Source organism: Mucor velutinosus (assembly GCF_035048745.1).
Source record: "Mucor velutinosus strain NIH1002 chromosome Unknown tig00001563, whole genome shotgun sequence".
Lineage (NCBI taxonomy): Eukaryota > Fungi > Mucoromycota > Mucoromycetes > Mucorales > Mucoraceae > Mucor > Mucor velutinosus.
Window position 1 is genome coordinate 1 of NW_027041904.1, and position 275,581 is coordinate 275,581.

The 275,581-nt window shown below is 40.8% G+C and overlaps 90 protein-coding genes and 1 non-coding gene across 91 annotated transcripts; 45 read left to right on the plus strand and 46 right to left on the minus strand.

Annotated features, from left to right (window-relative positions):
• Positions 1-398: 398 nt before the first annotated feature.
• ATC70_008599 (uncharacterized protein) lies at positions 399-2,650 on the plus strand (the record flags this gene model as incomplete). Its single annotated transcript, XM_064827846.1, has 2 exons — positions 399-1,909; positions 1,969-2,650. The coding sequence occupies 2 exons, from the start codon at positions 399-401 to the stop codon at positions 2,648-2,650; spliced, it is 2,193 nt and encodes a 730-aa protein (XP_064685048.1).
• A 338-nt stretch (positions 2,651-2,988) lies between these two features.
• On the plus strand, positions 2,989-8,630 carry ATC70_008600 (uncharacterized protein; the record flags this gene model as incomplete). The annotated part of the gene is made up of 2 exons (XM_064827847.1): positions 2,989-4,504; positions 4,564-8,630. The coding sequence occupies 2 exons, from the start codon at positions 2,989-2,991 to the stop codon at positions 8,628-8,630; spliced, it is 5,583 nt and encodes a 1,860-aa protein (XP_064685049.1).
• A 338-nt stretch (positions 8,631-8,968) lies between these two features.
• Positions 8,969-9,601, plus strand: ATC70_008601 (uncharacterized protein; the record flags this gene model as incomplete). Its single annotated transcript, XM_064827848.1, has 1 exon — positions 8,969-9,601. One exon carries the CDS (start codon positions 8,969-8,971, stop codon positions 9,599-9,601), a length of 633 nt encoding a protein of 210 aa, XP_064685050.1.
• Positions 9,602-9,954: 353 nt separating this feature from the next.
• On the minus strand, positions 9,955-10,485 carry RAD54 (DNA-dependent ATPase protein rad54; the record flags this gene model as incomplete). Its single annotated transcript, XM_064827849.1, has 1 exon — positions 9,955-10,485. The coding sequence occupies one exon, from the start codon at positions 10,483-10,485 to the stop codon at positions 9,955-9,957; it is 531 nt and encodes a 176-aa protein (XP_064685051.1).
• A 1,933-nt stretch (positions 10,486-12,418) lies between these two features.
• On the minus strand, positions 12,419-17,536 carry ATC70_008603 (uncharacterized protein; the record flags this gene model as incomplete). The annotated part of the gene is made up of 1 exon (XM_064827850.1): positions 12,419-17,536. One exon carries the CDS (start codon positions 17,534-17,536, stop codon positions 12,419-12,421), a length of 5,118 nt encoding a protein of 1,705 aa, XP_064685052.1.
• A 4,607-nt stretch (positions 17,537-22,143) lies between these two features.
• On the plus strand, positions 22,144-23,624 carry TPK2_8 (cAMP-dependent protein kinase catalytic subunit; the record flags this gene model as incomplete). Its single annotated transcript, XM_064827851.1, has 2 exons — positions 22,144-22,757; positions 22,820-23,624. The coding sequence occupies 2 exons, from the start codon at positions 22,144-22,146 to the stop codon at positions 23,622-23,624; spliced, it is 1,419 nt and encodes a 472-aa protein (XP_064685053.1).
• Positions 23,625-24,095: 471 nt separating this feature from the next.
• On the plus strand, positions 24,096-25,790 carry ERF1_1 (translation termination factor eRF1; the record flags this gene model as incomplete). The annotated part of the gene is made up of 1 exon (XM_064827852.1): positions 24,096-25,790. One exon carries the CDS (start codon positions 24,096-24,098, stop codon positions 25,788-25,790), a length of 1,695 nt encoding a protein of 564 aa, XP_064685054.1.
• Positions 25,791-25,852: 62 nt separating this feature from the next.
• On the plus strand, positions 25,853-26,791 carry cct1_1 (chaperonin-containing T-complex alpha subunit Cct1; the record flags this gene model as incomplete). The annotated part of the gene is made up of 1 exon (XM_064827853.1): positions 25,853-26,791. One exon carries the CDS (start codon positions 25,853-25,855, stop codon positions 26,789-26,791), a length of 939 nt encoding a protein of 312 aa, XP_064685055.1.
• A 1,559-nt stretch (positions 26,792-28,350) lies between these two features.
• MDM10 (Mitochondrial distribution and morphology protein 10) lies at positions 28,351-29,043 on the minus strand (the record flags this gene model as incomplete). The annotated part of the gene is made up of 1 exon (XM_064827854.1): positions 28,351-29,043. The coding sequence occupies one exon, from the start codon at positions 29,041-29,043 to the stop codon at positions 28,351-28,353; it is 693 nt and encodes a 230-aa protein (XP_064685056.1).
• A 24-nt stretch (positions 29,044-29,067) lies between these two features.
• ATC70_008608 (uncharacterized protein) lies at positions 29,068-30,543 on the minus strand (the record flags this gene model as incomplete). Its single annotated transcript, XM_064827855.1, has 1 exon — positions 29,068-30,543. One exon carries the CDS (start codon positions 30,541-30,543, stop codon positions 29,068-29,070), a length of 1,476 nt encoding a protein of 491 aa, XP_064685057.1.
• A 251-nt stretch (positions 30,544-30,794) lies between these two features.
• On the minus strand, positions 30,795-31,699 carry ATC70_008609 (uncharacterized protein; the record flags this gene model as incomplete). The annotated part of the gene is made up of 2 exons (XM_064827856.1): positions 30,795-31,496; positions 31,544-31,699. The coding sequence occupies 2 exons, from the start codon at positions 31,697-31,699 to the stop codon at positions 30,795-30,797; spliced, it is 858 nt and encodes a 285-aa protein (XP_064685058.1).
• A 141-nt stretch (positions 31,700-31,840) lies between these two features.
• On the minus strand, positions 31,841-32,245 carry RPO26_1 (subunit common to RNA polymerases I, II, and III; the record flags this gene model as incomplete). The annotated part of the gene is made up of 1 exon (XM_064827857.1): positions 31,841-32,245. One exon carries the CDS (start codon positions 32,243-32,245, stop codon positions 31,841-31,843), a length of 405 nt encoding a protein of 134 aa, XP_064685059.1.
• A 633-nt stretch (positions 32,246-32,878) lies between these two features.
• On the minus strand, positions 32,879-33,589 carry ATC70_008611 (uncharacterized protein; the record flags this gene model as incomplete). The annotated part of the gene is made up of 1 exon (XM_064827858.1): positions 32,879-33,589. The coding sequence occupies one exon, from the start codon at positions 33,587-33,589 to the stop codon at positions 32,879-32,881; it is 711 nt and encodes a 236-aa protein (XP_064685060.1).
• Positions 33,590-33,769: 180 nt separating this feature from the next.
• On the minus strand, positions 33,770-34,770 carry ATC70_008612 (uncharacterized protein; the record flags this gene model as incomplete). The annotated part of the gene is made up of 2 exons (XM_064827859.1): positions 33,770-34,422; positions 34,620-34,770. 2 exons carry the CDS (start codon positions 34,768-34,770, stop codon positions 33,770-33,772), a joined length of 804 nt encoding a protein of 267 aa, XP_064685061.1.
• Positions 34,771-36,527: 1,757 nt separating this feature from the next.
• Positions 36,528-37,022, minus strand: ATC70_008613 (uncharacterized protein; the record flags this gene model as incomplete). The annotated part of the gene is made up of 1 exon (XM_064827860.1): positions 36,528-37,022. One exon carries the CDS (start codon positions 37,020-37,022, stop codon positions 36,528-36,530), a length of 495 nt encoding a protein of 164 aa, XP_064685062.1.
• A 1,595-nt stretch (positions 37,023-38,617) lies between these two features.
• ATC70_008614 (uncharacterized protein) lies at positions 38,618-39,721 on the plus strand (the record flags this gene model as incomplete). Its single annotated transcript, XM_064827861.1, has 1 exon — positions 38,618-39,721. One exon carries the CDS (start codon positions 38,618-38,620, stop codon positions 39,719-39,721), a length of 1,104 nt encoding a protein of 367 aa, XP_064685063.1.
• Positions 39,722-39,864: 143 nt separating this feature from the next.
• ATC70_008615 (uncharacterized protein) lies at positions 39,865-40,707 on the plus strand (the record flags this gene model as incomplete). Its single annotated transcript, XM_064827862.1, has 1 exon — positions 39,865-40,707. One exon carries the CDS (start codon positions 39,865-39,867, stop codon positions 40,705-40,707), a length of 843 nt encoding a protein of 280 aa, XP_064685064.1.
• A 3,419-nt stretch (positions 40,708-44,126) lies between these two features.
• Positions 44,127-45,375, plus strand: RPL10_3 (60S ribosomal protein L10; the record flags this gene model as incomplete). Its single annotated transcript, XM_064827863.1, has 2 exons — positions 44,127-45,080; positions 45,169-45,375. 2 exons carry the CDS (start codon positions 44,127-44,129, stop codon positions 45,373-45,375), a joined length of 1,161 nt encoding a protein of 386 aa, XP_064685065.1.
• Positions 45,376-45,857: 482 nt separating this feature from the next.
• Positions 45,858-47,699, plus strand: ATC70_008617 (uncharacterized protein; the record flags this gene model as incomplete). The annotated part of the gene is made up of 7 exons (XM_064827864.1): positions 45,858-46,294; positions 46,349-46,410; positions 46,473-46,647; positions 46,709-47,023; positions 47,088-47,234; positions 47,295-47,562; positions 47,634-47,699. The coding sequence occupies 7 exons, from the start codon at positions 45,858-45,860 to the stop codon at positions 47,697-47,699; spliced, it is 1,470 nt and encodes a 489-aa protein (XP_064685066.1).
• Positions 47,700-48,092: 393 nt separating this feature from the next.
• On the minus strand, positions 48,093-48,581 carry ATC70_008618 (uncharacterized protein; the record flags this gene model as incomplete). The annotated part of the gene is made up of 1 exon (XM_064827865.1): positions 48,093-48,581. The coding sequence occupies one exon, from the start codon at positions 48,579-48,581 to the stop codon at positions 48,093-48,095; it is 489 nt and encodes a 162-aa protein (XP_064685067.1).
• Positions 48,582-52,066: 3,485 nt separating this feature from the next.
• Positions 52,067-53,386, minus strand: ATC70_008619 (uncharacterized protein; the record flags this gene model as incomplete). The annotated part of the gene is made up of 5 exons (XM_064827866.1): positions 52,067-52,703; positions 52,773-52,870; positions 52,931-53,042; positions 53,104-53,211; positions 53,286-53,386. 5 exons carry the CDS (start codon positions 53,384-53,386, stop codon positions 52,067-52,069), a joined length of 1,056 nt encoding a protein of 351 aa, XP_064685068.1.
• Positions 53,387-55,829: 2,443 nt separating this feature from the next.
• ADE1_2 (Bifunctional purine biosynthetic protein ade1) lies at positions 55,830-56,918 on the minus strand (the record flags this gene model as incomplete). Its single annotated transcript, XM_064827867.1, has 2 exons — positions 55,830-56,177; positions 56,232-56,918. The coding sequence occupies 2 exons, from the start codon at positions 56,916-56,918 to the stop codon at positions 55,830-55,832; spliced, it is 1,035 nt and encodes a 344-aa protein (XP_064685069.1).
• Positions 56,919-58,694: 1,776 nt separating this feature from the next.
• Positions 58,695-59,274, plus strand: ATC70_008621 (uncharacterized protein; the record flags this gene model as incomplete). Its single annotated transcript, XM_064827868.1, has 2 exons — positions 58,695-58,779; positions 58,841-59,274. 2 exons carry the CDS (start codon positions 58,695-58,697, stop codon positions 59,272-59,274), a joined length of 519 nt encoding a protein of 172 aa, XP_064685070.1.
• A 3,405-nt stretch (positions 59,275-62,679) lies between these two features.
• ATC70_008622 (uncharacterized protein) lies at positions 62,680-66,151 on the plus strand (the record flags this gene model as incomplete). The annotated part of the gene is made up of 5 exons (XM_064827869.1): positions 62,680-62,695; positions 62,754-62,769; positions 62,840-63,341; positions 63,402-63,486; positions 63,549-66,151. 5 exons carry the CDS (start codon positions 62,680-62,682, stop codon positions 66,149-66,151), a joined length of 3,222 nt encoding a protein of 1,073 aa, XP_064685071.1.
• A 1,100-nt stretch (positions 66,152-67,251) lies between these two features.
• On the plus strand, positions 67,252-68,472 carry ATC70_008623 (uncharacterized protein; the record flags this gene model as incomplete). Its single annotated transcript, XM_064827870.1, has 6 exons — positions 67,252-67,422; positions 67,485-67,576; positions 67,642-67,763; positions 67,819-67,911; positions 67,969-68,177; positions 68,233-68,472. 6 exons carry the CDS (start codon positions 67,252-67,254, stop codon positions 68,470-68,472), a joined length of 927 nt encoding a protein of 308 aa, XP_064685072.1.
• A 17-nt stretch (positions 68,473-68,489) lies between these two features.
• On the minus strand, positions 68,490-69,342 carry ATC70_008624 (uncharacterized protein; the record flags this gene model as incomplete). Its single annotated transcript, XM_064827871.1, has 2 exons — positions 68,490-68,957; positions 69,013-69,342. 2 exons carry the CDS (start codon positions 69,340-69,342, stop codon positions 68,490-68,492), a joined length of 798 nt encoding a protein of 265 aa, XP_064685073.1.
• A 202-nt stretch (positions 69,343-69,544) lies between these two features.
• Positions 69,545-70,501, minus strand: ATC70_008625 (uncharacterized protein; the record flags this gene model as incomplete). Its single annotated transcript, XM_064827872.1, has 5 exons — positions 69,545-69,828; positions 69,886-70,153; positions 70,210-70,314; positions 70,369-70,432; positions 70,482-70,501. The coding sequence occupies 5 exons, from the start codon at positions 70,499-70,501 to the stop codon at positions 69,545-69,547; spliced, it is 741 nt and encodes a 246-aa protein (XP_064685074.1).
• A 1,613-nt stretch (positions 70,502-72,114) lies between these two features.
• Positions 72,115-73,597, plus strand: TMA46 (Translation machinery-associated protein 46; the record flags this gene model as incomplete). The annotated part of the gene is made up of 2 exons (XM_064827873.1): positions 72,115-72,424; positions 72,483-73,597. The coding sequence occupies 2 exons, from the start codon at positions 72,115-72,117 to the stop codon at positions 73,595-73,597; spliced, it is 1,425 nt and encodes a 474-aa protein (XP_064685075.1).
• A 3,826-nt stretch (positions 73,598-77,423) lies between these two features.
• ATC70_008627 (uncharacterized protein) lies at positions 77,424-79,002 on the minus strand (the record flags this gene model as incomplete). The annotated part of the gene is made up of 3 exons (XM_064827874.1): positions 77,424-78,292; positions 78,350-78,743; positions 78,805-79,002. 3 exons carry the CDS (start codon positions 79,000-79,002, stop codon positions 77,424-77,426), a joined length of 1,461 nt encoding a protein of 486 aa, XP_064685076.1.
• A 4,698-nt stretch (positions 79,003-83,700) lies between these two features.
• YSH1 (endoribonuclease ysh1) lies at positions 83,701-85,338 on the plus strand (the record flags this gene model as incomplete). The annotated part of the gene is made up of 2 exons (XM_064827875.1): positions 83,701-84,526; positions 84,581-85,338. The coding sequence occupies 2 exons, from the start codon at positions 83,701-83,703 to the stop codon at positions 85,336-85,338; spliced, it is 1,584 nt and encodes a 527-aa protein (XP_064685077.1).
• A 5,319-nt stretch (positions 85,339-90,657) lies between these two features.
• On the minus strand, positions 90,658-92,137 carry ATC70_008629 (uncharacterized protein; the record flags this gene model as incomplete). The annotated part of the gene is made up of 8 exons (XM_064827876.1): positions 90,658-90,705; positions 90,769-90,948; positions 91,005-91,150; positions 91,205-91,310; positions 91,369-91,736; positions 91,799-91,873; positions 91,957-91,974; positions 92,056-92,137. 8 exons carry the CDS (start codon positions 92,135-92,137, stop codon positions 90,658-90,660), a joined length of 1,023 nt encoding a protein of 340 aa, XP_064685078.1.
• Positions 92,138-92,337: 200 nt separating this feature from the next.
• On the minus strand, positions 92,338-93,837 carry ATC70_008630 (uncharacterized protein; the record flags this gene model as incomplete). The annotated part of the gene is made up of 8 exons (XM_064827877.1): positions 92,338-92,569; positions 92,636-92,775; positions 92,836-92,861; positions 92,918-93,237; positions 93,296-93,333; positions 93,394-93,427; positions 93,485-93,562; positions 93,623-93,837. The coding sequence occupies 8 exons, from the start codon at positions 93,835-93,837 to the stop codon at positions 92,338-92,340; spliced, it is 1,083 nt and encodes a 360-aa protein (XP_064685079.1).
• Positions 93,838-95,344: 1,507 nt separating this feature from the next.
• Positions 95,345-96,121, minus strand: ATC70_008631 (uncharacterized protein; the record flags this gene model as incomplete). Its single annotated transcript, XM_064827878.1, has 2 exons — positions 95,345-95,628; positions 95,695-96,121. The coding sequence occupies 2 exons, from the start codon at positions 96,119-96,121 to the stop codon at positions 95,345-95,347; spliced, it is 711 nt and encodes a 236-aa protein (XP_064685080.1).
• Positions 96,122-96,313: 192 nt separating this feature from the next.
• Positions 96,314-99,681, minus strand: ATC70_008632 (uncharacterized protein; the record flags this gene model as incomplete). The annotated part of the gene is made up of 9 exons (XM_064827879.1): positions 96,314-96,484; positions 96,577-96,886; positions 96,934-97,801; positions 97,885-98,262; positions 98,322-98,615; positions 98,678-98,981; positions 99,047-99,430; positions 99,530-99,579; positions 99,639-99,681. The coding sequence occupies 9 exons, from the start codon at positions 99,679-99,681 to the stop codon at positions 96,314-96,316; spliced, it is 2,802 nt and encodes a 933-aa protein (XP_064685081.1).
• Positions 99,682-101,446: 1,765 nt separating this feature from the next.
• Positions 101,447-102,016, plus strand: ATC70_008633 (uncharacterized protein; the record flags this gene model as incomplete). The annotated part of the gene is made up of 1 exon (XM_064827880.1): positions 101,447-102,016. The coding sequence occupies one exon, from the start codon at positions 101,447-101,449 to the stop codon at positions 102,014-102,016; it is 570 nt and encodes a 189-aa protein (XP_064685082.1).
• A 1,161-nt stretch (positions 102,017-103,177) lies between these two features.
• ATC70_008634 (uncharacterized protein) lies at positions 103,178-105,029 on the plus strand (the record flags this gene model as incomplete). Its single annotated transcript, XM_064827881.1, has 5 exons — positions 103,178-103,274; positions 103,331-104,013; positions 104,082-104,197; positions 104,458-104,687; positions 104,743-105,029. The coding sequence occupies 5 exons, from the start codon at positions 103,178-103,180 to the stop codon at positions 105,027-105,029; spliced, it is 1,413 nt and encodes a 470-aa protein (XP_064685083.1).
• A 5,137-nt stretch (positions 105,030-110,166) lies between these two features.
• ATC70_008635 (uncharacterized protein) lies at positions 110,167-110,686 on the minus strand (the record flags this gene model as incomplete). Its single annotated transcript, XM_064827882.1, has 2 exons — positions 110,167-110,224; positions 110,286-110,686. The coding sequence occupies 2 exons, from the start codon at positions 110,684-110,686 to the stop codon at positions 110,167-110,169; spliced, it is 459 nt and encodes a 152-aa protein (XP_064685084.1).
• Positions 110,687-114,768: 4,082 nt separating this feature from the next.
• ATC70_008636 (uncharacterized protein) lies at positions 114,769-118,681 on the plus strand (the record flags this gene model as incomplete). Its single annotated transcript, XM_064827883.1, has 3 exons — positions 114,769-115,696; positions 115,801-116,348; positions 116,393-118,681. The coding sequence occupies 3 exons, from the start codon at positions 114,769-114,771 to the stop codon at positions 118,679-118,681; spliced, it is 3,765 nt and encodes a 1,254-aa protein (XP_064685085.1).
• Positions 118,682-122,314: 3,633 nt separating this feature from the next.
• ATC70_008637 (uncharacterized protein) lies at positions 122,315-122,575 on the plus strand (the record flags this gene model as incomplete). The annotated part of the gene is made up of 1 exon (XM_064827884.1): positions 122,315-122,575. The coding sequence occupies one exon, from the start codon at positions 122,315-122,317 to the stop codon at positions 122,573-122,575; it is 261 nt and encodes an 86-aa protein (XP_064685086.1).
• A 795-nt stretch (positions 122,576-123,370) lies between these two features.
• On the plus strand, positions 123,371-123,653 carry ATC70_008638 (uncharacterized protein; the record flags this gene model as incomplete). Its single annotated transcript, XM_064827885.1, has 2 exons — positions 123,371-123,518; positions 123,571-123,653. The coding sequence occupies 2 exons, from the start codon at positions 123,371-123,373 to the stop codon at positions 123,651-123,653; spliced, it is 231 nt and encodes a 76-aa protein (XP_064685087.1).
• Positions 123,654-124,559: 906 nt separating this feature from the next.
• ATC70_008639 (uncharacterized protein) lies at positions 124,560-126,009 on the plus strand (the record flags this gene model as incomplete). The annotated part of the gene is made up of 2 exons (XM_064827886.1): positions 124,560-124,854; positions 124,916-126,009. 2 exons carry the CDS (start codon positions 124,560-124,562, stop codon positions 126,007-126,009), a joined length of 1,389 nt encoding a protein of 462 aa, XP_064685088.1.
• Positions 126,010-126,813: 804 nt separating this feature from the next.
• Positions 126,814-128,277, minus strand: ATC70_008640 (uncharacterized protein; the record flags this gene model as incomplete). Its single annotated transcript, XM_064827887.1, has 6 exons — positions 126,814-127,345; positions 127,406-127,698; positions 127,749-127,828; positions 127,899-128,023; positions 128,078-128,174; positions 128,232-128,277. The coding sequence occupies 6 exons, from the start codon at positions 128,275-128,277 to the stop codon at positions 126,814-126,816; spliced, it is 1,173 nt and encodes a 390-aa protein (XP_064685089.1).
• A 4,083-nt stretch (positions 128,278-132,360) lies between these two features.
• Positions 132,361-133,788, plus strand: ATC70_008641 (uncharacterized protein; the record flags this gene model as incomplete). Its single annotated transcript, XM_064827888.1, has 1 exon — positions 132,361-133,788. The coding sequence occupies one exon, from the start codon at positions 132,361-132,363 to the stop codon at positions 133,786-133,788; it is 1,428 nt and encodes a 475-aa protein (XP_064685090.1).
• Positions 133,789-134,956: 1,168 nt separating this feature from the next.
• Positions 134,957-136,426, plus strand: SUI1_1 (Eukaryotic translation initiation factor eIF-1; the record flags this gene model as incomplete). The annotated part of the gene is made up of 2 exons (XM_064827889.1): positions 134,957-135,161; positions 135,222-136,426. The coding sequence occupies 2 exons, from the start codon at positions 134,957-134,959 to the stop codon at positions 136,424-136,426; spliced, it is 1,410 nt and encodes a 469-aa protein (XP_064685091.1).
• Positions 136,427-136,748: 322 nt separating this feature from the next.
• SFU1_3 (GATA type transcriptional activator of nitrogen-regulated proteins) lies at positions 136,749-138,306 on the plus strand (the record flags this gene model as incomplete). The annotated part of the gene is made up of 2 exons (XM_064827890.1): positions 136,749-136,884; positions 136,940-138,306. 2 exons carry the CDS (start codon positions 136,749-136,751, stop codon positions 138,304-138,306), a joined length of 1,503 nt encoding a protein of 500 aa, XP_064685092.1.
• A 270-nt stretch (positions 138,307-138,576) lies between these two features.
• ATC70_008644 (uncharacterized protein) lies at positions 138,577-141,369 on the plus strand (the record flags this gene model as incomplete). The annotated part of the gene is made up of 2 exons (XM_064827891.1): positions 138,577-139,183; positions 139,241-141,369. The coding sequence occupies 2 exons, from the start codon at positions 138,577-138,579 to the stop codon at positions 141,367-141,369; spliced, it is 2,736 nt and encodes a 911-aa protein (XP_064685093.1).
• Positions 141,370-146,562: 5,193 nt separating this feature from the next.
• On the minus strand, positions 146,563-147,698 carry ATC70_008645 (uncharacterized protein; the record flags this gene model as incomplete). The annotated part of the gene is made up of 4 exons (XM_064827892.1): positions 146,563-146,608; positions 146,683-147,409; positions 147,484-147,616; positions 147,675-147,698. The coding sequence occupies 4 exons, from the start codon at positions 147,696-147,698 to the stop codon at positions 146,563-146,565; spliced, it is 930 nt and encodes a 309-aa protein (XP_064685094.1).
• Positions 147,699-147,950: 252 nt separating this feature from the next.
• Positions 147,951-150,492, minus strand: SCP1 (calponin; the record flags this gene model as incomplete). The annotated part of the gene is made up of 9 exons (XM_064827893.1): positions 147,951-148,451; positions 148,513-148,692; positions 148,763-148,791; positions 148,855-149,248; positions 149,314-149,517; positions 149,578-149,796; positions 149,869-150,192; positions 150,256-150,345; positions 150,403-150,492. The coding sequence occupies 9 exons, from the start codon at positions 150,490-150,492 to the stop codon at positions 147,951-147,953; spliced, it is 2,031 nt and encodes a 676-aa protein (XP_064685095.1).
• Positions 150,493-150,627: 135 nt separating this feature from the next.
• ATC70_008647 (MICOS complex subunit) lies at positions 150,628-151,530 on the minus strand (the record flags this gene model as incomplete). The annotated part of the gene is made up of 1 exon (XM_064827894.1): positions 150,628-151,530. One exon carries the CDS (start codon positions 151,528-151,530, stop codon positions 150,628-150,630), a length of 903 nt encoding a protein of 300 aa, XP_064685096.1.
• Positions 151,531-152,151: 621 nt separating this feature from the next.
• ATC70_008648 (uncharacterized protein) lies at positions 152,152-154,549 on the plus strand (the record flags this gene model as incomplete). The annotated part of the gene is made up of 8 exons (XM_064827895.1): positions 152,152-152,265; positions 152,335-152,536; positions 152,609-152,714; positions 152,782-153,138; positions 153,194-153,299; positions 153,365-153,801; positions 153,863-154,309; positions 154,387-154,549. The coding sequence occupies 8 exons, from the start codon at positions 152,152-152,154 to the stop codon at positions 154,547-154,549; spliced, it is 1,932 nt and encodes a 643-aa protein (XP_064685097.1).
• A 126-nt stretch (positions 154,550-154,675) lies between these two features.
• Positions 154,676-156,761, plus strand: ATC70_008649 (uncharacterized protein; the record flags this gene model as incomplete). The annotated part of the gene is made up of 8 exons (XM_064827896.1): positions 154,676-154,789; positions 154,859-154,912; positions 154,975-155,090; positions 155,147-155,351; positions 155,416-155,541; positions 155,614-156,196; positions 156,251-156,497; positions 156,545-156,761. 8 exons carry the CDS (start codon positions 154,676-154,678, stop codon positions 156,759-156,761), a joined length of 1,662 nt encoding a protein of 553 aa, XP_064685098.1.
• Positions 156,762-156,971: 210 nt separating this feature from the next.
• Positions 156,972-157,463, plus strand: ATC70_008650 (uncharacterized protein; the record flags this gene model as incomplete). Its single annotated transcript, XM_064827897.1, has 4 exons — positions 156,972-156,974; positions 157,039-157,230; positions 157,290-157,403; positions 157,455-157,463. The coding sequence occupies 4 exons, from the start codon at positions 156,972-156,974 to the stop codon at positions 157,461-157,463; spliced, it is 318 nt and encodes a 105-aa protein (XP_064685099.1).
• Positions 157,464-161,495: 4,032 nt separating this feature from the next.
• Positions 161,496-167,210, plus strand: ESA1_1 (Histone acetyltransferase; the record flags this gene model as incomplete). The annotated part of the gene is made up of 1 exon (XM_064827898.1): positions 161,496-167,210. One exon carries the CDS (start codon positions 161,496-161,498, stop codon positions 167,208-167,210), a length of 5,715 nt encoding a protein of 1,904 aa, XP_064685100.1.
• Positions 167,211-167,324: 114 nt separating this feature from the next.
• ATC70_008652 lies at positions 167,325-167,396 on the plus strand. Its single transcript has one exon. It is a non-coding gene; the product is annotated as a tRNA-Cys (tRNA).
• Positions 167,397-169,030: 1,634 nt separating this feature from the next.
• On the minus strand, positions 169,031-170,104 carry SCS7_2 (fatty acid alpha-hydroxylase; the record flags this gene model as incomplete). Its single annotated transcript, XM_064827899.1, has 2 exons — positions 169,031-169,579; positions 169,631-170,104. The coding sequence occupies 2 exons, from the start codon at positions 170,102-170,104 to the stop codon at positions 169,031-169,033; spliced, it is 1,023 nt and encodes a 340-aa protein (XP_064685101.1).
• Positions 170,105-172,987: 2,883 nt separating this feature from the next.
• ATC70_008654 (uncharacterized protein) lies at positions 172,988-174,778 on the plus strand (the record flags this gene model as incomplete). The annotated part of the gene is made up of 5 exons (XM_064827900.1): positions 172,988-173,676; positions 173,760-173,772; positions 173,848-174,238; positions 174,291-174,479; positions 174,534-174,778. 5 exons carry the CDS (start codon positions 172,988-172,990, stop codon positions 174,776-174,778), a joined length of 1,527 nt encoding a protein of 508 aa, XP_064685102.1.
• Positions 174,779-174,927: 149 nt separating this feature from the next.
• On the minus strand, positions 174,928-176,121 carry ATC70_008655 (uncharacterized protein; the record flags this gene model as incomplete). Its single annotated transcript, XM_064827901.1, has 5 exons — positions 174,928-175,485; positions 175,545-175,658; positions 175,720-175,831; positions 175,899-176,023; positions 176,080-176,121. The coding sequence occupies 5 exons, from the start codon at positions 176,119-176,121 to the stop codon at positions 174,928-174,930; spliced, it is 951 nt and encodes a 316-aa protein (XP_064685103.1).
• Positions 176,122-176,849: 728 nt separating this feature from the next.
• Positions 176,850-177,656, plus strand: ATC70_008656 (uncharacterized protein; the record flags this gene model as incomplete). Its single annotated transcript, XM_064827902.1, has 5 exons — positions 176,850-176,853; positions 176,930-177,039; positions 177,096-177,123; positions 177,185-177,266; positions 177,332-177,656. 5 exons carry the CDS (start codon positions 176,850-176,852, stop codon positions 177,654-177,656), a joined length of 549 nt encoding a protein of 182 aa, XP_064685104.1.
• Positions 177,657-179,253: 1,597 nt separating this feature from the next.
• Positions 179,254-180,378, plus strand: ATC70_008657 (uncharacterized protein; the record flags this gene model as incomplete). The annotated part of the gene is made up of 4 exons (XM_064827903.1): positions 179,254-179,479; positions 179,536-179,646; positions 179,706-179,930; positions 179,984-180,378. 4 exons carry the CDS (start codon positions 179,254-179,256, stop codon positions 180,376-180,378), a joined length of 957 nt encoding a protein of 318 aa, XP_064685105.1.
• A 3,037-nt stretch (positions 180,379-183,415) lies between these two features.
• ATC70_008658 (uncharacterized protein) lies at positions 183,416-183,934 on the minus strand (the record flags this gene model as incomplete). Its single annotated transcript, XM_064827904.1, has 1 exon — positions 183,416-183,934. One exon carries the CDS (start codon positions 183,932-183,934, stop codon positions 183,416-183,418), a length of 519 nt encoding a protein of 172 aa, XP_064685106.1.
• Positions 183,935-184,212: 278 nt separating this feature from the next.
• On the minus strand, positions 184,213-186,074 carry ATC70_008659 (uncharacterized protein; the record flags this gene model as incomplete). The annotated part of the gene is made up of 5 exons (XM_064827905.1): positions 184,213-185,523; positions 185,586-185,714; positions 185,769-185,843; positions 185,928-186,005; positions 186,063-186,074. 5 exons carry the CDS (start codon positions 186,072-186,074, stop codon positions 184,213-184,215), a joined length of 1,605 nt encoding a protein of 534 aa, XP_064685107.1.
• Positions 186,075-186,359: 285 nt separating this feature from the next.
• Positions 186,360-188,754, minus strand: PRD1 (metalloendopeptidase; the record flags this gene model as incomplete). Its single annotated transcript, XM_064827906.1, has 3 exons — positions 186,360-187,355; positions 187,417-187,654; positions 187,712-188,754. 3 exons carry the CDS (start codon positions 188,752-188,754, stop codon positions 186,360-186,362), a joined length of 2,277 nt encoding a protein of 758 aa, XP_064685108.1.
• Positions 188,755-191,807: 3,053 nt separating this feature from the next.
• LAP3_1 (bleomycin hydrolase) lies at positions 191,808-192,191 on the plus strand (the record flags this gene model as incomplete). The annotated part of the gene is made up of 1 exon (XM_064827907.1): positions 191,808-192,191. The coding sequence occupies one exon, from the start codon at positions 191,808-191,810 to the stop codon at positions 192,189-192,191; it is 384 nt and encodes a 127-aa protein (XP_064685109.1).
• Positions 192,192-192,215: 24 nt separating this feature from the next.
• Positions 192,216-197,457, minus strand: ATC70_008662 (uncharacterized protein; the record flags this gene model as incomplete). Its single annotated transcript, XM_064827908.1, has 13 exons — positions 192,216-192,323; positions 192,385-192,477; positions 192,525-194,266; positions 194,318-194,508; positions 194,565-194,866; positions 194,927-195,011; positions 195,075-195,322; positions 195,379-195,483; positions 195,544-195,639; positions 195,698-196,456; positions 196,510-196,755; positions 196,813-196,985; positions 197,046-197,457. 13 exons carry the CDS (start codon positions 197,455-197,457, stop codon positions 192,216-192,218), a joined length of 4,560 nt encoding a protein of 1,519 aa, XP_064685110.1.
• A 721-nt stretch (positions 197,458-198,178) lies between these two features.
• ATC70_008663 (uncharacterized protein) lies at positions 198,179-199,437 on the minus strand (the record flags this gene model as incomplete). The annotated part of the gene is made up of 3 exons (XM_064827909.1): positions 198,179-198,603; positions 198,671-198,747; positions 198,806-199,437. 3 exons carry the CDS (start codon positions 199,435-199,437, stop codon positions 198,179-198,181), a joined length of 1,134 nt encoding a protein of 377 aa, XP_064685111.1.
• A 1,855-nt stretch (positions 199,438-201,292) lies between these two features.
• On the minus strand, positions 201,293-202,986 carry ATC70_008664 (uncharacterized protein; the record flags this gene model as incomplete). The annotated part of the gene is made up of 3 exons (XM_064827910.1): positions 201,293-201,682; positions 201,746-202,479; positions 202,533-202,986. The coding sequence occupies 3 exons, from the start codon at positions 202,984-202,986 to the stop codon at positions 201,293-201,295; spliced, it is 1,578 nt and encodes a 525-aa protein (XP_064685112.1).
• A 188-nt stretch (positions 202,987-203,174) lies between these two features.
• ATC70_008665 (uncharacterized protein) lies at positions 203,175-204,668 on the minus strand (the record flags this gene model as incomplete). The annotated part of the gene is made up of 1 exon (XM_064827911.1): positions 203,175-204,668. One exon carries the CDS (start codon positions 204,666-204,668, stop codon positions 203,175-203,177), a length of 1,494 nt encoding a protein of 497 aa, XP_064685113.1.
• Positions 204,669-204,974: 306 nt separating this feature from the next.
• Positions 204,975-207,140, plus strand: CAJ1_3 (DnaJ-like protein; the record flags this gene model as incomplete). Its single annotated transcript, XM_064827912.1, has 4 exons — positions 204,975-205,334; positions 205,389-205,665; positions 205,723-205,870; positions 205,925-207,140. The coding sequence occupies 4 exons, from the start codon at positions 204,975-204,977 to the stop codon at positions 207,138-207,140; spliced, it is 2,001 nt and encodes a 666-aa protein (XP_064685114.1).
• Positions 207,141-208,668: 1,528 nt separating this feature from the next.
• Positions 208,669-210,747, plus strand: ATC70_008667 (Branched-chain amino acid aminotransferase; the record flags this gene model as incomplete). Its single annotated transcript, XM_064827913.1, has 2 exons — positions 208,669-208,816; positions 208,877-210,747. 2 exons carry the CDS (start codon positions 208,669-208,671, stop codon positions 210,745-210,747), a joined length of 2,019 nt encoding a protein of 672 aa, XP_064685115.1.
• Positions 210,748-212,223: 1,476 nt separating this feature from the next.
• On the minus strand, positions 212,224-213,629 carry ATC70_008668 (uncharacterized protein; the record flags this gene model as incomplete). The annotated part of the gene is made up of 6 exons (XM_064827914.1): positions 212,224-212,705; positions 212,762-212,886; positions 212,949-213,020; positions 213,082-213,218; positions 213,284-213,412; positions 213,474-213,629. 6 exons carry the CDS (start codon positions 213,627-213,629, stop codon positions 212,224-212,226), a joined length of 1,101 nt encoding a protein of 366 aa, XP_064685116.1.
• A 407-nt stretch (positions 213,630-214,036) lies between these two features.
• On the plus strand, positions 214,037-219,453 carry ATC70_008669 (BHLH domain-containing protein; the record flags this gene model as incomplete). Its single annotated transcript, XM_064827915.1, has 14 exons — positions 214,037-214,215; positions 214,265-214,715; positions 214,771-215,074; positions 215,134-215,445; positions 215,498-215,601; positions 215,657-215,838; positions 215,890-216,379; positions 216,429-216,661; positions 216,717-216,871; positions 216,924-217,369; positions 217,425-218,199; positions 218,260-218,463; positions 218,537-218,667; positions 218,722-219,453. The coding sequence occupies 14 exons, from the start codon at positions 214,037-214,039 to the stop codon at positions 219,451-219,453; spliced, it is 4,698 nt and encodes a 1,565-aa protein (XP_064685117.1).
• Positions 219,454-219,843: 390 nt separating this feature from the next.
• ATC70_008670 (uncharacterized protein) lies at positions 219,844-221,432 on the minus strand (the record flags this gene model as incomplete). The annotated part of the gene is made up of 4 exons (XM_064827916.1): positions 219,844-220,239; positions 220,294-221,154; positions 221,218-221,306; positions 221,375-221,432. The coding sequence occupies 4 exons, from the start codon at positions 221,430-221,432 to the stop codon at positions 219,844-219,846; spliced, it is 1,404 nt and encodes a 467-aa protein (XP_064685118.1).
• Positions 221,433-222,216: 784 nt separating this feature from the next.
• XBP1_2 (X-box-binding protein 1) lies at positions 222,217-222,831 on the plus strand (the record flags this gene model as incomplete). The annotated part of the gene is made up of 1 exon (XM_064827917.1): positions 222,217-222,831. One exon carries the CDS (start codon positions 222,217-222,219, stop codon positions 222,829-222,831), a length of 615 nt encoding a protein of 204 aa, XP_064685119.1.
• Positions 222,832-223,334: 503 nt separating this feature from the next.
• On the minus strand, positions 223,335-228,003 carry ATC70_008672 (uncharacterized protein; the record flags this gene model as incomplete). Its single annotated transcript, XM_064827918.1, has 5 exons — positions 223,335-225,976; positions 226,044-226,165; positions 226,231-226,549; positions 226,605-226,725; positions 226,783-228,003. The coding sequence occupies 5 exons, from the start codon at positions 228,001-228,003 to the stop codon at positions 223,335-223,337; spliced, it is 4,425 nt and encodes a 1,474-aa protein (XP_064685120.1).
• A 3,454-nt stretch (positions 228,004-231,457) lies between these two features.
• Positions 231,458-233,347, minus strand: ATC70_008673 (uncharacterized protein; the record flags this gene model as incomplete). The annotated part of the gene is made up of 1 exon (XM_064827919.1): positions 231,458-233,347. One exon carries the CDS (start codon positions 233,345-233,347, stop codon positions 231,458-231,460), a length of 1,890 nt encoding a protein of 629 aa, XP_064685121.1.
• A 263-nt stretch (positions 233,348-233,610) lies between these two features.
• Positions 233,611-234,006, minus strand: ATC70_008674 (uncharacterized protein; the record flags this gene model as incomplete). Its single annotated transcript, XM_064827920.1, has 1 exon — positions 233,611-234,006. The coding sequence occupies one exon, from the start codon at positions 234,004-234,006 to the stop codon at positions 233,611-233,613; it is 396 nt and encodes a 131-aa protein (XP_064685122.1).
• A 368-nt stretch (positions 234,007-234,374) lies between these two features.
• Positions 234,375-235,076, plus strand: FPR1 (FK506 binding protein proline rotamase rapamycin-binding protein; the record flags this gene model as incomplete). Its single annotated transcript, XM_064827921.1, has 1 exon — positions 234,375-235,076. The coding sequence occupies one exon, from the start codon at positions 234,375-234,377 to the stop codon at positions 235,074-235,076; it is 702 nt and encodes a 233-aa protein (XP_064685123.1).
• A 1,587-nt stretch (positions 235,077-236,663) lies between these two features.
• ATC70_008676 (uncharacterized protein) lies at positions 236,664-242,806 on the minus strand (the record flags this gene model as incomplete). The annotated part of the gene is made up of 9 exons (XM_064827922.1): positions 236,664-237,393; positions 237,447-238,196; positions 238,246-241,480; positions 241,530-241,760; positions 241,814-241,878; positions 241,948-242,170; positions 242,226-242,559; positions 242,612-242,735; positions 242,796-242,806. 9 exons carry the CDS (start codon positions 242,804-242,806, stop codon positions 236,664-236,666), a joined length of 5,703 nt encoding a protein of 1,900 aa, XP_064685124.1.
• A 4,710-nt stretch (positions 242,807-247,516) lies between these two features.
• On the minus strand, positions 247,517-248,852 carry ATC70_008677 (uncharacterized protein; the record flags this gene model as incomplete). Its single annotated transcript, XM_064827923.1, has 7 exons — positions 247,517-247,762; positions 247,824-247,945; positions 248,009-248,089; positions 248,151-248,226; positions 248,295-248,404; positions 248,458-248,714; positions 248,770-248,852. 7 exons carry the CDS (start codon positions 248,850-248,852, stop codon positions 247,517-247,519), a joined length of 975 nt encoding a protein of 324 aa, XP_064685125.1.
• Positions 248,853-248,964: 112 nt separating this feature from the next.
• ATC70_008678 (uncharacterized protein) lies at positions 248,965-250,179 on the minus strand (the record flags this gene model as incomplete). The annotated part of the gene is made up of 4 exons (XM_064827924.1): positions 248,965-249,368; positions 249,424-249,514; positions 249,569-249,967; positions 250,033-250,179. The coding sequence occupies 4 exons, from the start codon at positions 250,177-250,179 to the stop codon at positions 248,965-248,967; spliced, it is 1,041 nt and encodes a 346-aa protein (XP_064685126.1).
• Positions 250,180-250,394: 215 nt separating this feature from the next.
• On the minus strand, positions 250,395-251,199 carry ATC70_008679 (uncharacterized protein; the record flags this gene model as incomplete). The annotated part of the gene is made up of 3 exons (XM_064827925.1): positions 250,395-250,791; positions 250,850-250,991; positions 251,070-251,199. 3 exons carry the CDS (start codon positions 251,197-251,199, stop codon positions 250,395-250,397), a joined length of 669 nt encoding a protein of 222 aa, XP_064685127.1.
• A 1,978-nt stretch (positions 251,200-253,177) lies between these two features.
• Positions 253,178-254,263, plus strand: PST1_3 (protoplasts-secreted; the record flags this gene model as incomplete). The annotated part of the gene is made up of 2 exons (XM_064827926.1): positions 253,178-253,488; positions 253,552-254,263. 2 exons carry the CDS (start codon positions 253,178-253,180, stop codon positions 254,261-254,263), a joined length of 1,023 nt encoding a protein of 340 aa, XP_064685128.1.
• A 219-nt stretch (positions 254,264-254,482) lies between these two features.
• ATC70_008681 (uncharacterized protein) lies at positions 254,483-254,872 on the minus strand (the record flags this gene model as incomplete). Its single annotated transcript, XM_064827927.1, has 1 exon — positions 254,483-254,872. One exon carries the CDS (start codon positions 254,870-254,872, stop codon positions 254,483-254,485), a length of 390 nt encoding a protein of 129 aa, XP_064685129.1.
• A 5,536-nt stretch (positions 254,873-260,408) lies between these two features.
• On the plus strand, positions 260,409-261,171 carry ATC70_008682 (uncharacterized protein; the record flags this gene model as incomplete). The annotated part of the gene is made up of 2 exons (XM_064827928.1): positions 260,409-260,759; positions 260,818-261,171. 2 exons carry the CDS (start codon positions 260,409-260,411, stop codon positions 261,169-261,171), a joined length of 705 nt encoding a protein of 234 aa, XP_064685130.1.
• Positions 261,172-261,279: 108 nt separating this feature from the next.
• ATC70_008683 (uncharacterized protein) lies at positions 261,280-263,354 on the minus strand (the record flags this gene model as incomplete). The annotated part of the gene is made up of 8 exons (XM_064827929.1): positions 261,280-261,476; positions 261,530-261,677; positions 261,736-261,913; positions 261,970-262,130; positions 262,189-262,308; positions 262,376-262,499; positions 262,555-262,603; positions 262,664-263,354. The coding sequence occupies 8 exons, from the start codon at positions 263,352-263,354 to the stop codon at positions 261,280-261,282; spliced, it is 1,668 nt and encodes a 555-aa protein (XP_064685131.1).
• A 351-nt stretch (positions 263,355-263,705) lies between these two features.
• On the plus strand, positions 263,706-264,554 carry ATC70_008684 (uncharacterized protein; the record flags this gene model as incomplete). The annotated part of the gene is made up of 5 exons (XM_064827930.1): positions 263,706-263,819; positions 263,880-263,968; positions 264,027-264,211; positions 264,264-264,388; positions 264,444-264,554. The coding sequence occupies 5 exons, from the start codon at positions 263,706-263,708 to the stop codon at positions 264,552-264,554; spliced, it is 624 nt and encodes a 207-aa protein (XP_064685132.1).
• Positions 264,555-264,568: 14 nt separating this feature from the next.
• On the minus strand, positions 264,569-266,716 carry ATC70_008685 (uncharacterized protein; the record flags this gene model as incomplete). The annotated part of the gene is made up of 6 exons (XM_064827931.1): positions 264,569-265,040; positions 265,099-265,693; positions 265,750-266,093; positions 266,154-266,247; positions 266,301-266,384; positions 266,446-266,716. The coding sequence occupies 6 exons, from the start codon at positions 266,714-266,716 to the stop codon at positions 264,569-264,571; spliced, it is 1,860 nt and encodes a 619-aa protein (XP_064685133.1).
• Positions 266,717-267,353: 637 nt separating this feature from the next.
• On the plus strand, positions 267,354-268,806 carry ATC70_008686 (uncharacterized protein; the record flags this gene model as incomplete). Its single annotated transcript, XM_064827932.1, has 5 exons — positions 267,354-267,387; positions 267,451-267,664; positions 267,739-268,045; positions 268,105-268,319; positions 268,374-268,806. The coding sequence occupies 5 exons, from the start codon at positions 267,354-267,356 to the stop codon at positions 268,804-268,806; spliced, it is 1,203 nt and encodes a 400-aa protein (XP_064685134.1).
• Positions 268,807-268,853: 47 nt separating this feature from the next.
• On the minus strand, positions 268,854-269,810 carry ATC70_008687 (uncharacterized protein; the record flags this gene model as incomplete). The annotated part of the gene is made up of 1 exon (XM_064827933.1): positions 268,854-269,810. One exon carries the CDS (start codon positions 269,808-269,810, stop codon positions 268,854-268,856), a length of 957 nt encoding a protein of 318 aa, XP_064685135.1.
• Positions 269,811-271,983: 2,173 nt separating this feature from the next.
• ATC70_008688 (uncharacterized protein) lies at positions 271,984-272,751 on the plus strand (the record flags this gene model as incomplete). The annotated part of the gene is made up of 4 exons (XM_064827934.1): positions 271,984-272,163; positions 272,220-272,366; positions 272,422-272,540; positions 272,607-272,751. 4 exons carry the CDS (start codon positions 271,984-271,986, stop codon positions 272,749-272,751), a joined length of 591 nt encoding a protein of 196 aa, XP_064685136.1.
• A 277-nt stretch (positions 272,752-273,028) lies between these two features.
• Positions 273,029-275,190, plus strand: ATC70_008689 (uncharacterized protein; the record flags this gene model as incomplete). The annotated part of the gene is made up of 6 exons (XM_064827935.1): positions 273,029-273,122; positions 273,179-273,742; positions 273,797-273,871; positions 273,931-274,288; positions 274,343-274,567; positions 274,629-275,190. The coding sequence occupies 6 exons, from the start codon at positions 273,029-273,031 to the stop codon at positions 275,188-275,190; spliced, it is 1,878 nt and encodes a 625-aa protein (XP_064685137.1).
• Positions 275,191-275,581: the final 391 nt, after the last annotated feature.

Here is a 275,581-nt window from a genome sequence, read left to right on the forward strand (position 1 = left end):
TAATGGAACAACTCGCGATGTTTTATTGTCTCTGCTCACTCATGCTCCCAAGTCTAAAAAGTCCTGGTCTTGACGGTTTGCCTTTTGAATTGTATCAATATCTTGCTGGTGTTTCTACTGATTTTCTTGACTTGCTTGTGGATGTGTTGGGTGCAGCTTTTCTGGTGTGTTTCCTCCTTCGTGGCAACAAACTCGTATGGTCTTATTGTTCAAGAAGGGTGACCCTCAGTTGTTGGTTAACTGGAGACCTTTGTCCTTAATTACAGTGATGCCAAGTTATTTACAAAGCTCATTGCTAATTCGTATGAACAAAGTGTTGCCAAAGTTAATCAACCCTTATCAAACTGGTTTTCTCCTCATCGTCTGTCTCTGACAATGGCTGGTTAAATCAGTTGTTGATGTCTCACTTGCGTGTTGTTGCTCCTGATTTACCTCAAGTGGCTGTTTTGTTGGATCAAGAGAAGGCGTATGATCGGGTTCATCCTGAAATATCTTGTCGTGTGTTGCTCCGGTTTGGTTTTCCTGGTGAGTTGGTGTCTTGTCTGTCTTCTTTGTTCTTTGGAACCAAGATTTCAGTGTCTATCAATGGTTGGCTTGGTGCTCCTGTACCTCAATTGCGAGGTCTTCGTCAAGGTGATCCTCTGTCTCCATTGCTATTCAATCTGGCATTTGAGCCTTTGCTTCGTTCTCTCCTTGCTTGTCCTGGTCTTTCTGGTGTTACTCTGTCTCCTGTTAATATCCCACGTAAATGGAAGCCTTCACCGGTTGAAGTTCGTGTGGATCATGGTACTGGTTCCCGGAATTGGACTTTGGACTTTGTCAGTGGCTCTGTTGCTCCTCCTCCTGTCAAGATTCTAAGCTATGCGGATGATCTTGAGGTGTTTTTGTCTTCGCCAGAAGAGTGGTCTGTGTTGTTGTCTGTTCTTGATCTGTATGGCCGAGCATCTAATGCGAAAGTCAATATCAGCAAGACAGTGTTGGTGTCGTTGTCTGGTGTGTCACACTCTGCTTGGGTTGCTTTGGCTGATTCTACTGGTCTCCAGTGGCATGACGCTCACTCTCGTGGTGCAGTACGTTACTTGGGTTATCCCTTGTATCATACTGAAAGTCAACTTCAAGACTATCTTGATGGTGTCTTGGTGAAGGTCCAGCGACACAGTAACTTGATGAAACAAAGGAATCTCTCCATTAGGGGAGCAGGACTAGTGGCTAACTCGTTACTGTTGTCAAAGGTATATCATTTGTTGCGTGTTGTTCCTGGTGGTGCTACTACTGCGTCGTGGTTGAAGTCTCTCACTACGGTGGTCCGTGAGTATCTGGTGTCCTTTCGCCCTGGTGTTGCTTGGTCTACTTTGTGTCTCCCCCGCAAGTTTGGTGGTGTTGGTCTCGTGGATATAGCAGATCAAAGCTTAGCTTTGCATCTTGTCTATTTGCAACGTTTGTTGCGTCCACCCTCTCCCAGTGATTTTGTCTCCTCTTGGTTGGTGTACGCTTTTCAAGTTTACACTGGTCATAAGTCCATCTTGCCGTGGTTTTGTTTTCCTGGTCTTTACCAGTCTCGTGTGTCTTCTGTGCCTGCTCTAACACATCTTGGAAAGCTTCTGTTGAGATTGCCAAAGTTAGTTCCTTCCTCTGGTTGGTCTGCTAGGTGGTTTCTTGATCTTCCCTTGTGTTCTGTACTCAGTACTGTGCCTTCTGTTCGTCCTCCTCGTGATCCATCATCTCTTGATCCTCGTTTCTTGGTGTCGGATGTCTCTTTCTGGCAACCTGATCTAGGTATAGTTGATGGTGTCACCTCTCATCTTGCTTGGTCATCTCGTGTTTTGCGCCCTGTTTTTCTTGCCTTGAACCGTGATCGTGGTCCTGTCTCTCTGGTATTCCCGCCTGTCATGGATAGTAAGATAGTCTTGTCTCAAGCAGACTATTTTGCTATGCCCCGTTCTGATGGTGCTACCTCTTGGATGCCAGATTGTACACATTGGACTGTCTCCAACTCGTCTCGTCTCGTTCTGCTGCTCCGGTTGCTCGTCTCTCTCTTGGTGCTTTGCGAAGGTATTGGCACCCTGCAAAGGGTACCATTACCTCTCGTATGGGTCCTCCCTTGAAGTTGCCTGCCCATTTGTTGCTGTCTCCTGCTTTGTGGCGTCTTTTCTGGTCCCTGGAAATGCCTGCAAAGGCTTTCACACCTTGGTGGCGATTGCTACATGACCGTGTCCCGCACCGCTCGTGGTGTCATAAGATTATGCCTACAAAAGTTCTGTCTCCTGCTTGTGCTCTTTGTGGTTTTGCTACAGAGGACCTTTACCATTTCGTGGTGGGTTGCCATGTCAAGTCATTTTTCTGGCAGGATGTAGTCTCTTTGTTGTCACTTCAAGAGCTACTCCCCTCTGCTTCTTCTATTTGGTTGGCGCTGACTACCTTTTGTAGTGGTTCGGATTTGTTGGTGATCGATGAGGATGTTCTGATTGCTCTTGGTGCTGCTTACAGTACACTTTGGAAGTATCATTGGCGATGCGTCATAGACGAGGAGCCTTGGATAGCTTCTGCTGCTATCAACATGGTCCGTCAAGACCATAGTACACTCTTTTCTTCTCTTTCTTTGGCAAGTGTTCAAGCTGGCACCTTGGCCTTGCCTGTAATTACTGTATAGATTATAAATTTAAAGCTAATAAAGATACACTTTAATACAAAAAAAAAAAGGCAGGCTCTTTCGCGTATTCATCACTTTCTAAGAGGCTCTTTCGCGTATTCATCACTTTTTAAAAGTTTTCGATTACGCCATCTTTGAACAACGATATCTCGACAACTAGGATACATCCATCTTGCATCCAAGTATATTTAGATACATCCATTTCAGCTCTACAACATATCTTGATTTCAGATCGATTCAACAATTTTTCGTCGAATTCGTCTTCTTCACTACTTTTTCAACAACGCGACTTAGTTACACTCTAGATTACAAGTTACACTCTACGTCTGTTACACTCCATGTCTTCCCAATCTGAATTTACTTGGGCTCAAAGAGCTTCACGTCAAAAGGTGGGTCGATTTCTCCAACCCAACAAGCGACGATTGGACAATCCAACTGATGTACCACTGGTGGGTACTGTTCTCTATGAAGATGATGACCTGAAGGGTCAAATTTTGGCAAGCAAGGCTATGGCGATTATTCAGCAATCCCTTTCTTCTGGTTCTGTTCTGTTCACGTTTCAGAAAACTTTGTTTCCTGATCGTGTTGCCGCTTACAAAATGATTCAAGACCAAATCTCACCTGACGTGGAATTTCGACCTCTTAGTTTGTATGATTCTCGTGCTGATGGTTCTCTGCTGATTGAAGCCAGGTTTGCTCAGGTGGAGCATGCACAAGTGGCTATGCGTGAAGGGGTGAATGTACAAGGTGTAGTGTACAAAGCGTCTACCTCCAAGGAAAGTGCTGAATTTGGGGATGTCAAGCATGTGCGGTTTACACTTATGCGTATGGTGGACAAGACCACTTTTTTGTCGGATCTTATGGAGTCCTTGTCGTACTTTGGTAAGGTACTGCAAGTGAAGAAGTTTACTCACCGTGGTTACTTTGAGGGTAAACTTTCGGTGATTTTGGATACTTCTGTTGGATTTCAGGTAGGGGATGAGTGGCAGGAGGCCAAGCCCCTAGATAGAATGCTCTATCTGAGCGAATTTGACTGTTTTGTGCCAGCGACTTACCAAGGTGCTCCACCTGTTTGTCATTTCTGTCAACACAGCGGTCATGTTCGCGCCAAATGTCCTGAATTGGCTAGACGTCGTTGCTTTAGGTGCAATAAGCAAGGGCACATGTTGCGTTTTAGCCCTGAAAAGGAGGTTCAGTCTGCAAATTTCACCAAGAAGCACAAAGTTCACCATCATTCTGAGGATTCTGAGGATGTCACTCTGGCTCGTAAGAACACTGTGGAATTGATGGAGTATATTGAGAAGGAAAAATTAGGCCTAGGTAAGGAGGTGGAGAAGGTAGAAGAAGAAGAACTCGACTATCGTGTAGTCGAGGATGAATCTCTTCAGGGTGAAAGTGTTGACGAATCTGAAAATGATGAGTCCACTGGTAACGAGGATTTGGATCTTCTGAGTGAAGATAACCACCAGGTAAGTATGAATGAGGATGAGGACATGGAGGACGACAAGATTGTGCTTGCTGGAGCTCCCAAGAAGCTGGATACCGTGCGTGGTTCTGCCTACTCCAAGTATGCGTCTGCTGAGGTGGCTGTGAATATGAACATTGACTCGCCTGAGGAGATGTTGAATTTGACCAAGTTGAAGGATCTTGCTCAGCGCAAAAGAATGGAGTTCAATGCAAACCTGAAAGGTACTACTGGTGCTGGTGTAAACAGTGGTAGCAAGCTGGGTAACTCTGGTGGTGTTTCTTCTGGTACTGGTGCTAAGGATAACAAGTCTGGTGTTGCTTCTGGTGTTGCTTCCGGTGGTGTTTCTGGTGGTGTTTCTGGTGTTGTCAAGAATAGCAAGAACAATGGTAAATTGCCTCTCAAGACTAAGCAAGACGCCCGTAGGGCTCAATGAGTACAAAATTAGGCATCAAGATTGGCTCCTTGAACACGCGTAGCTTGTTCATGCAGTCTAATCCTACAAATTTCAAAGAGTTTTCATCTTATCTTCGCTCCTCCTCTCTCCATCTGGATATCCTTTGCTTGCAAGAGGTATCTCATTTCCGCTCTCAATCTACTCTTACTGAATCTCAAGTCCGTTCCTTTTCTTTTGCTTTTCCTAATTGTTCTCTCGTTGTGTCTAAACACTGTGCTATTATATGTCTTAATTCTCGGTTTTCCCTGGTGGATACGGAGGTATTGTTGGATGAACGTTGTCTTGTTGCATCTGTCGTAGATGCCTCAAGCAATGTTTTGTGCAAAGTGGCCAACATCTATGGTCCAGCGCAGTCTTCTGACCGTCCTTCATTTATCTCTGATTTTCTCTCTCTTTCTGTTTGGTCTGATGTGTTCAACACACCTTGGATGGTTATGGGTGATTTCAACATTCACTTGCACTCTTTGTCTACTTCTCGTCAAGCCGATGTCGCTCCTTTTGTTCACTGGTTGCGTACTCACTTTGTCAATTGTCATCCGGATGGTTTAGCTACGTTTCCAAAGAGCAATACTTGTATTGATTACATCTTTGGTCACTCTTCTCTTGCTCCTCGTTTGACTAATAGTCAGTTACTATATATGCCCAGTAGGTGGACGGATCACTCTCTTTTGACTGTTGAAATGTTGCCTGCGACAGCTAGTATTGGTCCTGGTAGTTGGCGGTTTAATCCAACTCTGCTTGATGATAAGGAATTTGTTGCGTTGTTGAATGCCACGGTGTCATTGTTCTTCTCTGGTGCTGTTGGTGGTGGGTCTAAGGGTGTCAATACTAGTCAAGGTAGTAGTGGTGACTCTGAAAGCACGGTGGCTAGATGGGAATCCTTCAAGTTGTTACTAAAGTGCTGTGCACAAAAGTACACTAGAAGCATGAAAGCACGATTCAAGAACAAAGTTTTTACGCTTCAACTGGAACGTATTAGGGCTCTGTCAACGTCTGTATCAGGTGTTGAGACTAGGAATGCTATTGATCAAACTGACAGAGTGTCTACTGCTACAGGTGATGCTGAGCAGCAGGTCAGGCAACTAGAAGTTTTGATTGAGAATCAGATACAGAAAGAGACTAGTCAGAATATGCTTCGCTCTGCCACTCGTTGGTTAGAACAGGGAGAACGTAGCAACAAGTATTTCTATCGTTCGATCAAGGTGCGAGAGTCTCAACAGACAATTCAATCCTTAAAGTGCTCTACTACTGGAGATATCTTGGTGGAAGCAGCAGCTATCAACAGGGAGGCACAAGGTTTTTACCAAAGGCTATATACCCCTGATGCTGTCGATGCTGAAGCTATCGATACTCTCCTGGGGAATGTTCCAACTGATGTACGTCTATCATCTTTGGATGGTGATATGCTAATGGAACTTCCAACTCGCGAGGTTTTGTTGTCTCTGCTCACTCATGCTCCCAAGTCTAAAAGTCCTGGTCTTGACGGTTTGCCTTTTGAATTGTATCAATATCTTGCTGGTGTTTCTACTGATTTTCTTGACTTGCTTGTGGATGTGTTGGGTGCAGCTTTTTCTGGTGTGTTTCCTCCTTCGTGGCAGCAAACTCGTATGGTCTTATTGTTCAAGAAGGGTGACCCTCAGTTGTTGGTTAACTGGAGACCTTTGTCCTTAATTAACAGTGATGCCAAGTTATTTACAAAGCTCATTGCTAATCGTATGAACAAAGTGTTGCCAAAGTTAATCAACCCTTATCAAACTGGTTTTCTCCCTCATCGTCTGATCTCTGACAATGGCTGGTTAAATCAGTTGTTGATGTCTCACTTGCGTGTTGTTGCTCCTGATTTACCTCAAGTGGCTGTTTTGTTGGATCAAGAGAAGGCGTATGATCGGGTTCATCCTGAATATCTTTGTCGTGTGTTGCTCCGGTTTGGTTTTCCTGGTGAGTTGGTGTCTTGTCTGTCTTCTTTGTTCTTTGGAACCAAGATTTCAGTGTCTATCAATGGTTGGCTTGGTGCTCCTGTACCTCAATTGCGAGGTCTTCGTCAAGGTGATCCTCTGTCTCCATTGCTATTCAATCTGGCATTTGAGCCTTTGCTTCGTTCTCTCCTTGCTTGTCCTGGTCTTTCTGGTGTTACTCTGTCTCCTGTTAATATCCCACGTAAATGGAAGCCTTCACCGGTTGAAGTTCGTGTGGATCATGGTACTGGTTCCCGGAATTGGACTTTGGACTTTGTCAGTGGCTCTGTTGCTCCTCCTCCTGTCAAGATTCTAAGCTATGCGGATGATCTTGAGGTGTTTTTGTCTTCGCCAGAAGAGTGGTCTGTGTTGTTGTCTGTTCTTGATCTGTATGGCCGAGCATCTAATGCGAAAGTCAATATCAGCAAGACAGTGTTGGTGTCGTTGTCTGGTGTGTCACACTCTGCTTGGGTTGCTTTGGCTGATTCTACTGGTCTCCAGTGGCATGACGCTCACTCTCGTGGTGCAGTACGTTACTTGGGTTATCCCTTGTATCATACTGAAAGTCAACTTCAAGACTATCTTGATGGTGTCTTGGTGAAGGTCCAGCGACACAGTAACTTGATGAAACAAAGGAATCTCTCCATTAGGGGAGCAGGACTAGTGGCTAACTCGTTACTGTTGTCAAAGGTATATCATTTGTTGCGTGTTGTTCCTGGTGGTGCTACTACTGCGTCGTGGTTGAAGTCTCTCACTACGGTGGTCCGTGAGTATCTGGTGTCCTTTCGCCCTGGTGTTGCTTGGTCTACTTTGTGTCTCCCCCGCAAGTTTGGTGGTGTTGGTCTCGTGGATATAGCAGATCAAAGCTTAGCTTTGCATCTTGTCTATTTGCAACGTTTGTTGCGTCCACCCTCTCCTAATGATTTTGTCTCCTCTTGGTTGGTGTATGCCTTTCAAGTTTACACTGGTCATAAGTCCATCTTGCCGTGGTTTTGTTTTCCTGGTCTTTACCAGTCTCGTGTGTCTTCTGTGCCTGTTCTAAAACATCTCGGAAAGCTTCTGTTGAGATTGCCAAAGTTAGTTCCTTCCTCTGGTTGGTCTGCTAGGTGGTTTCTTGATCTTCCCTTGTGTTCTGTACTCAGTACTGTGCCTTCTGTTCGTCCTCCTCGTGATCCATCATCTCTTGATCCTCGTTTCTTGGTGTCGGATGTCTCTTTCTGGCAACCTGATCTAGGTATAGTTGATGGTGTCACCTCTCATCTTGCTTGGTCATCTCGTGTTTTGCGCCCTGTTTTTCTTGCCTTGAACCGTGATCGTGGTCCTGTCTCTCTGGTATTCCCGCCTGTCATGGATAGTAAGATAGTCTTGTCTCAAGCAGACTATTTTGCTATGCCCCGTTCTGATGGTGCTACCTCTTGGATGCCAGATTGTACACATTGGACTGTCTCCAACTCGTCTCGTTCTGCTGCTCCGGTTGCTCGTCTCTCTCTTGGTGCTTTGCGAAGGTATTGGCACCCTGCAAAGGGTACCATTACCTCTCGTATGGGTCCTCCCTTGAAGTTGCCTGCCCATTTGTTGCTGTCTCCTGCTTTGTGGCGTCTTTTCTGGTCCCTGGAAATGCCTGCAAAGGCTTTCACACCTTGGTGGCGATTGCTACATGACCGTGTCCCGCACCGCTCGTGGTGTCATAAGATTATGCCTACAAAAGTTCTGTCTCCTGCTTGTGCTCTTTGTGGTTTTGCTACAGAGGACCTTTACCATTTCGTGGTGGGTTGCCATGTCAAGTCATTTTTCTGGCAGGATGTAGTCTCTTTGTTGTCACTTCAAGAGCTACTCCCCTCTGCTTCTTCTATTTGGTTGGCGCTGACTACCTTTTGTAGTGGTTCGGATTTGTTGGTGATCGATGAGGATGTTCTGATTGCTCTTGGTGCTGCTTACAGTACACTTTGGAAGTATCATTGGCGATGCGTCATAGACGAGGAGCCTTGGATAGCTTCTGCTGCTATCAACATGGTCCGTCAAGACCATAGTACACTCTTTTCTTCTCTTTCTTTGGCAAGTGTTCAAGCTGGCACCTTGGCCTTGCCTGTAATTACTGTATAGATTATAAATTTAAAGCTAATAAAGATACACTTTAATACAAAAAAAAAAAGGCAGGCTCTTTCGCGTATTCATCACTTTCTAAGAGGCTCTTTCGCGTATTCATCACTTTTTAAAAGTTTTCGATTACGCCATCTTTGAACAACGATATCTCGACAACTAGGATACATCCATCTTGCATCCAAGTATATTTAGATACATCCATTTCAGCTCTACAACATATCTTGATTTCAGATCGATTCAACAATTTTTCGTCGAATTCGTCTTCTTCACTACTTTTTCAACAACGCGACTTAGTTACACTCTAGATTACAAGTTACACTCTACGTCTGTTACACTCCATGTCTTCCCAATCTGAATTTACTTGGGCTCAAAGAGCTTCACGTCAAAAGGTGGGTCGATTTCTCCAACCCAACAAGCGACGATTGGACAATCCAACTGATGTACCACTGGTGGGTACTGTTCTCTATGAAGATGATGACCTGAAGGGTCAAATTTTGGCAAGCAAGGCTATGGCGATTATTCAGCAATCCCTTTCTTCTGGTTCTGTTCTGTTCACGTTTCAGAAAACTTTGTTTCCTGATCGTGTTGCCGCTTACAAAATGATTCAAGACCAAATCTCACCTGACGTGGAATTTCGACCTCTTAGTTTGTATGATTCTCGTGCTGATGGTTCTCTGCTGATTGAAGCCAGGTTTGCTCAGGTGGAGCATGCACAAGTGGCTATGCGTGAAGGGGTGAATGTACAAGGTGTAGTGTACAAAGCGTCTACCTCCAAGGAAAGTGCTGAATTTGGGGATGTCAAGCATGTGCGGTTTACACTTATGCGTATGGTGGACAAGACCACTTTTTTGTCGGATCTTATGGAGTCCTTGTCGTACTTTGGTAAGGTACTGCAAGTGAAGAAGTTTACTCACCGTGGTTACTTTGATGGTAAACTTTCGGTGATTTTGGGTACTTCTGTTGGATTTTAGGTAGGGGATGAGTGGCAGGAGGCCAAGCCCCTAGATAGAATGCTCTATCTGAGCGAATTTGACTGTTTTGTGCCAGCGACTTATCAAGGTGCTCCACCTGTTTGTCATTTCTGTCAACACAGCGATCATGTTCGCGCCAAATGTCCTGAATTGGCTAGACGTCGTTGCTTTAGGTGCAATAAGCAAGGGCACATGATGCGTTTCTCTCCTGAGGGTAAGCAGGCAGATTATCTCAAGAAGAGGAAGCTGGCTGAGCCATCTGAGGGATCGCAAAAGGTCCAGAAAGCACGTGATGCAGCCGACCTGGTGATGGATCTTTTTTTTGTTTTTTTTTGTATTAAAGTGTATCTTTATTAGCACCCTGGTGATGGATCATATTGATCAGGAGAAGTTTGGACAGGGTAAGAATGATGAGGATGTTGATATTCCTGAATCGGATTTGGAGGAAGAGCAGCAGCGAGATAAGAACATGGATCATCAGGGGAGAATTTTTCAACAGACGAGCTGCATGACGATATGGAAGAAGATGAAGCGGTGTTGGCTGGTGCAGGTAAATCGAAGGTCAAGGGTTTGGTCTTCTTAAAGTACGCGCCAAACAGTATTGCCATATCATGCAGGTTGATAACCGTGAGGAAGTGATGGGTCGGACTATGCTGTGCTAAGATATCCAGCGCAAACATCAAGTTACGGATGTCAAGATCAATCAAGTTTCTAGTGTTTCTGGTTACAAGACTGAACTCAAGAAGGGTGTCTCTTCTTCCTCTACTGGTGGCGTTGATGCTAAGGGTAGCCATTTTTGGTGTCCTTAATAATGGTGCTGGTGTTCGTGGTATCAAGAATAGCAAAACTGATGGCCACATGCCTCTCAGGGCTAAGATGCCCATAGGGCTCAATGAATACAAAATTAGGTATGAAGATTGGCTCCTTGAATACGCGTAGCTTGTTCACGCAGTATAATCCTACAACATTCAAACAGTTTTATTTTATCTCCGCTCTCAGTCTCTCTCCTTCTGGATATTCTTTGCTTGCAAGAGATGTCTCATTTCCGCTCACAATCTACTCTCACTGAATCTCAAATCCTTGTCTAGTGCTGTTGGTGGTGGGTCTACGGGCGTCAATACTAGTCAAGGTGATAGTGGTGGATCTGAAAGCACGGTAATTTTTAATTACGGAACCACACAGTTACAGTTATATTTGCTATTCTCGAGCAGAGTGTACCAAACTTAGTCTTTGCAGTGAAATCAGGTTTGAATAGATTTCATAAAAAAAATAAAGCAATAGTAAAATACAATAGAAATCAACTGTATTTTATTTGTGTATAAGATGAACTGAAGATCCTGGAATTGAGTAAAAAAAGAAGAGTATTTATACATTTGCAACTAGCTTGTAGGATTAGTGATGATAGAGAGCAATAGGTTCTGCTATTGCGATATCTGGCAAATGTTGTGGATGTTTGATTTACAGTGGTAATCAATGCAAGAGCACTGGCCATAAGGGTCGATTTGAGTAACCTTGATGGGCTTGGGTGAGCTATCGTCATAGCATGATTTAATGTAACCTTGATGGTTTAAAGTGTGATGTTTGTTATTGAAGTATGGAATCCTTTATCTGGGATGTTGTGCAACTATGGCAGCAGGGCATAGTTGTCATATTTGATTATGCTTGCTATTGATTTGATTTTGTTTGGATAAAGATAACATCTCCTATTACGACCATCATGGGTGTAATTGAATACACTGTGATCAGGAGTGATTCATTCACACGATTTGCGATATAAGCGTGTATCTTTAGTATGTTTAAATGGTTGTTGATGTACACTTAAGCGCGTTTATTAATAGATTCAAATAGCATGAATTTGAATGAGTGCTATTTGATGAATTTCGGTTTTCAATCAAGTTGCGTTTGGGTGGCTATTTCATTACAGTGTTGATGCTCATTACCTCGCCATTGCAGTACCTGCAACTTCTAATAATATCCACTGGTTCTACAAAGCTCTCTTGTTTTTCTTTTAACGTATATTAAAGGTGTTTAGAATAACAAAATATAGACAGAGTAAATACAATTAGAACTGAATATATTTATTATGTTATTCCAAGATTGAATAGGGATCAAAACTAGTGTAGATATCAAAGGTATTTATAGTTATTTGACAGTGCCGCAGCAATAGGACCTTGATCTTGAATGCGGGATAATTGTATAAGCCTTGAACCAGTAACGAGGATGTGCTGCATCAGAACTCATGAACCACCAGTCAAGGATAAACAACAAAGATGATCCAGGATAGAATGTTCTTCCTAATAGCTTTGACGGAAGAACATTTGTCGGAATTGAAACCCACTTCCAGGGACGAAAGACCATAGGCTACCACTCTCTAGGAACCAGGATATAGATTAGCCATTTGATGGCACCACTCATGTTCCTTCGTGCTGCTTGAATAAAGACCTCTCGCTTCTACTATGCATCTCAGCTCATTCTCAGATCCTCTTATGTAATAAACGACGCTTAATACATTTGCCTCTCAGAGATGATCTATATCCTCAACATTCGTCCCCACCAGAATCGATAATACTGCAAGAATTGTCGATTCGATAAACACTACATCACAGGAGATAGATCACACAAGCTTGGCTCGTTGAAATACTTCCTATGTGTTATCATGAATTCGGAACAATGGCCATTAAAACATCCCAATCAATGTAAAACCCAATGGGAAAAAAAACAATGATCAGGTAAAAAGGTACACTGCTACCACAACACATGACAACACCCTCTCGATCACCACTCTTACCTCGTCCCCACTGTCGCTCACCTTCCCACTTATCCTGTCTTCTTCCTAACATAAGTGGCCCGACGCCGCTTCGCTGGGGATTGAGGAGCCCCCGCCTGATCTGCTTCCCCAGTGGCAGCGCGTTTCCTCTGTTGCTTACTCGGCATTTGAGCCACTCGCTCTCGGATGCGCCCTTCTTCTTGCTTCTGCAGCTGCACATGCTTTTGCCAATATCTTTGCAAAATATGGGGATCCGATACATCTTCTGCAGTTATCCACGAACACATGCGTTCACCATAGCCCTTCCATTTGATGAGATACTCACGATTCGCTGCTTTGCCCCTATGATCTCGAATCGCCTCAATTTCGAAATACTCATCATCAATGGCCTTTTCATCTATGTTCACCACCTTTAGCTCGGATGGTACATAGTTGCGATGAAGAATCTCATTCATTTCATCCTTCAACTCGTATGACCCGCCTTGATTTCTACGAATGACCGTATATGGACCATCATAAATGGGACTCAACTTGCTTGGTCGTTGACGTATCTTTACCATCACATGAGCACCCACTGGAATGTCCACGAGCATATGCTTGTCATTAAACCTCTTCTGCATAATCGCATTCATCTTGGCCTCTCGTTCATTGATCGCTGGAAATACCACCTTGTGCATGTAGTCAATACGCTCTTCAAGCTCTTTTACTGACGTGATATCCTTAGGGATCAAGTATTTGTCTTTGTTGGCATAATCCTCTGGCAGTGTAACTCGCCTGGCAAACATCAGCGAGAACGGCGAAGTCATCGACTTATTCTTGATGTAACGATTACAACAAAGCTGCACAATTGGAAGGTAATCGCTCCATTCTCGCGCATTAGAGTTACACATTTTTCTCAGCGTATTCATCACAATTTTCACACTCGCCTCCGCACTCCCATTACCTCTGGCTGCGTATGGGGTAGAATAGTTGCGCTGCAAACCTAGGTTCTCACTGATTGCCTGAAGCAAGTGATTCTCGAATTCCCCACCATGATCGCTCTGCATAATAATAGGAAATGAGTAATCCCCAAACACCTTAATCAATTCTCTAGCAATGCTCGTTGCTTCCTTCGACTTTAATGGGCGCACAATCACATACTTGGTACACAGATCTGTGACAACCATTATATACACATATCCATCAAAGGTCATCGTCATTGGGCCACCCAAATCCACTGACACATGCGACATCGGCTGAAGCGAAACTACATTCTTGAGCGGATGCCACCCTCTCTTTGCAATATTGTGCTTCTGACATTCTGGACAGCTACTGACCAACCTCTTAGCATCTTCATACACATTAGCCCAATGCAACCCTTGCGAGTGCAATTCTCTCACAATCGCCTGTGCGCCATAATGCCCAAACATGTGAATCTCTTGTAAAATCTCATCTCGCTCTTCCTCAGGAGGTGTCATGTAATCAAGATCTTCCTTCGCATTTTCAATCACTTGTGTGGCAAAGATATTTACTGCTTGATCTTTGCTATACCGCTTCTTCTTAATCATATTTTTTGCACCACGATTCTTGCGATTTTGCTCATGTCTCTCCCGACTACGCTCTTCACTTTCCTCCACTATTAACTGCGTACTCTCATTCTCCACAGGTGGATATAGTCTGCTCAATAAATCCGGAAAAATGTTCATTGCTCCTGGTAAATGCACGACTTCAAATGTAAAATCTAGGATAGTCTCAATCCATCCAGCCATCATAGGGTTTACCACTTTCTGAGAATGCAAATACACTAATGCTCGATGATCTGTCAGTACCCGGAACGCACGCCCATAAATGTACGTTTGAAACTTCCGCAACGCCAACACAATCGCATACAATTCTCGCTTCGTTGTGGACCAACGACGCTGCGCTGGACTCAGTGTGCTTGAAATAAAACCCACATACCTATGACGCCCCTTGTCATCTTCTTGGTAAATCACAGCCGCTACTCCATACAAACTGGCATCACACGCAATAATAAATTCCTTGTCGAAATCTGGGTAATTGATCAACAAATCCGCTTGCAATATCTTCTTAATTGCCTCAAAACACTCTGTATGTTGATTCGTCCAGTGCTTCATCACATTCTTGTTGTCTTTAATGAGGTCCGTGATCGGAGCCGCCACTCTATAGATCATTGGAATATGTGAACGCAAATAATTCACTAATCCCATGAACTGCTGCACTTGTTTCTTGGTTGAGGGTACAGGCCAATTCGCCACATTTGTACATTTGGATTTGTCTACTCGGATGCCCTTTTCATCGACCACAAAGCCTAACAACCGCACCTTTCTCTGCATAAAATGGCACTTGCTCGGCTGTAAAATCAATTTTGCCTCTGTAAGCCGATCAATCACCGTTTTTACGGCTACCTTGTAATGCTCAAAATCCACGCCAGCGATAATGATATCGTCTAGAAAATTCTGCGTAGTAGATACCACTCGTCCTGACTCGTCACGCACTTGTTGCAATCCTGCTAGCAACGTAGATAGTGTAAATTGATACTGGCTTGGCAGCTGGCATAATCCAAAACAAGCCTTCAAGAAATAATATCCTTGGCCGTTAAAACTAAAGCTACATTTAAATTGGCTCTCTTTTTCAATAGGAAATCTGTGGTAAGCATCCTTCAAATCCGTGGTCCCAAAATACTTCATACCACTCAAGTTCTCAAAGATGTCTTTTACTAAAGGAATTGGGAAATTGTAGGGAGGTGGCAAAATACTATTCAACAAACGCACATCCAGACACACACGATGATCCACTACATTTCCCAACTTGTCACGCTTTGGTACCACCAGCAAAGGGCTATTAAAGGACGAATTGATTCTCGAACGTCCGATCGTCTTGGTATCCAACCACTTTTGAATTTGTCTCTCTACTACAGGCTTCAACGACTCAGCAATCGGATAGGGACGACGATGCGCCGTCGCTCCTTCTTTTGTAGGTAATTTCACTATAGCTTCTGGCAATGGACAACACGACTCGATAGGTATCTCTTCATTTCTCTTTAAGGCTTCGCTCATATATGTCTTAAACTCCTGACGCTCTTCCTCAGTACCCGCAGGTGAGTTATCCGCCTCTAAATGTTTGCCCTCAAAGTCCAAATTGATATTCTCAAACATTCTTTCATTATGTTCTGTAGCATCTGAATGCTGATGCTCACTGTCGATGCGAAACGCCACACCAGTAAGCCCAATATTCATCTTTGGCAACACATCCACTCCCAACAGGACATCAAAGTCCAACCCTTGCTCAAACGGAACCACTTCTAATGCATGTTCAAATACAATGCCATTAGCATATTTAAATTTCAATGGAAATGTCATTGCCACTCGCTTCACAGACTTGGATAAAAATTTCAGGTACCCATCAACTTTTCTCACTTTTTTGATCTTAAGCACATTTATTAGAAACTTCAAACTAATACAACTAATTTGGGACCCGGTGTCCACCTTGCCAATGACCTTGATATTCTTAGATTCTACACATATCAACAACGGGGTCAACAACGCAAAGTAATTAGTTTCTGCTTTGTTCACATTCACACTAGGCAACTTACATTGGAAAGCCAACTCACTCATCAGCTGATCTTGATCAGCGACACTATTGGCATCGTCTGCATTGGCATCCCTCGAAGCTGATGCCCCTGGCGAGGACGACGACTCATTGTCCTTGGTAACCACACTTGCCGCGAAGACCTCATGATTCAGAGCCGTGTTGGACGGACCAACCCCAGGAGGACGACGAGTGCCGCAATCATGTCCTCTTTCAAAAGGCTTCCAACACTTCACGCATTTGCCTTCACTCCTGGCCTTCTCGAACTTCAAAAACTGACACTCCTTAGATCCATGGGAATCATTCGGACCATGCTGCTTACAATGATACTTCTTGGTTCCACCACTACTCTCCACTCGCTTGAACCCTCCATAGTTACGTCTTCCACTTGATGACATCCCTCTTGACGATCTTTGGTACCCACGACGCTCTTGACGATCCTCACTCGCAGAACCCACCTCATTCACCGCAGCACCTGGCAGCAAAGCTGTTGCATGCGCATAGAAACGGTTGTCATCTCCCAACACATCGCGCGCCACTTGGGTAATTCGATCCACTGTCCACGACTCAGTGCCTTGTTCTCTCACCAAGGTAATGCGCACAGCCGTTTGTACCGGCAAGATTAACGACGCCATGAAGCGATCAGCCACTCTTGGATCATCCAACTGGAGGCCCGCATTGTACACTGCTTGCTGGAATCGACACGAGTAATCCATAATGGATTCAGACGCACTCATCACCATCGTAAACACTAAATCCGTATTGCGACGAGTAATCACTGCAGACCCAAAGCGTCTAGAGAACACTTGCTTCGCTTCCCACCACGAGCTGCACTTCAACAAAGTCTTGTCGACCCACGCACGATCCCCATTGGGCATACACAACGGAAGTAACTTGGCCCACTGCGCTTCCAAGTCCAACGATGATGAATTCAAGATGCTCTCAAAAGTACGCAAGTAATGATCTACGCTCTCAAACACTTCTTCGTTGGGAAAAGCCTTCACCGCTGCAGAAGCCAACTGGAATTTGGGTAAATCGCGACGATTCAGAGCCAAATTTTCACTACGCATCATTCCACGACTCATCGCACTTGTCTTGGGCTTGACCACATCCCGATAGCTACGCAATTCCACAATCGCATCCTTATTGCTGCTAATCACTCGCAAAGCCTCATGACGCTCTCTCGCAGTAGGTGCCGTTGCTACCACCTTCAACAATTTCGCATTTTCTTCACGTAATGCCTTCAACGCATGCTCTAATGAAGCTTCTTCACTTGCTTCCATCGCCTCACTCAATGGCTCAGCTGCGGACTTCCCCCCAGATCCAACCTCTCCACTCACACTCTCCAGAGGCTCAAACGCAGACAAAGCCGAAGAACCACCACCAAGTTCAGCCATCAATTCGTCTTCATCAAGCACTTGACCGTCTTGAGACAGAACCTCGGTAAGACCATCCATAGAAGGATTGAGATCGAAATCTTCCAGCGTAACAGAACGACCAGCCGCAGTAGCCCCAGGGACTTGAATCGAACCATTTGCTGAACCAGCAGTAGAATTAGAGGACACAGAACCAGCAGACATTCTTGATTTAGGATTGGGATAATATAATGCAATATATAGAGGTACAGTAATTAATTGTAAAAAATGTTTAGAATAACAAAATATAGACAGAGTAAATACAATTAGAACTGAATATATTTATTATGTTATTCCAAGATTGAATAGGGATCAAAACTAGTGTAGATATCAAAGGTATTTATAGTTATTTGACAGTGCCGCAGCAATAGGACCTTGATCTTGAATGCGGGATAATTGTATAAGCCTTGAACCAGTAACGAGGATGTGCTGCATCAGAACTCATGAACCACCAGTCAAGGATAAACAACAAAGATGATCCAGGATAGAATGTTCTTCCTAATAGCTTTGACGGAAGAACATTTGTCGGAATTGAAACCCACTTCCAGGGACGAAAGACCATAGGCTACCACTCTCTAGGAACCAGGATATAGATTAGCCATTTGATGGCACCACTCATGTTCCTTCGTGCTGCTTGAATAAAGACCTCTCGCTTCTACTATGCATCTCAGCTCATTCTCAGATCCTCTTATGTAATAAACGACGCTTAATACATTTGCCTCTCAGAGATGATCTATATCCTCAACAAAAGGAGGAAACCATTTTCAAGATAGATATACTACTTCATCGATATATCTAGCAGTAGCTCCTTCTTGGCCGCAATCCTGAGGAAAAAATTCTAATTTCAGACGCTTTATTAGACAGGAAACCAATAAAATATCCAATTAATTATGCCGTTCGATAGGTTTGAATGAGATGTTGAACCTATCGGACTAGATGAGCTCTACATAATTCAGCTAAGTTAGATCAAGACATTCATTGTTATTCTTAATGATGGAAGGAATTATAAGGGTTAAGCTGTAGATGTTTGGGAATATCCATATGGTTCAAACTTGCTATCGTTAATTGAGCTCTGAAGTTGTAATTACTAGAACACTAATCTCAATCAACCAATTGACCGGATGCTTCCTGAAATGTACTATGTTATACAAAGTGTTTAGGAACTCTATCTTACTAATTCCTGATTGCTAAAGGAAGGTTGACTTGTTGAACGATGATATTTGAATTTTATAAAACGATTCCGTAATGGCTTTCAATAAAGGTTTTTCAGTTTTAGTGTCTAGTCATTTTCTATACGTCCCTTTTCAAGTTTCTGCAAAAATCTTCTTTATTACTATATTTGTATCTTTTCTAGTCAGGATACAAGATAAGAATTACAGTATTTTCTTTACACAATCAGTGTTAAGTTGTTAGCTTACTGATTTGAGTACTAATAAAGAAAACCTTGAATTTTTGGAGTGTTAGTGTTAAGCACAAAGAATAAAAGAATTATAATTTGTAGCTTATAAAAAATGTTTGATATTATTACAAAAACAAGAAAAGCCCTATAATAAGATCAAACACATAAACTAAATATTTATTAATGAAGACAAGAGTTATCCTATTTACACTAAATTCTGAATGCCAAAGTAGCAATTTATATTGTACAACGCGTATCGCGTGTGGTGAACCTCAGCATCTAGTTAGCTGAGACGCACTTCAATTATCATAACTTGTCCATGTTGGTGCACAACACAAACATATTTACCCAACAAGTACACCTTAGTCTTTATAGACACTTATAGCCCTTCTGCAACAGTTAGAATACTATGTAAAGTCCAAGCGTGGAGGCTGCTCTAATGTCTTCACTCTCCTCAGATACTTATTTTTCCGCATTCTTATCAATAATATACAAACTAAAAAGTGATTCACAACTGAGGCACTAAAGGGCACCTTTCAGTTTTTAAATTTTGCGAAAAGAGCTAATTTTGAGCAAGCTATTCCAATTCATTGTTCGATCACAGTTTTTTGACCTCAACCCTAAGGCGAAATTTCTAGTTTTTGCCGTTCTACTGAAGGTAGAAACAGTATATTATTCCAAAAAATATACAAGCCAATGCGTCTGATAGAAGACTACAATATCTACTTAGTAAATTAATATAGTTTACTTGCAGCTTTCCGAGTTAATGATGAAGAAGTGGAAATTTTTGAGCTTCAAATATGCATTTCAAGCTCACCTTACAAGCCATTTGAATGTCCGACTAAAAGGGGTCCAACCGGGTCCACTTATCTTGGATGCTGGATTTCTACATGATCTTATAAACTATCAGTTCAAAAGATATAAATCAAATTGAGGCACAAACGGATACCTCTTAATTTAAAATTCTGCTCAAAAAATTGCTATTTCTATTATAAAAAGACCTCTGACTTTTACCACACAACTTTGCAGTGTCTAATGCCATTCATACAGTCTTATATGATCGTATTTGTTGCTTGGGAATCTCTGCCGCTAGGCTTGCGTTAGCTCGTATAATCAACATTAATAAGCAACACAACAACGATACATTCTCATTGGTTAGTACCTGTCCCGGAGAGTCAAATGCGTTGAGAAACAAAAAAGTTGTCAAGGAAAAAAAAGGCATGGACCAATGAGTCTTTCTCAAAGCGATACTATGTAGAGTAATAAATTTCAAAAGACTTATCACGTTCTTAGATTACATCTGTAATCCATGGTACTGTATAATAGTACTGTATGGAATGAAATAGCCATTCTATTGAAAGCCGGAGTTCCTCAAATACCACTCATTCTAATTAATGCTATTTGAATCTACAAAGAAAGCGCTCCGATGTGCATTAACAATTATTTAAACATACTAAAGCAAAGATGCGCTCTTATATCTCGCACATCGTATGAATAAATCATTCCTGATCACAATATATCCAATCAAACTCATGATGGTCGTAATAAGTGATGCTACCTTTATCCACATAAAACGGAATCAATAATAAACATATTCAAATCTGACAACTATGCCCTGATGCCATAGTTACACAATATCCCAGGTAAAGGGCTCTATACTTCAATAACAAACATTATGCCTTAATCTGTCAGGATTACATTATATCATGCTATGACGATAGCTCATCCAACAAGCCCATTAAGATTACTCAAATCGACCCCTACGACCAGTGCTCTTGCATTAATTACCACTTTAAATCAAACATCAACAACATTTGCCAGATATCGCAATAACAGCACCTATTGCTCTCCATCATCAATAATCCTACAAGCTAGTTTCAAATATATTAATGCTCTTCTTTTTTTTACTCAATTCCAGGATCTTTAGTTCATTCTATACACAAAACTAAATAAAATACAGTTGATTTCTATTATTGTATTTTACTATTGTTTTATATTTTTTTGTGAAATCCCTCTAACCTAATTTCACTGCAGATCTTACGCAAGTCCTGTATTTACTTATGACCAGCTTTATGCTGCCGTCTCAAGAGCAACATCAGCGAATGGATAAATCGCTCTCCTGACTCTGTTATAACCCATTTTATATTATTAATTGGTTGTTTAAAATCTACTTATATAGCAGATTTTTATTATTACTGATTTGAAATGTCTACCGCGACAGCTCGCTGGGCAACACCGTCATCGAGCGTAGCGAAATTGCATCTAATTCAATATTTGGTAATATTAGTCTTAATGGGTTTTATCGTAGCAAAGCAAAGGTGCAAAAACCATAGTGTTTAAGCAGCAAATTTGGTTGCTCATTTCCATTGATTATTATCAAGCTTACCAGCAACATAAAGTATCAAAATTTGCATGAATTAGCTTTACCAAAATCAATATGCCTCCTACTCGAATTAGAAGTTGTACAGGCTGCAGAACTGCCCTTCTAGCTACCAAAGATGTGGTTCATGCTGTGTAAATATAAGTTATATAACAGCAAAAACATAATCAAAATGGATAGTTTTCCAGCCTTCATATCTTGATATGTAGATCTTTCTGAACCACCAAAATGACACTAAACAACTATACTTGAGTCGTAGTAAAATCCTGACACCTTTTTTCAACTTTTTGAGGATCCTCAAAAAATATGGCCAAAAATCGATCAAAAACCATGAGGGGCACCGGGGGTGGCTAACGTACTAACAGAATATCGTCTTCATTCGCCATACATTTTTTTTCAATCCTGACATGTCAATTAAATCTAACAATGTATTCGATTTCTTGTATAAGACAACTAGCCGATCGATCTTGCTACGCTGGATGATGGCGTTACCCTGCGGGCTCTCGCCGAAGACATTTCAATTCAGAGATATTACATAGATTTTAGACATTCAATTAATAGCGAGAGATTATTGTCATTGCAAAAAAACACATTTACAGGGGAAAACTCTGAACAAAAGTAAGTATATATACATATATTTGGACTAAGTAGCTGTCCTTTCAAATATATGGTCTCCACTGGGTCAATATCGCAATTATCATTGTCATCATCAGAAAGGCATTCGGGTAGGCCAGCATCAGCGAAGCCTGCCAAAGTCGATTCAACCTCAGCTAATTTTTTTGTTCAAAGCTTGGGCGGGGATAACATACCTGGGGCAAAACTCCGGCCCTAATAAGATAAATGATTGGTTTATATTGGCCAATAAAATCATAAATTAGGGCCGGCCATAGAAATATATATGAAATTTAAAAGCCTTACTATACTTTTAAACCTAATCTGATTTACCCCTTTCTCCCTTTTATATTCATTTATTTATGCGTTTTGTGAACAGTAATGGGGAAAGTTACCAAACATAGCAACAATAAAAACAAAGGAAAAGCACGAAGCTTTTCTACCCTTCGATTTTCTGCTACCGAAGGCTTTATTTCGAATCAAGCTACAATCACACAAGCCTTCAAGCGAGTAGCTAAATTCAATGCAGCAGCAACAAGTATTGATCCTTCAAGCAGCTCAAATCAGGGCGAGTCATCAACACCTGAAAGCCAAGAAGAGCGCTCTGTCCCTGAAGAGGCTGGATTAGAAGAGGGTGAAGAGAACTGCGAGGCTGAAGACAATGATACTGTCCAAGATCTCCCTCTCAACACTCAGCACAGAGACTTTTTTGAATCTCTTTGTGCCCGCTTGCATGAGGACGGACGTCCTGTTGAATACGACAGGAACACTTTTTGGGTGGAGCCAGTTAATCCCTATTTTGCACTGCTGAAGAAGATACCGGCGAAAGAGGAACCCAATAAAAGCCTATATCAACCTCGAGTATTTTTGTGGTTACCTCATCACTTGCTTCCACACAGGCCCAAGTCTTTAGAATGCCCCAGGTGTAAATCTCCATTGAAAAGCAAAGGTTTCAACAAGGATCCGCATGCTATAAGAATCGTTGATCTTGCAAGGTAAGTAAAAGTAGAGTAGTTAAAGGCTGACACGTTGGCTTGATTGCTAATATGAAACTTAGTTGTTTCTATCTGTTGTCATGCAGATACGAATGTACAGTGACTGGATGCAAAAAGCCTGGATTTGAAGACTCATGGCAATCTCACGACCCCATCATTATGCGACAATTGCCACAGGAGCTTCAGATGGAATTCCCTGCCGTTTTGACTAGCAAAGGAGGTGTTTCCAAAACTGTCGCAAATCTCCTTCGTCCGTGCATGCAAAACTCAATGGGTCCTCAGAGATTCCAAAAGTTACTCCGAGAATTGCATGTTCTTCGTCATGATCAGCTGGAACTCCAGTACTTACTGTCATGTTTGGCTAAAAAGAAAGGACTCCTCGGGAACTATTCGTTCCTCCCTTACTCGAATTTTGAAGACCCTCACCGGTGTGCTGGTTATGTACCAAGTGCCACTTATTTCAGGACTTTGTACGCAGCAATGATCGAGGAACTCAAGCCAAAGATGGACAAACATGCCATGCTTCTTGACGGCAAGGTGCTTAAGTGCGATCACTCTTTCAAATTCCCGAAACATATCGCTAAAATTGAGGATACTGGTGTATTCACTGCCTTGTTCACCGTGACGAATGAGTATGAGGAGATCGTACATCAGGTTCTGGTCCCCTCAAAGTCTTTTATCTATCTGAAGCATTCATTGCAAAAGATGAAAGAAGCATACGAACTTTATGGACATGAGATGCCGGTAGCTTTCTTCACTGATAATGTGCAAATCACTACGGCCCAACTGATGTTCTCACAGAACATGGATGTGCTCTTTTGGGAACATCGATGTTCTCATTTGAGGTGTAGTTTTCCACACGAATAAAATGGTTTGAATAGCTAAAACTATAATACTGTAGGCAACAGAGAGACTTTTATTATCTGTAAAATTCATAAAATTACTAAACGTATTATAAATTGCACGAGAAATTGGCAATTTAAAATTACCTAATAACTACTTATTAAAGTAAAAGAATATATTTCAATAAGATATTTGAGTGATTTAGTGGGAAGAACGTCAGATCCACAACCGATAGGTTGTGGGTTCGACCCCGTTAGGAGCATTCTTTTTTTCAAATTTCTGAAAATCGATGTGCTCATTTGAGAACATCAGTTGGGCCTTAGTGAAAGCGATAAACGATTCTTGGAGAGCATCTTCGACTCTTTGAAGGTCATTCAAGAGGTCCCACGTCAGCAAGAGAGAGCAAAGAGCAACGCAAACCGGTCATTCCTCAGGCTGCCAAATGAAGTTGAGGTAGATTATCTCAATCGTGATGTAGGGTTGATTATTAGGAAGATGAAGGATCTGAATGACAAGTTGACAGTCGAGAGAAACGCTGGCAAGCCCTCGGTTATTGGACTTGACACAGAGTGGAATGTGAATGACGATCCGCATTACGATCAAGTTGATGTCATTCAGATTGCTCATGGCAATACAGTGGACGTTCTGCATATTGATAGATCCTGGCTCGCACTTCCCAAGGAGCTTGTAGATATGCTTGTAAATGCTGATATCACGAAAGTTGGAAGAAGCATTGGTGTTGATTTCTCTCGTCTCAATAATCGATTCGGAATTGAATGCAAAACGAAGTTGGAGCTAGGATCATTCTGTTCTGCACGGCAGCTAATCTCAACAGGTACAATGTCATTGCCAGACATTTCGCTATTTATACTTGGTGCCCCTCTTGATAAAGGCCCTCAAAGAAGCGCATGGAATATGGCTGACCTCTCGCCAGATCTAAATTATGTTGCAATTGATGCTAGGGCTAGTTTGGCCATCTACAGTGTTGCTGTGAATCATCTGCCTGTTGGTAATCGTGTGCTTCCTACCTGTCCAGTTGGTTCCTTTGTAGATGTGATGCCTCCACAAAACAGTCAAGCTGTTGCCTACGGCGAAATCGTAGTTGATGGTAGCACAGCAACTGTAAGAATTACAAAAGTATATGTTCCTGGATATCTGGCAAATGGTATTGCTTTGCAAACATATGGTAAACCACCATTTGAACTGAGAGTTCCTGCAGCTCATCTCATCACAGCTGCTTCACCATCTGAAGCCTCGAGTATTTCCTCTGCTAATCCTACCGCCACTAGCGATCCTGTAATAGCTACGCCAGTAAGCAATCCCAATGCTATCATGGAGTCAGAAATTCAGTCAAAGATGCAAGAGATTTTTGGTGATGCTATAGACAGGGTTGACAAGGCTGGCTTTACCAGTGGCTATCGACAGTTTGCTTGGTATAATGCTGATTCCAAAATTGCTTTTACTCGCGTCGTCAAAGACATTTTTTATTTGATGGATATGATCAAGCCTCATAAGAGACACACCTTGTATAAGCAATTCACTAGAAAATTTAGTGAAAGCCTATTTACGATTGATGAGACTGACAAAGAAAAGGTCATCGCGGCATTTGGACAGAAAAGACTTAAGGATCCAAGCTTTACACACACCTGGGATTCGAAGATGAAATACGATCGTGCGTTGTTGTGGAGAAGAGTACGAAGAAAGGTGTCTGCTCCTGAAGTGTTGCTTCCTCTTTTAAAATCCTTGTTTCTTTCTTACGGCCCTCTGAAGTGCGCAAAATCTGGAAGAGCACTGTTTGATAAAAAATCTTGGGATCAAGCAGCTGCTGTCTTGAGAACAGTGCAGTTAGGCCATGTGTCTGATCCGCCAGATGTACAATTGTACATTAAGACAGGAAAATTGGACGATCTCAAGCTGACACTCTATAGATGCATCTGTGGAACAAGCTCTTTAGAAGGCGGAGTCCACCAGAACTTGATTCGCAAATTTGGGTCGTTTGGTGCTGGTCCAGAGCTGGCTAATGCGATGCTTACTGAATACAGGCTGAGACATAATCTCGGCGTGGGTTTAAAGAACAGGCATTCAGTCATTTACAAAAGTCATTATGATCCCTGGCTAGTTCAGCATATTGATCTCTTGCGTCAAAAATGGGATTCAGGGCTGACACAAGAAACATCGCTTTGTCTGTGAATGCTTTGGAATATTGCGGTTCTGGTGAGCTCTTTGGTATATGCCCTTTACTAAATGAAGAGATGGTCAAAATTGGTATCTTGCCCTCTGAGATCACGGATGAGAGCTTGCTTCTTGTAGACAAAACAATTCCACAGCTCCAAGACACTGTCTTCATGAAAGTTGGGTCAACTCTGCGCTCACATCTTGGCCGTTACAAGTTTGTTGCAAACAATCAATGTACAAAGTTTGCCGTGCTCGCTGTCCATACGATGAAGGAGAAATCCGAATTCAGGGTCATTTATGAAACTCACTACAAGAATAGCAACAATAGAAGGATAAATTTTGTTGATTTTGCCAGCAAGTTTAATGAAAAGGCCAACGGTATTGATATATTCTATAAAACCACGGATTGTCTCGAGAAGTATTATAAAGATTTCGAATTAAAAGACGGAGTATCCAAAACAGAGGAGATTCATCAACTAGCTTTGAGACTCATTGAGCATCAAGTCGTCTCCACTGATCAGCCTTCTCAGCTACTGCCTGCAGCATCACCAAGAACACCATCCATCAACAATGTTTTTGCTGTCGTTTCTGCTGCCACAATTGATGCACAAATACCGCCGCCATCTGTTTCATTGCAACTGCTTCAACCGCAACCACAACAGCCACACCTACAGCACAATGTCCTCCCTGCTGGCTACTATTTCCAGCCACCATTGCCCGTTCCTAGCCACAGACTACAAGATGTCTTGCCCGTTCCTGACCACAGGCCCCAAACTGCCTTGCTGGTCGCAACACACAGGTTCATCTCACCTCGACTGCAGATGTGCCATCCACATCCCTACCAGAAAGCGCCAGTAATAACAAAAAGGGTTACAGCAAGAAAGTGTAAAGGTTGTGGAAGTGAAGTCTGCAATGGTAAAAACAAACAAACAGACTGCAGTAATCCAAGATGTTTGAAATGTGCTGCGACATCTGGCTGTCCAGGTATCTGGGATGCCAAAAATTGCAACAGGTGATTGTAAAAATGATATATTGTCATCAATTAAAGCCAACCTTTCTATAAAGCACACGTATACATTATTCCGTATTCGGATACTTTGAAATATACTTGCTAGTACCATAAGCGCCGTGTCATTTAGACACCTATTCTTATGAACATCTTTTGCTTCGGCGTTAAATTTACTGTATGAGGCGATTACATGGATTAAAACCGTTAAATTCAAGAATTTAACTTGGATAATAATCTTGCCAATATCAGAGCAATACCACTTTCTACGTGCATTTATTACAATCAAAACCTTTAATTACAAAATTTTTTTGGCTTCACCAAAATTACTAAATATGGAAATTCAAATTCAAATAATTTTTGCCCCAGATATGTCATACACGCCCAAGCTTGGTCAGATTTCGTTCTTTTTCGACTTGATTGAACTCTTTTGCGAGATTCGACTATACGGATTGTGAAGATCACTCTACGCTTCCTAATACATTCTTGGAGTACTTTTCAAGACGCTTCCAATTGCACTAATCATAATATGTACTTTGAATGAAATTATTGAGCAATTTGGCAGAAGATGAAATGGGGTTTTAGCGAAAATAGCCATATTTTGCATATGAAACCTCAGAAAAGTGGATTCAGAAGTTGCTTTGAATCGAGAGAAACGTTTTGAATTACTATATACCATAGTGAAAGTCTCTATTTTCAAGGTGAAAAAGGTGACCGTTTAATTTTCGTAAAAAACCATGCGGTACCCCTCATAGTTTTCAGTGGAATTTTGGCCATGTTTTTTTTTGGTCCCAAAAAGTTGAGCAACGGTTCAATAAGTTACTATTACTCGAATACAACAATTTGGTGTCATTCCGGTGGCTCAGAAAGGTCTACATGTCAATATACGGTATATTACTAGAAATACTACGAGAAGTTTGCAAGTCTATCAATGCCTAGAGACAATTTGTTGGTACGTTGGCCCAAGGAAAAAAAAGCAGACAAAGCAAGCACCGCTACAGCACTGCCGGACAGGGTGTGCAGTTATGAGCTTTAAAATTTTGTTGATACGTTAAGAAAAAAAAAGGATTTTTTCTGTTGGTACGTTAGCCACGCTCAGGGGTACCTCATGGTTTTCACTGAAATTTAAACGATCGCGTTTTTCGCCTTGAAAATAAAGACTGTTCTATGGTATATATCAAATCAAAACGTTTCTCACAACCCAAAGCAACTCCTGAAACCATTTTTATGAGGCCATTATATAGAAAATTTGATAATTAGACCTGAAGAACAAAATAGGAAATGTTATTATGCTAGAATCTTCTTGAAGTTTTATTTTTGAGCGAATTCAAAGATATATAAAGACAATAAAGAAAATAACTATACTATCAATCGAATTTAAGCTTGGTCATAATGAATAAAGAAGGGTGGGGAATATAAATCAAATCAAAATAAAGTAAAGAAAGGAAGGGTGGGGATAATAACATTTCCTATTTTGTTCTTCAGGTCTAATTATCAATTTTAGGTCGAAAGAAATTTCTCACAAGAATTTCTTGAGACCGTCAGAACAAAATAGGAAATGTTATTATGCTAATCCAGAGAAAAGTCTTCATGAGCATCAAAGAACTGGTCAAGAGAATCCGAAAGAACCGTTGATGTGAAGTCCATCTGAGCCATCTGATTACGTTGATAATGGTTTTCGAAGGTTGAGGAGGAAGTCCAATTACCGAGAGTTACGATGTCGTCTCTAGAGACCCCAAGATCTAAGGCTCGTGAGGATGCTAGTGAACGGATGGAAACATTAGGTTCAGAAGTGCAGAGTGCAATAAAGTCACGATGTAGCCATGAGGAAATGGTTGAAGATGATAGAGGCTGTTGGATGAGATGAGACTTTACAAAGAGTTGTGAACCAGGAGGACGAGAAGCCAAACCAGGGTGAGCACGAAGAGCCTTGAAACACTGAACTGGGCATAGTTCTATGTCGGACGCATGAGGATGGATCGTAAAGGGCTTGATGATGCGTCGTTTGCGCCGAGTCTCTTTAGGCGCCACGACTTGTAAAGTAAGACAGCCAGTATCCGTGATAGAGCAGGAGTTATATGGGATACGAGCTAGGTCAGAGGGTCGGAGGAAGGCCGCCATAGCAAGCAGAAAGACTAACTTCTGTTGTAATAACTTGATAGAAGTAGTTGTTCGAGAAACAATAGAACGGGCATATGTCAGCGCGGGGGAGATGTCGATTTTGGGTCGGTGTATAGGGACGGGAGGTGCTTGTTTTATCATGGTATCTATGTAAGAGTTAATCAGTTAACTCTCACGTATACCTTTTGGTTCATCATGAAGATGAGCTACGGCAGCCTGTACAGTTTTCAGTGTAGCGACCTGTAAGTTGTAGCGGCTGCGAATATCCGAGAGGAAGTTAACAAGTTCTACGGGTGTAAACGAGGTGAAGGAAACTCCATCCTTGATGGCCCATTCTAGGAAACGAAGCTGGTTCTTGCGATAGCTTAAGTTAGTCCCAGTGGGAGCTAATTTTGCTGCCAACAAGTCCTCAATCGCTTGTGCATTGAGATTTTTCTTTAGTAATTGCTGCCTGATAGTTGCCACACGGAGAGCATCCAATTCTGTTGTAGTAATGGATGGGGAGTCCTGGGTGATGTTGTCTGCACCGCTTGTGGTGGCAACATCCAAGGCGGGGAAAGAGCCAATCGTTGTAGGAGGGGAAACCACAGAGCACTGGGCCAGTACGGAACCACCAGAGTCACCAAGGAAAGCCGTTCTTGCCTGACCTTGTTCAATACTCATCGTGTGATGAAATTCCAAGGAGGATTTACGAAGGGATTCCGGAAGTTGGTTCATGTTATCGATAACGCATCCGTATATAGAGCGTCTGGATCCGGCATCCATGACATGTACTTTGGTAGCAACTTCGTAGTCCTGTCCGCGAATAGATCGATGGAAAAAAGTCCCCAAGCTTGCTGTATCTGTTGAAATATCTGCGGCTTGATCATCCATTGATTCTTGAAATACTGGCGCTGAGACTCGAAGTCTGCGATCCTGTTGTGTATGCCCTGGATGTGTTGCGCCTGAATCATTATGCGATTGCGGAGACACCATGTCCATACCTGTGTTGCTAATTCCATCAGCGGAAGAGAACGAGTTCCGCCTTGCTTGTTGATGTAGGATAAGCTGGTTGTGTTGTCTGTCCGGATTAGCACTGTTGAATTCGGCGGCAGATGGAAAGTTCTGAGGGCTATGAATGCAGCTTGTAGTTCCCTCCAGTTGATCGATTGGGCTGCCTCTTCCGCTGTCCAGTAACCATGGGCCCGCTGAGTCTTCCATGAGCAACCCCATCCAGTATCGCTGGCGTCCACGAACATTGTCTGATTGGGCGTTGATGGGAGCATTGACCGACCGTTCCACTTGCGGATATTGACATACCACCATTGAAGTTCTTCCAGACTTGCTTGATCCAACGGGCGAGGACGATCCCAATCCACGTCTGATTTCACTGACTGATTCTTGAAGAATAAGAGGTGACGGGTGTACAGACGAGCTGGGAATATCGCAAATGTTGCCGCTTGTATCCTCATTGTCAGGCTGTGAATAACCCTGGGAGACTGCCGATGCGGCTTGTCGAGTACCTGCTTGATTGAACGACGAATGTCCCTCAGTTTGGTTGTAGGGAGTCGGGCTGTCATGGACTTGGTATTCAATACAAAGCCGAGGTGTTCCAACTGTTGAGTAGGAGTAAGAACCGATTTCTGGAAGTTGATTAACCATCCTAGATCCTGCAATAAAGAGACCACCTGTCGAGCGTGTTCCATCGCTAGTTGCTTGGAGTCCGCCATTAAAAGCCAGTCGTCTAAGTACGCCGAGATCCTAATTCCGCGCGAGCGTAAGTGCTCTAATATGGGCCTGCAAACTTTGGTGAAGACAAAAGGACTGGAAGCCAAACCAAAGGCGGTTGTAAAATACTGGTAAACCTGATCCTTCCATTTCAGACGTAGGTAGCGCCTGGAGTCCTGATGAAGTCATACATGAAGGAAGGCATCGGATAAGTCGATGGAGACGAGATAGTCGTTCCGTTTGATCATCAGAGATACTTCTCGGATAGTTTCCATCTTGAAATGAGGTGCGTCTAAATACTGATTGAGGTTCTTCAAATTGAAGACAGGGCGAATGTCACCGCTCTTCTTGGGAATTACAAACATTGAGCTGTAAAACCATGGGACCTGTTGTACCTGATGAGGAGACACCTTCTCGATTGCTGACTTGTCCAAGAGGTCTTGAATGGCCTGGTCGATGAGAGTAGCTTGGTCTGCGGAAAAGGGGGTAATAGATGTTGGTATTGTTGTGATTGGAGGTGTTGTATAGAAGGGAATATGATAGCCGTGTTGAACTGTGTTGATAACAAAGAAATTGTTGGTGATATTTGTCCATTGTTGAGAATGTTTGCTGAGCCGACCACCTATTGGATCGGTTGTTATGTTGTTGATTTGAATTGGTAAAGATGTTGCCGTTGCGGTTGACGTTGGTGCTGTTGGATTTACTGACGAAATGGGTTGGAGTTTTTCTTGTGGGCGTTTTGTTGAAAATTGTTGTTGTTGTTGTTGGCCTTGTTGTTGTACTGGCTGGTGAAGTTGTTGCTGTTGCTGTTGTTGTTGCTGATACCACCCTGCTGCGAGGGTGGACCTGATCGAAAAAATCAAGGATCCGATCCGTTGAAGGGAGAGCTAGAGATGGGTGTGTTGCGATTATAACGACGTTGCCTGCGATTAACTGTGGCTTCACGGGTTGCCTTTCGGGCAGCTGTCTGTTGGACAAGTGTTTTTTGGAATTCATCCAAAGGAAGGGTGTAATTCACTTCAGCATCATTCTCCAGGCGGAACGAAGGGTTAATGCCCCGCAGAGCCAGATTGTTGCGCTGTTGAGTCATTGTCGAACAAACATGGAGTAGGAGACGGCGAATATCTCGCAACATGGTGCTATAACGTTCTAGGTTGGGATTACCTGTTTCATGAGTGAACATCTCATGAATTAGAATGTCCAAAGGGCGAAAGGTGGCAGATAGAAGATATTAGAGACTCTTGAGAGACTGGTCCTCATACTTCTGCCCACGATTCATGATTTGGGCAGCGGTAGGAATCGTCGCTGGAGCTCGATAGTCTAAATGAGCCATAGGGGGATAGGACTCAATGATAGCCTTGCGTTCCGAATCAGGCAAAGGCTTAGAATGATGAAAGGGAGTATCCAATTCCATTAGGTCCGTAAGGGCATCGGAGGGAGACCATTCGTAATGGGGCCTAGTACCAAACGAATGGAGAGGTGGGATAGCAGTACTTTCCTCTGACTGCATAGGAGTAGGCATGGCGGTGTCTTCCGCTGACTGCACAGAATTAGGCATGGAGGCCGCTTGAAGCTGGGCTTGAAGTGTAGCAAATTGCTGTTGTAAAGCCAGAAGTTGTTCTTCAATGGTAGACATTAGTATAGGTTGAGAATGTTATAATATAAGCTGGTAATGACCGAGCGAAAAAGAAGATTGATAGTATAGATATTTTCTTTATTGTCTTTATATATCTTTGAATTCGCTCAAAAATAAAACTTCAAGAAGATTCTAGCATAATAACATTTCCTATTTTGTTCTGACGGTCTCAAAAAATTCTTGCGAGAAATTTCTTTCGACCAAGAATTCGACGTTTTGGCCAAAAAACCTATTTCAGGTTTTTTGGAATTGCTCATTAAGTTCAGTCAAAACATCTGTTTTATTTGGCATTATTGGAAACGCCCTAAAAATTACTCCATGAGCGTATTAGGAAGCGTAGGGTGATCATCATAGTTTATATAGTCAAATACCTTAAAATAGATTTTTTTTTAAATTTTGTTTATTGATTGAGCCGCGTACACTAGGAGTAATGGGTCGAAGTGAAGAGGCGGGTGCAATTGAGAAGAAATACTATAAGAAAATAAAATACTAATTAACCTAATCTAAAGAACTATCTAAACTATCTAACTACAAGAGGGAATGGATTTGGTCCTCTTCCACTGTCTGGCGAACAGTGGAGCGGATATTCTCCAGAATCGCCTCAGGGACAAGGATGATGTTGTCAAACACAAATCACATATGGGCTAGCCATATTTGAGACGGGGTGATGAGTATGATTCTGTATGGACGGATGCCTTTGACTTGGGAGTACCAGATATCCGAGAAGTCTAGGGACAGAAGAGTCTCTTTGATGTCAGTGATAGTCGTGGTGGGCCAAAGGAATTCGAAAATGACGCCTTGCCATACTTTTACTTTGGATGGACAGTCAAAGAGCAGGTGGCTGGCAGTTTCATTGGGAGACAAGCAGACAGGACAATTGTGGGACTCGAAAAATGCAGGCATCATGTAGTGTAATCTGCTTCTAGAAGGGATACAGCCTGCGATGATGTACCGGTATATCACATTACGTTGAATGTAGATAAGAGATAGGGACCAAAAGAATTTCCAATTAGCAGCAGAGACATTCTGCAAGACCAAGGGTTGTTCCACCGACGACAGAACAGACAGACGAAATGTTTTGGCCGAAGCCTGAGCGTATCCAAGAGATTGGCCATCGTGCAGATTAAATTGATCCACCAGCGGCGCAAAAGAGACTCCCGGATCTACAAGAGGGGCTGGGCTACACACTGGGAGGAAGTAGGGCTGGAATTTAAGAGTGCCAGATGCGAAGCCTCTGAACACTGTTGAGGGAGCTCGCTTCCAATTGAGGAGGGAAGGGTCACGAGTGTCTTTCCAGTGTACAAAGTTAAGCCGAGCATCATATTGAAAGACATCAGAAACCATCATCGCTTTGACTTTAAGATTAAAATCGATTAAAGAAGTCGTAGAAAGACAAAATCTATTTTTTTTTTGTAGGGCAAATGAATGCATTTATTTAAAGTCCGAAAATTGTCATCTAGGTGAAGGGAAAGGAAATCCAGACTGAAAGAAGAGGGAAACTGGTAGATTATGAGTTAAATTGCCTTAAACATGAGGATTATGTAGGAATGGATCTTTGATCAGATACTGGATCAAGAATTTGATATTAATTGGGATGATTTTCGAAATTTGCGGGGGAGGGATCAGGGGAAGGAGAGAGATGTTCATTGGAATTGAGAGCATTGGAGACAGAATCTGGAGTTGTGTCCATTTCTTGTATTTGCGGAGGATCCTGAGGGTAGATGCCTCAGGAAGAAGGTCAGTTGATGGTGGGGCAGGGTTTATATCAGAGGATTGGGAGAATTGTTGAAGAACAGTGGCTACAGAGGAGTGAGGGATATTGGTAAGGTGTTGCTTGACAGGATGAGGGATCCGTTTGTTAAGGATGTCTTGAGCGAGATGGGTAGGTATCCATCCTTGGCAGATGAAGTATTTGGCCATATATATACCTGGCAGTAGATTGGGGCGGATAAATGAAAGAGTTCGGAGACAGCGGTCTTGGTGGACGATGAGAGCTAGACGGGTACGGTCCTCTTGAGGAAGATCTTGATACTTAGAATCGGCAATGTGGTTGGGACCTATAGGATTGAAGTATGAAATGGGAGAGATGTCAATTTCTAGAAGTTTCGAGCGAGATTCAAGGAGGTTGGCCTCGTGTAACAATATGCCAATGATATAGCGAGCGGGAAAGATGATATCTAAAACTCGAAGGTTATTAATGGAAAGTGCTCGAAATTTCGAACGGATTTGAGTTCTTGTTAGCCGACGAGAGAGAGGTAGGTAAATGAAAGTGTAAAATTTCGTATCAGAGGGACATGTGTCGTTTGGATTGAAGAATCTGTGAAGCGCTTGACGTCTACGATCAGTAAGAGGGGGGCAGGACGACGAGCAATACCAGCCCAAGAAGGTGTAAGCGTAGAATTTGCAGTTGTATCGTTGGTTACAGAATAGGCACTAGAAGAGGCAAGTGATGTACCTTGAGCAGGTAGTTTTGAATGGCTTTCAGGAGCATTAGCAGTCATTAGGCGATGGATAACGTCAACCATTTTGGTTAGAGCGGCTTCAGCTTTGGTCAGAGAGGTCTCGAGAGTGATAAAACGTTACTCAATGTCGGAATTGATGGCATCCTGTTGAGGGATGAAAGAAGAAACCTTTGCGAGAGTGTTCGCAATGTTGGTAATTAATAGTTGGGTCCGTCCAAGACATGGCAGGTTATTCTCCAACTTCTCAGAAAAAGGTAGGGATTCAATGTTACTGAAAGTTAGAGTAGTGAGATTTCAGAAACTCATGGATCCTCAATCAGAACAATAGAAATTGAAGCTCCATTTAACCTTTGCATACATTCACCATTTCCAGAGGACGTTTTTCAGAATTGGGTCGTACACAAAGGGCTATATTAGTTTGCTGCATTCAAGTTATCAACAGATATCTGACATGTTGATGAGTCTTACTGTTAACACTGGATAACTGTAAATTGCTTTGCTCCACTCCATGGCGCCTTTAACGATTGTCTTTCGACAATTTGGCTGGGGATGACCTATTATTGGACGTTGTAGATCCATGACAAATGGTACTACAGGTTCGAGTAAGGCCTCAAACGATAGGTAATTTTTAGTTATACATAACAAACAGCCTTACAGACAGGTTGGTATAGATCTAACATATGCTTTCTTGAAAACCCCTCTAAATATCTGAAACCAACTCGCTGCTTGCCTGAATATAACGTGTACCATACTTCTTGTCAAGAGTGGTACCATTCGTTGCGCAGCTTAGCTCTCTGTACGGCTTTTTGTGGGTTAGAAACAACGGTTACTATCAAAAGAAATACGCCTGAGCGATGGAAAGGCGCAAGTATATAGCATAATACTGGTTCCAAACTAGTAGGATCGCGCGGGTTTTGAGCCTAGCCTGACAGCTCTAAAAACCAGCCTTGCAACCATTTTATGAGGCTGGGTAAGATCAATTTTGAACTCGAGACAAACCATGGTCGCCGCATAAGACGAGTTGTTTGTTTCAACTTGTTGACGGATGCTTGATATTATGGTTAATGTGGCTTCGAAATGGCATGGTTTTATTTTGCTTGAGCCTACTCTAGTAAAAGCTTGAAATTGAGATGCGGATTGACACCAATAATACAATGCGTGAAAAAGCTGAGCTTGTTTGAAGGTGAAAGCAGAAAATGACAAGCATGGCTTGCGTGAGGAGGGGGGCAAATGGAAACTTGGCCTGTACAATTAACTTGTTGTCGTGATATCAACAGCATATACAAGGGAATCACAACGCCTGGTGCGCTCTCGAGTCGATTGAATGGTGTGCATTTTGTTTAAGTATGATTGTACAATTTATAATATGAAATGCTAGAGTTTGATCTAGTAACCTCTTGACTGCTGCAAACAGAGTGCAATTTATTACAATGCTATTGACTTGGTTATCATAATGCGAAGAGACAAGATCAATGTTCAATATACCGTGCTGAAGTCAGGTACCGAGAGTATATATGTCTCCATTGACATGCATTGGGAGTGCCTAATGATAATATTCTCGCCAATCATGAGTTCGATTACACATGAAGTTGTTCAACAAGTATATCCAAAGAATAGAACGTTCATCATCTTTATATATATATATATACTGACTAAATGACTAGAAGTCTTCTTACTTATTGAACTTTATTGCTGTACGATATAATGCGAGGATAACAGATATAGATTTGACCAACAACAATACTTTTTATTTATTGCAATGAGTTTAGAAAATCAATACATAGAATGGTATCAAATCATTCACAGAAGTGCGAGATTGTTTAAATGTACCTCCAGGTGATATCAAGAATTCCAGTCTTAAATTTACCGAGTTTACCAAAGACAGGCTTCGTCAAATCAAGATCACCATACTTGCAGCTGGGACAGGCGTCATTAATGACAGCATCAACGGATTTTCCCCCATGATAAATTCTGACACGCTTGCCACAGACATCGCTGACCTTGTTCATGCGGCCATATTGCACTGCATTCATAGCAACAACATAATCGTCGTCAGCTTCGTACTTTCTACAAGCGCTCATGGATCCACCCTCGCGAGAAGGAATAAACCAAGTTGCCTTACCAGAGTACTTTTTAGCAGACGACTCCTTCCTTTTACTACGCTTCTCAAAAGCGGATTGTTCAGCACGGGACAAAGGAGCAGAGACGTTGGCATTCATGACAGCAATAGCAGCAGCATCAGCAACAAAATTGAAAAGACAGAGAACAACAGCAGCAATAGCGGCAGCAAAGAGAAGAGCACGAGAGTTGAACATGGTAAGAGATGGTGATAGGATTGTAGTTACAAGAAGACGGCCAGCGTAATGTAAATTGAAATGATGGAGAGAAATGAGAATGTGGATGAATATCTTGTTTCTTATATACAATTTTAAGATGATGTTCTGGATTCACCATGTTGAAGTAAACAGGGTACTTTTGTTCATCTTCCAAAGGGATCTGGAACAAGGAATCTATAGTATCCTGCCATTTACTGATCACAATATGAGCTCTGAGGAGGCCCATCGAGTTCACGAGCGAATGGTAGCCCTTACCAACATTTACATTAAATGTGGGTACTGATCTCGCCATGCGCTCTTTCTCCGCATCGAAAATGCTTTTATTGTGGTTGTTGTATCTGTATAGTTCGGATCACGGGTACTAACGAAGCACAATGGTGTGCAAGAGCACTCTGGCATTCTGTGCAGAATTCAGAACATGAGGGTCAACCAATTCTCTCTATATCACATGTCCCAATTTAAATTATCATAGCCATCATACATTGAAATAACATAACCATGCTATCCATATGTCATAGAGGCTTGTTTTGAGTGTTTTGCTTTGATATCCTTTTGATTTCAAGATGCATACTCATGGAATCTACAGAATTGGGTTTCAAAATGAGGCACTCGGACTGATGTGAGTGTCCACAGAAAACAGGTATACAGTATAGTACCCATAGTGCTGACTTACAAGGGCTATTTATAAACAATTCTACTGATGTTGATTAAGGAAATTACAGAAGATTCAATGCCAACATCTATTTCCGATGCACGTCTGATGGAATTTGCAATTACTAAAACAGAGGATTTTTGTCTCTAGTAGAGATCAGATACCTTGACTTATACAAACGGTCGAATGAGAATTGGAACATAATCATGTACATGCGCATTGTTTTGAACAATTACGAGAAGAATGTAATTGATCAAAGGCATCTCTTTAAAAGTAAAACGAGGCGTCTGTATGGTATGATGTGTGTTGATATCTACTTAGCTATCTTTATCGTGTATTTGACCTATAACTTACGTAAATGTAATTAGGATAAAAGGACAAGTTCGTATTTTCTTGACAAGCGGAATTGAATATGATATGTCCCTTCTCTTCGCGGTATGTGCTGCAACTTGTTTTCAGAACAATCATAACATGCTGAAAAACATTGGGTTCAATGCATTGAGTGTTGAGTAGATGCATGATTTACATTGAATGAAGATATCGTGTCGATCGCGCCTATATGCTATGCACGGATAGAAATTGAATACACGGAGAGATTATATCATAGCATAATCAATTTACAGTCCGTAGACACTTTCGAAGCCTCAGAATGGAAAGAAGTTGATCTACAAGTATTTTGGTGGACTAGCGCTGTTAAATAAAAAAGACTTCAAAGAAAAATAGCGCAGCTACTAATAGTACTGTGCAGGTTGTCTCCTAACTTCCATTAGCTTCAAAAGCATCTATTACTGCCCTCATAATTAGAAGGGCATTTAGTTTGCCAGCCTGCCCCACCACAGCCAAAATTAATTCCAACTCAGACTTGACTTGTAGTTTGCTCTAGATTGGACAGATTTTGCCAATTTCGACTATATAAAATCTGATGATCATCCGATACCTCCTTATGCTCACCACGGCACCTCTTCCTCAAGAAAGAGGCCTTCGCCAAGGTGATCCACTCAGTCCTCTCCTTTTCAACATTGCTTTTGACCCTTTCCTCCACTCCATTCAACAGAACCCTACTTTTGAGGGTTTCCATGTACAACAAGAAGCCCCACCACATCCATCACCTACTGCCGACGTGGACGATCTAACCGAAAGCCTCGCCAACTCATCCCCTCCGCCAGACTCCCCTCGCAACACTCCTTCAGTCTCTCCCACCCATTGCAATCCAATTAAGTACAAAATTCTAGCCTATGCAGATGACACATTAGTCTATTTGAAGAACTTTTCGGATTTTCTTCTTCTGCAGGACTCTATCAATACATACATGAAAGCATCGAATGCACTACTAGATTACAGGAAAACTATAGCCATTTCGCTCTCTGGACAACCACAACCAGATTGGCGCGAGTTTCTTGCTACACACCAAATCCACCAAATGCATGACCGCACCTCTCCTGATCCAGTAACATATCTTGGCTATCCCCTATGCTCCGGTTTATCCCAACGCAACCTCGCTTTCCAGCAACTCTACAACAATGTCCAACAATGCATCCATATTCACTCCCAACGGAACCTCTTCATTCGTGGAAGAGCTACCGTTCTCAACACACTCATTTTCTCGATACTCTGGCATGTCATGCGCAACTTTATTTTCATCAAAGCTCAATTACTCTCCTTACGCAGCCTTGGATCCTCCTTCATTAACTTTCATATCTTCCCCAAACTATCCTTTAGAACCCTTCAACAGCCTCGCCATCATGGTGGCCTCCAAGTTTTAGATCCCATTGTCCAACAACAAGCTCTCCAATGGCGCTGGATTTGCCCCCCTCATTTTGGCCGCCTGTCATTCAGTACAACCTGCAATGGTATTTACACTCTACCGCTTTCTCTGATTACTTTTACCACTTACGCTTTCCTGCCGCTCGACAAGCCATCTGGTTCCAACATCGACCCAGTCCACACCAAGCTTTCCTTAACATACTCACCAATGTCATTACCACCATGGATCGAATACCTCGCTCCTTCACAACCTGTCACTTAGATTTTCATACAGGCTTATCATTACCTTTCCTTGAAATTATCTTACATACCCTCCCTTCTACTCACCCCCATTTCTCTTCTTTCACAGCTCCAGATCAACTGTTTGACCGACATCACGCCGTCCAGAAACTGCTCGCAATAGACATGTTTACCTTTGACTTCGACTTACAAGTGATCCGTCTTAGAAACTGGACCTTCCTCGAGTTTTGCCATTATCCAAGAATATCTCATCGAGTTGCCTGTTGGATTAAGGAAGGCCAAATCTACCTCCAACCATTCTTCCTCGCTCTTTGCCGTCAGACCCCTCGCCATTCATTTACCAGTGCCTCCTTTGGTGCCAATCTCCACAACATCCGCCCACTCATTCGCCGTCTTATCAAACCTACAACACCACCACCTCCAACAGTGCCACTCAACAGTATTCAATACTACAAACACTTGGTTTCCACTGAAATGCCCACCATCAACACCTCACCTCTTTCCCCATCCCAATGGCGCCTCTTTTGGAAACTATCTATTTTCCTTCAATCCCGAACTGTATGGTATAGACTTATCCATCGAAAAATTCCCTCCAAATCGATCCTCCACCACTTCATCCCCACAACTCACCCTTCACCTTCGTGTCCTCTCTGTTTGACCCAGAGCCCGGAGGATGTCCAACATTTCTTCTTTACTTGTCCTCTCAAACTCGCTGTATGGCGGTTCCTTGACACTACATACCTATCCCACACACTGATGACCGACGACGTCCATCTCCCATTCCTCCACGGCATTCAAACTCTATCCTTAGCTGAACCCACTCGCTCTGCCTCCTTACCTTTTCCAGAGCTTACCGTTTACCAAGTTTTCGCTACCAGTCTACTCTGTATATGGCAAGCCCACTGGCGCTCCATCTTCGGCCATGTCCCTTTTGTCGCTCTCAACGTTAACACATCTATTGCCCGTTCTCTGTCTCGCTTGGAATCGGAATTACAGTGTGCTTTGTAAGTATGTACCCCAACGGATTTTATGGTCGTATTCTACTTCCTTGCTTCCCTTCTTCATTTTCTTGCCTTTGAAAATATATCCAGTCTTCTTCTTCCCTCATCATGACATTTAGAAGACTTTAAATAAAAAATGGAGTACAACTTCCCTACAAAAAAAAAATAGCTCCTTATGCTTTCTTGGGGTGCTTTTCAAGGCGCATTCAATGGTACCAAGTAAAATAGATGTTTTAAATAAACTGAGTAATTTACAAAAATATGAAAAGCGGTTTCTGGCCAAAATGTCAAAATTTTACATATCAAAGTCCCACAAAGATGACTTCAGAGGCTACGTTGGATCAATAGAAACATTTTGATTCAAGCTATATCAAAGTAAAAGTCTTCGTTATCAAGGTTAAAAACGCAATCGTTTGATTTTCGATGAAAACCATGAGGGGTACCTCATGCTTTTTGGTCGATTTTTGTCCATGTTTTTCTGGTCCTCAAAAAGTTGAGCAATAGTGGCAATAGGTAACTGCCAGATGAGAGAGCAATTGTTTGATGCTATTCTGACGATCTAAAACAGCCTTGAACGCGAGAAAACACAACACACATGCACATCGATTTTGCTGTATTAGGCACACTCTCGACTAAAAGGAGGCAATACCAGTATGCTGCTTGCCCGTAAACAAAGTATCTACGTGTACACGGACCTGGAACATCACATCAGAGTCAGATCCCCAGGTAATATGAAGGGTTGTCATGTATAAGTGGGAGGGTTGAAATGAAAATAGCAGATTTTTTTTGATAAGATGAGCAAGAGCAATCGGTAGCACAAACTGCCGCTGCGCAGGTTGATTCTCGCCAAAGCAAAGTGAAGGTAGAGCTACCCGAAGCATAAACACGCTTGTAAGCTGTACAAAGAGATATCGACTGGACATTTATCGAGTGTAGATAAACACAATGCAAGTGATTCTAGTAACCGCACCTCATTTGAAAGGATGTCTGCTGCTCTGTTATAAACAGCTGAACGCTCTCGCATTGGATTTATACTCTTTGAATGAGCATATGTACAGTATTTGTTAAAAAGAGTTTAGAATATCATGCGTTCCCGAATCATGTCAATTGCGTAGAGTCAATACATGGAGCCAATTTTTTTTTTTAGCATTTTAAACTATGTTTGTGATTGAGAGGTCAGCCCTCTAGCTGTCTAAGACACAAAAAACAGCTCTCAATGTCGTGTTGGGTTTAATAAGTGAGTTGGGCCGATTATTTGAAGAAAGCGCCATTACTTTAATAAGAGATGAAACTATTAAAGTTTACGAGAATGGCATTTTAGATAAGAAAGCAGTTATGGATGTTGAACTACGTTTTTTGGAGAATAATTTTCTATAGCACATTTCTACAAGAAACGTCTTCCTTTATGGCATGATATTATCATATGATGAATGCCAAGAAGACTCTCGGGGCTCGATTCTATTTAGAGTTTCTGTCAAAAAAAAAAAAAAAGATAGTGACCAATGCATCTGCTAGGACTACCATCAGTTGTTGATAGAATGTATGTAGTAGTCGATCGCTCACCCAACCCAGCTCAGGGGCAATGGACATTTGCGTTGATATCAAGCACTCCCATGCCCAATGACCAAGCAAAAGCAAGAGAGGAAACATACACTCTCAGCCTGGAACACATCTTAAAGGACATGACTAGATCCCTTACCGGTTTATTCGGATGTGATGATGGCTCTGACGCTTCGCTTTTTTCAGGTGCGGAAATAGACATTTACCTCGTGTTTGCATCATTGCCATCGTCCCTACCATCATCATCACCACACAGCTTTGTTTATCTGTATGTATAACCCTAGGAAATACAATGTTGCATAGCAACCGCTGAAAAAGCATAAAAGGAAAGCAAATCAGAGATGCTGATTGCTTTGCTATTCAGAAATAAACTTTTTCTCTCTGTGTCCATGATTTATACAACAGTATGACTTGACTAGGTGTGTGATATTGCATATTTGGATGCACATTACACACAAATGTACAAGTAGGATCCTTGCACTTGAGCAGGACGATGATGCATGATAAGAAACCTTAAATGTATGTGGTGCAACATGAATAAAATGTACCAGATCATAATTTGTACAGAAAAGCAAATTTTTACCCGATATAACATAACATTTGATTCAAAAATGGAAGACTCCATGCCGTCATAAGGGAGCATCAAAAAAAGCAAAGAGAGAATGAACCCCAGCTGGTGCATCACATCACATTCCTCTCTCTCTCTCTCTCTCTTTCATTGACTCTTTTGATTTGTATACAACTGTCATTCAAACACCCTGATTGAACATTGAATGCGAGTTGTTTTCAACTAATCTCTGTGTGGTTAAAGCAAAGCAAAACCTTAAATTGTGAAGGTCGTACAACCTTAACATTGTGAGGGTTTGTGTTGATTTTCAACATGATTCTCGTTTTTTTTTTTATATATATTGCACTGACGTATTATATGATAAAATGACGATTGCGCGCAATGTATATAATACTGTTATTTTATAGCATGATATCTCGACGAAAAACGGTTGAAGCACTTGTACTCAATTGCAATAAATAGCATTTGAATGCAATCACTTGGACATCAATGCATTGGCATGATGGTATAAACAGGAGGAAAACAAGGCCAAACAGTATTGGAACAAGAGGATAATGGTAAATGAATTACACAGATGGGCGATCCCTTTTAACCAATTATGTATGTAATTTCATATTAAATTCTGTCATATTGACCTCTTTCATTCGATATACATCTCCTTTTTTTTAAAACCTAGATCTTGGTATGTCATTACACACACAGACCACAATTCGTTTCATCTCATTTCTCTTTTCTACCTCACACACACACACACACATAGTTTGGGGACGAATTAAGGGTCGACATTTGACACTGCAGACTGGGTATCAAATGCCGCTGATGATACATCCCATTGTTTGTTATTGTTGAAATCAAACATTTGATTCAACAAATTTTATAATTCATATCGTCATAGGATAAATTATTTCGTCACAGTGGATAATCCATCTCTTCATTTGAGATATTATTGGATCAAAATCAACAAAAAAGAAAGGGCAGCAGGCTCAGAGCAGGTTGAATCTAACTTGATTTAGATGTCAACAACCTTTTATGACGTTATGTGTATTTGACCCTTATTTTCTCTGCTTTCCATTGCAAACTTGCGGCCATGGTTGGCTGTGCCTTGAAAATGCTGGCTCTGTGTGTTTGTTATGTCTGGTAGCTATCACTGTGTAGGTTTCTGCTGAAAAAAAAAAAAAATCCATGTATATTTATAAATCCATTGCAAACATGCTTTCTTTTCCTTTTTCTTTTTCTTTTTCTTTTTCTTTTACTTTCTTCAAAATATTCAACGCACATCCACAATCACATATCACGAAATGACACAAACTGATAATAATAGCTACTTTTCATTAAAGAATCCCTCCATTAACAATAAACCACAACCAACGACATCCTCTGTAAATACATCAGCAACAAGCACTCCAAAAGTCAAAAGTGGGTTATTGAATCGAAGACAACAACATGCCTCTGCTGCCTATCTACAGCCATTAGAATTGCCCTCATTACCACCATTATCGCAATTACTTCCAAACAAGAAAGAGCAGCAGCAGCAGCAGCAGCAGCAGCAACCAGCAGCCAATACACAAGTGTCAACGGATGCCACTGCTGCTACTGTCGCTGCTGCCGTGGCCGCTGGTATGATCCCTCATCTCTCGTATCCTACACACCCGCAACCCATTCAGCCCAAATCAAATAATGTGCTATTTAACGACTTTAATACCAACAACAAGACTGCATATCCCACTACTTCTAATACGACCACATCTGCCAATGTCCCTGCTGGTACTACCACAACGACGAACATGGCTCAATTAATGGATCCCGTTGCTGCTGCTGCTGCTGCTGTTGCTGCAAATGACTTTTCTGCCAATCTGCCCTTGGATAGTATATACAACATGCCGTCTACTGTCGCTTCGATGGATCAAACAGTGACTACAGCGCCTTCCTCCATGTATTTATCAAACTACGACCCCAATTTAATGCAGCAGCAAACACAACCTCCTGCTGCTCTTGTGATGCAACAACCTCCACTGCAAGCACAAGCACAAGCACAGCATCAACAACAAAGAGCCCGTCAGTTGTCCAGTTCAAGTAGCTCATCAGCAGAAAAGCAATACTCGTTTGTCGCAATTCCTGGAACAAATCAGAAAAAGAGGCCACGAAGAAGATATGACGAAATTGAAAGATTATATCATTGCACTTGGCCTGGATGCTCAAAGGCATATGGTACATTGAACCACTTGAATGCCCATGTCAGCATGCAAAAACATGTAAGTTTATAGCTTTGATTCGTCGATAGACCGCCATACTGATTTTTTGCTTTTTTTTTTTTTTTTTTTTTTTTTTTTTTTCGTATAGGGCCCCAAGAGGCATCCTGCTGAATTCAAGGAAATGAGAAAACTATGGCGTAAACAGAAAAAGGAACGAGAAGCTCATAAAAAGCGAAATGAAGAAGCCATGAAGCAACACATGATGAATCCGCCACTGCCTCTTCCTGCCACACAACAGCAACAACCACAGCAGACATTTTCATTCAATGGTTTACCAGTCAATGGATTCTATTAAGCCTCCTCGTGTAGATAATATAGAGATGGTGATGATGTGTGTGTGTGTGTGTGTGTGGGTGTGTGTACATGTATATAAGTGCTGTTTTGTGTATATAGTTTCTTGTTGAATTATAATAAAAATCTTTTGCTAAATTTACACACAAGATTATGCCGCTCTGTATGAAAAATTACATCGAACTGATGTATTCCATCATGATGTAATTGAAACAGGGTAAATTAATGTTCAGTTTTCTACTCCACATCTCTATGGTCCACATGATGGTACTGGGTTTTAACACCCTATTGTTCTCTCTCACTCACTGTGGGTGCAGTGGCATGGGCGAGTCCTGGGCAGTAAAAGCATTGTATTAGCATCATTCGTAGGGGGGGGGGGGGCGAGTTGTGTTTAAACTTGCCCACCGCTAATACCAGTTATAAAGAGCCCACTTATTTTATCATCTTTCTTTCTCTCCCTTTTTCTATTCTATCAACTATAACACAATGGACAATACAACTACGCCAGCAACAATACCACCAACAGATAACGAGGAGAAGCACTGGCTCACAGAACAAACCAGAGAACTGTTTGCCAAATTCAACATTGGCAACCTACTCTTCTGCTACTGCCTGCCATTTTTCTATGTATTCTACCCAGCATTGCTGATGCCTGCCATCTTTCTGCGTACATTGTCGTTCTTTATCGGTTGGATTTATAAACTAGTCGTTGCTCATCATCATCACACTGACCTGCCAGCAGCAACAAGAAGAAACAACGCCTCAGCAGCTCAACAACAAAAGACGGAACCACCTTCCTTGGTCGAAGATGAAATGAACAACATGTACTTTTGGCTGCAGCGATGCTCCATCTGTCTTGATCAAACGTATAGCTTGTGCTTGGAATCTTGCCGTGATCAGTTTTGTAAAGACTGTTTTGCCAGGTAAATCTTGTTTATATATTCCCACACACACGCACTGTATTTACATTGCAATAGATACATTGAAGAAACTGTAAATCAGTCGTGGGGTCTAGGTGTCAGTAGAATCAAGTGCCCTGGTAACAAGAAAATGACAAATAATCAAATTCGTTTAGAAACTCAACGACATCCTTAATTATAGTTTGTCAAGAAACCATCAGTCAGTCTGAATGGAGCCGATATGTTTCACAAGATATTATTGCCAAGTATAACAAGTACAATCAACCCTACAGACCATTCTCTCGCTACTGCTCTACCTGCGAGCATCCAGTAGCCCCATGCCAGTCTCCTCGATCTCAAGGCGTTTCTCGTGAGAGGTAAGGCATCTCAAGTTGTCCGCTGTGTGTGCATGACATTAACCCCACATTTTTATGCCAGCCGTCTAGAACAAATTGCTAGCGACTTGGACGCATTTTCAAAATCTATTCTGAACCCTAACCTCACTGTGCTCGTGGATCAAATTCTCATGGCATTTCTCACTACTTGTCAAAAGGGCTCCACATTTCGCATTGGCCGAGTTCAAGATCTTTACAATCAAATGATTCCTGTCCTAGTTAAGATTACAACTAAACAACCCGACTTATATGACCAAGCATCAAGTATCTCAAAACAATTGGTTGCTTTGGAGGTGATACCCGAAGCGTGGAAACAAACTCAATTTTGGCATGTGGCTAATTTTCCTGTAGAACAATGGTAAATTGATGGGTGACTCTGTTGATTATTGAATGTCTCTTATTTACATGATGTCTAATTATAGTGATCATTGTGGTGACAAATCGTGTCTTCAATGTGGTGAAAAGGCCCATCTTGGCCAGAACTGCCTGGAGAATTTGAAACTAAAGTTGAAAAACAACCGAGAGGATGAAGGACTGACATCCACCATTCAATGGAAGCTGAACCACACGTAAGCACATGATCATATGAATTCGAATAACCAAGGGAAACTTATACAACGATGCATTAGCCGCCCTTGTCCCAATTGTTCCGTCATGATCAACAGAGACGAAGGTTGCAATAAGGTGGATTGTCTGCTGTGCGGTTATAGATTCTGCTGGCGATGTGGTTCGGGTTGGTCACAACAGAAATGTGGTTTTTACCAATGTGGTGAGGAAGAGCCCGTGTTACTACAATCAGAGACAACTACTACCACTACTACCACATCCATCACATCGACGGTAGTCGCTCCTGCAACGAAAACAATACAAGCCCAAAAAGAAGAGGAACCTTCCAAGGTAAGCAATCAAAGAAGAAAAATGGAATTTCGCATAAATTATGCATATTTATATATTTGTTTGTTGTGTAGGCTGAACTGGGTGTACCTGATATGCATGCGATTGACGCACGACGACAGGTTTCTTCTCTTCACTAGAGCTCTACATTTATTTATTTATTTCCACATGTATTTACACCAAACTCTCACATATAAAGAATCATCGATACCACACACACACACACACACACACACACACACACACAAACACACAAACATCCCATCTTGTACAAATAAACACAACTCTATTTCTTTTTTGAATGAAGAAGGAAAAATATGACATGATTATTTATTTGTGTTTATAATGAATATATACTAAACGGGATAAAAGGAAGAAAAGGGGTGGGGGGTTGTTGTTTGCAGAAGGGGAAGGTTTGCTTTGCTTTTTTTTTTTTGTTCAATGTGAGGGTTAAAGAAAAACTGTACAATATATAAACTTTTTTGGGTTGCATGATGGTATACTTGGATTGCTTGATAAAGAAATGTAGGTGTTTAAACAGAAGAGATCATATCCAATGCCAAACGAATGTCATCATCCAATGGAGGCAATGCCATGTTCTTGAGAAGCTCAGATTCATCTTCTTCATCCACAAATGTCTTTTGCTTCTTTGCGCTTGGTGTCGTGGTATCGGTTGTGGTAGTAGCAGGTAGCAATGGCACCTCAATGAAATCAAGGTCTGCAAACACATCATCTACATCATGGAATTTGCGTTTGTTGTTCTTTGATGAAATGCTATCTTTGTCATCTTCATCATCTTCATCGTCCTCTTCTTCAGCAGATAACTCTGGCATGTCATCCCAATCAAGAACAGCAAAGTCGTTACACGAGATGACATTAGCATTGGATGTCAGGCCAAGAATGTTTAATAATTCAACATCATCCACTGTGGCGGTGACATCAACGACTTGAGTGGCAGTGGGCGTAGCAGGAGTAGAGGGAGGAGCAGTTGCAGTAATGGTGGGCGTAGCAGCAGTGTTCATATTTGTAAAAAAAAAAAAAAAAGTGGTGTGTGTTTAGTGTGTGTGAGTGTAGTATATGTGTGTAATTTGATGGAAAATTTTGTTTGATGAGGGAGAGGGAAATCAAAAAATGGGTGGGTTTTATATACGAAATTACAAGAAAAGAAGCAAGGGGGGAGGGGGGGGAGGGAGGATGGAGAAGCGATGGGGGGAGAGAACTAGATGGAACGGAGACCCAATCGTTAGATAACTTGTTTGTTTCGCATATTACGATTTGATGAGAATATTCATTGTCGTATCACCCTCTCTGTTTAAAACGGAATTTCTATCTTGAGACGCTTCTCCCCCCCTTGTTCTTGTCTCCCACATGAATAAATGAATTCAGCATGCAAGTCATCTGATGTATTCTCCTTAAAACCTACACTCGAAATTTTAGGTCCAATTATATCACGAAAGTTGTCAAAACTTACTCAAAAAAGAACTCCCGGATGGATATGGTAAACAAAGAAATCCCTTTGACGTCAGTTTAAAATAGAAACAAAAGAGCCTCTGTCTTGATTAAATAGGCGCGGCGTAGTTGATATTCCTTAAACGATGGCTGGGGTACCCTAGATGTTGGTTTCTTTGTAGCTCTTGCTTGTCAACATTTGACTAAGATTCGGTCAACTTGACAACAGAAAAACGCATTGCGGCACATCACATGAAGTGGTGTACTCATCATGTCTTTGTAATAAAATAAATCATCTGATGAATTTCATTTAGACATAAAGAAATGTGTGCGATGGGCTGCGCGGGTAACATTTTAGATCCTATCGCCTAATTAAAAAACTTTCACTCTCCTGCATTCGTTATCCAATCGCTTTGTAATTGATGTTATGTAAGAAAAAAATTGCTTATTGTGAAATATACTCCCTTTTTTCGTTTTTTTTTTTTTTTTTTTTTTTTACTGATCGACATTTGACATTTTTGGAGTTTTAGATGATTCATTTTCTCTTCAAGATTTGCTTGTTTCTATCATGCAAAAAGAAATATAAAACTTGTTGGCGCATGAATCATTTTTTCATCATTTCGAACTCTATTACTGATGTACATCCGCATCTAGTGAATGCACAATTGCTGATATTGCTGCCGTCTGTTCCGCCCGGCGCCGTGTAAATGATTTGGCAACTTTTTTTTTTTTTTTTTTTTTTTTTTTTTTTCGCTGAGCTATATATGAAAAGAAGAATAGCTTTCTTCTTTCTCTCTCCCCCCCCCCCCAAAGTGTAACGCATGTGATCTTGAGTTCTGATCTAAGACATTCGATAAAGGGTGCTACGGTACAATTAGGGAAAACAAGCTTTTGCATTGTGCTATTACTATTTTGTGGTTTTTGGGCGCGCGATCGGGCGGGGCGACCACTTCCAAGCTAAATGTTCAACACGTTGCTCCAAAATTGCGAGCCACTTGTGAATTTCTCTAATAAATTAACCGCATTTGATGTGATTCGACACACAAACTCGATGTGCATCGTTTTCCTTATGTTTAGATATCGCCTTGGTTGCGTTCAAGCGTGATGGTTCCACCAAATCAACATAGACCGTCGTTCAAACTAATATCAAACTGTTCCAAAGGGCGTTTTTGTTTGTTGTTGTTTCTTTTAAGCAATCTTTAATTGCTGTCAAACACTCCCAAACATACCACATTGATCCTGCAGGCCTTGCTCATCAAAAACCATTGCCATCTTTTACACACTACATCATCTCGAACGTATAAAGATATTTCGTAAGCGATTAGGATACTATATCCAACACGATCGTGGGAATCGAGAACTTCGTCTTATCAAATGCATTGTACAACGGTTCATGTTTTTTTTTTTTTTTTTTTTTTTTTTGCCATTCTCAAGCAGCAGATTCATGATTTTCAAGCGCTTTTTGTTGTGAGCATTTTATTAGGAAAATAAATCTTCTATTACCATCATCTGATTCGCCATAGTCTTGTGTTTACTATTGATCATTTTTAATGCAAATTTGGAGATATGGTCCAAAACGAGTGCCTGCTGTGGCCTTTGTAACTCCCGCCAGCAATTTCGTTATCACTACTGCAAATGATAGATTCAGCATTCGCATCACTTCTTTGTGCTGATCAGACACATACAGTGCATCCAGTACAGTTTCAGTGATATATTGTCTTTTGAAATGATGGCAGCAAGCTGTATTGGATCATGATTATTATGAGTCGCATTGCGACTTAAAATCGCCATGTTCAACATTTGTCTGTGCATACCCTTTTGCGAGGCTCGTGGAAGCATTATATGCAATTTTGAGCCCGGCCTAACCAAATCTTGGTATAGCAAGGCTACAATGTACCTTGTTTCATCCAGTTTGCTGTTATTTCTGCTACTATTTTATGTCATTTGGGATGTAATCGTTGCTCAAGATGGCTAGAGAAGAACGCCATCGGGTCGGCTGCCTGGTAAAAAAAAAAGGCCATTTTTAATTGGACATTTCCCTATCGTTGGCATTAGGGATCTACCTGTTGGTATATTGAGACAATTGCGCTGCTGAAATTGATGAGCTCATGTTGCCACATTTAATATAGACCTTAAAGCCGAGATGCGGTATTAAACATACATATAACACTAATGTCCAAGTCCTTTCATGGTACATGCATGTGCTTAAATGACTGTCCCTAGGAGATGTTGATAACAAGCAAAGGATATCTGATTTTGCCAACTAGAGATTCATTGTAGGGAGGTTTTTTAAAGTTGAAGATCATTAACGGAAAAGGATAGATTATGCAGTAATAAAATGTTTCGTAAGCCTTGTATGATGCGAAATGACGAATGCATATAAATTCACGCCAGATCTTCGTTTTTCTGGTAAAAAAAAAAAAAAAAAAAAAAAAAAAAAAAAAGAGTAAGCATATCATTTTTGGATTCAATGGCACAAGACCATTTTTGTCTAGATAATAGTGATATAAAACCGCCGGCACATTCAATTCGCTTCTACTTGACACAAAATTCGAGACATCACAGGATATTAATCTGTCTTGACAAATGAATGGTCAGGGTTCATAAAAGGGATACAATGTAAAAACGGGCCATCAAAGCTTGATAAATAATAGGCAATGAACAATCAAAATATTCGGCTCGATAAGAGTGCATTTTTGCAGGGCACCAATGCGAGGCATAGTCTCGAGTCCTTGACAACAAAATTAAGCTTTAGTAGTATTATACTCTGCATGTGTCCACATGTTACTGCACATTGAAATTCAGTTCCATACACATGTATGTCAAAAAAACCTTTATTTGAGAGTTTTCATCGGCTAAATCATAGCGGCATCATGATACAAAGAATGTTTGAGTTACACTATCATTCCATAGCTTCCATTTATGTTATTGAAAATAACGATTTTAGGCAATTTAATACATTGGCATACAAGTCAAGACCCCAATAATGAGATGAAGAAGCTCCACGTGAACATGTTGCAAGAGATTTTTTTAATTTTAAATAGTAGCAAGATGCTTATTATTGTTGAGGATCGGGAGTATGTGCACGGGTAAAGAGATTAGATACATTATTTGTTGATGAGGCGCGAGAGTTTTGTGTCATAGTATTCAATCCAGTCGAGGATGTGTTCTTTGGTTTGATGGTCAGTGAGTGTGAGGTGTTGTAATCAGGTGTGGTTAGGTAAACGAGACTATGGCGGCTATCATTGAGTTGTTGGTTGCTGAATGGTGTAGGCACTCTCAACGAGTCGGAATCATGGTAAGACGAGCCATCGTCTTCATTCAGCATGGCATACTTGGAGAACTCTTCATTGTCACCAAAGAACTGCACAATCTTGGCGTGCTCTTGCTTTGACTGATATCGATGAAGAATCCATAACAAACATAACACCAAGACTACAAAAAGAACGACTGCCGTAGCCAATACGCCCCATAGCCAGTTGGCAATCTTGTGAAACACATCGGGTCCAACTATACAGATACCATTGTTTGAACAGGTGCCTGATAAACACTCTCTATCCTGATCGCATGCTGCATTCACTTCTTTAGATTGAATACACAAGAAACCAGAGCACCAAGTACCGTCTGTGCAGTTGTCTCGAATAATGGTTTGTTGTATCGCATCACCGGCAGCATCGTAACTAGTATAAGTAGAACTGCGTGCAATGGTGTGTTCAGTATGTCAAAGTAAGCTGTGTATGTGTGTGTGGCTGCAAGATACTTACATATCCGTGCCGCAATTTCCTCCAAGAGGTGCCCCTTTAATGAAGCATGTGGAATTTAAACAAATGGAATCTGTTCCTGAACATTCATCATCACGTTGCTGTTTAAACAAGAAAGTTAAAACTTGGTTTCTCCTAAAACTATACTATAAACAATTTACGACTTCACAATGAGATCCTACTGAAACTTGTGGTTCACATTTCGATCTGTTATCCGGACAGAAAGTCGTTCCATTGCATCTTGCTGGAAATTCCCTCACGTTGGTGTCCCATCTGTTTGTGAAAGCCAATGTTAACTGAATGTACTCAACATATAGAAGGGGATCTTGCTTACCCGGCAATGTAATCTGTATTGGAGCATGCTTTGTAATTACATGTATTGCTTTTTGGATCACAAAAGAGATAGACATCAGCACATGAGTCATCGTACTGCCAACTTTCTCTGCAAGTATTTATCAATTGACGTTAATGTCTGTGTGTGTGTCTCTGTTTATGCATATGTTGCCATCAACTTACCTATATAGTGGCGTGGAATCACATAATTGCCCATATTTTAATGCTGAAATTGATGTCACCGAGAAGATGGCAATGTTGGATATAATGCTTAGCGTACGCATACTGGTTTGTGTTGTAGTGATTTGCGAGGAAAAGAAAAAGAAGAAGAAAAAGAATCCAGAAATCTTATTTTCTTTATAAATATGTAAATCACCACATCTAAAACCACAGGTTTAAAAATAAAACAATACAGCGGACATATTGAGCAAGTGGAACCGTGAACGCTATTGCTCCTCTCGAGTAGCACAGTTCTATATTTATACGCTTCAAATCAGATAAATCAGTGGAGGAGGAGGTTTTTAAGAAGCACAGGCAGGGGTTACATTGACAAAATGGCAGTAAGCAATGCGAGATGGCCATTTAAATTCAACATTGAATACTTGAATCAAGCTTTGGGATGGCTGTTTCAGGTTTTGAACGCTCACATACAATCACGCTGACCGCACCAATCCATACTTGGCGATTGTAACACTGCGGATCTAGAAGGGATACATGATAAATGTATCTTGTCATGGAGCTATCTTCAAGTAATACACTACTCTTTCATGAAGTTTGACGTGTTACATGCGCCAACATTGATGCGCCTTATTGCCACAGTTTGCAGTATCGAGCAGCTTTGATCAAAGCGACGCTTCTTTTGTACGGTACATGTTCTTCGGTTCAGTTGATCGGGGATCTTCCATAGGGGCACTGTTCAAGAATTCTTTTCAAACCAAAAATGGCTGCTTGTCATCCCATGGAAAAAAAAAAAAAAAAAAAAAAAGATAGCCTGCTTTTATAAATTATTGCCGGAAATGCGAAGAAACAACGACAGCACCCAAAACGTTAATTAATGAGAAACTACACTAAAACTTATTGGTTCTAGCATTTTGGCAATAACAGAAATCCAAACTTTTACAAAATCTCGGATTGCAGACCAGCAGTAATCTATTGACGTTTACATGTACCTGCTATTATGTTTAAAGATAAAGAGAGTAAGCTCATCATATCTCGATTGCAAGCACAAGCCTTCTCTTCACTGTACATACCACTGTATTTCGCTTCTGTGTTATTCCTTGTCTTACGTTTGCATCATGGATGCGTCGTCGACTGTATCCATTCTTGACCGCTCTCATTGGAAAAAAGTGCAAGTTTGTTTTACTCAACACGGGTGTTGTGTAAGCTTGATATCGCTTCCAATCGAGAAACACACGAAACATTTGATGGAAAAAAAAAACAAGATAAGATCAAGCAATTTGCAATGCTTAGATTTGACAGATACAAGGCAAAAGCATAAAAGCTAGTTCAAGATAAGCGGTAGTACTGCCCAGTACGTAATACCTTTCTTGTTAGCTTTGAGTACATCGATTGCCTTCATCAGAGATATATCTTGTTGTCAGTCAGAATTGATTAGAACTCAGACCGCACATATTTTTCAGGATTGGCCAAATTTTGGTTTTTTTTTTTTTTTCGACCTGTTTGGTCTATTTTGTAAGGTTGGACTATATGAAATGTGGTAATCATCTCGCACTTTCTTAAGCTTTCTTGGAGTGCTTTTCAAGGCACATCCAATGGTACCATGTAACGTAGATGTTTTGAATAAACTTATTGAGCAATTTATAAAAATTTAAAAAGAGGTTTCTGGTCAAAAAGTCGAGATTTTACATATCAAAGTCGCACAAACAAAGTTTCAAGAGTTGTTTTGGATCGATAGCAACGTTTTGATTCAATACATGCCATAGTAAAAGTCTTCATTATCAAGGTGAACGACGTGATCGTTTGATTTTCGACGAAAACCATGAGGTGTCTCTCATGCTTTTGAGTCGATTTTTGATGATCTCAAAAAACTCCAACAAAGGTGCCAGGAAGTTAGTGCTAGACGGGAACAGCTGTTGGATGTTACTCTGGCGGTCTAAAACGGCTTCTAGCACGAGAAATCACGGCTTAAATGCATTCATATTTCGTTGTATTATGCACATTTTTGAGTATTTAGTAGCGAAAAAAATGTGCTGTGTGCCTGTAAATAATGCATTGTCGTTGATGCAGCATTATAAAAGAACCAGATTTACGGAGTGGGTTCCTTGTAGATGGTGCTCACGTAATACTGAAAAGTGGAAAAGCGCAAAGTTGATATTGACCAGTAGTAAGATGTCAGGTTCTTTCACACAACATCATCTTCATGTGCGAAATCATATATACAAAGCATGTTTTGACAAAAAAAGGATCTTATACAGCTCCAAGTGCAAAGTATGACATATATTTCGTTAAAGAATCGGCATTATACACATGACAAGCATGTTTATCTTGTACTAGTGTGTTACAGTATTCCCAAATCTGGGAGAAAGATCAGCCAAGACAAGATGTGTGCTGTTGATATTGAGACTGAACTGTTTATGAAACTAAAATGTAGGCGTATTTCGAATAAGCTTAGAGAAATAAACGTTACATCACATCACTCTACATCCATCTATCCAGGCCATTTTACATCAAACAAAATAGAGCTTCTATGGATAGTTTATTTCAGATTTATAAATCGACACAAGTAGAACCATCAGTAACAACATCTAAAATCTTGTAGAAACACTCGAAATCACCATGTTGCTTAAACATGGCGATGACAGCCTCAGCAATCTCATCAAAGTTCTTTGTAGCCAAAGCTAAAATGGTGGGACCAGCACCAGAGAGACAAATACCTAGAAGGCCGTCATATTTCTGATATGTGATGTTGGATAAAACTTCAGGAAGGCCAGGGATTAAAGTTTTGCGGTATGGTTGATGAATTTTATCTTGCATGGCATTGTAAATCAACTCGGGATTAGGGGGTGATTGACTCAATGCTGTGGTCAATACAGCTAATCTTTGAAAGTTAAAGACCTAAGCAAACCCGTCAACCCATATGCACATGCCTCATATTCCATATCAACTTACAACATCCTGTCTTTCATAAGAGGTAGGGAGCACAGCTCTAGCCTTTGCTGTAGCCACTTCAAATTGAGGTACAATTGCAATACACTTGATTTCCTTTGCCCAGCCTAAATTAACATAGTGACCAATGCCAAGAGGAGGTTGAGGCACCTGTTGAGACAAAGCAATTTCCAGCAATGATTCAGAAGCAGGTACACCCTTCATAGCACTAGGATCCAACTCACGCAAGTAAGATGCAACGAAACCACCAATCAAGGCAGCAGCGACATTATCAGGGTGACGCTCGATCATTAAACAATAGTCCAATAATCTATCTCTTGAGAGGTTCAATTGGCCGAGAGCATTACCCAACAAGACACCACTTACAACAGCAGCACCAGAAGAACCGAGACCACGACCAAGAGGGATGGGATTGTCAACATGGATTTTCAGGGGTTGAGGCAATTGAGAGATACCGTTTGCAGAGAGGACATAGAGAGCGGTCTTGGTGATCAAGTTGTGCTCTGGAGTAAGTGGAACATCCTTGGCGCCTTCTCCGGAATAGGTCATTTCAAAAGCTTTACCTTCCTTTAAGATTTCGACATCAATGGTAAGATATAATGAGAGAGAGATGCCCAAAACATCAAAACCGGGACCGATATTAGCACTTGAACATGGTGATTTGATACGGAATTTTCTAGGTGTATCCATATTTTTACAGGCTTTCCAGATCTGTCACTTGGAAGAGAAGAACGATGAAGGATGAAGGAAGAAGAAGACAGAGATGTTGTGCAAGTTGTATACATTTGTCAAAAAATGTTGGCAAATGAACAAACTCAGTCGTGACTGTAAAGAAGTGTGCTGTTCTTTGTCACAGAACTGGGCACAAGATGCAGGCATTCTATTGGACATACAGGCACTTCTTAAATGTTCAAGATGTTGCTTTTTCATATCATTGATAGCATGTTGGCCACTACTAACACTATATTTGAAAAAGAGAAAAGATATTCTTAAATCAGAAAGAGAAAGGGCTGAATAGGAGACATTTTATTGAACATTTGGCGTCACGTAGATTGAATCTGGTAGCAATCACAGATTGCCATCATTGCTCCAATTCAAATGGGTAAAACCAAAGATGTCATTAAAGAGCGGTAGCAGTTTTTGATGAGCCTCTCGATAATTTTAAATGAAAAAGAGTGTCAAATCAAACAGGGTTTAGATTGCGAAAAAACGTGGGAGGGAAATCACCCATACTATACTCGATTTACCGCTTTTTTTTCGATAAAAAGAATAGAAGCTTCCTCTCCGATGTTGCATGAAGCTGCTTAGCTGTAAAAGTCCACCAATAGTGGCCTGATTTTTGAAAGTCTTGTGGAAGTAGGCATCAAACCTTTTCATCGATCACATCAAATATCTCTCAAAGATTGAGATTCGATAAAGACGTTATCGTGTCAGCAGCATTTTGGTGTTGGTTAATGCTAAACTAATGCAAGCAAAAAGTAGGATTTATTTGTTTTGATGAAACGGTTAATTTCTGTATTCTATTCATGCCATTAACCCTTTTTTCCCATTTCGTCCAGTGCATATTGATTATATTTCGGCTAAATGCAGATATTGTTGCCATGACAACAAATGATATCTTTATCAGCAGGATTGTCGATCTGTCATTGCACAATGTGAATCTTCTCGTTCGCGCTGCATACAAGTAAACAAACTGATAACACAGTGCCAAGCAAACAAACGTAGCTATAGAATATCATTTATACAAAACTATTCCAAGTCCAAATGTACAGAAAAAAAAGCTGAAAACATCTACGATAGAAGCAGTTGCTTTTTGAAATTCTCAGATGTAATCAAATGATGATACTAAAAGCCATTATATTATATAAAAACAGTTGTTGAAAAAAGGGGTCGAATAAACAAACGATTTGTATGGTTAATTCCAGATCAATGCATAAAATGTAGCTTAAACCCAAACAAGTTTGGGCAGTTTCTCTCGAGTATTCCTTTCTTGAATGACGTTCCAGTACATTCAAAGTCATATTTCTGTAATACATTGCTCAAAATTAGAGTTATCTTATAGTTTTGAGAGATGTTTGTGTATAAATTCCAAAATGTTGCCTTTTGATTAGGTAGTTCAATATTCGTTTTTCCAAAGATATGAGAAAATTTATAATTTTACCGGTTTTAACAAGGTTAGGCGCAGCTTATGTTTTAGACAAAAAATGGTGGGGTTTAGTCTGTGTGTCTGGACTATTGGGTTTTACACCTTATTAAACCGGTCTTATTGGTTAATATAGTAAAAATAGAACGTACAGAGTCCAATGAGAGTAACTGGTTGCATTACATTTCGCCTAAAAAAGTATATAAAAAGTGGGTATTTCGTTTTATCATCCCTCTTTTTCTCTTTCCTTCCTCCATCATTCTTCATCTTGTAAATCTTGTTCATAAACTATGAGTCCTGTCAGCCATCATCATCACAACAACATGGCCATCTATTATAACCAACAACAAGCACAGCAACAAGCTCAACAACAAGCATACCATTTCCATCGTCAACAACATCATAACAGTGAGTATATTTATCAAATGTGAGTTTTATCTTACATTGAACTAACTGTTCTCTTTATTAGCATCACCTTCCTTATCGCATTCAAAAGCTTCTCGCAATTCCTCTGAAAGACTTGGGCAAATTCGAGCACAACTGGAACTTGCTCGAAATTTCTATGATGATTATGAATTCTGTCCTGTGCAATGTTCCTCAGAGGTCTTGGAGCATCGTGATCGTGTTCAACAACGTCTGTCACCTCAATCTTCACCAAGTACTTCTCCCTCCTTGTCCTCTGCATCCTCTTTAGGAAGTACAACACCTCCAAAATCAAGAAGAGCCATTCCAATCATCGATCCCTCGAATATGGCTCCTGTCTCTGTACCTCCTCAGCAATACAGTATGATGAAGAGCACCTCTCCTATCTTCCATCAGCAACAGTACATGCGTGGTGGTAATACCAGATCCTATCATTATCAACACATGAATGGCTCTTACAATGATGTTCTTGTTCAATAATCGTTTTGTTTTATATATAATTTATACCTATATTAGTTTTCTCTCTTATTATTTTTGTTTCGCATCTCTTTCTCTACTTTTGTTGTTCTTTCTTTCTGTATACATACATGATTTTTAATAAAAAATATTATATATATTATAGCGATCTTTATTGTGCAGTTATTCCATCAACTGCATTGTATTGTATCGCTTTACCCTACTTGCTTTGTACCAAATGTTTATTTATTTGTTGATATCAAATGATTTTATTTGGTTTCTAAGTTCCATGTTATCCAAATATACTATGCGGCTAATCAATATTTTTTGTTTTATTTTACTCGGATCCCCCTTTTGTGTATTTTGGGATGTATGTGTGTTTGTGTGATGTGTGTGCGTGGGTGTGTGTAATGTTTGATGCAATATATTGCTCTGTTACTTGTTTCGCGCTAAAAGTATTTAAGCAATACCCTGTTCTATCATTTCCATTAGAACTTTTCTATTTAACATGAAACTGACTCTAATCTGATTAACGTTATCGATGTTGACATATCTGTAATATCAAACAAGAAATGAGGATTGACTTGCGCGGCGGATTTTGACAGGTGAGGTTTTTCAGCGTTTCCATGGCAACGTATGAACCTTATTTCAAAAGCAGCACTCATTCATAAGATACAGCTCAACTAGGAACGAGCATATGAGCCATTGCATGTAGGGTGAATATTTATGAACTAAATCTTGACGCATCTGGTTACTTTCGAGTATGCATTCCCACAATAACCTGATATGCATAAAACTAGTACCTCTGAATGAAATTACCAGTTTAATGCATCGAAAAGTCCAAACCAAATTATTCATTTCCTTTATCAAACAATAATTTTATGGCTGTAGATGGTTACTTGCAACTCGAAATATACTAGTACAAGTTTCAAAGTTCCTTGCCCCTTTATTTCTATTTTAATTAGCATGCTTTTCCATTCATTTAAGCTAGACACGTGCTGCCAGTGAGCCATCAGGTAACAACAACCATCTATTTTGGTATTTTGACAAACCGCCACGGTAGTAACAGGATTACGCCTCCCAAGCATCGCCTCCCTAATCGAACGTATATTCAGTGTAGCATGTATAATCAGGCAGCATTTAATTTCACTTCAAGTGTTACAGATGATTACAATGTATGTATGTTTATAGATTGCTTTTATTTCATTTATTTATTGTTATTCGTTTTCCTGGATTTAGAATGTAGGGACTGACAAATATAGTAGTCTGTAAGCAAGCTTTCATATGCAACAGTAACATATTGAAAAAAGAATGCGATTGCACAGATGCATCGCATAACATAAACCTCAATCCTCGACAGTGCAAAGTGATTTCTTGTCATGTTGAATTGATGCACTGGAATTATGATGTCGCAACTCATTTCAAAGGAGGTTTTCCGGAACAAAAGAGCCAGCTCATTGATTTCGATCCTGGCACCTGAAAAAACATGATGCATAGTAGAAAGCGCTTGCGGAGGACCCTTACAACTCGAGGTGCACGTGTATCATATTTAACAAGATGTCTATTCGGTATGGTGGTAGCTTTAGGTCTGCCCATTGATCGTTCCAATTGATGAAGCATGATTTGTCACCTTTGGGTCGCAATGCAGCTTGCAATGACGGCAAGAAATGTTATTTACTTTTGAGCTTTCCATAATAATGTAAAAATCATCCATAAACAACCTATATTTGTGGATCTGACTCTTTTCCGATAATCTATGTCTGCATCCATGGCATTGACTCATACGCAGGAAGATATTGCATTGGAATTGCCTCTTAGAATTCAAAATTACGCAAAACACAGCGAAATATGGATGCATTTAAGCCGTGATTTCTCGTGCTGGAAGCCGTTTTAGATCGCCAGAGTAACATCCAACAGCTGTTCCCGTCTAGCACTAACTTCCTGGCACCTTTGTTGGAGTTTTTTGAGATCATCAAAAATCGACTCAAAAGCATGAGAGACACCTCATGGTTTTCGTCGAAAATCAAACGATCACGTCGGTCACCTTGATAATGAAGACTTTTACTATGGCATGTATTGAATCAAAACGTTGCTATCGATCTAAAGCAGCTCTTGAAACTTTGTTTGTGCGACTTTGATATGTAAAATCTCGACTTTTTGGCCAGAAACCTCTCTTTAAATTCTCATAGATTGCTCAATAAGTTTATTCAAAACATCTACGTTACTTGGTACCATTGGGTGTGCCTTGAAAAGCACACCAAAAAAGCTTAAGAAAGTGCGAGATGATTACCACATTTCATATAGTCCAACCTTACAAAATAGACCAAACAGGTCGAAAAAAAAAAAAAACCAAAATTTGGCCAATCCTGAAAAATATGTACGGTCTGAGTTCTAATCGATTCTGGCTGGCAACAAGATATATCTCTGATGAAGGCAATCAATATCTGTGAGGCTAATAAGGAGTGGATTGTAAACCCACTAGTACTATAGCTTAGTATGATACTTTTTTCTGACCTCTGCTTTATATGTTTGTATACTATAGGCGCAATCGTTCCAGATTGCTCAATCAAATGAGAATTTTTAATACAAAATGCAAGATCGTACCTTATGCAACGTTGCAAATGATAGCTCACCTCTAAAAAAAATGAGTACACGCTCTTCGATTTTAGTGCAAAGGTCTCTACAACAGTAACAGTACCTGATATAATGAGTAATCAAATAGAGACATTTGTTCAGTGATAATACCTCATTAAAGTCTGCTGGAGATTAATGCCTCAGGTTGTCAGAGTAGTAATTGATACCATACTCATCCATAATTGAATTATGGAATAAAGCGAGATTATACGGCTAGGCTGCAGGACTAACAACCATCAGGAATTTATAACAGCAAATGGTAATAATGCCCCAATTTAGCAATGAAAGCTCAGTGATAGGAGCTGCCAACTACACTGCAGCCAGGCTTTTCCGAGTTGTAAGCTTCATACATACTGCTTGAGTTCGGACTCAAATCTGATTCGAGCAACCTAATGACAACAAAGATTGACTCACTGGTTCCTGAATACCATGTTTTCGTATACACTTGGACTGGATTACTGATGTTTACATGGCGGCAGCATACCCTCTGGACTGCGACGCCCTCTGCTTCAAATGTCACGAGTATGGTGAGTCAAAACATATACAAAATGTGGTATAAAACTGCGGCTGTAATTTCTGATGGGCCAATGAGGATCAGAAATCTGATACTTGTCATAAACTAATAGCAATGTGTGGCTTATTCGGCTATTCGAAACCATATAAAACAACCTACATTTGTCCTAAGGGGCCAGTGGTGGGTCCTATCATTCAAAAATCTTTTAAACACCATCTATTTTTTAAATTTTCCCTTTTTTTTTTCTTCTTTCACCACAACCTTTTGATTGAATAGAAAAAATGTCTTTGGCTGACTGTAAGTAACATATGAGCATGAGTGAGTTGGTTGAGATGACTAAATTTGAATCATATAGTGTCTGGTCAATTCAAGTAAGCAAGCAACATTTCGATGCAACGTGTTTTCCCATGTACATTTCGACTCACATTGCGACTTTATTAGCTTTCCCAAGGAGGAAGAGAAGATTCTCGAATTCTGGAAAGAAATTGATGCTTTCCAAACATCCATGAAATTAAACAAGGATAAACCTGTGTTTGCCTTTTATGATGGACCTCCATTTGCTACTGGTCTTCCTCATTATGGCCATTTGTTGGCTGGTACCATCAAGGATATCGTTACACGTTATGCTCACAATACCGGTCATTCAGTCGAACGCCGTTTCGGTTGGGATACTCATGGTCTTCCCGTGGAATACGAGATTGATAAAAAGTTGGGCATCACTGGTAAGGACGATGTCATGAAGATGGGTATCGACAAATACAACGCCGAATGCAGAGCTATTGTTATGAGATATGCCGGCGAATGGCGCAAGACTGTCGAACGTATGGCTCGTTGGATTGATTTCGATAATGATTATAAGACATTGAACCCTACTTTCATGGAGTCTGTTTGGTGGGTTTTCAAGCAATTGTTTGAAAAGGGCCAAGTGTACCGTGGTCAAAGAGTAAGTGTATTCTATTTGCGTAGTGTCAGGACTTACTGACGCCATTTTTTTTTCTGGCAGGTCATGCCTTATTCTACTGGTTGCACCACTCCTTTATCCAACTTTGAATCTTCTCAAAACTACAAGGATGTCAACGATCCTGCCAGTAAGTTGTTGCTGCTATTGTTGTTTGCTGTGGTATGCTTGAGTGCTAATTTCCTCATGTAGTTGTTGTTGGTTTCCCCTTGGTTGACGACAAGACCACTCAAATCTTGACCTGGACCACCACACCTTGGACCTTGCCCTCTAATATGGGTGTTTGTGTTCATCCCGATTTCGAATACATCAAGATTCACGACCAACTCACTGGACACAACTACATTTTGATGGAGAAGCGTCTTTCCATTCTTTACAAGGATCCCAAGAAGGCAAAATTCACCATTCTTGAAAAGTATAAGGGTGCTGATATGAAGGGTTGGAAGATCGTCCCCATGTTTGATTACTTTTATGAGGAATTTAAGGATTGCGCTTTCCAAGTCATGGTGGATACCTACGTTACTGATGATTCCGGTACTGGTATTGTCCAAAACGCTCCTGCTTTTGGTGAGGACGATTACCGTGTCTGTATCGCTCATGGTGCTATCACTGCTGATGGTCATTTGCCTTTGCCTCTTGATGCCTCTGGTGTCTTTACCGATGAAGTCCCTGATTATAAGGGCATGTACGTCAAGGATGCTGATAAGGCTATTCAAAAGGATATCAAGGCAAAGGGTCGCTTGATTATCCAATCCCAATTCATGCATAGTTATCCCTTCTGCTGGCGTTCTGATACTCCTCTCATTTACAAGGCTGTTCCTGCTTGGTTCGTCCGTGTTGCTCCCGTCGTTGACAAGATTTTAGCCTGTAACAATGAGATGCGTTGGGTTCCTTCTTTTGTTCAAGAGAAGCGTTTCGCCAACTGGATTGCCAATGCTCGTGATTGGAACATTTCTCGTAACAGATATTGGGGTACTCCTTTACCTCTCTGGGTCAGTGATGATTATGAGGAAGTTGTCTGTATTGGCTCCATTGCTGAATTGGAGGAACTCAGTGGTATCTCTCCCATCACCGATCTCCATCGCGAAAGCGTGGATGGCATCACTATTCCTTCCAAGCAAGGTAAGGGTGTCCTGCGTCGTGTTGAAGAAGTTTTTGATTGTTGGTTCGAGTCTGGCTCCATGCCTTACGCTCAACAACATTATCCTTTCGAGAACAAGGAAAAGGTTGAAACCTCTTTCCCTGCTGACTTCATCTCTGAGGGTATTGATCAAACTCGTGGTTGGTTCTATACCTTGTTGGTCTTGTCCACTCACCTCTTCAACAAGCCTCCTGCCAAGAACGTCATTGTCAGTGGTCTCGTTTTGGCCTCTGACGGCAAGAAGATGAGTAAGCGTCTCAAGAATTACCCTGAGCCTGGAATTGTTATCGACAAGTTTGGTTCTGATGCCTTGAGATTGTATCTCATTAACTCTCCTGTTGTTCGTGCTGAAACCTTAAAGTTCAAGGAAGAAGGTGTCAAGGACGTTATTTCCAAGGTCTTCTTGCCCTGGTACAATGCCTACAAGTTCTTCCTCACTCAAACTGCTGTCTTGAAGAAGGACTTTGACTTTGACTTCCAATATGATCTCCACATCAAGAAGTCTGACAACGTCATGGATCGCTGGGTGTTGGCCTCTTGTCAATCTCTTATCAAATTTATTCGCGAGGAAATGGCTGCCTACAGACTCTACACTGTTGTCCCTCGTTTGTTGAACATGATTGACACTCTCACCAACTGGTATGTCCGTTTCAACCGTAAGAGATTGAAGGGTGAAAATGGTTTGGATGATGCCAAGTTGGCCATGAACACTCTCTACGAAGTCTTGTTCACCTTGTGTAGCACCATGGCTCCTTTCACTCCTTATTTGGTTGAAAACATGTATCAAAACCTCAAGAACTTTGCTCCCAAGAATCCCAATGTCGTTGATGATCGTTCCATCCACTTTTTGGACTTCCCCACCGTGCGTGAAGAATACTTTGATCCCGAAATTGAGCGTGCTGTCGGTCGTATGCAAGCTGTCATCGAGTTGGGTCGTACTATCCGTGAACGCAAGAACATTTCTCTCAAGACTCCTTTGAAGGAATTGGTTGTTATCCACAGTGATCCTCAATACCATGCTGATGTCAAGGCCTTGGAATCTTACATCTCTGAGGAATTGAACGTTCGCAACATTGTCATCACTGATAACGAAGACAAGTACGGTGTCAAGTACAAAGCTGAGGCTGACTGGAAGGTGTTGGGTCAAAAGCTCAAGAAGGATGCCATGAAGGTCAAGAAGGGTCTTCCTGAAATGACCAGTGATCAAATCAAGGAGTTTGTCCACACCAAGGAGCTCATTGTCGCTGGTATCACGGTGACCCATGAAGATTTGAATGTTGTTCGTTACTTTGAAGCTTCTTCTGATGCTTCTTATGAGGCCAACACTGACAAGGACTCATTGGTCTTGATGGATGTCAAATCATACCCCGAATTGGAAGAAGAGGGTGTTGCTCGTGAAATCATTAATCGTGTTCAACGTTTAAGAAAGAAGGCCAACTTGTTGCCTACTGATGATATCAACATGTACTATCGTTTCACTGCTGATTCAGGTGCTGAATTAGAAAAGGTTATCAAGAACCAAGAAGCTATTTTGGTCAAGGTCATCAAGAAGCCTTTGCAACCTATCAGCGAAATGCCTTCTTCCGAAAAGCTCATTGCTGAAGAAGAGCAAGATGTCAATGGTACCAAGTTTGACCTTGTCTTTGCTAAATAATTTTTCTTTTTCATAATCTTTTCTCTCAACGTAATTGTTATTTTCATTCAAACATAAAACTGTCTTTACTATCACCAATCTAAACATGTAGAAATAAACTATTGGTATTCCTTTTAGATTTTTCAATTATTTGTACTAGTAAATAAAAACCATGGAATTGGCAGCTCGTCCTTTGTAAAGTGTAGTATAAATGAATCCTCTTGTACACATAGAATATATTCAGTGGAGAGGAATGCTCCCAAAGTGGATCAAGGAAAAGCATATCATCAACGTGAAAGCATGCAAGGATACAATACAAAGTATTTACCGGATATATGGTTGCATCAAATCGTCGTTACAGCAAAACGCGAGCATCATGGTGGCAGAAAAAGGCCCATAAAGCCCCAGCTCTTTATATTAGCAGTAGTTTTCTTTAATAGAGTGGCAGGATACTATTAAAGTTTATCAAAAAAAGTTGCAAAAGGAATGCTTATTTACGAGTAGTGTTGAGCTAACGAAAGAGAATTTAAGCCATGTGCCCCCCAAACAACTCTGAAATGCTGCTTGGCAACCTAATGTAAATGTTCCTCTTGCTCCAATTGATTGTCCAAGAACCCCTGAACGGAGTACAGACGTCAAACGTAATCCAAATTAGGTAGAACTGATATAGCATCAAGTGGATCTATTCGTGCTTGTGCGAAGAAAATCCATCCATGAGAACCAGACTTGAAGTTAAATAGCAACTTAGTGAATAGAGTCCCTTGTCTACCAAAGGATTTGTGTATATTTTGTGCAAAATCAGATGCATCTTTAATACTGTTCGAATCCATTCTTACGTAACCCATGGAAAATTGGAACATGAGCTACAAGAAATCTGTTCCATTCAAAAACAAGCATCTGATATGAGCTTGCTACTTTCCGCTTTGTTAAGTGCATGAGCGATTCTATCGCTCTAAAGTCTACATGAAACTGCAAATCTATCACTCAAGTTACCAGCATTGCACTGATTTGGTAAAAAAAAAAAAAAAAAAAAAAAAAAGCCCAAACTGCCATTGAAATACATGAAACAGAGAGCGCTCGAGAAAAAATTTGTAGATTCAATCCTTTTTCATAACCAAATCATGTCTATGTCAAGTGTTTCTTTGTTGACCAGGGAGCTTTCATTTGCACCTTATGATGTAAAATGGATTCCCTGTTCATCCAGAGTATGCACTGTGGGCGCTACTAATCATGGAACGGGCAAAATTGCTGTATATAATCTCGTTGGAAAACAATTAGAACTGAAAACCGAGGTAAACTAATACCCTTCTTTTTGCTTGAAAACAAGCTGATTTATCCTTTATACTATCAATAGACAGAAACCAATGCAGCTGTGCGATGTGCAACCATTACAGGACTGACACGTAGTATGGCAACAGGTGATTTTGAGGGTCAACTTCAAATATGGTGAGATGTATGCCTCGAATGTCAAATATCCAGGTTAGCTTATCCTTTTTTAATCGATTATAAAGGGACACACAACGCTTCGACATTCCGTTAGTCTCATTTAAAGCGCATGACAGTATTATCAACTCGATAGACAGTTACAATCAATCAAAAGAACCACAAGAGCTCGTTACTGGCAGTCGCGACGGTAAATTTGCGATGGACAATGCAGTAGATTGATATTCACATGTCAGCAATACTAGGAACTGTCAAAGTGTGGGATGTAAGACAACAAGAAAAGGCAGTTTTGACAATTAAATCAAAGGAATCGATTGATATATGGGCTGTAGCATACGGTATGAAAAAGCACTGTATTTCTCCATGTGATATCTAAAGTTAAATATGACATGTAGGTCAGTTGAGGGGCGAAAAAGTGATTGCAGTAGGATATGAAAATGGAGATATCAAGCTATTCCATGTCAATGGATCACAGTATTTATGGGAGTTGCGCGTCAAGGATGGCATTTGCTCCATTGAATTCAACAGTGATAAATTATTAACAAGCACCCTCTCTGGTGCTTATGTGATTGACATTACCACTGGAAAGACTTCCGAGATCCAGGTACATTTGCGTTGCTAGGACTCCTACATACACATACTAACAAGAGCAATTGTAGTCTCCAACAACATTATGGTCTGTTCGACATATACCACAACAAGCACACTATTTCAGTGTTGCAGGAGGCGACGGCAATGTCACCACATATAGTCAGCAAGACATGAAGCCAACAAATGTGCTTGCTCTTTCAAAACATCCCATCATCTCCCTAGACTGGAGCAAAGATAAAAAGGGCCTGTTTGCATGCTGTTCATTTGACCAATCCCTCAAAATTGGTATGGTATTCAACGGCCAATAAACCCATCTACTTGTTTATTATTTTTTACGATCTGCTTTCCATTTATACACTGGTAATCCAAACTCGTCTTTGCCCACTTGCTTCTTTCTTCCCTTTTGTCTTAGAGCCTTTTGCGTCGCTAATTCTCTTTCTGCTTTTGCTAATTCCTCTTCACGCTTCATGCGAGATTGTAATTCCTTGTATAGACGCTCTCTTTCCTTCTTGATGTCCTTTAATTCTCTACCAGTGTGAGGTGCAATGATGGCTGTTTCACGTAGTGTTTCGATGCGAGGTCTGTTGAATTTACGATTCACTAATTCGGGTAAGGTATCGAGGTGTTTGGCAGGGTTGAATTTGCGAACTTGTTTTTCAGAGTCTACGAATACAATGTGATTTGACTTATTCTTCTTTGCTGGCCTTTCGTCTTCCTCTTCAGAGTCCTCTTCTTCGTCTGAATTCTTTCCATCGTCTATAAAGTGAAGCGATGCTTGTAATTTCTCTAATTTCTAAGGAAAAATCTGCATCAGTATGGGAATTCGCAATAGATATCGGTCCACGTACTCTTTTGCTGAGATCTCTTTGATATTTGATATACTCTTTATCTTGTGTCTTCATCAATTGCACCATTTCATCTGGTAATTCTTCGTTACGCTTTTGAATATGCACACCACCCTTGGTTTGGCTGTTGACCATCTTGAAGTAAAATTCATCAGGATTTCTAAACAATGCCTTCTCTCTCATTGCCTTCAACTTGTTTTGCTTTCCATGGTAATCTTTGGCACGCAAAAGGTAGTCCTTCTTCTTTTCCAAAAGACCAAATTTCTCTCTGCCAGCGGTTTGGCCACGTTCTTTGTGATTTCTTCTCTGAACTGCGTTACGTAAAGTCGACATAATGGATAGGGATGTGTTGTTGTAAAGGATGAGGAAAATAGAAGAAAAAAATTCAAAATCTGGACAAATGTCAAATTCCTTCGTTCTAGTCACATTGAGAGAGAGGAAAAAGGGTCACATTGAAGACAATGTATGGCATGAATACAGGAGGTGGCTCTTTGTTCTTCAGTACCTGTCAATTAGCCAAGAATTTATTGCTTTACTATGAAAAGGGAAGATCTATGGATGAAATCTCCAGCAGAAATACACTGGATAGTGTGCCCGCATTCACTTTGACCTCTGATTCATCGTCTTCGTTATCAATGTACTTGAGCTCATCAAATTGGAATGACTCTTTTGAGATCTGCCTGCATTTCAGCTTCCATTTATCCAAGAGATATTGAATGCTTCGTTTGGGGCTTCTTTCTTGGTATGCAGTGTAAAATATACAGTTTGCATTGTGCTTCTGGATGATAAATGACACAGTGACAATCAAGTTTTCAAATTCTAGGATGCTGGTGAGTGGGAGTGGTAAATACTAAATTTCACAACCAAGACGCTTACGAGAAGGCTCATAGAACGTATCACTTCCAAGAATGTAGTCTATCTTGGTATTCCGTTCTTTTTCAACACGGTCCAGTAGAGCATCAATGCTGCATTCTGATCCAAATTGTCCCCATTTGATGGCCTGGATCCAAGTTCCATGTATATCATTCAATCGAATGCAACTTCGTACCACAGGCAGTATTTCAGGTATATCGCTCAGAATCAAGTGCGCTGATGGTGTAGATTTGCCAATAACAATAGACGGTATAGATGTTCCTGCACCTAGCTTTACTATACCACTTTAAATTCTACATGTGGAAGACTGCTCCTTCAAGCACTTGCCTCAAGCACTGTTTTATCTTTGAAATGATTGCGCTTATGCCACACAAACTCCCCCATGACGAGTGCTGACGGCCATATGTAACAGCCATAAGCTGCATCGAGAACCTAGCAAACATGAGATAGATAGTCTCGCAGGAATGATTATTGTGGATGTTTTACCTCTTCGACCAAAACATGTATCTCATCTGCATCTGTATCATTCGAGTAGCTAATGCACTTTATACTGCAATTTGGATTAGAGCTGATGCGTTGTTTGCCGAATGCAAGTATACCTCCTTCTGGGTTCACTCATAGTTTGTGTGCAAAAGTGGTAATGAAAGCAGAGGACATGAATCAAGTTTCTCAAGTTAAGTGACGTTTAAACTGCATTGGGCAAGCAGATGAAACTCGAATTCGTTAGACGTTGAACAAAGAAAACACATCAAATGATTATATCTTGAGGACATCCTAGCAATTACGTTGATCCCTATGATTTAAGTTTTTGTGGCAGTGCGTGCAATAAGGCTATGAGGATATTGTGAAAACACTACAAGCATTACTGTCCGATTTATCGAATATCTTGGTTCTTTCCTCTTGGATTCTTATGCACTACCAGTGAGCCTCAATTCTATTCCGCACAATATGAGCATTATTAAGCAAGCAGTAATTTGCTTGCCTACCAAAGCCTACTAATATAAATTACTAGAATCCCACATTTCAGCATTGCGTTATTATGTTAAACCCTTTCTAAATGAGCTGTAGGTGTGGATTCAACTGTTTCAGAGTGCTTTACGCCTGCTTAATGGTGTCAACTTATGAACGATAGACAGCGTATCTGAGTTACCTCTTAGTACTCAAAAGTATGCAAAATACAGCGAGATTTGTATGCATCCGAGGCGCGTTTTCTCGTGTAAGAAGCCGATTTAGACTGCCCGAATAGCATCACACAATTGCTCTAATCTAGCACTTATTTGCTGATGCTTTTGCTCAGCTTTTTGGGCCAAAAAAAACATGGCCAAAAATCGACTCAAAAGTATGAGGTACCCCTCATGGTTTTCACCAAAAATCAAACGATCGCGTTTTTGACCATAAAAATAAAGACTTTTACTATAGCATATATTGAATCAAAACGTTGCTATCGATCCAAAGCAGCTCCTGAAACTTTGTTTGTGCGTCCTTGATATGTAAAATCTCGACTTTTTGGCCAGAAACCTCTCTTTAAATTCTCATAGATTGCTCAATAAGTTTATTCAAAACATCTACATTACATGGTACCATTGGATGTGCCTTGAAAAGTACTTTAAGAAAGCTTAAGAAAGTGCGAGATGATTACCACATTTCACATAGTCCAACCTTACAAAATAGACCAAACAGGTCGAAAAAAAAACCAAAATTTGGCCAATCCTGAAAAATATGTAGAACCTGAGTTCTAATCGCTTCTGGTTGGCAAGATGCATCTCTGACGAAGATAATCAATGTTTGTGAGGCTAATAAGAAGAGGGTTATGGATTCATGAGTACTATGGTTTAGTTCAGTAGCCTTGTTTTGCTTTTGATATATATATATATATATATTACTATATGGTAGATTCAATCGTAGGAAACTACTCATTTAAACGCGGAATTTGATACGAAATAAATACTGTCCACCTTAGAGCTGTGCTCAATGCAAACGATTCTAAACTAATGGGGAATATTTCAGAAAGCACTTGAAAAAACGCTCACAATATGCAATATGTTTCCATTTGGTTATTGTATGCGAAATCAAGTTCAAGTAGTATAAGGAAGCTATAGCGTTGATCTTGAAATACGAGCAACCTTGTCATGCCTGCCCACTCCTTATTTTGGTTGGCAAGGTGGCTTATTGGGTGTTTAATAAAAGCGTGTTTCCTTGATTGTTTTGTTCATTTTTCTTTTTACTTGCAAAATGAAGTCTAGAAAGAGATCACTACATACGTCAACTACCAGCAAGAGTAGCAACCCCTTAAAGTATCACCACGAATTGTTACAATTCCAACTGAACAATGAAGCTAATGACGAGCGTATGAAAGAAGACGAGCGTTCGACTCTTGAGTTCAAGCAGGAAGCTCACAACAAATACGAGGAGACTCAAAAAACTGGCGTATCAAATACTAATGGAGGCGTCTCAAATGAATCGAATACGTTTGACTTGAACAGCAATGGCGAAACCAATGTTAAACAAGAAGAGTTGGCAAAATCTGAAGTTGTATTACAAGGTGCAGTTATTGACACGCAATACACTGCAATAAATGTACTTACCCTTAATACACACAGACAACACTGTGGAATCGCGCAGATCCGACATTAATAGCAGGGAGCAATCAGTTGAACTTGGCCAGGTGGAGCCAGACATTGACGATCCCAATTTTTACTGTCGTTCATGCAATTATACTCTCTCAAACAAGAGCGGATATCGATCTCACCTGAAAAAGTATCACAAAATGAACCTGAAGCCATTGGTTCCAATTAGGAATCCTGCTATTTTGCCTGACTGGGACGATCCATACCAGTATTGCAAATCTTGCAATTACACATACGCTTCAAGAAATACATATAAAGCACATTGCAAATACTTTCATAAAATGAAAGCACCCACAAGGTCAGCTGGAATTCCAGATATCCGTGATCCCAATAGCTACTGCAAGGTATGCAATCATACCTACAAAAGCAAGAGTTCGTACATTACACATTGTGTAATTGTGCATAAAATCAGACGTGGACAGCGGTTTGCCAATCCAGAAGCCACACCAGACGTACAAGATCCAAATAATTACTGCATACGATGCGATAGGACCTTTTGCAGCCGTTACGCTTTTAGGAATCATCTATTTCGTATTCATCAGTTGAAGCTATCACTGCCAAACGAGATTGCACCAGACATTGATGATCCCAACAATCACTGCCGCTCTTGTGACAAGACCTTCGATTCGAGATATAGCTTCAGAATACATTTGGCATCGATACATTTCATTGGAAAATTACCTTACGAAAAAAGCAACGCATATCCAGATGTTGATGACCCCAACAACTACTGTCGTGTATGTCAACGAAGCTACGTTTCAAGAGCACACTACCGCACTCATTTAAAAGGAGTTCATCAAATGATTCTACGGCCTCAAAAAAATCTCAACAACCTTCCTGATCCTGACGACCCGAATTTATATTGCAGAGTGTGCGATAAAACTAAAGAAACATTGGTATCCTACCGCGAACATTGCATGCAGATTCATCGCATGGTATTGAGACATCATTCCATATCAAACCCCAATGCAACAATTGATATCACTAGTCGTGATAATTACTGCGCTCAATGTGAATATCGATATTCAAGCAAGTACGCATTTGTATGTCATTTGCAAACTGTTCACGATATGTATGTCAACCTGTGATACAGTCTTCATGATATTCCTGATTTGTAACAGAGCAGATTCGTAAATCTCATCGCAATGCAAGTTGAAATATCGCTTTGGGACTCAATACATTTATTCAAGTAATGGATATATAAAACAAACGGCAATTGTAGAATTCAAGAATAAAAGATGGCTTAAGAGAAGACCTGAAATAAGAAGCTTGATCTGCTGAAACTTGCGCGTCTTTCTTTCTTCTTTGCCATCGGTTTAAACGAAGCTGAGAGACAGAAAGAAGCGTGCTCTGGGCAATATTAACCTAGAAGAAGATGTCAAAGCTAATTTCAATTATATTGAAACATCTTTCACCATAAGTGATGAGGTTTTTGCTACAAGTATATACCTAAAGCAGGAAGTATCAAGGAGCACGAGAAGTCGTTACAGAAAGATGATATGTATAATGACAGGTAAGATGGCAAGCATACTTCAACAGCTATTGTTAGAAGATAAATCTCGTAAAGAGGGCTGTAACTACTAATGATACGTGCAATCAAAGAATAAAAGACTTTAAGTCAGTATTGGAGCATAAGGCGGTCGACTAGGAGAAAGATTGAAGATATTGGCACGGAGACTGATGTACATGATCGCAACTTTTATTGCAAATCATTAATAGCGATAGAGCAAACAGATGTCACCTAATAAGGGGCGTTAATTGCATGGTTCTGAAGCCAATACCTAGTTGAAAAACACCTCGAAACGACATTGCTCCTGATCCTGACGGTTCCATCTTTTGCATGTTACTGAGTTTACGACTACATTCAAAAGCATACAGCGCCCATTGCCGTCCTGCGCAAGAAGTTGAATCTGTCAAGGGTCGCCAACTTCCTGGCTTGATTTCACTTAATAGTGTATTTCTCGTATACTTGACTAGCCGATCTATCTCGTTACGCTCGATGTCGGCGTCGCCCTGTGGGCTCTCACCAAAGGCATTTTAAATCAGATATAATATAATTTTGGTATATCAAGTAGATTTTAAACAATTTATTATTAGTTAGTAAAAAAAAAAAAGATTATATCAGAGCCAGGAGGAGAAGAGGAGGTATCTCCCCCCAGCATCCTTTTTGCTTGCACTGATATCAAACAAAGCCTATTATTGGGACAATGTGAAAGAAAATTCAAATTTTATGCAGCATTTGTACATCACAACCGCCATCTTCTAGTAAGAGAATTGTTATATCATTCACTGCTGCTGATGTTCTTAATAAGATGGCGACATAAAGCTGGTCAAAAGTAAATACAGGATTTGTGTAAGTTCTACAGCGACTTTTTTGAGTTATTGCCATTGCAAACGACGGCTTCATCAGTCAAAATTCCTCCCAAAAAAAGTATTCGAGCTATTCAACTGTCCTTTCAATTCCATGATCCCTATTTAATCAGCATCGCAATCATCATTGTCATCAACAGAAAAGCATTTAGGTCAGCCAGTAGCAATGCCGCCGCTAAAATCAATTCAAGCTCAGTTTATTTTTTTCTGTTCGAGATTGGACAGATATTGACTTTTTCGACTTCCTTAATCTATTCTATGGCATTCGACTATATAAGCTGTAATGATCACCCTACGCTTCCTAATACATTCTTGAAGTACTTTTCAAGGCGCTTCCAATGGTGCTAACTGTAATAAGTGTTTTGACTGGAATTATTGAGCAATTTAATAAAATTTGAAATAAGGTTTTTAGCGAAAATAGCCATATTTTGCATATGAAAGCCTCATAAAGGTGTTTTCAGAGGTTGCTTTGGATCGATAGCAACATTTTGATTTGATATGTACCATAGTAAAAGTCGTCATTTTCAAGGTGAAAAACGCGATCGTTTGATTTTCGATGAAAACCATGAGGTATCCCTCATGCTTTTGAGTCGATTTTTGGCCATGTTTTTTTTTGGCTCAAAAAGTTGAGCAAAGGTGTCCGGAAGTTACTGCTACTCAAATACAATTATTTGGCATCATTTCGGTGGCTCAGAAAGGCCTACATGTCAAGATATGAAGGCTTGAAAGCTGTGAAATTTGGTTATGTATTGCTTTATAGGGTTTATTTGCCCTGCATAAACCACATCTTTGGCAGCTGCAGTTTACTGGAAAGGTAGTTCTGTAGCTTGAGCAATTTTTAATTCGAATAGGAGGCATATTGATTTTGGTAAATCTGATTCATGCAAATTTTGATGTGCTATGTTGCCGGTAAGCTTATTAACAATGGAAATGAAAAACCGAATTTGCTGCTTGAATACTATGATTTTGCGCCTTCGCTTCGTTACGGTAAAACTCTCATTGAGATTAATATTACCAAATGTTGGGTTAGATGCTTAGTTGCCATAGGTTTGCGCTTTTGCTTCGCTGCGATCAAGACCTCTTATAGATCAATGCTACTAAGCGTTGGATTAGACGCCTTATTACCATGGCTTTGCACCTTTGCTTCGCTACGGTAAAAACCCCCTATAAATCAATGCTATCAAGTATTGAATTAGACGCGTTATGTTTTTCCCCAAAACCCTCTCCCTATTGCCGGCTTTGCCGGTGGTTTTATACCTTGTATGGCACACAATTCTTTAAAATTTTGAAAGCATATGATTAGTTTGTCTACTTTTTTGTATGTTTTACAGTATATATATAGTGAAGATTGACGGAGGCTCTTGTTACACTCCCATATAAATAAGAGATGAATCAAAAAATAAATTCAATTTTTTGAGCTTTTCTTATCTTGTCTTGGCTTTTGAGTAATATGTCACAATGCAGAGCTACAAACTAAATCAAACCAGACTTTTGTGATACCAATGTTGCAGAATTTAACTTTTCATGTCACAGTGTTGATGATTATATATTGCATCGACTTTGTCAGCATGAACTAACATTAGGTTTCTTCATCAATAAGTATGTTCAAATGGTACGATGTTGTATCTGACTGTGGTCACTCATCGCAAGCGGTATTTTAGCCGGTTGATTATCAATCAGTACAATGGATCATTCGATGTTTCTTGAGAGAGTTATTTGCTCAGCAGTAATTAGTTTCTGCTTCTGCATTGCCATCATATTTTCTAGGACTGAAATGTTCGTGCTTATCAAAAGACCGAAATGAACAATAAGGGAAAAAGAAAGACCTGTCAAACCTTAATTTCGTGCACGGACCTTCTAAATGCACGTCCTGCTTTTTTGTGAACACATAATGTGATCCACTGCTTTGAGCTTGTATAATCATTCCATGTAATGGCCCTGTAAAAACCAACATCAATTTGCAGCAATTTGATAGAATCTTAAAGAGAAAAAAAAAGCGGGCGTATTAAATGTAAAACCTTTTATATCAAAGTATGATGTAAATCTCAGCTCCTGCCGTTGGGAAAGCTAAAAAGAAAAGTTCCATTGTAACAATTGTTCGCTGTACGTGATTTTCACTAAAATTTTTTGCCATGGTAGAAAACCCCAAATAATCGTTCGATTATTGAATATCTTGCTTTGACATCAGGTAACACTAATCTGGTAAATTTGCATTTGGATGCTAACAAACTTAGTCCAGGTGTCTTTGAGTAACATGGAACATCCAGCTCTCGATAGCGCTGTACAGTGCAAGAAGATAGAAACATCCAAATGCAATTCTCTTTAAAATCTTCTTTCCTCTTTTTTTTTCAAAATACCACACGTTCATTTCTATCATTTGCCTCATCATCATGGCATCAATTCTTGTGTTTATGTGAAACCTCTTTAATTTATGTGAAACCTACGTTGATAAATAATGACTTAAGACTACTCAAATCAACTACTCAAATCCGCATAAGTAGGCTACTGTGTTATATATTTGAATAAGGCTTTATTGAATTTAGTCTATATAATAGTGGGCTCAGCCATATTGGAGCCAAATGTATTCATGATGTTTTCATTTGATACAGTAACTTGAGCTTCTGGGTAGCTCAGAATGATATGGGGGTCTATTTTAATGGTCTTGATGGGAGAACCTGGTATAGATGAGTACGGTGATAATGTTACAGTGCCATCATTGCAATCTTCTGGATCGGATATAGTGCCTCCGCTTTTGATGGTAGGCGGATTGGTCAACGAAAATGTAGTTTTGAGGCGAAGCGAAGAGATGCGTTTGTTGGGAGCATTCGATAAAGAGGTGGATGTTCTGTTTACGCTCTTGTCAGAAATTGGAGGAGGAGGAGGAGGAGAGTTAGGTGGTATGTCAATGCGGCATTGATTGACAGAGTTGAGAGAGACCGGAGAACGGTTTGTGCTTCTCCATGCAGAAGTGGCATTCAAACTTGAATCACGAATAGGCTCACTGTTTCCGAATGGTGGTGGTGATGCCCTCTTTTTGCGTTGACTTGATTTTTTTGGAACTGGAAGAGCAGTATTTAAGGAACTCTTAGGAGATGGCGAGCTATTCTCTACCTTGACCGAGGTTTCTGCCGCAGGAGAACCGCGATTAATGCTATGAGCCACGGGCGTGGTATTATACTGCTTATCAATTGTAAACGGATCGCTAACGTTAAATTGCTTTTGAGGATAGCTGTCATGTTCAATTGTTGCAGAAGATCTACTTTCTCTATTTGGTATTGATTTTTTGTTGTTGTCTTGTTGGCTATTGACAGGCTGTTGTAAGTAGAGAGGTGTAGTGGTATATGACAAGGATCTACCATGGTATTGATGAGAGAGAACGTTGTCAGAGGATAAGTGATGAATCTTGGTGCGAGCTAGATTCAATATTCATTTAGCTAACTTGACAAATGCAAATGACGAATACGACTTACCTTGTTTGTTCCATCTGGAATGATCTAAAGGAAACATTGGAGTGCTCTTTGACGATCTAGGCTGAATTTCAATTGATTTATGAGCATCTTTTTGGTGGTGAGTAAAGTTGAAAATGCTGATATGATTACTGAATGAGGAGGTAGCAGATGAAGTCTTTTTCTTTTTGGTAGACTTTTTCGCAAAAATATTCATTAGCATTGCATTGAGTTTTGAGGTTTGATGCTGTTGAGGATGTGATGAAGGAGAGGCAGAGGAAGGGATGGCAAGAGGGGATGTTTCCACTAAAGGAACACTAGATTTTTGATCATTTTGAGGTATGTCTTTCTTGTTGCTACTATCTTCTGACATCTTCAAGTAGGATAAAAAGTCAATTCTTTCCAGATAGATATTACACTGGATATTACAAGTAACATTAAGAAGGATGTACGCAATTATCTGCTTTGGTTCAACTTACAATCGACTTTAAGCCTGCTGTATCGTTATTACTACTCGGATGTTGTAATACAAATACCAATAGTTCTACAGCTTCAGTATAAGCAGCAATTGCGTTATGAAAATCATTGGAGGTATCATAATTGACAGCGGTATTTGCTTTTTCTAGAGCGAGATCAATGCATTGCTTGATCGTGGCATCTTTCAATGACATATCCATATTTATTCAAGATGATAGAAGGGACAAAGACAGCAGCAATAATCGCAATTAAATATTACGTTTATATAATTGCATTCATTATGCTCTGCTTATCATCTTGTAAAAGTATACGGAAATGATCCGAATTAGAGCATTTTGCTTCAATATCACACGTTTATTGAGTGCCCGTACAACATGTTTCACTGCAGCAAGCTTTGTTTAATGGTTGGCTGATGAAGTATGTAGTAAAAGGGCAATCTCTCTAGAAAGAACCTGACTATATCACAATCGTTTTGAAAATTGAAGCAAGAATTTCATCACGCTCAATTTTCAAGTAAAATACAAGAATTGTAGCGATGATTATATTCTCACTGTTTGATGTATGCTTTAGTATCCCAGTAGTTCATATCAATATATTAAAAATATGTAAAACCAACTACAGTACAACCTATTGATGCCTAGAACACTAATCATCCTTCTCTTGTTCTTCTTTAGCATATCAAAGAGCTGTGATTCCATCTAATTCACAATCCTTAATCGAGCTGCCTCCTTTCGCGTTTGTATCGACGTTTCTTCGTGTCTTGTCGATGCTACAGGCAATTTTGCTCTTATCGTTTATTTCTCGCTGCAAATGGCAAATATTGTCTCATTAAATGTTAATACAAAATACAATTGCATCAAAAGCTGTTTGTTGCGTCGTGTCAGTTTGAAACATCATGACTCAAAGAGAGTGTACGCTGGGTTTTAGTAGAAGTTGGTTTCCACTGTACCTCCTCACATTCAAAGACTGTATACCAGATAGGAGCGATATGTTCGATGGTTCAAGGCGCGTTCGTCTGCTATAGTTCAGTTAAAGCAATGCTATAGAGCTTCTAGTGTTAGTATTAATCGAGAGACTTACCTCAAGGTCGTTGGCCAAAGTGTCGTAAAGCTTTTGCGCAATACAAGTTTAATCATCCCACAATACCACGACGAATTTTGAGTCATAGTACTATATAAATCATATTTAGTAACTCTTAACAGACTTGAATTATCTTTGACACATTTTGCTCATCTTTAGGAGGTTATTCGAAGAAAGAAAGAGACAGGGAGAGAGGCAAGTGATGTTTACTTACAACGCATTCAACAGGGATGAGCAAGCGCGGTCTCTTGATTTATTTTTACTTGTGGTGACACTACAGATGCTATATACATGAAATCGACGCTAGAGAATGTATAGATAAAACGAAAAGGATATCGCTTTCTTATACTACAGCAGCCTTGATGAGGGTTGTTTTTCAATCATTTGCTCAAATTTTTCGCTGAACTATCTGCATTGGTTTGTCTTGAATTCACACGCGCTAATGTGCGCTTTTCTGTTGATACTAAAGACAAATCTCTAGTAAAAGATGCTCGTTTCCCAAAATTTATCTTCATATGATATGGCTCAGGGTGATTATACAAAACATCAAATACTATGTAGCGATATACAACGATTTACAAGTAATCACAGCCCATATTCTACAATTCAGATAGTGCCATATAATATTACTATCGTTACGATACAAGGTGTATCCAAAGGATTGGCAGCAATTTGAATGTCTTGCTAGCAACATCATATAGCAACAGCATCTCTTTCAATTTGGATTTCGAGCTACACATGTTTCATATGGATGCCGTTTTTCTCCTTGAACAGAGGATTCCAACAAACATCACGGTACAAACAAATCACGCAACGGATAATCGCTTGTCTCAATTTTCACTCTCTACCTCTTTCTCAACATTGCGATACAACTAAAATATATTAAATTAATGAAATTAATGAAAAAGTGGCGTCCATCATACATCCTTTGCCATTTCACATAGAGGCAATGGATCCCTTTGCAAATCCAACAAGCAGATTGTCATACGATTGATATATTTATATTAGCGAGTTAGAATGTAATGTTTGGTGTACACACTTGTAATCATCAGCTTTCTGTTCTACCAATGATATATGCCAACCCCCCAAATCTAAATTTCTTATCGATTTTTCCTGCAACATCACCGATCAGAAGAGAAGTTAGACGATTTACAATGAGGTAAATGTAGAAACAGAGAGCTAACTTGATCTGGTATTCTTGTGTATAATACTTTGTAATGGCATGTGCTCTATTTCTTGTTCTTTATTTCAATCATTGCTAAGCAAACAATCCGTCCAAATTTTCCTGTTTCTGTGTGTGTGTGTGTGTGTATAAATTGCGGTTATTTTTAAACTTTGTAGTTTAGGGATCCGTAAAGAGCAAAAAAAAAAAAAAAAAAAAAATTCACATCTGTGTTTTTTTTTTTTTTTTTTTTTTTCCTCTAGTAACCATACGTTTTGTGTCAGTCTTGAAAATGATGATACAACAGGGGTAGTTTTTTGTGTGTCAAGTCTAGTATAAATTTACTATACTAAAGACAGATCAGATAAAGAATGAAAAAAAAAGCAGTAATAAGAAGGTGGAGTATGATCCGTTACTATCATACATGGATCTAATTATAAACAATATGGAAAGAGCACGAGCATTCAATACATTTTGTGTATTTTTTTTTCATAACTATCACTAATTAGCACTCACAGAATCACACACGAGCAGTCTAAACATTTTTATATCAATGATAGACTTGAAAAATGCCACAGCCCCTTGTCTGTATCATATCATGATTCGATCATTTCATTCGTTTTGTTTCTCAAGCTTTGACGTGCTCGCATTTCATCTTAATTTAGCTTAGTCCTCTTTTAGTGCTGACTTGATTTTGATCCTCACTTGGTTACCTGGCAACTGATAGTGAAAAAAAAAAAAGCTGGCCCTGGCTCAGCTTATCCCATTTTTTAGTGTAATGATGGAATTCCATGGCATTGTCGATTTAATTTTGGTATCTTTTTGTTAATGTGGATTTAATAACAATTAACAATCTTTCAATTTTAAATAAGTTGGTATCACATCAACCGAGTAAGAGGACAGACTACATGCATTCATCAAGCACACATTAAAATCTGGTATAAGCATTTATATGTTGCTTTTAATTGCTTTGCATGATACAATTTTCTTGACACACATATGCTCATATATACACCCATATTCTCATATACAAAGCAAGAGCTAGAACCTGGGCCTTCTCCTCCCCGCCCATTTGCAACTTGAGTGAATGAAACTTGCACACATTTGTATCAAAAAATTTCTATTTATGGTACTTATTCCTGCTTTAAGGGCCCTGTTGTCAACATTTAGACATTGGATATCAAAGGCATTGCAGGGATAGTCTCTTATCCCATTTAGTGCATCTTTAAGGACATCTACCAAGTGTATGCAAAACTAACCTGCACATTTACCGAGAAATTTGATACGATACCCAGTGATCTACCTTTCCATCACTATCATCCCATCCCCCCCCCCCTTTTTTTTTGTGTGATTCCCATAAAAGGCTGTCATTGAAAAAGTGAAACAAGACTTGATTAAATCGACACAGCCAGCACATTCTGTTGTAATTAAAAGCACTCATATCGTTGTTTTCTTTGCGGATCTCATACATTTTGTTATCGTTGATTTTTGCGTCTCCATTTTTTTTCCTTATTTTATACAAACTTCAATGGAAAAAAAAATGTTACTTGAAAATTGATCCCCTTGAGTTACTTGAAAATAAGCTTGATTTAAGGTTCAAAATTTGAAACATGCTAAAATAATTCTTTAAACTTTGCATTGTAATCTCCCACTAGAGTCAAGCAAGCATACCGGACTTTCAAATGTATTGGCGGACCTCGCATATCGAAACTGTGTGGATCATGAAATTGTGGGCCATATTGTGTACCTTTTTCCCGCTCTGTCCCCCCTTCAATCACAAACTTTGGTACCACTGAAGAATCTCAGCAAAGCATTAATAATGCCTTGCTTTTTTTCATAAAAAAAAAATAGAGAAAATCCAATGGAAAAATATATGGTTACACGTAAATTTTAAAACAAGAGACCGCATTTAACAATGCCTTTTTAAATGATTTTTTTTTTTTTTTTTTTTTTTTCAGATGATCAAATGTCGGTGTGGGGATGAAGATTGATGGATGAACAAGAAAAGAATAAACGACATTCCTGAATGTATGAAATCTAAAAGACATAACCACAGAATCTCTTTTCTTTCTTAACTTATTATAAGAGGAGATCAAATAATCATAGATGTGCAATATCTACCACAGTCTGAACCCTTTTTTTTTCTCAAGATGATATTTTAAATTTTTCTCGGATATTACCGTTGCTTACTTGGGCTCCTTCTGGGGTGTGTTATTTTTTAAAGTGACTCCGTTTGTATCAATTTATATATATAAATACAAGGTTTAAATTTTTAATTCATTTAAGCAGTTGTTTCTTTTTCTTCTTCTTTCTTTCTCACTCTTACTCTTTCAAAAAGACACCAATTTTGTGTTTGGAGAAGAATCAAGCAATTTTTTAATCAATTCCAAACAGAACAACTCCACCTCCCGCCTCGCCTCTTTCCCATCCCATCTCCACATTCACCCCCCTTTTTTAAATTAAAAAAGTCACCCATTCGAGAAACTGGTACCTTAAAAAAACAGAAAATCAACATTTAACAGATCCAAAAACTATTTACATCAACAACCAAGCAAAATTGTTCTTGTATTCACCACTTTATTTTCCCACACTGATATTCCATCGTTTCGTACATATACATATACATACAAAAAGCACAGAGTAAAAGCAGCACAAAATGTTTTCATATAGCGATTCCATCTTTGAAACAACCAACAATAGTCCAGTAAAAGACTCAGGATTTACAGAATTGACATCCACAACCTCTTCAACTACTACTACTATTAGCCATAGCAACCAAAACGGTATCCATAATCCGTTATATGCTTATAGTGACATGTTATACTCCATGGAACATCACAATATGAGCACTACATCCTTGGGTACATATCATCAGCCATCAATCACATCTCAGCAACAGCAGCACCAAATCTGGCATGAACATCAACAGCAGCAGCAACAGCAGCAGCAACAGCAACAGCAACACCAGCAGCAGCAACAACACCAGCAGCGGCAACAGCAACATCAGCAACATCAGCAACATCAGCAACATCAGCAACATCAGCAACAGCAACAACAGCAACAACAACAGCAGCAACAACAGCAACAACAACATCAGCAGCAGCAGCATCAACATACAAGCGCTTATTATACTGCCGATGTATCGCAGCAGCAACATCAAGATCAACCGTCTTATGAACATTACAATAGTTCTCCATTTTCATCTCCTCTTATCAACACAAGCAATACAATGATGATGGGTACTACATCCCAACGCTCGTCTTTGCAATCTTTACCATCTATTCATCCTATACCTTCTACATCTACATCTGTACAGCAACATCAGCAACATCAACAGCAATTGCAATTACAACATCAGCAACAGCAACAGCAACAACAGCAAACGAATCAAAGACCTCGGATTACTACTTCTTTATGGGATGATGAAGAAACTGTTTGTTATCAAGTTGATGTGCGAGGCATTTGTGTTGCACGACGCCAAGGTAAATATGATATGAAACTTTCAGCATTTCGTTTACTTACATGTGTAATGTTAGACAACGACATGGTCAATGGCACAAAGCTCCTTAATGTTACTGGTATGTCTCGAGGTAAAAGGGATGGTATACTCAAAAATGAAAAGGGTCGCGTTGTTGTAAAAGTAGGAGCTATGCATCTCAAAGGTGTTTGGGTAACATTTGCTCGAGCTAAAGCCTTGGCTATTCAATTCAATATCGTCGACCAACTTCACCCATTATTTGTCGATGATCCAGCATTATATTTCTATTCAAACCAGTTAGCTCACAACTACTATATTCCAAACCATCCTATCTATCTTCAGTCGCAAGATTCATTCCAGCAACAGCAGCAACAGCAGCAAAACAAACGTTCCTCCTCTTCTGCATATTCAATGTATTCAAACAATAATAGTAATTCAAGTCTCGAGTTCCCTGTCTTTCATTCATCGTCTCCTTCTCCTTCAAACTATACTCATCAACCACTACCTCAACCTCCACAACAGCATCAACATCATCATCCATCTCCACATGCTCAACAACATCAACAAGATTTTAATAATTTACCTGCCGCTCCCTCCGTGCCTTCCATGATACCAGTGCAACAACAACAACATCAAATGTCACTTTATGGATACACAACATCTACCACTTCCTCTCCTACTACGACTAATCATCATCAACACATTCCAATCCCTTCAATTACTTCCCCTACTCCTACTGTTAACACTATTACTACCTCTACTACTTCTACTAATCCCGCTATTGCAACTGTTGATTCAATCATGAATCACTATTGAAAATAAATGTATATGTATCTCACCCTCACCCTCTCCTTTCCTCTACGCCCTCATCCAATTTTGCCTTGTTCTTTTTATTTCTTAGTTTTTTTTTTTTTTTTTTTTGTTTCTCAACCTGGCCATTGTATCATATCTTCCAATAAACGCAACGTGTTTCAAGCAATTGCCAAAAATCAGGGGTAAAATCCCAAAACCAGTACAGCCTACAATAGTAATTTTACTGCGCAAGTAAAAGACTGATTGATATAATGCTAAAGCAGACGTTTGTTATGAACAAGTAGGATTCATACTGGTAGAATTACTTTTTTTTTATATATATTATATTTGAAGCGTTTACTGCGCATTCTATCCCTAGAAATGCCTAATGGGAGCATGCTTCATGCTACATTTGACATTAAGTTTTTTTTTTTTTTTTTTTTTTTTTTTTTTTTTTTTTTTTTAGCACGAAATAGGAATCTGTAGCCTTGCCTTGAAAAGGCTATTCAATTCGCGTCTAAATGAATAAAGTTGCTCTTCTCACACGGTAAATATACTTTTTGAGCATATAGGATGAGGAACCCATTTCATTCGTGCTCTCCTGAGTACGGACATGTAATTTACAAATTTCGATTAGGCAGGATGCCATTGGGAGTAGTGATCTGAATGTCAGAATGAATTGCCATGTGTTTAGCAAATATTTGCCCTTGCTAGCGCCCGAAATATTTAGAACGTAGATACGTTGGAAACTATATCTTTGCACAATATATAATATTTTTTTTTTTACGAAAATGTCTGCCCTGAAGATTATGTATAAAAGCCAGCGCAGGATTTGACGGTTATACTGAGTCAAGTTATTTCGGATCCTCTTCCTCGACAGTGAGGCTGAAAGTACTGGTGTCAGTGGGTATGAAAGCAGTTGATCCAAAAGCGGTGAAAGCAAGTTTGAGATCCTATTGTTTGATGTTGTCTAAAACACACTTTACTCTGCCTCTCAGTTTCGTTGAGAAGTGAATATAGAAAAGATATAGGCGCAAATTGCACCAGGTCGAACCATTCTATGTAAGGTTTCTCTCAAGCCATTTTCTTCTTTTAAATGTAATGAAACACTCTTTAGCTTGAGTAACGCTTATCTCTACATTCGTTATCACGACGAATGGGCCTGAGCAAAGAGATAAATTATTCGTTGAAACTTGTATGTGAATACGGAAGGCTTGTACTCAATGCGAATATACAGTGAGCAACTTTGCATTTTGCATTAATGTCACATTTAGATGAGAATTTACAACAAAAAATAGACAATATATATATATATATATATGCATAGCAAAAACTATTTTAAGTGTGAATTCTAAGCTATAGTACTTTTTAAATCGCTATCGCCTTTCCATCAGTTTCGAAATCATGGATTGCTTTTCTCAGAAATGCATTTTACGAGCCAAATGTAGTTCAATCTTCGATCATCATTTTTTTTACTCGAAATGGAATTCTTGACCAATTTTCGACTTCGTTAAACTGTTGTGCTAATTTCGACTATAAAAATTGGATAATTATGGCATGCTTCCTTAAGCTGCCCGTGGTGGTAGGGCGAAGTGGTTAAGCATCCAACATGCCATCTGGACGATCCCGGTTCAAATCTCAGTGAATGCATTTTGGTGATTATTTTGACGTAGTACTGATGTTCTCGTTTGGTGTTTTGTGCTCTTATCCAGTATCCATATTTTGACGATTCGCATAACTGTATTGGCTCTAGGTGTCGCACCTGATTAGTAGTAGATTTCTTTCCCAACTTAATTCATTATATATCTTATTCCCCATCATTGCAGACATTGGGTCCACCAACAGTCTTTTCTTTCCCTCAGTATGACATTTTAAGGACTTTAAATAAAACCTGGAGCTCGACTCCCCTACAAAAAAAAAAAAAAGTGCCTCTTTAAGCTTATTTGCTGCTTGAATACTACGGTTTTGCACCTTCGCTTCGCTGCGATCAAGCCCTCATATAGAACAATGTTACCAAGTGTTGGATTAGATGCCTTATTACCATGGCTTTGCGCCTTTGCTTCGCTACGGTACAACTCCCCTATAAATCAATGCTATCAAGTATTGAATTAGACGCGTTATGTTCTTTCCCCAAACCCTCTCCCCATTGCAGGCTTTGCCGGTGGGTTTATTCACCTTGTACAGGCCATAATTCTTTAAAATTTTGAATATTTTACAGTATATACAGTGGAGATGTGGTGCATCCTAGTAGTGTTGTTAAATCCATAGATATAAGCCGTTTGTAGAGTCGTCAAAGCAATAGCAGAAAGTTGAAACGTAGAGGCTTAGTATATCTTAGTGGGATCTCATAAGCAGTAGACAAACGACGACTAGTTGGTTGCCTTGACACCTGAACTGCGCGCAATAAGATTTAGCTCTACTGACTTTAGTTGTTGCAACGAGGTCTCAACTTGCCAAAGAAACATCTTTATATATCAATGAACCAAGTTATAATGAATGCAAAATAGCGGCTTGCATATTGAAATTTGAATTTATGTGTCATTTATTGCCATAGTTTGCTCTTGTACGCCATGAACTCGTCTCAAATGCGTTTTGAAACTTACTTGTTAGAAAATGAACGTTCACATTGCGCACAATAATGATCAGGGTCATTCGTGTTGATTTCTGCATCAGATTTGACTATGAATTGGAAAGCCTCTACGGTCGTCATTGCCTTTCGTTGGCAGTGCCGTTTGGTGTAATAAGCGTATGTGCTTTTTGTTGATATACAGAGTGCGTCAATAGCAAGTGCACTTTGAAAGAAAATCTTTTTGCCAATCTCTTCTCAAAAGAAAAACAGTCAAAGTTGGTATCATTCGCATTCAACACTATGTCACTGTATTGCTCTGCTAACGCTTTGTAAATAGCAAAAAGATGTTTGCAGTAAGCATACATGCTTGAGAGACGTCTATTGCAGGGTTGACAATACGAATCTGCCATACTACGTGAGACAGGTTTTTGATTTGATATTTGGACAGGTTTCGCTCCATGTGCATACCAACAATGGGGTTTGTAGGTGCGTTTGCTATTGTCAGTACGACTGCACGCTCTCAATATAAGTTGGGATATTTTCCGTTTAGGGAAACAGCTTCAGAGCCATGTAATAAACGTTTTTTTTTAGATGTTTTCTGCATACATTTGTGCTTTTATAGCCTGTTCCACATGTTTTGCTATAAAAATTGAGATCGTGTATGTCAGGTTCCATGTTGATATTTTCCATTATTTTTCTGCTGAGATGGCTGTTCATGAGGATAGATTCACGATACTCTAATACTGACCTGAGGTTTGCCATCCCCCCCTGTTGCATAAATCACAGCGGTGGTAATAGCCGCTTTTAGCGATTACTGACATTCGGATATGCCTTGTGGTAGCTATGGTTGGCGGAAAATGCAATAAGACATGTAATTGCATATGTTTCAATGCCCCACGGCTCCTCTCAAACCATTGAAACTCATACTTTCAAGGTCTTTTAGTATAGATGCCCCTTGAGCATAAATCAAAAGCTTTAAATGTCATACAATGTCTCAACTGACTAATATACAAGCCAGATACTGTATATAGATGTGTATTATTAAGCATCTGAAATGGAACTAGGGTCTTTGAAATGAATGTCAGATGTAGCTGTGGTACAAAATGTTGGCGGATCAAGTATACATGGCATAAAGACCTTTGCATTGTATTTTAATCAATACATGATTTTTGTATTTCTCATTCAATTCACACCATTGTAAACACTGGCATAGGTCTCGTATAGGTCCAAAATGTGGCTTTTTTATGGCGTCACTGGCAAAGAAAAGAACGTCTTGCCCGTTACTTGTTTTTTTTTGGCTGTTCAAAAAGTATAAATAGAGGTCCAAAGTTCGTCCCAACTCGAATCTTTTTCTTTTTTTTTCTTTATCCGCTCGAGTTTACCTATTAGAGGATATAAGTAAATGCTCTCACTGGAAGTGTGTATCCACCACCGATTAAGTTCGGGGGATAGGCAATCCACCTTCTGGAAGCACTCGAATTTACTCGAGGCCTCTTGCCTGATGCCCTCGGGTGTTGGGTCTAGTGGGGTTCCGCTTGCGGATGGGTTTCAATTCCCTGCCTTCGGGCCAAAAGATGCAATATAAATGAAAAACTCGATTCAATCAAACAAAGAGGCATAGAAGGCTGGTATTTTATATGCACACAGTTGCTTCACGTCACAGTCTTTCATCACATTCTTATGTCCAATTACTACATATCGTTTATTTATTCTTGTTTTGCTTTCATACGAATTACCAACATGTTTATTCAGTTAAATACTCCAAGGCTTCAATTCACACGCAAGCCAAATACCAAAATGCATTCGCTCTCTGCTACAAACCATATGTTTTATTTCTAGTATTAGAATCGAAAACTGACAGCTTTCTTCCAGCGTTTACCCATCACACATTGAGCGAGCAGTGATTATTGGGATCTTCCAAGTCTGGAGTAGTAGCTTCTGGATTTTGCAAATGGCCTCACGGATGTGATGGTATGCATAATTTGACAATGCGCGCTGTAATTGCTTCTGCTCTTGTACGTATAATCACCAGTCATTGGAGCCATGGATATCTGGAACTCCTGTGGGTCTCGCTGGGTGGCTTCATCTTATGAACGAACGCCTTTGAAACATTCTGCATACCATCTCTTTGGCTTGTATGCACGGCTAAAAGATCTATAATAATGCTAATTTGGATCGTTCCAGTCAGGCAAAACATGAGGATCCATGACTAATTCAAGTTCTTCTTGTAACAGTACCGCAAATGAATCCAATGTTGGCACTTTTGCTTGCATCTAATATGCTTTTGAAAGTATCGTTACTTTTGCTTCGAAACTTGATTTGGCTATTGCCGTATGTATCCGTCGTGACAACCTTCATCCACAGGCAAACGGTGTCTGTATACATGGTCTACCAAATCCTCTCTTTCGATAATCAATGTATCACGTTTTGACAAAGGCTTAAAGGCAATGCGTGTGCTAGACATTGAAACGCGCGTTTCAAGTGATATATATATATATAAAAAGCTATGTTGTTACAGTCTACTCTCTTAAATTCCAGAATATGCCTATCATTGCAATTTGTACCCTATATTTGAATGTTAAACTAGAGGCATCTCAAGACACAATGGACACTTGTGAACTTGCAGCAATAATTTGGGATTATTAAGATGTGGTAAATGTAACTCTGTTCAAGTTTGTATATTATAAACATAGGCTACTTTTTCTTAAGAAGGCGTTCAAGGATCTATGCTGTCATATATATATATATATATATATATATATATATATACTTGTTCAAGATTTTCTGAAATCAAACACATCCTCTGGCTTATTCGCCAACAACTAAACACAAATGTTAGAATGCTGTACTGACAGTGCGTGTGCGAGTGAGGCCATCTTCTTTACCCTATCTAAATCAAGCATGATTTCATCCGTCAATAACCTGACCACACCAATTGCTTGTATGTTCTCTCTCGCTTGAGCAGGTGTTGAAGCGCCAATGATGACTGAAGTGACATTTTTGTTCTTTAGGCACCAGGCAATACCCAATTGTGCTGGTGTACATCCGATACGCTTTGCAACATTCTGTCGTGTGCGTCAACATCACATCCAAGCATACACATCAACAGAATGCAACTTACACACATCATTCTAATCTTCTCTAGTTTCCTTCTTCCTTCATCACTGAAAAATCCAGATCTCAAGCGATTAATGACAGGGTGGTCTTGTATAGCTAAACGGGTTAATTTGGGGATCTGTCCATCGTTGTATTTTCCACTTAAAAGCCCTGTCCAATTAGGCTTAGTTTGCATTGTCATTTCCAACATTCAACAGCTATTACCAGACGCTAATGGTGACCATATACAGGTACCAAGTTTGTATTTTTGATACATTGGTAGGTATTCCTTTTCGACACGCTCACGATTCAGCATGTTGTATTGAGGCGACTTTGTGGGTAAGTGTGTGTTAATATCTCGTCTTTGGCACGGTTCCGCACTTTGTTACCTCTGTGATGGGTGCAATCAGCTGCAGTCGATTTGCCACATTCATGGCTTCTGTAATCAAATAGGCCGGCCATTCACTTGTGCCCCAATACAAGGCCATGCCTTTATCGATGCACCAATTAAACGCTCTGACAATCTCTTCCATGGGTGTATCTGGATCCGGTCTTTGTGCGTAGAGTATATCAACGTAATCCAACTGAAGTCTCTGAAGACATGCCACTGTGCCTTCAAATACGTGTTTTCTCGATAATCCTCTATCGTTGGGGCCTTTACCTCCCCAGAATACCTTGGTCGATAACACAAAATCGGATCGTCTTAATCCCTTTTGGTTTCTCAGTGCTAATCCCAAATCGATCTCTGCTTGTCCACCTAAATGTCATTGTGTTATACGGGCGCTGCATATACTGGATGTAGGCAATTTAAAGTTTTACCAGCATGACTCTCTGCAACGTCAAAATGATTGATACCCAATTCTAATGCTGTGCTCACGATTTCTGACGTTTGTTCTTTGTACAGGTGTATATTAGTCGTGTGTGTGTGTGTGTGTGTTTGTATGTGTTGCGTCTCGCGTATGGCGTGCATCATTTACCAGGAGATATTTGTCCGCCTACATGTGTGTGTGTGTGTGTGTGTGTGTGTGTTAATCAACATGACAAATCGTTTTTCTCTTGATGTATGCTTTCTTTACCAAATGTGATCCATGAGCCCAATGTCAACACACTGACCTTCAAGCCAGAGTTGCCAAGATATCTATATTCCATTTGCTCCATGTTGATATATATATATAAAAAAAAAAAAGATTGTATGTATATATATATATATATATATATATTGAAAGGAGAAGAGAAAGAAGAAAGAAAGGAAATTTATTTTTTTTTCTAGCCATTTCCAAGCTTAACAACAAGGGTGAAAGTTTAAGCTAGCATGTATCACAATTGTCAGAGGAATTCCCAGAAGAAAACGAGATTTATTATTTGGATGATGATGCAGGACAAGTGTCAGGAATTGGCACAGATATGGATTTCGCTTGCTTGCTTAATTTCTTTTGTGATTTGCAGCGTTGACTGTCCACCAGGATGTTTTCTTTGCCAGTGATTTTGGATCCATAGATTTTAAGTGTAACAGGATTCTTGAGGTCTTTGTTTTTGGACCAGTCATTTACCAGTGATTGAAGATCTTGCATACGATCAGCAGAATCGTTCCTGTGTACGATCAAGTTTAGATGTCAGTGGGCATGCGCTTTTGTAGTGTGCAATGTATATCGTTACCAAACACCTCCAGGGAAACAGCACACCAATTGACGACGTGTGGTGAGGAATCGTGTCAAATAGGCCTTTTCTGATTCATTCTTCTTCATGGGTCCTGTTAAGTGAAGGATGCGAGGAAGATTGATATAAGGTTCAACGTACTAAAGCAGGAGGTTAAATAATTAGCCCATGCTAGCTTGCCTATAGTCTATTATTTTTACCTGCCAGCCATGCTGAACAATGGTATCTACAAAAATGGGGTTAGCGGCCTGTACGACCATCCACTATAACAGCAGCACTTACCATAGAAGACAGCTTTACCAAGATTTGATTTCACGCCAACGCTAGCAGCATATTTCAATGCTGGTTTCAGGTACATGGATTGTCCAACATCCAATTGAGTCTGTACAAACACTGGATCTTCACAAGTTGCCTTTTTCCAAGCATCGGGAAATCCGCTTAGGTTCTTGGTGTCATCGCGTTGTGGATCACCAAACAAAAATGAGCTCAGTCGTTTCAATTCATTCAGATACTTTTTCATAGGAGCGTTGGGCTCTCTTTTGATGTATTCCTTGACAACAGCATAAGCATCGTTGGTGCCTGTTGTGAATCCAATGTAGCCACTGGATATAGAAATGCGGTCATTAAACGGTGCATATGAAGTTTGCTTACGAGACTTACCATGTATATCCTCGACAATCACCCAATTTTTCTGCAGCCTGGTATGTATGTATGTATTAGATCATCGTCCATGTGTGAATTGTTTGTTTATCATTTACAGCATATCCCATTTTGGTATTTCCATTTTCAAAGCTACAGAAGGAGTGTAAGTTTTTGCTAGATATACTACCGCATGTATAGTTGACTTACACATTGGTAATGAGCTCTGCCATTTTAATCGCTGTAACATCCATGGTCTGATTTGGCAACTTGCTAATGTCGTAAAACCTATTGTGCGTGTGAATAAAATATGCTAACGTTAAGCTGTGATGGATGAGGGGTACTTGCGTTGTGCAATTGCTCAGCTTTGTACCAGAGAATACACCTTGTGTCTTTTTCGAGCTATCAGTGCATTGCCCAGAATTGGAGAGCTTGTTAAACTGAAATTTATCACAGATGAAGTTCTTGACTGCAAATTTGCTACCAGAGCAGTATTTGGAGCTGGTGGCAGCCATTGCGGATGAAACCAGGGCGAGGACTGCAGCTAAATGTCTGAAACGCATGCTATTGTGTAAAGAAAATGAAAAGGATAATAAAGAAAAGAAAAAGAGTGAGTACAAGAAAACAAATCAGTGCTATTATATAGACCTCTTTTTTTTTTTTTTTTTTTTTTTTTTTTTTTTTTTTTTCTTATTTTGAATTGTCTCATTAAGTAAGTTCCACTATATAAAATTGAAATCAAAGTTCTTGCAGGATCCACACATCAATAAATTCACCGAACACATATTGTGATTAGGTTGCTTTGGGTTTTGCCTATATTGGGGAAGTGATTAACAGTGTCAACAATGCGTTTAAATTAGCGTGGTATGTACAATAATGAACAGTAACCCCTCTCCCCTTGTTTCGTTCTATAGCGTCATTTGGGTGATGTGCTTCCATGCAAAAAATGCATTCATCTACTCGTTTAATCTTGTATGGTATATACCCTTGGATTAAGGTAGGACATGGTGATGGGACCAATTTCTTGATTTGATCAAAACCCAATTAAATGCACTTAATTGCTTCATTTCTAGTGGATCTAGTGAAATACAATGAGACATTTCTGTAAACAAGCCCTCTCACAAGCCCATAGTGTATGTAATTATTACTGATGTAACGTTTGCTACCTGCCCTTACCATACAAAGTGGTTGTATACCATAGCAATGAAGCGGCATTACATCTAAAATTGGTTGGATCTCATCCGTTCCGTTTGTATCACCATGGCAAATAGAAGCTCAACCATATGGCATGTCAATTAAGCATAAGGCGCTCTGTTTTCTTTTTCTTTTATAGGCAAAATGAATCATCTCGAGGGAGGCGCTCTTTAGATGGCTCGAGATACTTGTTCTCGCGGTAGAGCTGAGAAGAGAGATTCAATTTCATACTGGAAGCAGCAAGGGCTACGTGAAGATTCACAATACCGAGCATATCTCACGACCTAGCAACGCCATCTATGAGGGAGAGTGGTAGTAAGTGTTAAATCTCAACTCACAGCATCAAACCACTTGATAAGTGTAGGTAATCTGACTACAAACTAGCGTCTCATCAGGGGCTGTCTCATCAGGCCATGTTGCCATGAAGAATGTTAATGCTTGCAATTTCCAGGCGAGATTTCTCGATGGACATTGGACATTGGGCATTGGGCATTGTGTAGGTAGACAGAATTAAGCACCATTAGGGCCTGCAGCTAACCAGCTCACATCATGCCTGGTAGACTACGGTCGCTACATTCTCACTCCAAACTACAGAGAGACATGTCCACACCAGGCATCTGCTCCCACCCATCTCGACCCTAGTGTGTCACCCGTCCTATATCTTGAGAGTCCTCACTTGGTTCCAGTCAATCGGTAATCAAGCCAATACACATCAAATCATATACACCTGCTACACAAATAACGTCGTCCATGCACTTGATAGGTATGCATAGACCCAAATTTGAAATCAGGAAAACTTTATTTAGACGAGGGAATTAAAGAGCCGTGTCGATGGAAAAAATCAGGGCCAGGGGAACAAAAAAAAAAAAAAATATATTATACAATCATCAAAGGTCTTGTTTCATCATCCATTTCTTGAACTTCTTGTTGTCTTCTTCTGACAGACAGGGATGGTGATAAAGGCCCTACTGAAGCAGGGGTGGTTCGATAGGAATGTGAGCCGATTAATATACAAAATGAGGCAAAGAGCAACACAAGCGAGAATACAATAATGGCTAAATAACTGATCCATAAAATGGCGCACGAAATGGATACATTGTATTGGATTTCCAGTGGCATTTCTTGAATATCGGGTTTGACCTTGTAAATGAGATGCGTGCCTTTGTTATAGTAAAACGGAGTTAATCTCTATCATCATCTGATGGCACGGCGGCTGCTTATATTACCAAATATCGAGGCTGCCATCTGGATCAGTAATGCCACGCACGTAAATCGAAGAAACCACGATTTATGCTGTGTGATTTTCTCGTATTTGGCACTGTGTGTGCTGTTGTTGTTGGTCTGTTGAGGTTGAAAGGTCTGATGTCGGCAGCATGCGATACATGTCGTAAAAATGACCAGCACACTGGATAGAAAAGAAAACGATAAAAAGATGACATACAATATGGCAGTGGACGATAGCTGGATAGGGTGCCATTCGTCTTGGCCTGCTCTTTTGAGTTCAAACGATATTAGTTGCAGCAGCGTATCGAGCGTTGTGTATAGATTGTAACTGTTGAGTGGTATTAAGGAGATGATGGTCAAGACAAGACCCGCCATGCCGATGAAACTGGATATAAAGCCAATCGTCGATGAAAAGTTTCTATTTGACATGATGTGGATTGCAACAAAAAGCAGAACAAAAAGGAAAACCCCCAATCGACTGGAAATTTACAACACTCACAAGAGAGAAAATATTTTATACTAGAGGAAAGAGAGAAAAACAACAAGGCGGGAATCAAATCGCACAATGTATGTGTGTGTGTATGTATGTGTGTGTGTGTGTGTGTGTACCTCGAAGCTAATTTATTCCGTATCCACATCCATCAACACTTGTTTTAAATAGGCATTGTTCTGGATGTCCTGAGCGTATTTCGATTTGATGGCTTCAATCTTGGATGCCAGCATCTCTGGCATTGCACCGCTGGCAGCATGTGCCAATTCACGCACCATGTCTTGCATCAGTTTATTACCATCCTATCAACCAGCAAGCATGATTAGTGTCTCTCTCTCCCACACCACACACACACCCACACACATGAAGAATGGCTTGAGAGCCATCTACTTACAATCACCGATTGAGGCTCATCCTTGCTGGACCCTCGCAATGTATCCGCTTCATCATCCAATTCACTTGCTTTGCGTTTAGCGAGGTTGATGACAGACCGAGGAAAGTTGGCTAATTCAGCAACATGGATACCGAAACTTCTATCACCCACACCTTCATTCACCTTGTACAGCAATGTCACGTCATGCTGTTCACCCACATGGACTGCAACGTGCAAGTTCTTGACATGGTTCACTGTCTCATTCAATGTCGTCAGTTCGTGGAAATGAGTGGCAAACAAGCAGAATGCTCTAATCTTTGTTGCGATATGCCTATTTCGAATCAGCACCACATCACGATATGCCACTGTGATACTTACTCTGAAATAGCCCATGCCAAACCAAGACCATCATACGTGCTAGTACCTCGGCCCAATTCATCGATAATCACAAGCGAGTTTCGAGAAGCAGCCTTCAAGATGACTGATGTTTCCAACATTTCAGCCATAAAAGTCGATACGCCCTTGAGCTGGCTATCACCAGCACCGACACGCGCCAAGATGGAGTCAAAGATACACAGCGTAGCAGATGTACAAGGCACAAAGCAACCAATTTGTGCCATGAGCGCAATGACACCCACTTGACGAATATACGTCGACTTACCACCCATATTAGGGCCGGTGACAATCTGGAACTCGGACGTTTCTCGCTTCATCTCGACATCGTTGGGAATAAACGTAACATAATCTTGCATTTCCAAGCAAGGATGGCGTGCTTCTGTAAGAATGACATCGCCTTGGCCACAGGGGTGCATGGTGGGACGCACGTAGGGCGTAGGAGCCATGACAGAGACGTGAGCAAAACTCAACAAGACGTCCATGTGCGCCAGCACGGAGCCAAGTGCTTCCAAAGAAGGACAGTAGGTAGCCACAATGGCGATGATTTCCTTGACCATGCCTCTTTGTTTGTCTTCGTACTGTGATGATAGATCCCGGTGCTCGTCACTTAGGTTGCGCATTTTGAGTGTGGTGAAATAAGTGCCTGCCTTTTGTGTGGAAAGTTCAATGAATTCACTCTTGTTGCGAAGTTTGCTGGATTCGCTGCGACCAATGACACGTAAACAGTTGCCGTACGAACTGTGCTTTTCAAGCTTGAGCTTCTTTTCCATGTCCAGGTTGAGTTTATCGCCTACACGTCTGTATTCGCTTTCCATTTGCTTCATCAGCGCAGCCAACTGTTGATGGAGGTCTATTAACATCTATGTCAGTCTCTCTCTCTCTCTCTCTCTCTCTGGTGCTATACACCATTGAGACATGGCATGGAGAACTTACCTTGCAGCTCTTCATTGTATTCAGCCTTGATAATATACTCGTGATTATCTACAGCTTCCAAATCAATGGTAGTAACAACCAGCTCCTCCAATTTCGATAGCTCTTCTGCACACACGCTGATCTGGGATGTGTAGGTGTCTTGAATCAGCTTAGCAATCTTGGGATCGTCAGGCACTTGTGTTTGTAGGCACTGCACCATGGCTGGTAAACGAATGACTACTTGGTAGATACGGATCACGTCTTGCAAAGTGGCATTGCCCTTTTGAAACTTTTTACCCAATCGATGTAAATCAGGAATTTGCTTCAAATGATCTTCCTGCAGTGATTGCCTCAATTCCGTATTGTTGTAAAATGCCTCTACAATATCCTGACGTTCGCCTAGCAAAAGATACAATGAGTATCACTGGCAATGTCTGGTTTTCCTCCTGACTACGTACGAATGCTGTTTAAGCTCAATAAAGGTTGCTTCAGCCACTGAGTAAACAACCGACTTCCTTGTGCTGTTTGGCATTTGTTTAATAATCCATATAAACTGGTGGTGCTAGAGGATCCATCTTTGGCTGCAGGCATCAGATTCAATGCACTCAATGCGGGTCCGTCTAATCGCATGTACTGTGATAAGTCGTGATGCTTTAATGTGTATTTGCTGTAATTCTCCTCGTCCTCCAACAGCTGCAAGTATTTGATCATGCAAGCACAGGATGCCATGGAATTCTTCATCTCGAATTCAGCTAAACAGCATAAAACAGTAATAAGCACACACGACCCGTAGCATATCCAAGTAAAACCTTACGCAAAGCTTCTACAGAAATGTCTCCCTCCAGTAAACGGTTCAAATCTTGTGCAATGTGCTTGCTGTCGTAATCGCTCTTTTTTCGCTCGGTTGCAATGACATTACATCTGTCCAGAATGCCTCTAATTTTGTGTCCCTCTATATCTTTTTCTTCTCTTCCACCACCAGGACTAGCAAGCAGCAAGCACTCTTTGACGCCCAATTGAATGATCAAAGATTCCAAATTAGAGAACAATTCATTGTCGATAAACTGACTAACGCCCAATTGTCGAATAGTTGTATCTGCAAAGGCGACACCCACAAGCTATATGCCACATGGTTTAGCGCTCCACATCTCCATAATACCAACCCCCCCCCCCTCTTGCTCACCTTGTTATCGTCTGATACACTATACTTGATAGCAAGCACAACGGGAGCAGATGTCATGTGCGTACTGGAAAACAAGAAATCCTCCACGTCCTGCAAGTTGCCTGGTGATGCCTTGCGAATAGTTTGCCATTCATTTTGGATGAACTTCCAAATTTCAATGCGCATATGCTTGTTCAGCAACAAATCTCTCAGAAACGATTCTGCAGCCTTGTTGGTCAATTTGGTTGTGGGTAATCCAGTCGTATGGTCGCCGTACCAATACTGGATCACAGAGGTTGTTTCATACACATGCGTTGCTACGTAGCTGGCATCGTCACCGTGAAATGTATAATACACAGATCCATTGGCTTCTCTTTCGAATAACCGAATGGTATTTTCTTCGGGCTGTGTGTGTGTGTGTGTGTGTGTGTATGTCATAAGCGCTTGTGAGAAACGGATAGCCATGCTAAATATAAAACGAGGGATGGGTTTTTTACAACTTACACTATCGAGTGCTCTGAAAAACTTGACAAAGGCTTGTTGCTCACGGTTCTCTAGACAAAATGCTGTCAAATCCCTGTTCTGACTTGGCTACTCTACCTGGATGCATTACCAACGTCAGGCAAGTCTTCAAGAGCAGATGTTGAGGTACTCATTTATAAGATGATGGGAAAGAAATGGATTCAGGCGAAAAAAAAGAAAAAAAGAAAAACAAGCGCGCTCCTGAATAATCGCCAAATGCTTTTTTTTTTTTTTATATATAACGTGTTTCTCGACCTCAGTAGGCCTCATTTAAACGTCAGATTGACTTTGACATGTATCGTATGTAATGCGCTTGTGCGACATGTCGGCGGTGTATGTGAGCCCGAGGATGCTGTTGATGGCATAGTCTTAAATCATGACCCTATAAACCACTGGATTTGCTTTTTATTCGAAAACAAGAGGCCCGTGTATAAAACTTGAGGCAATTACTTTTTACACATTGCGTCTCTCATGAATTAAAGAGAGCATGCGCATGTTTACACGTCTCAAGTGCCTTCTCAAATCTTTCTTTACTGAAACGAGCCTGTAAACACTGCGGATGGCTCTCACCGAAGCGAAGCGAAGTTTGAGAGCCGACCTACGCAGCGGCAGTACGAGCTGCCGACTGCCCATGCTCAGCGTATCAAAATACTATTACTTTCATGCTGACCCTCTACTAACACATCAAAACCCTTCATATTATCTAAGGATCTAACTCGTATGTGATGCTCTGCATCCATATACACGTAGCTACTTCGTATATGGGCAAGCAGCATACTGGTATTTCCCCTTTTCAGCCCTTAGTGTCTCTGATACAGCTAAATCTGAGTGCCTTTGAGCTGCGTTTTCTTGCGTTCAAGGCCGTTCTAGATTGTCAGAATAGCACCCAACAATTGCCCTCATCTGGCAGTTACTTGCTGACACCTTTGCTCCACTTTTTGGGGATAAAAAAAAAAAACATGGACAAAAATCAACCAAAAAGCATGAGATACCCCCTCATGGTTTTCATCGAAAATCAAACGATCGCGTTTTTTATCCAAAAAATAAAGACTTTTACTATGGTATATCTTGAGTCAAAATGTTTCTATCGATTCAACGTAGCCTCTGAAATCATCTTTGTAGAACTTTGATATGGAAAAATCTCGACTTTTTGGCCAAAGACCTCTTTTCATATTTTCGCAAATTACTCAATAAGTTTATTCAAAACATCTATCTTACTTGGCACCATTGGATGCGCCTTAAAAAGCACTCCAAGACAGCTTAAAGAAGCAGTTTTTTTTTTGCAGGGGAGTCGAGCTTCAGGTTTTTATTTAAAGTCCTTTAAATGTCATACTGAGGGATAGAAAAGACTGTTGGTGGACCCAATGTCTGCAAAGAAGGGGAATAAGATATTTTTGAATTAAGTTGAGAAAGAAATCTACTACTAATAAGGTGCGACACCTAGAGCCAATACAGTTATGCGGAAATCGTCAAAATATAGATAATGGATAGAGTACAAAACACCAAACGAGGACATCAGTACTACCTCAAAAAAAATCAAACTTGCGTTCACCAGGATTTGAACCGGGATCCTCCCGTTGGCATACGGGAGTTCTACCACTTCGCCCTACCACCAGGGACAGTCCTTAGACACTTTACAACCCTAATATGGAACCTGAGTTTCAAGGCATCTATCAGACCTGGCTCATACAGTCGACGAAAAAAGGTTGGCCCAAAAAAAAAATAATTGGCACCGATTTTGAAAATGGGTCAGCCAATGAAAATGGGTCATAATTTGAAAGTGGGTCATAATTTGAAAATGGGTCAGTACGAAAATGGATCACCAATACAGAAATGTAATGAGGATTGGCCAAATTCTCTCTTCTTTTTCTCTTCTTGAATTTTTTTATATTGCTTAACATGAACGAAGAATACAATTTTGACAGTGAGACAGTGCCTGTGATGATACAATCATACATGGACTGGGAAGAAACTGCAGCAGTAAATGCAGCACAAAAAGAAGCTAAGAGGAAGACCAAACCTCACTCGAACGAGCCCTCCCTTGATGTAGTGAAGAAGGAAAGGGGATCATACATTACCAAGAACGAAGCAAAGGTAGTCAATTTGATTAATTTGTTGCAAGAGTTTGAGAATATGTCTATCAGTGAAGCAGGTAGAAAGGTAGGGCTCTCCAAGTCAACAGCTATTCGTAAAGTCAAGCAGTGGAATCAAATGACAAGCGAAATAGCTGAAAAAGGGTTCCCTGATTCTATCGCAATCAAAGAAGGAAAGGGACGACCCACAATACTCAAAGACGAACATACTACTGTATTTATATTTGAGCTGCTGGCTAATGAGCTAACATTGACAGTCGAAGCTGTTACAGACCACCTGTCAAAAGAATTTAGAGATATACAGATCACCCCCCAGATCAGTGGAGAATCACATAAAGAAGAAGTGCCGCCTAACCTACAAGCGTATCATTCCTAGCTATTATGGCAGAAACAAGGATGAAACTGTTGCCAAAAGACGAGATGCGGTAGCATACTGGGTTAGCCAGAACATAGACTTTGTGAATGAATGTGTATTGTTGGATGAAGCTGGCTTTAACAGGAGTATTATGCACCGCTCATATGGATGGTCTGAGGCTGGAACACCTTGCAAAATTGATGTTCAAACGAAGGGAGCAAATGTCAGCATCTTGGGTGCTATTTGTAAAAGTGGTTTAATCACATTTATTATCCAGAAAAGAAGTTGTATTTAGTGCTAGGAGTGAAAAACGAACTCGAACTGGTGAGAAATCTCAGGCCCCCCCCAAGAGGAAGGGTACTACTACCAGCTGTGGCTTCCTTGAGTACATAGAGCAGGTCCTCACGACACTGGATGCGGCTAACATGAGCTACAAATATCAAGTTCTTGACAATGCATCCATTCACAAGGCTGCACTTATTGAAGATTGGGTTGGGCAACGTGGTTATAAACTTCTCTTTTTGCCACCTTATTCTCTTTTTTTTTTAAATCCGATCGAAGAGTTTTGGTCCAAGCTGAAGACTGTTGTAAATAACGATCCTTCTTCTGTCAGGCAGAATGAAAAAATCTCTGATCGTACTCACAACACATCACTTCACATCAGCAGAGAAGAGTGCGAGAATTGGATAAGGCGTTCTTTGACGTTCTGGCAGAGATGTTTGAATTGTGAAAAAGGATTATAACAAGCAAAATAAAAAGCATACATTACACTTCTTTATTGGTGACCCATTTTCATTTCAAAGTGGGCTCGGCCCCCTAGTATAGTCGCTAGTACTCTGGACGCGTAACCTACTGGTTGCGGGTTTAAATCCTGTTGAAAGTTCCATCCTGTCCTCAGTCCCCTTTCTCCTTGTCTCTCTTGTTGTCTCCGGTTCGCTTGCTCAGCGCAGTCCATATATTCCTATATTCTTATACTCTCCCGCATTAGCCCAATCTCGCTCCACCCCTCCGCAATATGGAGCGTTCAAACTCATTAAATAAATAAAAACAATTTATTTCTACAAAAAAAATTTTTTTTCATTGGCTGACCCATTTTCAAAATCGGTGATCCATTTTCATTTCAAACCTCTTTTACTTTTTCCCCATACAACCACTACTTTTTTTTTAAAACATACTCCAACAATGTTGAACCAGTGTAGATATTGCAGCGATCTATTTGAAACGAAAGGCAAACGCGATAGTCACACGTTAGATCAACATGTTTCTACGGTGATAGTTGGTGAGTGCTAGGTTTATTCATTTATTTGTATTAGTACTTATAACAAAAATGCAAAGGGGAAACAAATGTGTCTCGTACTGCTTCCGGATTCCCGTGCCCACGTTGTCGAAAATCATTAAAATCTGCAAAAACCTTGAAGATACATTTGGCAAAGAAACAGCTGCCATGCTTGTTTGTTTACGACTCTGCGCCTCAATCTGACCCCAGAGAAAGCTTGTCTTTAAAAGTCGAGCCAGATGCCTTGACCAACACTGCGACAACAGCTGAAACAACAAGCTCTGTGAATATCAGCAAGGAGTCACCGCTTATTGAATCAACAGCATCAAACGTATCAACCGCGTCAACCCTCTTGTTGACCTCATCACCCACTTCCTCCACGTTATCTTCTTCAATTGTACTTGATGAGTTGAGTTTTTCTCCGCCACCAATGGAAGATCGTCTGCTCTTTAACAGTATCGACGTGTCTGCTCAGTTTTATAAGTTTCAGCTGGATGCGCAAAGCCGGCTGCGAGAAGATGCTGCCTTCACTATTGAAGAACATATGCAACATATATTGGCCTTATCATCAGTTCTCTTGCTAAAGCCTGCGCGCACTCATGAAGATTTGCACAGGCATATCGATCTTAACACCTGTGAAGGACTTCGCCGACATATTCTTTCTAAGCAGCAGACTGCGTATCAACCATTCCCAACTTCAACCAGGAACCGACTTGAAGAAATAATGGGACAAATGGATTTGGTATTTTTTTTTTTTAAAAAAAAAGTTGGCAGCTACTTGTCGCTGAATGGCTTTTGACTTTTTGTTAGGATGGCGACCGAAATAACATATGTACGCGTTTGGGAGCATCGCGCCAAATTTCTGCAATGATACAGGAGGATGGCCTCAATTCTACAAACAGGATTCTGTTGGCCGTTCGTAACATGTAAATATCTTGAGATGCGAAGATTTAACTAGTAAAAACTCATACCATTGATAGGGTGGAAAAACTACCCCGTCATATTGTTGAAGATGGACCCAAAGAAACTGAATTAATCACAAGGCATTTGGAAGCAATCCTGGCCCCTCTTTTCGAGGACTTGGATAACAACATAATTTTTAGATGATAAGTAAAGAATTTTGGCAGGAAAAAATGGGTATTTCAGAAAAAAATAAGATTTAACGTCCATAACGTAAATTGAATAGGACTTCCGTCAGCGATGAAGAAAAGCAAGCCACTACACGACCAGATGCCTCAATAAATATCACAAATGGAGCAGCATTGAGTAAGAGAATTGGCTGCGGTGAGGTAAAAGCGCAATACCAAGCTCTCAATCATCGGTTGGTTGGCATTGATTTAATGCGCATTACAGTGTTGGCCAAGGCCGCATCCGATAAACACAAGTTGAAAGAAATCTTTACCTTCACTGTTGTCGGTAAGCTCCAATTAAGTTTCATCCGCTGTTCGCATTCTCACCTTTTTTTTCTTAGGCAAATATGCCACTTTCTACATATTTACTCGCGCCCAAGCTTATTTGTATACAATGTGTGAGATCGCACATATCCAACTACCTCTTACCCTTGATCATGTGCCTCTTTTTCTTTCACAACTGGACAAGGTTGTCAGAATTATTTCCTGCTTTCAATATACTTTAAATAGCGGCAACCACAGCTATGCAAATGATCCATTTACACTCACTGATAACATGCTCCACAACGCTACGGATCCCAAATCGTCACGCAAGCGAAAATCAATTACAAGTCATTATAACCATTGATCATCCTCCCCTTCCTTTGTGAATGTATCCCCTCTCTCTCTAAATATACCATGATTCATTTGTCAAAATAAGATAAGAGCAAAATTGTAAATTACATTTTTATTTGAATAAATTAAATGGGTTCATATTTGATTTTCAATTATATGTTTAATTGTTACTGCTGGTTGCAAACAAACAAAAGGCTCTTTCCGATTAAAAAATTTCTTGATCCACATAAACTTCCCCTGTACCTTATTACTACAACAGCATCTGTCAACAAACAGAGAGTTCAACCATGTCAATGACCGATCATACGTATTAGAATTTTCTCTCTTCTTCTTCCTCAGATTTTATATACGAGAAATAAAAAGCTTACACAACACAGCTTTGTTGTATCCAGAGAAAAGATACAAGTAGCGATAATATAAAAAGATAATAAAGACTTGTAGATTAAGCCAGATACGAAAACTAAAGATTTATTAATTGAAATAAGCACACCTTTTTATATTGAATCATAATCACTAAGTCAATCGACCTATCTTATTGTTTAATAACCTGATGTTTGACAAGTGTCAAACATATATTTACAACACAGCATTTTATCAGGAACAATGGTCTGATCAAGAATTTAGGTAGAGTTAGGCATTGTCTCAAACGTGCCGCAATCTTCCCAAATTTCTAATTCAGCACAGACCATTTAGAATGTTCTAAAACCACTAAATAGCTTGTTCCTTAACTTGAAACTCTATCAAAAGATCTAGCTTCAAAATGAAGTACCGTGATCCGATTACAGCTGGGTTATTCTAACTCCAGTATCCCGCTAAATGCAACAAGCTTCTTTAAAAAGATGCCCAGTAAACCAGCATCCTAAAAGAGATGCCCAATAAGCCAGCATCCTAAAAGAGATGCTCAGTAAACCAGCATCCTAAAAGAGATGCCCAATAAGCCAGCATCCTAAAAGAGATGCTCAGTAAACCAGCATCCTAAAAGAGATGCCCAGTAAGCCAGCATCCTAAAAGAGATGCCCAGTAAACCAGCATCCTAAAAGAGATGCTCAGTAAACCAGCATCCTAAAAGAGATGCCCAATAAGCCAGCATCCTAAAAGAGATGCTCAGTAAACCAGCATCCTAAAAGAGATGCTCAGTAAACCAGCATCCTAAAAGAGATGCTCAGTAAGCCAGCATCCTAAAAGAGATGCCCAGTAAGCCAGCATCCTAAAAGAGATGCCCAATAAGCCAGCATCCTAAAAGAGATGCTCAGTAAACCAGCATCCTAAAAGAGATGCTCAGTAAACCAGCATCCTAAAAGAGATGCTCAGTAAGCCAGCATCCTAAAAGAGATGCCCAGTAAGCCAGCATCCTAAAAGAGATGCCCAATAAGCCAGCATCCTAAAAGAGATGCTCAGTAAGCCAGCATCCTAAAAGAGATGCCCAGTAAGCCAGCATCCTAAAAGAGATGCCCAGTAAGCCAGCATCCTAAAAGAGATGCTCAGTAAACCAGCATCCTAAAAGAGATGCTCAGTAAACCAGCATCCTAAAAGAGATGCTCAGTAAACCAGCATCCTAAAAGAGATGCTCAGTAAACCAGCATCCTAAAAGAGATGCCCAGTAAGCCAGCATCCTAAAAGTGATGCTCAGTAAACCAGCATCCTAAAAGTGATGCTCAGTAAACCAGCATCCTAAAAGAGATGCCCAATAAGCCAGCATCCTAAAAGAGATGCTCAGTAAACCAGCATCCTAAAAGAGATGCTCAGTAAGCCAGCATCCTAAAAGAGATGCCCAATAAGCCAGCATCCTAAAAGAGATGCTCAGTAAACCAGCATCCTAAAAGAGATGCTCAGTAAACCAGCATCCTAAAAGAGATGCTCAGTAAGCCAGCATCCTAAAAGAGATGCTCAGTAAACCAGCATCCTAAAAGAGATGCTCAGTAAACCAGCATCCTAAAAGAGATGCTCAGTAAACCAGCATCCTAAAAGAGATGCTCAGTAAACCAGCATCTTAAAAGAGATGCCCAGTAAGCCAGCATCCTAAAAGAGATGCCCAGTAAGCCAGCATCCTAAAAGAGATGCGCAGTAAACCAGCATCCTAAAAGAGATGCTCAGTAAACCAGCATCCTAAAAGAGATGCCCAGTAAGCCAGCATCCTAAAAGAGATGCCCAATAAGCCAGCATCCTAAAAGAGATGCTCAGTAAGCCAGCATCCTAAAAGAGATGCTCAGTAAGCCAGCATCCTAAAAGAGATGCTCAGTAAACCAGCATCCTAAAAGAGATGCTCAGTAAGCCAGCATCCTAAAAGAGATGCTCAGTAAGCCAGCATCCTAAAAGAGATGCTCAGTAAGCCAGCATCCTAAAAGAGATGCCCAGTAAACCAGCATCCTAAAAGAGATGCCCAGTAAACCAGCATCCTAAAAGAGATGCTCAGTAAACCAGCATCCTAAAAGAGATGCCCAATAAGCCAGCATCCTAAAAGAGATGCTCAGTAAACCAGCATCCTAAAAGAGATGCTCAGTAAACCAGCATCCTAAAAGAGATGCCCAATAAGCCAGCATCCTAAAAGAGATGCTCAGTAAACCAGCATCCTAAAAGAGATGCTCAGTAAACCAGCATCCTAAAAGAGATGCTCAGTAAACCAGCATCCTAAAAGAGATGCTCAGTAAACCAGCATCCTAAAAGAGATGCTCAGTAAGCCAGCATCCTAAAAGAGATGCCCAGTAAACCAGCATCCTAAAAGAGATGCCCAGTAAACCAGCATCCTAAAAGAGATGCTCAGTAAGCCAGCATCCTAAAAGAGATGCCCAGTAAGCCAGCATCCTAAAAGAGATGCCCAATAAGCCAGCATCCTAAAAGAGATGCTCAGTAAACCAGCATCCTAAAAGAGATGCTCAGTAAACCAGCATCCTAAAAGAGATGCTCAGTAAGCCAGCATCCTAAAAGAGATGCTCAGTAAGCCAGCATCCTAAAAGAGATGCTCAGTAAACCAGCATCCTAAAAGAGATGCTCAGTAAACCAGCATCCTAAAAGAGATGCTCAGTAAACCAGCATCCTAAAAGAGATGCTCAGTAAGCCAGCATCCTAAAAGAGATGCCCAGTAAACCAGCATCCTAAAAGAGATGCTCAGTAAACCAGCATCCTAAAAGAGATGCTCAGTAAGCCAGCATCCTAAAAGAGATGCCCAGTAAGCCAGCATCCTAAAAGAGATGCCCAGTAAACCAGCATCGTAAAAGAGATGCCCAGTAAGCCAGCATCGTAAAAGAGATGCTCAGTAAACCAGCATCCTAAAAGAGATGCTCAGTAAGCCAGCATCCTAAAAGAGATGCCCAGTAAAACCGCAAGATTTGAATAAGCAGAGGTTTGTAATACAAGGTGTAACCAAAATGAAACCCAAAAAAAATAATTGGCCAGTTTGAAATGAAAATGGTTGCTTATGAAGAATTGAAGAAAAAGTAAAAGAGGGAATTGAAGAAAAAGTAGAAGAGATATGAAATGAAAATGGGTCACCGATTTTGAAAATGGGTCACCAATAAAGAAATGTAATGTATGCTTTTTATTTTGCTTGTTATAATCCTTTTTCACAATTCAAACATCTCTGCCAGAACGTCAAAGAACGCTTTATCCAATTCTCGCAATCTTCTCTGCTGATGTGAAGTGATGCGTTGTGAGTACGATCAGAGATTTTTTCATTCTGCCTGACAGAAGAAGGATCGTTATTCACAACAGTCTTCAGCTTGGACCAAAACTCTTCGATCGGATTTAAAAAAAGGAGAATAAGGTGGCAAAAAGAGAAGTTTATAACCACGTTGCCCAACCCAATCTTCAATAAGTGCAGCCTTGTGAATGGATGCATTGTCAAGAACTTGATATTTGTAGCTCATGTTAGCCGCATCCAGTGTCGTGAGGACCTGCTCTATGTACTCAAGGAAGCCACAGCTGGTAGTAGTACCCTTCCTCTTGGGGGGGCCTGAGATTTCTCACCAGTTCGAGTTCGTTTTTCACTCCTAGCACTAAATACAACTTCTTTTCTGGATAATAAATGTGATTAAACCACTTTTACAAATAGCACCCAAGATGCTGACATTTGCTCCCTTCGTTTGAACATCAATTTTGCAAGGTGTTCCAGCCTCAGACCATCGATATAAGCGGTGCATAATACTCCTGTTAAAGCCAGCTTCATCCAACAATACACATTCATTCATAAAGTCTATGTTCTGGCTAACCCAGTATGCTACCGCATCTCGTCTTTTGGCAACAGTTTCATCCTTGTTCCTGCCATAATAGCTAGGAATGATACGCTTGTAGGTTAGGCGGCACTTCTTCTTTATGTGATTCTCCACTGATCTGGGGGGTGATCTGTATATCTCTAAATTCTTTTGACAGGTGGTCTGTAACAGCTTCGACTGTCAATGTTGGCTCATTAGCCAGCAGCTCAAATATAAATAAAGTAGTATATTCGTCTTTGAGTATTGTGGGTCGTCCCTTTCCTTCTTTGATTGCGATAGAATTAGGGAACCCTTTTTCAGCTATTTCGCTTGTCGTTTGATTCCACTGCTTGACTTGGAGAGCGTTACCTTTCTACCTGCTTCACTGATTACTACGGCCCAACTGATGTTCTCACAGAACATGGATGTGCTCTTTTGGGAACATCGATGTTCTCATGAGCACATTGATGTTCTCATTTGGGAAGGTACAGTTTTCCACATGAATAAAATGGTTTAATAGCTAAACTATAATATTGCAGGCAACAGAGAGACTTTTATTATCTGTAAGATTCATAAAATTACTAAACGTATTATAAATTGCACGAGAAAATGGCAATTTAAAATTACCTAATAACTACTTACTAAAGTAAAAGAATATATTTCAATAAGATATTCGAGTAGTTTAGTGGAAAGAACGTCAGATCCACAACCTATCGGTTGTGGATTCGACCCCGTTAGGAGCATTCTTTTTTTTAAATTTTTGAAAATCGATGTGCTCATATAAGAATATGGATGTGCTCACATGGGAACATTTCGGATGTTCTCATAAGAACATCGGCCGACTTATAATTGATCTTTAGGAACGCCGATGTTCCCATATGAGAGCATTTTTCACCTTTCGGGAACATCGATGTGCTCATTAGAGAACATCAAATAGATTCTCATATGAGCTCATCGATGTTCTCATGAGAACATCAGTTGGGCCGTAGTGATATTTTCCTCAACGTGAGCTTTTACTTTTCTATAAACAAAGCAAAAAGATCAGACACACAGTTTTCATTTTGAAAAAAAAAGCTTTATACCTCTGAAATTCTAGAAAGAGTGGGTTTCTGAAAATTTCGTGCCTCCAAATAGGGTGTTCAGGTATTACGTCCATCATCACAGCTGCGTCTTGTAAGAAAGTCGTCTTGAAGCATTTAATCAAAAGCAGAAACTTGTCGGCTGAACCAGAAGTTTCATGAACTGTCCCGCTTGAATGTCGATCATACCAATAGTCAACCCAGGGAAACACCAACTGCTTCAATCTGTCACATGGCTCCTCTATAGCCCTAGGCAAGTAATAGCTAGCATCGCTTTCAGAGCCAGCCATAACGCGCATGAATTGGCGAGGAAGAGAATTAAGGTAGGAGTTCGACATAGTATCAGTGTTCCAACCACCCATTCGTTGAATCTGCTGCGAAGGAACCCCAAGTAAATCGGCCATTTTTGAAGCAGAATCCCGTGGAACATGAGTAACTTTTTTTGCTACAAAGATGTTTGCTGCAGCAAAGGCCATTTTCATGAACCTGGTATGAGTTGTCTTTGAGATCGAACATTCATATGGATTGCTGCTTATAGTTCCCTGCTCATCTTCGCTTGAGGCATCATCTTCGTCATCTACTCATATAAAATAATCGCAATTAAAAAGTGAACACTCGATTTGCTATTACAAAAAAATCAGTTGAAGTTTACCTCTGGCTGGCTCTTTTCCTTTCTTCTTCTTTTCTACTTTTGCTGACTGGGGCCTAGCGCCATGAACTACACGAAGCTTAAACCAGTTTCCGTTTGCGCTCATGTCAGGGAAAGACTTCTTCTCACAATGCCACCTCCAAAAGAAATGGAAGCTCATCGCCATAAATGGGCATATCTCAACTGATTTGTTACGCATACATGCGCCTGTCTGGGTCTTGTTGAATTTTTTTGTCTTCCCTTGATTAAAAATCATTAACATAGCTGGGTAGCTGCCATCAGCTTGCACCTTTGCCAATTCTTGAAACTGTAGATCTGCAAACTCGATATTTCTCACAGATTCTCCTCCAAGCAACAGATAGTGAGACATCAAAAATGCAACCACGTTTCGAAAACTATACTTGTAAAAATTCTCTCCATTGCTGTAAATGCACTTCGAAATGGCCATTACTTCTTCCTTGGTGGTGTAACCATTCGCCACAGAGGACGTAGCACGATCGACATTGTTTTCTCTATTGTTTTTTGCTTCTCTCATTCGAACTACTTTCAGAAGCTGCGTGATAACTTTGGTCCTGGGAGATTCGTTGCTGTTGCTACCCATTAATCGCTGGTAGTTCCAAAGATCCACTATTGCTGAAACGTATACATTGCAAGTGCTGTAAGACAATTTTTTGTGTATTGCGTCAGTTTTGTTGATTTCGTTAACTTCTTCTTCAGCACTATTGTCTAGTGCTTCGATATGTTTTGTACCAGGCTTTCAAACTTGACGGTTGATTACCTTTACATATTTGTTTAATTTTATATGCTTTTTCTTTAAAACGTTTTTTTTTGTTTACCTTTTCATACAAAAACGCAAGTAGCTTGTCGCCAGTTGCTTGGTGGCGTGTGGCGAGAGGTCGATTTGCATAGCGCATCTCGCAAAATCTAAGAAATTCTACTTGCTTTGCGCAATAGGATTTGGAAGTGTTGTATCCGCGGGCCTCTTGGATATCTTGATAGGCTTTGTCTTTAGTAGACATTTCCTCTTGGTCCAAAAGCCTTTCTGATATGCGGCCGTTGTTCTCCACAAATTCTGCAGAAGGGTCTTCGTCAGTACCTGCTTGATTCTTCTGATACTTCTTGTCAATCAAGCTTGCGAGATGAGGAATATGGTCCCTTATCAACTGAGCATCGGGTGATACATTCACAGATAATTGGCGGTTTGTGCCTCTTGACTGAGAGCTTGTTCCTGGTTCTTGTTAGCGGGGAGGCATTTTTAGTTGTTCTTGTTAATATATAGTCTTGTTACTTAAAATATTACTGAGAGATGAAATACTGCAAAGCAAGCTGTATTTATACACTTTCAATTAGGTTTCAAAACGAGTTCTAGAAACTACTGCGCATCAAAACGGAAATGGTATGATAATTTGCATCAAAATGGAAATGATATGATGATTTGCATCAATGACAACCTAATGCTTGGTTTAAACCGAGTTCCAAATTACTGCCCATCAAAAAATTGATTAAATTCCAGGAACATATGTACAAACTAAAAGCAAAAAAAAAAGTTCCTTCAGGTATTAATAGCCAAAAGAGTACATATATCTTTTATAATAAAGCCTTGGATAACGCACATATCATTAGAATGTATTAAATCCTAATATTTTTTACGTAAATGTCAAATATACACACTTGGAACGAAAACTGGAACCCAAAGATTAATAACAATTGTTATTTGACAAAGTATTGGCTTATATCAAAAGTTATCACTCCAATCGGGTTCCAATTTGTGCTGGGAACCCAACTTTTTTTTGGAGGTTCCAAAAAAAATAATAAATGTTCAGTCCTTAGACACTTTACAACCCTAATATGGAACCTGAGTTTCAAGGCATCTATCAGACCTGGTGTTATGTCAAAATACAATGTAAAATTGAATCTGCCAAAGAATTACACTTTTATTGAGAATGCATCCCAAGGATGCATTTATATACTTTTCATTATGCTAGGGTTTACAGCATGATGATGAACTATAATACAAATAGGTTTACTATCTACCCAACAATTGATTTGTAAATCATGATTAGCATGATTTACCCAAAGGACCTAAGAATAGCCTAAAACCTTTAGTGTGAGACCTTGCTATGACATTTGATATAACACCTGGCTCATACGAGAATAATGATTTTACAATCAATCAACAAAAACCATTGTTATTTCTACCCTCTTTCCTCTGCTTAATGCTACCAACGTTTTCTTTGAACGACGGCTCGGAGCCTCAGAAATTTCACTACTTACTGCAGACATTTTATGCAACCCATGCATCGTCAATGTCCAGACTAACGTTATTAAATATAGAATGCAATAAAATATCATTCTGAACAATATAGAAGGCAATAAAATATTATCATAAACAATAGTGCTATGACCTGCCACCTACTTTCTATACGCTTCAAGGGCATTTACTACTGTATTGCCTTATGAAAAGGGCATGAGTTTTCCAGCTGGCCCCACCAGCCAAAATTAATTCAAACCCAGAATTATAGTCTGTTCCAGATTGGACAAATTTTGATGATTCTGGACTCGATCGAGCTATTTTTGCAGATTCGACTTAGTGAAGTATGATAATGACCCCATGCTTCCTTAAGCTGTCCCTGGTGGTAGGGCGAAGTGGTAGAAACTCCCGTATGCCAACGGGAGGATCCCGGTTCAAATCCTGGTGAACGCAAGTTGTTTGATTTTTTTGAGGTAGTACTGATGTCCTCGTTTGGTGTTTTGTACTCTATCCATTATCTATATTTTGACGATTTCCGCAAGACTGTATTGGCTCTAGGTGTCGCACCTTATTAGTAGTAGATTTCTTTCCCAACTTAATTCAAAAAATATCTTATTCCCCATCATTGCAGACATTGGGTCCACCAACAGTCTTTTCTATCCCTCAGTATGACATTTAAAGGACTTTAAATAAAACCTGGAACTCGTCTCCCCTACAAAAAAAAATGCTTCTCTAAGCTGTCTTGGAGTGCTTTTTAAGGCGCATCCAATGGTGCCAAGTGTTTAGGATATAGATCATCTCTGAGAGGCAAATGTATTAGGCGTTGTATATTACATAAGAGGATCTGAGAATGAGCTGAGATACATAGTAGAAGTGAGAGGTCTTTATTCAAGCAGCACGAAGGAACATGAGTGGTGCCATCAAATGGCTAATCTATATCCTGGTTCCTAGAGAGTGGTAGCCTATGGCCTTTCGTCCCTGGAAGTGGGTTTCAATTCCGACAAATGTTCTTCCGTCAAAGCCATTAGGAAGAACATTCTATCCTGGATCATCTTTGTTGTTTATCCTTGACTGGTGGTTCATGAGTTCTGATGCAGCACATCCTCGCTACTGGTTCAAGGCTTATACAATTATCCCGCATTCAAGATCAAGATCCTATTGCTGCGGCACTGTCAAATAACTATAAATACCTTTGATATCTACACTAGTTTTGATCCCTATTCAATCTTGGAATAACATAATAAATATATTCAGTTCTAATTGTATTTACTCTGTCTATATTTCGTTATTCTAAACACCAAGTAAGATAGATGTTTTGAATAAACTTATTGAGCAATTTGCGAAAATATGAAAAGAGGTCTTTGGCCAAAAAGTCGAGATTCTAGGTCGAAAGAAATTTCTCGCAAGAATTTCTTGAGACCGTCAGAACAAAATAGGAAATGTTATTATGCTAGAATCTTCTTGAAGTTTTATTTTTGAGCGAATTCAAAGATATATAAAGACAATAAAGAAAATATCTATACTATCAATCTTCTTTTTCGCTCGGTCATTACCAGCTTATATTATCACATTCTCATCCTATACTAATGTCTACCATTGAAGAACAACTTCTGGCTTTACAACAGCAATTTGCTACACTTCAAGCCCAGCTTCAAGCGGCCTCCATGCCTAATCCTGTGCAGTCAGCGGAAGACACTGCCATGCCTACTCCTATGCAGTCAGAGGAAAGTACTGCTATCCCACCTCTCCATTCGTTTGGTACTAGGCCCCATTACGAATGGTCTCCCTCCGATGCCCTTACGGACCTAATGGAATTGGATACTCCCCTTCATCATTCTAAGCCTTTGCCTGATTCTGAACGCAGGGCTATCATTGAGTCTTATCCCCCTATGGCTCATTTAGACTATCGAGCTCCAGCGACGATTCCTACCGCTGCCCAAATCATGAATCGTGGGCAGAAGTATGAGGACCAGTCTCTCAAGAGTCTCCAATACCTTTTATCTGCCACCTTTCGCCCTTTGGACATTCTAATTCATGAGATGTTCACTCATGAAACAGGTAATCCCAACCTAGAACGTTATAGCACCATGTTGCGAGATATTCGCCGTCTCCTACTCCATGTTTGTTCGACAATGACTCAACAGCGCAACAATCTGGCTCTGCGGGTCATTAACCCTTCATTCCGCCTGGAGAATGATGCGGAAGTGAATTACACCCTTCCTTTGGATGAATTCCAACAAACACTTGTCCAACAGACAGCTGCCCGAAAGGCAACCCGTGAAGCCACAGCAAATCGCAGGCAACGTCGTTATAATCGCAACACACCCATCTCTAGCTCTCCCTCCAACGGATCGGATCCTTCGTTTTTTCGATCAGGTCCACCCTCGCAGCAGGGTGGTTTCAGCAACAACAACAGCAACAGCAACAACTTCACCAGCCAGTACATCAACAAGGCCAACAACAACAACAACAATTTCCAACAAAACGCCCACAAGAAAAACTCCAACCCTTTTCGTCAGTAAATCCAACAGCACCAACGTCAACCGCAACATCAACATCCACAACAACAACGGCAACATCTTTACCAATTCAAATCAACAACATAACAACCGATCCAGTAGGTGGTCGGCTCAGCAAACATTCTCAACAATGGACAAATATCACCAACAATTCCTTTGTTATCAACACAGTTCAACACGGCTATCATATTCCCTTCCATACAACACCTCCAACCACAACAATACCAACATCTATTACCCCCTTTTCCGCAGACCAAGCTACTCTCATCGACCAGGCCATTCAAGACCTCTTGGACAAGTCAGCAATCGAGAAGGTGTCTCCTCATCAGGTACAACAGGTCCCAGGGTTTTACAGCTCAATGTTTGTAATTCCCAAGAAGAGCGGTGGCGTCCGCCCTGTCTTCAATTTGAAGAACCTCAATCAGTATTTAGACGCACCTCATTTCAAGATGGAAACTATCAGAGAAGTATCTCTGATGATCAAACGGAACGACTATCTCGTCTCCATCGACTTATCCGATGCCTTCCTTCATGTAGGACTTCATCAGGACTCCAGGCGCTACTTACGTCTGAAATGGAAGGATCAGGTTTACCAGTATTGTACAACCGCCTTTGGCTTGGCTTCCAGTCCTTTTGTCTTCACCAAAGTTTGCAGGCCCATATTAGAGCACTTACGCTCGCGCGGAATTAGGATCTCGGCGTACTTAGACGACTGGCTCTTAATGGCGGACTCCAAGCAACTAGCGATGGAACAGGCTCGACAGGTGGTCTCTTTATTGCAGGATCTAGGATAATTAATCAACTTCCAGAAATCGGTTCTCACTCCTACTCAACAGTTGGAACACCTCGGCTTTGTATTGAATACCAAGTCCATGACAGCCCAACTCCCTGCAACCAAACTGAGGGACATTCGTCGTTCAATCAAGCAGGTACTCGACAAGCCGCATCGGCAGTCTCCCAGGGTTATTCACAGCCTGACAATGAGGATACAAGCGGCAACATTTGCGATATTCCCAGCTCGTCTGTACACCCGTCACCTCTTATTCTACAAGAATCAGTCAGTGAAATCAGACGTGGATTGGGATCGTCCTCGCCCGTTGGATCAAGCAAGTCTGGAAGAACTTCAATGGTGGTATGCCAACATCCGCAAGTGGAACGGTCGGTCAATGCTCCCATCAACGCCCAATCAGACAATGTTCGTGGACGCCAGCGATACTGGATGGGGTTGCTCATGGAAGACTCAGCGGGCCCATGGTTACTGGACAGCGGAAGAGGCAGCCCAATCGATCAACTGGAGGGAACTACAAGCTGCATTCATAGCCCTCAGAACTTTCCATCTGCCGCCGAATTCAACAGTGCTAATCCGGACAGACAACACAACCAGCTTATCCTACATCAACAAGCAAGGCGGAACTCGTTCTCTTCCGCTGATGGAATTAGCAACACAGGTATGGACATGGTGTCTCCGCAATCGCATAATGATTCAGGCGCAACACATCCAGGGCATACACAACAGGATCGCGGACTTCGAGTCTCGACGCCAGTATTTCAAGAATCAATGGATGATCAAACCGCAGATATTTCAACAGATACAGCAGGCTTGGGGACCTTTTTCCATCGATCTATTCGCGGACAGGACTACGAAGTTGCTACCAAAGTACGTGTCATGGATGCCGGATCCAGACGCTCTATATACGGATGCGTTATCGATAACATGGACCAACTTCCGGAATCCCTTCGTAAATCCTCCTTGGAATCTCATCACACGGGTATTGAACAAGATCAGGCAAGAACGACTTTCCTTGGTGACTCTGGTGGTTCCGTACTGGCCCAGTGCTCTGTGGTTCCCCCTCCTACAACGATTGGCTCTTTCCCCGCCTTGGATGTTGCCACCACAAGCGGTGCAGACAACATCACCCAGGACTCCCCACCCATTACTACAACAGAATTGGATGCTCTCCGTGTGGCAACTATCAGGCAGCAATTACTAAAGAAAAACCTCAATGCACAAGCGGTTGAGGACTTGTTGGCAGCAAAGTTAGCTCCCACTGGGACTAACTTAAGCTATCGCAAGAACCAGCTTCGTTTCCTAGAATGGGCCACCAAGAATGGAGTTTCCTTCACCTCGTTTACACCCGTCGAACTTGTTAACTTCCTCTCGGATATTCGCAGCCGCTACAACTTACAGGTCGCTACACTGAAAACTGTACGGGCTGCCGTAGCTCATCTTCATGATGAACCAAAAGGTATACGTGAGAGTGAACTGATTAACTCTTACATAGATACCATGATGAAACAAGCACCTCCCGTTCCTATACACCGACCCACAATCGACATCTCCCCCGCGCTGACCTATGCCCGTTCTATTGCTTCTCGAACAACTACTTCTATCAAGTTATTACAACAGAAGTTAGTCTTTCTGCTTGCTATGGCGGCCTTCCTCCGACCCTCTGACCTAGCTCGTATCCCGTATAACTCCTGCTCTATTACGGATACTGGCTGTCTTACTTTACAAGTCGTGGCGCCTAAAGAGACTCGTCGCAAACGACGCATCATCAAGCCCTTTACGATCCATCCGCATGCGTCCGACATAGAACTATGCCCAGTTCAGTGTTTCAAGGCTCTTCGTGCTCACCCTGGTCTGGCTTCTCGTCCTCCTGGTTCACAACTCTTTGTAAAGTCTCATCTCATCCAACAGCCCCTATCGTCTTCAACCATTTCCTCATGGCTACATCGTGACTTTATTGCACTCTGCACTTCTGAACCTAATGTTTCCATCCGTTCACTAGCATCCTCACGAGCGTTAGATCTTGGGGTCTCTAGAGACGACATCGTAACTCTCGGTAATTGGACTTCCTCCTCAACCTTCGAAAACCATTACCAACGTAATCAGATGGCTCAGGTGGACTTCACATCAACGGTTCTTTCGGATTCTCTTGACCAGTTCTTTGATGCTCATGAAGACTTTTCTCTGGATTAGCATAATAACATTTCCTATTTTGTTCTGACGGTCTCAAGAAATTCTTGCGAGAAATTTCTTTCGACCTAGAATTGATAATTAGACCTGAAGAACAAAATAGGAAATGTTATTATCCCCACCCTTCCTTTCTTTACTTTATTTTGATTTGTTTTATATTCCCCACCCTTCTTTATTCATTATGACCGAGCTTAAATTCGATTGATAGTATAGATATTTTCTTTATTGTCTTTATATATCTTTGAATTCGCTCAAAAATAAAACTTCAAGAAGATTCTAGCATAATAACATTTCCTATTTTGTTCTTCAGGTCTAATTATCAATTTTTCCATGTCAAAGTTCTACAAAGATGATTTCAGAGGCTACGTTGAATCGATAGAAACATTTTGACTCAAGATACACCATAGTAAAAGTCTTCATTTTTTTGGATAAAAAACGCGATCGTTTGATTTTCGATGAAAACCATGAGGGGTATCTCATGCTTTTTGGTTGATTTTTGTCCATGTTTTTTTTTCCCAAAAAGTTGAGCAAAGGTGTCAGTGATGAATTCGTAATAATAAGTCGATGATAATAATCAGTTGACAACTGTATCTAAAACGAAAGCAAAGAGCTTCTTTATTACAGGGCATCTAGCTTGCTTAAATATGGTAGATCCCTGGTCAATGACTACTACGTTGAGATGGTATATAAATAGCAGGCCACTGGGGCCTTATGGATTGTTGGTATAGCTTGTTGAGAGGCCACCTAAGTCGATATGTTTCATGTAGTGTAGGTGGATCTCGATATCTTGACATTGGGGAGATTGAATGTATTGTAGTTCCTGAGGCACCTGTGCACACACAATTGACTGGACTTGTAAACATAGATGTGATGTGATACGATAAACATCATCTATGCTGCTACACTGTAAAAGGTGGCTTGAGGAGAAAGTGAATGTAGCCTAAGATGCATGCTTGTATGCAACAGTCAGCAAGTAACTGCCAGATGAGGGCAATTGTTGGGTGCTATTCTGACGATCTAGAACGGCCTTGAACGCAAGAAAACGCAGCTCAAATGCACTCATATTTTGCTGTATTAAGGACACTAAGGACAAAAAAGTGGGAATACCAGTATGCTGCTTGCCCGTATATGAAGTAGCTACGTGTATATAGATGTAGAACATCACATAAGAATCAGATCCACAGATAATATGAAGGGTTACTATGTGTAAGTGGAGGGTCAAAATGAAAGTAGCAGTATTTTGATAAAATACGCAAGAGCAATCTATAGCACGAGCTGCCGCTGCGCAGGTTGGTTCTCTACCTTCGCTTCGCTTCGGTGAGAACCATCCGAAGCATAAACACTCATATGATTAGTGATTATATATCAATCAACAATCAGGGTTCTTCTTCTAACATTTTAGCTATATTAATTTTGGGATATTAGCCAAAGGCCCGCGGCAGCGCGAGCCGTTTGAACGTAGGTTGGTTTCCACCGAAGCGAAGCGTAGGTCAGGAAACCACCCGAAGTGTCGAAAGGCTCGTATACTATAATAAAAGTCTTCATTTTCAAGGTGAAAAATGCGATTGTTTGATTTTGGATGGAGAGCATGAGGTACCCCTCATGCTTTTTGAACGATTTTTGGTGATCCCAAAAAAGTTGTGCAAAGGTGTCTGAAAGTTGGCGCTGCATGAATGCATCTGTATAATGCTACTCTGGCGGCCTAAGGCAGCTTTTAACGCGAGAAATCACGGCTCAACTACTCCCAGGTTTCGCTGCGATTTGCATTAATAGGAGTGGCCTGAGGCAATGCACGTATACTGCGTGCCAATATACGAGTTTACCTGATAGATACAGACGTAAATCATTGTAAGAGGCAGACCTACAGTTGGAGACTGTTTGGAAAAGGTCTTTTGCAAACCTGAGAAACTAAAAAAGTGAAGTATTAGTATACATTTGCAGGATGTTGAAGCCGCAAATAATAACAGCTAATTCACTCAAAGGAGCGTCAATCTAGATAGCATTTCCGTCTCTAGGATTCCTTTTTATATCGCTTATGGGTAAGAATTTTTGATAAATAATTGTCCAGCTACTTAATTGTGTATGGAAAGCTCAATAAACCACAAATACTCTGTATATTGTAACTTGCTACGAAATAAGAACCGTATAAATAAATAAAATAGGTTAAATATAGCTGCTACGCATTATGAAGTTCATGAAATTGGAAAAGGCGTACATGTTTAATGTTATGAAGCTATTAAAAGTGCTTTTACTGGCATGTCGCACTGGCTTTATTTTCGCAAAATTATCTTCAATTGCAAACCCATGCAGCATTTCAATGAACAGTTCGATATATTACATGAAGCCACTGTATTTATATTGATTGAATACTAATGAAAAGTAATTAGGATTCTTTTCATGGTACATCTTTTATAAAATCTACGGTAACAAGCCCTCTATGAGGTCTTGAGTATTTCAATTGGCATTTTACTGATTTTTTATGAGGACTGAAAGGTATGTGCCAAATGAAATATGGTTAACAGGCAAATGTCAACCCGTTTTGTGCAGTATACAACTCAAATAATTGTAGATGATCGACTAGTATAAAATTTTTAGCATTCGTTGATGGATAAAGCTGTTAGCTTGAGACGAAATGACTTGCTGCTGTGCTTATCTGTATGTGAAGTAATCCTGTATGATGTGATTTCAATTACTACGGATCTTGCGAATGTGCTGATGCAACTCCCTGAGATAAACAATAGGGGCTAAGACTAGCGGTTTAATTCTATTCTCAAATGTAGCACACATATATAAGATCTATCAGCAAAGATTAATAAAATATCAAAGATAGTATGATAGCCAGTATCCCTCGCTTTTGCAGCGCGATAGCTTTGCGGTTTGAAAATAGGAATAATGACCTTTAGTTCGATTAAATGAATGATATATAAGAGATACCGAGTTATCTCATGGGTGGTAGAACAGTAATAAGGTTACTTTTCATATGTTGGCTCAGCTTTATTAGATCAAGAGCGAGGTGACATTTATATTTCCTCATTTGCCAATTTCACATCCCGCTGATTCAATTTATGCAGACGCAAGTGGTACCTGAATCAAAGAAATCTATATCCATTCACCGCTTAGGAGTCATGCTACGCCATGAGTAATGTCAATCTGTATATGAATTCGATCGTTAATTAAAACAAATATTCATGCCAATACAATCATGATACTTTAAATCAAACACGAATAATACTTGTGAGGTATTTTCTGGTATAACATAGATGAATCCACATGACTAAGTAGCCCCCAACCTAAATCTATGTCACTTATTAATGCATTTAATACTACATTGTACATCAATTAGCGTTGTGGCGAGTACACACATATATACACTATGCAATCAATTATTAGGAATAGAAATATATATGTATATTCATCGGTATTGCCTTTTTTTGAGGAGCTGTGAGTGGACGAGATAAGAGCATATGAAAAGGGGCTTCAAAGGGAGGGTGGCCGAGAAGTTTGCAATCAGGAGCATTTGAAGACAACCTCAAAATCAGTTGGAAAAGCCGTTGAATTTGCCGAGGTGGTATCTATGTATATATATTGCAGTTTCTGGTACCATCTGTTTGTCAGTTTTTATACATACATCAAATCATGGTCTCTCAAGAAGTCGCTATTTCTACACCCAAAGGATTCAAGTTTCGCCCTGTTACAAAGTATATCAAGACTTGCAGAGGCATGAAATCCGACATTACTTTGTCTTGCAAAGGCAAGTCTTGCGATTCCAAATCTCCTTCTGGCTTGATGAGTTTGGCTTTGGAAAACGGCGATATCGTTACTCTTTCAGTCGATGGTACTGATGCTGAGAAGAATTTTCCCATCTTGCTCGATCTCCTGCAAAAAGTAGGACAATAACGTTCTTGAGGTTTGGGCCTTAAATACTAGTAGTGTCTATATACTTTATTCAAGACAAGTACTTGTGCCGATCAAGAAATAATAAAGTAAATCTATAGTTTATAAATATATCTTGTTGCATTACAGCGTACGCACTTTTTCGAGATTCCAGTTCTCTTTTGAGACTAGAGCTTGTATAAATGTATCAGAATGATCACTGAATTGAGAGGTCTCGAACACAAATAATATTACTCTAGGACTTTTGGTTGATAGAGTTGTCTAATTTCATTAACGAAGTCATTGCAAGCATGATATCTTACAACGGCTGCCCTTATAGTAACCAATATCTGTAACATGATATCAAAGATGTAGACAATACTTATAAATCATTCATCAGACTCATCTTTTAAAACTAATTGGGTGGCATTATTCAATCAGATTGTATGGTAAAGGCTTCCTTAATTTGCAGCATTTACGTCCATAGCATTACGTTAGATTGCATCGGTTTATCACACGGTTTCATTCAAAATGATCACTACTCTATCTTTCGCGCGAACCGACCTTTGGAATCGTCGTTATAGTATGGTGCAGTACGTAGGAGTAATGTTTATGATCGAACGATTCGAGATTTTCTGATTGATGGCAGCTATCTAAATAATAGGCGGTTGCTATAAGGATTTTAACTAAAATCTATACATATAAATCATATGCGTTGTTCCTCATCGTTTCAAAATTTATACAGTTGCTAAATATGTCATCCATTCCAGTAATAAAAGTATAATTCTCTTTTATTTATTAACACTTCTAAAAAATTGAATGTACTATCTGATAGCTCAACAGCGCTTACAACTTCCCTTGAATCGGCTTGGGTACAATGGTAATTGTAGTGGCACTACGGAGGTCTACAAAGCTATCAAATTTGTTTTGGCAGAAGGCTACCGACATATTGACACTGCTTATATCTGTAAGTTTAAGGCACAATTTTTACCTTTACAAAGATTAAAATGCTGCGCTAGATAATACTGAAGAAGCGATTGAAACTGCCATCAAGGAAATCAACGTCAAGAGAGAGGATCTTTTTGTCACTACCGAGCTCTAGGGCAATTTTCATGAACCTCAACATGTAGGCCCTGTCTTTGAACGTTCGCTCAAAAACTTGCAAATGGATTACGTTGATCTCTACTTGATCCACTGGCTCGTGTCTTGAAAGCTTGATGGGTATGAGCTCTGTGAATGGTAATCCAAGAGAAGCAAACCTGTAACTCATGTCTCCATCATTGATACATGGCGTGCTATGGAGAAACTCGTCAAAGAGGGAAAGACTCAATCAATTGATGTCTCTAATTGTACCATTCCTATGCTTGAAGATTTGCTGAGTAAATGTGAAATACCTCCTGCAACGAATCAAGTCGAGATACACCCGTCTTTACCTCAAGAAGAATTGCTTGCGCACTGTAAAGGCAAGAATATTGTATTGACCGGATATTCTTCCCCAGGAACTCCTGGTTACATGCCGGGCGCTGTGAAAACTTTGGAAGAACCTGTTGTCACTGATATTGCAAAAAAGTATGGCAAAACAGCGGTTCAAGTGCTTTCCGACTAGGGTATAAATCGAGGTTATTGTGTTATTCCCAAGAGCGTCACTTCTAGTCGTATTAGAAAATAATCTCACCTTCTTCGAGATGGAAGACATGGATATCGAAGCGATTAACGGCTCATGACCACTGATATAAACCACAGGAAACCAGAGGGGTGTTTTGGCCTTGAAAACACTATTTTTGACTGAGAACTGGGCTTGTTTATGATTGTAGACAACGCATCTCACTGTTTTTATCTGCTTTAAATTAAAAAGTGATACACATATAGTTTTCTTGTCACTCCATCTCAATGTGTGATTGTTTTGTCAATATTGATTAAAGGTATGACGAGTGGCTTGTTGATGATCATTTAAAAGAGTGTTTCATCTTTGACCACGTCTTCCTTTCCTTCAAATTTGCAAGATAAGATGAAGCTGAGAGAGGGAAATTCGCGTGGTTTTTCAACAAAGAATACCCACAAGCCAAGTCAGCTTTTGTTCAATGATGGTCAATTCTCAAAAGGAAAGAACACAATTGCTCTTTCTACTATCCAACTGGAGCAAAAAGAACTTGTCGAACGCATCAAATCCGAGAAACGTCTAGCTAGCAACATATCGGACACAAGTACAAGCATCTTGAATGAACTGGACACTTCTGATTCAATCAATGACGATGTCAGAGTCAAACAAGAACGCGAAGCTAAAACCAATATTGACTTACACGGTAACCCTATCTTTATATTTCTAAAAGATTCTTACTGTATTAACCACAACCAATGTTATAGAACCAAGCAGATCCAGTGGCGGTAACAGGAAACGACACATTGAGCCAGATATAGACGATCCCAACTTCTATTGCCGTTCATGCGAATATACTTTCAAAACCCAAGCTAGCTATCGACAGCATTTGAGAAGCTTTCACAAAGTGAAGTGGCCACCATTGCATTCTATTAAAAACCCTGATATTTTGCCTGACTGGGATGATCCAAACCAATACTGTAGATCCTGCGAACATACATACAGTTCAAGATCAAACTACATTAATCACTGCAAAACGATCCACAAGATGGAGAAGCCTATTAAATTAGTAACAAGTGTCCCGGATGTCAATGATCCCAATAACTACTGCAAAGTATGCAATCGTACTTACAATCGTGAATATGACTACAAGCGGCATTGTCTATTCTTACACGGAGTGAAGTCAGTCGAATCTGCAAGTCAGAAGTCTACCACAGGCAGTATGATAGACACTTATTGTCAAACCTGTGATAGACGTTTCGCAAGCATTCAAATTTATAGCAAGCATTTATTCGCTGTTCACAATGTGTATTGGGAGGTTATGCAACAGAAACCGAAAGACGTACTGCCAGATGTTAACGATCCCAACTTTTACTGTCGTTCTTGTGATAGAAAATTGGCCAACAGGGATTCCTTCAGAAATCATTTAATGCTGGCACACTCGATTTATCTATCAGCACCAAAGAAAAACAGAGTAAAGCCAGATGTCAACGATCCCAACAATAACTGCCGCGCATGCGCAAAAACCTATCCTTCCAGAAAGGTATATCGAATGCATCTTCGCCTAACACATCAAATGAAATTACCGTCATTGAGAGTGAGTGCCAACCGTGAAGATCTACCAAATCCATTTGATCCTCGCTATTACTGTAATGTTTGCAACAAATCCTGGAAAACGCTAGGACGCTATCGAGCCCACTGCAAGCTTGTTCATCTCATGGTGCTATCTCACAGCTCTATAACCAATCCCACTGCAACAATCGATACCAACAATCCAAATTTCTACTGTGCCCAATGCGAGCGCTCTTACTGTAATAAAGAATATTTCAAAGAGCATTTGAGAAGAATTCATTCTATCTGAAACCTTCTCTACTAATTGTACTCACAATCAAGTTAAACTAGTATGATAATAAAGTTATAGCCTCAAATTTAAAATAAGAGCAGCATTAGCATGTCTACTCAATTTACATTCTAAGGGGAAAAAGGCTTATTGTGTACAAGGGAGTATTTTGATATTTGACCCGTTCACTTCTCTTTACGCTTGTGGAACTAGGCTTATGACAGGTAGAAGCCGCTTCATGAATCCACCGTTAGCAAGGGCCACAAGTCAATAAAGAAACTAACATATGTACAAGTGAAAAAGGAAGCTAACAATCAGCGTTTGAAAGAAATTAGCCACTTTACTTTCAAGTTAAAGAAAACGGTACATCATCAAGCAGACATCTCAGATTGAAAATGTTTGATCTTAGCAATCACAAAATGACGACTAAGCTAGAAGGTGTAGCAAATCGTGAGGTTGTTCTACAATATGCTTACAATGAACTTCATGTATGCGTCTTGATCCTGCATACACGCTTATAATGAATGGCTCATGTCATAAAGGTGGTAATCACGAGACGACCGGATGCAGTCGAGTGATAATCACAGTAAACAAAAGAATGCATGGATTTTTAAGAGGTCAATACAAAAGCGACCATCGTTAGTACATCAGTCAAATAAAAGTAAAGAAGATTAGTATTTATTTAATACAAATCAAGGGATTTCATTCTTGTAACGACTTGGAAGCAGCAGTTATATGTGTAAGATGAACTTGTGCTCTCTACTGTCTAGTTTCTTGAACCTTGATTTAAGGATATATATATATACACTCACACTAAAAACAGCTTTATGATTTCTTTCTCGCTGCTTTCTTGGCTGGCCTTGGCTTCATTGAGCTTGTTTTCTTTGCTGGTATTTTAGTGGTCTTCTCCTTTGCTGATTTTTGCTTGGCTGGCTTGGTTGTACCATGTAATACGTTGTATTGGAAGCTTGATTTGAACAGGGCCCGTATAAAGGGGAGATAATCAAACTTTTGTCGTATAGAATTGGCTTTTTCCTGCTCTCTTTTGACTGTGAGTTGGTCGACCTCTCGGTTGAAGGGATCAATGTCCATTGCAAATGTGTCCAATTTTGCTTGCGCTGATGCAAAGTCTTGTCCGAGCAATGAGCTCCAAATGTCCTTCATGGTATCATGGCATTGCGTATCTGCCTCATTGATCATGTCGAAAAATGCCTTTTTGCGTCGTAATACTGTTGGTTTGGCTAATCTCTTTCTAGTCACTTGGTTTGATAGTTGCAGGTGTGAACTATAGTCATTCTTTTTCTTTAATTTGGCTCTGTAGTCATCTTTTGTGATTGCCAATAGGCTAACGTCCATTCTGTAATCATATTGAATTAGTTGATGTGGCATCATGTGTCAGCTATGATTGCCAACTTACCGATCTTGCATGCGCTGTTGGAGGATTGATTTCACTGTAGTAATCCACTCCTCATGTGTACACTCTTGGAGCCTCACAGGCTGCGATTTGAGCCCGTCAAGCTCGCAAACAAAACCACTATTGTAGATATAGCTGATATAATGGTAGTTTTCCGTCTCGACAACCTCGTAGTTAGCATCGCCATATTCAGTCGTTGTGTCCATGGCGGCTTCAGCTGTATGGTATGCATTGCTGGCATACGCATTGTGAATTGAGCGGATTTCATTCTGATAGCTTAAACACCATACACGACTCTATCAAGAAAATCAGTACCATCGTGCTGATTTCAAGCAATACAACTTACCGTAGCTGAGAAGCCTTGAGTGGATTGTAAAAGGTTGTTGAGAATGTCTCCTGTGTTGATATCTGCATTGAATAAGACGGCTAAAAAGTGCCAAAGTAGCGCAGGAATTTGTTACAAGCTATCAGATAGTAAGTAAAATGGCCAGAATACCTCTTGATATCAAACCTGCCTGTGATGTAAAGACAATGTTACTTGCCAGAGGACCTTGCTGTTCAAAGTTGTCTGGAAGTGCTTCTTCTTCAAAGGGCAAAATAGAAATCAAGCCATGAACGCTGCTATTCTCAAGAGTTTAGCCCAAATATATCCAACATATCATATATCATACGTACGCATTGTCCTTCATTTCATCAAGTAGGCCGAGCCCAAATATGTCCACTGCTCGGGCGTCGTCCACCCCGTACTGCTGAATCATGTCATTGAAGACGGCTGTGAATTTTTATGGCTAGTTTAGAGGCAGTGAACATGTGTCAATAATCAACATACCTGGGTCTGATGGAACCAAAGCCCAATTTACTACATGTGCGTTCATTGTGATTTTCTTATAGAGCTTTCCTTGACTGTATAAATAATTAATGCAGTATGAGATCGAATTTATTGTCAAGAATAAAAGAAAGAAAGAAAGAGTTGACTCTTTGTGTAAAATAAGGCTTTTATAGGCAGCCTTCTTTCAGAAAAAAAAAAGAAGTAACGTATTTTTTGGGTGTGCAGAAAAAAAACAGGACAAAGTCCAGGAGCGTATTGCAAGGAAGGCAGCTTGATATAGGCACTTGCTGTAAGTTTTCAATAGTTTTGGGGCAGTTTGATTGACTTTTCGTGTTTAATGGGCAGCGTCAGTGCTCTTGATTAGCCAGCGGGACTCAATTTGCGCGGCATTTTCGTCCTAAAACGCAAAATAAAATTGTATGTTGCTAGTACATCTTCACCATGTAGAAGAGACAACAGTCTAGGCAAAACGCCATCTTGTGAATAGCTGACATTAGTGTCAATTGTCTCTGGTTCTGCCATTTTGTGGTGCTTGGTGGTTAAAATCTTTTGAGATTTCTTAATGTTACCCTTCTGCAATTGCGCTTTTTCAGGAACATTGAGAGGAATGCATTAAAAACATGGTAACATGTGTTTCTCAGTCTTGCTTTATGTCTTTATAAATGGGCCAGATCTTATATATTTACTGGATCATTAGCTTCTATAAGTCAGTGCTGCCTAAAATCCTCTAATCTGACAAAATAGACAATCCTACATAATAACAAGCGCATAAAATCAAAAGCAGTATTGCATGCCTATGACATTCTAATAAGTGGATCAAGACATCTGGAAACTACATAGCGCTCGTAACAGACCCCGTCTGTTTTCGATATACCATAATGCTTTGCAAAAAGTTACAACAAGAAGTGTTCAAAGTTACAAATCACAAAATTTGCCAAAACAGTAAAAAATTTGACAGCTATCACGTGCTACATTGCTGAGATCCCATACAATGCAGATGGGTCTGCCAATCCCAACAAACTGGATCATCGGCGCGCGAAACATTCAGGGATCAAGTTTCCTTTTCGGGTGAAAAGTGTTTTGTTCTGACCACCAATGCTGATTTGAGTTTCGAGAAAGGCCTTTGTTTTGAAGGTTATTGAATTTTTGAAGGATGAGCAAAGTGTTGAAGGTTACTGAGGAAGGCGTCTTTTTTAAAAAGTGTGTTTGGATGCTTATCGACCCAAAAGCTTTAAAATCATGTAAAGCCCAGCGTTATCAAAGTTCTAATTGAAAAAGTGTCAAACTACACTTATATGTAATCTGTGGTAGTAGTAGAGGTTTTGGATTAAACTAGTGGGCTCAAGTTTGAATTTGTCACTTAAGCAGCAGCATCTTATCTGATTTGGTAATATGGATCAGATAAGGAGAGTATCTAAATTTCACAAAGCAAGAAAAATATGTTTCTGTCTTGGGTACTTCAATACAAGATGCATCAACAAACAAAATGCAGCCACTATAATAATTGGCAACAGTTGATAAGCGAAGGCTTAAGGAGCGTATACATTCTGTCAGCAAGTCAAGTATGAAGATTAAATTATTTCCTATTTTTGAATAGTGTTGCTTTCACTATGCTGTCCACTTTAAACACAACGTCTGCTCTTTGTTCACATATAACTATTTAATTACGAGTAATAAATCAATAGATAAAATGCTACAAAGCATTAAAGTCAAAATCGCTTGGTGGTGCCATGCCTCGTTATCGTTTGGCAAAGTCCCAAAGCTCTACTGCGCATTTTCCTCGAAAAACCTAGTAGATGGGCACAGTTTTTCCACGCGTTGTATGAATACTAAAGACTTCAGTTCAGAATTATTTTATGATGAATTTTGTGAGTTGAAACATATATAAACGGATTTTCGATTGCTACATGTGTTATCAAATAATCAAGCGAGGAAAGTGCAGCGAACTCAGTATACAAAGAACAGTGTTTCGACGCTATTATTTGGATCCACTGTCAGCTAAACTCGCTGCCTTTATTAATCTCCTGTGTTTGCTCTACAAAATGAGGCCGCGTTTAGGCACTTGCGGTGCCTCCTTTCAAAAGTCGTTTTTTTGCCCCTCCCCCCTCTCCCAAGTTGAAATTTACAGCGGCAAAAACATGTTTTTTTTCTTAATAGCAACACAGAAACATCTACGTGGTGCTCAAGTGGAGTAAAATACTTAAGGGCGTGTAATGGCTATTAGAAACGCATAAAAAGAATTTGATATGTGCCACTATAGCAAAAGCTGGTCTTGAGACATCATTTTTGGACAATAATTTGTCTGGAGCTGACCTTTTCGGCAGTGTAGCTCTATGAGAATGGATGCTACAGCTTCCAGTAAGACCTTAAATGGCAGGTAACTCTTGGTTTCAAGCAATGATTGGTGCTAAGGAAAGAGTGGTGTAGATCTGATACATGCTTCTTTTGAAAATTCTCAAAAACATGAAAAACTGGCTTGTCTGAATACAAAAAGTTGTAGGATATCTATCAAAAGGGGAACCATCCGTTGTGAATTTTGATTCTGTATAAGTTTATTATAGATGGTAATAATCAGTATAAAATACGAATGTTTACGCTTCGGTGAGAACCACCCTGCACAGCGGCAGCTCGTGCTACCGGTTGCTCATGCGTAGTTTCACAAAATACTGGTACTTTCATATTCACCCTCCACTTACACATGAAAGCCTTTTGTATTATCTGTGGATCTGACTCTTATGTGATGCTCTACATCCATATCCACGTAGATACTTCATATACGGGCAAATACCATACTGACATTATCCCTTTTTAATCAACAGTGTGCCTAATACAGCAAAATTTGGACGCATTTGAGTTGCGTTTTCTTGCGTTCAAAGCCGTTTTAGATCGTCAGAATAGTACCAAACAATTGCTCTCATCTAGCACTTACTTGCTGATACTATTGCTCAACTTTTTGGGGACCAAAACAACATGGCCAAAAATCGACCAAAAAGCATGAGGTACCCCTCATGGTTTTCATCAAAAATCAAACAATCGCGTTTTTTACCTTGATAATGAAGACTTTTACTATGGTATATCTTGAATCAAAATGATGCTACTGATCTAACGTAACCCCTGAAATCACCTTTGTGGGACTTTGATATGTAAAATTTCGACATTTTGGCCAGAAACCTCTTTTCATATTTCGTAAATTACTCAATAAATTTATTCAAAACATCTATCCTACCTGGCACCATTGGATGCGTCTTGAAAAGTACCCCAAGAAAGCTTAAAGAGGCACGGTATGATTATCATGTTTTATATAGTCAAATCCAGCAAAATAGCTCGATCAAGTCGAAAATGATCAGAATTCGGCCAATCTGGTCAATCTGGAGTAGACTAAAAGTCTGAGTTGGAATTAATTTTGGCTGGTGGGGGGGGCAGGCTGGCAAACTCAATGCCCTTCTAGTCATGAAGGTAATAATAGATGCTTTTGAAGCCAAAAAAAAAAAAAAAAACTAGGTGGCGAATTACATAGTAATACCTTTAACCATGCCATATTCTTTTGAAGTCTTGTATTTGATAACGTCAGCTCACGATAGAACGTTTGAACCAGGGAAAGGTAAATCCAGTGTGTAGTTCATTCTGAGCAGAAAATTTGCTATCCTGCTAAAGTACATTCGGTTGATAATCCCAATCATTACTGCCGTGTATGGTATGCCAACAAGCATGTTGTACCTTAAAAGCAACTATTGCCAACACTCCCAGGAAGTACCGCAATTGATTGTCATCCTCAAAGGGGCCCTCCTGTTTCTGATATTAGACCACTGCTCTATATCCAATCCTGATATAACACTTGATGTCAATGACTCGAAATTCTACCGTGCCCAGGGCAAACGCTCTTACTGCAATGAAGACTGTTTCAAAGCGCATTTGAGAAACGTTCATAGAATCTAATTATGTACGCCTTTCTTTGAATGGAATGCCAATTTTGACAACTAGTATAATAAAGCCATCGTCCTCTTTCAGTACAAGCAACATTCGCATACTTGTCCAATGCTCCCTATTGATTGGCTCCAAGTGACTTATCGCGTATTATAAAAAAAGTGTTTCCAAAATCAACCTGTCTACTATTCTTTTTGTCAGTAACATGCGTGAATCAATTATTGTCAAAAAAGAAGCCTCAGTGGAACCTGATGATGAGCCAAAATATCCAGAATTCAGCGTTAGATTTGATGACTGGTTTAAGAAAGATGATGTTTGTTCTGCTTCCAACCAACACGTTGAATACGAGGAGGAAACCCAAAATCACGACATGTCAGATACTAATGAAGGCATTCTGAATGGACATGGTTCGTCTGCTTTCAACAGCAATGTCCACAGCAACGTTAAGCAGGAGGATTTTGCAAAACCCCAAGTCGATTTACACGGTAGGTTTGCTACTCTCTGCACTGTAACAAATAAATTAACTCTCATTGGAGTGAGCATCGCAAGGCAATTCAGTGTGCACAAAGAACTAGAGCCAGTTGTTGATGATCCCAACTTTTATTGTCGTTCATGCGGCTGTGTCTACAGAAGCAAGTATTTATATCGACAGCATTTGAGACGCACTCACAAAATGAAACTGAAATCATTGTCTTCACCAAAGAACCCTGACATTTTACCTGACTGGGATGATCCAAATCTTTACTGCAAATCTTGCAATCGTACATACAAATCAATAGGCATATACAGAGGACATTGCAGAAACGTTCACAAGATGGATACACACAAAAAACCAGCAAAAGTCCCAGCTGTCTACGACCCAAACAACTGCTGCACAATATGCAATATTACTTACAAGACAAGAGACAGATACAAAGTGCATTGTATTGTTAAGCACAAGGTCAAGCATGTAAAGGTGTTTGCCAATCCAGAAGCTACACCAGACCCAGAAAACCCCAATAACTACTGCATTCAATGCGATAAGACCTTATATGACCGTCATTCTTTCAAAATCCACCTTTTTCTCATCCACAAGATCGCTCTTGCACCAGTATCAAACGTCAACAACGATATCAGGCCAGACATCAATGACCCCAACTTTTATTGTCAATCTTGCGATAAAACCATGCGGTCAAAACGAGGTTACCAACTTCATTTGACAAGAATACACTGCATAGCTCAACTGCCACGCAAAACGAGCACAACAAGCCCGGATGTGGATGACCCCAATCATTACTGCCGTGTATGTCAACGAACATATCGCTCAAAGAAAACATACCGTACCCATGTCCAAGCAGTGCATCGAATGATTTTACAGCCTCAAAAAGATCGTAGTAGCCTTCCTGATCCTCTCGACCCTAATTTTCACTGTAGTGTATGCAACATTTCTCGCAAAACATTACGATTATACCGCAGCCATTGTAAACGGGTGCACAAGATGACATTAAACCGCTTCTCTGTATCAAATCCTAGCGCAACAATTGATATCAACAGCCCTGATTATTATTGCGCCCAGTGCGAGCATCGCTATTCTGGCAAACGTGCATTTGGATACCATTTACACGCTGTCCACGATATAAAAGCCAACCTTTGATTCAATCGTTGCTAGTTATTTCAAGTTGATATCCAAGGCAAGGTCGCCCTATACCATTACAAATACAGTTGACCTGATTGATCAAAATATATTATGCATGAAATAAAGGGTGTAGTAGCTAGTCACCTTTCAGGGGTAAAAGATGGCTTATAAAAAAAACACACACACACACACACAAAAAGCGGAAGCATGATATATGCAAGGAGAATGCCAAATCTCCAATCAGTATTGGAACATTGCAAATCAATCCACAAAATCAAGCGTACGTCTCCCATCAAGGTCAAAGATATGGCCGTGGAACCTGATCAATACGACCCCAATGTCTACGGTGAATCGTGTATAGTAACTTGTGCTGGAAAGGCTGTCTACAGATTGCATTTGACGAACGCTCATGATAGAGCGTTGAAGCGCTTATCTCTCAATGTCCATCCCAAACCTGATGTTGCGCCTGATCCTAATGGCCCAAACTTATACTGCAAATCTTGCGGCCATACTTGCACGCAGAAGTACAAATACAAACCCCACTCCCGATGGCACATCAATTGGATGCTGAAATAAACCTTTCTTCTTGATTTGATGCCACACTTATCGTGTGGTCACATCTAATCAACGGTATTTCAATTATGATTCATGCGTGGTATGGCATGGCAGGTTTGATGGGGAGCATGACATGATAGTCATCAGCAAGGCTGAAACTCACAATCATATGCTGAAAACTGCCCTACGATAGATTAATATCCGGAATCCTGTGAATGGGAACCTTTATTTCAACTCGAAACATACAACAATTTCCAAAAGCGGCGAATGAAGTGTTTCATGGTTTCGTGAGGTACGCCATAAAGAAGAAAGATATTATCCATCTTTTCAACATGTCATATCCACATGCAGACCATGATGTAGAGAGATTCAATGCCATAGCTCCCAAGCAATCATAAAAGAGCTATTGCTCCGCAGATTTCTCGACATGTTCCCACAACAACAAAAAAAAAAAAAAAAAAAAAAAAAATCGACAAACACCAATGTCAATGCCCTGTCAAGTTCATCAAACAACATCTTTGCAGGTTTCTATTGCAAACTTGATGGCTAGTGACTTCATTCCTGGGAGTATAAATAGTGGCGTCTAGACAAGAGCAATCAAAAAGTATCTTTGCTCTTCTTTATCATCACAATGTCAGTAACCATCAAGAAGGAACCCAATTACGATTCCATCAACACCACTACTACTGATACTTTACTTCAAATTAAACAAGAAGACATCAAAGAGGCAAAGATTGTTATCAATCAGTTAGAAGACATTGCTGATGAGCTGGCTGAACGTCCAGACATCGAGATCAAACAGGAACCCACTTCAAAAGTGGAGAATAAGCTGCAGAGTAAGTAAAATACTTGGCAATACGTTTCTTGCGTCTGATGTCAACCCATCCGTGATTCAGACACTCGCTTGAATCAAGATGTCTACCGTTACTGCTGTAATATGTGCGATGAAAAGATGCTGGATCTCAGAACCACGATCGTTCACATGCTAGAAGTACACAACATCCAGCATCGTAGCAGGTACAAGCACATGGATTTAGAGCCTGATGTCGATGACCCCAACAACTTTTGCGCAACTTGTGAAAAGTCTTTTTCAACAAAAGACTCATTTGAATACCATCTCAAGACGCTGCACTTTATCGTCAGAGTGAGGCAAGTCTTGGAGCCTGAAGTGGATGATCCCAATTTCTACTGCCGTCAATGCGACTTTACCTACATGGATCAAAAATTCTACTTTAAGCATCTCAAGTCATACCATGGCATCAAGGTACGCTCCCTCTCCACCAAATTCAATGCCAATATACCCAAAATCATCAAGCGACAACAAAAGAAGAACAAGATCTGCTGCAGAGCATGTGGTGCTGACTTTTCAAGTAAGAAGAACTATGCTTACCATACCGCCTTTGTCCACGGCATCAGCCGCAAGACAAAAGTGGATGCCAACATGGTCATCATACCTTCTTATGAAGAGGTGTATCAGTGTCGCGCCTGCAGTGGCAATTTCAACAGCAAGCAGCTGTATTTGGAGCATTTGCATTCCACTCACGCAATGAACATCAGTGAGGACTCCCAAACACCCAATGCCAACGACCCCAACTTTTACTGCCGAGTCTGCGACGCTACCTCCCTCTCATATGACGGTTTCCAAACCCATCTACTTGCTGTCCACAATATTGGTGCAGCTGCTTCTTCGTCTTCTATCAAGGTGGATAATGACAGTACACCTGATCCCAATGATCCCAACTTTTACTGTCGTAGCTGTCGGCAAAACTTCTTCTTCAAAGACAGCTACAAGAAACACCTGCTCCTCGTCCATCAGCAAGGTCTCGTTCCTGATGCCTCCTCTTCTTCCTTGCTTCCTGACCCACACGATCCCAGCTTTTATTGCAGTGTATGCCAAAGAGGCTGGAAAACATTGCAGCAATACAGACACCATTGCAAAGTGACGCACAAGATGGAGCTAGGCTTCCAACGACAATCCTTCCACCATGCTACCATTGACCCCAACGACCCCAACTCTCACTGTGCCCAGTGCAACCGCACTTATGCAAATTACAGACAACATCTTAGACATGCACACAATATCTCTATTCCTCCACAATAATCCTCTTTATATCACAGACTTTATGTCTTTTAAAATTTCTTTTTGCTTTGCATATATATATATATCTTTATCAATTTAAACAAAATATAAATGCTTTTATTGTTTATTCAATTGTAAGGGCAGAATACATAAAGGCTTTTTTAACAAGAGCTTGATCTCTGTACTATGTAGACGACAAATGACATCTCAGCTTTTGCATGAATTACAACAGTTACACGGCGAGTTACATGTGGCTTATTCATGAAAGTGATGTTACGCCGCCAAAGTTGTACCTTTTTATCCTTATATACCACTTACACATTAACTTAATCCATCTCAAGACATGAAGCTGGATGAAATTCAGCTCAAACAAGAACTCAAACCATTGATACATGGCGATAGTACGGTTGATGCGTCTGTGGACGAGCCAGATACGAACATAAAGGAAGAAGAATTGTGCAAGAAGGCATCTTTACCAGGTACATCTTACAGCTTACGCGTAGCTTGATAAATCCTCAATATCTTCTCGCATAGCTATTGATACGAGCCAACTGAATTACTACTATCAATGCCAGGTCTGTAATGAAATCATGTCGAGCCTAACAACCTATTTGAATCACCTTGCATCAGTGCACACAATCAGACACAGAAACAACACCATCAAGCATGTAGAGTTAGAGCCAGATATCTATAACCCCGGATTCTATTGCCAATCTTGTGAAAAAGCGTACGCAAACATGGACAAATATTGGTATCACCTCAAGTTTACACATTACATGGTATTGAAATCAACAGCATCACAAGCATTGACAGTCAACAAAGGTCGGCAGCCTGTTCCTCAAGATCCTGATTTCTATTGCAGAGTATGCAACATCAAGCATGCAGACAAGGAAGCCTATAACCAGCATCTGGGTACAGTGCACAACATATATCTAAGGAGCAGACGAGATCTCACTATCATGCCCGAGTGGGACAGCCCAAACAACTATTGCCGCGCTTGTCGATACAGTTACGCTGGAAAGTACAATTATCGCTTGCATTGCAGACGGGTGCACAATATGAAAGCACCTGTCAAAGTAGACAAGAGCAGCCTTCCTGATCTGCAAGATCCCAACAACTATTGCAAAGTGTGTGATTTTACTTACAAGACCAAGAAACTGTATCTATTTCACTGCAGTCGCTTACATCATATCAAACCCACCATCAAGGCCTCCGATAGCACACCAGACCCAAAAGATCCCAACAATCACTGCAGTTTATGCGATAAAACATACCTTCATATCGCTTCCTATCGCAAACACTTGATTACTGTGCACAAAATGACACATTTATCTTCCAGGTCACAGCGAAACATGATTCCAGATGTGGATGATCAGAATGGCTACTGTCGCGCTTGCGAAAAGACCTATTCATCTGTCCACTATTACAAAGTGCATGTCGCCACTTTTCATGCCGCTAGCAACGATCCACAACAACAAGCAGACCAAGTACCTGATGTGAATGACCCCAATTTCCACTGTCGCTCCTGCCAAAAGACGTTTCTTGATCAAAACAGATATCGCTCCCACCTTCGTGGTGCGCACAAAATGAGATTAAAATCCATGCGATCACTCAACGATGACCCCAATCTCCTTCCTGATCCGCTTGATCCCAGCTTTTATTGTCGTGTTTGCAAGACCACGTTAAAAACGATCAAGTTATTTCGCAGACATTGTAGACACACGCACCAAATGACGCTGGATCCCATACCTTTACCAAACCCTAATGCAGAGATTGATGTCAATAGCCCCGAGTGCTACTGCGCCAAGTGCGATATCTATATCAAAAGAATCTCAAACTTTAGAAGACATCTTCGAGTAAAGCATCAGCTTAAAATTGATCGCAAACGAGGCCGACCCTAAAGGCAGATGGCATTGCATCATTTCAGTCAATAAAGCAAAGTTTGTCTGATGGTGAATACATGTCCATGTTACCATCTAGTTTTGGTTGATTCACCCAGGATCACACACTGATCAAAATTAAATCTGCATGAACGGATTGCAGATACATGATAAAATTGCTAAAGTTGGCCCTATCCAATAGAGGGGCTTGTAAAGAAAAACACCCATTAAAATTTGGCGTTGTGTTTTTTTCAGGCAACGGGATACTTTTTCACTTGATACTATAAAATCATGGAACCAAAAATCAGGCGTGCTGTCATTCTCATACCTCGAGTGGTGGATATGGAAAACACGAGTGCTGATCATGTCGAAATTGCAGATTCAACTATGCAGACGGCAGGCTCTTCTTGTAGCGGCATCCTCAAACGAGAGCCAAGATCACGCACCACACTCTTGTCTGGAGAGCAAAGTACAAGCAGCTTTGACACGGACGATGGCGAGGCACGATTGGAAGAACCTTTCATTCCTAAAGACAGCATGGCATTTAGGCTGAAGCAGGAACATGTCGCAGCATACTACAACAATGACAGTGCCAACAAAGAAGACGCACTGGTCAAACAAAAAGAGCAGGAGATCCATGAGGAAAGCAGCGTAGATGAAGCAAAGGATTCCCTTATCAGGAAAGACAAGCAAACAGCTATTACCAAACAAGTGATTGATGACGAAAAGGACGACAGCGACGATGATAGCAATGCAAACGACTCGCAATCTACGTTCAAACAAGACAAGGACGCAATCTATCCAGATGATCAGGAAACGATGACCAACGAGTTTGTAATCAAACATGACACCATTGAAGTCGGAAAGGGTGAAATCACATTGCATCAAGAAACTCCTGGTAATCATCATTGAGTACATGGATAAAGAGTTGGGTGCTCACGTTTGCGTATCATAGGACAAACTTCAGATGCTACGAATGATCAGGGCTATATATACAAATGCGCCAAGTGTCCTCACAGAACCACTAATTTCATATTGCTGATGAAGCATCGCCAAACGGCTCACAATGGCCGAGGCTATGGAGGTACCAGCATCAAACACTTGCACCTGAACCCAGTTCTGAATGATCCCAACCACCACTGTCGAGCATGTGAAAGAAGATTCACAAATCTAAGCGGCTACAGGACTCATTTGAGATTGGTGCATCATATTCCAAGACTAGCAAAACATGACACGCAGCCAACAACGGGAGAGAGATCCACTGTAGCCGCTGCAAGCAAGCCAAGTGAAGCCAACCACTCGCGCACCATCAATGATCCTCAGACACCAAAGTTTAGATGTAGCTTCTGCAGCGTGCGTTTCGATTCCAGGCTGACTTTGACTCAACATCAAATAAACGACCACAAGAAACGAAGAAACAGTAAAACGGCACACTGCATTGACTGTAATACGCAATATAAAAGTACTCAAGAATGCAGTCGGCACAGACGTCAAGTCCACAATGCAGATGTCAGAAAGACCTCTGCGACTACGGCTGATATTGACACTGATACTATACCTGCTACCGCTAGTAAAACAGCCGGACCAAAAATTACATGCAAACTGTGCGGTATGGGGTTTGAGTCTACAACAGCGCATTTAATCCATTACAGTAATATGCACCGAGTCTACACCAAAAGAAGTGGGATAGACACTGAATCCTCTATTACCAGTACCCTGGAGCAACCATCACTAAAACGTCGCACTCGCCAAAAAACCAAGACTGTTCGATTCATGCTTCCTGATTCTGTTGCATCGTCGTCGTCGACCACCACCACCACCATCACCGCCACTAATACAGCGCCATTTCGATGCAAAAGCTGTGACATTCCATTCAATACTCGACCAGATCTGACACGACATCGTTGGTCTGTGCACCGTGATACCTTGGTAGCAGTACTCGACAAGGAAGAAGAGCACCAGGGTGCGTCTACTGCTGATGCTAAATATCGCTGCAGACGTTGCCTTGTGCAATGTGAATCTCGATCAGCTCTCACACACCATCTTTCGATTGTGCACAGCAACTTTGATTATTCAAAAAAGAGCGCCCAGTCACTTTCATCAACCAAACCAAAAACGAATCTCCAATGCAATGCTTGCTCTGCTGAATTTGATAGTCGCTCGGCTTTGGCGATACATCTGTGGGCTGTACACCCTAAAAGCATGCGAAAAGCAAGCAAGTCATCCGCTGCTGGTGGCGAGCAAACGATAGAGGAGCTTCAAGTAGGTGATATGAATACCGCAAAGCAAGATGGCCAGAGCAATTACTGCAGTTTATGCAAGAAAAAATACAAGAATTGGCATTCTTACCGATCACACGTGTACAGTAAACACAGAAAAAGTAATGCAGAAAGAACACACAGCCCACAGTCCAATGAAAATGACACACCTAGCTCAAGTCGCTCGAAACCGCCAGCTTCTTCTGTCGCCAGTCCTCTTCTGCCAGACATCAATGACCCTAACTTTTATTGTCATGTGTGTGACAAAACTTTGCGAACCGAGTCTAGTTTCCTTGGCCATTTGCTTGTCACTCACTCAAACTATCCTTCAGATCCATGCCAGCAGCAGCAGCAGCAGCAGCCAACAACAACAGCAACAAGGAAAAGAACTGCCGCCGTGCTAGATGTGGATGACCCCAATAATTATTGCGCATTCTGTGAACGTACATTCTTAAGCCAGGACATCTTTTACCAACACTTGCGTTCACAACATCACATCAAGCGAAGACTGGACACAACATCTGTCATCTTCACTGCCTCCAATCACAGCTCAGATGCATCATCCTCTAAGGGTAGGCATTTTTGCACCGTCTGTCATCAGAGACAAGCTACCCTGGGTCAGCATCGTCAGCACTTGCGGCTTGCCCATAAAGTGAAGCTGCCTCCTGTCAGCAAACAGGTAGTAGCCCAATTCAGGTACCCAAATGAGTTTATCGATATTGAAAGCCCGGATTTGTATTGCGCTCAGTGCGATCATTACTTTAGCACTAAAATGTTCTTTAACCAGCACATTGAAGGTGTTCATAGGATGTCGCTGTTGGCCTAGCTATCATGTATATTGATATGAATCTGCTCATATAAAGTATAAGGCTATTGTATGTTAAAGAAAAAAAAAGTATTTGCTATTAAAAAGGTTTTAGTATTATTGCATGATAGATGTCTGTGATTGATTTGATGACCTGCAAAGTGCAACTCACTAGGAATGAGCCATACTTTTTTTTTTTTTTCGTCCACTCCTTGAGTTACTATAACAATGACAACAGGGGGAGCCCACATGGCGTTCTTGCTGTTGATATTTCTAGCCTTTCCGATGATGCCGCAATATTATTGGCCTTGGCAGATTCATCCTCCTGCAGAGACACATCAGCAGCAATAAGACCTTAATCTTGAATGCGGGATAATTGTGTTAGCCTTGAACCAGTTGACGAGGACGTGCGACGTAAGAGCTCATAGACCACTAGCTGCCAGGAATAGACAACAGAGATAATCCAGAAGAGAATGTCCTTCCTAGTAGATTTGACGGAGAAACATTTGTCAGAATTGAAATCCACTTTCAGGGACAACAAAAGGTCATAGGCTACCATAATTCAGGAACCAGGATATATAGATTAGCCATTTGATGGCACCACTCATGTTTCTTTGCACTACTGTCTGAATAAAGAGATCTCCATATACCGCACATCTCTGCTTCTGTTTGATCCTTCTTATGTATTATTATGCAACGTATAATACCTTTGCCTTTCAGAGAGGATCTATACCCTAAACGCTTTTCTATTAACTATATTTGAAAATTTGACTACAACTGACATTTATTTTCGGCAGTGTAGCTCCATAAAACCGTTTAAACCCGAGTTTATTACAATCTGTTGATGTGGCCTTTTTTGTGTCATAAGATTTGTAGTAGGTATCATGAGCCTATGTTCGCTCGACTTTTGATAAAAGATTTCGTTATTTGTTCTCCCTGATCGTGCTGACACCGATTCAGCCTGTCCAATTTCAACCATTTCTCATTAATTATGAGCGTTGTTCAACATTGTGGATAGACTTCAAGTCTAGTTTTACGGCTACTAGATATGGCATCTCTGCTGTAGATGACCATCAAGAGTATTCTGCTGACCTAATAAGCACCTGATCCAATCCATGCAAGTCATTAGATTAAAGTTTGAATAATAATACCATTGGCGCTCAAGATATAAAATTACAGTAATCATCGCGCATTTTAAAACAAAAGATCTCTTCATTAGAATCAGAATAAACGCGTCTATCACTAAGAAAACTAAGTTTATTACGCAGTAGAGCATCTGGGTCATTAGACAGAACTTTAATATACTTACACCTTTGGCAACACAACCTACCACGCCCTCTTTTTAGGTCGAATCTTGTTCAAAGCTAGTCGTTTTCAAGCAGGAATAACTCATGCTACAAAGCGCTTTGGGCGCTTGGAATAGCACCAAACGATCCCTCTTGGCTGCGCTTTATTTACAGATGCTTTATCTCAATTTTTTTTTGGGTCATTGCAAATTCATAAAAATCCTCATTTTCACATGAGTACTAGCAAGGGAAAATTCTTGAAAATCAAACGATTGCGTTTTTCACCCAAAAAATGAAGACTTTTTCTATGATATATATTAGATCAAACTGGCTGTAAAGATGATATGCAACTTTGGAAGCTACGTTTTTGAGACTTTCATATGCTAAATTCTGATATTTCTGCAGAAAACCTGTTTTCATATTTTTGCGAATTGCTCGTTGTTTTTAGTCTAAAGGCTGTACATAATTAGCATCATTCGATGCGCCTTTTTTGACTGTTTATAAATGCATTAGAATGTAAAGTATAACAACAACAATTTTCATGATCAAATTTAGCAAAAGCGTTTAAAGGATGTGAGATCAAGTCAAATTTGAACACGAAAATATACACTGCTGCACAATTGCAAATTAAAGTGCAGCAGTTACGGCTGCCACGGCAGAAGACTGAGTGTAATGAAATAACCACCCAAACGCAACTTGATTGAGAACCGAAATCCACCAAATAGCACTCATTCAAATTCATGCTATTTGGATCTATTAGTAAAAGCGCTCAAATGTACATCAACAACTATTTAAACATACGAAAGTAAAGATACACGCTTATATCGCGCATCGTGTGGTTGAATCACTCCTGATCACAGTGTATTCAATCACACCCATGATGGTCATAATAAGTGATGGTATTTTCATCCAAATAAAATCAAATCAATAACAAGCATATTCAAATATGGCAACTATGCCCTGCTGCCATAGTTGCACAATATCCCAGATAAAGGGTTCCATACTTCAATAACAAACATCACACTTTAAACCATCAAGGTTACATTAAATCATGCTATGACAATACCTCACCCAAGCCCATCAAGGTTACTGAAATCGACCCTTACGGCCAGTGCTCTTGCATTGATTACCACTTTAAATCAAACATCAACAACATTTGCCAGATATCGCAATAGCAGCACCTATTGCTCTCTAACATCGCTAATCCTACAAGCTAGTTGCAAATGTATAAATACTCTTCTTTTTTTTTTTTTTTTTACTCAATTCCAGGATCTTCAGTTCATTTTATACACAAATAAAATACAGTTAATCTCTATTGTATTTTACTATTGCTTTATTTTTTTTTTGTGAAATCTATTTAAACCTGATGTCACTACAATACCCTTATAGTAGTATGTTCTTTTCTTCTTTTTAATATTTTCTGTTTCTTTGAAGCATACCTTTTTTACGTTGTGTGGATGTGCCTATCCCTGAAGCTCAACAAGACTTTATCCGAGGCTAGGAGGTAGATAGGCTGCCTCCACTTGGTTATCGCTACTTACTTTAGTGATGATTGAGAGTCTCAACGCCAGAATTTAAAACTAGGTGGTGTAAGTAAGGCATGTTCTAGCACCTGAGGGAAACTTGATGATAGTAACGGCTGTATTGCTATATATAGCGGAGCTTAAAGTTTTGACTCACATCAAAACAGGGGGAAACCCTCACAAAAGAAGATTTGAGTTAGCGGAGTTTTCAAGCGTTTTGATTGGCTCAGGGGTCCAAACGGCGAAGGGTTACAAATAGTAGATTTCCTATTGATCTGTCTGTGGAATTTGAGGCTTTACAGACTAAAATTCACGGAAAAAAAAGAATAAAAAAACAGTAGTGTCAACTTGATAAAGGTATATTTTATTATCAAACTGACAGGTGTAAAGTAAACTGAAGTCTCTCTACTGGCCAGGTAGATGATCCTTCTTATATACTATAACAATGGATAAAAGTTCTATTAATTAGATTGACAAATAAGTCAACTCAGATCAACTAATGTCTAATCATGCTAAAAGACAATTCCAGCAAGCTAATCATGATTTAGCTCTGTCTGGATGAATAATTAGACTCTCATCCGAAGTACCCTGATCTATCCTTTCCATAAGGATAATTAATATCGATCTAGTAGCATGTATCCGATAGGTACAGTCTTCTTAGTCTATATTAATAGTACATATCTGAGTGTATATCGCTAAGCATACATCTTTAGCATGTATCTGGATATATGGCATGTCTATAGCATATCGTATGCATGTCTATAGCATGTCTCATATATAGTACAAGTCTGTAGTACATAAAGTATCTGTAGCTAGTATCACGGATATAAGCATGTGTCTTATAGCGTGGATCATGAAGTGCACATCTGAAGCAACAAGCTCATATTGCATTAATCTTGGTGCCTATCCAGATATGGTAAACATCCGTAGTCAATGTCGGAATACAAGTATAAGTCTATAGTGCCATCCATGTCCGTGGTGCCATCTATAGCCTATATCTTATATAGTATGAATCTTATAGTACTAGCGTATCTGAAGTCCATATCTTCTCATGATCATAGTATAAATCGATATCGTACATCTAATCCAGTGTACATACAGTTTATATCTAAATCTGGTAACTGGATGAACTGTCGGAATGCAGATCATAGTGGATGTATTCCACACTGTCATTTCATACCATGATTTTGTGTTTGTAATAAAAGGGTATCCAAACAGTTGCAATGTAAAGCCTTTATTGAAAGGTAATAAGAAAAGATGCGATTATTTAATCTGCTGTAATGATTCAAGTGACAAATGTTTCAATCATATGGATTGAAACGTTACTATAGTATATATATAAATAGTCTTCATTTTTGACAGCAGGTAATTGAACGATAGTGAAGATATCTGCCATTACACTCCTTATGCATTTACCACAATAAATCCGTCACTTGATCCTAATACTTCTTGTCCCATAATATTCACATTTATTATACGACAAGTATTAACCAAGATTAAGGACCTACAAATAGTAACACCAATCTCATTCACCCATTCCTAGTACATCTATCTGCCTTCTACAAGAAGATCATTATACTCTATTACATCTGGCATTCACTGCACAACAATGTGGAGTGAGGAATGATGTCTTTTAGATTTATCAGGCGCTGGAAAAGTTATATACATACTACTTAAACAACACAGTGTTGTTTAAATTGTCACTACGGCAGTGTTTATTAAGGTAATTGCAAGAGCTGCTGCATTGGGAGACTTTATTAGTTAACCTACCACTCAGTTTACCATTTCCTCCATTTGAATTATCAGGAGCTATGAGCTTGCTTCATTTTTCAGATGGATGTTTTTATGCTAGTAAAAAAAAGTAGTCAAGTACCCTGTCTCGGTAGACTCAACAACTAGTACTGAGAACACTTTGGCCGATAACGCTTCGCTGCATAAGCCTTGTGTTCTCTTGCTTGCTGGATAATGTATGCAATAGATTTAATGAATACGTGCGATAGAGGAACATATATTCTACATCCAATAGTTTAAAATTGACTCCACCTCTTGTATATTTCAATTATAGTAGTCTTTGACATCTTATCTCGATGTCAAACCCATTTGCAGTAGTGCAGCAGCAATAGTACTCAATGTGTTTGACTTGTTTAGACGATGCGCATCAATCGGTGGTTTCTCTGATACTGTCATTGCAACTAACACTTTACACAGAAGTTTCGTTCCAATGCATTAAGAAGCATCAATGCGGATTTTCAAGCGTAGTGCATTTGTCCATGGCATGTCTCTTATCACGGCTATCACTATTGTTGATATTCTCAACTAAAGTAGTACCACTATTACTATTCTAAAACACCCCCCCCCCCCTCCTTGTTGCTTTCAAGTGAAGAAGTACGCAAAATTTATTTGATTTAATCAAAAATGGCATTCTCAGGACCAAACGACTCTTCAGGTTTACTAATGACAGAAGAACAGCATGTTGTTAGTCAAGACTTGCTTGAAAAAAAACAAAACAAAGCAAAGCAACTTACCATGTACGCACAGGATGCTTGAGACCCAGAGCAGTAATAGCTTCAATGTCCTTCTCGTCCATCTTAAAATAAGTGAGATTGTCTCTAATACGACTAGGAGTGACACTCTTGGGAATAACACAGTAACCACGATTCACACCCCAATTCAGAAGCACTTGGACAGGCGTCTTGCTGTATTTCTTTGCTATCTCAGCGACGCCGGGTTCATCCAAGGTTTTGACAACGCCAGGCTTATATCCAGGATTGCCAAGAGGAGAATAGGCGGTCAACACAATGTTCTTACTCTTGCAGTAGGCCAGCAATTCCTCTTGAGGCAAAGAAGGATGAATTTCAACTTGATTCATGGCAGGAGGAATTTCGCATTTGCTCAGTAAATCTTCCAGCATCGGGATGGTAAAGTTGGAGACGCCAATGGAACGGGCTTTACCGTCCTTGACAAGCTTCTCCATAGCACGCCATGTATCAATGATGGGCACATGGGTGACAGATGCGTTCTTACTAGACTTACACTCAGAGAATTCATAGCCCTTGAATTCCCAAGACATGGGCCAGTGGATCAAGTAGAGATCGACATAGTCCATTTGCAAGTTCTTAAGCGAGCGTTCAAAGACAGGACCTACATGTTGAGGTTCATGGAAATTGCCCCAGAGCTTGGTAGTGATGAAAAGCTCCTCTCTCTTGACATTGCTTTCCTTGATAGCATTACCAACTGCTTCTTCAGTTCGATCTAATCATCAACATCATGACGCGTTATTTCAGTTGGCACAGCTGCATGAATTGCGCTTGTCTGCTCTCACTTACAGATATATGCTGTATCAATGTGCTTGTAACCCTCCTCCAAAGCAACCTTGACAGCATCATAGACTTCCTTGGGGCCATTGTTGCCGCCGAATGTACCGTAACCGATCAAAGGTACATCGTAACCACTGTTGAGCTATGCCAACTGTATCAGCCATGGGCGATCCAAGTTATCATTTGTTTTGCAAATTTACCTTGACTGTAGGAATAGTAGACATTTTATTTTATGAATGAAATGAGACAAAAAAAAAAAAAAGAAAAGAGGCAGCATTTGCAACTAGACCTCGCAATGCATTTATATGTACTAAATCTCTGTCCATCCATGCGTTGTCATTGTATTACTAATGTGACTCTTGTGTATGTGTCGGTATTGATCAACAATGATGATAATTGATTAGCAAAGAGAGAACCCCATTTTAGCCCGCGGACACTATTTAACCGGCACTACCATTCAACTTGCAAGCTATATCTTAACGCCAGTTGTTTGCTTCCTTATTCCTAGATTTCATCTCACGTTCGTATTCGATAGCTTCTTCTACCAACTTTCTGTTCTTGGCGGTACTGATCTGCCTAGTCAATCGCGTGTAACTTGTATCTGGCTTCTTTCTGACATCAATTAGAGCAGATTTCTGTTTCTGCTTCTTTCTACTTCCTCCAGTTGTTGCTGATTCCCGCTTCCTTCCTCTGCTGTTGGCTATTGTTTCATGGCCAGATTGCCCCATGACATCATTTTCCAGTACTTGCCACAGATTGTTCATGATAGCAGCATCTGGTTTGCGACTTGCCATTTGACCTGTATATTCCTCGTTCGGATCTACAGGTGCCATGGCACCAGATGTGGATGCAAGCACATCTTCCGGGTTGAGGGGTCTTCCGAGGTCGTCTCTGGGTATTATCTTGCCATGGAAAGGACATGTTACCAAATCTTTCCGAGGACAAAGTCCACCGTTGTGCAAAGGATGTCGGCATGCCTGCGATAAACAACATGAGATTCTGTCAATCTTGTGCGACTCACACATATGAGATACAGACCTGGATCTCTTTGGGTGCCTCGGATTTGTAGTAGATGGGCCGCTTTCGAAGTTCTTCCAACAAATGCTCTGGCATTTCATTTGTACCTTCACCCGTTCCCATGAATCGATGGCTCTTTTCAATGCCACTCGTGTTGAATTGAACGTTTGTCTTGTCCCAATAATATAAATCCTCTCCCCACTAGGTATCACACATGGTGTTAGGCTTAAATTTCGTTTGCGGATGCTGCAATCCCGTTTATGAATCTTACCTCGACGACGGGTGCACGCTTATATAACTCTTATTTTTCACCATTGTGTAAGTCATTTCTCAACAGATGGCAGATAGCTTGAATGCACTCACCTTCTTTCTCGGGATTCGCCTTTTGCTTCCCCTTATCTTTTGGTACATTCACAGTATCTTCTATCAGAGATGGCGGTCCCTTGTATGTCGCATCTTCCATCATGGCGGGGTCATACGATAGAGGAAACAAACGCTGCAAGGGCGGTAATTTGGAGCCGCTCACGGTACGTTTATCTCGTTCCTCTGCATTGATCTTGTCCACATTGACATCTTCAAACAACTCATCGCCAAATTCGTCATCCTCCTCCTCCTCCTCCATATGAGACGTGTCAATTCGCTTGACTGGTTTGTGCGTTGGCTCGATTTTTAGTAGTTTGGCTTTTCGAATCGCTTCAGATGCTTCTCCTTTCAAATTGATGACTTGTTTGATCCACTTTTCCTTTTCAGCCTTGTCCTACGGGTATTGATGAGTACACACACAATAACGAGTGCAGTAGCATGATCAATTTCGATATTTACTGCCAGATCCATTTTGACAAGCGTGTTGATCCATTGATTCAGCTGGTTGATATGTTTTGTTTCCAACAGGGTATATGCTTCTCTCAATTGATCAAATACAATCTTGTTGTCTTGAGTTTCTTCAACATCCTCCATCAATGACTCTTCTGACATGTCAATTGTGATCTGGTATCGGTTGGATCCCAATCCATGCGACAAAATGCTCTACATATAAACACGGGTGAGTTGAGCTGCATTTGATGCCACTGAATCCGAATCACTTGCATCCTTGTAATTCTCTGCTGCGGACGGGTCACTGTTACTTGCTTCACCTCGTAACAACGCATCAAAATCTAGATCCTCGCCTTGAAAGACGTTTTTTGGTATTAAAATCTCAAAACACCCTTCCATGTTGGTCAAGTTGTCCTTGATAATGTCTAAATGGTCGTTCATGTCCGCTTTCAAAATCTCGAATCGATTGAACTGAATCGCTTTTCTTCTGGCCTTTTTTTTTTTTTTTTTTTTTTTTTTTTTGTTACATGATTTAGATACATCAACTCTCTTCGGCATACTTACATCTGTATTCGATTTGTTTCTCTCATCCATGTGAATTGTAGTCAGTGATCCAGTTTCTCGATCCAGAAAGCCATTATCCAGCAAGAAATCGTACGCAATGCCCAGTTGCCGATATCTCTCGCCGTACTTTGTAAACCACGCTTTAATCAATGCAATGGCATAGTCCTTCAGCTTTGTGGCTACTGGAGCAGGTGGAGGTAATTTCTTGCCTTGGATGCCAACAGTCAGTTGAGTAAACAGTGGAAAATCTTCAGTCAGCAGGTCTCGAAAGTACTTTGAGCGATCAAATAATTGCTCAGTCAGTTGCACGCATGAATATCGTATCTTTTTCTGCCAGTGTTAATGGAGATGGATCTTTTCATGCAAGCTCTAGTCATTCTAGTTTACCTGAGCATGCTTTTTTCTCAATTGTGCCATGATAAACTCAAACGCGACTTGTACAAGGGCATCGGATCGTTTGCATATAGATTTCAGGTTCTTTTTCATGCCATGTTATTCACGATGCAACTCTCTACAAACAACTGTGCTAATCACCTTTAACTTTTGTGCATCCAGCACCCACTCTCCAGTCTCTGTAAGGTCCTTGATCAACCTTCCAATGTTTTCTCTGACATCCACTTCCATTTGGTTCTATTTTATATATATATGTATATATATATATATTCACAAAAAAAAAAAAAAAAAAAAAAAAAGAAAAAGAGAGAGAAAGAGAAAGAGAAAGAAAGGCATGAAATAAAAAAAAGCTTCCGCAGTCTACATTTATTTAAGCAATTCTAACCCATGATATACTTTTTCGTACACTGTAAACACAATACCGCCTGAAAAGATCAATCGAGTCAGTCGAGGTGTGGTTCCCTTCCATAGCGAAAGGATGCCATTTTGCTTGACAACTTGCACCAGGCAATCAAACGAGTTCTTGTAGAGTGTTCTGGCATCTAAACCTTGCATACGAGTTTTGACGACATCCAGCGGCATGGTCGTATACACTGTGACAATACCTGCCATGGCACCAGCAGCAAATGTATGTGCAGTAGGTAACGCTTCATCACCTTGTCCTCGCCATTGCTGTAGCGCTGTCTTGAAGTAAGAATACGAGGTGAATCGAACAGCACTGTTGGCACCTTGTCTTGCCATCACAGGCCCTACACCACGGTATATACCACCCAATCCTTCTTCCGCCACAATGAGCTTGGTGCCATGCACAAGACCCTTATAGCGAGGTGCAGCACTGTTTCTATCATGAATCAATTTGGTCTTGATGGTCTCGGAAGGGGTGACCACCAGCGCTGCCTCTGTCATACCCGCACCTAATCCTGCCAACATGCTTCTGACGCCAGATAATTTACCGTCCTTGTCTCTCAGGGCGTTGGCGATTTGATCGTATGTCAAGAAACGTACGCCTGCTTTGGCTGCATTGCCAATCGCCAATGCAGATACACCCGTGTAGATGGCACCGAATCCATGCGTTCGAACGGTTTTGACAAGGCAATCAATGGGTCCTTTGAATTTGATCTCGCCTGCCTGTAGTTTGCCACCAGCTTGCAATTGAAGTCGAGTTTTCACGTATTCGGTGGGATAAGTAGCGATGCCTTCTACACCACCAGCGACCGTGCCTGATAGAAGAGAGAGAACGGGGTCCTTTTTAGCTTTTGTGTTGGACATGATGCCTAGTTGAATGTTGCAAGAGAGAAAGAGAAAAAGAAAGAGCACGAACAACAGACTATTATATTGGTCTTGAATCAACATCTCATCTGTATTGCCCTTTTTAGACAAGCCAGTAACACATAGATCTATACAGCATAAATGGGTCATTATCCATCAAATCTGATTGCTGCTCATGCCTATCAAGATGGAACAACTGGACGACCGTATGTTGGTATCTATCCGGAGCTCATATAAGCTGATTTCCTTTTGGCAAAAGAGGCCAATTCTACTGAAATCACACTTGATATAGACAGCCTGGCATGACACTGATGGATGCTGGATTGCGATGGGACACACACACAGACACACAGACACACAGACACACAGACACACATACACACATACACAGAAGGCATGCAATCTATTGACATGGCCAGCCGCTTGTAGAGCATCTCATGTTGCCATGCACTGTACTCTGCTAAACCCCTTTGCAAGCATAGCTGTGATCGATACCCATCTCTCAGGCCAATGAGCAATGTGTTGTTGGCATGCTCATCTCCGCTTTCAAAAGCAAAGCAAAAACTTTTTGTTGCTTTTTCTTTCACTTTTTTTTTGTACGCCTGCCAAATCAACATTGACATGGGCTATCAACGAGCAACCGACTACGAGATTGCAGCTGCTATTACCATTGGCATTGAAGCAAAAGATGTGATATATAAGCAATCGATTCAACGTCGATTGTGGGGTCGTCTGGTAGGACACAAAAGAAGCGCATGAAAACTTTTACCAACACACACACACACACACACACACTCTGCTTAGGTGTCTCAAGGTGATCGCTACCAGTGGAACTTGCACGGTAGATCCGTTGTTATTCACATCAATCGACTTGCTGGCAATTCTAAATGCATGAAAGTGGCTCGAGATACCACGCATTTCGAATTTGCCCTGATGCGCTCCCATTGGCAACGATCGCAGGAAGATGAAAAAGATCTATATGTTACCAGTTTGACAGACATGATGCGTACGTTGCGTGTGTGCTAATACATCTTGAGGAGCTTTTTTTTTTTTTTTTAATCAACATGGATTTGTGTAGGCAGTTCGTTTGAGAATTCAGAGGCGTATCGCAAATTGGGCATCCCGGTAGCCAAGTCCATCTTGATCCATGGTGTATCTGGTGTAGGAAAATCTCGATTAGTGCAGTAAGACTCTATATACAGTGTGCAAAAAATCAAAGCAGTGATTTAACCCCCCTCCCCATACATCAAGGTGTGCTAGCGACTTGCTTGCAAGCATCGTCTATGAAATCTCTATACACGACCTACTTGCATTCAACGATGAAGAATACAATGCACCTGAATTCATCAACTACAACCCGTTCAGTCTACTGCTGGAAAAAGCGAAAAGCAACGCACCCTCCGCATTGGTCATTCGCCATTTAGATGCACTGCTCGTGGGAGACAAGACGAGCAAGATTTTGGACATCATCTCAAAAGGCTTAGATAGCATAGAGGACACTACACCAGTGTGTATTGTTGGCCTTGCTCGCAATCTGAGAGCCTTGCCAGAGTCATTGCGCAAAACAGACATATTCAGACAGCATATGACTCTGCCTATACCCACACTGTAAGTGTACTTTTATTTATTGCCAATAGGATACTCACTGCGCTGTGTTCATTAGCCCTCAACGAAAAGCTTTATTACACACATTCCTCAAAGATCTTGGTTTGAAGCCGATAAGGGATACAACGCATGTGCTTGATGACTATGCAACACAGATCAGCATGGTATGTTTTGCGGATGAAATGCAGCGATGCAATCACACTGACTCCCTACTTGCGTGATGATATAGAGAACCTCAGGTTATGTGGCAAGAGACTTGAAATTACTCGTACGACAAGCCAAATTGAAAGCAATGCGGTCAGATAGACAAAGCATGGATATTTCAGACCAATTACAACAACTATCGCTCTCGTCGTCATCTTGCAAGATTCAAATGGTATGGTCAGACTTTGAATACGCACTCGACACGTATCGACCATCACAACGGGCCGAGGTGGAGTCAACATTGCCCAAACGAGACTGGGACGATATGGGAGGCTATGCCACTATCAAAGATCGCATGACACAAGCTGTTTTATTACCGTTGCTGCAACCACATGTATTCACAAAACTGGGCATCAAACCTCCTTCAGGGCTGTTGTTGTATGGACCTTCTGGATGTGGTAAAACGGCACTTGTACAAGCGCTGGTTTCTGAATCCATGATGAATGTTATATCCATCAAAGGGTAAGTAGTGGAACACACACACACACTCACACACACACTCATACGCTCATTAAACCAATAGACCCGAGATTTTTTCCAAATACCTGGGTGAAACTGAAAACAAGGTACGAAAGTTGTTTGCTACGGCCAAACGTATTGCACCCTGCATTGTCTTTATTGATGAAATGGACGCTATTGGCACTAAAAGAGGGTTTGATCTGGGCGATAGCGGTAGTGGCGGTGTCAATGAACGTGTGCTCAGTACATTGCTGAATGAAATGGATGGCGTGGAAGGACGACAAGGTGTTGTGGTGATTGGATGTACCAATAGGCCAGATCAGATTGATGATGCTCTACTTCGACCTGGAAGATTGGATCAGCTTGTTTATGTGGGACTGCCTAGCTTGGAAGATCGCATTGATATTATACGAACCCTATTGAAAAAGATCTCGACGCAGGGTGTGGATATAAATGACTTGGCATCTCAAACTGAATTTTGCTCTGGAGCAGATTTGGAAAACTTGTTTCGGTAAGTGTGTGTGTGTAAGTGGTTTGATGAGGGGGGATGTGTAGGTTCATTAACCCGTTGTTTCAAAAATGCAACAGTGAAGCAGGCACGGCAGCGCTCAGAAAGGACTTGAATGCGCAATACATCACGCCAGACGACATTGCATCTGTCATCATACCCATCTGTGAGCGAGCAGAGAATCAGATTTTGCAGGGAAGACTTGACATGTACGAAAAGTTTTTGCATGATCACAGCTTATAGCTGTAGATGCAAATTTAAAATTAAAATTGGCTGTGTAACAAACTACACGTGCAGTAATAAATAAACCCTTTCTTTGTCTGTTTCGCTTTTTTTTTTCCTCTTCTTTCACTCCTTGATTTTATTACTATGCTTTCTTCTGCTTCGACTACACCAGCCGCAGCAGAAGACCCTTCTGCCAAGAGATCAGAGTCTACCGATAATACAGATACCCAAGTGATTTCGAAATTAACAAATGTCGATGTAAGCATCTAGAGCATTGGCTGTGCCTTGATACCGAAACAGGTCCATTAACATGGTTCTCCTTTCAAGGGTGGATTTCAATGTCTATTAGATAAAGTCAAGCACGATATGCAAGCAGCCAAAGTAAGCACTGCAGTGCAATGCCAAGGTGAAATCAAGTGACTAACACGAGCAAACAACAACAGGATGTAGCCACGTTTCTGAAAAAGAGAGCCATCATTGAGGAAGAGTATGGCAAACAAATGATCAAGTTGGCTCAATCCATGACCGAATTATACGATAAAAGCCATTGCAAGCCAAGGTGAGCTGATGCCGCACGGGTGATTGTCTTTGTCGATACTGATACCATGTAAGCAGCACTTATGGCACAGTGTGGACTCAATTCCTCAAAGTGCATGAAACCATTGGAGATCAGCGAGTGAAATTTTCAAGTGATATTGCAGAGGTAGCTGACGACGTGCAGATCATGTGTAAAGATACCGAAAAGAGCAGAAAGCAAGTAAAGGAAATAGGGATCCGACATGAACGAAATCGTCTAGACGCTGAAAGCTCATTAGAAAAGGTAAACCTTCCACATAAAAGGAGGAGACATCAGACATACTAATGGCTCCAAAATACCAATTTAGAGCAAACAAAAGTATGACATGTTGAGTGAAGATTGGGAAAGAGCGATATTAGCGAGAAATAGTAACGATTCAGACCATTTACCAAAGAAAGGTGGGCTTTTTAAAAGCAACAAGACACCAGCCCAAGTAAGGAGTCTACTGTTATCTCATATATATATATATATATATATATATACTAACAAGCCATCTTACTATCAGCTAAAGAAACAAGTGGATGAATCATGCGTCAAAGCGAATCATGCTCAAACAACTTACAAAAATCAACTCGTAACAACCAATGCAACTCGACAAGACTACTACCAAACACAACTCCCCTCTGATCTAGTAACATTAAAAAGTGTGGATGATGAATGCTGCACAGCGATTCGATACCAATTGGCTCGTTATGCCTACCTATTTGAGGAATCGCTTACCAGGGATGGATTAGCGCTGGACAATGATGAGGGACAAGGCTTGCGATCCTTGACAGAAAAGATCGATTATCAAACAGACATTTCAGAGGTGGTCAAGGAATACACTAGCAAGGCACACAAAGTGAAGAAAGAAGATATACCCTATAAAGAATATCCCATGTCAGCTACTGCATTGAACGTATTAAAGCCGAACCCTGTGTTTGGTGTGGATTTGACACAACTGATGCAAAGAGACGGTCAAGAGGTCCCTGCTGTGGTCATTAAATGTGCAGAGGCGGTGGAAGCCACTGGACTCAAGACAGTGGGGCTGTATCGTGTGTCAGGTACCAGTACGCAAATTCAGCGATTGAAGAGTGCGTTTGATAGAAGTAAGTGTGCATCGTTGCCACATGGATATACAAGACTGATGTGATTTGCTTTAGATTGCGCTGCCGTGGATTTGACGTCTGATGAAAACAATGCCGATGTCAACAATATCACCAGCTTGCTCAAACTTTGGTTCAGAGAATTACCAGACCCCTTATTCCCTCAATCATCATACCAGCATTTCATGAACGCAGCTAGAATTGAAAACGACAGAATGAGAGTGCTCGGTCTACACACCATCATCAATGATTTGCCAGACGCACATTATGCAACATTGAAATATATCATGTGTCACCTTGACAAGTAAGTTACAATGGTTGCCATGTTACATGCCACTCATTACATGATAGGGTTCAACAATTGCAAGAGTTCAATAAAATGACAACAGCCAATTTATCGACCATCTTTGGCATGACACTGATGGGTGGAGATCAGGGCAGCAATCAATCCACCGTCTCTTCGCAGCAGGACAACCAAAGACTTGCTGACACACATTGGCATGTCAAGGTGGTTCAAACCATCTTGGAAAACTATCGCTTAATCTTTGAGCCTGACGAAGAGCAATGAGCTCGGTCCTTTATGTATAACGTTTTAATATCTTAATCATCATCATCTTGAAATAAATTGTAAATCAACAAGTTTAAAAAAGAACTGTGTTGCTTGTGAGCGAGGAATTTTTTTATGGGGGCGCACAGAAATAGAACCACAAAAAGATAATTGTGTTCCTTTTTTCTTGCTTTTCTTTTCCTTTCATATATACAAAATCCATTCTTTAGCATGGTAGGTAGCACTTCTTCTTGATCATGCAATGCGTCCATAATGACCAACATGTGCATGGACCTAGGGAAACTGCTGTGGTTCAGAGAGTCAAGAAGCTGAAAGCCATCAAATTAAACCCATCAAGAACACCAACAAAGCAAAGGGTGCAGGACAGACATTAGGTGGCGGTGGTGGTGCATCTGCTTCGCCATCCAACATTGATAGTGAGGGATCCAGAGAAGCTATGCTGAGCGCAGCCGAGAAAAGAAGAGTTCAGGTACGTTCTTTCAATTGTTTGGTGCGTTGTGTTTATTTATTTACACATTGTTGAATCAGGCTGAGAATCGAGGCGTAAAAGAAGGTGGAAAGCTAAGCAAACAGTTGGCTGATGAAAAGAAGCAAAAGAATCAGCCTGTATCGCCAAGGAATGGAGCGGATGATCGGCTTGTTGTAAGTTGTCTGCATGTGTATATACGTGATGGTAACTGATAGCAACTATAGTGGGATTAAAACACAACATGCCTATCAATGCAACCCCATTTTTTCGACCCCACACACACACACACACACACACACACACACACACACACACACACACACCATGCCAACGCTTTGTACAATACGAATACCTCTCCTCAACCATCATCGACGATACTTACACAATAAATAATTTAATCTTGCAACAACACTGTAATGAGAGAAACTGGATATTTTTTTTTTTTTACTGTTTGCTCTATTTGCGTATTGTAAAGGTCAATGCCCAATGGGTAACTGGTGATATACATGGACTGATGGGGATGAGGCGTATGCGTGCTAATGAGAGAGGAGGCATCAGCTTCTGTCAACGGGTTTCAGTTCCATTCAATAGGTGTTTCTACAATGGAGTCGGTAGAGACTTGTCGACAGTAGTGTGCGTTTGCAGACATGGCAAAAGAAGCCAGGGTTGTTGGGATTAGGAAGTAGTAGGCCATCTTCATCTTAAGCGGCGGGAGAGGGGATGATTTTGACTTGCAGAAGGCGCGGGCTGTTGTAGGTACGATTCACATTGCTGGTCTGTATAGCCAACGCGTTGCTATCGCTGGAAACGATACGGGTGTTTCTCTTTGCTATGATGGAGTGCTTGTTGGTTAAATGAGTAACAAAGTTGCACGTTTGTCCAAATGCTCGGTCACATTTTGCATGATACAGATCAGCATTGTCAACATTGATAACAGCATCTGGATAGAAAACCTTGAATTTTTGCCATTATTCACAAAGTAAATCACTTGGCAACGACGACGCTACCATGATACATTCAAACGTTTACATACACTGCAATAATGATTGGGATTGTCCAATATAGTGATAGGCAGAAAGTCTTGAATTGATATCTGAGTAATAGTTTAGCTTTATACATGGTAGTCGATTGTATACGTGATTGTTTAGCCAAAGATAGCCTCTGATTTGAGACTACTCTCTTGTTTTACCATTGTAATAGCAGTGTCTTTGAATTGTCGATCACTACCTTGGCTTGAGTTGGCGTCTTGTGGAAATTGCATTTGAAAGAGTAATTTGTCTTCGTCTTTTTAATCGATTTGGGATGGATACCCATCATAGGGATCCTTTCTGGTTTGATAGCACTTCTACTACCAGCGCGTCATTTTGTACCAACCAACATTGGTACATCTTTTCTAATCCCATGTTGTTATATATCACATCAACAAAGGTTGATACATACTCTAAAAGACAATATTGGTACAAATAATTAAAACCAGTGCTGATACGTGCCATATAAAGCAACGTTAGTACTTGCTTCATACACCAACATTAGTAAATTCTCTACCAATCAACTAAATAATATGATACCATCATCGACTGCTGGCCTTTCGTTTTACTATCATCTTCACTGATAAACAATAGTTTGTATAAAATGGCAATACAACCAACATTTCGGCATGACATTGCCATAAGTAACTCACAGTAGTAGCTGATGAATCCAGTGGCACCTGAACAATTTATTGTATAATGTGGTCTACTAGTGCACCAAAATAAACGTGATATAGCACATTGAGATTCAAACGCATACCACTTTATATTAGTTGGTGTTCGGTTATTGACGTTAATGACAATAACGAATGCAACTATCATGATGCCTTCCCAATTTTCTTCAACGAAGATAGAAGGATAACTTGTATGAAGAACATTAACCAATCAAAACCACGGTAAATAATTTCGGGCTCCGATTTCGGAGTTTCTGGTCGATTTGATACCCCGCTCTTGCCATTTAAACGATGGTGCAATTGAAATTTTTGTAGGTAGTGTGGTTGAAGAGAAAAGGGAGATTTTAGAAAATAGATAATTTTGAATAGATGCTGCTAATAAAACTTTTTAAATTACTATATGAATGTAGTATGTATGTATAGTAGAAGTTGTAGAAGAAACTTTTTTCGATTAGGATATGTTTGATGTGGGGTTATTGAATGAGTAATGACGGAAAATGTTCCAAATGACCGATTTTCAAAGGGCCATAGCGCTAGATTTTACTAAGTGAACGAGAGCTTCAAACTTAAAAGCTTCTGTTTCTTTTTCAATTTTCTATACGATGGTATGGTTATTATAGATAAATAAATAAAAAACTGAATATCCCCTGCTTGTAGCTCATAAAATATATGATTTTGAGCAAATTTATGAAGGGAACGTACATCTGGTACTTAAAACCCTTATATTATAATGGATATAATGTAGAGCTATCGAATTGTTCTTGTCTTGTGCAAATCCAGTGATTATTTGTCGAGATATGGTCAAAAAGGGTATCATGCAAAATCATGGATTTTTCTTCAAAATCTGCCTGTGATGGTAAGGAAAAAATTAGGTGACCTCTTTTTGGTCAGGACAATATTGCCAGTATTTTATGATAGAGTCTTGCCAGAGCTTCAAGCAATAGCTCATTCGATAGGAAATCTTTTGGTCTACAATGTTTAGTAATGTTTAACAAAATGTTTTGATGACAGATACGGGTTAATCTTTAGAAAACAGTCAAAAAATCGCAAAAACAATCGCATCAAATATCAGGTGAACAATACGTACCAGAGACTTGATATGGATACTATTGTATTTTCCTTTGAATTCTCTACAAGTTTCATATAAATTTGAAGGGGTGTTTACTATCAAGAAACGCGTAATGTTAAGGTCGATAGATTTTAGAATCCCATAGATCATCATTCAGAATATTAGAAATTGAAGCTCCGTTGATCTTCCGCATCTGTATACGACACAAGGATGAATTTGACCCAGCATTTTAGAAATTGGAGTGTACGAAAAGGGCCATATTAACTTGCTGGTTTCAAGTTATCAATAGATACTTGACATGTTGAAGAATCTTGCTTTTATGGTTAGATAGTTTTATATTCGCTATTATATCAAAGATCGGCCTTGAGCGATTATTTTTTTGGTAGTTTGGCCGGGACTGACCTATTGGGTACTATAAGATCATGGGAACTGATGCTACTACAGATTTGAGTAGCAGGGTCTCATCAAACGAAAGGTAGTTCTTGAGTCTATACAATGATGAATTACTCTCTGTAATGAGGGTGCAATGGTATTGTAGAGGGAAGACAAATTTACTAGGAATGGGCAGGTTGGTGTTACTATTTGTAGGTCCTTAACCTTGAGCAATATTTACTGTATGATAGATGTAAATATTATTAGACAAGCAGTATTATTAGGATTAAGTGGGGGATTTATTGTAATAAAAGTATAGGAAGAAGTAATGACAGATATTTTCAGTAATGTTTAATACTTGTCAAAAGAAAGGCTATTTACATACTATATTCATGTTTCAATCATGCTGGTTGAAACATATGTAATACGAATCATTACACTGTCGCATCATGTAGAATGTTGCGGTTTTAGTGCATGCTTTCCTTTGAGACCACCCAAAATACTTGAGAGGCAGTTCTATCGAAATGCAAGGCGTGAAACAACTACTAAGGTCAAATAGTAGGTATAGACAATTCAAATCATAGAACCAAATTATAAATCTGGGTCGGCAGAAATTTTGCCCTACACATATAATAATAAAAAACTTACAAAGAACTGTCATTGACATGTTTGATGGGTTGGTACCTGAAGCCGTATTGCGACACAACGCCAATAAGAGGCGAGTGTTTAAGCCAACCATTCCGGTCCGCAGACAATTTAGAAAGAAGCAGAAGCTAACGGTAGTGACTGACGTCAGCCGTAATATATAGCTAGGATATAAACAGGGATTTGATTGAATTGAATAAAGGGGGTCTTTATCTTCTCATCTAATTTTGTATACATATATACTGTTCATATATATTGTAAACGACATTGGTAGCAGCAGCACGTCTCAATAGATCTAACTGTGTGATTGCTGAACGTGCCTTATTACGAAAGAACTGTTAAAAGGAAGGATTTGTTATATCCGTAAAAGAACTGAAATCAAAGCACTGGTATTATCTCAAGCACTGGTACCCTCTCAAAGCACTGGTATTCTCTCAAGCACTGTAAAACAAAGCACTGGTACAAGCAAAATCTCAAATGTCCACCCCTCAAGAAATATGTGATATGGTGGTGCAGGCGGTGAAGCAGATAACGGGTGAAAGCAGCAACTCTGTTAAGCTCAAGCAACCCCATGAGTACTCTGGTGAACGTGATGTTCGCATTATTGACAACTGGTGCTCTGCTATTGAGACACACAAGGATTTCTATGGCTGGGGTGATGACAAGGCCTTCATCTTTGCAAGTACTCTAATGGCTGGTCGTGCTGCTGAATGGTTGCGTGTGTACAAGGAGTATCATCCAAATGATGCGCCCAAGACCTGGACTGCGTTGAAAGCAGAGCTGCTTCAAAACTTTAGGCCTGCTAGAAGTGTGGATGATGCACGCGATGCTCTTGATTCTCTTGTTCAAACTGGCTCAATGCAAGAATATTGCGATAACTTCATGGATATTATCATGCTCATTCCCGGTATGACACAAGAGGAACAGTGCCATCAATTCAGAAAAGGCATACAAGACATGGAACTCCAGGCTCAACTGCGTGATTACCAACCAGCACAGAGAAAGATCCAAACATACTTTACCCATGCATTGAACTATGCAGCTACAAGACCTCATTTGGGTAGTAGTGGCACCTCTTCTTTCCCCTTTGGTGGTAATCGTGGCATGGTAGTAACAAGAGGTGCTCAACAACAAGGTTATTCGTATGGTACTGGTGGTGGTGGTGGTACTCAAGGTGGTGTTGAACCCATGGATCTTGATGCAATGACTGGTCGTGGTAATAGCTCAACTGTTGTATGTTACTTTTGTAACAAGCCTGGTCATGTCAAGAGACACTGCCGTGAACGTATCGAGGCTATTCGCAAGCTGGATAACACTCATCGCTACAACAACGGTGGTTCTGGTTCACCCAAGGGCAAGAAGAAGCAATTCTACAAGAAGCCAAGGGGACAATTGAATGCTATGGACAATAGTAATGATAGCCCTCCTCCCACTGCTCATGATGACAATGATGATAATAAATTGAACACCACTTGTGAACACTATGTGAAGGGATCTTCATTGAGTCATAAGAAAACCAAGTGTCAATTAGTAACAGCCAAAATGGTTGAGCCTTTGTCAGCAAGGCTTGACAGTGATGTCCCTCACCTTGATCAACTTAACTCGGCCACAAGCTCCTCTTCTTGTGATTTACCCTTGTATGGCGGCTTTGCCTACTCTCATGGCGGTGATCGTCATGTTCCAGTCAAAGTGTTGGTGGATAGTGGTGCCAGTGAATGCTACATCAAGCCAAGCATTGCTCAACAGCTCGAAGGTATCTGGTCTAAGGTTGACAGAGAAGTGGAGACAGCTGGTGGCACTGTGCACAAAATCACAGACAAACTTGATTATGTTCTCAACCTTCAAGGTTACAAGGTACCTGTATCGTCCTTTGTATATGATTCCAAGTTTGACATTATCCTGGGTAGATCTTGGCTAAAACAACACAAGCCTCAGTTTAACTGGGATAACGATACACTTACCTTTTATGACACAACTGTTGAAAACATGGTGGCCAAGTATCTCATTACCCCTAAACAAGTTGACAGATTGTTGAAACACAAGGAAGCAGAGGTGTATCTGTTGCATGTTTGTGAGGACCACAACAAGGAGGTGCAAATTACTATGAGCATGGACACTGAGTGGAAAAAGCAGCTTAGTCAAGAGTATCCTGGTGTTTTCCAAAGCAAGCTGTCTGGTGTACCGTCTACACAGGAGGTGGAGCATGTAATTGACACCGGTGACGCAGCACCCATCAACAAGCCGGCATACAAGATGAGTCCTTTGGAGTTGGATGAGCTCAAGAGACAGCTGAAGGAACTGCTTGCTGCCGGTATGATTCGTCCTAGCACGTCGCCATGGGGTTCGCCTGTTCTATTTGTCAAGAAAAAGGATGGTTCTATGCGCATGTGTATTGACTACCGAGCTCTCAACAAGGTGACAGTGCGTAACACCTTTCCACTGCCTAGAATTGACGAATGCTTGGATCGTTTGAAGGGTGCATCCTATTTTTCTTGCCTGGATCTCAAAAGCGGCTACCACCAAATCCGTATTAAGGACACCGATATTCCCAAAACAGCGATAAATACTCGATATGGTAAATTTGAATGGTCCGTACTAGGAATGGGGTTGTGCAATAGCCCACCTACCTTTCAAGCTTGGATGAACAAACTGCTGGGCTACGAGTGCATTGACAAGTTCGCGTTGTGCTACCTAGACGATGTATGTATCTTTAGTCCCACTTTGGACTCCCACAAGAAGCATATCAAGATTGTGCTGGACAAATTCAAGGAGGCAGGATTGATCGTCAACATTGACAAGTGTCGCTTTGCACAGCAAAAACTGGTGTTCCTGGGATTCGAGATTTGCCAGCATGGCATCCAACCCTCTGCGCAGAAGGTCAAGGCTGTCCAAGAGTGGCCAACGCCGTCGAACGTGCAGGAGGTTCGCCAGTTCATGGGTCTTGCACAGCATTACAGAAGGTTTATCAAGGCGTTCGCTCACATTGCAGCACCACTCACGAATCTGACACAAGGTTCTGGCCCAAAAAAGAGAGCGATCGAATGGACGGATGCGTGTGAGTCAAGCTTCCAGCAACTGAAGCAATTACTTATCTCTGCACCTGTGCTCATGGTCCCTGACATGTCAAAGCCCTTCAGGATTGAGACCGATAGCAGCGACTTTGGTGTTGGCGGTGTGCTATTACAGCCTAGTGATGGGGACAGCAAGCAATGGCATCCAGTGGCATTCGAGTCAAAAAAGCTTTCCTTAGCAGAGCAGAAGTTACCAGCACAAGAAAGAGAGCTCATTGGTATTGTGCACGCGTTACGTACCTGGCGTTGTTACATTGACGGTTGTCCTGGCGGCTATGTGGTGTGTTGTGATCACAACCCTTTGACTTATTTCCGCACCCAACAGAAGCCTACGCCTCGTCTGGTCAGATGGATTGCCGATTTGGAGATGTTTGCTCCCAAGATTATATACAAGCCTGGCAAGGAGAACGTCGTGGCGGACGCTCTGTCTCGTATTGGTGATGCCTCCCAATCTGCCAAGGAATCTTTGGAGCCCCTTTACCTGTATGCGTCATGGAGTCAATTGCCCAAGGAGTTGCAATCTGACTGGCCTTTGTTGTATGCTGCTGGCACGGATGACAAGGTAAAATCCAAGGAGCTCAAGGCTATGCTGAAGCGAGAGAAGCCCAACTTTACCATCAAGAATGGCCGTTTGTTCCGTATCGTCAAGCACAAGGAGGCAGACAAGCCAGCGTTGGAGGTTCCCTTTGTTCCCTTTTCTCAAAGAGCAGATTTGGTGTCCAAGTACCACGAGAGCTTTGGCCATGCTTCGGTCAGAAACTTGATGCATCTAATGGGAAAGCGTTACTGGTGGCCACGCATGAAAACGGATATCACAGAGTGGATTGCCCCTTGTCCAGCATGTCAACTCAACAGCAAGAAGGTGGCCAAGCATCAAGACGAGATGCATCCTTTGCCAATACCTGTGGGTGCCTTTGAGCGTTGGCATCTAGACTTTGTTGGAGAACTGCCACACACTGGGAACGGTAATCGCTGGTTGATTACAGCTGTGGATGCCACCACTAACTGGCCAATTGCGTGTGCCTTGCCAGAAGCGACCAAGGAGGCTGTTGCGCAGTTCATATACAAGGAGATTGTCACTCGTTTTGGTTGCCCCGTAGAGTTTATTACAGATCGAGGCGCAAATTTCTGCAGCGAACTAGTGCAAGAGTATGTCAAGCTACTGGGTAGTCATCACAAGCTGACTAGTGCATTCCATCCACGCACGAATAGCAAGGTTGAGCGCTACAATGGTACAGTCAAGGATATGCTTCGCAAGTACGTGCAAGGCGCTCTTCATCGATGGGATGAATATGTGGATGTTGCCGTCTGGGCGTCTCGTGTATGGAAAAATGCGACTACAGGCTATAGCCCCTTCTTTTTGGTGTATGGCAGAGAGCCTCGCTTACCTGGTGATGCCATTATTCCATTCATCTCTAACGAGTCCATGCAAGATCCAAGAACAGTGGCAGACATTACAGCAAGGGAACTCGCAGCACTGGGTCAGCATAGAGCAGCTGCACAAGCAAGAATGAAGGCGGTGTCGGATAAGGACAAGGAGCGTTGGGACAAGGCCATGAGCATGGTGGACTATGAAGTGGGCGACCTGGTTTTGTTGACACATGAGGGCAAGTTTGGACTGGAGCCACGTTTCAAGGGTCCCTATATCATTACTCAAGCATTTGATGAATATGGTACTTACCAATTGGAGACAATGGCTGGACAGAAGCTGGAGTCCTTAGTGCATCGTGACAGACTCAAGAGGGCAAAAGGTGACAAGCCAGATGAAGCATGGTATGATCCTACAGCAAGTCGTCGATTGGTCAAGGCAGCAACATCGTCTCGTAGTGGCAGATTGCCCAAAGCATCATTATCTTCTGGTAGGAAAGGAGGGGGTGGTAGCTATCCTGCTACAACTGGTTACGTCAATGTGGGTCGAAGTAATGATGCCACACCTCCACCTATCTCTATTACAGCCTCAATGCCTGACTCGTCTACATCAAATGTTGGTGTCCCTACTACGAATGAACAGGATCCTGAGCTATCTAGCAGCATGTATGGCAGCCAAGAGGGTGTGTCACTATTTGTCGACATGACAGAAAGCTTACCTGAGATCGTGGTGACCCATCATGTGGAGCTTCAACAACAAGAACAAGCAGAAATGTCGGATGTTGGTAGCGATGGCAACTCTATAATAGAGGAAGACCAGAATGAGTTGAGGCATGTTGTGGATGCGTATGACGATATTTCATCATACGAAGAAGAGTACGACAGTGCAATGTCAGATGTAGCCAGTAAGGAACAAAAAAGGGAGGATCGAGCCATCATCAAGAATATGATAGAAGGATATGATGATATATCCTCAGCAGATGAATTCGATGTTGATATACTGGAGGACGATAATATTGATAGAGTACATGTCACCAGCGATGAACAGCATGAAGTCGCGTTGGAAGAGGCAGTGATTAGTGATGGCGACATCTCTTTGCACACTGCTGGAAGTGCCGAGGTATCATCAACAACAAAAGAAAAAGAGAGAGTGCAAGAGGAGCAACAAGAAAAAGATGAAACTGCTGATGCTAAGGTGTCGACAAAGAAGGATGCAACACAGCAAGGTGATTTATTAGCAAGCAGTAGTCATAGCAACCAGCCAGAAATCAATCGTCATGGATACAAAATGCAAGATATTAGTAGTCAGGCTGGTGCAAGTAGCTGTCATGACGACAAAATGGAAAGAACTGATAGCCATGGAGACAAGATGAAGGATAATAGCACCACTGAAGGTGGCGACAAGATGGGATCCAGTGGTTCAGCGCCGAAAAGAATTTCGCCATTTGCTTTTGTGGAAAAACAATCCAAGAAACCACTTTCATGGCAGAAATTTCGAGGTACAGATGATTCAATACATCAGAACGAAGACACTGTGGGGCCTTTAGCAACTGATTCAGAGGATGTTGAGGGACCAACATCAGTTTCAAAGGGGGATAATGTCATTGACATGTTTGATGGGTTGGTACCTGAAGCCGTATTGCGACACAACGCCAATAAGAGGCGAGTGTTTAAGCCAACCATTCCGGTCCGCAGACAATTTAGAAAGAAGCAGAAGCTAACGGTAGTGACTGATGTCAGCCGTAATATATAGCTAGGATATAAACAGGGATTTGATTGAATTGAATAAAGGGGGTCTTTATCTTCTCATCTAATTTTGTATACATATATACTGTTCATATATATTGTAAACGACAGAACATCAAACGGAGGCGTAGCTCAGCGGTAGAGCGGCAGATTGCAAATCTGTAGGTCCCGTGTTCAATCCACGGCGCTTCCTTTCTTTTTGCATATTTCTACATATGTAGTGTATGTAGCTGGATTGATTTTTGCCTGTTTAGATGTTGGAAATGGAATATCTCTTGTTGGGAATCCATTTGGCAGCTCTCAGTTCTATTCTTTTACTAGCTGCAAATCGACAAGATAAACGTGATACAGTTTAATCCCAAATTATATGCCGAATTAATCCACTGAATTCTTAAACAAGTAGATTCCTGTTATAATAAAGCATACCGACTTCAGTCCTGAAACTATTTTCTAATCAGAAGCCAGTAGTAACGCCATTAAAGAATAAATAATGCCAGTAATTTCATACATTTGACTCATAAGAACAGCTCTGATTTATTTGGATAATCATACAGCCATCTTATTCCAGCAACTAGTTTCTTTCAAATGATACTCTATAAACAGATCATAAAACAAGTAACGTATAACATCATGGCATTTGTATAATTACCTATATTTTCTTCAATCGTATTCTTTAAAGCATCTCGTATTACTTCTGATAAATCCGTTAATTGCAAAATTCTTTGTGCATTTGATTTCATGCATTCCCTATATTTTGGCGTTTACTCTTATATATATTAGTCGAACAACTAGAACCTGGCATTCCCTTGATAGCTAGATCTTCTTTGGTTTGTTCAGGAGGTCACTTTCTTTTCTTGGAACTACAGGCTACTACTACGTCCTTAACACTTTACATAATGAAGATGCTTCCCCTTTCTCTAAATTTTTCTCACACACAAAATACTTCGTTCAGTCAACATTAAATGCACTGAATGTGAAAGAAGTTGCCAACATCAATGTATACAAGAGAAAATCAAGAAACTTGTAATTTTACCAAAACTAATTAATCCGTTCGAACTAATTGCATTGAATGATCCAGTAAGATGCGCATTTGACGGACACAAAAACAACATGAGGTTACAAGTTAGTCAACCGAGTTTATATGCCTTTCGTTTGAAGCTAATACTTGTAAACCTTCAAGCTAAACAGCAACCGTGATAAGGTAGTGATTTTCAGATGTTTAGAAGGTAAGAGGCACAAAAGCTTTAATCGTGTATTGATAAGATAAAAAAGATTGCTTGATTCACCATGTCCCTAACAGAAATTTCAATCTATTAAAAGAAATGGTACAGATCTTGTACGTGACACGAATAGAGGTAAAAATAGGCCACCAATGTACACTGTGCTTCTATTTACTCATCAAATTCGGAGAGCCAGCTCCCCATGGCACTTATCATGGAGTCTAAAGTCTAAGGCATATAAATATTGCCAAGAATAACACACAAGTACGAAACAACTAGTAAATATGCTTGTGGAAATCAACTTGAGGCATGAGTAACTACACCTTTGTTGTATATCTTAATCCACAACAGCAATGAAACACAACAAGAATGCTATTAAGTGTACTATTGTGCGCCAATTATCCATACACTTCATGTAATGAATGGGGACTGTAGATATTAGACATCTGAAATGTCAAATCACAAAAGACGTGAATCAGCACAATACAGAGTGGAGCCTTCCTGATAAATATATTGCAGGGTCTCGAAGTGCGCAAACATCCTTTTATATATTTTTATTCTTGATGAGATTATTATACAGAGCATTTCCTTCTCTAGAGCAAGGTCTCTACCATGTTGCCTGGTTATCATGGCTATTGCGATGGGCAAATAGCCATTCCAAATCCTCTTTGCTATTAGTGTGAGTAGTGGATGAGGGAGAATCAGCGGAAGCAGTGGCTTGAAGTTGGATAATCTTTTCCTTGACAAGATCGAAGAAAGCATTCCATTGTTCCAAAGTAGTCAAATCAGAGACAATGCTATTCAGTTGAGTGATTTGTTGAGAGACTTCAGGATATTCAGTAACCAAATTGGAGGTGAAAGAGGTCCATTGGGTCTGGACTTCCTCAGCAGAAGTGGCGCCAGAGAGTTTTTCAACTTCAGCGAGAATAGCATCGTTAGCATTTGTGGCAGTAGTGGTGGCAGTAGTAGTTGCAACATCAGCAGCGTTGTTCTGGGGAAGGGCTTCCAGATCAAATAAAACGCTGTTCATGTCAGAGTTCAAATGAGATGTTGCTTCTGTGCTGCTGCTATTATTGATATAGTTGTTATCATTGTCATAATCACCATCAATGATACGAAGACAACCGTAGCCTGATCTACCAGTGTTACAGTCAGCCTAGCATGTTGTTAGATCTTCTAATATTTATACATCAAGCTCAAAACTTACCTCGTCTTGACAACAACGGATGCAGAATCTGTTGATATCAGGTTCAATCATACTGACAAAGTATTTATAGTCTTGACAGTGTGCTCCTACAGGCTTGCCCTTGGCATGGTTATCATATTGTCCTCCACCATCAGTTTCACCCAAATCGTACTTGGTTCTATCAAAGAAACCAGTGACCTGAACATAGCTGCTGTTCCTTAAATAGTGAGCAGTTGTGATGAATCCTTCAGGGAATTCTGTTGCGTTTGGCACAGTGTCTGGCTTTGTACAGAACGGGATGCCATTATCTTCGTTTACAGCAACCACAAGTCCTGGTTGAGGGGGTAAAAAGAGACAGAAGTCGTCTTGGCTATTAATAGCTGTCAAAGGGGTAGAAGATGAGGATGTTGAATTTACAGGTGCAGCATAAGCGGTAAAAGAAGAGGCAATAGCGAAAAGACTTGCCACAAGAAGCTTATTAGTAGGAATGTACATTAAGATAATATGATATCAAGAAGAGAAAGAAAGACAGATAAAGAAAGAAAGAAACAAAAGAGCTAATTAATAAATATAGATTATTGCAACTCAACTTCTTTATAAAGCTACAATGTAATTAAGCAAGTTACACCAAATAAACGTTTATAAAAAGATTTCGCAACTCGAGTTCGCGTAGAACGTACAGCTTTTCAAAGGATTTCTGCCTAATAAAGAGGATTTCTGCTATTTATAACAAGTGCTCATTTAACACTGCATTCAGATAAAAAGTCTATATTTGCAATAAATTGAGTTTGTACTAGAAAGATACATGTATTTCTCGGATGATGCCAGATCAGCAGAGTGCCAAGAGAGTCTTTTCGTTCTTCTTTTCCCTATTCACAAGGCGCGGCAATGTCAAGATCAAAGTTACACGCCATGGATGACGGGTGTCATCCGTTGCAGATTGAATATTTATGTGCATCTCGACAAACGTATACCCGAGATATCCTAATCATTGGTGCCTTTAATTCCTCCAAATTTGTTAATATTTATTATCGATCACTTGGCGTAAAGCCAAATTTCAATGCTTGTATACTCACTTCTGAGCGGGATCAGCAATCAACCTCATTCATGTGCAAAAGCAGTAATGAGCAAAATCAACTAATTTACAGGCATACACTCGTCAAGCATGCGTCAAGTCGCAAATAACGGCTAGTGTGCTAACAAATAACCTATTTTGTATGTTAATAGTAAAATATCTTCTTTGAGGAAATATTTTATTCATCTGTTACAAAAAGATGATACATGCAGGCAAATTATAAAGCTAGAATATACTTTAACCATTATATTGATTTGGGCATTTGATATGAGGAGATGTCTTTCTTTTAGAATGAGGCTTAATTATTAAGCATTACGATATTACTCATGCGCAATACCTACAGACATTTATCTTGGATTAAACACACATTACTCGAGAATGACATGCTTCATTTTACAACTGCCATCATTGATATTTGACACTTGGCGCCATCGACTCTGTTTGCACAGTTTCTGGAGCTTGTGATATGTCATCAATGCAGCTACCAAAAATTAGTATTGTGTTTGAACATTTGGGAATGGGTACCTTTGATTTCGTTCGACTTTCTAGACTATCCCTCTCTGTCTTCTTGGTGCAAGTAGTTTGTATTAGAGAAGGGCTTTCGCGATAGAACGAAATCACGAGAGCATATTCCTGTTTGTGATGATAGAAATTGGATCTTGAAAACCAACATGTAATCAGGATCCGTATAGATTTCTTACTGCTAAACGTAGTGATTCAGGCACAAACACCGGTATCCCACTGATAAAAAAAAAGAGTTTACGATGGCTGTTTATCCTCTTCCTTTATGTTCAAATGGAGGCCACTTGTGAGCATAGCAGCACTAGGGCCCTCAGATAGTTAAACTCTTAGCCAAACCTATCAATGCTGTTCTATCTCATGCATAAACCCTAACACAGGGCTGTTTTTTTCACGAGCTTTCGACGCTCGCCTTTAAGAGTATTGAACATAGAGCAGATTCGAATGAAATAAGCTACTTTTCCGAGCATGGACTACAGCAGCTAAGCAAACAAATGCCAGTTAGAAAGAAAAAATATGTTTGTATGAGCAATACTTGGTTAGCAAGAATACGCCGTGTAATCAAAGTGAGCATTGAAAATGTAAAGTAGAAGTCTTCTCTTTAATTAAGCATGGTTTTTTTTTAAGTGGTTTCTCACCGTATTTCTTCGGGTTTCTCACCGTATTTCTTCGGGTTCCTCCAAGATATATACGATCATTTGATGAGATAGCCAAAGAATGCATAAAACTAATTACTAATGAGGCCTCTCAGAAGTTCTACTATTACTTCACCCGGGTCTAATTCAACCTATGTTTGCCTCGGTCATTCGCTCTTCAGATTTGATATCGCCCTTACAAAAATCTATCTGCTGAGCAGGCACTGCGGTAAGCTTCTATGGATGCATGATAGATAAGAACTGAATGATATAAGAGTTTTCCATTGAGGTGTAACATCACAAAATGTTCTTCATATTATCCATCGTGCATCGAGTGGCTGATCATCATGAATTTGTGTAAACGGCTGTGTATTTATCGTGGCTGTCGTGAGATGCATTATGGCGCCAAAACAATCCTTGGTCTTTCCAAGATAGCACAGAATCCCAAGGGAATCCACGCATTTACGAGCTTGAAAGCAGCTCTCGGATAATACAGAAAACGTTTCAATATCTCATAGTTGTATGTACAGGGATACAAAGACCAAACTTTGACTTTTCTGTAAAGAATCGAGTACGGCGTCATACAACATGTCATTCTGATCTTGTGTAAACATTAGTAAATCGATGATTGTACGCGTGTTGGGTGACAAACGCATGAATTTGCAACTATAAACATGTAAACAACCTTTACCTATAAATATACTATAATGATAGCTTTACTAAGCTCGAACCAAGTAGCAGTATAGATACAGCAGTATCTGGTAGTCTGGTTGGTAAGATTTCTCGGATTTAATGTGTTACCGCATAAGAAATTACCCTATATTTCAGTAACGATGGGGCTCCAACCCTAATGTATCCTTTACAGCCATTGACCGCAAGATAAGAATCGTCGAGAACACGCTCGCAGTATCAGCCTGAGCAGCAGAGTGAGAAAAAAAACCGCTCTCTTGACATAGAGATGCATCCCGTGACGACAGGACATTTTCTGCTTTTTGTTTGCTAAAAGCATTAAACCTTGAAACCGATCGGACATCCTTTTCCCATTATAAACCTCTTTTTTTTTCATTTTTTTTTTTCACTTGCTTCCCATCGTTTCTGCCTTTCTTTCTGTTTCATTTTTTCTTTCTTTCTAGATATCAAAACCACAATATGGGTACAACGACAAGTAGAGAAGGCCCTACTCGTCATAAATATCGACAGAAATTAGCCTCATTGAAATCACAAAAGAGCAGAGAGGTGATATCCACTAGTGCTGATAACAAATTGTCTGTAAAAACGATAGAGTCAAACACTGCATCCAAACCAAATACACCTCTAATCGTACATCAACCTACGCCTGTGAACCTTGTCAAACACCAAGTTGTACTCTCTGACCATGTATCACCCATGTCTTCACTTTCCGCTATCAACTCTATCCCGATACGACGATCGTCATGGAGAAAAAGTGTCAATACAACCACCACTCGTACAACAAACGACAATGGAAGCATTACGTCTGGCTCTTTCTTTGACGACGACATGGATGAAGACGCCGACTCTGAGCTCGTTTCATCTCCTCGAACGTCTGTTGGATCAGAAGAGAATGGTAGCAACAATTTTCTCAAGGTGGAGGATCACAGCAATAATAACAACAAAAAGAAAATCAAGCCCAAATCGACATCTCCATTTAATTCGTTCAAGAGTAGTTATAAAAAGGAAGGACACGATATAGTATTCGAATCTAAATATAATACTTCTGCATCACCTACAGCTATTACATCGACGCAACAGGAACTGCTTAAAGGCCCTCCACGACCGTTTTGGTCATATAATAATGGGGATGAAAGAGAGTATGATAGGTAAGCAAGTCGTCTTTTTTTTCTTTTTGCTTTAAAAAGTAGCTTATGAAACCTGATGTATTTGTAATACTTTCCATGCGTAGACAATTACGACAGGTATGTTTTTCTTGTGGCACGTGGAGGATAGAGGGTGAGAGGGTAGACATGCATACTAAAAAAAACGTTTAATAGCATTATGTATTGAAGCATGTACTGGACGGGAATATTCATGTACCTGTGCCGACAGATAAAAGCATCACTATACTTGACTCAGCTTGTGGAGCTGGTTTCTGGACTTTAGATATGGCGCAAGCATACCCCAAAGCTAAAGTGATTGGTTTGGACGCTTTCCCACTAGACGATAAAAGAATGAAGGGATACTCGAATGCAACCATCAGTGCTCCGAACGCTGTCTATAAATATGGAGATCTCACAATGCAGTTAACACTACCAGACAACTACGTAGATGTGTTGTATCAACGTGACACTACATCCATCATACCACATGAGCGCTGGCCGTTTCTTTTCAAGGAATTGATGCGAGTAATGAAGCCTGGTGGCTACATTGAACTGGTCGAATACAGTAGGTACATTTGAAGACTGATTATAGGATGCGTTCTAAACAGATCAAGCAGATTTTGACATTCGAGATCCAGGACCTGTCCTTGCGTTAGTCAACGAGTGGTACAAGATTGCGTCCACTTCAGTGGGTGTTGATCCGGAGGAGGCAAAGCAGCTTGAAAGCAAACTGATCAGTGCTGGGTTCCAACAGGTCGAAAAGAAGGTTGTGTCGATTCCCATTGGTGAATGGCCCGCAGAAAAAGGTAAAAGCAAATTCTGATCTGAAATAGCTTAATTTTTTAATATCTCTATCTTAGATCAACAGGAAAAGGGATTCTTATACAAGCAAGTGATTAAAGCATTGTTCAAATCAATGCGGCCGTGGTGGATATCGGAGCTGGGAGTCACAGAGCAAGAATACGATAAAGTTGTCATTGCTGCCATGGATGAATTCGAAGACCAGCAATGTTACATTGACTGGGTTATATACACTGCTAGAAAGCCTGCAGAAACTCCTTTAAAAGAAACAACTACAACAACTACTACCGATATCGCAAATTAATACTATACATACATCATCGCTGGATCGAATCTAATATTCTATTTCACTTATACATTTAACTCGTCGTTGACTATATATACATACCCCAATCTCAATAAAGTACAAATTAATCTTCCTTTTTATTACATGCTGAATGAATGGTAAGCTACCTATCGCCGTAAAAGTGGTGGTGGCACCAATACATTCACCTTTTCATCCCAGGCACAAGTTGCCACTTGCCCCTCCACATACAAATTGAAATCAAGGCCAAGTACAAACTCGGTGTGCGCATCATGTACATAAATCAGGTTCTGGCCAGGAGGTGCTGCTGTATCCCAAAATCTAACACTCATGTCATAGGCAGCACTTGCTAGAATGTTGGGTCGATGTGGCGACCAACGCACTCTACGGACAGCAAATTCATGACCCGGAAGGCAAATTACCTCTCTATCAGGGCGACGCAGATCCCATACTTTGATTGTTTTGTCAACAGACCCAGTTACCAGCATATGATCCTGATACTTGTTCCAATCAAGAGATAAAATCTCGTTATTGTGAGCACGCAGTGTTTGAATGGATCGAGGGCTATTTGTATCCCAAATTTTGACGGTTTGATCTCCTGAAGCTGAAGCAAGACGAGTAGGACTATAAGGAGACCATGCAGTGCTGTAGACACAGTGAGTGTGTTCTGTATATGTCTGTAATGATCTTGGTGCTTGAGGATTCCACTAATATGGAAGGTAGGTAAGTGTCTTATGATGCCATCTTGTATGCAAATCAAACTCACAATTTTGACCGTATGATCCCATGAACCACTCGAAAACACATCCTTTGTTACCAAATTCCAATCAACTGAAAACACCTCGCGTTGATGCTCTTGCCAATTCTGAATTGGATAATCCTAAATCATATGAACCAAACATTTAGCTTCAATGCTCTGCTTTCAGTCTGTGTAATCTTACTGCCAACGTAGTATCCCACATCTTGATTGAACCATCACCGCTTGACACGACAAGCTGATTCTCGTTCACTTCACTCCAAGCAACATCGTATAAACCGTCTTGTGTATCATAACTAAATTGTTGCAGGAATCAGCTGTGAGTACCGGCTATATCCTCATACTACCAATCATGATACCTACGCTCTTTCCACCGTCATATTCATTCCTTGAACGCCCATGATAAAGAGTCTTCCGTTACCTACTAAACCAAAGTTTGATGCGCTTGCAACAGCAAGTTTATTTTCAAAAAATGGACTCCACTTGGTCTATTTTCCTCATGAGTAAGACGAGGCATGATTTAAAGCTACACTGTCCATCTTACCGAGTAACCATTGAACCCTTCAGTACGAAATTGAGCAAACATTGGTTTTGTATGTACACAGAAAGAAGAAAGTAAAGAAAAGAGTAGAAGAGATAGATTGATAAATAAATAAACAAAATTAGGGTTCCTAGAATCGAAGAAAGGGCATGGTATTCAGGCTGACTATTCTTTTTTTTTTCTCACTTGGTGAATTGCGCTGACACAACAGGCTTACAGCGCCAATTTAATCTCAAAACACTGCTGTTGTGTGGGTAACATGAATAAGGGGATGTGTTTACCATTACTAATGTGCACATTCTCTTTTTCTTCATCTTGTTAACTTGATCATCGCACAATAGCATTGCAAAGTCATTCTTTTCAGTAAGGTTTTGAATGGATAAAGAGAATAGGCAATGGATTGCTTCAGATGAAAACACCCACCCATCCATATTCACATGTGAAGACATCGTTGTATTTACTTGCCAAATGTATTGCCATGATGTATAAAAATCAGAAGCTCTGTTGCCATGGCAACTCATTCGCTGAACATCAATTTTGAATTGTTCCTGCATCTGCTATGAGAGTTGGGTGCCTTGTTGCTATAATGATATTACTCGTATAAAAGCGCAAATGCTATGAGTTGATTGATATAGAAGAGCATCAGAGCAAACCCCATTTGACGCTCCTCACGTGCGGTTGCTTCGCATTTTTTTTATTGACCGGATTTCCATATTTTTTCCTCTTTCTCTTGTTCTCTTTTATTCATCTTGGAAAAAAAATAAACATATCAAATGGGTACAGCAAACACTTACATGCGCAACGAGAGAGAGAGAGAGAGAGAGTGACAAACTGATATATTCGTTACAATTAGGTGCACTTTTCAGCAGTCTTTTCAGCAAACTTTGGGGAGAAAAGGAAGTTCGTATCTTGATTTTAGGTCTTGATGGTGCAGGCAAAACCACCATCCTCTACAGACTGCAGGTAATATGCAATGGTCACTGCTGTTATGGAGACTGTATTCTGAATGCCCTTGATAGATTGGAGAAGTCGTGTCTACTATTCCCAGTAAGTTTGGATTTGCACACAGTTTTGGCACATTTCTAAATGGTTATATTGCATCTTGTAGCTATTGGCTTCAATGTTGAAACTGTTACTTACAAGAACATCAAATTCCAAGTGTGGGATTTAGGCGGACAAACCAGTATAAGGTAGGCATGAATAACAAATGTAGAAACGCGCGTTCATGTTGATGACTTACATAATATCAATATAGACCTTATTGGAGATGTTATTATTCTAATACCGATGCAGTCATCTACGTCGTCGACAGTGTGGATAAGGATCGTATGCAAACATCAAGGGAAGAATTGCATGCCATGTTGGAAGAGGAGGAATTAAAGGATGCCGCCCTTTTGGTTTTTGCAAATAAGCAGGATATGGAGGGTGCTTTATCCGCTGCAGAAGTTGCCGATGCACTCGGTTTGTCGACCTTGAAGAACAGACAATATTCCATCTACAGAACCAGTGCATTGAAGGACGAAGGTTTAACAGAAGGTTTAGATTGGCTTGTCAACATCATTCAAGAAAACAAGAAATAGTTCATTTTCCAACATACATGTATCATGCCGCACAGACACACAGACACACATTATATACTCTTTTCTTCCTTTATACAAACATCAATACACTACGCAACCACCTACGCAACTACGCACATCTATAGCCAACACACTTTAATAAAACATTATGTGAATGTTTGCATTTCGCATGATTGATAGATTATGCAAAGTTTGAACTTTTTTTTTTTTCTAGTAGAAAATTGGATTTTATTATAATGTATGTACGACAAAAGGCGGCCAATATTCCTTACAAACCCCCCTTCCAGTAATGGTTGGAGGCCAAAGCTAGCTTTCTGTGCACAGGAGTACGGCGAGTTTGAAGCTACGTCCAGCAAAGTCGCTACAGCGCCCAACAAAGGCAGTATTCGAATATCATTGACCTGCGCAACTTGTAATCATCCCCCCCCCCTCTTTCCTCTAAACCGAAATCATTTACCGGACAATTGCAGCACTGACGAAAGGAGGCAGTAACCTCTATACTACCTCCAAAAATGTAGCCTCCACAACCGAATGATCCAAATTGTAAGCGAGAAAGGGTAACTTTTGCTATCGAATAGCTCAGTCTAGACGATCGGGACAATTATTCCGAAGAGCAAAAAGTGCCAACATCCCATAGTATTGTGTATGGCATTTGCCTGAAACAATAGCAGGTCTATCTGTACCTCGCCAATTGTTTAGTGACCTCAAAACTCGGACATATACTGTATCACCATATAAAGCATTGCTCCGATCTCGCTTGCTTGCCTGCTACACATTGCCTTACCATTCTCCTTTGAAGGAACTTGTTGAATAGCATTGCCACATTTTCCAGGACAGCCTTGCCTCTCTTGCGTCGTGATCCTTTTGACCGTGCTAACTGGCTCCAACGCCTCCATATATCGTCTTGCATCCTGGCAATCCCTGAGCCTACTCAATGATGGGTTTTCGAAGCACATGTAGGTTTCTTTGGTACAATGGTATATGTAATTGCGTATACGCAGTGATGGACAATAAGCTTCGGCTTTTCGTGTCTTTTTTCCATGTAGAAGCACACTTTGGGGGGGAGGGGGGGGGCACAGGTATTGACTTGCGCCAATGTAAAAGATTTTACTGTGGATTTGGCACTTATAAATGGAATATAAAGAAGAAAAGAAGAAACGATGGAAATAAAAGGAAAGAAAGAAGGAATAATATGCCCAAACGATCGAGGGTTTATATATGAATGTTTGTATTGTGGCGTTTTAATTACCTCAATACACGAAAGTGTACTCGATCTTTTCACCTGTACTGATTTTAGGAAGTTTGGTCAAATTGATGAATTGAGGGAAAGAAAAAGCGATTTGCAGACTTGCCCATAAATACGCAATCTAGTTCCCCAAAAGAACGTGAAAAGTATGGCAATGGTTACATTTTCCTAGCTCTCGATTCAAAATCGTGGAGAAACATCAGCGCTAAAAAAAGAAATACATATTGATATTCCATCATGTTCTATCCTCATGGTGAAGGGTTTCAGTTGAGAAAAAGAAACACGCATGGTAAAAGGATGGCCGTCAAAAGACTACCTTTTCTGCTCTTCATCTTTCAAAACACTGCAAAAATGGCTCAAAAATACCTTACTTTGAATCGCACAAATGACAAGATGCCAATCATTGGTTACGGATGCTGGAAGGTGGAGGAGAACCCCGAGCAAGTTGTGTACACAGCTATCAAAAATGGATATCGTCTCATCGATGGTGCTGCTGTTTACGGCAACGAAGTTGGAGTAGGTCGCGGTATCAACAGAGCGATTAAGGAAGGCATTGTGAAACGTCAAGATCTCTTTGGTAAAAATAGTCTTTGCTTCATGATGGATGCGATGGACTAACTTTCCTTTGTCTAGTCGTCTCCAAGCTCTGGAATAACTATCATAACAAGGCTCACGTTAGAGCTGCTATTGACAGAACTCTCAAGGATATGGAATTGGACTATCTTGATCTCTACATCATTCACTGTAAGTTGCTTCAAATGCTTGTATCATGGAAAATCTCAACTTGAGGCATCACTACATAGTCCCTGTTCCTCTCAAGTACGTTGATCCTGCTGTCAAGTATCCTGGTCCGTGGTTTATCAACGGCAAGGTAGAGCTTGAAAAGTCCCCTATGCACGAGCTGTGGGCAGAGATGGAGAAGCTTGTTGATGCTGGCTTGACGCGTAACATTGGTATCTCCAATTTCAATGCCCAACTCATTATGGACTTGTTGACGTACGCCAAATATAAGCCTGCCACTTTGCAAAGTAAGTTGGATAGATACATTGCATCATACTCGTATTCTCACTGTGCTTGCTAGTTGAGCTTCACCCTTATCTGCAACAAACATCTCTTGTCAAGTGGGTTCAAGAGCAAGATATTCAGGTCACTGCGTACTCATCCTTTGGCCCAAGCTCATACACTGTTTTCTCTGAATCTGCAAAGACAGCTACTCCTTTGCTGGATCATAATGTGATCAAGTCTATCGCGTCCAAGCATGGAAAGACGCCTGCTCAGGTACTTTTGCGTTGGAGTATTGAAAGAGATGTAGCTGTACTTCCCAAAAGTATGAGCGAAGATCGTATCAAGTCCAACTTGGATGTATTCTGCTTCAAGTTGGACAATAAGGATCATGATGAAATCAAGAAGCTTGATGAAAACCTTCGTTTCAATTCTCTCTTTGCATATAACATTAACATTCCTCTCTTTAATTAAGTAAAATAAAATGTAACAGGAGCAAAAGAGGGCGTTAGTGCCAATCCACAGTACTTTCTGACATGCAATTCCCTTTCTATGAGCTTCCAACATCACCGATTACCTTTAGGATACGCTTAGAATTACTCTTGCCAGCCAAAGATACCAGTTAATAACCCGCTTTCTTTCTCCAATTGGTAAATTTTGATACTTTTTCGACTTGATTGCTCTATTTTGCAATATTTGACTACTAGCCAATCTATCTCGCTACGCTCGATGTTGGCGTCGCCCTGCGGGCTTTCGCCGAAGACATTTCAAATCAGAAGAAATAATAAAAGTCTGGCATATCAAGTAGATTTTAAACAAACAATTAATAGTAAAAGAAAGGGTATATCAGAGTCAGGAAAGGGAGGTGTCCATTCGCTAATGCTGCTCTTGGGATGGCGACATAAAGCTGGCCATGCGTAAATACAGGACTTGCGTAAGATCTACAGCGACTTTTTTTTTTTTTTTTTTTTTTTTTTTTTTTTAGAGATGTTGCCATTGCAAAATGCACCTTTATCATAGGAAAAAAAACTCAAGAAAGAAAAGAGTATTCGAGCTAAGCAAATGTTCTTTCAACTCCATAATTCCCATTTAATCAGCATCGCAGCCGTCATCGCAATCATTATTGTCATCAACAGAAAGGCATTTAGGTCAGCCAGCAGCAAGCCGCCCCCAATATCGATTCAAATTCAGCTTTTTTTTTCTCTTCAAGATTGGACAGATATCATTTCTTTCGACTTCTTTAATCTATTTTATAGCGATTCTGGTAAATATCCGCTCCACTGCTCGCCAGACAGTGGATGAGGATCAAACCCACTCCCTCTTGTAGTTTAGATAGTTTCGATAGTTCTGTTTAGGTTAGTTTAGTTATTTTCTTTTCAATTGCACCCGCCTCTTCACTTCGACCCATTACTCCTAGTGTACGCGGCCCAATCAATAAACAAAATTTAACAAAAAAAAAATCTATTTTATAACATTCGACTATATAAACTGTAATGATCACCCTACGCTTTCTAATACATTCTTGGAACACTTTTCAAGGCTCTTCCAATGGTTTTAACTGTAATAAGTGTTTTGACTGGAATTATTGAACAATTTATGAAAATATGAAATGAGGTTTTTTAGGGAAAATAGCCATATTTTGATTCAATACATACCATAGTAAAAGTCTTCATTTTCAAGGTGAAAAACGCAATCGTTTAATTTTTGATGAAAACCATGAGGTGTACCTCATGCTTTTTGGTCGTTTTTTGCTTTTTTGACGATATTTTGTGGGTCTCCAAAAAGTTGAGCAAAGATGTCAGGAGTTTAGTGCTAGTTGAGGGGAATTGTTTAGTGCTATTCTGGTGGTCTAAAACGACTCCCAACACGAGAAAACAAGGATCAAATGCATCCAAATCTCACTGTGTTTTGCATCTATTTTGATTAATCACAGGTGATGTGAATGCACTGTCTACCTCTAGATAATATATCTCATTGATACAGACGTGTAGAGCGCCTGAGAAGTAGCATGAGGCTAGATACGAGGCTGAATGAGAAGCTAAATGAGAGGTTCTGTAAGTCAGGTCTACAGTTCCAGGTTATTTATAGAGAGTTCTCGAGTAATACTGCATATTTGAAAAATAAACTTCAGGGTAGATTCTACATTGGCAAGACGGAAAGATAAACCGTTATACACCAAATCTCGGATCAATCTCTCATTCAGATGCTGCTATTCCAAAATACTTTTTTTTTACCAACTGTGCAGTCGCTATCGTGTTTCTTGGTTCACGTTTGTTTATTGAGTTGCGGCTAGAATCATAGCGCTTGATATTTATAAAACACGTTAAACATCTTATGTAGTTTTACATGGTTTGTGTGCTGGTGGCGCATTTGTATCAGCATATCTTATTATGCTCTTCCAGATTCAACACAGCCCCATTTACAAGGGCTCAAACTACTCTCGTTAAGGAACAAACAAGCAATAATAGATTGCATAAATATACTATAGCTTGTAATGAAGCCATAGTTCAATGTTATTAATACGATTTACATCGTTTATAGTAGAATGTATCTAAAAAATTTGCCTAAAACAAAAGAATCATCAGCTTTGTTTTGGTGCTAGAAGCTATTCAGTTACCTAAACGGTGTCGAATAAGGCAAATGTTTTTCTTGTGATCAGCATTTACGTTATACAGAAAACTGGTAACGATGATGTACAAACTATGGATTCATGCATCAGCTTTATATCACAAGAACATTGATCATCCTGTTTACATGGACATTCTTTAGGTAATTTGGTTAAAATTAGCGTACATTCATGACTTGACGGTAAGGGTGATTTTTTTTTTTCCAGCGAGATGTCAGCCACACTAAAAATAATACATCTCAAAGCTTTTTGGTATGCCATCGGTTTACATGTAACAATAACAAAGTTTTTGTTTGGGTCAGAATACAAGCGTATTAATAGCAAAAGTATCCATAAACTGAACATGTATCATTGATACAGAAATTCTTCAGCCCTTGTTGTTCTATAGGTGTATCATTTGACCCCCTTGGCAAGATAAAAAAAGCATTTTTTATAATATGTATTTAGCAAGAAACCTAACGTATCATGAGCGATTTGCAATGCTAAATTTAAATGACTATAAAAACTATCCGTCATTTGACGCTAAGCAAAATGATCTATAAGTATAAATTTACTAAATTTAGTCTCTTCACGGCGATCATGCAAAGGTGTGATGCAAATTTATGATTTGAAACGTCAGATTGATCATTTTGGGCTGAACAAAGAGCGACGCTAGACGATAGTATGATGAAGCATATCTTGGCAGAAGCCTCTGAATGGCTGAAGCGTAAACAATAAGGCGGAATCTGTATCGATTTTGTTACACGAAACCTAGGGATCTTCTTTCGTAGAACCTTAGAACAATTGTGAAAGCAAATAGACGTAGTATGGTTTGAAATATATATATTTATTTATTGAATAGATACAAAATTTATAATACAGAGATACAGAGATAGAGTTGTGAAACTAGTTGTAGTTGCCAGGAACAACTCTGGCACATCCGTAGGTAGAAATGCCCAATCTACAGTCAGCTTGGTTCTTGCAACAACGGATACAGAAGATATTGGCATCAGGTTCAATCAAGTTGACAAAGTACTTGTAACCATTGCAAGTAGTAGAGGCAATGTCCTTGTTGTCGTATTGTCCTCCACCATCAGTAGACTTGAGGCTGTACTTGGTGCGATCAATTCTACCAGTAATTTGTTGGTAGTTGGCAGTGCTTGCATAGTGAGCAGACTTGATGAAGCCAGTGGGGAAGGTCTTACCACCCAAGCTAGGGTCAGTGCACATAGGAATACCATTGTTTTCAGTGGCGCCAACGTCATCTCCTGGGTGAGGAGGCATGAAGGAACAAAAGGCAGTTTCAGATTTGACTTGAATCTGATACTTGGGAGCACGTCTCTCCATGGGGAGAGCATGAGATACCATGGCAAAGAAGGCAATGAGAGCAAAGACAATAAGAGTAGCAGAAGCAGTAGATTTCATTGTTGTGTGTGTATGAGTATGAAAGAGATTGTTTTGAATAATGAAAAAAAATCACTTTGCATCAAAACCCAAGGACCCTTTTTATATCTGTCAAATTGCTGTATTTCAACTCTTTTGCATCCGATTTCCCCAGGATGGAGGATGATGAGGCTCAAATAAAAATAGAAAATGTCTCGAATCGGCAATATCCACATTTAGAAGGACAAAAATATACCACTTGCTTTTTTTTTTTTTTCACATAAAAACATTATTTATTCAGTTTTATAAATACACTATAGTTACACGCACCAAATCTCCATCTTTTCGAGTTCGTTTGATACCTTATTTACTTGTCGAGCCATAAACAAGTCATCGTCATCAATCATCAGGACCATCTCATCATCCTCATCCTTGTACTGCAGTCGAATAGACGCAGGTACACCAAATTTATCTTGGATTCTCGATTTTAATTCGTCAAAAGTGATTTGATTTGAAACCAACAGTATTCTTGTATCAACATGGTGAATCTTAATCTTAATTTTTCCATTGCTGAAGCTGCTGTTACTGTTGTTTGAACCAATCGTGGATGTTGAGGTTGAGCTTTGTAGTCGAATGTCCTCTTTACTGCCTCCAGTGGCTAGTCTGTAGCGAATGATGTCTCGTTCTCGATCCTGCATGGTCGTGGTATGTAAGGATCCATACACCTCTAATTCTTGATCAAAATCTCCATACATGGTGTTGTCTTCGTCATGTTGTTTGGGTATACGTGGAACAGGTGGTGGTGTCTGTGGCGGCTGCGATTTCAGGCTTTTGGTCGAGCTTCTCCCTCCAAGAGTGCCTAGTGAGGATGATGAGGAGTATCTGTTGTCCTCCAATGTGGATTCAAACCCACTATCTACACGGCGACCGTCCTGACGGTACCGGTAGTTGGAAGAGCAGAAGGAAGCTGTTGAACCGGAATCGTCTGACTGATACATGCCTAGATTGGAGTCTTTTCGTCTCCTTGTTGGTATAGGTTGTGATGGTTGCTGCTGTTGTTGCACAGGCGTTGCCTGCATTGGCACTTGCTGAGATAGCGGTGGTACAGGAGACACTTGCTGCTGTTGTGGATGTGGCAGTGCAATAGGTATGCTATGAGGAGGTGTTGATGACAGTAATGAAGGCTGCTTTGGTGTATATTTATGCACTCGGTCCGTCAGCAAGACTGAATTGTTTCGTTTGACAGCGTTATTTGGTGACGCTGCTGTGTGCGATAATGCTGCCTGTTTAATTATAGATTGCTGCTTCTTGGTAGGCTGTAATTGATCTACAACAGCAAACATATCGACGCCGTTTAATTGTCTCAATCTATTTTCAGGAGGTCTGAAAATCACAAATGGGGGAATGGAAAAGACTGAATAGCCCTTTCCTCTGTCCTTGACTGCCTGATCAATCACATCATGCTCCTCGGTCATTTTGGATTTTTGTGCGTGGTATAAATCTGTCAAACCAGCATCCATCTTTCCCAGGTACAGTTGACATATTCCTCTGTTGAACAAGACTTCGCAGGAATACAGTCGAAAGCTCAGGCCCAGCTGTTGATAATTAATGATTTGATTGCCACGAAGTTTCTATTTTTTTTTTTAAGGAGTCAGTTGTCTTGCCATGTACAAAAATTAACATACTATAATACCTGGTACGCTTGATCAAAGTCCTTTCTTGCGTTTTCCATGTCGTTTTTGATGAAATATGACACACCTCGTTGGAAATAGGCGACAGCAAAGTAGGGATCGAGTAAAAGTGCCTTTGAATATGCTCCCAGCTACTAGATTGATTAGATTGCGTGTCGAATGGCCATCGTATACCGACTATTTACCGCATGATCATGATCCTCTACTGTGGCAAAGATCAATCCAATATTGAAGTGCATTTTTGCGCTATCCGCAATGCCCTATTGTCAAAGATGTTTGTTAGTAAATGACCAGCTTCTCCCCCCCCTGAAGAATTAAAACTCCAAAAAAACAAAACAACGTACAATGAATGCTTTTATAGATTTGTCAAAATCTCGTACATCGAAAGCAGCACAAGCAGCCTGCCATTGTTCCAATTCGTACTATAGATTGGTCAGTCCATCAATGTTTGTATGACCTAGTGTGAAAATTAAAACTACCTTTAAAGACATGATGCTATTTTACGACTCAACAGCCCCTTCTCTCACGTGCGTGTGTGTGTGATTTAGGCGAGAAACAGGAAGAAAGAGAGAAAGAAGGAAGAGAAAGAGAGAGAGAGAAAATTTTCTTCATGTTCTCTTTTAGAAAATTAGAGGAGTTTTTTAATTAGTTGATTAAATGTAAATTTATATGGTAAAGGAAAGGGAAGATCGTGTAACACCTGCTTAATTTACCTGAGGAAACACAAATAATGAATTTCATCAGGAGGACTGATAATCCATTGTTCATTGAGATGCTCATTCAAGGAGAAAGAATTGTGGTTGTTGCTGCAAATGGGCGACACTATTCGCATTGTTCTCTAGTGTGAGGTAGGAACAAACCGAGTTGTTGAGCGTGGAGGCATTGGATCGCAGTGATAGGGATGATCTACTAGCTCCTCTTGGTTCTGATGTGAACACAGTTCGGGATTGTTGTTGACCTGGTAATGGACATTGCGGTCTTTCATATGCTGCTGCGATAGTGCAATGGCTCGTCTGTATAGGCTCAATGCTGAATTCACTGCCTGCTCTCGTCGCTGTAGTCGCTTCTTGAGCTGCAAATGAAAAGGACAATGACGACCTCGAGTAAACGCTGGATTGATCCTCCTCATACTCCTCTTCTGTTTGATTTCGAGTTGCAAATGACGCATTGTTGATGTTGGTTTGTCTCTTTTTGATCACTCGATTGTCCTCAAAGAGCTGATGATTGTTGCTGTTGGACGATGGCGACGATGTAAATGAGAGCAGTGCCGCACTATGTCTTTTGCGTATTCTGACTGTGGATGTCGAATTACTAGTGTCGATGAAAGGCGGTTTAGCAATGGCATTGGTGCTATTGTGATGAGAGAGTGTGTGCTGCTGTACTACATTGTTAAATGAGAAACCTTCAAAGGGATCTTGCAGCTGCTCTTGCTCATCCACATCGATGAGCGATGACTGACTAATCTTTACAGGCAAGCTCGTAAACATGCCGTCGAAATTGGATATGTCTTGCTCATTTCGAATAAAGGGTATATAAGGTGGCCTTAGCTTGAGCTGTCCTACGTGCTCCCAATCCTTGATAAAGCCAAAATAGGGATGTGCCTTGATTTCTTCAATGCCATCTTCGCCCCAGCCTAGTCTTTCACAAGCTTCCTTCTCCAACAATCCTGTCAAAAAGCTGCAGGTAGCAGGATCAAAATCACTGGGAAACTCTAGCGAGTCTTCCAATACTCTTTTATACATTTCCATATGTGTTTCTGCCCAATATGGTGTCTGATATCATGCTTCAGTCTTAATATCCCTTTTTTAAATTAATTAAATGGTGTTCACTTACTGTGCCTGCCAACATTTCATACAAAAGAGTTCCCAAACTCCAGAAATCAACAACAAACGTATACGGCTCTCCCAGCAAGATCTCGGGCGCCAGGTATTCGGCTGTGCCGCAGAACGTTTGCGTTGAAGACACATTGTATTCATCCACATCTTGCTCAGTGAAAATCTTGGACAGCCCAAAATCAGTTAGAATGATATGGCCATCTCGACCAATAAGTACATTTTCCGGCTTGAGGTCCCTACAAAGAGTCTATATGTAATCTATTTCCTTGTATCACATTATATAATGTGCTTACCTGTACACAATGCCGTGCTCATGTAATATCCCAAGACCGTACACAATCTCAGCTGCATAAAATTTAGTGCGCTCTTCATCAAAGCATGTCATGTTGGATAATTGAGTGGCTATATCACCGCCTGCATAGTACTCGAGCACAAGGAAGAGCTCACAGGGCGTCTGGAATACATGATGGACTTGGGCCAGAAAGGGCTGATGTCGTAATCGCACTAGAATGTCTCTTTCGGCCCGAGTGTGGATCAGCTCCTTCTGCTTGATGACCCATTTCTTTTTGATGGATTTGAGAGCATACATTCGTTCGTTTCTCTTTGATCGCACAAGCAGCACTTTGCCCATACATCCTTTTCCTAGCACTTTTAGTAAATCAAAGTCTACTAGTGAGATTTCTGAGGACAGTTGCTCTTGAGCATCAGTAGTTGCTGGAATAATACAAGATGGAGGTGCTGATGTTGGCGTTAATAAAGCGAGAGAGGGTAAAGGCGTAGTGGGGCTAATAATTTTTGGTAATGGCTTATTCACAGCATTGATTTGTAATAGGGGAAGGTGAATTTGTTGCTGCCGCTGCTGTTGTTGTTGTTGAGAAGAGGGAGGAGGAGGGGGAAGAGGATAACACACAGCGGGAGATAGTGATGGCAACGGCGGTAGTGGCCCTGTATACTTGGTATTATCTGCCGAGCTTTTGATTTCGAAAGTGGGTGTTAATGTAGTCGATGTATGCTGAGAAGTAAGCGATGCATCTTCGTCACGTTGTACGCTGGTAAAATCTCGAAGGATAGAAGAGATGCCAATAATGGGATGTTGAAAGCATCGCTCGAGATACCTTTCGACTTTGGATGCATTGCTCTTTTTATGAGAAAAGAGTAACAAATCTAGAAATGATCGACGTTTTGAGTTACGCAAAGTGTGTTGATCCTTTTCCTGCTGCTGGTGCTGCTTTTGTTGATGTAATTGATGATGATGTTGCGATTTTCGGGGAGGATTATTAAGGGATGGAAAAGATATTTTTGATCTAGGATAGTGAAAGCGAATCTGATCATGCATTTTAGTTCGGTAGTGTGTCTGTAAATGCCTTTCTTTGTCTACCTTTTGATGGAATTCGAGCAAATCAAACGGGTATCGTATAAGAGACACAGTGGATTGTGAAGTTTGAATGATGATGTTAAAGACCTATCATATGCATTTATTCAATGTTTGCTATTTAACATGCCTACGCATGAATGGCCATATTTACAGATAGTGTGTTTTGTTGAATCGATAATGTGGTTTCAAACACGGATATATGTCTAGAGCTCTCAAATGAGCCGGGCATCGTGTGCTGTTGAGTGATTTGATTCAGGATGAACGGTGCGTAAGAACGAAGGTGAAGAAAAGAAAGAGATGGTTTCAATTGATCTGCATGAGTATTTTAATATTTTGTACACACGCACACAAACAACATATTTCACATTTCCCCTTCATTACATACAACTATGTAGCGAGCGACTCACCTCCTTCAGACTCACCACACACTCAAAAACTCCCAAAAACCCTGAGGAAGAAACCGATACTACTGCTATCTGATTCAAAGCCCAGCTAATTTGACATTATCTTGATTTGGAAGCCTCTCTCTCTGTCCGTCTGTTTAACACTCCTTTTTTTCAAGGAGTAATGGCTGTGAGCGTGTGTACGTGTGGATGAGCGTGTGATGATATAGACATGTCTGTATATAAATCGTTTTGTTTGATGTTTATTTTTTGTATAGACATGATCTGTCTGTATGCGTAAATGTATCCAATGCGTGCATTCAACCTGACATCTACAACAAGATCAAGCGAATTCACAAGTCTTGTAGATATGCTATTTCGCATGAATTTTCTTTCTTCTCCCTCATCATACTATAGCATTTTCGAGCCTCCATCTCAGCCCTCTCCTTCTCTTTTCCATACTCCCTGAGGCATGACATTATCTAATTTTGTTTGTCAAACAGCATGTGCCTTTCACGCCCTTTTGTCTAAAATGTATTGATTTCGATCTCGCTCTCTCCTTTTCTTTCTTTCTGTACAATCCTAATGTCTACGTCATGCTTATGTGTATAGATTGAGTTCTGTCATAGAAGCATCAATCTATTTGCATAGAGGATATCAAGAACAGCGCTTGGTGTACAATGCTGGCGGTTCATCTATGGATTGGGTGCGTATACTTGTGTTTTGCACTTATAGACAATGTCGTGGAAGACAATAGCCTGTGATCGTAAGCCCTTGGGCAAATTTCATAACATAATAAATTTTTAGTCCATAGACACTTTAAAACCCTCATATGGAAACTGAGTTGCCAGGCATTTGTCAGGCATGGCTCATATATGATGATTAGAAATTTTATATTAAACCACTATCAATCAACAATCAAGTTTCTTCTAACATTTTAGCTATTATTATTAACTTTTCAATATTAGCCAAAGATTCGCGGCAGTGCGAGCCATCTGAACGTAGGCTGGCTTCCACCGAAGCGAAGCTTAGGTCAGAAGAGTTGAAAGTCTTGGTCCCTAGACACTTTCAAAGCCTCAAAAGGAAAGAAGTAGATCTAACAAGTATTTTGATAAACTGGCGTTATTAAATATGGAATACAAGAACAGCAACATGGCTAACACCAGTGCTATGTAACTTTCCATTTACTTTATATACGCTTCAAAAGCATCTACTACTGTATGTCCTTCATGATGAAAAAGGCATTGAGTTTGCTAGTGAGCCTCACCAGCTAGCCAAAATTAATTTAAATGCAGACAATTTTTTTCTGCTCAGGATTGGATAAATTCTGTTATCTTCGACTTGATCTAACTATTTTATGATATTCGACTATGAAAATTGTGGTAATTACCCGATGCTTCCTAATACATTCTTAAAGTACTTTTCAAGGCGCTTCCAATGGTGCTAATTGTAATACGTGTTTTGACTGAAATTGTTGAGCAATTTATGAAAATATGAAATGAGGCGTCTGGCCAAAAAGTCCAAATTTTACATATCAAAGTCCCACAAAGATAATTTCAGAGGTTGCTTTGGATCGATAGAAACATTTTGATTCAAGATATACCATAGTAAAAGTCTTCGTTATCAAGGTGAAAAATGCGATCGTTTGATTTTCAATGAAAACCATGAAAAATACCTCATGCTTTTGGGTCGATTTTTGGCCATGTTTTTTTGGTCCCCAAAAAGTTGAGCAATAGTATCAGCAAGTAACTGCCAGACGAGAGCAATTGTTCGGTGATATTCATACGATCTAAAACGGCCTTTAACGCAAGAAAACGCAGCTCAAATGCACTCAGATTTTGCTGTATTAAGCACACTCTTGACTAAAAAGGGATAATATTTGTATGCTACTTGCCCGTATATGAAGTGCCTACGAGTATATAAATGCGGAACATCACGTAAGAATTAGATCCACAGATAATATGAAGGGTTTTCATGTGCAAGTAGAGGGTCAATATGAAAGTAGCAGTATTTTGATAAGATACGCAAGAACAATCGGTAGCGCGAGCTGCTGCTGTGCAGGTTGGTTCTCACCAAAGCGAAGCGAAGGTAGAGAGACATCCAAAGCATAAACACTCGAATGCATAATAAAATAAAGCAGTGAAGATCATATTTGTGCCTGATTTTCTTGATTCGATGATGCCTGCCAACAAATCAGTTCAGTCTTTACTAAAATTGACGAGGTGGTTGCATAATGAACCCAAATAATTTGATTAACGTTCATCATCATGATTTAAATACATCGAATGCATGCATTTACGTAAGGTTCTCGCTTGGTGGCGCAAACTAGGTCATCCCTGAGTAGCCGACTATATTCATGTTGCGTAATAGATAACAGCTCCAAGAAGCGCAGTAATTTAGTTGGGAGACATAATATCACTACCATCATTCATTTAACCCAACAGAATAGAAATGTGTCACTAATCTCAAATGATGAACCATTGCATCTTATCAATGAGAACCAAGAAATGACCCGCATTTCTTGCACGTTAAAAAGTAACACAATGTACATTTGTATCACATCTTTACTGTCCACCTGAAACATCTCTTGTCGTTGATTCTTTCTTACAGCAACCTTTTACAACGACCACCATGGGTGAAGAAAATGTAGTTGTTGCTACTGCTGGGCCCACATTGACTTCTGTTCAGGTCGCTTTGATTGCGATGGGAGTCGTCGCTTGCTCCAGTTTTGTATTAGCAGTTTACATCTGGGGTAGATCTCTAGTGAATCAGAGAAGAGAGCGTATGCTGGATAATGCGACAACAACAGCTGCAGCAGAGATAGCAGCCGAAGAGCGTGTTTACAGACAACAACAACAATATCATCACGTTCATGATTATGCGCGATCCACTATTCATGATACATCTCTACTACAGCAACACCGCCTACGACAGCAGCCCGCTTATACAAACAACACTGCTTACTTTGTTCATAATGGATTACCTCTTCCACCAACGTACAGGTCCGAAAACTAAAGCACCCTTCTTTTATTATAGCACTCAACATGTCTTTGATTCAAGCGTTCTCACCAAGACATCCAAGACATCCTCGTTATGCTGACTCAAATCCAAATCTGGTTGATCCATTTTTTCAGCAAGCCAGTTATTCTACATGCGTATGTTAGTCCATAATAAAAGAAAAGCTGTACACCTCGTCATGAACGCTTACCAACTCCTGACGCAAAAACTTGAGTAAAACTGCAGTTCTTGCGAAGCAATCAAAGTGGATCCAATTGTCGAGTATGATCTTTCGCTGTTTGTACTACGCAAATGTGAGTAGTCGCTGTGGTCTCCATTTCTATACCATACCTTGATGTCAATGCCAGTAGCCAACAGAATCACAGCCACAGCATCAATGCAAGATGCCTCCCACATGTAGACCTTGTCTTTCATTTGTCCATTGGCGTTATTCATCACCACTGTGTTGTACACCAAAAAGCCTGAAGTAAACACATGCTCTTTGCGGAACAGCATGGAAGAAGGATGAACCGAAAGCTCCAAATTCTTGTTGATAATCTGTCTGGAGGTGGGTGCGTATTCTGCAATCTTGGGATATAAACCAGCGGTTAGCGCAGCATTGATGATTGGCAGGGAGAAGCTGTACGTGTTGTATGTTTCTGGCATTTTACACAGCTGAATGCCTCGTCGCTTCACGTCAAACTGAGCGAGATAATCATTGTCTGTCGACTTGACAAAGCCAATACTGACCAGCAGCTCCATGTACTGACGCTTCATGTCTTCAATCATCTCTAGGTTTTGCTCGCTCAAGAAGTTTTCTTTACAGAATTGGCGCATCTTTCTCTGCAAACTTGAGATGGTAGCCTTGTTTTCGCGCAAGTCGATCAAATGTTCACGCCAAACGTGGTACGCCTTGTAAATGGTCAGGAAATCAGAGTTTTGCACACGGAATCGATCACGAGCGGCATCGGCCTCGTCTTCTTTACCAAAGGGTCTGACAAAGGGACTCTTGAAGCTGAGGGCAGCAGCAATAGTCAGGATGGGGTCGAGACAGCGGAAGATGGCGCCAAACAGGATCATCTTGCCAATGTGAACATCCACAGGCAGGTTGGCTAAATGTGAACCCAAGGGCGTCAATGTCTCTTTGCCATCGGTAGACAAGGCTTGTACTTCTTGCAACGTCAAGATGGCGTTGTCAATCATCTTGCTGGTAGGCGCATCCAGTGCTGCACCCAGAACATCACGAATAGCACCCAAACCACACACCTTGATACGAAGACACAGCTCCTCCAAGGGCAAACGGAGGATCTCTGGTGTTTCGTAGGTAGGTAGCTCTTCAAACTTCTTTTCTGTAAACAGATGAAAACAAACACCTTCTTGTACACGACCAGCACGACCACGCCGTTGACGCGCATTCGCCTTGGCTACGTATTTCTGCAACAAACGAGTAACTCTCTTTTCGTCGTCGTAGCTGACCACCTTGGCCATGCCCGTATCAATGACAATCGTAACATCACTGATGGTAACGCCAGTTTCTGCAATGTTGGTAGAAAATACAATCTTTCGGACACCCTCAGGAGGTACATCAAACGCCTTTTCTTGGTGTTCAGATGAGAGGGCAGAATGCAGTGCAATCAGCAAAAACTTCTTTTCATCGCCAAACACGTTATGACTGGAAACGAGATCATACAGCTTGCGAATCTCGTTCATACCCGGCAAAAATACGAGAATAGCGCCTGTATCCGGCACGTTGAATCCTTTGGTTTGCAGTTCATTGGCCTTGTCTGCTGCAATATCCTCTCCTGTCTTGCTCTTTTTAGGTATGCAAATGTGATCCAGCAGCTCCAGGATCAAATCATAGTTGATTTTCTTGTCGTCCATGCGTTTAATCATCTTTCTGGTCTGTCGATTGTACTTTTTAGTCTCGCCATCATCATCTTCTGTGTCCGTAGAGGCTGCTGATTCGACTGTGAGCTTGGATTCAATGCGGGTAGGGTCGTAAGGATCATCATCATCAGAGTCTTCCTCAAACATCTCATAGTGGACACGCTTGGACGAACCATGCTGGCCAGAGACATTGATATTGCCAGACTCTACGCCAGTGTCAGTAGCTGCAAGCCATCAAGAGAGTGTGAGGACTTTACCTGTCTTGACTCGCGCACGTCTTACTGCAAAAGGCGAATCTTCTTCCAGCACATAGCCTGTATCTTGCACAATGTCCTCCAGAAACTGCACATGTACAGGGTAGGTTCTACCAGGCACAGAGACTACTGGACAATTACCAAAGTACTGCGAGAATCGACTTGCTTCTACTGTGGCACTCATCAAAATCACCCTGTACAAACACGCATCAATACCGCGTTGCTACTATTTGCCACGATCCAAACTTACTTGAGATCCGTACGAAGACGGCACAGTTTTCGCAACACGACCAGCAAGAAATCACTTTCAATGGTACGTTCATGCACTTCATCCACCACAACATGCGTAACGCCCTCCAGATACGTGTCGCTTTCCAGTCGACGCAACAGAATACCAGTTGTACAGAACAGCAGGACGTTTTCAGCAGAGACCTTGTTTTCCATTCGAATCTGATAGCCCACCATCGCATCACGACTGCCTGTACTTCTGGGGCGATCACCCATCTCAGCAGAGACTCGGTTGGCAATGGACATGGCAGAGATACGACGTGGCTATGTGTGTGTGTATATGGCTTAGTATGTTGATATGAAAGGCGAATCACAGCTTAATACCTGAGTACAGATAACAGATCCTCCATCAAAGCATCCCATCAATAGATCCTCTGCTAGAAATTGAGGTACTTGAGTACTCTTACCACTTGAAGAGGGGGGTGGGGGCATCAGTAAAGAAAAGTTCAATGTAAATTGTTATCCAACTTACCAACCAGTTTCACCAGATATGATCAGCACTTGGTTATTCTTGACAAGGTCTAAAATCTCTTGTCTGTGAGCAGTAATGGGCAAATCCTTTCTCTTGTCCTTCATGGCCATATAGTCTTTGGTATCTAAGCGCTTGCCAAAGTTTTGCTTGACTCGATCAAACATCTTTTGTTGCTTCTGCACTTTTTGCTTGGAACTGGTAACAGCCTTGTCACTGATAATGGTATCTGATATATCGTCTGTAATTGACTGTTTCTGTAGAGGTTAAACTAGATGGTCTATAAGATGGCATATGCACAACTTACATTGCGTTTGGCGTTGGATTTGACAGCAGATCTTTCAACCAGATCCACCAGCAATGCTAATCTCTTTCTCTCTGCTTCCAGTCTAGGGCCATCTTCACGAAGTTTCTGTTGAGTGATGAATTAGTCTCATAGCTCTCCTTTGTATCAGCATTCAGAACTGCTTGCCTTTTCTTCTGCCCAAGTTTGCCAGATATTTCTATAAGTAACAGGCAACACTTTGTATACTGACGATGTGGGATCCATTTCAAAAAGAGCATACGCCTAGATATAAAAGCGATCAACAATGTGACCAAATGCTGTAAAGTGGTCATGCACTCACTGCAATCAATTGTATAGCATCTTGCTTACTGGATGCTCCGGTTGCCTCAGGCAGCTCATACTTGAGTAAAAGATTGTAGCCGTCTTTAGCTATTTTGACAGTGGCTCTCCAAATACCAGAGCCTTCATTTGTTGCATTGTATGAGATCTTTCCCAATTTTTGCTTGTTGCAGTGATCCAACATAATGTCTTTTGGATATCTACCCACATAAGATTTAGACACACTGAGATCCACTATATTCCAATTGGTAGATGCGGTCGTAGGTGTGGTTGTAGTAGCCATGATGGCAGCTTCCTCTTCTTCTCCCAACATTAAACCTCCAAACAATCCACCCTCGTCATCATCATCCACCTTTTCTGATGCCTCCTCCGTGGCAGCGCTGGATGCCTCTGCTTCCTCTTGCTGCTTTTTCTTCAATTGTGCCTGAGCCTCTATTTTTTCCTGACGGTTTTTTTCTGCAACTGCCATGACCTTCTCTGTATATAATTCCTGTGCTGCCTTTTTATCAAAATCCCAATCAGCTTCTAAACTAGCTAATTTGTCCTTTAATTTCTTGATGTCCTTTCTTGTCTTTTCGAGTTGAGCGTCAGTGAGAACAATAGGTTGCTTTTGAGCATCTGAATCAGCAGCAGACTTCTTTTTCTTCTTCTTTTTACTGTCATCATCCTTGTTTGTGTTTGGAAGCAGTTTTTCCAGGTCGGCCAGCTGCAGTTTGGTATTGGCATATTGTTCATTGATGTCTAGATCCTCCTCCTCATCCTGCAGCATATACAATGAGCCACGGATTTATTGTTAAACACAACCCTACGTACCATGTACTGCTGTGCTGCTTGCAAGATACGAGATCTCATGGCATGGTCGTCCTCCTCCTGCTTGTTAAACTTCTTTTCCACCAGCACGGCTGGCTCTTCCTCTTTGGCTGGCTCCATGTCAAACACATGCTTGTTGTTTTTGCCTTGATTTGATAGTAAAACCAACTGTTCATCATCCCCATTCTCATTGAAATACTTGTCAAAGAAACCAATGGGCATTCTTTCATAAGGTACATTAACACAAAGCTACACACAGAGAGTCAATCACACTAATCCACACATCTCACACGCATCCACACATACCCAATCCAAATGATCATCGATAGACTTGGAGAAAGTGGCTTCAAACGAAGCAGCCACATCTTCATCGTCGAATCCAAGCTTGATCAACACTCGATACAAGACGTCAAATTGGCTGACCACTTTTTCCTTCTCGTACTCGTTTGCATTGTTCAAGACTGGCTGGTCAAATTTACCTATCACATGTGCCAGATCAGCACTGTATCGACGCTCCCAAAGATAGATGAGAAACTTACCAAAGATATCACCGTGCTTGTGCTTGATCACTTGAAGTAGTTCCTTTTCCAGCTCTGCTGTTAGGCGAAACTTTTTGAGTCTGTCTGGTGCAAGTTGCTGCACTTGTGGATCTTCCTTAAGCAATCGCTCCAATGCGACCTGTGCTTTATGGTCGTTCAATGATTCGTACTTTTTCATCAATTTCATCACTGGGTCTTCAGTTGGTTCCGTTGCTGGTTTTGCTTCAAGCGCTGCTGGTGTGTCTGCGGCAGGTGTCAAAATGTCCTGGAAAGGATCCTGTGGCTCTTTTGCAGGAGATGCTGTTTCTGTAACTGCCTCAGCAGCTTTGGGCGCTGGTTCTATCTTTCTGGAGGGCGCTGATGTAGTGGCATAGCCACGGTTGGACACGACCTTGGACTTTTTCTTTGCCATTTTGATGAATTGAAGCAGAGAAAGAAAAAAAGAGTGCTTGTATGTGTCTTTAGTTTGTTTTGTTTAAGCCTCCTTTTCTTGAAGCGGTATACTAAAAATGTTCAAGCAATCAACCCTATTTGCTAGTTTTGCTACTGCCATTGAGCAAGGACATTTGAAGTGTCAGAAAGACTACTTGAAGGAGCTAAATGGTTGCAAGAGCTACAGTGACTAACGATGTGAGCATATTTGGCTGAGCACTATTAGAGTTTACTAGATACAAATGACACAGTGTAAGGTTTTATTTATATATATACAGTGACTGAGTAAGCTAGAAGGGGCATCGTTTCACTCTACATCTATAGCAGACGCTATAATGTCTACAGTTTGTAGTAAAGTTACACCTTTGACAAGTCCAATCCAAAAAATCCGACCTTGTGTGTCGACCACACCTGAAGCAAGGGGACTGACTGTAATGGTTTTCTTGCTTGCAAAAACCACATATCCATCTTGGTGGCCCTTGTCTAATGTCAAAGTCAGCGTATCTAGATTGTTCCTGGTAACCTTCACTTGTGTCCGACATTTTAGAAAAGGTTTGAAAAAGTACCTACTCAAAAGCCTCGCCTACATATACCTGTAGGCAAATATATATATATATATATATATATATATATCATGTAGCTCATGGGAATATCTCCTCTATGCATTCGCATTATGTATGTACAGTTGATTTATTGATCTGCTAGTTTTTAGTAATCCAGTATACTTCACACACCAAATGTGGATAGTTCTCGACTCTTTGGCACTTCCATTCCCTCTGAGAAACCTTTTCGAAAAACTCTCTCTCATCAGGATTACGCTCCTTGTATGTAAGCAATGCTCTGCAATTGTCATTGTCCAACAGCCAGTCCAAAGTGGCCAGTAGCAGGTCGTGCGATCCTTGATTGTAGAGCACATCTGTCAGTAATACAAGATCGACATCACTGTACTGATTCTGCTTTTCAGGTCCCCACGACAGCTCCTTCACCAGCACCTCGACTTTTGTATGACTCATTAAATCCACATTTTGTTGCATGATTTCTAGTGCATCTGGCAGATCTGTCAAGTAGACTCGTTTTGGACTCAGTAGCTCTGCTGCATAAATGCCTACTAAGCCTGTTCCACTGCCTACGTGCCAAATTCGATCGTGATTAGCGTTTGCAAGACAGGCAGATTTCCAGCAAGCAATGCATACCTAATTCGAGCATGGTGTTGTATTTACGATCCAGCTTACTTTCTGACAAGAACTGACACATCCCCAGTCCACAATCCCTGAGTGAAGTCGCATGAATTGAGAGCACTACTACGTCCAATGAGGATAGACACATACCACACATGTCGCGCTATGCTCTGTACCGCATCCTCTCTTATGCACACTTTTGTTTGATGAGCCATCAGCACTCTCTCTGCCTGATCTCCACTTTCTTTGACATCGCCATGTCGCTGTTTCGCCACAGTGGTTGCAATTGGGGTCGACCAAGTAGGTATCAGCCACATTTGCTGGAATTCGTAAGCATGTTGCCATATGCCATGGCTAGGCCCACTTCGTGCTGCTGCTGCCAGCCTGATACCAAGCTGAATATTGACAATGGTGCCGATAGGTAATGGCTGTCCTGGCATCTGTTCAATCACTACTTTGGTGACAATACCGCCACCTCGTAATGGATCAAAGACAAGTGGTATCTCGCGTGCTAATGCTACCTTCTCCAACATGTATGGCTTTGCAAGTGCTGCCGCCTTCTTTTTCGAGTTGCCTTTAGGATCTGCATTCAATTCACGTAATCCAAGCTGTGAACATCCTTCAAGACTGATGCTGACAGGTACAGTCTCCCAGCATGTTTGGTCTCCTAAATCACTTTCTATGGTCCATACAATAGTAAAGTGTTGTCCTACTAGACATTCTGTTGGCGGTGGTTTCAAAAATCGAATGTAATAGAGAGGCGCACTGGTTGTTGCCGTCATGGTTTGGTATAGAGTAAACGGAAAATTTAAGTCTGCAAGAGGAAAAAAATGTTTTCTGTCACCTTTCAATGGCTGTCCCTTGATCAACATTCATTGTCAGCACGTTGATCCATTACTGCCATGTTTAGTAATTACTAAGATCAGGTGTATTTGAGCAAAACATACTCGCTTTTTAATATTGAGATGGACCTCTACAAACAACCTGTTACTTTAGATCTGGTTTTACTAGGATGCTCCGCGACTGTATCCACAAAAACAGCTTATGTGTGAGCATGCAACGCACTTGCATTACATCTTACTCTTCAAAAGCATGCAAATGACAGCGAAATCTGGTTGCAGTTGGGCCGCGATTTCTCTTGCTGGAAGCCATTTTAGACCGCCAAAATAGCGCCAAACGGTTTCTCTCGTCCAGCAGTTACTTACAAACACCTTTGTTCAACTTTTTTGGGATCACCAAAAATCGACCAAAAAGCATGAGGACCCCTCTTGGTTTTCACCGAAAATCAAACGATTGCGTTTTTGACCTCGAAATTGAAGACTTTTGTTATGACACATATTAGATCAAAACTTTTCTGTCGATCCAGAGTAACCTCTGAAACTAGCTTTGTGATACATTCATTTGTGAATTCTCGACATTTTCGCCAAAAACGTCATTTCATATTTTCAAGCATTGCTCAATAAGCTTATTCTAAACATCTTTAATAATTAGCACCGTCAGATGCGCCTTGAAAAGTACTCCAAGGAAGATTAAGAAAGCATAGGATGATTATGGCGACTTATATAGTCGATTTTAACAAAATAGATTCTCCAAATCGACAAAAGACCAAAAAAAATTTTTTTTTGTAGGGGAGACGAGCTCCAGGTTTTTATTTAAAGTCCTTTAAAGACCATTTTGAACGAAAAAGACTGGCCTGAGTTTCAATTGATTAAGGCGGCTGGCGGTATACAGTGCTTCCACTATCAACTTACCGAATTTTTGACAACACTGCACACTTTTTTGAAAAATATTGCCCACTTGTGCGAGGTTGAATGGGTTGAATAAGAGATTGAATGGGTTGAATGGAGGTTGAACGGAGGTTGAATGGGTTGAATGAGAGGTTGAATGGGTTGAATGAGAGGTTGAATGGGTTGAATGAGAGGTTGAATGGGTTGAATGAAGGTTGAATGAAGGTTGAATGGGTTGAATGAAGGTTGAATGAAGGTTGAATGAAGGTTGAATGGGTTGAATGAAGGTTGAATGAAGGTTGAATGAAGGTTGAATGAAGGTTGAATGAAGGTTGAATGAGAGGTTGAATGGGTTGAATGAAGGTTGAATGAAGGTTGAATGGGTTGAATGAAGGTTGAATGAAGGTTGAATGAAGGTTGAATGAAGGTTGAATGAAGGTTGAATGAAGGTTGAATGAAGGTTGAATGAAGGTTGAATGAAGGTTGAATGAAGGTTGAATGAAGGTTGAATGAAGGTTGAATGGAGGTTGAATGAAGGTTGAATGGGTTGAATGAAGGTTGAATGGAGGTTGAATGGAGGTTGAATGGAGGTTGAATGATGGGAACCTTGTCGTTTGGCAAAATCTCATTCAACCTCTCATTCAACCTCTCATTCAACCTCCATTCAACCTCCATTCAACCTTCATTCAACCTTCATTCAACCCATTCAATCTCTTATTCAACCCATTCAACCTCGCACAAGTGGGCAATATTTTTCAAAAAAGTGTGCAGTGTTGTCAAAAATTCGGTAAGTTGATAGTGGAAGCACTGTATCAGTGATATATGCTGTTCTTGATGCTATAAAAAGAGGATGGCGATCTGAATAGTATAACAGCTACTATATACTATCTAGCAAGAGATGAGTTTATTACTATTGAAATCTACTTAATCTTCCTGTATAAAACAAGGCCATATTAAATGCTGCAACAGCAGCTACAACCCGAAACATAACAACAGCTCCCAGATACTCGTACATGTAGCCTCCTGCAAGTGCACCCAACCCTGTGCCTAGGCCAAAATGAAGGGCGCCTAAAATACCTTGTGCAACTGATCTCTGTTCAGGAGGAAAGAAGCCATCTATTTCACTCACTGCCGTTGCCCAAAAGATACCAAAACCCACACCATGCAGTGTTTGCAGGACCAGAGCACTGACATTGGTGAAAGTTGAATCAGGTACCAGGATTGTATACATTAAGCAACGCACAATAGTGGCCACATGGGCGATCAAGATCATATTTGTCACACCACATATTTCAGTCAACTAACAAAACAAAGAGAGATGAGTCAAAGCCCAATGTGAGTGTCATGGTGATCGACTACTGACTTGTTTGGAGAAGCAAAAGCACAAGAGCTCAGTGATACCTGTGGTAGGTCCAGTCCAGCCGATCCAGTTTGCGGGCATGTGCAAATCTCGACTCAGGAACAAGAACAGGAAATTGACAATGACGGACAGGACAAAACCAAACAGGAGTGTAGCCACCAGAAAACTCAAAACGCGCACAGATTTGATCACGTTCTTGGCAGTCGGGATGCCTTCTGTGGAAATGTCCTGGAGACCTGCAGCCATGGACTGATCAATGGAAGCAATACGAGAAATAGACAAACCGAGGTCAAGGTGACCGATCACATCTAGAGTTTCATCTGCTTCCTCACGGATGGTATGAGCAGAGGCAATGCTGGCTGTTTTGAATAGATCCACGTAATGGCTGTTGCTGTGGTTGTTGCTGTCGGATGAGATGCTGTTGTAGTTGTTGACGGGCACACGAGCGTTGAGCAGTTTTTCTGATGTGTCTGTGGTCACAGGGACCAGTTTTCTGCCAGTGGCTGTGTGATGGCTCAAAACATGCTCCAAGGAGGGCTCATGTGAGGTTTCAGGTACAAGAATGTATTGCACATCTTGCTCATTCACCTTGGCAAAGCATGAAAATACCATGAAAAGCGCCGTTGCTGTTCCAAACACATAGAACAGCATGTCAAAGTTGCCTGTCATGGACAATAGCTGGCCCACCAGTAGAATAGTCAAACCTGCAGATACAGATCCCCATAACCGCTGTTCACCTATACATCAACATCAGTTACCGCTGAATCTACATGTGTCTGCTACCTTTTACCGTATAGAATCTTGTTTGGGCCCAATATCTTCATGACCGCGCTGTCCACAAGGGACATGTTGGGCAACGTAAAGAAGGCAAACGTCAAAGCCAAAGCAGATGTGATGGTGACCAAGGCGGCGTTGGAGAGCTGCATGGACAGCAGGTCGAGTGTTTTTGGTACCACCACTTCTGATGAAACGGAATGCCCGATGATCATAATCCCAATAACAGCAGAACCGCCCAGAAAACTTGTGATGGCCATGATGGGGCCGTGTAACGTTGGTTTTTTGTCAACAATATATGTCCATAACGGGCATGCCACGGATTGAATAAAGGGAGCAATAGCCAGCACAAGGCCAATTTGATCAGACGAGAAATTAAGGACGTCGTGGTAATAGAGGGGTAAATAAGGTGGAGCAGCAGAGAGTAGCGCAAAAATGGCTATATAGAGCAGTTTACAAATAACGTACATCTTTGCTGCTGTGGTTGTGATCTGAAGAGAGGGGGAAAAGAAAGAGAATGGACATGGAGTGGCCTTGTATTTATACGCTTTGGAAAGAAGGGTTTCATGGATGTCAAGGCGTTTCATATGGAAAAAGAGTAAACTTTATTGAAGAAACAAAACAAACACATATTCAACTGTACAACTTTGCTTCACCCTCACTTGCCCATGATGTCCCTTATTAAATCAATCAAGGTGCATGTTGTCATGACAATGTTGGCCTCCAGCAGGTCGCAACGGTCTTTTTCCACCTGGTTCAGAATGTCCAGATCAATAGACAGCTTTCCCAGTGATTTGCTGAGGTAGTTTAACTTGTGGCTGTGGAATTCCGCAATCAGTTTCCATCGTCTGCACGTTTTATGGCTATGATTGTCGTGATCATCCTCCTCATTGTCGCTATCACTGTCAATAAAGCCGTCGTCCTTGGTGGACTTGGTCTGCTTTTTCTTCTTGGACGGGTTCATCTTTTGCTGCAATAACTGCTGCTGCAACTGCTGTTTTTTTTCTTGCTTTGTGAGCTTGATCTCGCATGTAAAGTCATGAGAGAGCAGGCTGGGCCGCTTCCATCGCATGCAGGAGCCATGAAACCAAGTTTCATATTCAAACAAAATGTTGGATTGCGATCTCTTGACGAGGTCTTGACAGTACACTGTGTTTGCTGCAGCTGCTTTTAAGGTTGGAATATGAGATTGTGCAATGTCGTCAATAAGACTGTCTTGGTAGTCTGCTGATTCAATCGAGATATGCTTTTGAAATGCACCTCGCCTCGCCTCCGCTACTTTGATGCCTTGCCCATCGTTCTGATTGCAGTACAGCATGCTCTGCAGCCCCCACGACGAATACGGCTGTATCTTGCGGTACACCATCACTTCCTCGTCGTCCTGCTCGTCTTCATGACCAATGTGCAAGTAAATGTGGTGCTGGTTTGGCTTCAGTATACTCGCTTTTTTAAAGTTGTAAACAATGACATTATTCTTTGTTTTGCTGTTACCAGCCGGCTTTGTAGTACGGCTTTTGCTCTGTTGCAGAAAAAAAGATGATGCGATGCCACTGTCATTGGATAGCAGTGCTGCTGCTGCTGCTGCCACAATGTTTGCAGCATTTTTGTTGCTCTTGTTGCGGTGGTGGGCCAGTGTTTCTGCAGTAATGGTGTCTGTGTCAATGCCTGTGATGCTATTGGCAGGCGATGAGGGCATCACATAAGCAGGCGCATCTTTGAGCAGCTCGTCCTGATGAGCCATCAAGGTTGTTTGCGTGGTAGGTGTAGATTGGCTCAAGATGGAGGATGTGATCTGGGATGTGTAGGGCTTTTTGGAGAGTTTCTTTGGCGATGAAGGAGGAGATCCGAGAGGGGTGTTGGGCGAGTAGACAGTTTCAAGATCTGTGGTTGTACTGTTAGTAGAAGCAGAGGACAGGGCAGGACTTTGACATGTTGTCGTTCCGTTATTGTTCCTCTGGAAATAGCGACTAGCAAACGAATCGACTGTCATCCTACTGCTACGACTGCCATGCCGACTTGCTGTGATGACCTTAGGAGGCCCCTCGTCGTAGGCATTTGGTTTTTCGTACACGGCAGAGATAGGGGCGATGCTTTTCTGAGTGCGGGTGGTGTCAATGGTGTCTGGCTTTTGATATCTGATGTCTGCTGCCATTGAAGATGTAAGGAAAGAGAGAGAGAAAGGAATGAGAGAAAGAAAGAGACATTGCAGCAGCTTAAATAGATCCAAGGAGAGGCCTTTCAGTGCTAAACGGAAAGTCGAATGCAAAAGGGAAACAACATGACGCCAACCAAACAAAAACAAAGAAGCACATCTAAAATGTAGACTTTCAATCTTACATTCAGTTGCCCAGTGGACACATCCAAAAGCCGCTGTAAATTATAAATTGTCTGATTTTCTTTCTTCTTTTACTTTCCATTTTGTTTACCAGAATACAAACGACGCGGTTTACTCGACATCATGGCGTCTGCAACCAAAGAACAGCAAATCACTCAACTTTTTACTGAATTGAAAAAGACAGTGGATGAATACGATGACGAACGCAGCCTGGAGATTTGTGATAAGCTCATCAAACTGAATCCAGAAGACCAGCTTACGCTTCAGTGTAAAGTCGTAACCTTGATTCGTCTCGAAAAATACAAGGACGCCCTCACCATGATTGCTCGTCAGTTCAGAAACAGCGACATTGACCTCTCTTATGAAAAGATCTATTGTTACTATCGCACGAATCAGCTGGCGCCTGCCATGGAACTCTTGCAAGAACTCAAGTCCAAGAACGCTTCCAACGATCCATCTTTGTTGTATCTCGAAGCACAGTTGGTAAGTGCGATGAAATTCGATGCTGTCAGCATGACAACTCATAATGGGTGATAGCTCTACTCTCAAGGTCAATTTGAAAGGGCCGTGGACGTTTACGAGTCGCTCCTCAAGTCATCCGACAAGAACAGCAACTTGTACGATGAAATTCAAGTCAATTTGTTGGCTGCCAAGGCTGGATTACTCTTCTCAACAAGCAACAGGGCCCCTGTCAAGGATAAAGCAGAGCTGAAAGAAAGCGCTGATCTCTATGAAGTTGCCTACAATGCTGCTTCTGTCTATTTGGCTCGTGGCGATGTCAAAAAGGCACAAGAGCAACTTGAATTGGCTCACAGTAAGTGGAAAGAGTAAACAGTCGACATACACCATATCAACATTGTGTGTAAAATAGAGCAATGCAGTGACAGATCACAAGGCATGTCAAAGGAGGAGCAAGAGGAGGAGTTGGCTGTCATTTCCACTCAACTAGGTTATACCTATCAACTGCAAGGACGTGCGAACGATGCCATGAATATCTACAAGCAATTATTAAACTCAAAGTAAGTTGATCCAGCACGGTTCCAAGAAGGCGTACTGACGCCATGCCTTTTCAGCGATGCAACTGTAGCTGCTGTCGTGTCCAACAATGTGGTTGCTCTCGACCAAGGCAAGAACACGGAAGAAGCAGCCAAGCATTTAAAGACTGCCACCAGCAAAGAAGCCGATGTCAAGCTCAAAAACTACCAAAAGAGAGTTATCCACATGAACGAGAGTTTATTGCAACTGTACAGCCAAAAATACTCTGCCTGCAGAGATCAAGCACAGAAATTGATTGACAAGTATCCTGACAACGACAACTTGTATCTCGTTTTAGCCAGTGCCACTTACCATCAACACAAGGCTGCTAAAGCTGTGGAAGAGCTCAAGAAGTACGCTGAAAAGAAACCTTCTTCTCTCGCTATTCGTTTTGCCACCATTCAACTGCAACTGCTGGAATCTCAACCTGCTGCTGCATTATCAACGTTGGAATCTTATTTAGCTTCTGTCAAGGACGACAAGGGAAGTTATTACAAACCTGCTCTCATTGCCTTGTTGGTATGGTTGTATGAGCAAACAGGCCAACCTGAAAAGGCCATGGAGACATTGGATGAGGCATCCTCAGTGTGGAAGAACGATACATCATTCACATCCACTGCTGCACCTACTTCTACCATCAAGCAAACTGCTGCCTTCAAGCTAAAGACGGGCCGTTATCAAGATGCCGTGGTTGATTATGAGCAGTTGGTAAAAGCAGACCCCTCTGATGCTCAAGCTATTGCTGGCTTGATAGCTGCTTATGCCCACGTCGATCCTAAAAAGGCCGAACAATACGGCAATGCCTTGCCTGCCATCACATTGAACCATTTGGATGTTGAAACCTTGGAAAAAATTGTGCCTGGTGTCAAGCGTGGCTATGTCAAGAAGGATCCCAACGGTGTCCATGTCAAGAAGCCAAAGACTAAAAAGAAGAGAGCCACTCTGTATCCCAAGAAGATGGATCCCAATGTGCAACCTGATCCTGAGCGTTGGATTCCTAAATACGAACGATCCACTTTCCGTATGAAGGGCAAGAACAAAAAGGCCTTGAATAAGGGTCCTCAAGGAGTTTCGATGGAGGGCGGAGGCATTGGTGGCACAGGTAGTGCCAATATTGGTGGTAAAAAGGCTGCTTCCACTACCGCTGCTGCTCAATCACCAGAGCCTGTCAAGGAAAAGGTAGCCAGCACACCAGCACCTGCTAAATCTGCAGCCAGTAAAAAGAAGAAGGGAAAGGGAAAGAACAGAAAGTAATGTGTTTTCCTTTGAGTTTTGATATGTAATAAATGCCTTGAAAACTTGGAAAACTGCCTGCTTAAAACTAACTGAAACGTCAACTGTTTGATGTACTTTTCGATATGATGGCATTTTGGTCTAATTAAAATAGCTTATTATTGCTTCTTTAAGCTATCTAAAAAATACCTGAATGTTTTCAACGATGGGTTTGTGCTCGACAGAACGAATGCGCTGCTCCAGATCTTTAAGGGTAGCTTCTATTTCAATAGGTACATCTCTCTGAAGATTGGTTCCTTCACGACCCACATCAATAAGCACCATCCTTCTGAGTTGGAGCCTTGTCTGGTGTTTCTATTGGGCCTCTAAATATCAAACATATGCTGTATATACGCACTAATAGATAAACTCAAGCCCCTACCATGCATCAAGATATGGAAGGCAGCGATACCTATCAATACGCATCTTTGAATCATTATTCGTTTAAGCTCTTGCTTTGCATCATAATTCAATAGGAGGTGATTAGGCGTTGTTGTGAATGAACTTTTAGCACACAAACTTTAGGCAATAAATTGACAGACTCTTGGATGAGAAGTATGCCAAGACGGGATGCTTTGTAAGTTTTCAACTATTCTGTCGAATACCGTCCATTAAAACATAGAAAGCTGGTCTTTTTGGTTTTGTCAGAATAAAGGTAGAATAGGCGGTAGAAACGAGCAGTTAAGATTTACCCGAAACAAGTTAATAGCAAATTCTACAAATCATTCCAACCGAGGCTAAAAAGCAATATGATTAAAGCATTAATATGGAACATCATTCACCCCATCATCATAATTACCAGCAATGTAAAGCAATTTGTTAATATGATACAACTGTCCATGTTGATGACAGCTCTTTATTCTCATCAGCAACCCGAAACACGCATTTATACTTTGTAGAGATATAGGCACCGAGGTTATTTAGCAAGCCACAATATAAAGTTGGAGCTCGTAGACTGCCTCCATATACAGCCTTGTTCAATGTACTATGCATGTTTATGACTTTGGTCAAAAGAGACCCTTCTTCTCGGATACATGTGTAACAACGACGTCAAATGGATATGCCTATTTTAGGGCAAATTATTCCAGTTGACAAATATTGGAAGTACTATTCAACCGAAAGATTTCCGCTGTCTATCAACTTGATCATCTACATTTGGATTTGAAACATATCTACTTGTGGCCAAAAAGACAAAATAGAGAGTCAATTTCATGGTACAAGCAACAGATTCAAGCATAGATCTATAATCTGTGTAGACATACAGCTCTTCATTATCTTGATATAGTACTGCTATGAAAAAAAAAAAACGACGCGACGGACGCCTGGATGCAACATTTAGCCAAACTTGCTGAATTTCAAAGAAATCAGATCTGTAAGGCCAAACATGTCTCCCAGATGTATTGGGTCTATTTCACAAATGAAATGTATAAGCGACCTGACAAGAGAATATAAATACAAGCTGGATTCTGCTCGAGTTTTATATAGTTCCATAACAATTAATACAACAAACATGTGTGGCTTCTGCAGTTATTTCCATTTTGACACTTCTTCTCATCATCAAGAGTTTCCAAACCTTGATCTTGACACTGCTTTGCAATATATTCATCATCGTGGCCCTGATTCCAGAGGCAAGTTCTTGTCTTCTGATGGACGTTGTGGTAAATGAACATGAAACATCAGGATCGGCGTAGCAATAAACTAACTTATTTCTACTACAGCCCTAGGCCATGTTCGTCTTTCTATCATTGATTTAGCTGGTGGCCAACAGCCTTTGAGCAACCCCTCCGGTAGCATCCAATCTGTTGTGAATGGTGAACTCTATGACTTTGAACGCATTCGAACTGAACTGCAAGCCAAGGGCCACGCCTTTAGTACCAAGAGTGATAGCGAGATTGCTCTCCATCTCTATGAAGAATACGACTTGGGTTTTCTGGATCATCTTCGTGGCGAGTTTGCCTTGAACATCTATGACGCCAAGAAGAACCGCTTTATTGCTGCTCGTGATCGTTACGGTATCAAGCCTCTGTATTACACTGTCTCCAATGACACCTTGCTTGTTGCTAGTGAAATCAAGTCCTTTATTCCTATGGGCTGGAAAGCTGAGTGGGACATTGACTCGATTGTACATAACGGTGCCATCTCGGATATGAGAACCTGCTTCAAGGGCGTCTACAAGTTGCCTCCTGCTCACTATCTCGTTGCTACTTCTTCTGGATCCATTGAAATCCGTCCATATTGGGATGCTGATTATCCTGACAAGCATGTCAAGGAAACTCGTTCAGTCGAGGAGATGGTCCAAGGTGTTCATGACAGACTGCTTGAAGCTGTCAGACACAGATTGAGAGCTGATGTTCCTCTTGGTGTCTATCTGAGCGGTGGTATCGATAGTTCCTGTATTGCTGGTATTGCCTCCAAGTTGTTGAGAGAGACAAACCCTGACGCTAGATTGAGAGCCTTCTCCATCTCCTTTGCTGGTAGTGAAAAGCTAGATGAATCGACTATTGCCGAAAGAACAGCTCAGTTCTGTAACGCTGAATTCAAGAAGTTGTCATTGACTGAAGAGGACCTGCTGGCCAACTTTGAAGATTCCGTTTGGTATGTCGAGCAACCTCAGGTCAACTTGAATGGCGTTGGTAAATTCCTTCTGTCTCGATTTGTCCGTGATCAAGGCTACAAAGTTGTCTTGACTGGTGAAGGCTCTGATGAGCACTTTGGCGGCTATGGCTTTTTCCATGATGATTACCTTCGTGAGGCAGATCATGCTACTCCTGGTGGATTTGGTGCTTTGACCAAAGAGAAGCTTGCCATTCGATCTAAACTCGCTGGTGCCAACAAGGATATTATTGGTGGCTTTGTTAGCTCTGAATCTAATCTCTCCCATATGGATAGTTCTCGCAAGATGGTGAACGGCGTCAACACGCACAAGATCCTGGGCAACGTGTTTGCTTTGAAGGATGAAAGCTTCTCTGACGCAGCCATCTCTCAATGTGGTTCTCCTGCCCCTGGTTTGGCTATGGCTGAAAGCATTAATGGCATGGCTCGTTACAAGGCCAACTCCAAATGGCATCCTCTCCACACAGCCATGTACATTGAAAATCACACCATGCTCCCCAACTACCTTTGTAACGCTCTTGGCGACCGTAGTGAGATGGCTCACTCGATTGAAGCTCGTACTCCCTTCTTGGATCACCATCTGTGCGAATACGTCAACAATCTCCCTCCTTCCCTCAAGATCAAGACCGAAGACGATGGCTCGTTGAATGAAAAGTGGGTCCTCAAGGAAGCTGTCAAGCCCTATATTACGGACGAAATCTACAACCGTACCAAGCATCCCTACGTTGCTCCATCCTCTAAAGGTCGCAATCCCATGGTGATAGACCTGATCAACAAGCTCATCACTAGAGAGAATCTTGAAAATATGGGTTGGGTCAATTCTGAAAAGTTCATTCATAATAAGAACACCTTCTTACAAAACGGCGATCCACTTCTCTTTAAAGACATGTTGCTCATGATGTCCTATGTCATTCTCTCTCAGCGCTTCAACATTGCTACTTGGAATGCTCCTGAAACTGCTGCTGTAGCTCGTTAAACTGTATACTATACTTAGACTTTCATTTTGTAAATACCATCTTCATCATAACATAATAAATGTTCAGTCCCTGGACACTTTTACAACTCTAATATGGGAACTGAGCTACCAGGCATTTGTCACGCATGGCTCATATATGATGAGAGATTATATATCAATCAACAATCAAGTTTCTTTCTAATATTTTATCTATTATTATTAATTTTGCAATATTAGCCAAAGATCTGCGGCAGCGCGAGCCATCTGAACGTAGGGTGTCTTCCACCAAAGCGAAGCGTAGGTCAGGAAACCAACCAAAGAGTCGAAATGTTCATCATAACGTGATAAAATTTATGGACCCTAGATACTTTCAAATTCTCAAAAAGGAAAAAAAAAAAGTAGATGTAACAAGTATTTTGATAAACTGGCGCTATTAAATATAGAATACAAGAAGAACAGCATAGCTAACACCAGTGCTATGTAGCTTGCCGCTTGATTGATATACGCTTCAAAAGCATCTACTACTGTATGTCCTTCATGATGAAAAAGGCATTGAGTTTGCCAGTGAGCCTCACCATTTAGCCAAAATTAATTTAAATGCAGACAATTTTTTTCTGCTCAAGATTGGTCGAATCTTGTCATTTTTCGACTTGATCGAACTGTTTTGTGATATCCGACTATGAAAACTGTGGTGATTACCCGATGCTTCCTAATACATTCTTAAAGTACTTTTCAAGGCGCTTCCAATGGTGCTAATTGTAATACGTGTTTTGACTGAAATTGTTGAGCAATTTATGAAAATATGAAATGAGGTGTCTGGCCAAAAAGTCGAAATTTTACATATCAATGTCCCACAACGGTGATTTTAGGGGATGCAATAGATCGATAGAAACATGTTGATTCAAGATATACCATAGTAAAAGTCTTCGTTATCAAGGTGAAAAATGCGATCGTTTGATTTTTGATGAAAACCATGAGGGGTACCTCATGCTTTTGGGTCGATTTTTGGCCATGTTTTTTTGGTCCCCAAAAAGTTGAGCAATAGTGTCAGCAAGTAACTGCCAGACGAGGGCAATTGTTTGGTGCTATTCTGACGATCTGAAACGGCTTTGAACGCGAGAAAACGCGGTCTAAATGAAATCAGTTTTCGCTGTATCAGGTACACTCTTGACTAAAAAAAGGGATAATACCAGTATGATACTTGCCCGTATATGAATTAGCTACGTATATATAGATGTAGCGCATCACATAAGAATCAGACCCACAAATAATACGAAGGGTTTTCATGGCCAAGATGAAAGTAGCAGTATTTTGAAAAGATACGCAAAAGCAATCGGTAGCGCGATCTGTCGCTGCGCAGGTCGGCTCTCACCGAAACAAAGCAAAGGTAGAGAGCCATCCGAAGCATAAACAGTTCGTATCATGCAAAGAATATCGAATAAAATCACACTATAAACACTAACATTGGATCCTAATTTTACATGTTTATTTGATATCTTAATCAAAAGGAAGAGGTCGAGGTTTAGATGCGCCTTCCTTATTTTTTAAAGCAGCAGCAGCGATGGCACTAGGCACAGGAATACCACAGCAATCTGGATACTCTTGGCCTAGAGCAAACACACCACCATCAGGGCCGGTGCTAGCAGGCTTAGTATCATGGATATGTCCACACTCGTCTTCCAGATCCTCCGATTGTGGGTGTCCCCCTTCAAAGTGGATCAGACTACCAAACATAAAATGCTGCATAATAGGTAGTTTGGACAACACTTCTGCCTTGTACATCTTGATCATGCCCTGATTCACCTTGACCCACGTCTTGCAAGCTGAGATATCGTCCAACATGGGTGAATGCCAGCGTAAGGATGCTGTGGTTTTTACCGTGTTGATAAAGTGGATGCAGGCAAGATACATGTATGATTTGGAGAATTGTTCGACTGTATCAACATCATGGATTGATTTTGGCTTAATGTGCTTGTGGTCTGGATACAACAAAATGAGCATGATGGCCGACTTGTGCTTAAACTTAGATGCTTACCTAATAACTGAGCTGATCCAAACAGAAAGGGTAAAAAGTGATAATCATCCAACCCCCATACACCGTGAGATCCTGCTGGTTCAAGCCAGTAATCAAATTGAAGTTGTCTCATCAACTGGATATATCTGTTTAGCCAGTCAGATTAGATCACATAGCTCTGCTTGTCTACTGCTGATATAACACCTACTTTACAAAGATTCGTAACACAACAGCCTTGTCATCGCTTTCACTAAACACCTTTAGTTTCTCCAAACAGAGTCTAATCAAGCACATGTCAGCTTCTGTCGCTCATCCAGTAGAGAAAGGGGGATCCAACTTACAACCATGCCATGAAATTGGCTTCATGTCCAGTACCATAGTCAATTCTCTTTTGATTGCCAAAACTCTCATAGAAATACTTTCCAACTTCTTTGATGGCAGGTTCAGGAACAAGGTCTTTGAATAGCTCAGGGACAGACTGTAGAATCCCTTGTTAGTACTCTTCATTTGCTGATCTGTTGCTTGTGGAATGCTCCTCCTTACATCTTTTACTTTGTCATAGAATGTTCTGAAAGCTGGATTACCGAAACGCGATTTTGAGTTCTCAACCGGAGGGATCTCCTTCACCCAAGCCAATAGTGTCTCCAAAATATCAAGCACTGTTTGCACATTCTGTTACACACCATCTGTCAGTATTCTGTGCGCAGCAGTAGATGTGTCTGCTTGAACTCACCTTTGACACTTGCACATCGGAATCAATCTTGCAGTTCTTGATCGAGTCATTCAGTCGTTCAATGTATCCAATGTACTCGTTGTATGCACCGGATGTCAGAAAATCCTCTAGATCTTCTTTAGTGACAATACGTTTGATGGGAACAGTATACTCCATGTTGTTAAATGCTGAAAAGTGGAAAGAAAAAGCTAAATGAAATGAGGTACGGTTCATTACTAATGTGACTCGAGAGCCGAGTTCCAATGTGTTGTGTGAACCTGCAGAGTCCAAGTGGGTCAAGGATTAGCATAGAATTATGATTTCTTTGGTATACATCAGCTACTCAAAGTTACACTAGTATCTCTCTAGGTAGCAGTTAGGGTGGACATGGATTGATTTGCTCTAAAGGGCCCCGCCCAACATGTGTGATTATCTTTGAATTATGCAACTTTTGCATTTGCAAGACGATTGACATTAAGCTCTCGAGTCACGGTGCTGTGACCATCCAATGTCAAAATCCATTTCTATTGAAAATAATTTTCAAAAGGCTTGCCATCGTCGTGCTCTTTTCAATCTAGAGCATCATGAGTGAGTTGACATCTGAAAAGATCGCTAAAGCTCTCAAGGGAGCTGGTCTTTCAAGCAAACAAAGAATCGAAAAGGCCCAAGAAGCTTGGTCCAATGATGCCATCTTTTTCCCCAACAAAGACGACTTTCTATTCGACTGGATCTGTTCAGCATTTGCGAAACCCAACATGAAAAAGTAAGTGCCAGTCTCGGGACCAATGGATACATTGCTAACAAGTATACAGACTGGATGATTGCTGTCTGCTTCAACTTTCCTACTGGGCATTATTGACAGATTTGCTGCACTATTACGCCGAGAAAGCTCGCCTCGATCCCAAACGCAATGTGCCTACTGTCCACGCCAACATTGTATTGTCAGTCTCCACTCTTTTGCAGCAGTTGGATAAAAGCCACCTCGACAAACCTCAACAACGCATTGAATTCTATACTGCTGTTCACACTTGCCTCGAGATCTTGTTCTCTGACACCTTTGCCTTGTCCTATCGACCTGCATTTGAACATGTATCCACTGCTGTAGATCAAGTATTGGCTACCATGACAACACAGATTGATCTATGCAACAGGAATGAGACAAATACAGTCGAGTCAAACGCCTTGTATCAGCTTGCCCTCACCGCTCAAGTGCTGCTGAAAAAGTACGACTCACAACTAGTGTTGGCTGCAAATCAGAAAAAGGTAGAGTGATTTTCTAGGGCCATGTTTGACAGCCTAATGACCTGATCTGCCATAGATTTTCTCTTCCATTGTCGACAAATCACTTGTTAAATTTCTGGGTGTGCGCCGAAGAATCAACTTGCTTAGCAGCACAAACGACACAGCCAACATCTCACACATCATTACGGATATTATTCGTCACGCTCTGTTTCACGCTGATACTGTGTTGGAATATACCTCTGTTTTGAAGGATGTCATTGCCACTGACAACACAACAACCACAAGTGGAAATGTCAAGCAGACCAACTATGTCGTCAAGTTGTTTGAAACGCTGGAAGCTATGGTGAGCAATACCAAAGACAAAGAGCAAATGTTGGATGGTAAGACGATCTACCGCTCGCTGTAGCATATGTTCTTATGCGGTTGTTTTTATGATTAGCCGTGGATATCACACCTACCTTGTTTTCAGCATTTCTCGACGCCTTTAGACAGAAACGTAACACAAGCACCAGTGCAATGCAGGATATCAGCAGAATGGCAGAATTCGGCATCTTTGTGTACTTGCTCAAGATTCTGTCCTGCATCAAAGAAACACATGTAGCCGTCTATTTGGAGTCGTTATGTCGATTATTGAAAGAGTTGTTGCAATGGAATGTCTACACTGCTCGTAATGATGATATTGCCAAGTCGCAGCAACTAGTGCTGAATGAGATTGCTGATAATGTGGTGATTTATCTGGACGACTCTAAGCGTATGTTTGGATCAATCTGTGGAGATAGTCGTGATACTGATGGGCTGTATAGGTTATGATCAAGCACTTGTATTGGACGTGGCTGATGCTCTTCTTCAAATTGATCTCTCATTGATTGAAAGTCGTATCCAGGCGTTGTGGCCTTCCATGTTGAATGTAAGTAGGTACTCAAGCGTGCATGGATGCCGATACTCAACCTGCTTATTTTCAGCCTAAAGCCAATGCCTATGAATCATGCTTGAAGTTCTCGACGTCCGTTTTACATACCTATTCAGCTTCCAGACAGATGGATGTATTCGTCACGGATATTATCAAGAACATTGGACAAATGGAGGCTGATGATGTGTATACGTTATTGACAAAGCCCTTGTTTACCAGAGATTTCCTGAACGAGTAAGTTCAGTGTACGCATGAACAGGCACTTGTACTAACGGGATAGGGTAGATTCAGCGCCTTGGTCACAAAATCCATGCCTGCTGCTCAAGCTTTAGGCATCTTCAACGAACTGCAAACCGCCTTGATTAGCAACGTATACACCCCCAAAGACAAGCCAGTGTCCAAAAAGCAAAAGAAAAGCACTTTTGTTCCCACCAAATCCGACGCTCTCCTGATCACCATTTATTTTGTCGAGTTCACAAATGCATTGAAGTTAAACCAACATCAGCTGAAATCATTTGAATCCTCTGTTGTGGGTGTATTCGAGCAGTTTGTCAAACCCAGTATTCAAGCCTGGATCAAGACAAAAGACAATATTGAAGCCACTATTTTACCTGCTATGCGAATTCACTCGACTTTGATTACAGCCTTCTTTGAAACATATACATCCAAGCTTAGCAAAGAAGATTGGGAATGGTTGGCAACGTTGTACTTGGCTGTCTTTCATCACAGCGTCAAGTTGGATACGTTGGGATCACGCATTGTTGCCGTTACTTGTGTAAGTGTTGTGGTAGAGATGGTTTCATGGCTGCTGACCCAAAGTGTAGGCCAATAACATGCTTCAACATGTATACTATGCGTCTCTGGCACAAAACAAGGCCGCTGAGCAAACAACTGATCTGGTCACTGCTGTTGTTGATTTCGTCACTAAATCAGAAAAGAAGACCACTTGGTTTGAGAACACAGAATGGAATGGTGTCATGTTGGATCTCAGTACCCAAAATACTGTGAAGCTTGCTTGTTGGAAGCTGATCTCTGACGAGTGGTTTGAATCTGTAGCGTAAGTGTCATGTTGCAAGGTGTGTTTGGTTGCACTCTGTTAACATTGTGTGTAGTCGCTTTGCAGATGGTTCTAGAGCCGAAAAGATTGCCAACATCATCTTTAAATCACTGACAAACGATACACACGCTGACACTTTGGTGTCTGCTCAACATTTGAGCAAAACACTCCTTAGATCTGCCAACTTTTATGAAGCCAAGTGCTTTAAAGGTACGAGACATAGGCATGTTTTTGTGATGCTTTGCTGATTGCCTTTGTTTAGACTGTAGTATGAGTACTATTTTGGCTACACTTGCTGAATGCTTCAAAACCAAGCTTGTCAAATCGAGTGCAGGCGAACTATCCACTATGGCAGCCAAGATGATTGCATCTATCGACCTCAGCAAACCCCTTGCCATGGATCAAAAAGACATCCAGGCATTATCAGCAGCCGTTCAAGCCAGGGAAGATGCGATGGATCAAGATGTCTCTGCGACTAGCACTGACAATGTAAACAAGATCAGCACACTGCTGAAGCTTGTCTTGCTCTTCCCCAATGAGTACTTTGAAAAGAACGAGCGTCCTCAGGCACTGTATCTTGCTACGTTGGTTGATATCTGGTCGGTGAATTGCCAGGATGCTGATCAGGTGGCCCGCATGAAGGTGTCACTGATGTGCAGAACGCTTCATATGCGATTCATGGGGTATTTCAGTGTCAATAGTATCTTGGTAAGTGCTTTATGGTTTTCGCGCGTTGCATGCCTAACCACGCTTCTTGATAAAGGGCCTCGATTCAAATATGCTGGACTGGCTTGTCATGTCGAATCAGACATATGCTTCTAGCAGCTCGTTGGACCTGTACAGCTCTCTTGACAGTGTCACTAACGAACTTGACTTAAACATTCTGCGTAAAATTATCTTGAGTGCCGGTGCAAAGGTCCCTGAAGAGCACGCTGTCAACTACTTTAAAGAGACATTACAACGTCGTGTGCAAGATCTCGGTCAAAGTCCAGAATTGGCCAAGCTGATCAACCTTTTGAGAGCCATCAATTTGGCTTTGAGCACTAGAAAAGCAGCTGATGTCGATCTTTCCAATACTATCTATGCCGTCGATACTGTATCTCAAGTGAGCAAATACATCATTGCCTCTTTGACCAGAGCAAAGAGCACCATTGCCACCATCTTGGATCAAGTCAAGAGTAAGCCTAAGGAGACATCATCTATCGTTCAGGAAAAGACAACCATCTTTGATAACATGAAGCGCATCTTCCACTTGACTCGCCTATTGCAAGAATATGCTCGTATTGTTGGCCCTACTGTTGATGAAGCCATTCAAGCAGAAGAACTATCAAAGACATTAACTGCTCTCGCATCTCCTTTCATCCAATTCTTGCAATCAGCCCTGTTATCTGGAAAAGCACAGAACAATGCAGTATTGAATATGACTACTGAATTCATTGCTGCGTTCTGTTCCATTTTATCGAGATACCAACAAGTCGATACTACAAAGCGTGTACTGGCTGCCATCTGGTTTGTTTACACCTTGGTCTACAGTACAGGTAAGTAGCAGTGCCGCGTGTACGCATACCCTTAATGACTGACATGGTGCTATTCTGTAGGCGATAAAGAGTCCCTTGAAGTGCTGTCTAACGCATTCGCTTCATGGATCCAATCACTGTCCAAGGAACAATACACCATTGTATTGCAAAGCTTTGTTGAACAGGCGGAAGAAGAAGCGGATAAGCGTCAAGATGTGGCCAAGAAGCAGCATCATTTAGTGTTTCTGTCTCTCTTTTCTCTTTTGTTGACCCATTGTACTGACAGTATGTATATCAAACACGCATCAGTACTTTTTTTTTTTTTTTTTTTTTTTTACTCACTGTATTGGTTTTGCAGGCGAAAAGGGTCGTCTAAGAAAGCAAATCCCATCCTTTGTATTGAAAATGTCCCTCATTGCTGGCAGAACTACCTCTCTGAAGTACTTGCAACACATGTTGAAGATGCTTATCCAGTTAACGGGCGATCAGGTAAAATCTACAGCCAACTAGTTTCCTCTGTGTCTCATCTCTGTTTCTGTATAGTCCTATCATTTTAGTGATTATGATGCTTCCATCATTCTTTCGTGTCTCTTGCAGGTAGCTCACCCCACAGCACCAGAGAGATTCAGAGGTCAAATGAATCACGACATTGCTCAATCTATCTTTTCAGATGTATGCTCTGTCTTATCTAACCTAGTCAGCCATCACAAAGATCAGGTTGTGTACATGATGCCTCCCTTTGTTGCCTTTGTGCAATCTCTGCTGCATTGCTTTAAATCAACACATGTTTCTCTTGTCAGCAGCACGAACACAATGAACTCCAACAGTAGAAAGCGCAAGCACAACAGCACGACCGACGCCAAAGAGAGCAGCAAAAGCTACACTGGACGCACTATCCCCTTAATATACGAATTCACACCTTTGGATGACACATCGGCACAGCGATTTGCCCGTATTTTGACAACGATACCACAAAAACAACACACTACACAGCAGCAAAAAAACGCAAAGAGTGCACAAACCTTGCAAAAGATGATTGCCAAGCACACGCCTTCCATCCTGATTGAATACTTCACTGTGCAATCCAATCCTACCATGAGTGTAGTACATCCCAGTACGAAATCCATCTTGACACAAGCCCTGTATGATATTTTAGATTTGTGTTCAGAGGCAGATCGTACCTTTATTTTGAATTGTTTAGATACGCCTGGTAAAGCCTTGTTCAAGAGCTTTTATACGAACTGGAAGGATAATCATAAATACACTGGTCAATAGAGGCCTGCCATCATGTAATAATAAAGAATGCCAAATGTATCTAATAACAAAAGGATGAAGTGTACATGTATCTCGTTGTAATATAATAGGGACCACCATAACAGAAATTCTAGGCTGTAATGGTCTCTAGACTTGCTGAGCATCGCCAAAGGTACTCGTTGAACGCTTGGATGAAATGTCAATGATGTCAAAGCGTAATCATTACCTGTCCACTGAGAGACTTGATCTCAATGCTATAGCACGATTTGGTTGGTATATGTTAAGCCATGCGCGGTAAGCTGAATCAGAGTTGATGTTCTGATATTATCTCATTTGAAATGATGCAAATAGCAACATTTGATGATTTTGACCATATAAAAGCCTTACGGTATGTACATACAGCTGTTTATTTTACATATAGATCAGTTTAGATTCGCCCGTTCTCGAGTGGATATTCACATGTGCACTACAAATCTCTTTGTAGTAGCCAACCTTGATAGATGCACGTCTCGACGACGTGATATGAATACTCTTGGGGTTCTTTACGGAGATGACATTGGGTTCACAAAGCCAGCAATGCGCAATAAAGTTGCTGTTCTTGGACAAGCTTTCGCTATCTTTGGTGTAGATTGTCTTGACAGGACCGTTCAAGCTGACTACAGTTGACTTGACATGTTTGGATTGAGGAGCAATTTCAATGCGAGTAGCACCAGTGACAGAAGCGGCACCCAAAGTCTTGATAGGGAGATAATTACCAAGCACAATGCCGTTAAGAGTACCCACCTTTATATTTTCAGCCTTCAGGTTCTAAGCCAAGCGCTCAGTCATTCTGGTAGCCTGATGACACCCTGCAAAACTTACCTTGAATTTAATGGCGCCTCTACCCAAACCCACCGAGAAATCTTTGAATACCACAGTCTTCAAATCACCTTCTATGCGACTTGCATGATTCACAATCAAATTGATGCTATCGTAAGCATTCATCTTGGAGGGAAATACAATGTCCAATTGATACACCAAACAAGACTTTAGTACAGAGGGATGATGGTTATTGATGTGGATACTCTTGGTGCCTTTGGCATCATTGTCAATCTCAGACATCGATATATGAGTCAGCACTTCCTCGTTTTGAGCATGCAATGTAAAGTTAATTTTGATGTTTTCCTTGACGTTGCCAATATCCTCAATTGCACTCGCTGTTCTGATGTTAATGCGCCCACCCTCACTAAAGAGTCCATCCAGCTTAATATTTGTTGTCTTGAATTGGTTTGAAGAAAAGGCGAGTATCTTTGTCTTTTCATGGTGCAATTTAGAGGGATCACAAACAGGCACATGTGCTCGTGGCGGTTGTTTGATCTTCAAGTAATCTGGAGGATTTGCAATGCCCATCTTGACAGAAGCTGTAGGTTTGGGGAGACCACCATGAATAACGTCAGAGACGCCAGTTGCCTTGGGTGAATGCACAGGGAATTTGGATGCTGGAAGGCCAAGATCCTCTGCAATGTTCTGAATGACTTGGCTGCGTTTGTGTGGATCCTTGACGTCGATTTCCTTTGCCCAGTATTCTTCCTGGCTTTGCTCGATTTCTTTATCAAATGGATAGAATATTCTAAGGTCCTTCTTCCACATTGCGTCTAATGATTGCATGAATCTCGATAACTCTAGAGCCTCTTTGGATGAGATTTCGTTAGGGTAATCTAGGAAAGCGTGATGTGCTGTACCCTATGTTCATTACGTCATTTGATGTCAGTGATTTTGTAATCCTAGTTGCTACTCCATGCTTACGGTTCTACTGTATCCGTATTTTGAGAAGGTAGCCACGTATGTAAACAGGAGGAAGCCAGTTAGTATTGACAACACTGTTCCAAAGCGAGCTAATGGATGGTGGTGCTTGTGCGTCAATCTCACGCAGATGATGTTGCTCTGATTATCGCCTACTTACTGAGGAATGACCTGGAGTGCACCTTGATTTCATCGATTGTCGTTTCTTTCTTGGGCATGGCAAAATGATAAAACTATTTAAAAAGAGAAGAAAAAAAAAAGAGAAACTGGAATTTGCATGAACGAGGAATCTAACATTCGAAACAGACAGTCTGTCTGACTGTTCACGTACGTCATGTCGATCCCATTTGTATGACCATCATCATGGCTTGTTTTCAAAATAGGATGGGCATGATTGTCTATCACTGTGTAAGCTGGGATTGCTCGACTTTTCACAACATCACTATTCATGCCATCTGAAAGTTGGCTTTCAATTCAGGCTATGCTTCAACTGAGATGTCAAAAGCATTGCTCTCATTCTAGAAATACATTTCAAATGGATTTCTCCAAGATCTATCTGTCAAAACATATTTGGTTTGGATGAGAGATAATCATCTGTGGGGCACTGTAAGTTGACACACTGCACGTATAGAAATAAATGCTAGCTAGGCGTAGATTGCTCAGTGTAGAGCATCCTCTGTGGAAATTTCGGAAGCACAGGCATCTAGCATTTGACCTTTGAAAACACCTTTAGCATGACTGAATCTCCTCAATCATACTCTACTTCAAATACAACTTCTCATTTGCATAAGCAGGACTCATTAATGCTTATATCCCAAGAAGAGATGCTAATCTCAATAAGCCACATCTATGAGTCCCCTCAAACTTGACTCCACCTTTTTGATTTCAGCAGCATTGAAAGGCCGTTTCATCTAAAACTAAATGCTTCTTTTGCTTTGATCAACTCGAAAGCTTTTTTTTTTTTTTTTTTTTTTTTTTTTTTTCATCCCTTCAATACACAAAATGGCAGACTTGCAAAGTATTGTAGTACTTATTTCAGGTTCAGGCACTAATCTTCAAGCCTTGATTGATGCTACACAAGACGGACGTTTGAAGGGAAAGATCATTGCGGTCGTATCCAACAGAAAGAATGCATTTGGTCTTGAGCGTGCAAAGAAGGCAGGCATCCCCACAAGAACTTTCTCGCTCAAGCAGTTCAAAGACCAAGGCAAAACCCGTGTCGACTTTGACATTCATGTAGCAAAGACAATTCAAGAGGAATACCACCCTGATCTGGTCATTCTGGCTGGCTGGATGCATATCCTGTCACCCGATTTCCTAGCTTTCTTCCACAACAATGTCATGAACCTGCATCCCGCTTTACCTGGACAATTCGATGGTGCACACGCCATTGACAGAGCATACGAAGCATATCAAAAGGGAGAAATTCAACACACTGGTATCATGGTGCATAAAGTGATTGCTGATGTGGATCGTGGCGAGGTCATTCTTCAGAGAAATGTGCCTATTGAAAAAGAAGATACCCTTGAAGATCTCGAGCAACGCATTCATTCCGTCGAACACAAACTTATTGTTGAAGGTGCTCAAGTATTTTTAGATAGCTTAAAGAAGCAATAAACGATTTAATTTTGGTCAAAATGCCATCCGGGCAGTTTCCTTGGGCTGTTTTTTTCAAAGCATTTACAGATCTTGACTTGGAAGGCAGATGTCCAACCGAAATGGATCAACGTTATATCAACATTGTCCTTCCATCTGTGATGAATATCTCTTTCAATAATCAAGAACCGCTTCTTGATGCATTTATAATAGTTCCTATTTTGTTCTTCAGGTCGAAATACCTCACTATGTAGTAGAGTCTCTCATTTTGTTTCTATTCCTTTACATTTTGCGTTGCTTGGATGTTTGTCTTGGCGGCAACAGTGCCTGGTTATAGTACGTAAACGGGAATATTCCTACTAAATTATCAAAGCGTAAACATTTTGCTTTGATATACCAGCATTCATACTAAAAGCAAGTAGACAAGCTAAGCTATAGCACTTTTTTTTTTTAAAAAAAAAAATTCTCGATTCTCTTTTTATTACACGATTATAACTATTACATGCTAATCAGACTCTGTTCATTTACTTCTTGCCAAACAAACCTCCACTCTTGGAAGTAGTAGACAACGTATCTGTGTCGACCAAGGTGACCTTGACGTGAATTTCACCAGTGCCTTCAGGCGACAAAGACAACCAGCCGTCAAAAGGTTGACCAGGCTTGACATAGTTGGCAACATTAAATTGGTTCTCTCCAATATCTACATCGGTAATTGTGTTGTGATCCTTGACCTTGAAATCCAAGACGCCGTTGGAATCTACCTTGGTAGTGAAGGATTCGTTCCAGTCAGGAGTCAATGTCTTTTTAACGTGGCGAGTCTTGTAGACAACCTTTCCACCCACACGCACACGACAATAAGGATCACTGGTGCCTCCTCGGTCCATGGCCTTCAAGTTTCTAGCTTCAATCAAGTTGACTTGGACGGCATAACCATCATCAGCAGACATGGATCTGCTTTGTTGAGTGACAGAATTGCTAGGTGATGTGGAGATGTTGGAGCTGTTCTCAGCAACAGGAGCAGCAGGAGCAGCAGGAGCAGCAGCGACACCTTCACGATCAAGAGGTGTAGCATCATTTTCATCAATAGTGGGAGACTTCTTTCCAATCTTGCCAATACCACGAATGCCACTGCCTAATGCAGAGACGCCTGAACCAAAGGCTTTACCACCTGCGCCCAAGACCTTTCCACCAGCGCCAAGACCAGCACCGACGACATCTTTGCCAGCACCAAGGGCATTACCTGGAGCAGATGTGAAGACACGCGTAGTGGCAGAGAAGATGTTGGTTTGAGAACGCTTGCGAGCGACTAATTCAGGTCTCCAGGTCAAACGAAGAGTAAGAGATCCTCCTTGATCCACATTGAATTCCTTGGTGCATGTAACAAATGTCTCAACTTCTTCGCCAGTAAAAGTAATCTTGCATTGGCCGATCAAGGTATCCTTGCCAATTTGATCCCAATCAAAGATCTTGGCGATAATAGGGGTATAAATACGGTTGACAATAGGCACAGTGAAGGTTTCATCCTTGTTGAAGACAGGGTTGAGTGTCTTTTTGTAGGTTTGTGTCTTGTAGACACGCTCTTCGTCGACGTAGAAGCGAATAAAGGGGTCACTGGTACCACTGCGATCAGCAGCTGTCAAGTTGGTTGCCTTGACAACGGCGACAGTCAAGTTACCTTGGTTCTCGAGACTCTCTGCAGGATCCAACTTGAACTTGATGGCAGGAATGAAAGAGAAGCTGAGACGGATCTTGCCTCCAGGAGAGTCCAAGAGAGGAATCTCTTCTACAACAGGTTCAGTGATTGAATCATCTTCAGATGCCTTCATCAAACGGTCCACAATCTTGCGCACTTCAAGCGTACAACGACCAAGCGACTTGTCATCCTTGTCTCCGTCGCCACGCACGTTTCTGACACGAACAATCAGCTTGGAAAAGTCCATTTCCTTGACGAATGCAGTGCCGGTTTCATTAATTTCAAGGCGAGATCCCTTTTGTTCCACAGTGCTGAATTGAGGGTCATTGGAGTCCAACATGAGATCAACGACTGCCTTGGACGATTCGTTGAGGGCAACAGAGTGGATCTTGACAGCCAACACACCAGATTCATAGGAGCTCAAGTCAATCACCTTTTTATCGGCAGAGAGGGCCTTGTACTTGATCAGTTCACCATGGAGATCCTTTTCAGGGAGCTCCTTGGGCTTTTCAATCAATTCAGGTTCTGACATTTCTCCGCTATCAGCAGATCCACCCTCCTCTTGTTGTTGTTCTTGCTTCTTCTTTTCATCTTCCTTGGCCAAAGCCAAAGTGGGGAAAAAGGAAGCGGTAAACTTGAGAGTACCACGACCCTTCTTGCGATCCAAACTGGTCAAAGCAGCTTCACGGTCCACGGTGTCAGTGGGTTCATAGTAGATTTGGCCATCTTCGGTCTTGATTTCTTTCATGATATCCTTCAAAAGCAAGTCTGTGATACCCAAGCTCTTGTCCTTGGAGCTTTCATTGTAATCCATGACTTCAAACACCAAATCTTCGCGCTTGGAGTGAACTGGAATGTAGAGCACTTGGTTCCAAACAGGGTCCAAGTTATCATCCACACGTTCAGTTTGGCCACGGTTTTGCACACCAGACATGACACGCACGTAAGGGTCAGACTTTCCACCGGTCATGGCCTCCACATTCTTGAGGTCATTGGCACCGATAAAGTTAACACGCACAACACCGATAGGGGCACGGTATCCACCATGAGAAAGGCCCTCGTTGAATCCCGTCATGGTAATAGGCTTCCACTGCATGCTCAAATGAATCTTACCAGAGCCCTCCTTGAGTGTCCACCAATCTTGACCATTGATAAAGACATCTTCCTCAAAGTCTTCCAATTTGGAATCCCAACGACCCAACAATCTTTCGTCAAATGAAGAATCAAGCACATTGACACGCAAATTGAGTTGTGTCTTGTCGGTAACAAAGAGTTCCACTTGTTTGTCCCAGCGAGGATTGATGCTACGCTTGAAGGGGTTGGTGCGAAGTCTTTCTACATCATTGACCTTGACAACGGCATAAGGACTGATATCGCTCTTGCTGCCAATGACAGGAATACTGATGCCACCGCTCTTTTGCTGGCCACCCAACTCCTTGCACTCATGCACAGTGAAACGCAAGACACCACTGTCTAATAGGTACAAGTTGCCATTGTATGAATACGTGTTCCTCTCGAATATGAAACATACAACACTTACTAGATTCTTCAGGAGGGATAACAGTACCATCTTCTTGCTTATCAGGACTGTTGACAGGGAAGTAGTGGAAATCGCACTTGACCTCACCAGAAGGCTTTCCTTTCTTCAATACAGGGAGAGACCTAGAGAGAGGGAGAGAACATGGCATTAGCACTTTTCATGTTACTGCCTGATGGTCAATACATACAATCCTTCGACAAGATTATCAGATTCACCAAGAGACTTCATATCAAAGGTACAAGTACCAATAGAACTGTCACTTCTACCAGTGTTACGATCCATGACTTCCAAAACCAAAGTATCGTTAATATTGTTAATCAAGACAAAGAGGGTTTCATCAAACTTGGGGTTCTTGTTGTCCTCAATGTGCTTTGTACGTCCAACTTCAGCATTGTTGGCGTTACCAATATGAAGAGTGATATAAGGGTCCAAAGTACCAAAGAGATCATTGTCTCTGAGACCGTTGGCAGAGTGAATCTTGACAATCAGGACACCATTAGCAGAATCTATATTCTTTCGTTGGTACAAAAGAAACGCCAACATGTCATAATGCACACTTACTCAAATCGGTTGCGCCAGACATCATACCAGCAACATCCAAAGTAAATACGTTGGGTGCATACATCATAGGGCCAAGAGTAGCATGCACTTGCTCTTGGACAAAAGACTCGAGGCCGGGAATCTATGCACAACATACTCAGCTTCAGTCCAATCTACATACTAATAGCTAACTGCTTACGTTATTGATATCAAAGCCAAAGGTATCACCACCAACAGGCTTGAGAGCGTAATCAAAGTGAGGCTTCTCCAAAAAGGATGCTTCCACAGTCTTGATGTGAGGGAACTCGTTAAACATTCTAAACTTGAGACGCAAATGACCAGAGAAAGCGAGGTCTTCCAACAAGACGGGCATACCAGCACCAACAAAGCCCTTACCGACACGAATCGTCAATACAATCTTGGGGTTGACCTTAGATTGACGATCACGCTCAGTGAGATCGAGAGTATCGTTAGGGATGAATGAAAACTTCCAGTCCATGCAGACAATGTTGGGTTCAGTCTTGGTGAGTGTCTTGATGCTTTCAATGCGAGGTGCCTTGGTGCCCAAAGTGAAGGAGGTCAAACGAATAGAGTCGAGGAAAGCGGGGCAGTTATCGACCAAGATGGAGTCAGCGATACCAATAATCTGAGCAGACAAAACAGGCTCATAAATCAACCAGAATCTTGACATGAAATGATTAATCCAATCTGCAGACTCGACTTCAGTCTCCAAGCGATTGATGGCCAGTTCTCTTTGGATATCGTCTCTGATGTTTCTTCTCAAACGACGAATAGATGTTTGGTAGTATGTGGCCAAGAACGCACCCACCACTAAGCAAGCCATCAAACCACCACCAAAGCGGGTCAGAAGCCAGGTGAACACCACAGTGAATAACATGGCAGCAGCATTGTGATACCATTCACCGTAATAAGCTTCCTTCAAGAACTGAGATACAAGATCCTCTTCATTCTTACTGCCAGTACGAGCACCTTTGTACATGCTGATGAGAGAATCCAATCCCAACTTGGAGCCGAGTTCTTCAATAGCTTGCTCATCGCCCGGATTTGGAAGTGTGGAGAACGCGTCCCAGCCAACCTTTTTATCAGTAGTGAATGAACCAGGTGAAGCCTTCTTTTGCTTTTGTTGCTCTTCATTCTGAGGCAGTTTCTTGACAGGCTTCGATTCAGCAGAAGCAATAGCGCTGGCAAGTGTGGTCGAGTCATTTGTGCCTTGGTCGTTGGGCATGGAGGCATCTGCTTTCAACTTTGGTATACTTTCAGTAACGACATCTGCCTTCTTTTTGGCCTCGGCCATCTTGTCTGCTGGTGATAAAGATTCACTGAAATCATTCACAGTCTTCACTGCTGTTTGAGTCACCTCGTTTAGGATACTGCTCTCTTGATCTTGATTGATATCCATAATGATGTTGAAGAAAAAGGAGAAGAAGAAGAAAATACGATATAGTTAAAAAATAGACTCTTTTTATACGTTGTACCACACGTTATATTTTTTTTAAGGATCTTCCTGGATTACTGTATTTATACAACTCATCGTCATTACTTTAAATCATCAAATCACTATTTTATCATCATTTCCATTTACCAGGATACTAGGCTTTAAAAGGTGGTTACGCGAGAGTATAAAGGCAACATCTTGCTTTTGTTTATTCAAGCCCTATATGATCTCAAGGATATATATATCCAGCGATCATTGTCTATTGTCTTGTACCTAATTTTTTCGCCTAGTTGCATTAAGGGGAATGGAGTCTGTCCTATTGATCAAGTATGATTTAAGTTACATCGGCGACACAAAGCCTTTTTGCCTTTTTGAACCATGTCTCCTTTTTCCCATTAATGCTATGAGCAAAAGAAAGGAAACTAAAAGCACAAATACCAAGACATTTTAAGCATCATTTTGAGTGATGAATATATAGTCTTAAGTGAAAACTAGCATAACGTACTAGCGAGTTTATTAGTTGGGAAATGTATTCAATGTCGCACAAAGACATTTTGGACAATCCATGTAAACAAGCATATCATGAAACACGGTTGCAGCAACAATGAACAGGGTTGATTTGAATCTATAACATTGATATTCCCTCCTTACATCTCATTAATAGATAGTAGGCTATTGATCTGTATTACTGTTCCTCATCGATGCTTCTATAGATGAGACGTCTCGAGATCCATAAAGAGGAAAAGACTTGTCAAACTCGGGATGCTCTATCTGTACCACTTTTGCAATGTATTGTACATCCTCACAAATCGAATCACTTGCCGAGCGCATCGTTTCTCAAATTGAGGAAGGTGTACCACCTAACAGTTTTAAACAATACCCGAAGCAAGATGGTTGTTGTTGCGTACGGTCAATGTGGAGAGGTTATCCTCTTCAGTGGTATAGCATCTACCTTCATGTTGCCGTGTCCCTGATTATCTGACTGCATTCGTTTACAATAAGAAAGCATCTAATAGTGAATATTTATAATGCAAAACGGCGTAATGACAAAGTTTACATGAATACTCACACGACAACAAGGTAATACAGCCATCTAGTAAACACAGGTGCGTATTGACACAACTATGCATTCAGTGCTCGATCCACTCCCTTAACGGGTCACGTCCTTTATAGATGAGCAAGCCATCCAACACGATACCAAAGCCACACACACATAGTACATTGCCATATATAGTGCACTATTGTATCTTTTGCTTTACATAACTGAAGCTTCTTGGTTGTCGGCTCAATAATTGATTTGGCATTTACTATACTGGTAAGCAGCAGCAGCAGCAGCAGCCAAATTGGTTAAATGTCCGTTATGTTTTTTTTTTTTTTCCTCGAAATAGGAATTTTTTGTTTGTTTTGCGACTTGCTCCATCTATTTTGCTTGATTCGGCTATGTAAATTGCACAAATTATGCTATGCCCTCCTAAGCCTCCTAGGAGAACTTTTCGAGGCGCATATAATGGTGTTAATTACTATAGAAGTTTAGAACAAGTTTTTTGAGTAATTTTGGAAACTGTGAAATGCTGTTTTTGGTTAAAATGTCGAGGTTTTATATACCAAGGTCTCACAAACGTAGTTTCAGGGGTTGCCCTGAATCGATACAATCATTTTGATTTATTATATACCATAGTAAAAGTGTTCATTTCGAAGGTCAAAAACGCGATCGTTTGATTTTTGAAAAAAAAGCATGAGGTACCCCTCATGAATTGGAGTTGATTCTCGACAATCTCAAAAAAGTTGAGCAAAGGTGCCAGTAAGTAGCTGCTGATTGAGAGAAACTGTTTGGTGCTATTCTGGCGGCCTAAAACAGCTTCTAGCGCGAGAAATTGCGGCTCAAATATCCCCTATTTTGTACATACATATGTAATGAGAGACATTCCTCGTATGTTATTTGCCCGTATACAAGTTGTTATAGACATGAAGCATCATAAATGTGTCAAGTCCACAGTTGTAGATGATTTTCATCCAATACTGGAATATGCTTATTTTATTAGCTTTATGCGATATGGGTGTTTACGCTTCGGTGAGAACCGAACTGCCCAACGGCAGCCCGCGCTACCGATTGCTCTTGTGTATCTTATCAAAATACTGCTACTTTCATTTTGACCCTCCACTTACACATGAAACCCTTTCTTATGTAATGCTCTACATCCATATATACGTAGCTACTTCGTATACGGGCAAGCAGCATATTAGTATTTCCCCTTTCCATTGCTTAGTGTCCCTGATACAGCAAAACCTGAGTGAACTTAGGTCGCGTTTTCTCGCGTTTAAGGCCGTTTTAGATTGTCAGAATAGCACCAAACAATTGATCTCGTCTAGCACTTACTTTTTGACACCTTTGCTCAACTTTTTGGGCCAAAAAAAAACATGGTCAAAAATCGACCAAAAAGCATGAGGCACCCCCTCATGGTTTTCATCGAAAATCAAACGATCGCATTTTTGACCTTGATAATGAAGACTTTTACTATGGTACATATATTAAATCAAAAAGTTTCTATCGATCTAACGTAACCCCTGAAATCATCCTTGTGGGACCTTGCTATGGAAAACCTCGACTTTTTGGACAAAAACCTCTTTTCATATTTTTATAAATTGCTCAATAAGTTTATTCAAAACATCTACGTTACTTGGCACTATTGGATGCGCCTTGAAAAAAATACTCCAAGAATGTATTAGGAAGCATCGGATGATAACCACAGTTCATATAGTTGAATACAACAAAACAGATTAAAGAAGTCGACAAAAGGCAAAATTTGGCCAATCTTGAGCAGAATAAATAAACCGTGTTTTCACTGTGACTAAAAAAGATTCAAATTTATCTGAATATATTAGAATTTGACCAATTTTTTCTGAAATATCCTAAAAATGTCTTAATCACTCTGAATTTGTCCAAATCCCTTTGGAAATATTCAGATAAATTCATGCAGATGAAAATTAATAAATTAAGCTTAGAGAAATTTGGAGAAATTTAGAAAAATTTAGATATTATTCAGCGATTTTTTTTACCACGAAACGATCTTCATCAGAAAAGCGAGTAGTCATCGCTACGCCATTTTTATTTCTTATTTGTCAACTGCTTCAGATTCTTTCTTGTAAGGGAGTCGTGCTCCATTTTTTATTTAGAGGTCTCTGAATGTCATAATAGGATAGGAAGAAGAAAGAAAGAAGATATATTATTACAGAGCAACAATAGAAAGGAAACAATATTAACTAGTTATTATTATTAGGAATGAATTTTCAGCTTTGCATGCGACCGGGCAAAAGAATGAGCATTAAGATATAGAACAGTGGGATGGCTAGTAATTTGGAAGGATGTACAAACATCAGTTTGAGAGAAAGGTGACCATGATGTTGGCGTATATTTATTTTATGCAAAGTCAAATATAGAATCATCATTGTATACTTTCAAACCAATTCTTTTCATATCAGGCCAAACAAAGAAGAGCTTCCCAGATATGGCAGACTTCAGAACTGCAACTGAAGACAAAATATCATCGACAGCTATTATATCCAGATCCCATGCACCATTGGAAGTATCCGAGTTGGCATTGTCAAGGAAACATTCAGGGATGCCGGACGTTGATACCGTTACGTTCTGATAGACTTGGCAAACGGCTAGAGCATGTGATGCACCAGAGAAGTTGTGCTCAAAGATGAGCAACACCTTTACCAGCAATGGTAGCGAACTGCGGCGAGCACAATTGACCAGGGCATGGTCTGACAGCTTCTTCTTTCTACTTGGTGGATCGAAAGTAGAGTCGATCGTGATGTTGTTGCCAAGTCGTAGTGAGGTAGCGCACTTGATCTGCGGATTGACACGAGCAGTGTTGTAATGTTTGCACAACATAGAAGCAATAGACGGTGACAGCTTGATGTCGCCCATATTCAATGATTTCGAGAAGGTGATGGCAGTATCCGTCGAATTGTCAAATGCAATTGTCCTTCTTTTTTCATAGCTGTTACATGCAATATCCAGCATGATATTTTCCGCTTGTTTTGCAACTTGACTACAGCCATGGATCCTCTTCTTGATCATTTGGATCCTTCTCTCCAAAACACGGCAACTGTACTGAGGCATGGGGCCTATCTTTCGAATCACCATCGTGATATGCTCCAAATAATGTTCGCTGGTTGGAAAGAATTTTGCTGAGATGTGAAGACGAAGAAATTGGTGCCACTTGGTTATTAGTTCCTCCAATTTTTGTATCTCGCTCTCAGATATATCCTGCTGCAAGCATACTGAGCAAATCAGAGATATTGTACGTAGGGCTTCCTTGGCAGCTTCAGAGACAGTAGGATCCAAATGGCATAAATCAACGTGGTCGATAAGAACTGTGGGCACAAAGTACTTCAGGAACACCAACCAATCTACTCCTCGAGCTGTCCCTCCCTTGCTGAAGACATCCATGAAATTGCCTTCGAAGATCAAAGGTGATGTGCTTGCAAGTTGGTTCAAGCAAATGCTAATCTTCTCTATTTGTCGCGGCTTCAAGCGAAGAATCGATTCCTTGTCCGTAAACATTTTCTTGATTCTTGGTCCCATGTTTTGTCCAAACAAATGAAATTCATCCAAGCCCACAAACGTTGGATCAATGAATGATGGCAGGTTTCGAAACAAAGAAGGCCTCTCGATACCAAGTTCTGGTGCACTGGATTTGTATTCTTCAATTGTTAGCAATCGTAGTGGTCGATCTTCATCATTAGCTGCTAGTTGAAAAGAAATAACACCATTTTTGCTGATGCCAATGATCGTACAAAAACGGCAGCCTTGAAGCGACGTATGGGATGCGAGGAAATTGAGTTCGCTGACGCTGGGGATATCACCAAAGGATCCCATGAGGTGGACTTTGAGCGAGATATTTGTTGAGTTGTTTCTCTGCACTTGTAGTCCATCACGAGCCAATTTTTCCAATTCGCTGACAAGGTATTGAAGGTAACTGTCTAATCTCTTGGTGTTTGGGATAATGGCGAAATCAATCAGGAACTCCATTTTGTATCTATAGGCAGAAGGAAGGTTCAAGATTTGTAGCATGACCAAGTTCAACTTTGCACCGCCTTTTTTGTGTGATTGGAATCCATCTACGTACAGGGACAGGCCAATGTCGTATCTATTGTTGAATAGATGCTTGTTGTTCACTAAATTTTGCATTATATCGCCCTTGAACCTTGCTCTGATGGATGAATTCTCGTCATCAAGCACTCTGATAAAGTTTGGATTTTCGAACAACGTGGCAAGTTGTGGACCGATTGGCAGCATCTTGATGGTTCTTCTGGGGCTACCATCAATATCGAATCTCTTTTCAAAGCACACTGGACATTCGTCCCCATCCTCTGGTTGAAAGGCATAGCAATACCTGATGCACACATCGACTGTATAAGGTGCAAAAGAAGTTGCCCTTTTCCTAGCAGAGCTGGCCTTGAATGTTGAGACTATAGGCGTTGCAACTTATCATAGTAGATGTTAGCGCTTTGAAACAACCAACTTTGTTATGGTTACTTACAAGGATACGTTTGGTTGTGTCATTGAACAAGTCTTCGGATGCTTGAGTTTGTCAAGTTTTCTTCCCTGAAGATCTTGTGGATCTCAGTATTTTTAGCATCCAGTGGTGGTAATGCCTCGCAACTGTCAGACATCTGATTGTCACTATAGTTAGCGCCGAGTCCATCAGAGTCTCCAAAGTCATATCCGCCATCGCTACCAGGTTCACCATCGCTGTTTTCTTGCTGACTATTTCTTTCAGTGTAAGATCCAGCCTGAGTATCATGTTCAGTTCTTGCTTTCTTTCTTTGATACTGATTAGTCTCCAGGTTGTGCAAGTCTACAGTTGTTGTGTCATTTGAAGAGTGCCAAAGTTTATGCTGTTTTTCATGTCTATTGCGAATTCTTCGGCAACACTGGGCACAAAAAAATGGCATCGTAAATAATATTAGAAATAAAGGTTAAACACAAATCTGTCTGGATTGTCTTTTATGCTCCTTATATTGCATGCGTTTCAATCATACAGATTGAAACGCATGCAATATTGAACATAGAATACACTTTGATTGGTATTGAATAGCCATGTGAATATCTATAGTGAAATCTAATAGTTCACATTGCATGCGTTTCAATCTGCATGATTGAAACATCAATGTCTGTGATAGCGGGTGCTATTAATTATTGGAAACATTACTAGACCAGTTTTTCTCTGTCTTTCATAGATTGTTACGCATTTATCGCAATTGATACAACCATCTCAAAGCACTGCTCTATTTTACACTTTACACTAATCACTTATTCAAAAATGGATCAAGCACAACAACTATTCTTACAAAGATTGGAGAACATTGAACAGGAGTTGTCTAATCTTAGCAAACAGGTCAAGGAATGTAATGACAACCAGACCGAAGTAAAAGATATGCTGCAGCATATTGTTCAACAATCTACCTCTTCGAGCACGGCCAATGTTGCGAGACTAGATGGAGTGATATGCCGTCCAAGCAAAGCAGATAGCAAACATCTGGAGGAGCTTTCTGTTGAGCTATGCATCAACGTCCTTGAGGAGCATCGATTAGGTGGGGAAAACCTTGATGGCAAGAAGGTCTGGGAGCTTGTCAAAGATGCAGCATACAACCAGGCAAAGAAAGCTGATAGACAGTTCCCAAATATCACTTTTAGCAAGCTGGACAACAGGTTTCAAGCCTTGTTAATCAAGACCGTCATAGACGATGTAGCCAAAAAGGGCGTTGACATCTCTGGGTTCTTCAAAGATTGGTTGCCGCAGTTTGCTGTCTCCAAATCATTGTCTGGCATAATCGATTACAAATACAATGCCAGGCCAAGCAATGACACCGCAACTTACCAAACCCAATTCGATGAAGATGATCTGGTATTTTCTGAGGGATCCCAAGCGCAATCCGAAGAAGATTCTGTCGACGATGACGAAAATTCGATTGTAGACAAGATCAATTTTCATGTTTCTCGAAATACTGGATCACAAAAGTAAATGCTGCATAGAGAAAAGTACTCTTTGATACTAATCGTAATATTATAGAAGAATCAGCACGCAACATATGCCTCTAGTAGAACAAGTAATTAAGTTTTCATAGATATAGCGCAGTAACTCACATTTCTTTTCCATTTTATAATGTGCACTATCATTATTATAGCCAATGCAGCCATCTCCAGTATCAAAAAATGTATCTGCATCAAACAAATCAAAGGCAAAGGAATATGAAAAGCACAGAAGATATTCATCACCAGAAACGCAAGATTTGCAAAGACAGTAAGTTTCTCATCATCACCTGGAGTTAGCCATTTTATGCTGATATTCTCTCTATCTCTTAAATTGTAGAAACATAAAGGTAATCGTAAGGCATTGATATCATAGATGGAGCTACTTATCTTTGTGTATTAGGGACCCAACAATAAGAGAGTGCGCAAGTCGTAAGGAATTCTGATCTCTATGCTTATTCTGATTAGGCTACGCTTTGTTGTTACTGCCCGTAATGTAATATCATCATGTTTCTCTGTAGTAGTAGCGCAATTATTATATGTCAAGAAATAAACAATGGTTTCTATTATAATAGCACTAAATGCTATTATATTTCTGATTTATTTTTTTATGAATATTTTGCAAACCACCCTAAACTACATGAATTTTTCTGAATTTTCCAGAATGAATTTCTCTGAATTTTTCTGAATTAAGTGAGCACTTTTCCGAATTTCTAAGAATGCCATTCAGAAAAATTTCGACAAATTTTTCGTAAAGTGGCAGTTTTCCGAAAAATGGATTCAGAAATATTCAGCAATATTCAGATCTTTTTTAGTCACAGTGTTTAATTGATTTGGCAGCGGCTGGTGGGGCTGTTTGGTAAATTCTATGCCCCCCCCCCCCCTCTAACCATGAAGGCAATAATAGATGCTTTTGAAGCGTAGTATGGAAAATAAGTTGCAAATTACATAGTACTATCGTTAGCCATGCTATTTTCTTTGCATTCTATATTTAATAGCGCCAGTCTATCAAAGTACTTGTTAGAACAATTTCTTTCCTTTTTGAGGCTTTAAAAATGTCGAGAGACCATAAATTTATCACGTTACGATAAGCATTTCGACTAGTTTCCTGATCTACGCTTCGCTTTGGTGGATGCCACCCTATTTTCAGATGTCTCGCGTTGCCGCGTACCTTTGAATAATATAAATAATAATAGATAAAATATTGGAAAGAAACTTGGTTGTTGATTGATAGTAATTTAATATAAAATCTCTAATCATATATGAGCCATGCGTGACAAATGCATGGCAGCTCAGTTCCCATATTAGTAGGGTTGAAAACGTGTCTAGGGACTATAGAAATCAAGTACTTAAGCTTCAATTATCATAGCTTGTCCATGTGGTTGCACAGCACAGACATGTCTACCCATCAATCGTTTAAACGGATTAGAAACGTTGGACAATGTATATACATATTTGATGGTCATTTTATTGTTTGATACATGAGAAAGAGAGAAACAGAAAAATGCAATTTAGATTAGAGTTATTCACAAGTTTTATATGTAATTTTTCTTTTGTGTGTGTGTGTGTGTGTGCATGATTAATTCAAGCTGCTAATAAAGCTATCAATGTTGTATTCTTCTTCGTAATCCTTTTCGTCCCACAAGGTTTCCAGGTTCTCCAAAACTGCTTTCGCTGGACCCAGACCTTCTGCAGCCACATCGTTGTTTTTGGCCTTCTTTTTGTTGGAAGAGGACAACGCATCATCATTGCCCACATTAAACAAGTCTAGGATTTGATCTGTATCCATACTTTGCAGACCCGAGTTTTGTTGGTTGACAATAGAATTGGCGATATTCAATTTGAACTTTTGAAGGCCCATGATCTTTTCTTCCAACGTGCCTCGGGTAATCAAACGATACACATTCACCACCTTCTTTTGACCGATACGATGTGCGCGATCCATGGCCTGCAAATCTTTCATGGGGTTCCAATCATGCTCCACAAAAATGACAGTATCAGCACCTGTCAAGTTGAGACCAAGACCGCCCACGTGTGTGGTAAGCAGCAAGACATCAATGGAAGGATCTGCGTTGAACTTTTGTACCATTTCATGGCGTTTGCTGGCATCCACTGACCCGTCCATTCGTAGATAACTGACGGTAGGCATCAGTGTCTTGAATAAATCGTTTTCAATGATATCGAGCATGGGCTTTAATTGACAAAATATCAAGGCACGATGCTGACTCACAGCACCTATCGCCATGGCAGCAGGATCAGAGTCTGACTCGGTAGTGGTAACGCCAATACCACACTCGCCTAGTAATTGCCTATCATAGACAAGGTGAGTAAAATGCTCTAATTGTAACGATCTGTTACTTACTTTAAGGCCTGTAGTTTTGGTGCGTTGGATATGCTGTGTATATTTGTATTGGTCTTGCTCAGGAATGTCTCGACCTTTTTGTAGTTGGGATATTTATCGCTGACGACGAGCAAAGGATGGTTACATAATCTGCGAAGGTACTGGAGTGCCTGGAAGATGTGTGTGGCTCCTTTAGGTCTCTCTCCTGGTTTTGTCACGACGCCTGCGCCAAGGTCCTCTTCCACAGATGATCTCGCTTGAGATTTGGCAAATTCATCGTACAATGACTTTTGTAGATCGCTCAATTCGCAGTAGTAATCTTGGATGATCTTGGGTGGCAGGTCATGCAGCACATCCTCCTTTAATCTACGCAGCAGGAATGGCAGCACTTGCTTGTGCAAAGCCTCTAGTGCAAGTGCACCCGCTTCCTGTTCCTTGGACGAACTCTTGCTGTCTCTGCTGGCCAAGATGGGCTTACCAAATCGCTCGTTGAACAGCTTTTCTGAACCAAGGAATCCAGGCATCAAAAAGTCAAACAAGGACCATAGTTCCAGCACGTTGTTTTGAATGGGTGTACCAGAAAGAATCAAACGGTGGTTTGACTTTACAGTTTTAATAGCCCTTGTAATCTTTGTTCTACCATTTTTGATGATATGACCCTCATCCAAGATGCAGTAATTCCAAGTGATGGATGATAGCTCTTCAATGTCGTTTCTGATGATATCGTAAGACATGATGATTACGTCGTTTTTCAAAATGGAAGCGCGAAGTCTACTGCCATGTTAGTCATTCATATAGTGTCATGGATGCAAAGACCTACCTCTTTCTTTCTGCTGGTCCACCTGTATACAGCAACGGCTTCAAATTGTCGCAATAGTGCTTGATTTCATGGAACCAATGGCCTGTCAGCGTAGGAGGACAAATGACCAACGAGGGACTTGCTGCCCATTCAGGAGACTTTGTCTCTGTAAACTTTTGGGCTCGATGAAAGTGGTCACCAGCAAGAATACAAATAGACTGCAGCGTCTTACCCAAACCCATATCATCACAGAGAATACCATGCAGATGGAACTTATTGAGGAATGCCAACCAATTGACGCCTTCCTGTTGGTATTTACGCAATTCAGCATGGATCTTGACAGGGATTTCGTAACTCTCGACCTTCGAGCTGTCCAGCAATTGAGACAAAAAGCGACGCTCTTCATCACGATGTGCCAACATCTCTGCAGACATGCCTGGAGGATCTGGGATACCAGCTTCTAGGGGAACAAGCTTGATCAAAAGAGCAAAGCAATTGGTGCAAATGAGACGCACCGCTTCATCCGCATCACTCATGCGGCCCAGGATAGGCACGATCAAAAAGATGGTGTACGGCAAGATCTTTGTATCCAGTAATTGCACGAGATGGTAGACGAGTTCAGCAGCACCTTGACGATAATAGGAGTTCAGTGTGTTTCCTAATTGAGGCAAGACATGGTCCACAATGACCTGCATGGTTTTGGTGGTAATAACATTAGCGATAGCAGCAAGACAACGAGCACTGACTGAACGAATGACGGCATAACACGATTGCAGAGTACGACAGACGTAGGGGATGAATTCGCAGATCTGTGGCCAGAGGCCTTCAGACAGATAAGGCACGACCATGGTCAATATAGTCAATCCGTCAATCACTTCTTGTCCCAATTGGAATTGCTCGCTAATGGCCTGATCTGCCTTCTCCACTGTGCTGGTAACATCTGCGTTTTCAGGGAATGCCTCCATGACCTTTTGGGTGATACACTGCATTAGTTTGGGCACGATTTCAAACACGCGGTCTCCAAAGGTATCACAGAGTTTGCGCAACGAGATTTCAGCACCACGCTTCATCAGCTGAGCGTCCTTTTGTTCCTGCGTCAAGACTTCCTTGGTATTTGCTGTTGTTGCTGCAGAAGTTGCTTTGCCGCCTGTTTCTTCCTTTTGAATGGACAAGATGCCTGATTTGGTCTGATTGTCCTCCAGCACAGGTGTCACTGTCGTATCAGAACACAAAAAGGTACACAGGTTCTTGACGATTTTGTCGTTGGGGTTGACGCGCGATTGAGAACGTTCACAAAGAGCAATCAGATCCGTCAGAGTCGCAGCAGAACGTTCTTGCAGTTCCAGGTTTTCCTCGAATTTGATGCTGTTCATCACACTACGAATCACAGGATTCAGTTTGGCTGGCAACACGCCCAATTCAATCACTGCTCCAGCTGTACTGGCATAGACGTTGATTTCGATCTTTTGCTTGAGCTCTTCAAAGTAGCCAATGGAGCCCACGACTCGACGCTGACGTTCGTCCAATGCTGTAATGATGGCTGCTCTGCCCTTGATCTTGGGTATCTTGCCCATCAGCTGTTCAAAGGTATCGCCTACGACGGAGGTAGCTGTTTCAATCGTGAACAAGGGGCCTTGCTCGGGTAACGCTTCTCCAGGGACCAAAGTAGGCAATGTGGGAATATGTTCAATAGGGACTTGAGCTTCTGCATGGAAGGCATTTACCAGGTTTTGGCATTCGCCTCTAATACGCTTTAACACGTGTACGAGCTCAAAGTAAAATCCAGTTGTGTGCTTGGCCGCATTATCGAGATTAGCAATCATGGCGTTGGACAATGTCTTGGGAAAGTTGTGTGTGTTTGCCAAAATGGCATCTTCAGGTGCATGGCTGATACAGTCAGCGTTGTAGCGTGTCTTGAGTACTGCCTTGGCCCATTCCTCCACCGCCATCGCACCCAATTGGCGCTTCAGTGCCCATTGCGAGGTCAACAGTGTCAGGATCACTTCCTGATAAGACATCTCCATCGAATCATCAGGCCATGTGCTCATTGCCATACCCAACGCTGTTGTGCAAGCAATACGACATCGCATGACTTGGTTGGTGGTAATCAAGGAGAAGTCTTGAGCGATCATGCCAGCGTCCAGATTGTGGCCATCGTCTCTGCTGTCTGCAGTAGTAGCTGCTGCCTCTTTGCTGATGTCGCTGCTTGTTTGATTTGTCTTTGCCTTCTTGGCCATCTTCTTGCTGGTTTTATCAACGACTGGTGCTGATGTGGTTGTTGCTAATGTACCGCCGTTGCCAAAGGCTCCAGGTGGTTTGTAAAAGTAGGATGCAGTGTCCAAGGGCTGCCCAATAGGCGTCATTGTAATCTCGAACCAACTACCAAGCCAGTTTTGTGTGCCTTGCAAAACGAGTTGTGTGTCCACTTTGCCGCTGATGGTCAGTCCCTTCCACACAGCCAATGTTTTTTCAATGATGTCTACTTTTTCTTCTACAATCAAATTTTGAAATACCAAGCGATACACGCGTTCGTCGACCCATTCAGCGGATGTACCGCATTCGATGAATGTCAGCAGCGTGTTCAGAACAGCCATACGTACACCAGTGATCGTGTGTCGAAAGAAGGGATGCAGTCGAGGCACGAGTTCTGATAGGCTACAGCCTTCACGTACAATCTCCATGACACCAGGTTGTTCAAACATCTTGGCAATGAGATCCATCACAGCGCCAGTGGAAGCGGTCAAGTCATCTTTCAGGTCGATAAGACAATCCCACAACGTTGTAATCACATCTCGAATACGGCCTTTGGAGCTCATACGTACAAACTCTGCAGTGATGGGCAGTAAGGTGGCAGCACTGACAGCGCGCACATCGTCGTCGTGGTCTCGCAGGCCGAGAATAACGGCACCTGTAGTGCCATCAACGAGCATGTCGACCAAATCCTTTCTGACAGCCACTGTGTATTTTAATCCAAGTAATCCAGCATGTCTGACTTCCCAAATGGATCGGCCACCAAATGACGGATCGTCTTGGTTGATGAGCTTGAGCAGGTTTTCGTGTACCTTCTCGACTGAGCTGGCTGTCATGTACTGCAGAACGACACCCAATGTCTGCGAACAGGTCTCTCTCACTGGACATACAACTTGGTCAGAGACAAAGTCAGCAAATCGATCCAAAGCAAACACACACAGTAATCGAATAGCAACATCCTCCAGCCATGCGTTGTGTAGCTCCTCGTTTCTCGATTTGTCGCCCACTAGAATACTATTAAGACTATGGTCCATAGGTCACAACGCCTCACTTACATCTTTTGCCTGCACCTTCGCCATGCGCTTTCAGAATGCTTCGTAAACCGATACCAGCACCATGTCGAATCTCCCAAGCAGGATCAAACAAATCCAAGCACAAGTGTTCGCATACCATCTTGAATGGCCAATCACGCTGAACTTCATCCACCGTGTCGTCTACAGAGGGTGCTGGCTTCTTGACTTCTACAACAAACTTATCGGATTGGGGTTGTGCTGTGAATTCAAACTCTACATTCTGATGGTCAATTTAAACTTGGCACATGGCGTTTTTGCAGTGTTACCTTCTTTGGATTCCACTTTGACAGCTTTTGGCTCTGCTTTGCCTTTCAAATCCATCACGCGAACTCTATTAAAACATGCCATGTTTAAACGCTGTTGTCATGTGTATATGTTGCATGTGTACAAATGGGCTTACTTTTCTTTCTTTCCCTTCATTTTCGACTCTAATTTCATTTTACGTTTCAGCATATTTCTCTCACGAGCGGATAATCCAGCCATATTGATTTCTGCTACTGCGGGTGTGGGTGCATTTACTGCTACTGTGGAGGTAGATGGCGAAGGTGAAGGACTTTTCGTCACAGCTTTGGTAGCTTGATTTGTCTTGTTGTTGTCTAAATCAGCATCATCGACCAAGTCCACTGTAAAAGAGTACAGGTCAGCAACGCATTTTGATATGGCAAATCGCACACATACCATCCATAAACTGGCTTGCAAGACCCAAGCGTTCCTTGAGGTTGCGTCTTTGTAATTCTAAGCGTTCTTGTGGTGTCATGTCTGAAAAATCTATATCGTATTCTTTCCCTGCAGAGCCTAATAAAAGTTTTCCGTGCTGAAGTACTGAGGCAAGATCAAATTGGCTGAAGCGTAGTTTGTGTACATCTTGCTCTTGATCAATATCCATCGTATCATCAGTAGCAGCGTCTGTTAAGCTTGGATCCCAAGCTGGCACATTGGCAGCAATGGCTTCAAGTGCTTGACCTGCAGCCCAGCGTGTATCCCATGCTTTGCTTCGAAGGTGAACGACGACCTACATAACAAGATGTGAGCCATCTTTTCTTGGTATAACAGACTCTTCTTACTCTTGATAATAAATTATACAGTTCTCCAGGATGCTGCTTTTGGATTTCGCCTAATTGTTGAGCAGCTGTTCGTCTGACTGCAGTGGTTGAGCCAGTGTCTAATAGTAATACCAACCGGTCGAGTCTACATAGTCCACAAGTTAGTGTGTGATGCGCTGACATGCTATATGAAATGACACTCTACCTTGTAGCCATAGTGTTCAAGAATCGATTGCTGTTTTTTTAATATATGTATTTATGGAAAAAAGAGAGGGAAAAAAGTGTAGAATGCAGGAATATGGATGGTCAGACCTTTATATATTCAAAAGATTTACCAAACAAAAGCCAAAAAGTTATCAAGCGACGTCACTTGATTGTAACACCATATTGGCAAATGTCGTTTGGTTGACCTGCCTTTACAGTGTGCCGCTGAACAGCTATTTGCGCAGTCAATTTAAGGCCTCAGTCTAGCTGATTAGGCTCTCAGTAGCATGGTGAATAGAACGACGACGCGTTATTGAACGACTTGGGCATGCTGATGGATGTCATGCTCTCTAAATGTTTGGGATGGCATTGAGTGAATGTGATCGTCTTCCGCTGCGGCTACTTGGACCTCCCTTCTAGAGTGCATCTCCTGTGTTCTTCTTGCAAATGTAGTATAATGATAAATGCTTTGAATGAAAAGATTGGCAACTTTGCAATTCGAATACAAAAGCGATTGAACCAAGTAGTCTACACGATTGCATTAGTCAATTACATCGATCCTGGGATGTGGACATCATTTGATGGTCAAATTTTGGAGCTACCAGGCAAGAGCAAGAGACTCAACACAACTTGAAATAGGAAACAGTAGAGCGCATTCTATAGACAACAATACATGCCTATCCGTTATTGCTGATATTAGATCCATTTGTTGTCAGTGCCTGCTGCTCTGGTAAGACTCAATGACGCGTAAATTCAACATGGCGCGTTTACATGATGAGGAATTGATTCCTTGATTTATCACATCAGATTTATATCGCATCTTTTGGAAAGGCTAATCATAACGATTACATTCCATCGATCACTAACAATCAAAGTATATGTGCCTGCAATGTAAAAAAAAAAAGGCTACAAAGTATTTTATTTGTATGAATAAATAAGTATAAATCTATCTATGGGGTATTTTGTGCGAACGAAGGATGTTCTATGTATAGTCTGAATAGTGTGTATGTACAGTTGGGATGTAATCTTTTTTTTCTTTTGTCTATATGTTATGTGTGTAGTGTGGTGTGCTTTGATGGAATTTACATAAAAGTGATAGCACCGTTTCTTGTCAGTTTTCTTGGATCAGGAATAGGGACATGAAGAGTCGTGATTGAATTGAGACAAATCGATGCCGCAACCAGGGCAGAAGCTGTAGTCGTTGATGATGGCCATCTTCTTGGATGAGTTGCTATAGTAAATGCTTGATACAATTGTATTGAAATTCATTGTGTATAATATGAACTGATGTAGAGAATTGATAGAAGAAAGAAAGAACGCAAAATGAATATAAACACGGGTATATTTATAGTCAACATCTTGGCCTTCTAATTTTAGCATTACACACACTCAAGACGATAATGAACAGCACACACAGCTTGTGCAATGAAATGGGTATGCTGCGGATAAACCCTTTGCTACGGCTACTTGGCAATCAAATTCCGTGAGTTAACAACGTTTTCCCTTTCACTTGACTCACAAAACTAAGATAAGCCGAGATATGTTCCGAAAGTGGCGGTTTGCAAGCTTTATCCCCTTGATACTATGACAACAACAGTCAGCCCCCCCTTTTTTTTTATTATTCTTTAGTAAATTTACTGCGAAACTGATTTGCTCAGCTTTGTGGGATGTCTCTATTCGTATGGAAATGTTACAAATGTATCACACATAATGCGGATAGCACCAGAAATAGAATTCAAATGTACACACACATTTAACTCAACAACAGCCGCAGGCCCGATGTTGCAAACACTCTCCATGGTGACATTTTGTTACATATGAAAACAATCAAAAGAAGTGGTGCCATTCATGACTAATTGACTAATCGGATTTTTTTTATTGCCATGTGGATAACTGTATTTTGTCTCAACAGGAAAATAGGCTTGATTAGCAATTTCTTGCAAATGTCATTTCATTCAACCTCTTTCATAGACATCATGGATAGAGTACGTGCTCACTATTATGTGCTATCGACATGAGCTCTTTGCAAATTCTTCTGAAAATAAAAAATGGTGTTTGATCTGTTCAAGATTTTAAACTTTTCGGCTGATACGGCACTTGATAAGGCCGCAATTTAAATAAAAAGTCTATTTGATTCAATTACTGCTCCACCACTGAATGCAATGGAAACATGCTCCGTTTCATTGGTATCATATTGCAATGTAGCTCAAAGAAACCAATCATTATTATCTTTGTATCATCAAGATTTATTGAAGATAAATGTAAATTGCTTTTTATAGCTTAAACTATCTTACAGTATCTGATTTGATCCATCTCAATTGGAAAATTGAATGGGTGCTTGCATATGACAAATCAATGATTCCTCTCAGGATGGCTGTCTGTGATACACATACCTTTGTAGGGGAGAATGTGGCTCAAAGAGACAAACGAATGGCACGCCGACCATTGACATTACAAGGCTTTGATAGCCTCAAATCAGTCGTCAATCGTACAAGTATGCATTGGAATGTCGCTTTTAACTTCTTGCTATCATAGTAAAGCGCTCTATTATTAACCTGCAACTGTAAATCTGTCTTCTCCAAGATGTTCCATGGCTGTATCGAGGGGGGGGGGCGACTCATTTACAGGCAGACAACATAATAACATTACCTCTTAGTACACCAAAGTGTGGAAGACACCGCAAAACCTGAGTGAACTTTGGTCGCGTTTTCTGGCGCTAGAAGCTGTTTCAGATTACCAAAATAGCACCAGACATTTGCTTTCCTCTAGGAAATGCCTACTGACACCTTTGCTCAACTTTTTGGGGACCAACAAAAAATCGGCCAAAATCCTCAAAAAAAAAAAAAAAAAAAACCATGAGGCACCCCTCATGGTTTTCATCAAAAATCAAACAATCTCATTTTTGACTTCAAAAATGAATATTTTCAACATGGTATATAATAAATCAAAATGTTCGTATCACTTCAGGGCAACCCCTGAAATCACTTTTGTAAGACCTTGGTATATGAAATCTCGACATTTTCGCTAAAAACGGCATTTCATATTTTCATAAATTGCTCATTATGCCAAGTCAAAACACTTCTTTTGAATGGCACCATTGGAAGCGCCTTGAAAATTACTCCTAGAATGCATAAGACAGTAATGGATGATCATCAAAATTTATATAGTCGAATCTTACAAAATAGAGCAAACAGGTCGATTTTGTTCAAAATCTGTCCAATCTCAAATGAAAAAAAAAACAAACAAAAAAGTCGAAGATTTAATATGATTTGGCTGTTCAAATGCTTTTCTCATGAATACTATGCAGCTTATACTGGTTACTTTAATCTAACTTTGCTAGCCAATCTATGAGATTTGATCCTTCCAAATCGTGAGCTTAAAGGCGAAGCTTAACACAAGATACAAGTGTCACACTGTTCCCAATCCCGTTCTTTGAGTATGAGCTTCGACTTCTAGTCATGAAAAGATCGAAGATAGAAAGTCTAAGTGATAGAACACATGATGATGTTACTCAGCTATGAACATCAGCTTGGATCCAAGGCACCACACCAAGCCGAAATAAGATTTTTATCTGTATTGCCAACAATCTTTACAGTTGTTTTGCTCCTCTTAGTTTTGGAACTGTTCTAGTATCGATATTTGACGTTTGCGATATAAGCATACAACTTGTCTAGACTAACCCGGTTGACTAGAGCGCCACTGATCTGATGAAGCTCTTATATTATTCTGAAACTACTCCAATCATGATTTCCATTCGAATGGATCCAAATCGCGATTGACAAGGGATTTTCAATGATGTGTTATCATGCTAACGAACATTGCATATAATAACATTGTTAGCTCCTTTCCCTGGTGCAACTAGCACGCCATAGTTGAGTAACCACACAGTAACGGATACCTATTCTCTCTCTCGACCCATTGTATACAAACTATTTTAACGCCAAAGCATAAAGGCACGAAAACGACTCAAAATGATCATCTGGCGTAAAAAAAAAAAATCAATCACAACAATATTCCCATCTGACAAATGTATCAATAGCCGTCTACACAGACACGCACACAAGGCCCTAAACTGTATATGGAAATGCCGCAGTGCATAAACCACCATCTTTTTGCTGCTTTTTATTATTATTTTAATGAATTCGAATATAAGGGTAGATGCGCATCATGAGTTTTAATGATAAAAAAAAAAAAAGAGTTGGTGGACATCATGACAATGGTACATCTGATTCAATAAAATGCTGATTCATCTCTTCTTGATCACAGTCTGGCAAGTCTCGTCCGTATCGCTTTTCTCCTCGTCGCTGTCTCCTCAATTGACGTGAGAGCATTAAATGCTGTCTTGGATTTGCATGATTATTTTTTTCAGTAGCGTTCTTTGAAGCCGCATGGGAGCTTTGCTCTTGACGCTGTTGGGTTGTCTGACAAGGATTATTTGAGATCCAGTGCAAAAGAGATGTTAGATAGTTTACTTGCTCTGGCCGTTGAACCATTTTGATTTGATATATGGAGAGAGAGAGAGAGAGAGAGGTTGAAAGGAAAAGGCGAAAGAAAAAGGATTTGCGAAAAAAAAAAACGGTCTTTATTTATGTTCATCCAAGCGAAATAGTTGACGATATGAAATTACACTGTTGCTATGGTTGGTTGGGTCCGCAATCACACCACCCAGCATGAGGTCTAGGTGGCGTGTGTGCCCATATTGATTCATGTGCAATGACTGATTTACAGGATGTATTTGCTTTTATCGTCGAGTTCGTACCTACAAATGCTAGCCTCGATCCATTTGTGAGAGATCAAATTTTTGCCTGGGTACTTGCTTCTCAATGCCTCAATGTCTTGATCAAGCTTGCATACTATCAAGTCATCAAAGTCTCCAATTTGTGCTCGTGCAGCCACCAAGTATTTACGATATTCGCCTTTCACATCATCAAGTAAGCCAACCTTGAGATGTCTTAGCAAGTGCCCTTTCTACACAATGCCGACGTGAGTTTATGCGTGTGTCTGTTAATAGATGGATTGCTTTCAATACCTTGTCCAGTTTACTATCTAATGCTTTTTTCGGCGCTCCTGTTCTGCCATATGTTAGATCCCCCCACACCTTGAATCTCTCCTCAGGTTGTATAGAGCCTTTTTCTATACTAATTCTCAACCCTGTATATACATGTCATATAAATCTCTAGTACTTGAGATCTATCCGCTATAAAACACACTTACAAGCTGCGTTAACGATGTGGTAACCACATGCGATTGCCATACGATATTTCTGGGTATTTTTGACCAGACCATTCGTTCCAACTAGCACAAATACCTCATTTTAGATGGATGCATATAAAATTGACTATACCAAGCATTTTACCAGCACTGTCAAAGACAGCATGTGTCACATCAGCAGTAACCCTGTGCTCCAGGCGTGCATCAGGTAGATCAATGTGCTATAGAGCGACATGGAAGAAAGATTAGCGATCTATATGTCTACTAATATCAACCCTATAAAACTTACCTCGATTGGATTTTCAGTCATCTGCAAAATGCGGTATGTAGGTAATTCTGTTGATGGGGATGGGTCTTGATTTGCGTCTGATGCTTCAGGAAGCACTTCCATGTCTCGATCTAGTTGACGCCATTATATATGCTAGACCACATGACAGTGACGACTAGCTTACCTGCGATGGGATTCCCTGATAAATCCATGATTTCGACGGTAGACAAGTCAATGCCATTGATGCGCTCAAACTCCTGTTTTAGTTGCATGAAATTCTCCACAATGCCTTGGTATGGCTCAGCAGGGTTCAATTGCTCTATAGTTGCTTCTTTACTGCAGGTTGGACAATTCCCTTTTTCCCCTATCTCTTTTATAATGCAGTTTTTACAGAACGTATGGCCACACAATGTAGTTGATGCTTCGTTCAGGATGGAAAGACTTTTGTGCGTTTGTGAATAAGAAGCGCATGATTACGTATATCAACAGCTCTTACCAAATGTCACACTCAAGCTCTTTCATGATGCCAGCCAGTATACTGGCTTTGATTTGCGCTGAATCTATTGTCGTCGGGTCCATGATTGTCTATGTATGGTTGTATGAAAAGAGAAAGAAAGAGAAAAAGGATTTTATTCTGTAATTCATGTCAAAATGTAGCACGAGTGCCTGAAAAGGCAGCATTTCTCAGTCACTATTCTCGCTTAAATTTGCTTCTAGTGTGCATGGCATCCCGCATATACGCTGGGAGATCGTCAGAGTCAGTTTGATGCTCTGACCAATTAGCACTAGTAGGCTTAATGCCCAAATCATCTGCTACTGACTCGTCGTAGGCATGGCGAACTAGTTTGTCGTATAGATCAAGAGGCAGGTTTCTACAAAGGGAAACTGTCAGATTCATGATCTCTTTTGCGTTGAGAGGCGGCAATACACGGAGCAGATTGGCGGGACTAGGACTATTCAAGAGATCAGCACGGATCAATGCTAGTTGAGCAATAATGAACAGGATGTTGAGATGAATTCCATAGGCAAACATGTAATCCCACAGCTGTAGCAATTCTGATAATGGTGGAGTACAAGCAGAGAATGTCATGACAGCTATGCGATGGATTTAGATGGCATTTAGTATTCAAAATTGATAGTACACACTTACATGCAAACGCATATGTGCTGGCAGATAGATTCTTTCCTCGCAAATAGCCGTATAGAATGGGATCAAGAGAGCTGAGACAGAGGTCGAGTAACTATCATGCAATGAGCATGTCATAGACACACATAACATGCCTTTCAATACTTACTCGAAGACCGCAATGAACACCTTTCATTGTAGGCAAAACATAGAGTGGACACCAATCATAGATAAACATCGAAAACGAAAAGAAAGCCTCCATCTCGGGCATCGTCATGAGGAAAGGAGCTGCCAGTACATTCATTCCTTGCACATACGATACAGCGTTACGGTTCTGAAAGAAATCCGTGCTAGAGTCATCACTTGTCCATACAAAAGCATTCAGCAAGCGAATCAACATGTCTTCAGACACATGCTCTACAAAATCAGAGTCTGTTGACATGGTGCGAAATGTATCATGTCTGATCTTTTCATCCACAGAACTGGGCCCCATTTCAATCAAGTTGATATAAGTTGATGCTGAGATGCGATTGATTCGGAGCAATAGTTTCCAAACCTTTCCTCTCAACTGTGTGAAGCAAAATCAAGATGGTCAATTTTATTGTATAAGGGATAGAGAACTAGTCGAGTTACCTCTGCTGGACAGGGGCTTGATAGCAGTGTATTTCGTAGAAGCGATAAACTGTTTTCAGCAGACTGAGGTGTGTCATGTTGACGATTCAGGATATCATGAATACTCTCTGAACATTCATAAAAGTCATAGTCATGTTCAAATTGCATAGCAGTTGTAAAAAAAAAAAATAAGAATGGAAGATGGAAGAGGAATAGAAAGAGAATAAAGAAATATGTCGAATCAAGGAGGAAGCCATAAGATAGTGTTGCTCTAGTCACATAAACACGCATATATATATACACTCAATTCATTGTTTGTCGCAACCAGATATGTACATGTACGAACACAGAAAGAGAATCTCACATTTCAACAAGAGCAAAGTCTATAAAATTGGATTGTCTATGCCTTGTTGAAATCTTGCGCCTCTTCCTCGATGACTATCATGGTACTGTCCTCTTCTTCCTCCACCTCCACCACCTCGATGGCCATTATTACTATTCGCATTGTTATAGGGATGATTCTGATATCCTCTCGGTGGTCTATTATGCATGTTATTGGTGGGTATACGGTTTGATTGCTTATAAGACGGTTGCTGCTGAGATGGCTGTTGTTGCTGTTGATCATTGATCCTAGACCAACTATTATTACTATTACTGTTGAAGGCTACCTCAGACATATTGGGCTTCTCTACAAATGGCATCGTATCTTGTCCGATTCGTCTAATTTTACATGTCTTTGTTGTCCCCATGATGAGTTGACCTTTTCGAAGCCTAACATCACTATCAAATAACATGAGTGTCTGCTGAATAATTGCAGTAATGAACATGGCTGACTTACGCTCCTGTAATACGCAGAATATCTCCACCTTGTATGTATTCACCTGCCTCACCCCATACATTCAGGAGAATTGACGCAGTCCTATCCGCTACTAAATACCTATTTATCTGATCCCCATCACGTGTGATAGTCGTATCACCATCTACAAAACATTACCGTATACATTAGCAAAGAGCTTAGAATGATAAACAAAAATGCCTTTTTTTTTTAAAAAATATACCTTTCTGAAGAACTAGCACTTCGCAATCAATGTTTCTGCTCATGGGATGCATGTCTTTGACGAGGTTGAGATGTGATTTCGGATGTGTATGATGCTGCTGTAGTTGTAGTTGCTGATCTAGCGTGGCCATTTAGTATTTAGAAGGGAATTTGATAAACTTGCTTGTAAAGAAAGAAGAACAAGGAGGTTATTGAACTTTTGAAGGCTATTTATACTTTTTTTTTTCTTGTATAAGAGGCGGCAATGTGACGCAAGTTTCATTCGTAAAGGGTCACAAAATGTAGCAGTAGATACAAGAGTCCGGGCACGGTAAGTTGCAATCAGCATGACACAAGCCAAAAGAAGCATTGTTTGTATATGCTTTTGACTAGTCAGAAGGATAATTCATGGTTTTCTTTGACACTTGATTCATCTACATTGGCTCTATTTCATCTAGTAACATCAAGCAATGATACGGCCCATCAAATACTGAAGCACGCTCTTGAAATGAGGGACCAACGTAGCTAATCACAGCATAGGCAATTGGAGATTTGCGTCGCCATAGTACGAAAAACAGCAAAATGGATGACAAGCAGTTGAAAACAGCATGCTTTGCAACAGATTTGAAGAACCACAGCCAATGCCATTGGAATATCGATTTCGAGCTGATGGATTGTAACAAGCTTATTTCTCGACATAGCGCAGTAACTTCTGATTGCAACATTGAGATGGATATATTCGATTTCTGGTCAAAGGGATCCTCGTATAGAGTGTGCGCATAGTCATCCTTGTGATAGTTTTGGGTATAATAGGATGGCTGAGGTGTTGATGGGAATTCAATGGTGGTTGGGGTCGATTGTAATGACGGAAATTGCTCCTGTTGGGTATGATATTGATCATTCGCATCCCAAGCTTCTGCTAATTCAGTGGAACGAAATATGAACAATGAGAACAAGCGGCTGAAGTGTGAGATATAGCTTACTTGCCTTCACAATCATCATCCCCAGCTTCAACGAAATAATTTAATGACTCATTCAAGCTGGTTGCCAGATCAGAGTTGGGATTGTGTTCCAGAAACTGCCACAGGCAAAATTAATCACCAAGTCTAGATGGTTTATCATGGATGAATACCTCTTCCAGTAGCTTCACAAGTGCATGAATATACAATAGTTGAGCCTCAATAGGACATTTGCCCCTCATTCTATTCCACACTCTCCTGTATTTCAGGTTAAATACCTTACTTTCATCGAAAAACTGTGTATCCATACCATTTTTCATGTAACAGTGTCTGTCTTGAATCTGGTCGCTTGAGCGTGCAATCTCCTGCAATCGCCTGTATGTAGAGGCCATATAAATGCATTTTATCTGCTAATGAAGGCTGGAATGGACCGTTTGTTTCGGCTGGTAGTGATCGCACCACTGCCAATGCATGACAAAATCGAATTTGAGTCACATAGAGCGATTCTGAAGGTGTTGCATTTGAAAATGACATTTAGTTTTGAAGAAATGGTGGTATTGGAAGAAGAAGCGCTTTTCTGGACTTTGTAGAAAGCGAAAACATACAATGGTATATTTGTATTCGGGTCACACTTGGTTTAGAGTTAGGGACTCTCATGTAATACAGTACAAAAGAGGCCCAAAGTTGGTCTGTTTCTCAAGGGTTTCCGCCATATAAAATTGCATGAAAGCCTTTCAGATTGATATGGCTCTACTGATACTTGACACGTAAATCACTGTATAAGCTTCAAAATACTATGAATCAGCATCTCCTATGGTAAAGTTGATCGACATCAATAAAGCACTCAAAATTTGAAATGAAAGTACCTAAAACTGAAAATATAGTAATTGAATCAAGCTTTATGCTCTTGCAAGCAGTAGAGCTCTTTTGATTATCAAACGATTTGATAGAGATTATCCGATAGCTTACATTCACTCAATGGTATTTGCTGTGTCTACTACAAGACTCTCTACGTCAGGTATAATTCATTTGACACATCGAGGGGTATTGATCAGTTGTGGATCTAGATTTGATTGAACTGAAACCCATCACTTATTGGTGAACGAAAAGTATAAATAAGTCAAATACTAACGTTGTTCTGATAGCTGACGAATATAACATTTCTAATACTATGATTGAAAAAGGGCCCATCTTTGTCTCTGGAGCAGATGGCGATAAAGGTTATGCTATTGTCAAGAAACTGCTTGATACACCCAACTTACTACGCCTAGATCCTCAACCTGTTTATGCTGGCGTTATCGACACCGAGTCTGAACTATCACAAGAAATGGGTTCTCTGGGAGCCAATGTTTTATATTTGAATGTATTGGAAAACTATGACAAGGCTGTGGACGCACTGAAAAATGCGGCGAAGCTTATTTTGGTGATTGACCCATTGAATAAACGCATGGCACAGGACAATTTGTTCCGATATGGGCAATTGTGAGTACAGGATGACGAATACAATGCTGTTTGATATACTCATCCGACGTATCTGACATATAGGCTAATTGATGCAGCAAAAGCAGCCGATATTCAACACATCATCTTCCTCACACCATTCTCTAAGCTCGATCGTCTCACGCCACCCTCTACAGCATTCACAGCTGAAAAGCAGCCCCCAACGACTTACAGATCCCAGTTCATGCTAGTGCAAACTTACCTCGAGTCCGTATTCAACAGCAATATGACCACAATCCTTTGCTATCCGGGCATCCTTCATCAGCACCTGCTAGTGTTCAAACACTACATTCAGCAGCACAATGCGTTTCCCTTGCCCTACAAGTGCCTCGAAAGCTCCGTTGAATCGTCAAACCTAGACGATATAGCAAGAGCTGCTGCTTACATTGCCCATTCGCCTACCTCTCGACATGGCGATAAGGAATACAAGCTCACTGGTCCTCAAATTCTGACACTGAAAGAGGTGTGCTCCAATGTCCTTCATGGCTTGGGCTGCAGTATCCAAGTGGATACAATGGATGTCTATCACTTGAGAGATATCCTGGTTGAGAGCATGGGAGCTCAGAATCATGCAGATTTCTTGCTGGAGATTTGGGGATTACAAAAGCAGCAGCAGTTGCAGGGACGTCGCCGATTTGAGATCACACGAGATTTGGAGGCATTGACCGGTCAAAGTGGCAAGACGCTGTTGGAGTACATCCGGGATGACAGCGTCTCTAGTCATTTCCGGTCATCCCAAAGGATCGCCCTGTCGTGAAGAGAAAAAAAGAGTTAATATCAAGACTATCCAGTGTATCATATTTCCGTACCTTTTTTTTTTTGTTGCGATGCCAATAAAGTCTTCTATTCCACATATCGATGGTTTTACACTTTGAACATTTGGTTTATAACAAAAAAAAATAAAAGGTTTATTCATTTCTTTTAATCAAAAAAGAAGGTTTGGGTAGGTGAGAAAGTATATAAGATATGTTACAATTTAGAGCTTGGCGGTGGGGTTGACAGCCTTGAAGACGTTGTCGAGCTTCATAGCGAGCATGATTTGACCCTTGATCTTGAGTTTACCGCTCATGTAAGCCTTTTGACCGTTCAACTTGCCAGTAGCCAAATCGACGAAATCAGCGTCCTTCAAGGTCAAGATAGCATCAGCCTTGGTATTACCCTTACCGCGAACAACCTTTCCTTCCTTCTTGACATCGACAGTAAAGACCTCCTCTTTTCCTTCGCTGTTCTTGATGACGAATTGGAAGACACCGTTAACTTGCTTGATCAACTTGGCTCTCTCTTCAGGGGAGAAAGACTCGAAAGCCTTGTTCAAATCAGCGATGAGTTCGGAACTCTTGAATCCAGGGACAACGATATCAGACATGTTTATAGTTTATAGAGGAGGTAATTAATTGAATAATAATAAAAAAAAAGAAGCACACCAAAAAGCAGGAATATTTATAGTGTGCCGAATGATATGAATTTTGTCATCTTGATAGATACAAAAGGAGTGTATCGTCACATGTTGAAAGCAGTAAAATGAAGGACAGAATTATGCCCCCCTCCAAATCACATGTAAGAGAAAATCGCTAGTTGACTGTTGTAGGCTTCATTTTAGACCTTTTTAATCAATTTTTGAGTTGCGTAATATACCAAATTCCATATTTGTTAGCAGCTTCGTTACCTCCATACCCCACCAAACCATCATGCCAGTAGCTGTATCACATGAATTTGAACAGGCGCGTGTGATTTCCCACTGAATGAGAAATTACCACTGTCAATTGATATGACTAGTGTGTATATGTGTTGATTCAAGAAATAAATAAGCGTTTTCATGCACAATTTCTCAGTGTACTCCGGTGTTGATGTTTTTGTAGTAAAACAGATGATGGCATCTATATATAATACACTTGGATGTCATGATCTCCAGACAAGGCATGGAGTTTAGCTTTCAAATACCGGCTTGCGCATGTATCTGTGATCCAGGCACAATTTCATTGTCATGTGTGAGTGCGTTTCTTTATGGCAAAGTTATTTGATCTAATGTGTGTTCTGGTGGCTACATAATAACTTACTGTATAAACCCACTTGATAAAAAGTCAGCATTCGCGATGACAGATGCTATACGTGGCGTAAAAGCCCAGCACTGTCCGATGAGAGAGTTGGCCATTCAAATTTCTCTGAAAAATCCGTGTACGATTTAGCAAGAGAAGGATCAAGCAGCGTTTATGTATAAGGAAAAAATCAAGCATTGTGAGGTTGCCATAAAGTTTGATCCTAGAAGAAACTGTGTGCTTGAATAGTTTGATCCATCAGTAAGATTCCTGTTGCACTTTTGGTCTTTTATAGGTATACCATCATCCGGGAATATTGCTCTCATAAGGTATTATATCAGCACGGGTGTGCAGATCCCTTTCCTCTTTTGAAGCCGTTATAATCAACGTGTTTTTTTACAGTGAGTTTGCTTTGCATTGCCATTCTCATTTGGCATCTTAGATCATCTGAGAGAAAATGATTCATTTTAACCTTGAAATAACTACAAGCTCGTCTGCTCTATCTAATATATACAAACAGCAAATTCGGGGTTTCATTTCCATTGTAAATAAACTCTATAAAGCAGTATAGAACCAAATTTGACAGCTTTCAAGCCTCCATATCTTGACATATAGATTTTCCTGAGTCACCAGAATGACGCCAAACAATTGTACTTGAGTAGTAGTAACTTCCTGACGCCTTTGCTCAACTTTTTGAGGACCCAAAAAAAACATGGCCAAATATCAACCAAAAAAAGCATGAGGTACCCCTCATGGTTTTCATTGAAATTTAAACGATCCCGTTTTTCACCTCCAAAATGAAGACTTTCACTATGGTACATATCAAATCAAAATGTTGCTATCGATCCAAAGCAACCTCTGAAACCACTTTTATGAGGTTTTCTTATGCAAAATATAGCTATTTTCGCTAAAAACCTCATTTCGAATTTTATTAAATTGCTCAGTAATTCCAGCCAAAACACTTATTACAGTTAGAACCATTGGAAGCGCCTTGAAAAGTGCTCCAAGAATGTATTAGGAAGCGTAGGGTGGTCATTACAGTGTATATAGTCAGATATCACAGAATAGATTAAAGAAGTCGAAAAAAGGCGAGATCTGTCCAATCTTGAGCAGAAAAAAAAATAAGCTGAGGTTGAATTAATTTTGGCGGCGGCATTGCTGCTGGCTGACCTAAATGCCTTTCTGTTGATGACAATGATAATTGCGATGCTGATTAAATGGGGATCAAGGAATTGAAAGGTCAATTGAATAGCCCAAATGCTTTTTTGGAAACTTTGCCTCACAAAGATGTCTTTTGCAATGACAATATCTCAAAAAAGTCGCTGTAGATCTTACACCTATCCTGTATTTACTTATGACCAGTTTTATGTCGCCATCTTATTAAGAACATCAGCAGCAGTGAATGATATGACAATTCTATTATCAGAAACTGACGATTGCGATGTACAAATGCTGCATAAAACTTGAATTTTCTTTCATATTGTCCCAATAATAGGCATTGTTTGGTATCAATCAATGGACCAAACTGTGCATGAGTGCCAAAAAGTGGCTTGCACATTGAATCCAAACTGCTATATCACTCTATTGCCATGATGTATTCTTAATTTCTATATATAAAGTGATGTGAATAAGGGCACATTTAAATGACATGCATTAGCCCCCCAGGTTCTGTTTAAAAGCAGCTCTCATGAAAAAGTGTGCTCGCATTGGAATCAGTATACTACACAATATTGCTGCGTTTGGCTATTCGCAGCTAAATAGATAACTTGCAACAATTACATTATTCATATTTAAAATACACACAAAATTAGTTCGGCCAGGCTTTAGTATTGTTTAATTCGCAATCCTTTTCTTTTTAGCTTCAAAAACGCCAATTGCCTTCATCAGAAATGCCAGCAGCCACCAAAATCATCTTAATATCCGACATGAATAAATGGCTAATTTTTGATTGAATTGCGACTTGCTCGGTCTATTTTGCCAGATTCGACTATAAAAATATGATTATCGTCTCATGCTTCTTTAAGCTTTCCTGGAGTGCTTTTCAAGGCGCATCCAATGGTACCAAGTAAGATAGATGTTTCGAATAAACCTATTGAATAATTTACGAAAATATGAAAAGAGGTTTTTGGCCAAAATGTTGAAATTTGACATATCAAAGTCCCACAGAGATGATTTTAGGGGTTACGTTAGATCGATAGAAACACTTTGATTCAAGATATACCATAGCAAAAGTCTTCGTTATCAAGGTAAAAAACGCGATCGTTTGATTTTCGATGAAAACCATGAGGTATCCCTCATGCTTTCTGGTCGAATTTTGTCCATGTTTTTTTTGATCCCAAAAAGTTGAGCAAAGGTGTCAGGAAGTAAGTGCTAGACGAGAGCAATAGTTTGGTGCTATTCTGACAATCTAAAACGGCCTTAAACGCGAGAAAACGCGACCTAAGTTCACTTAGATTTTGCGGTATCAGGGGCACTAAGGACTAAAAAGGGGCAATGCCAGTATGCTGCTTGCCCGTATACGCAGTAGCTACGTATACATGGATGTAGAACATCACATAAGAATCAGATCCACAGATAATATGAAACGTTCTCATGTACAAGTGGAGGGTCAAAATGAAAGTAGCAATGTTTTGATAAGATACGCAAGGGCAAACGGCAGCGCGAGTTAGTTATAGATGTACGCAGTCGTTTGGTGCTATTCTGGTTGTCTAAAACGGCTTCTAACGCGAACAGCCACGACTCAAATGCATCAAAATTTTGCTACAGTATATTCTGCATATTTTTGATTAGAGAGAGGTACTATTAGTACGTTATCTGCCAGTTTATAGCTTGTTCCCATAGGTACGGTCAGGGAGCGTTACAGAAGAGCCAAATCAACGGCTTTAGGTTGTTTTTTAAAGGGCTTTCAGGTAATAGTGGAAGGTCAGAAAGTCAAGCTTAGCAGATATTGGTAGAATGGTAGCCATCCACAGAGATCTTTCAATCGGATTGTGCAGAGCTGATTCAGAACACGGTGTCATTTTGAGATGTGCAGCATATACCCACATAAGCCTATCCTGTATATAAACATATATGCTGATGGATAAGTATAGCGCTGGTTGCATACAAAAGAATACACCATGCTTGCTAATCTTTTTAAGATGCCATTGTTCCATAAGCAGAAAGATGGTAGCAGCGTTTATACATGAACATATTCAGGAACAGCTCTGCCTTTATTATGTGTTCAATTACATACTGAAACCAATGCTGGCCAACCAATAGGTTATTCTAACCAAAGTCAAGTATAGCTGCGACCCACATCTTAAAAACGACATACGCGCGCTGCTGATGAGCATTAATATCATAGAATCATGTTGCATAAACCCATCGGAAAATTTTAGCCCATCATTACCTCCGCTAGAATAAGCATGCCCTGTGAATTATCATCTCCATACAAACCCTTCCTATACAGTATATTGAAAATAAACAGGCGAGAGTGCTTTCTGATCTAAACACTATAGACCCCGTCAATGTTTTGATTATAAATCAGACGTAAGCTTCTGCCAATATCTATGTCATTCCTTTCATTTCCAATATATGGCCCGTGTTACGTAATCCTATTCAAAGCAAAGGAAATCAGAATTGTTACCTAGGAGATCTTCTTGGGATTCTTTTCTCTTACGCCTCAAAATACAGATTATAACAAGATCATACCTGGTACGCCATCATTTTACATATTTTATTAAATCCGTGGTGGCCAAGTTGAATGGAGCTTGGAATCGAGTCATTCCCTGTTCCTGAATCACAATTCATTTTAAATTTTTGTGGTCAATTAAATAGTCTGATGGCGATAAGAAATCACAATGTTAGGAAGAATGATAGCGCAAGAGTGTCTCTTTTCAACGCCAAAACGAGACTAGAGGATTTTGGGTGTAAGCAAGCTTCTGATTAGATTCACAAAAAAAAAAAAAAAGATTCACTGGTAATACACACCTATAAAAATACAAGAATACAGCCTATAAACGATTTGGGTATACACATGTACCACAAAGATGTTTTGCATAATGAAAATGAGGCGTCAATAAAATTAAAACCGCCTTCAACGTAAACACTTACCAAGATGTTTGTCAGCGATTACAAAGAAAATTTAGACTCGTAAATTCATTCATTTTGATAGACGAGATTGCTTTTCTGTTGATGACTAACTATACCGTAAACATTTGTCAACCAAAATGAAATCATCGATTCTCCCTAGGATACTGTCAAGATTCGATCAGATACAGCGAATGTGCTATAAAACAGGATACAGAGAAGTTTGTTGAGTAGATGTATACAACATCCAATTGAATATTTTAAAAGCATGCATGCTACTCAACCTTATTGCTCAGTGGCCATCTAGGTCCAACCTCCCCAACATACGCACATCGCGCATTACATTTCTTTAGTAAGAGCTGATATGTTAGTGATGGCTCAAACTTGTGGTTGATCATGATCGATTTTTTCGACGGCATGGACGAAAAAAAACAAGGTACATGGCACAAAAAGACCAGACTCGTCTCTGTAAAGAAAAGGGGCGCTTGGACTTGAGCAATGTGAAACGTAAAGACAAACCTTAAATGCAGTGGAAAACGTGCGTGTATGGAGATCAAGCTACAGTACATTTACATCACATAGCGTACAAACGATAAACCAGAACAACATGGCACCTATTTCCTAATAAAGATGCCGAAATTATTACTGTAAAAAGCATATTTCGATCAAGTTGAGTAAAGCATGGCGACGGATCCGTCAAGACAATCTTTATATAAATAGAGGACCAAATTCCATCCAAAAGAGCTTTTGTTTTTCTGTACTCTACCTCTTACATCTTCAAAACACATCGTCAAAATGCGTTTCTCTCTCACTACTGCCCTTGTTGGTGCCGCTGCCTTGATCTCTTCTGTCTCTGCTGACTTTTACAACCGTCTTAACGTTGATGATGCTGCCTTTTTGTTTGTTGATCATCAAACTGGTCTCTTGAACTTGGTCGGTGACTACAATCCCGATACCTACTTGAACAACGTTATGGGTCTTGCCGAATCTGCAAAGTACTTCAAGTCTCCTGTCGTCCTCACCACCTCTCGTGAAGACGGCCCTAACGGTGTCTTGCTCCCTGAGCTCAAGGCTTTGTTCCCTAACTCTAGCTATGTTGCCAGACCTGGTCAAATCAACGCTTGGGATTCTGAGGAATTCCGTGCTGTAAGTTACTTTGTGCGATATCAACGCATATCGAAACTAACCATCATCTCATACATAGGCTGTCAAGAAGACTGGCAAGAAGCAATTGATTATCTCAGGTATTGTTACTGATGTGTGTGTTACCTTCGTTGCTCTCTCTGCAAAGAAGGCTGGTTATGAAGTCTTTGTTGTTACCGATGCCTCCGGTACCTTCACTGAAGCTGTGCGTGATGCTTCTTGGTTGAGAATGCAACAAGGTGGTATTCAACTCATGAACTGGTTCGGTGTTGCTTGTGAATTGGGTCGTGATTGGCGCAAGGATATTGAGGGTATGGCTGCTTTGTTCGCTAAGCGTTTGCCTTCTTACGCTCACATCATGGATTCTTTCGCCGGTGCTCAAGCTGCTGCTTTAGCTGCTGCCAAGAAGAACTAGAGTACTGCTTCTATACATAATACGCCGTAAACATATTTATTCATATCATCTATAGCTTTATTTTCAAGTAAAAATAAAGCATATTCTCTATTACATTAAGCATTGCTACTATTGATATCTTGACACGGGTCTTCTGATTCTACTTGATTTTCTTCGATTGTAGTTTTCATCATTCACAGGCTCATTTTCATCGTGTCTCTTTCTCTTCTTGTGAGGACCAAGATCATGCTTGTACTTTGGTTGTGGTAGCGCTGCTCTGGTTTCAAAGAAGCTTCCTTTGACCAAGATCTGATTTACACCACCATCTTCATTTTGTATTAATAAGTGTTTTGTCATCGCATGAATTTGTGCTACATACTTGGAACAGGTCGATATCTGACGTGTGTGATGGGGCCATTGTAGATACAAGGCAAGCAGTTGTAGCTATTGGGTAATACATTACTTTCAGTAACCAAGTTTTTCCACTCGGCATTGACTAGTGGATTTGAGTCTACATTGTCTCTATCCTATAATACAACAGATCAGTACAATTTGATCTGGTCAGCAAGTCAAATTAAGGTTTACTTGGGGAGCAGTAATACAGCAGCCTTCAAGAATCACCTTTTCTGGGGCATTGCCAATGAAATGTACAGTGTCAACAGCAATTCTATCGATTTCAGCTTCTCCAGCCAGCTTGATGACGGTAAATTCACGTTCCTCATCTTGTCCACCTCGAACACGAGGGCTGATCCAGCCGTCTTGGCTATAAAGAGACACAATGTTAGTGTACCTATTGATTCAAACAGTGATTGAATTCACCTTGAAACTTTGCGATTGATGATGAGATTGGGGAATTCTCCTCTAACAATGCTGTCTGGCTTCTGGACAATTTCAGCACCCATTTTACTGGACGCCATGTTGACCTCCATGTTGCCCACATTGGTAGGTCTGGGAATATCGCCATAACAACGAAGTCGTGCCTAACAGAGAGACTGAATATCAGTACATGTGCGAGTACAAGACACAATTTATACTTACAACACCACCTCCAGGAGTAACAGTGAAATGAACATGAGTGTGCCTTTCCGTGTTGTTCATCACTTGAAAGAAATTATGAGCATTCGGCACCAGGGGTACATGATCAACCAAAACTGTCCACTATGAATATTCATTGAATAAATCAACACACTTTTTTCGGTGCAAAAAAAAAAAAAAAGGAGCTTACATCTGTAGTTCGTCTTCTCGAATTACCATGAACACTGGCATGAAGAGGAGCACATTGAGTATATCCAGTACAGTCAATGTCGATACCTGTGATGGTTCCAGGGACACCCAGTCTAATAGTGGCACTGTGATCAAGTGTGAGTGTACAACATTCTAATCATGATTCTAGACTGAACTCACTATCCTGACTCTTCATGACGCTTGACAAGCCAACCATCTCTAAATTCATCTAAAACCAATAGTAAAATAACTATTCCATTCATCGTTCTACGCAACCTAATCTACATACCTTCTTCATTAGGCTGCCTAGTTGTATGAGATGGAATAGCTACTGTCTTGATCAAATTGGAAGCAGCGCCATAAGTTTCATCAGATGACATGATAACTACGGAATCCTGGTAATCAGCAACCAAATCAATCTTGTGTGCAAAAGGTGTCTGATCCAAACGAATAGCATCAGGCAAATGGCGAGACCAGATGGAAAGACCCTCTTCAGCTGGAGCTGGAGCTGACACTGGTTGTTGCTCTGGCTCTGTGTCCTCGCTGCTTTCTTCTTGTTCTTCGTGTTGTTCCGCTGGTCGCTGCTGCTCAAGCTCACACTCAATTTCTTGCTGCTGTTGCTCTTGAGATTGCAATAGCTCTGTTTCTTGACTGTTCACTCTGATGCTATCCAAGCTTCCTTGTTGATTGGCTTCTGTAGTGTTGTTGCTGCTACTGTCATCGGCATCATTGGAACTACTTTCATCAAAAATGCCATTAGGTAAATGATGGCCCAAATTGGAACCATAAGACAGTTGATTCTCCAAATTGGATATTTGATTGCCCAAATTGACTCCAGAATCCAATTCTTCTTCATGGTCACTGTTTGTGTAGCTGCTGTCCACAATATTCCTAATGCTCATCATGTCGCGAGAGCCGTTAGGGGTTTCAACGCTACTAGCATCATCAGAAAGGGGAAAAGAGTTGAGTGTTCCGTTCATTGTATGTGTGTTTTGTTTAGAGATAGAGTAATTGCAGTATTCCAGTGCATAGACTGGTTATATTTATATGATACAGGTCTCTTTTACTTCATTATAGGACACCTTTGTGTGCTGTTCCATTATGCGACATCAAGGCAACCTCACTCTGGAGCACCATGACTACAATCAGGGCCAATCATTGTGTGGCATCCAAGTTCATTGAGGCGGCATTGAATCTTGCACACACTCACACACATAGACACACATAGACAAGGTGTCTTTCTTTTTTTGTCCCTTTATCTCTCCTCGTTTTTTTTTTTTTTTTTTTACACAAAAAAGCAAAACAACCAAAGCCAAAAACAACACAATATAATGAGTGATCTACCACCAAGACCATCCATGCAGTCATCTGTTTACAGCGAGCAACGCATCACTCGTGCCAAGAGTATCCTCGAAAAGAATCTCAACAAGAGTAAAGGCGCCGAAGTAAGTGTCCATGATGTGCGTTCACGCGCTATACTAGGTGCTTATAGTGATGCTGCCTAGGTGAGTTTAAGTGCGCAAACATTCCTGTTCTCAGAAATGCTGCAGTATGCTCAGAAACGAGTCAATGGTATTCAAGATCTAGAGAGAAAGTAGGTGATCACACTGAAAGCTGCTCTAGAGGATGATTAACCACAAGAATGTGTGCAGATTGAATGAATTTGGATATCGTGTTGGGTCTCGTGTACTGGAACTGCTGGCTTGGAGAGAAAAGAGCGCCAAGAGAGAGATCAAGGTGATCCATGTTTTGTACTTTATTCATAGCACAGTGTGGAAGGCATTATTTGGAAAGCAGGCAGATTCGCTGGAAAAAAGCACAGAGAACGAAGACGAATGTGAGCTGGGATCTGCGAGGATGCTGTGCTGACATCTGACCATGATTTGTAGATATGATTTCTGATAATGAGCCAGTGCTTACACGATATATATCCGTGCCAAAGGAACTCTCACAGCTCAATTGCAATGCATTTGTGGCTGGCATTGTGGAAGCAGTGTTGGACGGGTGTCAATTCGTAAGTGTTCTTTCTGCATAAGCACCGGACGCAAATTCACTCACTCACTGAACAGCCTGCTCGTGTCACTGCTCACACAGTGCCTCAAGATGGATTTCCTCAACGCACAACAATTTTGATTAAATTAGACCAAGAGGTGCTGGAGAGAGAAGAGCTGTTAAAATAAACCTCCCTTCATTTTTATTTTTTTCCTTTGCCCTTCTTTGCAGTTTTGTCTTCTGTATCGATGAATCGTGGTGGAACGCCCTTGCTAACAAGCAGATGCATGATGTTTTTGATCTGTGGCCCTTGCACCATGATTTCATACAGCGGGTTCTTGGGGCTGACACCGTGGATTGGATTGTAGGTGGCACTACTGGCACACAATCGAGTCAGCTCTTTGGAGAGCTCGTCTACATCCAGTCCAAAGCCTTCCACACCAGTGACTTTGGTGATGGTCTTTCTGCCTTGTCTCACTTCCTGCACAATTTCAATGGGTTTACAGGCTCCTTTCTTTAACACGGCTTCTTTTCCAGGCAGCTTGACAGAGTGAAATGGCTGCATTTTCTGACACATGCGATGTAGAATCTGGTCTCTGGTGAGTTTGTTGATGGAGTTGTATTCTGGCTTTGTCAATAGAGCATCACACAAAGTGGGATCAATGTTGATCATTCTGTGTCAGAAGGTTGTCAGTCATTCTGTCATCAAATATTAGGAGGGTGGGCACCTACTTTTGGTTTTGAAGGTCTACCGCATTATGGATCTTGATATAATCCATCATCACTTGACGTACTTGCAGAGTAGTGTAGACGCCGTCTTTGTCATGCTTGGCTTCCTCAAACAGCTTTTGCATACTGTTCCCGAGCGGTTTGTAGATCTCTTGAATGTCAATTTGATTGGATGCACTTTTAGCAGCAGCCGCCTCTTTGGCTGAGGTAGATGTAGCAGCAGCCACAGCAGCAGCTTCTTTGGCAGCATTGTCTTTGGCAGTGGCTGACTGTGCTGCTGCAGATTCCATTGTCTTGTACTTGCGCAAATCTTGCAGACTGGGATGTGAGTAATTGACGGAAATGACCATTGTCTCTCCCCGTTGTTCTTTGGTCTTGAGTAATCCAGCCTTGTCCATGGCTTTCAGGAATTTTTGTAGCTTTTTCCAACTTGATTTTTTTATGTCTATTTCTGATCCCACATCCACAGGCCTGCATGGCATAATGTAAGCGGAATAAAAGGAAGATGCGGATAAAGGCAATACGCTGGATGCATTTTCAGACTTGATCTTGAAAACAAGTGCGTGGTAAAGAGACTTCTTGAGCCATTCATCGATTTCTAGTGTTTCCCATGGTTAATGCCCATATGACTCGACTGTCGATTCATCAATTTACCAGGCGTTGTCAGTTGCTTGGCAGTAGTCTTTGTATCCGCTATCGATGCCTCTTCCATCTTCTGCGTCATTTCATGTGTATCAATCGACTGTTCTGGTTCTGATGGCTTAATTCCGTCATGCTCTGCCTCTCCTACTTCTTCATTCTCCTCCTCCTCCTCCTCCTCCTCCTCCTCGTATTCATCATCAGAAATGCTCTCTAATTCTGGTGGTCCTGACTTGTCTCCCATGGCCCATAAATAGTCCTCGTATACATGAATGATGTGTACTGCCTTTCCCTTCATACCAGAGCGAGGTCTAATTTCTGATGTAGGTACTGCCATTGTACCGATAGCAAGTGGTACGCTGTAGATAGACAAGGTTTAGGCAGATCAACTCAATGAAGCACATACGTCTCACACTTACGGATATCCTTTGATAGTGATGGCTACTAAATCGCCCGTGCTGAGCTCTGGTAATTTACCCTCGGGACCGAGCACAAGACCCGGAATCATCAAATCTAACATCATGGATCTTAGCTGCCATGCAACATTTTGAGCTGTCTATTCGTACCTGCGCCATCCATTAGTCTACGCACAACAGGACCCCAAGTGTACAGTTTTGGCAACATGCTTGGATACTGCCACATGGTGTATACTATGGTCAATCTACATGGTGAGCATACCGCATACATGTTGACATGTGGATGGCACTTTACCTGTAGGGATGGGAGGCAGGTTTTCCAATGATATCCACAGCGCCTGCTTTTCTGACTTGTACACAACACCTGCCGTTCCAGTATGCGATATAAACTTGGCAGAACGAAGATCGTCAGGCATGAGGTGAGTAGACGCGCCTTCTTCAGTTGCTGCTGTGCAAATCTCTTTGACAGACGGATATGCTTCATAAGCTTCGTTTTGGAATCGTCTGCGATCGGATGAACGTAAAGGACTGAATGATTTGAGATTGGCCAATGGCTTTTTGAACATGCTGTGTGTTGTGTATAGGAAAGAAACCAAAAGAAAAGGGTTTAAATTTGGTGAAATGATTTTTATGCTCAACACAGCAAAGCCGTCCGACAACTGCTTTCCGAAGCCAAGCATCGTGTCTGTCTATATCAGATATGGCTGATAGAAAGAGCTAATAGATGCCTCTTCGGGGGGGGGGTAGAGTAAGTACTACCTAGTTATCATGAGCTATCCAGAGGTCTACTCTCAACTGACAGCGTGGATACACTGATGAGAGATTGATCATGAGCCATTTCAAGGTCAGTGCTATTTAGTCAACAGAAGAATACTAAAAATATCAGCAAGCAATAGCAGTAATTACTAGCAAAGGGGACCATCCAGTTCTTTCATCCACATCTGAAGATTACTGCACCAAGCATTTTGTTTACGATTTGCCCGCCATTTGAATCAAGAAAAAAAAAAAAGGGTAGAATACGTGTGAGCCCAAATAGAAAAATAAGGCACCCTTACACCCTGCTGAACTTTCTTTCTTCTCTCTCACTCTCACTCTCTTTCTATTCGATTAATATTTAAACACACAATCATGGCTTGGTTCCAATCAAGTACTCTTTACGTATCTCTCTCTCTCTTTTGTCTGCCATTACTGGTTGTCATAGCCATGCTATTTCTGCCGTTTGTTATATTTACCATAGGTAGGTAAGACGCCTTTTCTCAAGCACGCTGCAATTAACAGCCCCCTCCCCTTTTGTTATCAGTGTCACTGTATCTATGTGCATGGTTCATGTATTATCTCCATGCCGAAAACGAAGCTGGATTGTCACTGCCCTTCAACCCAAATAAGGTGCTCAAAGTCAACATGGTGCTATTCAGTCATTTTACAGGCTGGATTGGTTATTTACCATTGATTGTGTCTTATTTACATTGGCGTTACTGGAAGATTGGGTCAGAATGTTTCAAACAGATAGTCAGGTGTGTGTGTGTGTGTGTGTGTTCAAGTTGCACCTTGTTTTTTTCCATTTTACTCAATTGTAGAGCACATGTAGCTTGGATATACCTTATCACAACAACACAACACTAGACGTCTATCACCCTGACAAAAGACAAGATGGCAGTCTATCCCGCATCATTGTATTTGTCTATGGCGGTGGCTGGGGATCAGGTTCCAAGATGATCTACTCTACACTGGCAAATACACTGCGGGAACTGGGCTATGTCGTTGTGGTGCCTGATTATCGCAAATACCCCGAGGTCAAGATCAACAGCATGTATGAGGACATTAGAGCATCCATTAAATGGACACACAAACATGCAAGTGAATTCAATGGCGACCCTGAGCAAATATTCCTTATGGTATGCATGAGTTACTTGTGCCGTAATGTGGAGACAGCTAAATTGCAATCGCCATGTAGGGTCATAGCGCTGGTGCACACTTGGTGTCTCAAGTGGTTTTATCAGACATTGTCAATCAAGTGAAATACGACGAAAGCCTCACCACACACTCATCGCCCACATCTTCTCCTCATGTAAGCGAAAAGCACGATCCATCCAAAACGACCATGACCATCAACAACAATAATAACAACAAGCCTCACGATTTCTTGCCTCTTGTGGAAGGGCTATTATTGTAAGCATTTTGTTTCATCTATGTTGCACATGTCTTGATAGCTTGTTCATCTAGGTTTGCTGGCGTGTATGATATTGCAGCCCATTTAATACACGAAACATCAAGAGGCATTGAGGAACTTTCTGTTATGGCCAGAGTCATGGGCTGCAGTCAAGAAGGATACAAGGCGAATTCGCCTATTCGTCTCATTGAGCGTCATGCCGACCTCTTTTCTGATTCAGAGGATTTGCTGGATTTGTGGCCTAGAATCTTGTTTTTGCATGGTCAAAAGGATACCACCGTTGGCATGGATCAGTCTGCCAACATGTTCAATACCATTGGAAAGCTGTTTCCTCTAGAACGTCGACAGGAAGTGGATGTCAGAATGCGGTTGTATAGACGTATGGGACACGGTGAGCCTGTGCTGGCTTTGATGTCCAATTTGTTTTCTACAAACACAGATCAGAAATCAATCATAAGAGATATCCAGGAATTTATTGATATTTAACAAAATCTATTCATGTATTTTTGACAAATAAAATATCATGTTCCTCTTCAAGAGGAAGATGTCAAGAAATGCCAGACATTCGAGATGCCCTCTTCACCGCCAAAGTACCATGCCAGCATGCCGGTACCGACAAGTGCGTTGATCCAGATACCCTTTGGCTGGTCTGCAGTAGTGTTGCCGTTGCTGGAAGATGTAGGCTCCTGTTTATCCGCATTGGGATTAGAGAAATGATGTTCCTTTTTAAAAGAATCCAGCTCGATGAATGGCAGTTCGTCCACAGGGGCTGTTAATGTTGGTGTGGAGGGTGATAATGTGTCTGTCAAACGGTGTCTAGCTCCTCTGGATCCCACCTTCATATCAAATGCTTCCACCCACGCAGGGTCCATGCCCTCTAGTTCCTCTACTGACTCGCTTGCTGTCTTGGTGTGTTGTTGTTGTTGTTGGTGTGATGATGATGATGATGATGATGATGTCCTGGATTTGGTCTCTTTCAGCATCTCAATGATCGAAGCTACAGTTGTGGATGGTGGTGTTGTCGACTTGACCTGCTCAGCTATAGGCTTCACAATGGTTGATTTGATTGCATCGTTGAATGGATGTGGCTTGCTGGTATTGGGGCCACCTGTAAAATGCTCCCTTGACTCACTCATAGGCTTTCTACTGCCTCTTTGAGCTACCTTCATTTCAAATGCTTTCATCCACTCATTGTCTGCATCCACCGTATCTTGAAGAGGAGCAGCAGCCGTTTCATCTGACTTGCCGACGACTTTACGAATGCTATGCAATGTAGGTGTTGTGCTACCTACGATTTTGGCGGTTTGATGGCTCAACAATTGAATAATTATATCATTCTTTGTCCCGGATATATTCAGATGGTTTGCTTTGGCTAATTGGATGAGATCGTTTTTCTTCATGCGACGAAGGCCAGCTTTGGTCCATTCTTCATAGACTCTGAGACTGCAATGAAATGCTCGTCTTTGTAGTAAGTTGGATCTATTCAGCATGGTATGTGTGTATAACAGGAATAAACTAGGGTGATGATCTGTTTGGAGACAGCTTTTTTTTAAGGGTTTCATTCAGCTTGAGCAAGTCATTCTTTTAGTGACTGTGCGGATATGCTGTCAATGTGGATAAATGCTACTATGATGTGTGCCTTGCATTATTAAACGATTGAATGCCATCAAGTCTACGTCTCTACATTTGCACCATGCAGCATGTGGAATGTGCTTTGGCTAGCGTTGTTTGCTCTATATTTGATTGAAAGGTCAATGTCCAAATGTTGAAAGCAAATCACAGAGATGCCAAATTGGATCAAGGGAGTTACATTACTTTATACGAGTGGATGTAAATAGGGAACATGTACATAGAGGCTCAAGTGAGACATCTATTTTTTTTGATACAGTAGTAGCTATTCTAGATGCAAGAAACTGAAGAGCCGGTAATGGTATCCAAGTTACATTTACAGCCTCTAATCAAAATGCTAAAACAATCTTCTAGCAAATGTGGATCATGTGTTGTTTCCTAATAGCCAGCATGGATTCAATGATGGACATGCACATAAGGCGTAAAGCTCATCCATATGTGAGCACTGCTTACACTGCTTTCATATCATTGGGGAGGGGGCCTCCCTATGACATCTGATGAAGGTTTCTCCGAATAACTTGTTTCAAAGTATGATGCTAGCTGATAAATATCTGCCATAAAAGTATGTTTTAAACAATCAATTAATAGTAAAAAAAAAAAAAAGGACTACATCAGAGTCAGGAGGGGAGGAGGGGGTATCCATTCGCTGATGTTGCTCTTCCGATGGTGACATAAAGCTGGCAATGTGTAAATACAGGACTTGTGTAAGATCTTCAGCAACTCTTTTGGGATATTGTCATTGCAAAAGACACGTTTATAAGAAAAAGCTCCCAACAAAACTAAAGAAAAAAAGGATCCAAGGGAATCGATTGTTTCTTTCAAATTCTTGATCCCTATTTAATCCGTATCGCTAGCATCAGAAAGACATTTGCTCCAGCCAGCCAAAATTAATTAAAACTCAGTTTACTCTTTCTGCTCAAGATTGGCCAAAGTTTGGTTTTTCGTCGACTTCTTTAATCTATTTTGCGATATTCGACTATATGAACTATGGTTATCATTCGATGCTTCCTAATACACTCTTGGAGTACTTTTCAAGGCGCATCCAATGGTACCAAGTAACGTAACTGTTTTGAATAAACTTATTGAGCAGTTTTTGAAAATATGAAAAGAGGTTTCTGGCCAAAAAGTCGAGATTTTCCATAGCAAGGTCCCACAAGGATGATTTCAGGGGTTGCGTTAGATCGATAGAAACATTTTGATTCAGTATATAGCACAGTAAAAGTCTTCATTTTCAAGGTGAAAAATGCGATCGTTTGATTTTCGGTGAAAATCATGAGGGGTACCTCATGCTTTTTGGTCGATTTTTGGCCATGTTTTTTTTTTGGTCTCAAAAAGTTGAGCAAAGGTACCAGAAAGTTACTTCTACTCGAGTACAATTGTTTGGCGTCATTTCGGAGGCTCAGAAAAGCCTACATGTCAAGATATGGAGGCTTGAAAGCTGTCAAACTTGGCTATGTATTGCTTTATAGAGTTTATTTACGCGACATAAATCATATCTTTGGTAGCTGCAATTTTCTGGAAGGGCAGTTCTACAGCCTGTGCAATTTCTAATTCGGGTAGAAGGAATATTGATTTCGGTAAGGCAAATTCATGCAAGTTTTGATGCGTTATGTTCTTGGAGGAGAGGCTAAGCCCCACCCCAATGCAGGCTTCGCCGATGGTTTCATTCACCTTGTACAGCACACAATTCTTTAAACTCTTGAAAGGATATGATTGGTTTATCTACTCTTTTGAATGTTTTACAATATGTGTAATGATGCGATGATGAGCAATGAAGCGAGAAGTGATATGTGCCAAATGTATCAAACATGGTTTATGGTGAGTCTATATAATTGTACATTGCAGAAGGAATGGAATAATAGAAATGCAGCCATACATTAGAAACCAAGCAACTTCAAAATTAATGCAGATGGTTGAGCAAAAAAAAAAAAAACAGAAAAAAATCAACCCACTTTTTTTTTTTTTTCCCTTCCCATTGATTAGTTTGTTTGTCTCTCTTTTTCTTCTTTTTCGTATCTACTTTAAACCAACAAAATGTCAACTACTGAAGGTTTGAACCTCAAGAAAACCGATACGCTCGTACAAACATACGCTGGAGCCTCTGATGAATCTCCAGAGTTAACTCGCGTGGTCCTTGTCTGCCTAGACCCTGAGTCTGCAGATACCACTTTTCAATGGGCTTTGGACAACTTTATCACACCCAAGAAGGATCTCGTAAGCACGCAAAAACGGGGCATGTAAGATGATGCGTATTCATATATGAAATGTAGGTCGTCCTTGTTCATGTACGCCAAATTGATATACCTGTTGCTCCTTATATCAACTCTACAGGATATATTGATGATGTGAGCCAAGAAAGAAGAGAAGAGAGTCATCATTTGTTGAGGGTGTTTGCAGAGGAGTTAAACAGGAGAAAGGTAAGGGCATCAGATATCTATGAGAGTGATACACAATCTAAGAAATGTATAACAGGTGGCGTGCAAAGCTATTTCCATGGTCGGTGATCCCAAGGCCGAGATTTTGAGAAAGGCCAAAGAAATCAAAGCCGATGTTGTCCTGATGGGAGCCAGAAAGATGGGCACGATAAAGAGGTAACGTCTCCCTATAACATGTGAAAGAAGGTTGATTCTTACTCATACACAACCATCTCTTTCTAGAACATTGCTGGGCAGCGTCAGTGATTACATTGTACACAACTGTCCTTGCACTGTCATAGTGACAAAAGTTGAACCACCATCACACCATGAGGAACGCCGTAAATCCATTGTGTCACTCACATCCAGCATGGAGAATACCAAATAATCATCATACTCATGACGACATGCTATAATAATGAGCTGAATAAAAAAGGGTTTTTCGCTATAAATGGTCAATTCTTACCAGGTAGTTGTAATTTTGTTCTGTTGAGTTCAAGGAGATCAAACGAACCCGTATCACAATTACATCATTTAATGCCTATAAATGGTATAAAAGCTTTTCCTCTGCCTGTTTCCTGCCTATAAATAATTGATGCTATTGCTGTTCCAATTGCACCTTTCTTCTTTGTCTTTTCTACACTTACAAATACCAAGACATAGCCATGTTAGAATCTCCAACACACACCACTGTGGTCAACATGCCTTCCGCCGATATCAAATCAAACATTGAGCATCGTCAAGACAAGCCAGTTTTAGGTAAATATGGACAAATACAGACACATAAACAAACCTTACTCACTCTCATATAACAGGCCAAGACTTTGCCGATACCAACAGCAGCCCCATACCCCTCTCCTCTGAAGAAGAAGAAGAAGAAGAAACACCTAGTACGCCTCCTTTATCGTCCTCCAACATCAACAACGAAAACATTCAGATCAACAGCGACGAGGAGAGTGTTGACATAAGTAAAAGACCATCAGCTTATGTCACCGAGGGCAAAATTCACAATTCTGTCAAATTAGACGACACAGTTACAGAGGGAAGACCAAGCATATATCTGTTCATCTTTGTAAATCCCTTGAGTGGTGACCGAAAGGGCCATGATCTGGTCACTTTACCTATTCAACACTTCCGTCTCCGCAAGTTTCCTCAAGTGCAAGTCGAAATCCACAACATTTTAGATGATGAAGATCGTATGAACGGTGTAAAGAACATACAATTGGTAGAGGCAAAGCTGAATTTCGGTCAATTGCCTCCTATTCAGCAAGAAACTACCTCTGAAAATGACAGCAACGCTTCCTCCAAGTCCACTGAAGAGAAGGGCGTCTTGTCGGATGCTGTTCAAACGAGACAAATCCATGTTTGGAGTGCTGGTGGTAAGTGCACTGACGATATCTATTACTTGATCTGCGTCTTATGTATTTTGATAGGCGATGGCACTGTGATGAGTGTGTTTGAACTTTTGGTAACACACAAGATTAATCTAGATCTTGTATTCTTCTCTTGTAAGTGATTATGCACTTCGCAAGCGATGGTATCACAATGAACTCACCGATTACACAAGGCATTCCCTTTGGTACGGGTAATGATTTCAGTCAAGTTTTAGGTTGGGGTCGCACAATTCCTGATAAGAATATCCTTGGATCAAAATTGCAAAATCTTCAAGAACTGATTACTGATAGATTGGAGAAATCTGAAGCAGCTCGTTTGGATATCTGGCAAATTAGAATGACGTCCTATCCCTCTGGCTATGTCCGCGAAGCTGGTCCCAAAGAAAGAAAGGACGGACATGACGTAGCTGAAGTCAAGGAGCCCATGACTGAAAACAACCACGAAATGATTCGCAAAATGAGTAATTACATGTCCATTGGCGTGCAAGGCTTTGTGGGTAGTGGATTTGAAGCACATAGAGCAGGCAACAGGTAAGCGGCAAAGCATGATTCGTAAAAGACAAATCACTAAACCGACAAATCTAGACTTGCCAACAAGCTTGTATACACGCACGAAAGTTCTAAATGGGTCTTTTGGAGAAGATTTCCTGATTTGACTCGATTCATTAAAAGTTTCAATCAGAATGGACAAGACGTTCTCTATTGGCCCACTCCAGAAGAAAAGCAAGACAAAAACAGAACACCATCGAAGCTGCCAGAAATCAGCAAAGATCCCATTGATTTAGTCATTCAAAATATTCCACACATCTGGTAAGTGCCCTGAAGCAGCAATCTTACTTGAATCGTTGTAACTGAAATCCATGTTCTTTAGGGGCAGAGAAGTAGACTTGTGGGGAGAAGCCAAAAAGGGTCTCGAAGTTGTAACTGACCGTACTGGCCCTTGTGATCCTAAAAACTGGAAACCTCAACGTGCCAACGACGGCAGACTTGAAGTCATGAGTCTTGAAAATATGACAAGTTACCTAAAAAAGCTTGCCAACTTCCGTGATCATGTTTCCCGTATTGGTCAATTTGATTCCCCATTTGAAATCGTGTTTCGCGAACCTGAGCATCACATGAAAGAGGTGGATAAAGTCAACGGTGGCTCTGCTTGGGTCAAGGCAAAGGCAATGATGAAGGACAAGACTAGACACAAGTTTGAAAAGAAGAATATCATGTGCATCATGTGTGATGGCGAATTTTATGAAATCAAGGATCCCAAGAGCATTGGTTTCAATCGCTTTGCTCAAATTTGGACGCTGGGTAGAAACGATGAGGAGAATCAAGGTAGATTGGTCAAAGATGAACTTGATGCGAAGGATGATGGCCACCTCGTGTCTCCTCTACCTTCTGCTGCTGAAGACATTCAAAATCAACAACAACAACAGCATTAATTAGTTTTTTTTTTATTCTAACACTGCATTATATATCATACATAATACTACTTACCTTAATTAACAATAAAATATTGTATTATATCCCTGTACCCATTGGTAATCATCATTACCGTATCATTATCAATTATTACATAGCCAGCATGAGCTGGATTAGGCATTGCGCCTATTCAAATGGGGTTTTAGTGCGGTAATCATTGACAAGGTGTTCTGATCTGACATATGCCACAGAATCCAATAGAAGATAATCAATAGCAAGCTCAAATTAGGGCTTTCAAGGGCAATAATCAGCAGTAATTATATAATATTGGAGCACAAATGAATGTAGAAATAACTGAGCTATTTATTGAGATTGTGTAGTCTGCAGATTTGCTATTAGAATGTCGTTGAC